The sequence below is a fragment of the Sylvia atricapilla genome, chromosome 2 (assembly GCF_009819655.1).
Source record: "Sylvia atricapilla isolate bSylAtr1 chromosome 2, bSylAtr1.pri, whole genome shotgun sequence".
Taxonomy (NCBI): Eukaryota; Metazoa; Chordata; class Aves; order Passeriformes; family Sylviidae; genus Sylvia; species Sylvia atricapilla.
Window position 1 is genome coordinate 40,297,819 of NC_089141.1, and position 253,835 is coordinate 40,551,653.

The 253,835-nt window shown below is 38.5% G+C and overlaps 1 protein-coding gene across 9 annotated transcripts; it reads left to right on the forward strand.

Moving 5' to 3' along the window:
• The first annotated feature begins 21,197 nt into the window (after nucleotides 1–21,197).
• Nucleotides 21,198–239,416, forward strand: GRIA4 (glutamate ionotropic receptor AMPA type subunit 4). 9 transcript variants are annotated; one of them, XM_066312986.1, is made up of 17 exons: nucleotides 21,198–21,409; nucleotides 22,546–22,704; nucleotides 92,782–93,021; nucleotides 147,068–147,252; nucleotides 164,185–164,238; nucleotides 166,200–166,358; nucleotides 168,164–168,331; nucleotides 169,966–170,070; nucleotides 175,383–175,493; nucleotides 182,897–183,103; nucleotides 189,392–189,762; nucleotides 191,186–191,384; nucleotides 196,298–196,545; nucleotides 222,252–222,366; nucleotides 231,606–231,740; nucleotides 233,085–233,268; nucleotides 238,282–238,350. In XM_066312986.1, exons 1-16 carry the CDS (start codon nucleotides 21,322–21,324, stop codon nucleotides 233,217–233,219), a joined length of 2,679 nt encoding a protein of 892 aa, XP_066169083.1. In that variant the 5' UTR covers nucleotides 21,198–21,321; the 3' UTR covers nucleotides 233,220–233,268; nucleotides 238,282–238,350. The 9 variants fall into 9 exon arrangements, with proteins under 9 accessions (XP_066169083.1, XP_066169084.1, XP_066169081.1 ...); XM_066312987.1 differs by lacking the exon at nucleotides 222,252–222,366 and adding an exon at nucleotides 229,256–229,370; XM_066312984.1 differs by lacking the exon at nucleotides 233,085–233,268 and having other exon boundaries at nucleotides 238,282–239,416.
• Nucleotides 239,417–253,835: the final 14,419 nt, after the last annotated feature.

The window sequence follows — 253,835 nt, forward strand, 5'->3', positions numbered from 1 at the left end:
AGTGACGTTTTCAAACACTGTTGTTGAGGATAAATCCACGATTTAGCTTCAAAGAAGAACTGATGCCACAGAATCTGCCTAGGTTACTTACAGCTTATCATGCCTTATTCTTGTTGCTTTGCCTGTAAATCACTGTATATGTAAAATCAACATGTATGGAAACCTTTCTATTCCCCACCAGTCACTGGAAAGGTTTCTCTTTTTTAAAATGATTTGGGACCATCTTGCATCAGACAATTTTAGCATCCTGGAATAATCAAAACCTCTTTAAAAAACAATAAACACGTTTGAAAATTTATCTGTTTACTAATGAAATTTGCTGATAATGATTGCCTGTTTAAAGCTTTTATTACTTTCTAGTCCATTTTCTAATAAAAATTTACATCTGCAATATATCAATAAGCACATGATCAAGTTTGTTTATAGAAAGAGCATGTACTAGATGGAAAAAAATTAATACAACAACTTTGTATCCTAACAGATAATTTATGGAAGCATTTGACATTAACTTCAAATAGTTCCTTCATCATTTTCGGGCAGTGTTTACAAGAAGGGAAAAAACTTCTAACTTCTCCAGTGTTCAGGCAACAGGAACTACACAGAAAAGCCTCTGTAACCGATATAACTTGATGAAAAATAGAAATCCACTAACCTCTACTGTCCTGGGTTTGTGCAGCCAGATTTTGGTAGCAGCGAGGCTACAGATGAGCTGATTTGAAAAGCAGCTTGAAGCTTCTCCCATGTTTGACAGACCCAATTTCAGATGGATACACCACTGGTGAAAGCCGATCCCATCAGTGATAGTGATATGGTAGTGACTAGGATAACATAGTTAAGAAGGGGAAAAAAATAACTGCAGAAATATTTGTGGCCAGAGAAGTGAGGCGTGAGAATCTGTGAGAAGAACAACCAACAGCAAAGGAGGAGCAGGAGATGTTCAAGGCACCAGAGCAGAAATATCCCTGCAGCCCTCGGTCCAGCCCATGGAGATCCTGGTATCCACGTCCCACGCCAGAGTCGCGGGATGCCCAGAGAAGGCAGTGACCGTGTGGGCAGCCCATGCTGGAGCAGCCTCCTGCAACACCTGTGTCTTCTCAGAGAGAGAAGCCCATGCTGGAACAGGTCTGCTGGTAGGAGTTGTGACCCTGTGGTCACAAAAATAAGTTCTCAGGCCTAAAGACAAAGTAATATACAAGAAATAATTAACTTTTTAAAAAGTATCATTCAGCAGTCATTTTCCAGTATCACTCTAGAAACTAGCTTATCTTTTTCTTTCATAATAAAGGTGATTTTTCATTACTTAGATTCATATGCCTCACTTTCTTAGAGATTTTCCAAATTAGAGTAGGTCTGTGTATCACAGTCTTCCTTTGACCCAAGAACAAAATATGTGTTAATGACTAAAAGAAACCCCTAACCTACATTTCTGAAATTTTAGTAATCTTAAAAAGCATCATGGTTGATGACTAAAATGCTTTGACATTGAAATTATCTATATGAGTTGATTACTCTACTTCAGACTAGAAGAAAAATCCAGCAGCACGGAAAAAAAAAAAGAGAAAAGAGCAATGAAAGGACATGCCAGATTATGTGATGCTTTTGTTTCAGTCAGAGACCCAAATATCAGTACTTCTGCTTCCATTTCAATTTTATTGGGTTATCAAACATAACACCATTCTACATGAACAATACCATCAACACTAAATCTACCATATGTGGCAAGCTTACATTTATAAATAATTATATCCATATTTACCTGGGAATATCTAGGTATATATCATAATTTTGACTGTTTCATTTTCTATCTGTATGTCCTCAAAAAGATTTTATAGGTAAAAAATACATTTATAGTTGAAGAAAGTCAAATTATGCATGAATGTTTTGAAGTACAAGAATAAAAAGAAGACCATGATTTTTGAAGATATATCTCTTGCTTTAAAAATCTGCTCACTTTTTGAGGATCTTCCCCACTGTGAAAGAATCTGCATGCTGAAGTTCTGAAAATCTGGTGACATGGCAGTAAATATTCAGTGGAGAATTTAATTTCATACTCATTAACTTTCTGAAAACAATGCTTTTGAGCAGAAAGCTGGTATTCCTTTTCAACAAATCTAAGTTATGATCCTGAACTGAAATAAGAGCCTAGTTCCCAAGACAGAAGTTAGAGATGAGAGACAGTGTTGTGCATCATGAAAAGAGGCATTTAAATAATACACAACAAATAGAAATGTAGTCTTCTTTCAAAGCCTAGTTCTGCATCTATGCTCAAAAACCATGAATCATGAGGCACATGATGAATGTCTGTAAATGCTCACTGAGACTCAGAGTAAAGGTCAAAGTATATAATATCAGTCAGTCAATCAGTCCAGCATCTGTTTGCATTGATTTTCACAGACTTTTTCAAATGCACAGGTGTGGCATTTAAACTATTTCCTGCTGAAAGTTATGAAGCATCACAATGGTCCTTCTCCATACTTCAGCTCTCTACCTCACATGCCATCTTAGTATCTCATCCTTGCAACATGGTAAATCATTCTGCATTGTACTAACTTCAAATAATTCCTCAGACATAGTAGGATTATTTCAGTGTTAACTTATATATTGTCGTGGTTTAACATTTGCCAAATTTTGTTTATCAACTGGGAGATAGGACTTTGGGAGAAAAAGGCAAAACAGGCACAACTTAAAAGTAAAAACAGATAGATTTTATTAATATACACTAAAAAAAAAAGAGGGAAAAAAATTGAGACATCCTGAGACATTCAAATACTTCCTCCTCCTCCAAACTGTTCACTTTCCCACTCACCACAGAGAGAAAATTATTTTCAGTCAGTTCCCACCATTTAAACACGATTCTACATCACCTTGGGAGAGGAGCCTCTCCAGGGTTATGGAGAACACGCCACAAGAAAAGGTCTGGTGGCTTTCACAGATCTGCAACCGCTCAGAATTTTTGCAGATTCTGTGCAGTCTCACCTATATAACAGTTTTCCATGCTGTTTATGAGCTTCCACATGTTTGGGGTACTGTTTTAGGAATGCTTTTCTAGTACAAAACAGGGATTCTCTTCCATCTCTAAATTCACTTCTATCTCAAAAGAGATAGAAACCTCTGTGTTTTTTCCCAGGAGCCAGGGACATGTTCTATTCAAAATTCTCAATTAAAACCCATGTATATCAATACACACAACCCTTTGGCTAGAACTTACATTCCCCCAAGCAGCATTAGGATATTACAAAACCAGTCCATTTCCCCATAATTCACATCTAGAGACGTCCGGTCAGAAATGTCCACTTCCTCCATCCCATCTTCCAATAGTCACTCTCAGTTCTTTCACTGAGTTAATTTCAATGCTGTCTCTCTACATTTCAAATCCCTCTGTCTTCCATGGAGGAGGGAAAAGGGTTAAAGTCTTTGTCCAGAGTTTTTTTTCTCTCCAGCGGAGTCTTGGAACTTCAAGGCCACAGGTGATGGTGGGGGGAAGAAGGGGGAGAGAGAGAGAACACAGGCTCAGGAACGCTGATGGATGAAACTTTTTCACCCCAGGTCAGATCTAAAGCGACTCAAACTTGGCTCAGCTCCCTGGAGCTCGGGAGAAAAGTTCTTAAAAGTCTTTCCTCCTTTGGACCAGTGGCTCTGGCAACCAAGGCCCAGAGCACAGCCACCATGGTCCTGGTGCAGGGCCAGACTCTGGTTTGCAGTCCTCCTCCTCCTCCTCTCCTCATCGGAGGGGCTGGGAGGGGACAGAGGGGACACGGCCAGCCTCACCTGTCCCACAGGCAGGGCCCGCTCCAGAGGCCCAGCAGACCTGGCCCTGGGGGACCAGCCCAAACCCTAACTCATGAGATGGTGTTACCTTTCTGGTGGCCGGAAAAGAAAAGGGAAGAGTCATCTGAGAACTTGTGATTTAAGGCTGTGTTTCCAGAGACGTAGAAACACTCCCATTCGTCAGCCAAGCTGTCAATCACGATCCATGCTAGAACTTCCTTTTAAAAAAAAACTTTTCATGTTCATGTTAAACCACTACATCTTTGCAGATAATTTTACAGGATCAAGACCATACTGTGTAAATATTTGGGTCATGTACTATATCTAAGGTATATTTGAACTGTATGATTGAACACAGTCTATTTTTGAACATAATACACAAACAGTCAAACTTTTGAGGTTTACATATTATAATCTCTTAAACTCTTATTAACAATAAGATAATTGATAGGTTTTTTAGATGTGCTGACACATTGGGATTAATTTTTTGTTGAGGAGAAAATTCTAAAGCGACTCAGTAAGCCTTGACCACTTTGAAATAATTGATCATGTTTTAACCTCTCTTGGCTATCCCTGTTTTTTTTATTACCTGACATCCTTCTCAGTCAGCTCCCACTTCTCTTTTTGGCTAGGGTTTGTTTCCTATTAAGAACTTTTTTGGTGGGCCCTCTGAAGAAGTACACTTTATTTCTCCATGTGCATAGTTCCTGAAGGAATCTCAGAACACTTTAGCACTTATAATAAGAGCAACTTCACATATCTTGGAATATATACCACTAGATTCCTACAAGGTTTCTTTCTTCCTATGCCTGAGAAAATAGGCCTAAACTCTTGAAAACCATTTTTACTAAAAAGTTCACCAACTCAGTGTCAGCTTAAAGCAAAAGACTAACTATGAAACCTCAAACCATACTGTTTGAGAGAAAAATTCAGAGCTGATTTGCATGAAATTTTAGAAAACAAGTCTGGTTTTCAATTTGCTATAATTTTCAGTAGTTTTGAATATATGAAGATAGCCATACATTCCCCTCTGCAATTACTGAACTTTTCTAGAGCTACCAATGGAGAAACAGCAATTTTGATTTCATACAAAACAGCTGATACTGTTGCAGACCGTCTTCTATTGTTTTTATGTTTGGCACATTGCAAGACTTTTTATTGTGCAATTTTACAACACCTTTAGATTCAGAATTAACTGGATATATTTGTTTCTTCACTGTAACCACAATATATGTCAGTATTTTCACTTGCATGAATCAAGTGCTCTCAAACTGAGATGAGCTTTCCTGATGCAACTTAGATCTCTTCCAGGGCAAGATGTACCAAGCCCAGGGAAAAAAACAAAATCAGCATTCATTTTCTCACATTTTTCTCCATTTGGGATAACACAAACCTAGAATTTCCTAACTTATGATTAATAGAATATGTGCTTCTGTTTTTTGATAAATTCCAATCAGAAGTGAGCTGGCAAAGCAAGAAGTAACACCAGGAGTGTACATCCAGATGTTGTAAACTTTCACCACTATGTGATATTTCCAGAGGTCTATTAGAAAGAAGTTAATCTACAGGGATTGCCATTTTTGTTTATCTCAGCAGTGGAAATGCACTAGGTTGGTTTTATTTTGCAAGTTTTTGATTTTTTTTTCCTCTAATCTAATGATGATTTATCAATAAGTCTTTAAGTCAACTTTCCAAAGGTATGATTTGATTATCTGTTGGGAATGAATGAGGAGGAAGAAAGTTGGTTGATACAGTGCTTCTGGAAGAGCTAGATACTCTCCAAATTTGAAATCACACACTTTGAACTGGACACTCAAGCCAGGTGTGCAGGTATTCAGATATGGGGTGACAAGTGTTGAGAAACCAAAGCTTGTAAATAAATCACGTAATATGATTTCTTCCTTGTAGGGGTAGGCCACACAGTAAGGATGAAACAAGATTAGGAGGAGAACAGATTACAACAATGTATCTGTCTGCCTGTTAACATGATTTGTTCTTTATTATGCAATATCTACTGCTCCATCTGATCTTGTTTAAAGCTCTTTCAAATTAAGAACATGTTTGTTCCCTTAGGTCAAGATCCCCAGCTCCCAATTCCCATGTCAATGACATCTTCAGCTTTGTGCCAATGGCAAATCTTGAATTATAGATAACAGATATTTTAGTAACAAAAAGCTAAATATGTCTAATACTTCCCCATTTGCTAAATCTTAACTGTATATAATAATGCACACTTTGTGAAAATATTCTGGATTTAGGTGGAATAGCTGTATGCTTACATCTTGATAAACCAGCTCAGTATTACCAGTTTTCAGATTTTTTGATTATTCCCTCCTCTGCTCTACAGAAATTCCCTTAATTTCTTACAATAAGTGATACTGCTCCCTTACTCAGACTTCACCCTGAAAAATCTCATTCATTAGTTAAGTCAGGACTCTCCCTGTCCTATAAAAACAGAGTTTCTGAGCATTTCCATAAGTTCCTGTTAGCAGAGTAAATTCCACCTTCACTTACAAGCTTCCACACTTTTTGGGGGGAGAACCTATTAATTTGTGAGCATGCTCTTACTAGAGACTAAGAGTTTTCAAGAAATTTTCTGTAGAAGCCGACTTGTTCATGCCAAAAAGAGAAAGGTGATTATTATATCAGCTCTCATGCTTCAAGATAAGCCCGCTAAAAATTTGGAAGTTCATAAATTTCCCAGCTCCATTAGAGTTCAAGATTTTTATTGTTCTAAATTTCGGTCTAAGTTTAATCATTTTACTGAGCTTGTATAACAGTGAAAGATCTATTTTCTATATAGCTAGATATAAATCTATTCAGAAGACACTGAACATTAAGAAGAAAATTTAAGAAAAGACAAGCACAGTGCCCAATATAATTTTGAAGAATGCAATGATGATGCTTGAGAAATAAATTTTTTTTCATTTTTACATTCAGTTGTTACCCTGTTGGAGCAGGTTTTTTACTTTTGTCTTAAAGTTATGCTACAGAAGAAGAAAATCCCTACAAGTTATGCTGCTAAAATAATAATATCAAGCAGTTAGAACTGTGAAAATCAAGGAGTTGGAGCTGCATTTGTGATTTTAAATTTGTTCATTTTAAGGCATAATTTAAACTGTCATTACTATAAGCTGTCACTACACAATTACTTTGAATATTTTTCTGCATAATTCTCACTCGGTATGTAGTCATTATTCAAGTGAGTAAATACTTAGTGGAAAAATTCAACCCATCTTTATCTACAATCACAGAATCATAGAATGGTTTAGGTTGGAAAAGACCAACAAGAGCCTTCATGGGGAGATCTGATGAATGTACTAGAGTGATGCACTGGCCAATAACATTAGCAAACACTAAATTTGATATATTTTCCCTCATTAAACTCTCTTGAGTTATATGTATTATATGTTATACATAAACTCTCATGAATATATGTAACATTCATTTACAAGACTGAACTAACACCATTTTTTTAAGGCTGCCATTTCTTCCTCCAGGACTGTACTGCAGCCTAAATCCTAAAAATGTCCAAAAATGTTGAATGTAGAAATGCCCACTGCTGGTTCCTCCTGGAAGCCCGCAGTACTACGAGGCAGTCTATACAAGACTGAAATGACAAGGCATTTCATCTTGTACACACGGAATAGCAGTAATTACTCAAAATTAATGCAAAGACATTTTCACTGAGAATCGGCTTCCTTCAAAGAACAGCTTGTTCTGTATAATTTAATAAAATATACAAAATAATTTTTAAAAGGGTAGAAAGCCTACTGAATGTAATAATGAAGATATGAGAGGGATTCAGACATTTTGTTGGTTGGAGAGTTAGCGCAACCTATGCAACAGACAAACACTAGTTCTTAATTTGAGAATGAAAAAAGCGTTGAAGAACAGTTCACAAAATCCCTCCCAAAGCCCTTTCAAGTAAGTAAGGTAAAATAACAGATTCCTACATCAATAACATAATTTATAAGTTGCTTCACAAAACTATTAAAGCTGTTCTGTGATTATTCAATCTTGTGCCAATGTGCACATCATTTCTCAAATTTTATGCTGAGTTTTAAAAGCATGGACTGACCACAATGCCCACACCCCATTATCCGACAAAAATAAAATTCTAAGAAATCTGTCTTTATAAATTTTGCTTACTCTCAAGTCAAATAGACCAATATTTTTATTATATTTGATAAAGAAAAATAAAGACATACATTGCACATTGACCTTTACAATAACATTTTCTTTCTATTAGGTGTGCCAAATAACAGTTAAGTCTGATTTCTCCTCCATGAAACCTGTTAGATTGCTCAGTCAAAGAATTCCTTCAAATATTAAATACATGTATAGTTTGTTATGCATCATCAGAAATCATATATTTTTTCAATTAATAAGATTTCCAGAAACAGCTGATCATAGATCAAATTGTAATTTGTGGAAGTTAAAAAGAAATTTCCAAATTCTCAGCTGTTGAGCAGCAGGTAATTGCCAGTGAGCCCTAAGAAAATATTTTTAAGCCTATTAGCATCGTCCAGTGTTTCTTGGGTACTATTAAGATGTAAGTACCAAGAAAATCATATATCTTTTGATTTGTCCACACTTCTATCCTAGAAATTTCGGATCTGGTACAGTGAAAGACTCTTGGCAGCTTTGGCTTAGGAAGTCCTGCTTTTCCTAACCTGTGAGATGGATTTTCAGAGTCCTCCCAGGGCTTCATGCTTCAGCACAGCTTTCTGGCTACTTATATTTTAAGTGCATATTTTACAACTAACTTTACATCACCAACCCACACAAGCATCACAGAAGCAACTGCCACCTGGACCTATTCACAGATGATTTGGTTGCATATGACTTGACAGGTGCTGTTGATTCCATCTTAATGCCATTAACCTATGAAAATACATTCAACATAACTGCAGCCTTCCACGCTGAACTTCGTAAAGTAGTTCAAATCATTGTTTGCTGCAGGTCATTAAGAAACTAGTAAACAGACTATTTAACAATGATGCTAATGTAAATTTTCCATGACAGCAGTCACTGGTACCCTGCTGACAAATGATAATGTCCTCACAATGTGTCCTTAGAGCTCAGTAATTACTTCTGTATTCATGAGTGTATTTGGCTGGAAGTTTACCTGATCTGAATGTTAAATCTCTCTGCAAAGTTTACATGTGCGAAGTGCATCAGGTGCATGTACAACATGAATTTGTTCAAAATACTTCTGAAAGAAATAATCTGTTCACCTCAGGCATTACACAATCTTTTTCCCACCACTCAAGATTCTGCCTGAAATACTGCTTTATTGAACTATTGCTTTTAGCTCCTTACCTTACAAGATAACACGATACGAAAACATTTCCTGGAACAAAAAGTGAAATGCTCCAAAAGAACTGTGAAGAAAACCTTTAAAAGTGTCTTGGCTACTTGTGTTAAACAGGCTTTTGTTATCTCAAACTCCAATAGCATAGTTTGAATCACAGTTTTATTATGATGATTCTTTCAAGCTGCTTTTAAACCTTCTAAACTCTTTGAAGGACAAAATTTGAATTTCAGTAGTTAAGACACAATAGCTAACATTTTTAAATGACTTTTATTTTAAAGTGTCCACTACTTGGCTAAATTTACCTCCAAATGAATAAAGAAATAACCAATACTGTATTTGAAGCATCAATGATTACATGTGGAAAGTCATAGTAGAGAGGCATAGTCTCAGAAAATAAGAAAATGTGTATCTTTAAAGAGAGAGAATGGGGAATCCAAAGAAAACAGGACACTTCACCTAACTACAGACTGCATTAAAATGGAATAGATGTGTACGCAGAAAACTTAGAAATGCATAGAAATACTTAGAAATACTTGAATAAAATCAAATAAGGTGTATTTTTCAAAAATTAACAAGCTAATCTCCTGGGGCAGGAGGGCGGGATAACTATATTACTGGATGAGCTGATTTTGGCTGATTTCCTTCCTAGTAGCTGGTTTGGGGCTCTGGTTTGTATTTGTGCTGGAAGCAGTGTTGGTAACACAGGGATGTTTTAGCTACTGCTGAGCAGTACTTACACAGTTAAGGCCTTTCCTGCCTCTCACCCCACCCTACAAGCAAGTAGGCTCAGTGTGAACAAGGAGCTGGGACGGGACACAGCTTGGGCAGCTGACCCCAGCTGACCCAAGGGACATTCCAGACCATTCAGCACTGTGCTCAGAGTATAAAGCTGAGAGGAAAAGAAGGAAGGGAGGATGTTCAGAGTGATAGTGTTTGTCTTCCCAAGCAACCATTACATGCGATGATGAATCCCTGCTTTCTTGAAGATGGCTGAACCCTGGGCTGCCCATGGGAAGTGGGGAAGGAGTTCTTTGCTTTGCTTGTGTATGTCTTTTTCTTTCCTTGTGAAACTGACTTTATCTCTACCCATGAGTTTTCTCATTTTTACCATTCTGATTCCCTGATCACGCTCCAGGGGAGCGACGAAGTGGCTGTGTGGTGCTGAGTTGCAAGCTGAGGTTAAACCATGACACAGGGAAGAAGAATAAATTTGCAGTGTCTTGAGTACAGTAAGAAATTTAATATTTTTTCATATCAAATTCTCATAGGAAAGTAAGGGAAATGTCATCTAGATGAAAAAGCATACAGAGACTGTGTGTGACTTCTTCGAAAGCTCTTCTTAAAAAATTACTATCAGTATCAAATGGGGATTTTCTTTCAGACTGTATTCTTCAGAGATTTCAGGCCCAATTCTGTTCAGTGCTTTGATTAAAAGTATGGATTAAAATGTTAGAAAATATTGTGGATTAAATAGGACATGTGAGATTACAGAAGTCTGGAGCACAACCAGAGGATCCAGAACTGTACTGATAAATACATAATCTAGAATTAAAAAACAAATTAATAAAAAAAGAAATAAAGTTCAGAGCAAAATACCAATAAGGAGAAGAAACAAATACTGAAAATGCCAAGTGAGGTAAGAAGGACCTGGAAGTTTAAGAGTATTGGACAAGACTTTTGAGTCAACAGTGCAGCATTACCTAAAAAGAAGGAAAGGGACAATCTATTGTCAAGCATTTTGCAGGTAAAATATGGGTCAGAATAATTTCCTTCTAATTGTTTACAGGGAGAATGTAGCTGAAGGACTGCCAGTGGTTTTCCGTGCCAAACTTCAAAACACACGCAGTCACTCTGGAAAAAAACACAGAAAAACAGCAGGAAAGAGAATAGGGCTCAGAAAGTAGTAGTAGTGAAGGAAGACTGCAAAAATAAGGGTTTATTTTAGTTTAGGCAGACAAAGACTTGATAGATCTTTTACAATATGGGAGATTGTTAATAGGAAAGAAAATGATCAATTGTTACCAGTTGTTCATGTGAAGGAAAGACAAAAAGAACTCAGTGTAACTTGCAGTAAAGACTAAATAGGTCATATATTAATAAAAAATTTGAGAGGATAAAGCTTGAACAGGACACCCTTGGAGAGTCTTTTAGCAGAAATTCTAAAAAAAAATAGCAGATAAAAATCTCTGTAGGAAGCTGTGGTGTATTTGTTCCTTCCCCAGAGCCAGAGGACTGGACGATATAACCTTTGGAATCTATTCCATCTCTGCATTTCTAATTCAATGACCACATGATGTGCTTTAGTAAGGACCACTCATGGGTTTTTTAAAAGAGTGCTCTAAGTGACATAAGGTTAGATATTTTCACCCTTTCTCAAGGTGGCATTTTCTTCCTCCAAAGGCACCCCTGCTTGCCTTGCACTTACTTACAGATTACAGTGCTATTTAGCACAGAAAAAGACTGAGAAAGTTAACATAAAATGCATTTTGGGTCCTTTTTGTAAGTGTGCATACATCAATGATCATAACAAAATCTGACCTGTTTTAAAAGAAGCTCAACAAAAAAAACTCTGTACCAGTAATCCCTAGTCCTTAGAGTATGAATCATCAAGTGTGTATCAACTATTAAATAAACCAACAGCTTATAAATTAATTTCTTTTCAGGAACATTAGTGCTAGATGGGATCATTACAGCACTAAATTGCTTCATAAACTTTACTTAATAATGCAACAGATAAACCCACCTTGTAGCCTCACTACATATTTCTGAAGAAGAAATAACTGGATAAAAACTGGTATGTCTTGACCATCAGAGTATACTAGTAAGAACTTATAGCATTTAAGGCATGAAAGACTGATTCTCTAGGGAAACAGATTCTAGTTCTGCAAACACAGCACATGGCTATAGCTGAATGACAGCAATTATCTAGTCTGCAGCTTTTGAAGAGTGGGGGACAGGGGCTGGAAGCCAGCTAGAGCTGAGCCAAAGAGACAGATTTATTTGAGATAAACTTCAACCCTATCATGGAGAGAATAATACAATTTTGAATACAGAAAGGCCGAAACTGTGGGCTGAAAATGCATGTTCAAATCCAGGCAATATTTTATGGGCTCTAATTAATGTGAAAATTTAGCAGAAAATAAAGAATGTGTGTGTGTGTGACTTGAGAAAAGCATGGCTTTACTTGATTGCATGTTTTTTCCTGAAGCTGAGAAATAGCTTCATGTTAGTAAGCAATGCTTTGGTACAAAAGTATAGATGGTATGACAGCAGTATATTTATCTCTCAGACATGCAGATACAGGTCTGTTAGGGACTGGGAATTGCAAGACAAGATCACAAGATGTAGGTGAAAAGTATCATTTTTATTGGCAATAAACCTCATGAAAATTAATTTTTATGAGCAATTTAGTGTATCAAACTGCAGTTACATTCTATAACTATGATTTTGCAGAAACAGCATTGAAGGCTTCCTGGTTATCATGCTTGAAATATTTTTTATCAAATTTGTTTTACTTCATGAGTTAAAAAGACAGAGCAGAGGCTTCGTCTCAGGAATTTCACCATTCCCTTTCTCCCTCTGGATCCGGAATCATCCTTTTCACTCATCCAGCCTCATCAATACTGAGACTTCTACAGCTGGACCTGATGAGGTGATTCTCTGATAGCAGTGACACAAGCCACACAAAAACCAGCTCACTCCTTCTTGTGGGTGACAGCACACAGGAGGTGAACAAGAGAAATGGGCTAAAAACTATTGCCTTCAAACAAAGGTGAACTTTCAGGTGTTTTTTCACAAGAAGAGACAATTAGGTCAATACAGCAAAATGCTATGGGTAGTGAACAGAGGATATGCTTTACATGGTTCTGACATCTTCCTCACTCTGCTGTGTAGATTATATCAGAGAGTTTATGGCAAAACATTTTAATGAGAACTAGTAAGAAAATGAAAAATATATTCCAACAACTTTTAGCAAAAAACCCCCAAAGTACAAAAATATTTAGGGTGGAAATCTTTTTTTTTTCTCATGGAATTAGTGTGATGTTTTAATACGTTTTTGTGGTTTTGGTTTTTGGTTTGGGTTTGGTTTGTTGGGTTTTAAGAAACAGACTTTTTTTATTTAGGAAAAACAAATTTTCATTCATGAGAATTCACATTCCAAATATCTGTAATTACCAAAATTGACTTTCTGTTTCCTGATTTTCTTCTGGTTTCTTCCCATCTCATTCCACACTGAATTCAGTTTCACTACAAAGCATTCACCTGCAGGGAGTTCTCTTTGTTACTGTGACAGTTCTTTGCTTAGGAGAGGTAGAACCCATGTCCTGATCCCAGAGAAAAAAGAGGATTTTTAAGTACTGCACAATCCAGAAGAGCCATATGCCTGTCTTCTGTCCACAGCAGAAGGATATGTGGGTTAATGACCTTTCTCAACCTGCACCCTCTCTTTCAGGTAACAACCTGACTTTTTGGTGTAGGTGATTACTAACTAGACTCCTCAGATAGACCCAGGGGAACCCTTTCTTTGCTACTTTAGAAAAGTACTGAAATGAATAAGTGTAGAAAATGAGAATGAAATACACTTACTTTAAACCCTATTTCATGTAAGTTTGCAGACAGCTGGTCTACCTTGCACAGTACCTGTAAGACTAGTAATAACTCATTTTGAAATCAGAAATTATTATAAGTGATGGGCAGATACCAGCATTAGCAAAAGTTGATCTTTTTTCCCTGTATAAACAAGACCAGATGGGCTCAGGTGGAATGCTTTTAAGTTGCTGCATTTGCCCACAAGCACACCTCTTGATGAGGAAATTGCCCCATCCTTCAGAATTGCCTGGCATTTACTACTTCAGTAAGTTGTACTTTGGAAAGAAACATTGCTTCGAACTTTTATTTTATCTGGTACATCCCATGACGCAGCCCAGATTATAAATATGGACAGAAAAAGACTTTTAAGCCATTATAAATGTAATCAATATGAGATCAAATTTAAAGGGAAGATTCAGATTTTGTTATTTTATCAAATTTCCAGGAACTGAAGCTTCCCAGAGAGGTATTGCAGAAGAATTTCACAATACTAATTGATTGAGAAATAAAATGGCAAATGAAATTCTGTATCAAAGAAAATACAAAGCAGCGTGCATGAGAAAAACAACCTTAACTACGTATACAAAATGATAGGCTCTAAATTAGCTATTACCACCCAGGAAAGAGATATGGGAAGTCTTTGTGGATAGTTTCCTGAAAACATCACCTGCATGCTCAGAGGAAAATGATGTTTTAGGAATGATTAAGAAAAAAAATGAGTCAAGCAGAAACCAGTTTTTTTATGCCTTGAGAGGCTACCTGGAACAGAGGCTAGACAGAGTTAAAGGAATAAATTAGCTATTTATTAAAAAGGCCTTCAAAGGATACACCTTGGGCAGTATAGGAGCCTGGCCAAGGCAAAACCCAAGATAGATGACAGATCACACGTTTTCACACTTTTATAAGTTTTGGTCCATTTACATATTGGGGTTAATTGTGCAATTACAGCTTCAGATTCTGAAGTCTCATCCTCCCAGATTGCTCTCCTCAGTTTGCTGTTTATACATTTTGGGCCTGAAGCTGTAACAGTGTCCTTGGTTCTTAGGCTGGAAAAGTATCATTTTGTCTGCCTAAACTGTGAAGAGAACTTGCTGACACTTTATATGAAGTTTAGAGTCACACACTAAAGCAGTACAGAATCTGGAAAATATGAGAGCTAAAAGTTAAGGCATCAGTTTTACACCTGAAAAAATGTGTCCTATTTCAACTGTCCTGTTTTTCAGCAAGACATAAGAGGTAAGAAAGAAAATAGCGGCAGGAAGATTGATATATAGTATAGACTATAAGATATGGGAAGACAAAAAGAGGTGACTGAAAGGTGACATTTATGACAGTATATAAAGCAATGGATAACATGGCAAGGTAAACAATTTTTTTTTATTACCTTTGGAAATTTTCATAAAATGGTCAATACAGAAAAAGGTTTAAATCAAACTAAATAAACTATTTTCTTAGTATGGGGTTATAGAACGCATTTTCATAGGATGCTGCTGGACATGGAAGTAAAAATAAGGCAACAGCACTGTAGGCAACACAAAGATGTCTAGAAAATCTTTAGTTTAGAAGCCTCAAAGCCATGACTGTCAGGAGGTCAAAGGACTAAGCAAGAAATAACCTCTCCAAATTCCCTTAAAATTTAAAGGAAAAGTTTCTCAGCTCTCATACTCTTCCCTAATAAACCTCTATCAGTTAATGCTCACACAAGATACTGTTAAAAATGGACATTGAGTCTAACTTAATAAGGCAGTTCTTAATTATGTCAGTGTTACCACATTTTTCTTTGACTGAAAAAACTCTCAGATATCAGCACAATTTAAATTATAATCAGGATTTTTCACTTTCCACAACTTCTCCTTTCACGGCCATGGTGTCTTATGTCTTACCCTTTTAATTTCTTCAGGTGATTAGGTTTGCAAAGAATGATGTTAACATGCACTGCAGAAGAAAGGAGCAGGACTGCTGGATGAATGTGTTCAAAGCCACATGTATTGTACTACAGTTGTTCCAGTATCAAAATAAAAACTTTTAATGAGAAGTGTTATTAAAAAGAACTAACTGTTCTCTCTACCCCAGAATTTAGATGAATGAAAAATAGTAAGAATGAAAATAGGAGGAAAAAAATCTTGCAAAATGGAAGAAATTGCTGTAAAGCTATTTCCTGAAAAGGAGTTCTGCTACTGAAAGAAAATTGTATCTTCTTCTTGTGCACTGTTTATCTATTCAGTACTGCTGGTATGGCTACAAAAGGTCACGTGAGACCATGCCAAAGGGTGGAGTGCAGAAACTCCTACAGAGACGATTTGTATTTTATTTACTTTTTATTGCCTAGAAGTGCTAAGCCCTTCACAAAAGACATAGCCTTTTCCCAGAGTTTACAGTCTAAGGGATCTATTTGACAGATGTGTGAGCTACAGCATTTCATAAGGCAAGAAAGGACTAAGAAAGTACAGGGTGTTGACTCAATTGGTTTTCCCATAATTTATTTATTGCTGAAGCATTTCCAGTGGTCACACAGTGAAAGCTGCAATGAAAATTGCATTGGAAGCAAGACTAATCTAAATGAAGGAGTCCTTTTTTGGGATGGATCTCTGTGCCCAGATGGTTATGCCATCGGGAGTCATTGTGCCGCAAACATTTTCCTACTCTGAAGCACTCAATAGGAGCCCTGGCAGACAGGCCAGGGGCAGGGTGTTGTCTATTTTAAAGCTGTCACTGTCTCTGTGCACCTGGAACCTGATAGGAAGCGGTGATGGTTGATCTTTATTTCTGTGTCTTTTGATGGTGAAATTGTTGTTCTCCTTTCCTCCTCTCTGTGCTTCTAATTGTCACAACCTATCCTTGACAACTGGCACAGCCTTTACTTTCCCCCTTTCTCACTAAAGACCTCCCTCACAAAGTTACATGTCTCCAGACACATAATGACATGCCTTTTTAATAGATAGTGTAGCTGGAATTTGCATTTTGGACTCAAGAACATATAAGTGGGAATCAAAGTTGCTACTTCAGCATGTGGATATTTATCTATTACATATGCAACACAAACTCTGGCCATAGTGTTGATTTTCTCTCTCCTCCATATCCTGTTTTTCCTCTGGGATTCCCATAAGATGAATGCCTCTGGTATCTTCTCTGCAGTTTCATTCCTCCTAGCTAACATAAAGCCTTCATCTCTTCTTTAGAGTAAGTCGTCTCATATTATTCAAGTTCCTGCAGGGTCTTTTCATACAGGCATTTTGTTCAAGCACAAGACTATCTGATCAAGAAAATAGCCAAGGGTTTCCAAACCTTGCCAGAGGGGAAGAAAAAAAACCACATTCATGCATCTTCTGCAGCAGGAGTCATTCATGTGCTGCAGCAGATAGTCAGCCTCAGCTGATTCTCCACAGAGTGAGTCTTCTCTCTAGTGGTGGCCTCCAGCCAAGGCCAACATGAGCTGTTTGTGCCCTAAGGCAGAGCAAGCCTTCACCACTGACAGTCAGCACTCCCCTGACAGACCCCCTTGAGTCTATCACTTCCATACAACTGATGCATTCAACAAAACTTCTTTCAATAATTTCTTAATTTCTCTGATATTTCTTTGTGGAACTCTGAGATCTGTCCCTCACTCACTTAATCACCAACCACAACCTTCCTAGTCTGCCTGAGGGGAACTAAGGGAATCCTGGGACCTCAGTTCAGAAATGGCTTCAGTGCAGCACCTCCCCAGCTGTCTCCAGGAAAATCCACAGGTTCTTCTTCTTTCTGGTCTCCTCTTGCTTGGCAGGGTACAGCTATATTAGTTTGTGTGGCAAGGCTGGGGCGGGAGGGTGTGCTGCAGGGGTGATCCCTGTCACAGGACACCACAAGCTCCCAAACTAAGCCAGTTTCATCCAGCCCCAAAGCAGCCCACTGCTGCCCGAATCTGAGGTCATCAGGGATGCTTGGTGGCACCTCTGGGATAACATATGTAAGAAAGTGACAAAAACCACTGCACAGCAGCTGCATGAGACAAGAGTGAGAGAAAAAGGGGGAACAAACAGCCCTGCAGATACCAACGTTGGGGAAGGAGAGGGAGGAGCTGCTCCAGGCACCACAGCAGCCCCATGGTCAAGACCACAATGGAGCAGGTATCAACACTGCAGCCATCCTGTGGAACACCCTGTGGTGAAGCAGGTGGAGGTACCTCAAAGAAGCTCCAGCCCACTGAGAGCTCATGCTGAAGAAGGTTTTCTGAAAGGAACTGCAGCCCATGGAGAGCCTCCACTGGAACAGACTGCTCCTGAAGAGCTGTTCCCAGTGGGAAAGACCCACCCTGAAGCAGATAAAAACAATGAGAAGACATGAGCAGCAAAGTTTTATGGACTAACCAGAACCCCCATTCCTCATCCCTCATCCCCTCAGGAGGAGGGGGGGAAAAAAGTCATGAAAGGAGTGAAGTTGAGCCTAGTAAGAGGTGTGTGTGTGGCGGGGGTGTCTATATAGTTTTGTCCTTGCTTCTTACCATCCTATTCTATCCCTCACTGGCAATAACTTAACTTTACCCAATTTGAGTCTGTTTTGCCTGTGACAGTAACTGGTGAGTGATCTCCCCGTCTTTACCATGACCCATCAGCTTTTTCCCCTTTTTTTCAACGCCTCCCTTCTGGGAATGGGAGAGCAGCTTCATGGGCACTTGGCAATCAGACAAAATTAACCCACCATAGTTATAGTGAGTCTAAAATCTTATGTCACCTTTCCTCCCCTGCAGCCTGAATCCTGATTACATCCCTATTTCCTTTCCTGTTTCAGTTCTTCTGTAAGATAAACATTGTGGTCAATTACTTGATCATCTGCCATTCACTTCTCAAAACTTACTGAAATAGGATTTTCCCCCTTTGATACTGCAATCCTTTATTTTTTTTCCCCTTGTGTCTTTGAAACAAAATTGCAATAGTACAGCCTCATCCCCTTTATTTCCTCTGCTTTCTACAGCTGCCAAAATGATCCTGAGCTGACCGAGCAAGGGTCTGTCAAGGCGGGGATGGGGTTATTTCCAGGAATAGCACTGAGTGACACCGTAACAGGAATACTGGGTTCATCTCTGACAGTGAACATTAGAAACCAAAGAAGAAAAAATGCAGGTTTTAACAAATGAGAGCAGATATCAACTTGAACAACTTACCCTGGGAAGTGATGGATTTCCTGTCTCTTGAAGTCTTTAAATCAAGATTGGATGTTTCTCTAAAATACATTGTCCAACTCCAAGAGAAATTTCAGATTTGACAAAGGAACTGCTGGGTGAGACGCTTGGTCAGATCAGGTTAGACCACTGTATGTTCCTTGTGCACTCAAAATTTAAATTTAAATTAACATGCTACCATTGTGTGTGAAAAAGACCAAAGCATATTCCTCAGCTCGGCTAGCAGGCAGTAACTTGCTGATCCACTATAATGGATATATGTCTAAAATCCTATTATTTCATACTTCTATTGCATGAATTCACATGCATATGTGCCAGCAAATTAACTAAATATTTTTCCAAGTTCACTTGCTCCTAGTGGGCAACCAGCCAGCCATGGAAATGTTATCTCATTTTCATTGGGGTTTTATTGTGGTTTACAAAGTCAAAAAGTTAAATGAAGAATTAGAGGAAAAGAGGAGCCAAATTTTGTGGAGAATTTAGGAAGACAAAGGAGGCAAAGCAAGGAAGAAGAAAAGAAAATCAAGCAAGAGCAAAAGCAGAGGTCACAAAAAGAGATGGGTAAATAACGTGAAGAACAAGCCTGCCGTTTCAGATAGAAGACTGGAGAACGTGAAGGGAAAGTAAACAGAAGTAGAAGATTTACTGAAACATAAAGGAATGAGTATTCTGAAATGCAGGTTAAGTCTGTTTGCCATTGATCTGCAAAGAAATCTTTCAAAAAGTAATTCATTTACAGGAACTCTGTCATCTCCCAAATACACGCACACAGAGTCATGCACACAGCTGGACACGTCCATGCTGATCAGTCTGTCTGTCTATACATCTCGGCTTTCAATGTTCTCTGCTTACTCTCCCATGTGGTAGATGCTGAGCCCACAATCATTCTTCACAAATCACTGTCACCCTCTGCAGTAAATAGAGGGGTTGTCTTTCACCCTCCAACAGGAGAGTTTGAGGACACAAGGTGCAGTAAAAAAGCCTAAAAAAGTAAACTCGAGTGAAAACAGGCAGAACTCTGATCTTGGAGCAAATGTGTGTGTTTCAAAGCAGAGCCACAAAGTTCACCTTTAAACAAAAATCAATATTCTTTCACATTGCAAATTAACATTTTAAAATTATGCTGTTGCAACTCCAATCATTCCCTGTGACTGATAGAAATATCTTTTAAAGCCACATGTGAAGCTAGAAGCTCCCTCCTCCGACTTACAGCTATTGTTGGATGATTTCATTACCTATCATTTATTATATATATATCTTTTAATTATTAACTGCAATAGACCCAGACTTCTGGCATCTCCTCTGGGAAACTTCCAAGGCTTGAAGATAAAAATTCAAAGGCACCAAAAAAAGGACTAGACAGTAAAAGAGCTCCATCTTTTTTTCTTTTTTTTCCTCCACTTAAAAATATTAAGAAAGAAAAAAAAAAAAAAAAGGAAAAAAAGCGAAACGGTGGCGGCATAGGAGCAGTGAAGTTTTCCTCTCCATTCGCTCTCCCCGCCTTTGGATGAGTGCTACAGCGCTGAGCGCTCCATCCTCTGCCGCAAAGCCGGGCAGCGCGGAGGGTCCCGCTGCTCCGGCGCGGAGCGGAGCGCCCCCGCGGGCAGGGGGGGACACGCCAGCCCGGCCGCGTCCCCGCTCCGCAGCCGCTCAGCACATCCGCCCTGCCACCCTCATTAATAATAGCTGGGACTTCACAGCAGCAGCCCCAGCGCTGGGCTGCGGCGGCCGAGCCTCCCGCGCCCATCCCGGGGCGCTGACCTTGCCTGGCCCTCCCGCCCTACGCCCGCAGCACAAAGTTCCGCCACGCTGCGCGCCCGCGGATGGGCGAGCGGCAGGAAAAAGGCGGGGGGAGCGGGGGGGGAGAGGGAAAAAAAACCAAACCAAAAACCCAAACCCCAAACTAAACAAACCAAAAAGCAACCCCCCGAAAAGAATCAGAAATAAAGGCAAAGGGCGCGTCTGCGGCCGGCGCGGGGCGGAGCGGGGCGCGCACGGCGGCGGCTCCCGCCCGCGGCGGTGCGGGCGGCGGGGGGCGCGCACGGCGCATGTCCGCCCGCGCCGCGCCTCCGCCAGCCGCTGCCCCCCGCCGCCAAACTCACCACCATCTTCTGCATGTGCAACATTTGCAGCCGGACACACTCCGCTCCCCGGCGATGGAGACTGCGGGAAAAATCCGCCGCGGCGGCATGGCTTGCTGAAGCGGCAGCCGGGAGAGAGGCAGGGCGAGAGCGGGAGAGGATAGCGAGCAAATTCTAAGGCAAAACCACCAGGAAAAAAAAAAAAAAGAAAAAGAAAAAAAAAAAAGATAAAAGAAAAAGGAGGAAACCTCTCTTTTTCTCCCCGTTCCCCTTTTTTTTTTTTTTTAATTTTTTTTTTTTTTTTAATTCCTGGTTTTGTGTGTATCCTCCTCGCCCTCGATGCCTCTTTGAGCAGCATCCAGCGAGCGAGCGGGAGAAGGCGAGACAGAGAGGCAGAAGAGAAGATGAGGATAATTTGCAGACAGCTTGTCTTGTTGTTTTCTGGCTTTTGGGGACTAGCAATGGGAGCTTTTCCTAGCAGCGTGCAAATAGGTAAGCGCTGCATTGGGCTGCATGCGTGTGTCCAGGGGTTCAATCCTTTGCGAAGTGAGTTGGAAAGGAGGCACTGAAGGCAGTTTTTGTAGATTTCTCCTCCAGCACCATCCCATTTCCGTGCCTGCACGAATCATCCTCGTGTTTCTGTCTGTGTGCCTCCGTGTGTCTGTGTGTGTAAATATTTCTGTGTGCGTTCTCGTGCGAGAGGGAGGATGCTCATCTTGTGCAGGACTCCTTCCAGCCCCGGGCGTGCGATATCGGCAGGGCAATAAGGGGTTCGGGGCTGATGCCCCTTGGCTGCTTCAGCCCCCTGCGACTCCCTTCCTTTTGCCTGACTATGGAAAGAATGGCGAGTCCAGGGCACCGGAGGTTGCGGTAGCCGGCAGGGATGGGGGGGTTAAAAGGCTACACCGTCCTTCATTCCTCTCTGTAGTTGGAAAGTTTAGGGGTTTGTTGGTGTCTCTCTGTAGTGTTGTGCCCCATCTTCATCCCCATCGGCTCCTGCTTCCCTCTTTTCGGACGTGTGTCGGATGGGACGCAGCTATCTGAATTCTTTCCAGCTCAGCTCCATCACTGCATCATTTCTTGTGGACTTGTAAAGATGCTGCTAATAAGGCTGAGCTGCTCCCTGCCTGCACATGGCTGCAGAGGAGCAAAGTTCATTATATTCCTCTTCAGTGCGGATTATGCTACGCCGAGTTGGTATTCCCTTTTTTTTTAATCCAGAAAGCATCGTTCCGCTAAATCAGCCCGCCACTTAATGTGAGAGGCTGTTGAGCAGCTGATTTACCAGTGTGTTCGGTATCAGGGAGATGGAGGCTAAACACTTTAAAAGGTCACTGTAATCATGACAAATCTGGGTATTTATGTATGAAAGGCTGAAAACCGAGAAGTCAGAAAAGACGCTTGAATGCATCAGGGAGGTTAAAATCGATTGAGGACGGTGATTTAAAGGCAGTGGTTGTGATTATGAATACGATTAGTTCCTTATCCATTAAAGTCTTAGGACTTGCCTTACTGTGCAGCTTTGGGAGAGACAGTTGCTCGGTTTTACAAGACAGTAAGTAGCTTGCAAATGATTTACCCAGCGTCTTTTGCTTTTTGCCTTTTTTTTTTTTTCCTGTTTTTTGTAGGTGGTCTCTTCATCAGGAACACAGATCAGGAATACACTGCTTTTCGATTAGCAATCTTTCTTCATAACACCAGCCCCAATGCATCCGAAGCACCTTTTAATTTGGTTCCTCATGTAGACAACATTGAAACAGCTAACAGCTTCGCTGTAACAAATGCCTGTAAGTAAACATGCCAGTGATCTCACCACCTTAAGCGTAAATTGCAGTGGAAAGAACAGGAAACCACGTTGTTATCTTGCATTATAAATACATCAGGAAGTCTTTCTTCGGTACAGATACCCTTTGCAGAAGAGCAAAAGGGGCAGCAGTCCTTATTAGTTCCTTAGTGGAGCAAAATCCCCTCTCCTGCCTTCTGCTAACTAACCTGATGTGACATTTACTTTAGTAAAAAAGTAAACTATAGCATTTCTTGCTTCCTGCTTTCTATGGAGATGAATTTTGTGGTTGTAAAGAAAAATTACGAATGTCTCAATAAGTACATAAGCCCCACACTTACTCTTGTTTGCTTCTGTGCATGCTGTGCCTTGCGTGTATTAGAAAATATATGATAATGCTTGCGTTCCCAAATGCTTTTCTAATGGCTGGAAAGGAGACAGGGAAGCAGTGGTGTGCAGGATAATATATCTGACTTGCTTGACGCTGCAGTTGATCTGGTGATGTCACTTGAGGCAGCCCTGCTCTTATATTCTAGGTTGTAAATGTCTCTTACCATTTCGTAATGCATACATCCTGTGGATATGTCTCTACGCATCCATACATTGGTGCCAAATCAAGTTAGTATCTGATCTACTTGATTTCACAGACCACCTCAGCTGGAACAAATATTCTTGTCCTACTATATATTTTATAAACACACACACCCCCACCTACACACAGATGCACATACACAATGAGAGGAAGACAGAGCAAGAAATGCCCTTAACAAATGAGGTAACATTGAATTTCTTTAATTTTTATTTTTAAAAAAGTGATGTATAATTAGCTGAACTTGCTACATTTCAGTCACCTCAGGCTCTTTACCAGTGGCTCAAATATGAGCTAGATATGCCTAATCTCTGTGGAGGGGGGGGGGGGAGGGTAAAGCATTATTTGTGTTTATTTTCATGTATGTCTGGCTTCTCAAAAGGAATTCATGTTATTATGTAAGACAGTGGAATACAGTGGGGCAACGCTGAAGACTGTAGTGGCGTTACTACTTTGATGTTCATATTTCAGGACTCTATAGGTTTTCCTCTGTAACTCTTTAAGTTTTCGAATCCCTCCTCTTCATTCAAGAGTGAATTGCCTCTGGAAGTAGATGCACTAAGCAACATTGCTGAGTGAGTTTAAAATAGAAGCATACTGGAGAAGGTTCTTAGTGTTCATCTTGCCTTTAAAATATGTGCTGTGCTTCTCTTCACTTTCTCACTGCCATCTCTGTGGCACTTTTTAATATGTAAACATACAATATGCTGTGCGGTCCTCATGAATAATTTATTGTGTGATTGCTAAATTTATTTATGAAAATCTTTGCTACTTCAAGTTTCAGATGACCTTGCCACCTTATTTAAGAGGAAAAGCTTCTGAGCTGCCAAAATGGCTCCATTCATTTTATGCAGGATAGACCAATGTCCCAGTCCCAAACAGTGAATTCTGCATTAAGCAATGGATTAGTTTGGTTTAGCATGAAATCATTATCAAATTCCTTAAGGTAAAAACATTTCAAAAGATGCTTTGTAACTGGAAGGAATGAGGTCTGTGCAGGTGTAGTTAATTGAGAAAATATTACAGTTCATGTCAACTTTTGCAAGCACTGATAATATTTATTCCATGGAGACCTTTTTTTAAACTTAAATTTTTAGTGAAAGAGGATAGGACTAAAATTTCTGTGTGCTAGAATCAGTAGCTTTAGATGAAGTCAATTATCCTAGCTTCTGCCTATGCATCTAGTTGAGACTATTTCTCAGGCTGTTACTACATTTTGGGTTAAGGATATTGCTTAGTCTTGCCATTTGAATGTTAGTGAATTACTTCCGATTTGCACGAATTTAAAATTGTCTGAAATTGGACCACTTTTCTGTGTAAAACTTAACACCTTAAATTCTAAAAGTGTTTGCCCAAAACTCTGCTCATTTATACTATTTGCTGCAGATTCTTCTCTCATTCCAAGCACCTTATGTTATTTTTGCCTTATATTTAACTGAGGAACACCTCTCCCATTATGTTTGCTGTCATTTATAGAAATAGTGATTCATAACCTGATCCTTTTTTTTTTTTTTTTTTTTCCTCTTTTAGCTGAAGCCAGTTTTGGTTCCAAAGTGTTTAATGGCTTTAGAAATGATGAATCCTTGTAGTATGGGGGGAGGGAGAGGAGAAAGGGAAAATTAAATTTATACGCTTCTCTGTGTGTGTGCTCATATAATTCTATATGTCTGTATTAAATAGAATTAATCCTAAAGGCCTTATTTATGTTTCTGCTTGCCCCTTAAACACACATTGCATTAGTCCAAGTTTGCATTTATTTCTTGTTTTGCAGTCTTGTGCCAATAATCTGACTACTTCTTTTTAAAAGCATTTTATTACTGAAGAATATTTTTTAAGCAACAGATATTCTCCTAATGAAATGTAGGCAAACCGACTGACAACTGAATGAACATATCTCATGTTCCTTAAGCTAAATGTTAGCAGAGTCCTGCAAAAATCAATTGTCTGATAGCTGGAGGACACTGGCTTCCATGTGATTGAATTTGCTGGCTTGACAGAGGCTTCTAAAGCGCAGATGTGTGAGTTTTTATAACCTAATTAAAGAAACCCCCACCATCAGCTCTGAATTCAGTGATTTCATGGTAATATGAAATGAAAACTCTTCACTGAACTGCAATGAGACGGTGGGTTTGGACCTTGCTATTTGTGTAGAAATTACTCAGAGCACATGTCCCCAAATATACAGTGCAAAAGCCTTAGAGCTGCTGAACCAAGATGAATATTCATGTGAGTTCAAGCATAAAGCTCTGAGACGTTACCAGTTTCCTCTGTTTCTGTGTCCATTTGCTGCAGAGGTTACTTGGGAAGATTCAGGGCCTGACCCTTTGCATGTGTCAGGGACAGTAGACAGATTATTCCAAAGGATTAGGGATGGCATACTAGCAGGTAACTCACTGCAACACTGGCAAGACTTCAATGCTTTTTTTTTTTGTTTTCACTAGGTAAATAACATACATCAAAATTTTCACCCAGCAGTACTTTTGGAACTGGCATAATTTGGTATATTCAGTGTCATAGCTAATTTCCAATGGTTATTTTATGCATTTTTATTTTCTTCAGACAGACCTAGATCATTAGTATTTTTGTTTTAAATCTTCAATGCAAAAGAAACAGATTGCCTTAGCAGATAGAATCTGTTGTGAGTTATCAAAATTGATCTGATTCCTATTTGGAGAGTTCAGTCCTTTTTCCTTTCCCTTCACATCTACGTGTTTTATTTAAACTCTGTTCATTTCTTTTGCACTACATACATTATTCAGAGAATCCCTCGTACTGACAGAGCTGAAATTATTCCAAAACATGAATAGTACAAGATTCTTTCTCATCAGAACACAATACACCAGAGCTGAAACATTTCGTTATTGGCATACACTGGTTTGCAATTTATAAGCTGGAAATTCTGCTCATGATTAGAAATCTACCTGCATTCAGTTTGATTTCAGATGTTGGAGCAATACATTGATTTTTGGAGAGGATTGTATGTATATATTTATTCATTAACGGAATGCAAAATAATTTTCTTCCCTCTGTGCACCATCTATATATTATATTAGATGTAGTGCATTAGTGTATCTCAGCAACATAGTCAACATTAAACATGTTTGAATACTTACGAGAGGTAGCGCTGCAATTTTACAAAGAACTATTTGTCTTTAACTCTTGTCTTGTGGTTGAGAATTTTTCTGTTGAAGTTTCAAAAATCCTTAATCTGTAGCAGCTTGCAGTTCTTGCACAGAATTAAGCTAAAGGGGATGAAGAGAGATTGATTCAAGTCTTTCAGTAGTATTTTATATTAAAAGTAAAGCTTTTCTCTCCGAGTCTGTTTTACTTCATGTGTATTCTGAGATGAATGTATACCTAATAAGAGTAATTTAGGGAAAATGAGACACTTCCTTCCTCTTTTGCAGTGTTCTGTTCTTACTAGTTTTTAATCCCAGTAGATGCAAACCCCCAAAAACATAACCTTGTTTATTATGTGCCACATGGATGAGAAGAAAAGCCTATTGGAATTCAAAAATCTGTATCTTGGAATAACTTTTCTCTTTCTCTGAGAGTTAATGTCTTTGACTCTTGTGCCCTCTAGATATATGTGGGATTGATGACCTGAAATTGGAGGGCCTGATTCTGCCTCGCTAGGGGGAATGCAGTTTCTAGGGAAGATCTGCTGAGGTCAGAGGCAGCCCTGAGGACACACAGGAGCCTCCCTTGTCGCCTTCACCTCTCTGTGTGTTTATCTCTGGGCTTGTGCATGCTGCTGAGGGGAGAGGCAATGCCATTTTGGACTTAACTTTCTGCTGAGAACTCCAGAAAGCTGAGGAAATAGACTCACACATACTATTGTCCTTATATTGTGATTATCTGTCATTTTACCTACAGGAGTTTCAACTTTGATTTACTCAGCTGCACCATAATGGGATTTTCATTAAATTTGGTTATTAATTCTGCTTTATAATTACAACTCAATTTAGCAATAGAAGCATAACCCTGGTTGAATAATTAGTGTCATTTAAAACCATGGTGATCTTTATTTAGGAAGTTGAGGTTTCATACAGCTGAATGGTGTTTTGCTATTCCTAAGGATGCAGTTTGGAGTATGTTGGGAGTTACTATACAGCCAGGTTTTGACTGCAAAAGCAAATAACATATCAGTTGGCTAGAGAGATGGAACTGGATTAAATTTTACCTTTCTGAGATAGGTTCAACTATAAGAATCCTTTTGAAGTGAGTGTTTTGCTTTAATACATGGAATTTATCTCAAGCTAGACTCCAGTTATTGAAAACAATTGCTCTTAACATTTTTATTATTAGCACTTGCTGATGGAATCAAAGAACATGTGTGTACTTGGGTGTCATCTGCCATAAGAAGGATTCTGTATATTTTTAAGTATCCATATTCAAAGAGTTTCATAGCTGTAAATGTGATACTTGTAAATAGCCATACAACATAGAGATCGATTGTCAATATCTCCATCAGAGTCTGGTTTTAATTTTCAAGGTTATTGTTGGGAAAATAGACGAAGGGCCTTCAATGCAGTCAAATTTCTACCCTGGAAGTCCAGAACATTCATTTCCCTGGCATTAAACGTGACTTTTTTTCCTATCATGTTACTGGACTAACTGAAACTTTAAACTCAAAAGCTTTATAGTAGCCTATAGAAATAATTTAATGTATATTTCAGAGGATTAATAAGAAGGATTGTGTTCTTTCATTCCTTTTGCAGAAGGCAGTGCAGTGCAGTACTTCTTGTGTAAGACAAAGGATTGTAACAAGTAAATTAAATTGATTAACCTCAGCTTTATCATTGTGATCTAAGTTTGTATGCTAGTCAAAATAACTCATGCATTTCATTTTTAGGTCTTGATTGTTTTGAGACTTGCTTGTTCATGAGAGGGGAAGACGTCTGCTTTGATTTCTTAAGGGTTTTAGATCCTACAACGAATCGTGCAATTTCAGATTGTGAGCAGGTGAAGTTCTTTGGATTTAAACATGTTGGACCAAATAATCATTTCTCATAGTTCCTGTTCCCTTAACAGATGACTGATATAAGGGTATGAAACTTGTGCTAGTGCAAAAGTGAAGATGTCCCTGTGATTGCACCAGTGTGTATTACAGGGAAAGATTGCCTCTTCTATGGATTTCCATTCCCCTGGGTGTTAGCTTGAGGCAAAGATTTTGGAGTAGTACAGCACCAAGTCTGCTTCTGCAACTGAGGTGGGCATACCAAAGTTATGTGGTAGGACACGAAGTCAAGCTAGGTAGTTTATTCCTATGTAAATCAAGAATTGTTCTGAATTTTGGAAAATAAATATGTTCTAAAGTATCTGATCACAGTGTCTTGTTTTGAAATTTTGGCGTTGCTTTACTTTCAATAATTTTCTCAGAAGTTTTAACATCTATCTAGTTCAGGTTTTTACATAGATTTTGGAGTTTATTATGGTTCATAAAGATCTTACTGGCTTTTATCAATGCTCATGTGGGTTCAGTTTTTTGTCAATGCAGTTATATCTTGAGTAATCTCAAAAAATTTATATTGGTGATGTCTGCTTTCAGGCACCCAAGTTCAAATAGAAAGGCTACCCTACATTTTGTCATTCAGAGAGATTCTAGTATTTTTCACAGTCCTTAGCAGCACCTGCCTTCCTGTTGGGAACTGCTTACTGCTGAGCATTTGGGAAAATCTGTCTTCCTCTGTGCAATAATGCATGGGGCAAGTATCTTCTGTCAGTAGTGCTGCTTCCTTCTGAGGACCGTGTTTCTTCCCTACTCTTTCTCGTAGTCCAGATGAAGGCTGCCTGACTTGCACAAATAATTGCAGGTTCCATATGGTGAAGAGGGTGGAACCAGAGTGACACATACCCATGACCCTTGTCCTGGCAACGCATTGGAAAGACCCAGCTCATCCTTCCTCTCCACTAGTTCCTCCAGAGCTGACTATAGCTAAGTTTTATGTTGGACTCAAGTGGGAATCCCAGGATACTTACAACAAAGCTACTATAGTGGCTGGATTTTGACCAGCTATGCTAACATTAGCAAATTCCAATGCAAACACTAGCCCTTGTCCTGGGGAAGGTTTTTCTTCCCCAGACAGAGCTGTTTGTGATTTAAATAGGGGTTCTACCAGAGCAGTGATTGCAGATTGGAACCTCTTAAAAAGAAGGAGTAGTAGGAAACCAGTTTATTTGCAAGGGGAATATGTTCTCATTTTTCATCTCATAGTTCAATTTTTTGAATATATTAAATTGTTCAACTCCTATTATTTTCAAAACCCAAAATGTTTAGCAATTGGACCCCTGGTACATAATTGCCTGTTTACAAAGAAAGTCAGCTGGGCTACTGTTCTCTTGTATTTCAAAAAAAAGGCTGTTTCAATGTTGTATTTATATGCAGCAATTGCTCCTGAGGCATGCAGGCTTGTACAGTACCTTTCACTATGTTCATGACCAACATGCAGCTGTACATGAGAAAGAAAAAATACTTACACTTTTTACTAGATTACTTATTAGACTATTTGTGGGGAAAGGCTTTAAACGTATTTTGAAGATGTATTAAAATACTTAAATATTTACTGTTTACTCTTAACAGGTCTGTGTTTCCTGCTTGCAGACCCTCTGTGGGGTAGATCTTGTGCCATTTCTGCATGCACACTCTTCCAGTGGCTTCTGTGGTGTATTTTCAGAGTGATCTTTTAAACCCATAAAATTCAACTTCATTTTTATTTGCACATGTTCTTGATGTAAAGTTCAGACATGCCTGGTGAAATTTTAGGAAAGTTCACTGGTAGAGAGTTAATTGCTGAAAAGAATTGAGGCCTTTATGCTTTGCTTGCCACAGTTTTCAAGGATGTGGAATTTACATCTGGTGATGCGTAAGTTAGTATTAGAAATTATTATGTAAAATACTTAGGAATTATAAACAGTATTCTGTTTTTGTTAATTTCTTTCTCAGATATGCATTATGCTTCAGTTTTGATTATCTTGAAGGTCCCCTTCCAACCCAAATCATTCCATGATTTCTTCTTGTTAGAGATTTCACTGATGACACCTTGTCAGGGTCAGATCTGTTTTCCCAGTGGGTAAAGCAATTCATGTAATACATATTCAAGATAGAATGAGCAGAAAGAGAGGAAACTGTTACCAAATGTAGCATATTATTTGTCCCCAAAAGCTTCTTGTGCTACTTTAATATTCCTGATGTTCAGTAGAGGTGTTTCATGCTGTTAGTTAACGTGAGATATGGATCTGGACAGTGCTGCGTTAAGGTCTGGAAAACGAGTATGAGGGAAAAAGGTTTTATCAAACACAGATAAATTCATGTAAAATTCAGGAGAAAAAGCCATGATAAATTTTAAATAGCATGTGCCTATCGATAAACTGAGCTCTGTTTTCTCATCTAAGCTGATGGGGGGAAAAGGTAAGAGGATTTTACAGACCCTCAGTCTCAGTAGAGTAGGGTAGGATTTTCTTTCAGTGATCTCCTCCAGGTTTTCTGTGTGGATCTGTCCTGGAGAGGTTTGCTAATATAGCCCTTCAGCCTTGGTAATTTTCATTTGTTTAAACTGAGAAGAGTGTTTAAGAGTGGACTTTTCAAAAGCACTGCAGCTGGGAGGATAATTTCCTTTAAAAATCAATAGTCATGAGCTCTTGGCTGACTCAGGAGTTTTTCTCACTTCTCCTCCAAGTAGAAAGCACAAGCCAAGTAAAAAGCTGTCTTTTGGGGCTGCTGGCACACCCTCTTAACACTGTCTCTGTATCTAGCTGTTTGTGTGGCCTCCAGTTGAGAGCTGGTCAGGGGTGTTTCTTTCTCAGCTCCTTTGTTCAAAAATCAGTTTCTTTGGTTAGTGCTTCTCTCGGGTGGTCAAAGCAGCAGAGTAATGCTGTATGATATGTTATCATATAGATTAATTAATAATTAGAGTTGCTGTCTGGAGGTACACACAAAGATCCAAGAAAAAGAGCGTAACAGGTGTATTGGGAGGACCTTCGTTGGCATCTGCTGCAGGATTACATATATCCCATGAAAGTGTGTGTGTCTGGAAGGTCAGCTGTAGTGCCCAATGGAAGTGATCCAAGTCACAAGTCCTTACAGATGATGTAGGAAAGATGTGAAAGCAGTCTGGGGGAGGAAATGTTGACTGATGGCTACAAGCATCATTTCTTCAATGAAGAAGAAGGAAAGGTCACCAAGTAAATGGGAGTGTGAATAGCATGCAGTAATGTTCACGAATTAAGGCTAGGTGGGGCCATTTTGGTCACCCATCAAGATCTTTCTCAGCCAACCTCAAGACCTTTATCCAACCTGTAATTATTTTTTTTTTTTCTGAATAAATCCAGTGTTGAATTGAAGGCTGAAAAAAAATCACAAGTAAATTGTCATGTCATCAACACTTCATTGGGATATGTCACCCAGTGTCTTTATCTGTGTTGAATGTAGGAGCCATAAAGAGTAGGCAAGGAAAAAAGTCTACTCGGTTTTACTTTAGAGGGATACCATAATCAGCATGATTTTCATCCAGTTGTCAGAGTTGTGCAGCTCCAGGAGCCCCCGAGATTTGTTCTGGATGGTTGGAACTGTGTCTTACCAGCACAGAAAAGTGGCTTAGGACACCCTTAGCAGCATGGCTTAGGTTTGGCAAGATATGTAAGGACTTACTGGGGCTATTTTCAAGTTCCCATGAAAAGTATATAAGGTGGACACAAATCATAGTGCTTTTTTCCCTCTCATAAAAAAAAAAACCCATCTCCTAACCCCAGCAGGGATACTGTGGCTTGAAGCAACAGTAATATAAGCTTGGTAAATGTGTTCCAAGACCAATAAGTACATTTTTGCTGACAAATGTATGCTAATCCCCATTATTTGTATTCACAGACTCATCTACTTACAAATACAACTTAATGGTCATATATGTTATACATATTTCTCTTTATATGAGCCACAGAGGATGTGATTCTATTACTGCTTTCACCTGGAGGCTTTGGGCTGTTAGCTTAAGATATCAAGAATTATGAATTTAGCTTTGGAAATCCCTGGTTTCATCTGCTTTGTGTGTCGGACAAGATTGCAGCCTGAACACAAACATGATGATGAATGAGATTTAAAACACAAGAATATTTGCAGAAAGCAAAAGACTGAATAAAGGAATACAAGCAGCGCTCCCATAGCTGTCTTTCATGATCTGTTGCACTGTTCTGAATAGCAAATGTATTGGAAAGAATAAAAAAGGACAAACCTTTTCTTTCCTGATACTATAAGTCACTAAAACAGGGGCATATAGTAACAGAAGACCATAACCATTGTTATAGTAATAGCTGTATTTACAACATCTTGTTTACTACCACTCCATGTGATTAAATGCTTTACTTAAATTCTTTAGTATTCAGTTATTATTGAAATCAGCTGGAAAAGTAAAGGTGTTTTCAGATGACTCAGAAAAAGAACAGGCACAGTTAATGCAAATGCACGTGTGCAGCAGATAATTTACAAGGTTTCAGCAGGTGTTGTGTGAGATGATTTGGAGCTCAGAAATGAGAGATTACCTAGAGCAAGGACTTGAATTCAGAGTTTGAGATCTTGCCCCTGAAGTTGGGGCCTCTTTGCCCTCCACTGACCCCCATCTGGGAGGGGAAAGGGGCTCAAGATGCATCAGGAGCTGTGTATTAAGTAAACACCATTATTTGGTGCTGGGGAAGGAGGCTTCAGAGAGCACAGGACAGACTGAAATGAAGCTGCATGGGGAATTTTCTGCTTCTGAAAGCAGCTGGAAGGTGTGGCTGGTGCTTGTGAACAGGGATTATAGCTGGTATGGGTTGACATGACTTTTAAAAGCTTTAAGGTGAACATGTGGTTGTGCCAAGCTGAAAACCTAGTACTGAGAGGGAAGTAACACCTAGACCAGATGTCCAGTGAAGCACAGGAGGAGTTATGGAATAGCACAAGACTGAAAAATACTCTTCCAAGAGACACAGAGAAAATTCTGTTTTCTTTCATCAGCTATCTTCTTCTGCTTGTTTTTTTATTGTTACATGCCCCAGCTATACATGACAAAACAGGAACAGTGTTCAAGCAGCAACACCAGTGGAAGCAGTTGACATGGTGCTTCCCATGCTCTGCACCACTTTAGAGGATCCTGGCATCCCAGAAGTGGAGTCATAATGTCCCAATCCTACCCCACAGCTAGGGACAGGCCATTGTGGCTTCTGGGTTCAGCACCAGAAGCCGCAGCAGCTTATTAGCTCCTGTAGTGTATTGATTGCAGATAACTGTCAGCTTAACTACTGCAGGGAAAGACAGGAAAGGGAAAGAGCATAAAACATTTGCTCCTTGGTAACAAACAAAAAAGAAATTGCATCCTTGTATGACCTCAGGAAAACTCTGCCTGTTTGTATCTCTGTCTTACTTCCTCAAGTCGGACTTCAAATCTACATGGTCAACACTGAGGGAGTGGTGGTGCTGTACCACAAAAACCAGTCACGCAGATGAATTGAATTGCTTCCCTCCATTCTTTTCTAGGTCTCTAACAGATTGAAGGACTACTGTTTTGTATTTCCTGATGAAAGTACCAGAAAGCCTATCATTCTTTTCATTACTGTTTATGATGGGAATCTCTTACTCTTCAGAACAGCTGGCTGGCACCAGAGCTTCACACCTTTTCTTTGTCCGCCTTTCACATACTATTCTAAAGGGAGACTAGCAGAAAATCCTTTGAGCAATTACAATAATAGAATAATAATAATTATTGCAGTTACTTGCACTTATATAGTATCTGTGAGATTAAAATGAGATCCAGCATAATGTTGGCCCTTTGAAAAGGTGAAAAGGTGTGGATATCCCCTGCCAGCAGCATCACCTAGAGAACCTGCTCTCCAGGGCCTCACCTTCCTGCTCCCTTGCATTTGATATGGTAAAGCAGGGCTGTACTGCCACCTTCCTATTCATGTCTGTGAGCAATTGACTGCACAAATGAAGTCATGAAAGAGAATGTGAATACCAGGAATTGGCACCGTGAAGAAGTTTTTTTTTTCCCTCTTGTGCCTATAAAAGACAGAAGAACATTAAAGGATAATCTCTCCAGTTCAGAGGGAGCATACTTAGATATTTCCCTTTCTTGACTGCGCATCATGTAGGTCTTAGAAATACTAGTTAAGAGAGTGAAGTGTGTGCCACCAAAAATGTAACACACAGGTATAGCTTTAAATCTGTTGATTCCTTAAAAGATGTGCTTTACAATAACATACTGCTTTCCTGTTTGGGGAAGTATTGTCTGTAAACTGTTGGATTATTGGCACAGTAAGTGAGCATTTTTTATCTACTGAAATAAAATCCCTTGGAGCCTTTTCTTGGCCCCAATGAGAGTGTTTCACATTTAGCTGAAGTTATAAGGTTCAATGTTAAACTTTCAAAACTTTGTACCTAGCTATTGTTAGTGCTGTTATGATGATAAGTTCCTATGGTATATGACCATAATAAAATGGTGCTATAGTTTTTTCACTGAGTCAAAAATAGAAAAATCATTAAAAATCCTAGGGGTTGGTTTTGGGGTTTTTTTCCCCTTGCTGATATAGGCTTTAACTTTCTACACTGAGAATAAAGAGCAATTCCAGATTTTAGTGGGAGCCTGCCTCTTTTTCTCACCTCTCTCAGCAGACAGAGATGGAAGCATTCAAAACCTGTCAGAAGATAGGAACAAAGCAGACTATCTCCCTACATCTGTAGCATGGGTGACTGAAAGACTTGTTTGTCACTTCCATTAATGTGTCGATCCTGATGCTTGACTTCGAGAGGAAATATTGGCTCAGACTTCCTAAAATCCAGTATGTACCACAATTCTCCTCCCTGTATAGCCAGTTGTTACCCATAGTAGACCTCTGTTGAGGGCAGCTTGGATGTGGCCATTCCTGGTGCCACATTGCATGAAATGCTTTTACCACTGGTCATCATCATTGCATGAGAAGACGTCGAAGGTTATACTGTAGTTCTTCTCACTCTCTTCATCCTTAGCAAACATGTTTTGGTCCCTGATGTCTGTTTGGTTGTAATCCCCTGGAAATTGTAACACCCTACAGTGGTCTCAAAGGATTACAGCAGAAGTTTGCTGGATATCTTGTTTCTGCCACTGCTGTGTTTATCCAGCTAATTCACTCTCCATTTGGCGTTGTGAAGGACATGAGGTGAGCAGAAAATGGCAACCCTTTCCTTATTGGGGGTCTTTTCCTCTTGCATCTACATTTCATCCAGTACAGCCTCTACTCAGATTAATTTTTGGAGTTTGGAGTGTTTACTTAGGATTGTTACTTATGTTTCGAGTTATACACTTGGCTGACAGTGTTTGTACCCAAGAAAGATGGTTTGGGATAATAGGAACAGCTCACTGAGGCTACATTATAGCATTTTTGATGGTGTCTTAGATTTTGCTGCAGATACATGCAAAAACATCTTACTTGGTTTCTCCCATCTGTCTGTAGGGAAAGCTCTATAAAACATTTAAATACCTTTAAAATGCTGTATTTTGGCTTATGTGGAGAACTGTAAACCTTTAGGAGATGCTTTTCAGGAAGAGGCTTAAAAGTACTTTAAGCATTGCACATCATGGCAAGGCAAATTCCAATACACTGTTGGAAGCCTTGATGGGAGTTATTTTACTTAGACCAAGTTGTAATTTCTAGTTGAAACTGAGTCTGTGTAAATATGTATAGCAGACAGAGAGCTGTCCTTCTGTGAATGTATTTTTGTACTACTTTCAGCCATTTCTATGATTGAAATACTAAATCTAGCACTCAGACAGCTTTTGGATTTATGACAGTCCCTGAAGGACTTTGGCTTACAGTTATTCATATAGGTAGTTTTGAAAATTTATGACAGAAATAATAACTCTGTGGTAATATTCATCCAGTTGCTTATTTAGAGCACCCAGTGTGAAAACAAAAAATGAGCAGCTAGAAATTCCTGGGGCAAGGCTTTGGCTCAGTGCTCTGCTGTCCCTCACAGGATGGGGATGCCAGAGAGGTTTGAGAGACTTAAGGCAGTTTTCAGAATTTGCAGAGATGTAAAACTGAAGTGAAATTTGTCCCTAAGCAGCAACTAGTGTATTTAACTGGATTTTAGGTGCTAACTATATCTACTTCAACTTAATTATTTTTTTCTGATATTCAGGTATGTGCATGTGCATTGTGGAAGCATTTAGTGAGTCACCTCTGTCCTACTCCACATACTGCTCACAAGATGATAGTGATTTTAAGAAGCTTGTTCTGCTCCTCTTGCTCCTCTGTTATTGTCTGTGGTCATTCTCTGGATCACACTCTGGATCTCAGAAGGCTACAGCAGATCTCTCAGGTCTAGGCAGTGACAAGGGCACCCTGGAGAAACAAGAACAGGCAGCAGGAGATGAGTGGAGTCAAGGCCCAGTGAACTGCCTGATGTGGTGTTGTCTTCCTTCTCCCTTCCCTCTTGGGTCATCACACCCACCAAGCTTTATGAAAGGAACCTGTCAACCATCAGGGATGATTTATATATTTATATATATGGCATGGTTTTGTTATACCTGCCATCCGTGTTTTCTGCATTCTTTAGTCAAAAAGACCCACTGTGACCTGAAGGAAAGTCCTTCAGCAGAGGGGGCAGAACATATCCTTCCAACACATATGTCCTTGTAAGACGAAGGTCAGTGACGTGATCAAGCATGAGGAAGAGATGTGAGCATTCAGGTGTGATCTTTCAGATATGCTTGGGATGATAGTTTTGCTTGGATGTTTGTTATTTGTTTGGTTTTTTTGGAGGTTTTGTTTTAACTCAAATTCAAAACTAATAACCAAGAATCACCTGCATATATCTAATAAAAGAAAAAAGTGAACTCCAGAGTGGGTGAATGTGGGCAGAGCTGGTACTTTCCATTTCATCCCGGCACACTGGGACAGGTGATGTGCTGGATTAATACTGTTTCACGGGTCATTAGCACCCTGCAGAGGAGCTGCTGCCTCACCCCACCTGAGATGTGTCAGTCGGGTCATGCAGGGCTGTGACATCCCCTCCCTCCCTGAGGGATACCCCTGTCCGTGCAGCCACTGTCCCATCCCATCTGGGCCTGGGGAAGGGATGGGTGTGCACTCGGGGGACAGGCAGGGCTGGGTACTGGATGGGGCTGAGGTTTAGCTGGTAAAGTTGTACAGCAGCTCTTTGGGAGTAATGGAACGAGCCTGCCCTGAGCTCCAGCTGTGTGGAGCAGTGCCCACCTCTGTGGCTGCTGCCAGCTGCTGGGCTCCAGATGTGGGGCTGTCCCCCTACATCCCCACAGGAGAGAGAGGATGACTGGGCAGCGGGGCTGGAGAGGGCATCAGCATTTCTTCCATAGAGGTAAGAACCTAAAAATGCTGATTATCAGCTTCAGGCTTCCTGCAGGGAGAGTTCTGCCGTTAAAAGCTCAGTTGCAGGTACTAAGATGAATATAAGTGACTCTGAAAATAGGTGATTTCAGAGGGAAACTTTCAGACTTTTTAATAAGCAAAATAACTGGCGCTTGTTTGTATGCCTTGAAATTATGTGGGTTTTCTTCTTGCTCTTCAAGGTTAATACACTGTGACCATGTCATAAGAGCGTGTCTGCTAAGTGTTTCTAGCAAGACATCTTGAAATGCTGCCAGAGACCTGGAGATCTGCATACCTTGCTTTTAACACAGAGCGACAGCTTTGACTCACACGTTGTGCCACTGCACAGCTGGGATTGTAAATACCGAATTTTAATTATCAGGTATATTCATAATTCATTAATAGGAGGTAGACAGATAGACTGAGCTGGCTTTGCAGTGCAGGAAAGGTAAATGGAAGATGGTGCATAGGTAATAGATGCTAGAGTAGAATGTCTAGAGTTTTTCTTTCCTCCATTTTGTCTTGCTGCAGCTATTTTTCTTGAACTCCCAAAGTCATTCCAGGAAGAGGGGCTGGAAACAGGACAAATGTACCGTCATCACAGATCTTCAGAATTCTGAAACTGAGCTTTAAGTACAATGTGAGCGTTTGAATGCAAAAGCTATAGGATCAGCCATGATGCTATACATGTTCTGTGGCAAATATTTCTCTAGTTACTTAATAGCAATCATTGAAACTTTGGATGTATTAAATAAAATAATTCTTGGCCATGTCCATTGCATTTGTTCTTGAATATATAAATTTAACTGACTTAATGATAAATATTCCAGGAATTGCTTATCAATTTGGGTGGTATGATAGATGATATGTCATTGATTTAATGACATAAAACCATGTTTAGGTAATGAACATTTCACATTCTTTCTCTCATTGACATATGATCACCAGCTTCAACAGTTTGGTGTTTTTTCAGCCTAAATTAAAAGTAGCATGTGTTAAGTGTAATATATATTCGGTATATCAAATACTCAACTGTAATTTGAGTTTAGATAGCAAAACACGCGATTGCCTAACCATCAGGCTGGCTTTAGAGAAGTAATCAGCTATAAGAAAATGATGAGCACATAATTTTAGATCATTAGAGGTAATTATTATAACTAGGAATGCTTTTAACCTAAAGGTGAATAAATGGCACCTCTGCAATATATATGCCTGTGGCTTGAAATGCCATGTTAAATGAAAGATGTAGTGGAATATAGAAAATGGAAATTCTTTGTTTGTTCATAATAGCCTTTTTTTTTTTTTTGTGGAGGTGTCTTGGGACATTTAGGATGGAAATTACATTTAATACAATGTACTATTTGTGTGGAGGCTTAGTGTCAGGTATATGTTGCCTTGCTCCTAAATAGGGTAGTCTTTGACTGTTTGGATGAGGGCTTGCCTGGGAGGCTCCATGGCCTCTACTAGTCCCCACACCTGGGTGTTGGGAGAGTCTGGAGGAACACAACATTTAAGGGCCACTAACTTGTTTTACTCCACATGATTCAGTTTAGTTTGGAACATAATTCGTAGATTTTGAATGAAAAAGGTACCTGTAATTTTTAAAAGTCAAAAAATGCCAGCTAACCCTATTTCCTACTGTGAAAACACCTGCTTATAAAATGGTATTCAGAAACATACTTTAAGAAGTCATGGCAGGCAGGTTGAAGTTCCTTGTGACTGGAAAAGGAGAAACATAACCTCCATTTTTAAAAAAGGGAAAAAAAGAAAGACACAGAGGGCTAGACACTGGTGAGTCCCACCTTTGTCAGCTGGCTGACAAAGTCATGGAGCAGGTCCTCCTGGAAGTTGTGCTAAAATTTAGATTAGATATTAGGAGTACATTCTTTCTTGTGAGGATGGTGAGGCACTGTTACTGGGTGCCCATAGAAGAAGTTGATGCCTCATCCCTGGCAGTGTTCAAGGCCAGGTCGGACGGGGTTTTGAACAGCCTGGTCTGCTGGAAGGGTTCCCTGCCCATGGCAGGGTTTGGAATGAGACAGTCTTTCAGGCTCCTTCCAGTTCCACCCAGTCCATGATTCCTTAATTTTCTACTGATCAGGCATTTGGTGTCTTATTTCCAGGAGTTGTGTGCTGCCAACACACACTCTTCCATCAGCCAGAGAGCTAATGGCAGATGTTGTTCTCATTTTTCTGAAAAATAGGACTGAATTTTTCTCTCAACAGAATCACCAAATGTCAAAAGTAGTTTATTTTGTCTGGGGAATAAAGGTCAGTAGGGTTTCTGCTGCAGCACATAAATGGTTTCACCCAATTACAGAGTCAGTAGTTTGGTGAAGTGACTTTAACTATCAACTTCTGGTTCCATTTTTGGTTGTAAAAGAAGTTAAATCAGCCAAAACCAACTTCTTTTATAATTTCCCAGACAGCTGCAAATTTTAGAAAGATTCAATGCTCACCTATGTATGCTATGTGTGCAATAGCATCTCCTAGGGAAATACCATGGCAAAATGACTTGAGGTCCAATCTCCAACAATTTATTCATGTATGTGCCAAACACAGAAATTTCATTTTATCTAGATGTTGTCATCAGCAGTGATCTGCTATTTAAAGACTGAAAATACACAAAGAAGTTTAGAGGAAGAAAATTAATAGCATAATCATGTCAGGCATGGTCCTATTCCCCGTGTCTGAGAGTTTAAGGGAACACTTTTATACTTCAGAAAGACGTTTTACCCTATCAGTTACAAGTTATTTGTAGCCAAGCTACAAGTGAAAATTATCATCACTTTATGATCCATCCAATATGCTTTTAGCAATTCCACTTTAAAGCTCAAGTTACAGGTGTCCTTCAAGGCTCATCTCAGAAAAAAATTTGTTTTTGTACTTTTTCAAGAAAACCTGTTATGACAAAGTCATTGCAGTCATGTGTATGTGTAAAGTTAGGCATACTTACTTCAAAATGCTTAGCTGAACAAGGCATTTGGGACATTTCATTGTTCTTCAGGCCAAAGCACAAGTATTTTACAAATGGGGAAAAAAAGTAAAATATTTGCTTGAGGCTAAGGAGCCAGTTGCCAGCAGGCTTGGAAGGGACTAAATTCCTTCACTAGCTTCTTGACAGATGGAGCACAGTCTGAGAGTCACTTGCTTATTTAGAAATAGGTGTAAGAAACTTCATGATTAATGTGTTTTATGGTTGTCTTCATTCTCTGTAAATGCTCTGTCTGAAAAATAGGATTTCTTTAAAGAGCAAATAAACTATTACTTGGCAATCTATTATTATGAAAATAAATAAAAAATCTTGCATACTTTCTTGTTTTTATCTCATTTTGTTGTCATGAGCAAGTTTATAGCCTTATCAGTATCTTTTATTTTCCCTAGAAACATTAAAGCTGTCATTTAATTTTAGTGGGATATACAATTGCTAGTTGGTTTACCATCAAATTTAAGGGGTATATTCCTAGAATATGGAGCACAAGTGTTTCCCAGAAAAATTAATTCCGTGATTGGAAATGTCATGAACAGTTGCTGAACTATTGCTTTACTCTACTGTTTTTAACCTTTGTTTTAATAATCTTTGCCTGAAAAAAAATCTGAAAATGTTCTTCTGCTTATTGTTGAGCTGTTTTTAAGGAAAATTTATGTCTGTGCTGACTTTTTAATAACAATTGAAGTATGGAAACAGTTTTTTCCAGAGAGGGGAATGAATTTTTTGAGTTTAAGTAATAATGGTGTAAATTAAAGTTATTTATTTCCTTTTTTTTTCTGCATTTCCTCAACAAAGTTTTTAAGCAGCAGATTCAAAACAAACAAGCAAATAATGAAACAACAAATAGATGTGTTTTTTCGTGACAAGTGGTAGTCCTATGGGACCTTTTTCTGAAAAACAAAAAATAAATAAATAAATGGGGATGCAAACAGTTTGCATGGATTCAAGTTCAAATTAGCTGTGCGCTGGCAGAGATCCATTAGTCCAAACCACTCAGAAGCTATAATCAGGAGTTGTAAATGCAAATAGTTGAGTGTTGGGAGAATATTCAGGGGAATTAGTGACTTCTGGACACTAGTGGTGATAGATGGATCCCTTACCTGAGGCAAAATTGCCATTCTTACTCTGGGACATGTTCCAAATCCTGTTACAATTATAGGCTCTTCTAAGTACCACTGTGCTAGTGTAAGGACAGGCTAGACATGATGGCAGACCAACATCTTTGGGCCGCTGGGCCTGACCTGAGGTGTCTTTGGACAACTGATTGTTGTTTCTAGGAAGGGAGGACCACCTGAGTGCTGCTGGTGCTGCTGAGCATCAGGCTCATGTGGCTGTAGGTAACGGAATGGGACAGAAGGATTGAGGAGGCTCAGAACCAGGGAAGAAATCTTGTGTCCAACACAAACACCAGCACTAATGAAAGCCTCTCAGGTATTTCCAGAGGAGAATGTACTCTTTCTATGCATAAACATCAAAGGATTCTTAGGGTTACTGATTAGGAACTGCAGCTTCTTTAGTTAAAGAAGGCATGGTTAATTAATGATTTTGCGTTCTGATTAGAAAATTAACATTGCTAATGCTGTTATTAGATAACTGAATTTCGGTATTATAAAAGCCTTTTGAAATGCAATTTGACAGAGCATATATCAGATTAAATTGGATTGATTACGGGAGTTTTGAAGTTGTTGATTTCTTTGAGAGCTCTGTTAACGAAGCATTATATTGTAACAGAATCCATTAACAGCTCTGCTCTCCTTAGCTAATGGCCTATTACCCTTGGTAGGTGATAAAGTGCAGGGTAGGACAGAGTTACTCCACTGTGTCCACTGCAGATCTTGGTGTACAGTTCTAATTCTGTAGAGCTGGAGGGGTCCTGTTCTCACTGTCAGCTTGGGTTGGTAACACCAAGTCCCACAGAGCACTGTCACAAAGCACAACCATGGTTTGGCACTTTCTATGGGCATCAGAGGCCTGCTGTGATAATACCACATGGCAGGTGGTGCAGTGACAATGTTCTGTCCATTCCAGGGACTGGTGAAAAGAATTGACACACTGGGGCATGTGACCCTCCCAAAATACTACCTGCATGTCCTCACCTCCCCTTTTGTTTTGCACTCTACATACGCCAGGGCAATTTCCACAGATGTGTTGACGTGTTGGATACCTAAGTGGACAATAGAGTATTATGGGCTTCCCCCTCCCGGAAAAAAATTCCCCCTTACGTCCTAGAACTAGTGAACTGATTTATTCACTTATATCTCTGTGTAAAACAGGCCTTTCTAAAAAATGTAAGAGTACCTAAAGACGGGTACTGCACATTTAGGGACAGCATTACATTGCTAGTGATTCAGTCAAGGGCTTTGGGAGTACTGCTAGTTTTTTCTTTTTGCTTGGATGTTTGGCACATTCTTTTTTTGTTGTGTTTTTTTTTTTTTTTCAAGACAAACTGGTTAATAGTTGAACTTAGTGATCTTAAAAGTCTCCTCCAATATAAAAATTCTGTGGTTTTATGACTCTACACAGTTTTTCTCAATTTCTTTGAGGTGAGGTACTTTTCCCCCTAGAGGTCAAAGCAGCTATATTGTACCTATAGGTACAATATAGCTATATGGTACCTCTAGGGTACCATGCAAGAAATAAAAAATACGCATTGAATATTAAAATAAGGAAGCCAACCTCAGAAGTAATAGCAACTAGAGGCGTTGGCTGAATACCAGAAGCTCTTTGCAATTCTTTAACAAACTTCCCTGCACTGGATCTTGGCCAAAATCTTATCTTGGCCAAACCCTATATATTCAAAACTTTGGAGAGAAAAAGCCTTGGTGTCTTATCTCTGAATGTTTGTGCTGCATCTTTGCTACTTTCCCGTCCATTACTGTAATGGTCCCATTGAAGGCAATGGGCAATACCACAGTACAACTCAAGAGTATAATCCAGAGTCCTGTGGTGCATAGATACACCTAAAAGTTATTTTTCATCTGCTGTGCTTTTTTTTTATAACAGTGATGATGCAGGAAAAGATATTTTCACAGCTGGCAGCTGAAAACTGGACTTTTTGAAGTCAGGAATATAAGAGCTCAAAAAATAAAATCCATGGTGCTAGCAATTGTTACCTTTTAGAGTAAAATTGCCTTTAATGTAGATGTTGCCAAGTCCACAGTTGCATACTGTGGTTGTCTGGGAGCCCTGAAAAAGAAGCAACCTGCAAAGGAAACAAATAGGGAAATACATTATACAGCTGTTCTGTTGGAATCCTGGCATGCAATGTCTGCTTTTTTATGCTTAGGAGATAAAGCAAAACTTTTATTTTATTCTGTGAGGTGATTTTTGAGGGTAGCAGAAAAACTGAAGATGTGAGAAACTATGTACTTTCTGGAGGTTTCTATTAAATTACATGCCCCAAGTATTCCTGCATGATCTTGACTGTAAGAGGCAAAATCTGTGCTCAGTAGACATTAATAGGTCCTAGAGCAATAACCCAATACCTAAATGCACCTGTCAAAGACTGATAAGAGCTGAGGTCTGTCAGCTGCATTTCTGTAGTTCCGGAATTCTGTCAGCCCAATTTCCTCTCTGTTTTATTACTTTTCAGTGACACAAATTTTTTAGGAGTGTCTGATGCCTTGCAACCCCTGAAACATAATTCAAATTATTTACCACCAGAACTACACTCACAGACCTGGAATACTAAAATTCTACCTGCATTGCAGGGTGGAAGCAGGAGCTAATTTTTTTTTTTTACGCCCCAACAAAACAAAACAAAAAAACAAGACATTACACTGTTGGCCTTTGATGTTAGATTCCTGTTTGTCAGACTGGGATTTTTTAACAAAAATGGCTTTGCACAAAGTTAATTAGATTGAGTTCATTGACATTTATCTGAATTACCATTGGCTCTTAACTCTTCTATCAAATTTTTGTTTTCAGTAGTTGGGGTTTATTCTGAAAATATTTTCCACACTCAGAGTTGGAGACTTGTAAAGCAGTCTTGTTAAAGTGGTCTCTCTCAATCAAGATTACAAAAGAGAGCAAAAAGCAGATGGCATGGATACTGCCATGAGACAAATAGGAATGTACGGAAAGCAATTCCAGGACACATGAGAATAGTTGCACTGCGACCTGTTCCATTTCTACCAGTTTGCAGAGATTTCTAGAGCCAATATGTTTAGCTATACCATGGTGACGTATTCAATCAGTTTATCTATCCTTCAGGAATTTGCCTAAACCCCTTCTGAATTTGTGTATCCTCCTGGAATTCTCAACATTCTGATGTGGAAAAGGAGTTGGAAACACAGCATATCCATCACCCACAGCCTCTTTTTTGTTTTAAGTTATGAAATTAATGGGAAGGCGACAAATCTTCAGCTATTGGCAGTTGCTTTTCTGTAGTTTATGTGGAAAGCTGCATCGGGCTTTGATTATACCAGACAATATGTTTCCTCCAAGGTGTCGTTTAGCCAAACATGCAGATCTGTTGCTATTGATATATTTCATTAATCCATTTAGATTTTGTGATTATGTCTGACAGCATGTTCGCTCTATGTCTCTCTCATCTCCTTCACATTAGATACACTTAAATACCAAGTTCTAGGTTTAGTATTTGACATTTTAGTTTTGAAAGCCACTTTGAATTCAGTGTAAAATAATGAAATAACAAAAATTATTTAAGTACAGAAGGATTTTTACTTTCAGATATGTTTCTGACTCTAAGTGCCAAAAAAAAAAAAAAAGTCTCATCCAGATAAGATGTTGATTTTATTTGCAGAATTTCAAACAAACTGAAAAAAATAAGTTTTTGTAGAGTTTTCCTCCTGCATCTTCAGAAAACTCACGTTTAATTTAGAAGCCTCAGGTGACAATAATTTGTATTGTAGTACTTCCTGATATACTCTAGTCTTGCAAGTAATAAAAGAGCATGTACGCCATTGGTACATTGCGTGGGGAATCACAGGCAGTAGTACTACAATATTAAGTCATACTGGATTCCCAAAATAAACAGTTAACTGTCAAAAATTAGACCCCTTATGGAGCTGTGAAGTTGCTGCAGAACTCCCTGCCCCCTTAAGATTTTTTGTGACTGCTCAGTCAATCAAAATCCAAGTGGAACAACTAGCTCTTGAGGACACTGGATTTGTCAAAGTCCTTTGAAGAGGTGGCATTTGATTAAAAAGATCAAAATGACAGAGTAAAATTGTCTGTATTCCCTATGACTTCTTTTCCTGAAACCACTGCACTAAAATTTTTAAACATAGAAAGTATTTGAATACTTCATTTTGGAAATTGTACTTTTATGATAAGTAGGCGCAGAACAATTTTAAAGGATATTACAACGCCTGTATGACTGATCAAAAATTGCAAAGGACTTAATAAGTGGGCACAATATTTTTTGTCATGTCAGTGAAGAAAGACAGTGAAGGACAGCGAGCAAAAACAGAGCTGAGGTGTAGAAGTTTAATTCTGTAATGTTACAGGTAGATTTTCTCTACCAGAGTTCTTAGAACTCTATGTCCCTTGAAAAAGAGTAGAAATTTATTTGCTTCCTTTAGTCTCAACTCTTTACATCACTTAATAGAGAACAAGAAATAGTCCTTATGACAAATCAGTGTTACTAGATCATTTGGATTTTATTTTACCTATATTTTTTCCTCTCTCTGTATTTTATCACACTGCCTAATTAGTAAGATACCCATGATAGGTGAGAAAATTGCTTGAATATTTGGGTCCTTTTGTTAGTTTATTTTGAAGCAGCTGAAAGCAACTAGAATCACCAAAAGTGTTCGTATTCAGTGCTAAATATTGATCTAATCAATTTTAAACAAGAATTTATTATGTAAGAGCCATTAAAAAAAAAGCTTTTTAATGCAAGCTAAAATATAAGTTGGGGAGAGGATTACTGTTATTCATGTATTATGAGTGATATCAGAAAATCTACTAGGATATGCTTTTTTTTCTCCTTTTTTCTCTTGTATTTTCCCTATACAAAACCCGCACATGTCCCTTTGTGGAATTTTAGTTTTCAGCATTACATGTGTTAATCTGATATAAAGGCATTGGATAACTATTGGACACTACAAATACAGCACAATAGGCTACACATATCTTCTCCTCATCTCCACCTAGGATATTTCGTAGTAAAAACAAGGGGGAGTTTGGGTTTTGTTTTGTTGTTGTTGTTGTTTTGGGTGGTTGTGGTTTTTTTTTTTCCCAATTGGACAGCCTTCTGGTTTTGCAGACAGTCAATGAGACTGATTAAACATCAGTATTCTCAGTAAAATTAGACAGATGTATTAGTAATCTTGCTCCAGTCTGTGTGCTGACAAGCAGTGCATGAGTAATGAAGAGGTCTTTCCAATGTGACCCTACTGCAGAGCACTAATGAACAGGGATATGCGTTATTAGTTGTTAGTACATACCAGAATTACAACAAAAAAATGCAGTTTAAGGTGCTGCTTATGTATTACGTATCTAATGTTTAGCAACTTTACTTTAGGGAACAGAAAAGGAGAGGACTTCTGTGCTGGACCTGGACATGTGATGCTTTCCTTGTTTTTTAAGGAATTAATGCTTTTTCAAGAAGAATGTATAAAGCTTCAAGAAATTATTGTTCCTGTCTTTACAGTCTAAAAAGCAGACCATCTGACCTGTAAAAATATTTCCATTTAAATTGCAGTATGGGTGAACAGATAAGTGCTTTTAAAATGAACAGTCATGCTCAGTTAAAGGTAATGAACATTTTACTTAAAAGTAGAAATGAATCCATTCTTTTAGGTTTTGACATTCGCTCAATGAACAGCCACTCAGAATTGAATGGATAAACAAAACAACCATTTTCTGGCTTTTTCTCTAACATATGCTAACAGACCTTATATTTTGCTTCCTATTTGCAGATTTGGTGATCATGGGCAACTAGACTTATGACAAAATCATTTTTTGTGTACTTTAGACTGCAAATTAACTCCACGTGTTTTGAAATTGCATTCAGTTTCATAGCAAGAGAGAAAGTAAGATATTATGGAATAAAATTTCATCTCAGAAATGCTGCAATCCATGGGTGCTCATTCAGATGAAGAGATAGTCTTGGGAAATTGTTAAAGGTCCAAAGATTCAAGTCCCAATACCATGTTGCTCCAGTTTGGCATTACTGAAACCCACAACACAGTCATGTACTGAACAAAGGTAGATAATAACCACCCAACAGAGAGACAGTCTTTTGGTGCAGTAGTGTGACTGTTGAGATGGTTTTTCTGCTCCTTCAGACCTGCAGCTGTGTGTACAGGGGTAGTAGAAAGGAGAAGTGTGATGAGCTGCTGGTTAGAAGCAGAATGTGGAAGGAAAATAGCAACTGGTGCTGAGTTTAGTCAAAGAGTCTTTGGTCCTTGGAGCAAAGGTACTCAGAGACACCTCCAAAGACATCAAAAGAGATTGCAAAATATTTCATAAACCATGCTATTGTGGAAAAAAAATGTTTATCTCTCTGAACCTATAAATTGCAGATAGATGAGAATCATAGTATAAAGGACATTTTACGTTGTTATTGAATAATAGATGTTTAGAATAAGGAACACCTAGTTATTATCAGAGCATGAAATCATCAGTCTATTTCAGCTGACCAGCTAATTTGAGGAAACATCTGGTCTGCGGTCTGCATCTCCACCAGAGGACTGAGGAAGTCAAGCAAAAGGGCTTGGAAGCCAAGTAGTCTTCCCAGTCCAGTACAGTGCAAAGTGATTTGTTTTGTTGGAAAATGGTAAAGGCTGCTTGGTCTGCCAGACCACCTCAGAAGTGCTTATGTTCAGCTTATACAGCTGTATGAGGAAGCTCAAGGACGGCTTTTAACTGGAAGCAAAGTAAAAGTTATTCTAATCCTCATGTTAAAAGTAGTATTAAAAAAATGTTTTGGCTTTATTAAAACTAAAAGTTAGCCCCTAATCTGTATTCTGAATCCTGTGAAGTTGTGGAAATAGTGGAGGAAGGTAAGTAATTCTTTTTGTAAGTCATTCCTCTGTTCATTTTGCTTAGGTTGGTTTCAGTGAGAATTTGCTTGATCATTTTTATGTACAACAGGTGAAAAAGCAGCTAGCCCAGCCAAACTAAGTAATGTTTTTTTACCAGTTTGGCAGTAGATTTTCCTGATAAAGTCCCTGTCCAGGTATTGGAGATCAGCTGAATTAATGTCCTTTTTGGTGCACCTTTATTTGCAAAAGTAATGTCATTTCAGTAATTCTGTGTGCTAAAGGATTTTAGAAAGTAAGTATGGAAATTCTAGAGCAGGTAAATGTAAGAGACAATTTTAATTTTGTTTTTTGTATTAGATATTTTAGAATATGTGTGTTTTGTTTCTGTTTACCTATTTTACCTCTTTACTTATACCTAATTTCTTCTAGCAAAAAAAAACCAAAACAAACCCTTATAAATTACAGCAACATTTGCATATATATATATATCTATGTCTATACATGTATGCATACTGGTGCAGGCATACATGTGTGTATGTTATTAGACTCACCCCAAGCCTAGTTGTTGGTTCTGATGCAAGTTTGACACTTCTAGTGAAGTAACTGTAAACTGTAAATACCTTGGGAAAATAAGATCTTAAGGTTAATAAAGGCTGTGTGAAAGTTGTGCTCCTTTTGTTTTTGCTTTCATGAGATTAATGTGTTTCTGAAAATGTTTACACCAACCAAACTAGCCTGGCATGAGATTTCTCTGCCTTTAAACCATTTTCTGGCTGCCATGTAGGTTCTCCAGGACTAGCATGGAGTGCTGTGGGGCTGGTATGGAGTGCTGTAGGTCCAGTTGTGGGCACTGGAGAAAATAATCTACAATTTGAACCTCACTGCAAAGATAGAACAGAAGAAAGAACAAAGTAGTGCCATTTCTCTGAATGGTTTCTCCCCTTCAGATGCACACCCTTACATCACATGAAGCTATTTTCCTTTCCAGAAGTGTGACTGGAGATGAAAGCATTTTATCCCCAAACTCCCCATTTTGTAGAGAGGCCAGGGCAAGGAAGCCTGTGGGAAGCAAAAACCCTTGGCTAAAATTAAGACAGCTACAAAGAGTAGTGGAAGTTTTCCTCTCTGGAAAACTGGCTTTTGACAAAGTATAACCTTCAGGCTTTCCCAGTGGGAAGGTTAGCATACCTGTTACTGTGACCCTGCCCTAGTAACCGCTTGCACCCGCAGCAGCTCAGCGAGTTGGCATTCTTGCTGTTCTTACAAGAAGTATCCATGAGCATAAACAAAGCAGCTCAGGGTCATGAAATAAGTTTGTAAACCTTACATTTTCACAGTAGAAAAATCATGCAAATATATTCTGCTTTCTAAATAATACCTTGTGTTTTAGTGTAACAGGCAATTTATATAATTTTTTGTTGTGGGACTGTAATATGTAATATTTAATATATAAATATTTTGACAATAATCTGAATAAGTGATCTCTTTAATTAGTTTTAAAGCATTGCTTTGAAAGAACAGCTAAAATGTTAAATGAAACTCTAGTATCTTCTATTTTCATTTTACTGACTGATAAACATAGATATGTCTTTTAAACTGTTAAGAAAACTTTCCTGTCTGACCATTCAGGGAATATCCTGGCAGTGACACTCCCACCATTCAAGACTTTTCACTGCTGGGGTTAACGCCCTATGCAGCAAGGCTCACACAGTCAGAAATATTTCCCTTACCTACTTGATCCCAGGTTTCCCATAGTTGGCTCTCAGACATCTGAATCCTTTAAGTAATTTAGTCAACATGCAAAACACAAAGCCAGCTCGAGCTGGGTTCCTCCAAGGAGGAACCCTGAACAACAAAATCCCGGAGCTTTTATACTCTTGCAGTCCAAGTGTGCATTAGTCTGGGGTCCTCCTGCTGAGTCCTTGGCTCCTGCAGTGTCTCTGAGTGTCTGCTCTCCTGGCTGATCCCAAAGGTTTGTGTTGTGCAAAGGGGCAGCACCAGTTCATGGCTTTTTGCCTGGGGCTCCCATCATTTCCCAACACCCAGAGCCTAACCTTCAGCTCACACTGCAGCTGCACACTGAGATATCTGCACTAAATGAATTCCTCAATTGGACCACTGAAGTTTGGGTTTGCTGACTGTTCCCAAGTTCCAAAGTGCTCTACTATCCCACATGCTGAGTTTCATGGAGTTTACCATTATGCGTCATGAATTTTGTAAAATGGGAATTATAAAGCTTTACCTGATCTTTTGTTAGAGTCACAGTGATTGTACAGTGAGGATTTTTCATGCCTGACAAATCAAATAATAGATTCTCATGTACTGGGATGGGTGCCCATCAGTACACTCCAAATTAAGCCACGAGGGGCATCATATTGATTAGATGAGGAGAATTAGAGATGTAGCAGAAGAATTTCAAATGGAGTAAAACTCAGAGGAAAACAAACTAACCCAAAAAAGGCAGGGCTGAACTGAAAATTTCATACCTGGTAAATCAATGTGCCAAGCTATCATACCCTGCTTGCAGAAGAGGCAGGGGAGAGAGACACAGTGGAGCCTTTGTCTCTGCCAGCACAGCCCAGCTTCATGGCAAAGAACCTTGTGGGTGCAGTGACCGTGGCTGCTGTGGCTCCTGTCAGTGTATAGAGTCAGTGCTGAGCACGGCTGGAAATTAAGAGAATTACCCTGTAACTCATAGGGGGCCTTTCTAGAAGGTGGTTGTCATATGCTATTGAAGATTGCATCTCTTTGTGCTCTATTGACTAAAAATTATAATTTAAACCTTTAAAATATGTATCACAATGTCTGTATGCTATAACATTAACCAGCTTGTACTGTTCCAGGTTGCCTGACAAGATAATATATATTTAAATAAAAAATGACAGTGGAGCTCCACCAGATTTCCCTGGGATTCAAGAGGCAATTAAACATTACTCAGTATTCTTTGTACCACAAATTAATGATGAGATAGAAAAATCAGAGGGGAAGCTTACAGCCAGAAAGTACCATTTACATAAAGGGATCATTAATAGGAAGTCAATATTTACTGCACTGCAAATGCAGTCTTTCCTTTTGTAAAAAAATTAACCACAGGTCCATGGTACATGCCTTTTCTCCACTGAGGTGACGAGCGTAGCTACAAACAGCTATCAAGTAAATATACTGCCAAATGCTATTACCACTTGTTCTTGCCATAGAAATAACAAAAGCTTACGTACAGTTCTTAAATGAGGGCAGTATAAGTAGCTCCGGGCAGTAATTCAGAATGTCCAGTTGTGTCACTTTTACAAGAGGACTGTGGCTAACAATAGCTCTCTAGTACCAGGAATAGTGAGAGCAGCTTGGGACGGGGTGCTGGATGTGGAAATTCAGGTTATGGCTTATCGACATGCTGCTAACTCAGGCTCAGACCTTGTGGACTTTTTGAAAGGAATCTGTTATTTCAGCAAGTTGGGTTAGATTTGCAATAGGAGGAAAAAACGCAGCAGCGTTAACCATCAGTGCTGACAGTAAATGTGGTGTTGCCACTGAATAACAGCAGGAATTCACTGCTGAAGAGAAGTCATAGCTCAAAATTAAAATTGATTAGAAGCTTAAGAAGCATAAAAACAGCTAGAGTGAATAAAATAATAGCTTAACTGACAATATTAAAAAAAAAAATAAAAAACCAACAAAAAAACAACAAAACAAAAAAAAAAAAAAAAAACAAATAAACTGCTTGTTTCTATCAATGCACTGAAACAGGGACAGAATCTCACTAACATGAACTATAACAACATTTATTCAGTTTCAGGGTGGAACCGCTTGACAGCATATTTCCTCCTCTGGTACTTTTCCAGATACATTATTTTTTACAGTAGATTTGGAAAAAACCACTTTTTCTTTCCAAAGGATTTCTGTAGGTTGTTTTAAAGATCAGCAAAATTAAAATCTTCAAATAATGCTGATGGCTTTTTACTTTGGATTAAGAAATGTTTTGCTTTTATTATTCATCATTTGGAGATGACTAATTGAAATTTTTACTTTAGCCTGTTTTAAAATACTACTTCAAAGGCAGAAGGGAAATGAAATTATTGTTTCTCCAGTGAACAAAGCAAAATGTTCTTCCAAATAATTTTGCCAAAATATCTGCCATTTCTAAACATACTTTATGGTGTATGTTTCTTAGTAGTGAGAAGCACATTAGGACAGCACAGCTGCATTCTTTAACTGACAGCTTTCTGAGTATCAGGAAGAATATGTTCTTATGCTAAAGAAAGGCAATTGTATCTGCAATTTTGAAAAAGCATTATCAAAGAAAATGCATTTGAGTTGTGTAAAACCAAGTTGCTATTAAATTTACCTTGCCTTTTGAAATTTCTGTGATATAGGAATATAGAACTATTCTCTCTAAAAAGATAATTTTAAATACCTGGATATGCTATTCAACTATATGCCTTGGGTTTTCAGTGTCTATTGTGCTTTTGTGTACTTTGAATCAATGTGATGTGTTATTTAGTGATAGGAAGCCACGGCTATTTAGTTACAGAAACTCTCTTATAATATTAAAAATGGAATATTATCTCCTTGGAAGAATTTATTATAAAAGTTAGACTAGGCTGTAGTTTTGGCAGAAGGATGCAGAACAGATAACCTTTGTGTCCAGTATTGATTTGATTAACATAATTAAAAGCCACATGAAATGGCCTCTGATGAAATGCTGCTAAGCAAGGACTCAGTCTTTCAGCTTTACATTTCTTTGTCAGCAGTGGCTCACTTAGCAGTTAGGGACATTATGAAATCTTTTTTAATACCTGAGGTGCTCCTGGGTTCCCTCGTAGGAACCACTTATAGCATGTTTGCAGGCACCAGCCCCAAGCCTTGCCAGGGTGGGCTGTCTGGCTGCAGTGCGAGCCAGAAATGTACTTTCCCAGCTGAAGCCCTAAAATATCCTGATGTGCCGTCTTGGCTTGTCACCTCAGATGCTCATCAGGCTGTGCTGCTTCTCATTGCTGAACAGAGACATGAAGGACGAGCTGCTGCCCTACTTTGGACGAGGTGGCTGTAAAGCACATCCAGCCACATCAGTGGTACACAATTCTTTCTAAGATCATTTTGAGGAGGTTCTTTGCCAAATGTGACTGCCTGTAGGAAGTGCAGTGTGGGGGAGTGTCAGGGACTATGATGGGAGCAGGGTTCTTTCTGTTTTGACAGAAAAAATATGAGCTGGGTCTAGTAGAGTGCGTACATGTGAATCAAATTGTTAGATAATAATTTTTAGGATGATTAGTTATCTTTATTGCAATAATGCTATCAACGCTTACTTGGTATGCAGCAGGAAAGACTGTGTTGTAGAGGCTTGGTTGGCATGGGGGAGCTGGTAACTGATGCTTTGGTTTTGTTTGTTGGTGGGTTTTTTTGTTTTGTTTTTTGGGGTTTTTTTTGCTAGATCCCAATAGATTGGGAGCTAAAGGATTAATCCAAACTGGGACTATACTTTCTGTACTGAAATTTCTGTTTTGTTTCTGCCATATTTGTGGGTATGGCTGAGGCAATACCTGGTAGTCCTTAGTTTATAAGTGCTTTGGAGTTTGGGTAGCATGGGTACACTGTGTAAATTTTTCCAAAAATAAAAGTAACATGTGTTAAGAGTCTTTGCTTCTCCATAATCTGGCTGCCTTGAGTACTTTCCTCTTTGGACACTAATGTAATGAAGCCACCACACAGATTTATGACTTTCTTGGGGAACTTACAGCAGCTCTACAAGTTTTTTATGTGCCCATTTGTTGTCTATTTTAAGTGGACTTAGTGGATACTTTTTATACCTGAGTCAGTGTATGAGTCCCTGGATATTATTCATGCATAAATTTTCTTTGGAAAGCATAACATTTTTCATGCATTTAACTTTTCAGTCAAACAGAAGTGTAATGGTAAGTGTTGATTTCATATAAAAATATTGAATGTTGAGTATATGAAATACTGAATTTAGAACGTGAAGTATGCAGAAAAGCAGATGGCTGAGAACTGCCTATGTGAGTGTTCTATGAAGGTTTAGACTGCAAGGTGTCATATTAGTAATGTGTCACACTCAGATCGTCTGGTTCAGTTCTTCACTTCCAAAAGTCAGTCTAATGGACACATTTAACTTCAAGAAGTCACAGACTGTGGTAGCCATGTGTACTGTATATTGGTATTGTCTGTGGTTATCATTTGAAGGTAGTAACATCTAAAATAATGCTGTTCTAGGCTCTACAGCAGCATAAAGAATCAGTCCCTGCCCAAAGGGCAGGAGATGATCAGTGCAGAGACCAGGAGTCCTCTCCCTCCCAAAAAGAATCAGCAGTGCTTCTATGGGCAGGTGTTGATAAGGTAGTAGTGGTACCAAACCCTACAATATTTATGGCTGAATCATGTTGATATGAGAAAGGAAGAAAACAGATATTTTAGCTTAAATTTTCTACTACAGGTGTCTAATATGAAATACTTAAGTGCTTGAGAGGTGTGAGGATGTCTTACTATGCCCACTGAAATTAACTGATGGAGAGGCCGGAGGGCAGCTCTCTCAATCAGGCCTGAATCTATGAATTTTGAAGTGTTGTCCTTTATATCCTTTTCATGTAAATGTGTTCCTTCACAGTTTGAATCCCAAAATTTCTTGTAAAGGTTGTTTATTTAGTACATAATTAGAATTCTAGCAATTTCTCTAGTTTCTAAGAAAGGCAGAACCAAAGTAATAAAATCACACAAGAGAGGCCTGCCTGAATTCACAAACAAAAGTTGAACAGCGCAATTCTGTCAGGATCATGGATACGTAAACCTTGCACAATGATCTGCAACATATTCTTTTAATCTCTTGCTATTTAAGGACTTCTAGGAAATGATCTCAAGGGTTTTCTGGTATTTCTGGTGTTGTAGTCTTCAGAACCTGATGCTCACAAGAATGAAATCTTGGAGGCTGTCCATTTTCCTGAAGGATGCACTGGGAATTGCCCTTTAGCACCTATGGAGAAAAGAAAATCATAAAAGACATAAGAATTCTTCAATATAAATTATTTTCAGTACTGTTAGAAAAGCTGCACCATTCTCATTTTCTTTGTGTCCCTTTCTGTCTCTCCAAAAGCTTTCTTTCCTGCATTTATTAAATATTAATTGTATGGTAATACACTCTATTAAATTACAGGAAATATTCATGTGATTTTATCCTTTGAGTTTTGCAAAGTCAGTAAGGAGATACATTAAAACACCAGTAGAGATGTGGTGTAGTTACATTCACTTCTGCCTTGTAAGTCTGTACTGAATTTGTCTCACTGGCATAGAACCTCGAGAAAATAGACATTTTTACACAAATGTCATAATAACAGACTCATAACAAAATGAAAGCACATGTTCTTCCTTCCTTCTTACTTAAGTTACCTTTGGATAGTATCTCAATAATTTAAAGGTAAATGTAAAGAATAATATTAATAAGCAATGTTTCAGGGTCAAGGACATGTTTGCAGGTCTAATCTAGCCACCTTACACCTCATGAGTGCTTGCACGATCTAAGAACGGTGCTGCATGCCCATGCTGAATTAGGGAAAGGCAGAAAGTAATAGAGAGCTTCAATTTGCAGTAGTAGTTCCACCCTGGGTTTTGTTATCAGCCTCCTGAAAATAAGATTTTGGCAAGTTGTCTTCATTGCGACTTGCTGAAAAACAGCTAAAGAAGCTTCATGGCTTTCATGTGCTGATGCTGAGTGGGTGGTAGCATTGTTCCAGAATCCCCTTAGGAGGCTTCTAATGCTGTGGCTGCAATTTGTGTCACCTGCAATGATTCTGTTGGGGTTGCTGGACCTGGAGGTGTTTCTTGGTTCTAAAGTCTGTCTGTATATCCGACCTGTGCTTCAAATCCATGCTCCAACACCGACTTGTTTGTGAAATTATACGCTTACTGTTCTTGAATGCATTTAATTTCTAACCCTGTTTGCAGATAAGATACAAGACAGCGAAATAGATACAACTCACTCTGAATAAATAGTGAGATACTGAATGATGTAAACATGCTGAGAATTTTGGATGTTGCTTAGAAAGTTTTTGCTAGCAACAGCATGTTACCAGGTACATCAGCTAGTGAAACTGGGATTCAGTAGGGGATTCTTCCAGTGTTTTCTGTGTGCCGTATCTTTTCCCATTCCGGTGCCCTGAGATCATCTCACCTTCCTGCCCTATTTGGATATGTGATTCCTTGGGTTGGTTTCCACCCAGGAAAGTCCTTCCTACTGTGTCTCCTTGCCTCACAGTTTGAAAATTTTCAGTTTGTAAAGGTCCTTTATTTCTTACAGCTACTATGTCTTTATGTCTTCTTCCGATCTCTCCTGTCCTTTTCACCTGCATCACTAGACCTTCACCATCACAAGCAGCATTTTACAACACTTGTGGCATAAAGAGATTCTAGCAGATCTTTCCAGCCTTGCAGGGTTGGTATCCAGTTGTATGTCAGGAGGGGATATTCCTATGAAGGCAGCTGCAAGAAGGTACCCCATATTCAGATAGGTCACAACATATTTAAGGAAAAGCCCTTACAGAATAAAAGCACCTACTATTTCCTTTGTTGTGGATCTGTTTCCTGGTTCATTCATTGTTAGACAATGCTTGCCATAAAACCTATGCTTGTTTGAACTGTCAGTGCCTGTAACTTGTACTTTTGCAATATCCCTTCCCATCAAATATACAAGTTACTAAAAATGTTAGTTCAGTTTCAAATTACTTACTCTTTGCTGAATTACATACTCAACTGCTGAAGCAAAAGCTTTGTCATAATCCTTTCTACACAAGTATCTGGCATAGAAGAGGACTAGTAACCTAGGTATCATTAGGATGAAAAACAAAAACAAAGTATCCATTTTGAATTGCATTAATTACAAATTCCAAGGGCTAAATATGGACCGCACTTCCTAAGCTCAATTACATAGCCTTATGTAAAGATTTTTTCTGTATTATACAGCTTTTTTTTTTTTCTTTCTTGTTTTTAGTGTGTGCAGTATAAAAGAAAAAAATGACATCCTGCACTCGTAAGCAGAACCTGCTACATAACCAGGGAGCAATAGTTCTGCAGCAGAGAGAAGTACTATCAAGTTGCATTGTATCCTATGGGCAATTAATGAGCATGTGAATTGATCTGATGTTTTTTCTCAGTTGTCAGCAGATGGGTCACCAAATTTATATAGTACCAGTCACTGTCTTACATCTATTTTGTATTATCCGATATGAAGTAAAAATGTCTAAGTAAACAGCAAAACGGTTCAATACCCTGTGCTGATTTAGGAACACATGCAATATTGCTATGAAATCAGAAGCAATTGCAGTGTAGAAGAAAGAAATGTAATTTTTGGTCACACCAGGAAAGCTGAAATTGTATTACCAGCTTGTAGTAAACGTGCAGTGAAGGCCTTTCTACAAGAGGATTTTGGTGTCTAATTAATGGTGCTGTGTCTTTCTTGGATTTGAACTCCTAACATGAACCACAAGTGTGCTGCAGACTTGCTCGAAGGAGCAGAGGGTGGTCTAGTCAGCAGTTCACCTGCATGGCCTTTACATTTCTCTGAAGGGTTGTGCAGGGTCTGTTTCCTCCTTTGCCTTCTGTAGGGGCGACGTGTAGAGTATCTCCTGCTTATCATGCACGCACTTAACTCCTGTTAATCCTTTTGGGAGCAACACCGTGGTATCAAAGCAGGTATATACTTTTCATCTCTAAAGCAGCCCTCTACGAAGTAACTGGAATTTATGGGTCTTATCAATTTGCAGCAGAGCAGGTGAATAAAGAGAGTCTTTAAAATAAAGCGACGGCTGACTCAGCTTACATAGAGGTTTGGGAGTAAAACTGAAAATTCAGCAGTGCTAGTCCTTCCTCAGCTATCAGCTGATGGAAAGTATTACCCTTTTTATGCTAATCCTCTGAGACTGGTGTAATGTAAAGTACTGGAGATATGGGTGTCTAAATAACAGTAGATCACTAGTATTTGGAGACCTTTTAAAGGGTAGCTCCTCAGGGTATCCTTCCACAACAGGCAGGGAGAAACTCAAAATATTAAAGTTTGCTTTATGTCTGAAAGCTGACAAAACTGTTTAAGTAAATTCAGGAAATTCACTCACATGGAGACAGGTGAAAAGGTGGTCAGAGCATCTGCTTGTGATCACTTTATGTTTTGATTACCTGAGACAAGTAAGATTCGATAGTCATCCTAACTTGAGTAACAGCTGTCCAACAGCTCACTGCCAATACATGTTGAATAACAGTATCATTGTGTAATGTCGGATTTATGTAATATGCTATTTGTCAGATCACAGATAATAGAAGTGCAAGTATATTGCATGGTGCTGGGATGAGCACATTTGGGATCCACATTTGTGAGCCAGCCTCACTTCAACACATAATTAACTGTTACCCTTCCAATCCAATGGCTCAAATGTCTGTTTAATGTTTGCAGTTATGTTGAAATATGGAGCTGAACAAATAGTTTATGAATAAAGAGCAGTCAGAGATGCTGTTCCTGCTGCTAATTTTAAATCAACATTTTTTCAGACAGTTATGTTTATACTGGTGATATGATGAGTAACAGGAAAAAAGTACAGTGGAATAGGAAGTCTAGTACATAGATAATGGATATTATTTAGTGCAGTTAATAAAAATGAGCTGTGGTGTCTTGAAAAGCTTAAAAATGTCAGTGGGGGTTCTGATATTCTCCTGTTAGCTCTTTTCTAATATCTGTTGTTTGATGAATGATTTCTATAAAATAATGGCCTTATATTTGTGTCACGTAATTTTTTTTTTCTTTTCTCACTATATAATGCCATTGTGCATGGTAGTCATTGCCCAGGGTACTTTAAGAGGCAGAACCTTGTTCTTAACTGTCAGAAAAGGACTTTTTCAGGCACTATATACAGGCGCTGCTTCCTGAAGGAAGCTACATCCAATTTCATATGACCATATTGCAGCCAACTTCTGAGTTTTAGAATGATAAATAACATTAAATTATATCTTTTAAGGATGGAGAAATTGCAGGCTTTCTGGGTCTTATTCTCATTACCCATTACACATTGATTTTGAATAAAATGTTCAGCTACCTACTAAATGCCTCCTTCACAATGCACAATATAAGAAACCAGTACTGTGAACAGAATTCCATAAAGTAAATATTGCTTATACTTGTAGAAATGGAGGCATTTTGAAATTTCAAACACAATGAAGAAAAATGCAAATAAAAAAACCACTGTGCTTGCAGATACTTATGGAGAAATTTCCTGGATCATTAAATGCATCTTTTCATTCATAATATGGAAGCGTAGCAAAATGCATCTGGTATTTCTGTTGAAAGAAATCACATTCAATTTTTTCAACTTCCTGAGGCTTGAGACATTCATGATCTGAATGAAAGATTTTAGAAGAAAAAGATTTACAGGTTAATTCTAAAGGCTGATAATGAGACAAAATATTGTAACACTGAATTATATGCATAAATCCAGGGAATGAGGATGTGGGGCATGTCTGCAAAAAACTTTATGAACCTGGGACATATTTTAATTGCTATTCTATATGGAGAAAATATTTTTCTAGGAACACATGGTATCTGCAGTTAAATTACAAAGAAGATAACATTATACAAAATGAAAAAACATACATTTGGAGTTTATGTTCACAACTTCAAAGTCAAGGGATCTGCGTATCATCTCAGAAGTGAAACAAAAGCTGAATCATAAATCAGCTGGTGTTCGTTATAATTTACATACATGTATGTAATTAGAAGTGAATGAAACAGTAGAAAAATACCATCATTTACTATCTTTTCTTAAGAATTATCTGTAAGCATTTGGTGTCTTAACTGTAAGCTAAGTCACAGCTGTAAGTTAATGTCTCTCAAAGATGAGAAACTGCAAAGCAGGTCCCATCATGGATCTGGAGACTCCACTAGAACATTGCTCATTGGGCTTTTTCGGCCTGAGGTTGCTGTTAAGTGAATTCCTTGGAAATGGCAGCTTTTCTTTGCTGGAGCTAGCTGCTGATGCTTTTAATGCTGGTAACCCAACTCCTGTAACTCCATGTTACTGCTGTTGTACAACTTGGTGCGTGTGTGACTGCTGCCTTCCCTACTCCCTTGACCTTTTCCTTGTTTGAGTGTGGAGTCAAGCATGTTAGATTGAAATGCCTTCACTGTTGATTTAAGATTTAAAAAAAAAAAGACTTTTCACTGGGGCATTGAGTCTAGGAAGCACTCGTGGGCTCCATTTAGTTTGCTTTGCTGTTGTCATGGTGAACTCCAACATAGAAGTGGGAAAAAAAATGGCCTGAGGTACTAACATTTGCAGCTCTTCCAGCTGCCTGCAAAGTAAATATGTGTCTGTGATCTTAAATTCTAGGATGCAGTTTTATAGTATGTAATGAATTTCTGTCCCTAAAATAAATGTAAATTTTAAGAATGAGCCCTTTGAAAAATATATTTATTTAAGTCTATAAGATCATATTTTAATAGTTAATAGTATGGATTGTCACTGCATGTTGTTGCTTTGAGGATGTATATCTTGGTGTTTGGCTTCCCTGAAGCAGACTCTAGAATTCTGTAATCCTCCCTGGTTCAATGGTAGGGACAGTCTCCTAAACATGAGAGTTTTCTCCATAAAGCTGTCCTTGCAAAATATATCTGTGCAATTAGCCCTCTGTCACTCTGTTTGGCACTTTCTCCTGCAAATATAATGTTTCACTATACAGTTGGCCTAATTTAGATGAAGTCTTCAGATCAGGATGGTAATTTCTCTGCCTGTTTACATCTGTGGTGCTATTTAAAGATGTCATATTGTTGACCAAAATCATAACTTACCAGACATATTTTTATCCAGTACTGTCTGGTGAGGCTATCCGGTTGCAAGGTGAATGGGGAGAAAGAACTGCATTGCTGGAGGGCTGGAGAGCTCTTTTCAGTCTTTGCATTTTCTGAGGTGCTGTGTGATGGAGCTGTAAATGATGAAGAAATTGTGCAGTGTGTCCAAGGCCTTCAGATTCTTTCGCAAGGACTCAAAGGGCTAGGAAGAAAATGGAACCTTTCCTAAGATTTCTTCTGTTTGAAAGCCATGCTCAAAGACTCTGTGAAGAATGTTCTACTGCTACGCAGGTACCAAGACAAGAGAGACTCTTCCAGCAGGCCTAGATCTCCTTTGGGCCCACTCATGTTGCTGCTTTGGGCACGTGAAATGACCTGAGAATAGGCATAGCTAACAAGATGACTTGTGGCAATGTCCATTGGGATCTGGGATCACATCTGTCACTGCACATTGCACTGCCTTATCTCTCTGCAGCTCAGAAAACTCTCCTCTTGCAGCTCAGAATAATCCTTCCTTTAGGTGATGTTTCTGTCTTTATCCAGCTCTTCTTACATGACTTCACTTTTCTTAAACCATGAAATATATTCCTTCAGCACTGGAAGAAGACCTGCAAATATATCTGTCATTGGCCTCAATTCAGGCTGTGGGAATGCGGCAGAGCTGTCCCAGAAGTTAAATCTGTATCTGTCAAAGCTGATGTTTCATTTCTCTATGCATCTCTCTACTTGCATCCCCAAAGTTAGAAGCTGGGTCTTAGAATTATTTGAGTCTGTGTACACAATTTTGTTCTTGGACCTGAAAGCTTAGGATAATTTGGGACTATTCAGAGTTTTTCAGCTTGGCCAAGCTGTATCCCATCTCAACCTGTGTGACTGGGTGTGTGTCCTGTCTGTAACACCCACAAGCTCAAACAGCTTCTAGCCAGTGATCACTGAGGAGAACATTTGTACTCACAACCTAGTGTGCAGTCAAGATCTAGTAGGTTTTAGCTGTGTTCATGCATGTACATGAGTGATTTGATGTTTTATCACTTGACTGAGCCAACTTAAATCATTGAGAGAAAAGTGATGCCACAGAGGAGGATGCAACTAAGCTGCTGTCCTTGGGTTTGAATGTAAGGTGGAGGTGCTCCGTATGCATAGTGTTTGCCTGGGAAAGGCGGAGGTTTAAGGAGTGCAGTGTATAAGATTTTGTGCCACGAGTTGTTCCTGAGGTTCTCCTGAAATGTTTCCCATAGGGCATGTGAGTGTGGAACTGGCCAAATATTCTATGAATCAATACACATAGCTCAAAGATGTAAGAAATTAATGGAAGTGCTTTAGGATAATGCAAAAGGAAACAGATTCATTTAAGGCATATAGCTCCAGGTGCCTAAGAAGCATGTAAATTTGTTCCTGAAAACTGCAATGAGCAGTTTTGGAATTCCTGTAATTTGTTTGAGAAAACCATGAAGTGTCTGTGGAATTCTATGACTTGAACTCACACAGGAGGACTAGAGGGTAGACTCAGACAGATGCTTGGTATGCATTTGTAAGCTCAGTTTCAGTCTGATCTGAAAATAAAGTGGTAGCTAAGTGCACTTAACCATACATTAGTGCCTCTATGGGTAGTAAATGGGATGGCAGAGGTCTGTCATTTAATTTTTTTTTTCTTCAAACCCTTCTTGGGCAAAGCACTGTATTTGAATTACCTGCTGAAATTTTATTTTTGCTATGAAAATTGTGGAAGAGAAAGAGAGAAAGCTTTATTTTGACATGTTCTGCATAAAACTGAATCATCAACCAATTTCAGTGTTTGTTTCAATATTATAATTGAAGCAAATATCTAAGAAGGAAGGCGTGCATTCTACTATTTTTTATTACTGCTTTGCTTTTCACTCTTTTTTATTACTTGGTAGTTATGAAACAAGTATTATTGGTGATGGCTTTAAAGCTGGAATGCATAGTAGTTATTTAGCATCCTTGCTCTTTCTTTAAGATGCCTTAAGCTACTGGAAAAATCATTTACTATGTCACAAAATTTCCTGCCTTATTAGTTAGAAGAAAATATTTCCCTACAGATATTTTCACATGTAATGCTATTTCCCATATTTCACAAGCTGTTTGCAGTTTAAACTTAATCATATTTGCCTCTCTGTCACTGAGGCTCTTTAGAATTACCTTAGAGATCTAGATATTATTTGGATATTTATAGCATAATTAGATTTGACGTATCATAGTTTGTTTATCTCAGTTAATGCCTAAAGGCTTGATTCTGATCTGAGATCTGCAGAGGCATAGCACCAAATTTGGAATAAATTCTGTATTGGAAATGCTAATAGCAGTGTCTGTCCAAAATAGTTACCCTGCTCTCCTCCTGTCTCCTAAAATGTGTTAGATTGAATTTGTATTTTTTTTTTTAAGAATGAGGTAATGGCAGGAAGTGGACCCAGTCTGCAGTATTTCAGTCTTATCCAGTGGTAGTCTCTGTAGATGTTATTGTGTAGCTAACATAAGAATAGGTTTTACTTTCTCAAATCAATATGTCTTTGATCCTTCAAATATACCCTCCCACAAAGAGACACAACCACCTGTACTTTTGATTTTTATTTTTTCTCTGTATTTTTAGTAAAACAGAGATCTAGACATAAAATTCAGCATTCCTGGAAAGCCAGTCTGGACTGGTGATGCTCCCCAGAGAACTTTATTCTCATGAATCAAGGAATTAATCATCACTCAGAATTTGTAGTTTACCCTCAGTAAATTAAAAATATTTTTGTTTATCTTTCTTCATATGTATTTGCCAAGGATAGGGGTAGGCTTCTACCTGCTATGAATTCACATCTTTCCTTCTTTAAAAAAGTTTAGTATGGTCCTACCACTGGAGATACTCCCCACAGCTATTGCTGCAGTGGTAGAAACAGTTGCACTGTGTGGCGGCTGGTGATGCAACAATTCTTAGCACTTGCAGAACTTGTGTTTGGAGCACACTGAATTGCAACACAGAAGTTTATAAACGTCCTTGTCTCACATGCGTCAGCAAAATGCCGTCAGCATCCTTCCCCTAGACACATATTTTCATCATATATCTGATATCATACCCTTTAACTAAGCCGGTTTATCATGTTGATCTTGAAGGCTGATGATATTTGAAAGCAGGAACACTTGTCAGCCCTACAGTGGTTTGCCCACATTGAAAGCATGGGGAGTTCATACCCCTGTGTTCATTCCTGAGAACAGAGCGTAGGACAAGAAAACCCTGGTGTAAATTGCTTCAGGTCTGCACTGCATGTGGTTGAATCCCACAAATATATATGCCAGAAAACCAGAGCTCGTACTGCTTAGCTCATCTCTGATTTAGGTGTTGGGTAAGGCAGCCCATGGACTCAAATTTTTAGGAGATCTTTCAGTTTCACAACTGTCTCTTTTTGTCATTTGAACTCCGACTCAGGGTCAGTTAAATTCAATGGCCATAGTCATGCTTTGTGCTGCTATCCCTCTTGTGAAAGGAGCCCTTTTAACAACGGGTAAGACTCCCAAAATATTTATGTATTGGCAGTCTCTTTCAAAATATGGAATGTGTTTGTGGATTTCTTGAATGAGATAAAGTAGAGGAGAGGTGTTTTCAAATTACCTGTTTTAACAGACTGAGAATACGCGATTGTGTCTTGAAGGTTATTTATAGTGTTATGTTTTTATGGAAAAAACAATATGCTAAATTAAAGTTTGCTGACATGCAGTACAGGTTTTGCTACACTTAAAAAGAACAATACACATAAAATACTCTGTAATTCTCATAAAAATACAGAGTAACTGACTTTTTTCTGGTTTAACCTTTAGACGAGGAATGCTGTTTAGTATTCATAAGGCAGAGGGTAAAGTCTTGCTTTTTGAATTCTGGTGCACTGTTGAAAAATGGCTAGTGCTGAAAATCACTATTTCTATAGAATTTAATTTCTTGTTGGACTGTTTGTGTTATTTTAGAGAAATATGGCTTTATTAAAGAAAAGACAAATTAATATCCTTTACTCATTAGTATGAGGTTCTGCATACACTAATTAGCACTATTTTATTTCTCAGAGATTCAAATTCTAATGTAAAACGATATTTAATTACTAATGATTTGTATAAAAGTCATCAATTTCATTATTACAGAATGTTGGTATTGTGGGAAATTATTAATACATTAGGTGTTTTAGACAAGAGCAGGGCTGTAATTATTGCTACTATTAGTATTCAAGTATTTTCCAGAATTTACTGAGTGCTTTAGAAATGCAGAAGACAACATAGCCTACATCTAAAAATACGCATAAAACAGCCAGACCAGATGTAATATGCAGAGAGTCAGATTGATGGTAGGCAAATGTCTCATTATTTACAGATTTTCTCCTGTCTGAGTCTAAATTTAACACATTTGTGGTATTTAAGCCATTGCTGTCTACACTGATCCATCTGAGTCAGGAGTGACCAGCCTGTGGCTCTTGAGTAGGTGACAGGCAGCCCAAGCCCTGGCTGTGTGCAGAGCCACCATGAGGCTGTTCCTCACGGGCATCACTGGAGGAATAAACCCCACAGCCATGGGAGCTGGAGGATGCTGCCCAGGCCAGAGAGGCTGGGCTGGGCTGGGAAAGGCTCCCACGTTGTCCTTTGTGTATGAAATTCTTGAAAGCTTTGTGTTTGCTTCCCTGCTCCACTGCCTCCTGGCCCCTTTTGGGGATGAGCTGTCTCTTACTTTCATTCCCATGAAGTGTGATGACCCAGTGTGTAGTAGCAGCTGGAATTTGGGCTGCTTCTAGCCTTTCCCCTGCAACAGTTCTGGCTAGGTGAATGTAGGCTTTGTACCTATGGGCCCTACAATGCATATCTGAGAGCTGCCATAGGGAAGAAGAGTGACTCAAGGAGACACCTGGCATGGAGTGGGAAGCTTTTCCCAATATTTCAGAGCAGGTGATCCCATTGGAGTTGAACCATGGAAGGAAATGAGGGCATAACTGTGAGAAATGTAACAAATGAGGTGTGAATAATGCCTTCATGACTATTTGCTTTCAATTTGCTGCAGCTGGAGATCTCAGAAGTAATACTGGTGAGAGCACAGAGGTGATGCTGTGATGAGAAGCAGCAAGGGAGACCCTGTCAGAGATGGCTCTTACACGGGCCAGAGAGTAACGAGTGTGATTTCTGTCAGACCAGTGTGCAGGCATCTCTGCGAGTTGAGCAGATGCAGGTGCAATAGGAGAACAAAGCAAAGATGTCTTATATGCAGTGTGAGAAAAAAAGTATTAGACATGACTTGTGGGAGGGAGGAAGATGAGGAAAAGGGGTCAACGTTGTGTTGGGCTGTATCAGAACTACAGGCTGAAGCGATTCCTGCGGGAAACAGAAGAGCTCTGTTTTGCCATGGTAAGTTGGGCAGATACTATGAAATCATGAGTTAGGTTGATTTACAGAACTGAATAAAATGAGACAGGCCATCACTGAAGAAGCAGCTTTGCTGTGAGTCACCTATACAAGACTATTACCTAACAGTGTGTGAACATGCAAAATTGAGGAAAAAAAAAGACGGAAAAAAGGCAACTTCAAGAGAAATCAGTGAATACAGGTAGACAACTGCATTTGACTGAGCCAGAAAAGTATAATGAGTGTTCTCACTGTTTTACAGTTTCTCAGCTCATGGTAAATGAACATGTCAATCGGTTTGAATTTACTACAACTGAAAATCAGACCTTCAATATTGAAACAAAGTAGCATGCATAAAACAGGCAGAAAGGCCTAATAAATAACTTATTTGACCTTTATGTATTATTTATAAAGGGCTATGCATGCAAAGTACTAAGCATCTTCCATTTTCAATAACCAGCCTGCAGCAGATCCCGTAAAAGCATTGCTTCAGTCTCACATGGAAGGGAGCCAGGTTTATCAGGGGGTTTACCTCAGGCAGTGGAATATGATGACTTCTGCTGCCTTATTGACATGAACCAGCTGTGTAGTGATACCCAAAAGATTTTAAATAAATAAATGCAAAAAGCAATTGTGCCTGCATGGCACTGGTGGCAAAATAATGTCAAAAACCCCCAAAGGATTGAAGTCCTCTTATACAAATTAATTTAAATATGGTTTACGTTAAGACTTTCTAAGATTAAAGAAAAGCAAAAACGCATAACCTCAAGGCAGATGAACCTGAAGTTATGATTTATGCAGGGGTGCTAGCAGAGAATGGACCATCTAGGAAAGTTATTGTAGCTCAAGCAATTATTTATGTAGCGTACCACGTTTATACCAATGAGCAAGGGCAAGTGGAAGCTGTTGCGGTTGTGAAGGTCCTCACATGTAAAGGGTTTACGGTCACACTTAGGATTTGCAGGATTCTGCACTGGATTATTTAGGTACAGATTCCCCAGTGCTTAAATGTTCTGGGATCTACAGACTCTGCTTTGGACCAATCAAAACTCTAGTATCAGAAGCTATGACTCTAGCACATGTAATTTTAAATGCAAGTTTGGAAACAAGAAAGAATTTCATAGTTTTGTAGCCCATTCCTTCTCTTAATTTACAAATATACCTGCTTGTCTTTCTCAGATCTCATCAGGCTTCTTGTTACAATTAAGAACAAACAAGCACAAAAAAAATTTAACTTTCCAAAATCTGTAAAAGACTTGTCAAAGTATTAATTAATCAATTTAAATAGGGCAAATCAGCTACTTAGTTTATATCATGAGGTTTCCTAGACAAGATTTTAGTAGGGTGTGTTCTGAACTAAAAATCTGTGTGTCCAGGGTGTTGTGGTAGATTGGTTGATAGCAAATGCTCTTGTAAGTATTGGCTGGGTTAACAGTAACTCATCTCTTAGACAGGATGATGGAAATTTCTTACTGATGGAAGAAGGCAGTATTCAGCTATAGGCTGTATTTGCCCTTCTTGAGAGTGGCAGAGCATTAATTGCTCTTACTTTAAGCTTTACTAATGCAGAAAATTGTGTACATTGGGGATTAGCTGGATTTCCTACAGAATTGTGTTTCTTGTATAAATGACTTAGAGGTGTGTCTTTTTTCTTTCAAATTTTGAAGAGTTTTTTGTCTTCCTGAATTCTACATCTGCTGCAACAGCTCAGTTTAGCTATTCTGAGAAATCAGAGTTTTTTACAGTGCATAGATTAGGTCTTCCAGTGTGTTTTGGAAGCTTGTCGACCTTGGAGGTCTTTTCCAACCTTAATGATTCTATGATGTCCTGTTGGTGTTGGTTTTCCCCCACTTCATGAAACTTTCTGAGTGTTCAGCTTGCAGTTCAGTGGGTCTGAGGCACCAGAGCTTCCTTCTGCCTCTGCTTAGGAGGCAGTTCATCTACTCGTTGGATGGAATGGCTGGATTGATTCTTCATATTTGTCTTAATTCATGTATTACATTCATTCTGTCCTGCTTGAGTGTGCAATTTGTGCAAGCCAATGTACCTTTTCTACCTTTCTTTTCATTGAAGTATTTGCAGATTATTACTTTTCTATCCTTTAGAAATGTTTCTTTTGATCTCTTTGAGGAAGCAAATTTAAAATTATTTTTTCTTTGGAATTGTCTTCCCTTTGCTTCTCACTTTTGTATGTTTGTATTGTTTGGGGTTTTTTAAAGAATAAAAATAATCTCATAAAGTTTGTCATAGGCTGACCTTGGCTAAGGGCCGCCTTACCAATTACTGCCATGGACAACATAGACATGATTTTAGGAAAATTGATTAAGCAGCTTTTCCCAGGGTCAACTGCAGTCCTTTCCTCCTGGGTCCTTCACCTTGGCTGAAGGGCTCAGCCATGCCCTGTGGTGGGGCCCTCGGGGGCAGCCCTGGCCTCCCTCACTGTGGTCCCTGCAGCCCTCCTGGCCACTGCCTGGGTTCTGACACTCATACAAAGAGACACAATTCAGTGAAAACATCCAAAGAAAAGTTCTTCCCAATCCGAAGTACATTTTCTTCATTCTGTTTTCTAGTAGTGTTTGGCTAAAGCTTTTTTCCAGTGTGGGTATGTCTATGAAAGCTTACTTTCTTGTCTTATTTATATAAATTTTATGTTTTTCAAATTATATTATTTAATTCCTAAGATGCTTCTGCTTCTTGCATAAGTTAATCTCCCCCACTCTGCTGATTGTTACCTTCATTTCTTTTCACCTGCCACAATCAACTGTTAATTAGGGTTTGCTGCTCGTTATTTATCAGAATTACTCTGCCTTTTGGTAGCCTGCTAGACCTTCCCCATAGTTGCTGTCTAATGTCAGAGGCCCAGTCCATGGCACTGGGCCAAATCACTCCTTCCTCTTCCAGTGTGCTTTGGGCATGAACCTGGTTGATGCCCAAATCCTTGCCCAAGGCTTGCCTCTTTTGCCCTTTTGGATAGCATTGCCAATTCCAGCTTGCTTCTTACTGTGCTCGTACACTGCTTTCAGGAGTAAATGGGCATTTCTTCCTGGATTTCTTTTATTGGGCAGAATTGTTTTCAAAAGGCTCAGACGTTTGATTGTAGACTGGCACAGCCATACTGCCTATTACCTTAGCCTACTTTACATTTTACACTTCTGTTGGGTGTATATTGATATCTCAGAGTTTATTCTATGCACATATATGTAACATTTATTACATGTATTTTGTACATTACTATATATGATATATTAATATTTCCTTTCCTTAAATTTTAGCCACCATTATAAATGGTTTAATATCTTTGCAAGACTCTGACTGTGATTGAAAATTATGGGTTTTTTACTATGTTAGCTATCCTATATCATGATGATTTCAAACTTTTCTTCTTTCACTGCTACAGATGACTTCATTACTGGAGTCTTCTGTTGATAGCATAACCGAGGTTGAAAATGGGAGTATTTAGACTCCGAAGCTGATTTTTTGGGAGGAGCTAGTTAAACATTCCTGATCTGAGAAAAGCTTAACAATATAAAAGATACTAAAATATCTTTGTCAAATCCATCTCTGGACAGCTTGTAAGCTGATCACTGTGCTGCGTACATGTGGTTTTTAGCTTAGTGAAATGTTATCTTCTGAAGTACAAAAATATAATCACTGCAGGGCTCTTTTTAACAAGTTCAAAATCTGAGTCACCGAAGCTTAATTACAGAACAACTGGTATTTTGTCAAATCCAAGTCAGCTATTTTTGTCTTACAAAACTATGACTTCCTGTCCTTTTAAAACTACTATCTATTTTGATGCATTTCTTTCAACTCCTGGCAGTGATGAAGGTGTATGTATTATTCATGATCCTTGAATGTCAGGTGTATTTCCAGTTGCACAGCTCTCAAAGTTAGACTGCTCATTTCATGACAGGTTTTTTGAGTAGTGCTATTGTCAGTTATGACCAAGTCACATGTTAAAAAATCCTCTTTCTGCTTTGCTCTTAGACATTTGTAGAAATAAATGGAGTTCAAATAGTTTTACTATATGGCATATACTTATATATCTTTTGAATAAATTAAGATGGAAAATCAAAAACACTGTTCCTCCACTGCTCCTTCTTCCCTCTACCCTAACAGCATCATCCTTGTAATCATCCTGTTCACGAGGCCAGGGGAAATGTTTTGTTCCATCATGGGAATTGTGGTCTGACCAGAGAGCTCTGTTTGAAGTGAGAATGAAAAATGGTCTGAAAAAGGAAATGAATAAGAAGGGACAATTCTGAAACAAAGTTTTCCAGTTTCTGAAACAAAATTATATTTCAAATATTTTAATCTTATTTGAAATATAATTCATTATTTAGATTTTACTGGTGAAAGATGGAAGTCTTCAGGTAGTTGTGAGTAGATGTCAGAGCCCTCTGCATTTATAGAAATTGTATTTTCCTAATAATACTCCTATTTGGATGTCAGAAAAAGGGAGTTTTTTTGATTGCACTCTACACCCTTGTGGCTTTTTTACTGAAATTAGAACCATTAGTTCTCATTAGATATTTTTATTGTTTTGTAATTATTTGGTAGTCCTTGGGTTTTGACATGTGGAATCTCAAGAAATGAACAGATGAAAATTAGAGAAATGTCAGTAAGTAATCATCTATGCAATTAAAAATACTTCATGTTGTTTATGAAATCCAACCCAGACAAATATTGCAATTTCTAATAATTTTTATCTTGTGTTAACTACAAAACCAAAAAGTAATTATGGCAAAAAATAATTTGACTGCATGCATATGTAACTACCTTTTTGCTTCATTGCTTGTATACTGTATCATTCTCTGTTTGTCCCTATTATAAATCTAAAAAATGTGCAGCATGTAGTAGATGCAATTTAAAGACAGTAGCCTTGCAAAAGGAAGATATTTTGTCATTGCCTATGTGATGCAGTACAGCAAGGAGAAAAATTGGCAGCATTTTGGATAAGAGAGAGCCCTCTATCAGAGACCGCTTAAGGCATATCTCACTAGCTGCTTGATTTCCTGATTGCTCAGCATTTTGCAGAAGATTGGAGTTACACTAAAAGCAAAGTTATGTGGTTTTGACAAATTATTCACTATTCCTTTGCTGCAAGGCTAGTGCAGAAAACAACTTGCACTTTCCTAGTTAGGCACAGAGGAGCTTTTAGGTGAGGCAAGGCGATAACCTCGCTTTACCCGGCCAGACGAGTGTAAACCAAAACACTGCTCAGTGCTGAAGTGTCACAGCACTCAGTGTCAGGCAAAATGCAAGCATCAGGAGGAGGCTGAAGGGCTGGTGTTTCCTTCAGTAACCATCAGCTCGTTGCTTTATCTCAAAGGAGAGGCATCCCTGCCCAGCACACGCTCTGCTGTGAAGTGCCCAGTGCTGTGACTGCCTCCCCTTCCCAGGTGCTCTGCCGAACAGGAGTGAGGCTGTGCAAGTGGGATGGAGCAGAAATGAGGATGGTGCTTCATTTAGCTTGGAGGTGTCACCAGGGTTAACCCATCCTACACCCTACATCAAAACCACTTCCATAAAGAAAAGAAGATGTGTCATTGCCGTAGGAGATGGCCTCCTGAAGGGAACACAAGGCCTAATACACAGATTGGACCCACTCCTTAGGGAAGCCTGCTGCCTTCCTGGGGATCAGATTAAAGATATGAAGAGAAAGCCTCCTACCCTGGATGTGGCCCTCAGATTGCCAGGTCATTATTGATTTATGAGGTAGGCAGTGTTGAAGTTGCACCAAGAAGTCCAAGGGCTATCAAGAGGCTTTATGGCCTTGGAATGACCAGTCAAGGGATGAGGAGCACAAGTCATAGTCTCTATCCATCCAGTCATAGGGAATGATGAGGGAAAAAATGGGAAGAGATTCTCTTAAATGTATGTACACCTGTGTGATAGTCGTTAAATGCTAAATTGAAATATTTTTCAAAGACCTATATCTATTTTTTTCACAATATTTCCACTAACTTCAGGGTATAGATCACTTATAAAGTGTGTCCTCTGTCTACATAGTCTCCTAATTTTCTTAATAAATCAAATCTGCTCTGCCTGTGTAGGAACTGATTTCCACAGGTGTTCTGTTACAGCTGTGTTCTGCCACTTACTTCCTTGAGGTAAGGCAAAAAGATACGGCAGTAGATAGGGAATAGTACAACAGGATGATATATAGCCTCTAAAGAGCAAGGCCTTTGCACTATTCTGACATGTCTGGACCTATGCCTTAGGCTGTGTACAGTGTCAAATAATCAAATTGTGTTGTTTAAAATACTCATTGATATATGTTGTTTTATTTTCTGATGCTGTGGGATGACTTCAGGCTAGATTTTGCCCTTGTGTGTGCAGAAGCAGTTTTTACTGACTTTGAGGCAAGGTGACTCCACACAGAAGTGGGATATTGTCTCTCAGCCTTTATGGCAATGCAATTATCTAATCAATTGGAGCTGTGTTTTTGCGACACCTCATAGTGCACCAAATCCATAATAAATGATCAGTCTGGATTTCTGGAGCTAGTAAGTGATTTGGAATAAAACATGTTCCTCAGTGTGTTAATAACATTTTGTCATGGGCTTGTCCATGCATAAGTGGGTGTGACTTTCTTTATGTTTCTACAGTTGCCTTACTCATGGTCCAAATTTGTTTTGGGATAGAACAGTATGATTATCTAGTGCAACTATGATTAAGTCCATATTTTCACACACATGTGTACATTTGTGTTCATTGACATTACCATTGATAAGCCTTGGTTATTAAGGTTTGGGGTGGTTTTTTTCCCAGTAGCTGTGGCTGACTTTGATCATATTCATTCTTTACTGCTTGAAATTTGCAGTGAAAAATGTGACATTTTTAGGTAAAATTTATAAGACAGCCTGTGAACCAGTATCAGTATCCTGAGCTCTATGAAAAGGAGCAGAGGCAGTAGATCAGAGTATTACTCACCTTGAGCACCAGCCATGTGAGGAGAGCTGGGGGTGCTGCTCTTGTTCAGTCTGGAGCAGAGATGGCTTTGGGGAGGACCTGACAGCAGCCCCCAGTGCCTGTGGGAGATCACTAGGAGATGGAACTGGGCTCATTGAAGTGAGGCTGGGTGAGAAGATGAGATAGTGAAAGGGAAGTGAATCAAGAGAGGTTCAGACTGAGGGTTTTTTAATGCCCCTGTGAAGACAGGCAGTGGAACAGAGCAAACAGATACATTGTGCTGTTTCTGTCCTTAGAGATTTTCAGGCTTGGCCAGGTGAAGCCTGAGAAAATGGTCTGACTTCAGAGCTGACCTCCTGTGAGCAGGAGACCTCCTGAGGTATCTCCCCGTTTGAACTATCCTGTGATCCTGTTCCTGCCCTCCAGACAGGTTACTTGACACAATCTCTATTTGCTCTTTCTGAATTTTGATCTCAGTTAAACTCATGGATAAAAAGTACCATGGTAGAGGAAATCCTGTGAGATTGTGCTGAGTTTGTCAGCACTGAGATCAGAGTATTATGGCAAGGAACATGATGCTGGAGGAGATTCCTTTGAGTCTCCAGTGGAGTCCTCTCTATTCTCACAGGCCACCAGCTGGCAGGCCGTGCCTCTTCTTCAGTCTAGAATAAAGGAGGGAAGAAAATTAGGCAGCTGATTTGGTTAAATTATTGCTTGATCATTTCATACCTGTACTTAGAGGAAGAATTACCCAGCAAGTGTGGCTGTGAAGTAGATGATCCACGCATTGAAAACCAAGAAAGTACAAGAACTGTATTTTTTTTCTTTTAACCTTCTCAGTATGGTTTCAACAAGACACACTTTAAACCCAGCTGAACATGGAAGGAAGTTAAATGACCCTAGCTAGATTATGTTTTATCTTAGGCAAAAAAGTAACTAATGCATCTCTTTCTTCTCTGAGTATTCTGAGATACAGAATCATGACTACTGTGGAAATGCTAAAAAATAGGCTAAGAAAGAGACTGTAGAGAAAATCAAATTTTAAAAGGACAAGTTTTCTGTGCTTCTGTGTATTAAGCCTTTTTCACAACAACCTTTTTACTTCGAATCAAGCTGTGAAAAATATTCTTTATTTTTCTTCTGAAGCTCGAGTAGCATCTATGTTCTTTTTTTTACCTATAAGCAAAACAAATTTATCAAGCAAAGGGTAGTTAGATTTTGCATAACTGTGTAGGAGAAAAAAATGCTTTGCTCTGTACATTTTTCCTGACTGAGTTTAGGTATATGTCAGCATTTCTTTTAAATCTTTAGTAGATTGAATATAGTCATAATCATAATCAGCATGATCACAATTTTCTGTACTTGAAGCAGTTGATTTTGGCCAGTAATTGCATGTCTGTTTAATAAAATCATTGTGGTACCTAACTACTGAGTTTTCTGTATGTTAAAAATGTAAAGATCATGAATATAAATATAATGGAACTTTTTTTAAAAAAATACATCCTATGGTAGCTTTGAGCTATCAGAAATTAATAGTTTTTAATGACAGGGGTAATTATATATGTTAACATAAATTCATTAAGAAATGTGTTACAATCCTTGTTCAGGAAAAACTTCCATTTCTGTTAATGAAATTTTGCCTGAAACAGAAGAGTAAGCAAGATAAGTCTCAGAGTGTAAGGAAAAGCTTGCTATATTAGAAGTGTTTTGGGTACATCTTGCTGGAACCAGTAAAAATGTGGATTTTTTTATATCTAAGTTTATAACTAAGAAAAAAAAAAAAAAGATTGAACTTGGTTTTCTTAAGTACTCTACTTATATTGGTTTCTTTTCCCCCATGTGCCTGTAGGCAGTACCAATGCATTATCCTAAGGCAGTAGTTTGGTCCTGCAGAGCACAGTGGACAAGAGCAACGTGTACAGAAACATTTCTGCACTCACTGTTTTGTGTGACTGGTTTGGTTCCACATTACCACAGTCAAATTTCAGCCACCAACTCTTCGGCCACCGTTAATATTTTTTTCCTCGTGTCTCTTTTCTGTATATAGCAACAGATTGACTGGGAATTATGAATGAATATATGCTAATTAAGACAATAAAGCATTTTAAAGATACACAAATGTTAATAGGATTTGAAATAAGAGGTAGCTTGAGGCCACTGCTGTAACTAACAGGCCATTTAAGAATTATTAGCGTCAGGCCCAGTGGACCAGTAGTAAAGTACAGCTGCCTTTTTAGTAAAGTATCAGAGCTAGAGGCCCCTGGACCCTGAGCTTTACTCCAGTGATTACAGCTGTGAACTGTGCTGAACGAATTTTGCTTATTCCTGCAAATGCCAGCATAGAAGCTACTTGCCTTACATAATGCCTAAGGTGATATATACAATATTTTATTATTCTTAAAGCAGTCTTTACAGCAAATTAATTTCAGTACATCAACAATGACATGTTTATTGTTAATGAAATATTTAACAGCATATCAAGCTGTTAAATATTTTATTAAATTTCAGTGGTCTGTTTTCATGTTCAAAAGCACAGCATATTTTGCTCGTTTTGTCAACTAAACAGTTCAGTGAAGTGATGGACTCTGCTCTGGTCAGTCCAAAAATAAATTGAAAAAACAGGTTTCAATTGAAGAGGCTGCTGTTGGACAGCAAAAGAAGTTTACATAAGGTGACAGTTATTTTAAATCTCTTGTGATAAACATGATAAAAAAATTATAAATTTGTAATGGCAAAGCCTGTTTGACCATGTGCCTCCTTTTCTCCCAGACCCCACAGTCCTTTGGTCCTTTCACAGAGATAAGAAGGTGCCAGCCAAACAATCTCAGCTCCCTTCTTATCTGTCTTCTTTTCTAAAACTATCACCAGCACATTTGCCAGGTCTGTAGAAATCCCAATTATAGATAGTCCATTTCAAAATGCCTTATGGATGAAGCCTCATTCCTGCCAAAGATATGAGAGAACAGAATGAGAGGGCTCATACTCCTGTTTTAAATTAGTGAAATTGTGGAAATACTTAAAATGGTGCCTGAAAACCAGGCACAGAGAAGAAAGTGTTAGCTGAAAACTCAGGAAGAAATTGAGAGAACTCAAAACATATTTTTGTCACTGCTTTTTTTATTTTTTGTTAAGCATTTTCCAACTGCTAAAGTCATGAGCTCTGCCTTCAGAAGGCGTATTTTTTTGTGAAATGAAGAAAACTTATTGCATGTAGAAAGATGTGAATTGGTGCATAACACTGACTATTGACAGCTGCTTTAGGCTTGGACCAGCAATGCCCTCTCACTTAAATGGTTTCGAATACATTTTGCCATCTTTTTGTTGTGCTTTACAGATTATTGTTCTCATTTATAACCTCACAACCTGACAATGTCATAGGAAGAGAGATGGAAACAGAATTTTTGATTGTTGTGCCAAAAGCAGGGTAGGAGCTGAAATATCTGCATCACAGTGTGCCTAAGGAGAGCAATGAGGAGACAGTTTTTGAGAAGCAGTTTGATTTCTTCGGGCTTATGATTTTTAATCAGTAGGTTGTGCTTTTGTGTACTTTCTTTTGCAAGAAAGATTCTGGTATTACTATAGTCAAGAGTGTAATAATTAAATTTAGTAACATCAATGGATTTTAATGCAAGTTAGCAGTTTTGCTCTTAGAGGAGAATACAAGGTATTCTAAGCAATTTCTGCCTATGAAAGGCAGTGTTGGGTGTCAGAATGGCTACTTGAGTCAAGGGAAGACGGATCATGCCAAGCATTTAGAACCTTTACCTCTGTTCTACAGTCTGCTTTTAGTTTGGAAGCCCTTAAGAGCTTCAGTTTTGGGTAAAGACACCATTTTGTTTAATGTTTTACAAGTACAGAGTTACAAAAAAGGTGTTCATTCATAACAGAAGTTAATTATTTAATGTGGAATTTAATTATTTCATGTGAAAAATTGTTTTGTGTGTGGTAACAATGCTTTATGAGACAGCATAAACATTCTCCTCTCAGCAACTGCTAGTCCCTCAGACAATAGTACATTTATTTTCATAAGTACCACCTGCCCCAGAATTGAAATGAAATAAACTCTCCTTGTTAAACTAAACATGGAGAAATATGTAAGTAAGACAAATAAGTTAGACACAAAGTGATGTACTTTATTAGGCTTATCTGCATACTTCTTTTAAAGACATCTTAGCTAACATCTATCTTATGATAGTAGAGGTTTATATCTTTAAAACTAGCACCTCTAAAATTTGTGATCCACAGAAACAGAGAACATGCATACATGTTATGATATGTAGATAGGTTTGCTTAGGCATGTATTAAAGTTCTTTTCTTAAGTCTTATTTTAGCTGAAAAGAGTTAAAGAGTTATTTAGAGAGCATACCCCATTCAAGGCATTTGACACTGAAAACTGCCTTTCATATCAAACAGTAGGAGCTTGAAGTCATTAAACACAGGGCATGGCCAGAATACATTTTTTACTCGGGTCTGATGAGGCTGGTCTTCCATTTAGAAGGTGAATGGCTTTCACTGTAAATAACCTTGGTCAAATGGTTCATCTATTTTTTTTTAGAAACGTAATTCCTTCTTCTCATTACTTTAGTTATTATATGAGACCTATAGCTGTTGAAAAATGTCTTTTATACATAAAAGAAGTTGAAAGATTAGTTTTTTAGAGAAAGAAAAAACAGCCTGGTGGCAAAAATGGAAGGCAGTGGAACATGCATTTCCAATCATCCTTGCCAGGCATTTGATTTTAAAATCACCTATTTGTACTGTAGCTGATTTCCACTGGCATAATCATGAGGGGATAAGAAGCCTTCCTAAAATGAGTAGAGGAGAAACTTGAAGGAACACCGGGAGAAAATGGGGCAGAAGGTAGGGGGCTAGCTTGGGGTTTCTTAAATTTTGGACTTCTGGCCCTCCCCAGACCGTAATTTCCTAATGTCATTTTGATCAGACATGTCCATAGTAGGCAGAGTCTACATCTGAAAAAATTCCTTTTCTATGATTACTGCATTATCTGGGGAAAACAGGCAAGCTACAAGATGCTGGAAAAACCTCACTGAAGTGAGATGGTTGAAACAACCCATGGCAACATAAAGGACCAAGTACAAATACAGAAAACACAATCTGTTTGAGTGTTCAGCATGAGAAGCCTGAAGTAACCATGATTCCCAGATGTATATAGCCATCCAAGCAGGCTAAGATGTAAATTTCTGGAGAGAAAAATCTCTTAGCATGGTTTTGGTTTTGTGAAGTTAACAGTAATAATGCCTAGTACTTTTGAGGGAGGGCTGCAGTATGAAGTACATAATGATGGAAGAAATCTCAGGGAATCCTTGCTGAACAGGCCAGTAATGGATAATAAGAGTATCTACAGTCATCTTAACTGATGCTTTGAAAATATTATATTCTTTACTCCACTTATACAAAAAACCTAGTGTTAGCATTTTGGTTTTCAGAAAACTTTTTTTTTTTTTTAGGAAGACTCAGAAGAGCTAATTGACATGTCTATTTGAAATTAAAATAGGAGTTTGAGTGAAAATTTACAAACTCATTGGCTTTCACTTCTCTATCCTTCCGGGTACCATAAAGGCAGTTCATTAGATCAAGGCTAGGAAAACCAGTGAAAACAGAAAGATGGAATCATTTATAAGGTAATTCTGGGATGTTGGAAGCTCCTAATTTCTGAAAAAGACATCATTAGCAATCCTCGTGTGAATGAAGAAACAATCCAAATAATCATGAAGTACATTTTTGATGTACATGGTAAAGTAAATTTCACATTATTTTTAAAATTTATTTACTCTTCAGAAGACACATGCACAGAATAAAACTCATGGGAGCCTGGAAATTTCTTATCCACTGTAATTAAAAGGTCCTGAGATGTGGGTAGGCTAATAGAACAATTGTCACTTGACATATCTTCATCCCTGAAACAACTGCTCAGAAGATCCTCATTGACTGGGGAATAGCTTCAGAAGAGCCTTGTACCCTTTGTCAACAGCTGCTGTCCTGCCAATACCTAGTCACAGGCTGCAAAAGGCTGCAGCAGAATTTTTCTAGGTGCTCTGAAGTTCTGTCTCTCTGGTCAAGTTGTACACAATCTCATGGTGCCATAGCACGTTTCGTTTATCCAACAGTAACACTGGTTCCAAGCTGTGCTTCCTACCATCAAGAGGAAGGAAGTAAGGGAAAGACAAACAGATTTTTTCTAAAGTATTCAGAAACTTTTGGTATGTAAATCTCGGTTACAGGAATTAAAAAAATTGCTGAACATGCTTCTTTTCCAAGTTAAAGTATGCGTAATCAGATAATGATTATTAACCCATGAAAAAATTGGGGAAAAAAAGAAAACAGGTAAGATTTTCATCACATATATCCTCTTAACATAAAAATTGTTTTCACAAGTTAAAAACCATGTTTTCTGGATCTTTAAAAGACAATCATATCTAAGAGTGGTCAAGGAAATAGTATTTTATCTAATGTTATTTAATCAAATAGTATTTTATCTAATGTTATTTAATCAACATCATGTGATGAATATCTGTTAATCTTATTGAGGGCAAAAGGAATACATGGCTTCGCTCACTCTATATAGTAAACAGCAAAGTGGGAGAAATTATGTCCTCCCACAATAGCATGAATCAAAGTCAGCAATGATTTAAGCTGCTAGTGAGAGAACTCCTGATGGTGTGAAATCAGTTACTAAAGAGAGGAAGTAGAACCTCAGCCCCACCTGGGCCAACACATTCAAAAGCTTGGACTGGACAGAGATCATTGCACATAAGGGGACAACCTGAATTGGCTGGAAGATTAAGGTGGAAGAATAAGAATTTGAGAAACAGATACACCAACAAAAGAAAAATAGAGTCATAGCGATGGATCAAGTTACATCAATCCCCTAAGGACAGACTTTAATTCTAAATATAAAACTACAAACCAGACAAAAATTAACATCTTTGGTCAAGTTTGAATGAAAACCAATCTGGAATGAATCCTCATGCTGGACCAGTTTAGTTACGTCTTTCATGAATACCTGCCTTCTATACCTTCCTTTGCCAAATTTTTCAGGGATCGGGGGAAATATTTTCTAAGCCAGAGGGAGCAGTTAAATGTCTAGTCCCCTTTTAAAGTCACATGGAACTGTTGTACCAAGCTTCTCCAATACTTTAAAAAATGCTGTACTTGATCTTCCTCAAATAAAAGCAGCATTTGTGTTTGTTGTTTTTTTTTTTTTTTCAGTTCAGTAAAATTAGAACACAATGCTTGACATAAAGAAGCAGCACTGGTTCAAAATGTAAGAGAATGACAGAATCATTAAAGCTGGAAAAAACCTCTAAGACCAGAAGTCTGACCTCTTCTGAAGATATATGAAAACCAGTACATTAAGAAAATGTGCTTCCAAGAGAAAATATAGGGTATGATGTAGGATGCTCTGGCATGTGCTCTCATCAGAAGATGATGGATAACACTGGAGCCTCCCTCCCTCATGCCCCCCCAGTTTAATAGAATTATAGAATCCTATAGCTTGGGAAAAGACATCTAAGATCATTGAGTCCAGAGGTAAACATAACATGTCATGTCCACCACTAAGCTGTGTCCCAGAAGTGCTACATCTACATGTTTTTTGAACGCTTTCAGGTATGGTGATTGTAGGTAGGCTGTTGCAATGCTTGACCCTTTTTTTAGTGAAGAAATTTTTGTAATCTCCAATCTAAACCTCCTCTGATACAACTTTCCATTTCCTCTTGTCCCTGTCACTTGTTACCTGGCAGAAGAGCCTGATCCCCACCTGGCTGCACCCTCCTTTCAGGCAGTTTACAGAGAGTGATGAGGTCCCCCTGAGCCTCCTTTTCTCCAGGCTGAACACCCCCAGCTCCCTCAGCTGCTCCTCACAGCACTTGTGCTCCAGACCCTTCCCCAGCTCCGCTGCCCTTCTCTGGACACGCTCCAGCCCCTCAATGTCTTTCTTGTAGTGGAACCCCAACCTGAAAACAGTGTTTGAGGTACAAATTACGGTAAAGCCTTCCTCAAAACAATTTAGGTTAGGAGCCATATTGTATGGCTTCACCTCACATCTCAAATGAAATTCAGTTAATTCCTGTCAATGATAGTTTTGCTGGCAGGAGTACTGCAAAATTAACATGTATTTCTCCAAAATGAAGAAAAAAAGCTGTCACTATTTTTTCTGTTAACTGCAAATAGTTCTTATGTGTAAGAAAAACCTGTGATTACATAGCTATGTATAAGAAGCTATTTTTATGTAATTACCTGCATGCTTCATGAGATACCCTCCTATTTAAAACTGATTAAACTGATTTTTTTTTCAGCTCTTTTTCTTCTGGAAAGAAAAACTTCTTTTTAAATATGCCTATTTTTCCCTTTTCAAGATTAAAAAGTAAAAAGAGGCTAGTGTTGTAGAGAAGTGGGCTATCAAAGGATGACTTCTTAAAACAAAACTCATATTTTTGTTTGCTCTGTTTCATTAAGATGGGATATGGAATGGGTTAGGGGATATGGGATATGGGATTATAAAATCTTAGATTTTTGGGGGAAAAAAACTGCAAAATAATTTGTTTTTTTCTACAAAGAATTGTAGAAGTTCAATTGAATGAAGTTCAAATTTGAACTGAAAGAAGTAATATGTCTTGTAAGAAAATGAATCAGTCCAAGAAGGACAGAAAATGTTTAATCAGAGAAGCAAAAAATGTTTAATCACACAGCCAATCTAGATAAGTTATCAAACATGATTTCTCTAGGTATTCATTTAATGAGGATGAGTTTTCCCTCAGCTGGCAAACTGAAAAGGTGATAGGATTTTGCAAGAAGATCTCTAAGCACCAGGAGTATCAATGGTGAAATGTTCACCTCAGTTAAGCAACAGGGAATTTTACAATTGATTCCATAAACTGGTTTTTTACTGTAGTCCAGTCTAATTTCCATGCAATCTGTTATGCCTCTCTAAGCTTTTATCCTGAAGCAGGAAAAAAAAATTCAAAGTTGGCTGTAGAGACTTTGTCCTTGAGAGAACCTGCCAGTGTCATAGGAACTTCCTACCATGTTTAACTTTTTAAAAAGCTTTTATAGTTCTGAAAAGCTTGGAACTCTCACGTGTTTCTGATATTTTTACCAGCTTTTAAAAACAGCCAAAAAAGAACTTCTGTACCAATGTGGATTCTCATTCATGTGACTATGAAAGGTAAATGCTGCATGTGGATTCTCTGTGGGAGAGCTTTCAAAAAGAAAGTTTTGGCAGAGTTAGGGATACACACGTGTATGTACATTGCCAGACAGCTATAAATATCAGATCCATGGCGTGCACAGGACTGGAGGACAAAGGCACAAAGACTGGATGATTTATTGTAGACAGAGCTGCAAAGTGCTTTAAAAATGAGAAAAGAGTTAGTGTTCAGCAAATGTGAAATTCATGAGTGGTGTTCTATCAAAGAAATTAACCAAGGCACAGAGGAAAAAGAAATTCTGTAAATAAACCCAGTGGAAATTTTTTTTTCTTGTTCTGTAAAAGCATTCCATTGGATTTAAATTATGTGGAATTATATATTAATGAAAGTAAAATACTTTAGTGTTGCCCAAGTTTTCAGATGGAAAGTATTTAAAGATTAAAGCAGTTTCCCCCTCAGAAATTTATAAACGGCCAAGCTACTTTGTGTTCTTTATCAAGAAATGAGTGTTGTGAGCACTTCTAAGGAAGGCAGATACATGATCTCTGTGTGACAAATACGTGGAGCCCCTGGCTGCAAGGGATCTGTGTCAGTCATATGAGATGGGCCTCAAAGAAGGGCAGGTCCAAATCACACTGAATCTAGGGATGGAATGGGAATTAAAAATACAGATGTATTTTCCTAAAGTGAGATTGTGTGAACATTTTTATCTATCTAAATATAGGTGCCAAGCCTTTCATAACTGTGTAGTTTTGTTTTCCAGTTAGAAAGAGAAAAGTACCTCTTGTGGATAAATCAGTACATACAATTTAACACCCATTTTAAGATCTGTTTTCAGAATATACCTTTCTTCTATTTTAGAGACAGAAAAAAATCTCCAGAAATTAAGCCCTTGACTTTTGGGTGGTAAGAACCAGGTGAGACAGACTCCTCCACTCTCCCTGTGTGTGGCTCTGTACATACAAAGGCACACATGCTTGTTTAACAACTTCTTTTGCAATTGGCTTGGAGGAAACTTTAATCAATGTATTAATTTGTGGAGAGAAAATCTTGCCTCTTTATGAAGCATGGAGAAGAGTACAGCAGTTAGATCAACAAGCCAGTCTTGCCTGGTCACAATGGTCTTCTCTTTTATTTTGGGCATCTCTCAGGGTAGCCCACTAAAGTTAATGTTCTATAGCTTAGTGATTTGGTATAAGACATTGTAAACCTAATACTATGTTAGAAAGTTTAAATTTATTTTAAAAGAAGAAATTACCATGCATGTTAGTTAATCTCATTCAATTCCATTTTCCATTCAATAGGCAAGAAATGCACTATCACTTTCTGATATTGTTTCAGGAATTGTCTTTGAGCTGAAATAGTCTTTTAGAGACAATTCACAAAAATGCTTTCTGCAAATGTAACAATTAATTAAAAAATGTAGTAAGTTTGTATGTTGTTTTGCAATATGTTCTCACATCTGCAGCTGAACAAACAGAATTGCATTTCCCAAATTACCACTTGATCTAGCACATTAAACCAAGGCTTTCATTGTATTTAGAAGAATATTTTTAAATGAGCTGATAAGTCGCTTAGAAGAAAGTACTAGAAGGAGCCCACTGGTGTGAGTAAAAAGCACTCAGGAATTTTCTGTGTTCTGTGGATCTGTCTGTTGAACTTATGTTGAATACTCCTGCACAGATTTTAGTACACGCTTAATCTTACGCATACAGCCAAACACAATGACCTGCAGGAGAAAGGCTTATGTGCTTTTAGGGTTTCAGAATTTACTATGGGACTGCAAGATACAGGCCCACTAGGTATAACATTCATGCACATTGGGGTAGCACTCAGAAGACCCATTGAGACAGCTGGACCATTGTGCTAAACTTTTTACAGATATCTAATAGGAGATGGGCCTTCCTGTCAAGTGCTTACAGTCCTCAATAGAACAGACAGTTTAAACCTTGAAAACTGAGACATGGAAATGCAAAGTGACTTGCTCCAGGGGATGATTTTCCTTTCGGAGATTCAATTCCCAACATGCCAGACTTCACATTATGCAATATCTTATTATAGGAGGACAAATGTTTGAGAGGAATAAATACTCAAGAAGATAATACTTGCAACTCATTGTTTTTTGTTTGTTTGGTTAGGTTTTTTAAGCTGGAAAGATCTTAATGTAGTCTCTTTTTGTTCACTTCAACCACTAATATGGTGTTAAATTTTAGAGCAATAAGCTGATTTTGGTTAAAGTAATTCTGTGACAGCATTTCTGGTTATAACTCTTTAGATATGTTGCTGCCTGACATGATATATGCCTCCTAAATGCAAGATAATTAAGTTGCTTGAAGGAGTTTGTGATCAAAAGAGAAAGGTAGATGATGATTTAGAGGGTGCAGGGTTTATAAATAGAACACAAATAGGGTTGGATGTTTGGATGTATATAATTTGTAAGAAACTCCTTATTTCCCTTTTGTCCTATTTTGGACAACCGTATTTAAAGGTATCCTATTCTACTCCAGACAATTTTTAAGATAGTAATAAATTGGTCCTAATATATCTATAGTGTTTTTCATCTACCCACTTTATGTAACACTGTCTTCTCTTTTATAATCCTGTCTGTCATCTTATATCAGTGATTTAGTTCAGCTCATTAAATTCGTCTAGTGTTGGGAATTTTTCTTAATGCAAGAGCATAATTTAGTTTTAAATCAGCAGTCTCAAACACAACTGAAGAAGAGCATATGTGTTTCAAATCTGTACTGGATTTGTCTGCAAGATAGTTTAAAACTACAGAGGGGTGAATTTAGATAATTTGTCTCCTAGTTCCAGAGCTCTAACTAGCCCTGTCTCCTCTTCCAGGAGGTAGAGGTCAGTGGAGTGATCAGGAGGAGGTGGATCAGAGAGCACAGAGGAGGAAGAGACTGTTGGGATGATCTGTGCAAAGTGAATAGAAAGATCTTTGGACATTTTAACAGGGAATGCCAATCCCAAAGCTATTTTAGAAATACTGCTCATCACCAATGTCAGAGTTCTCATGACATAAGTTGATACAAATCATTTGACTTTGGGAGGCAGGTTCATATTTAGATTAAATGATCCTCTCTTCTGTGCTTCATCTCACATGTAGAGTTGGCATCTCCATATGGGTAGGCTGTTCCTCTTGGAAGGAGTACTTTAAGTTGGGAAAATTTGCACAGCATTCTTTACATCAGTGCTGGCAGGTGCACAGCAGCTGAACAAAACAGTGTATATGACCATGATCCATGAAGGCATGGACCACTGATGGCATTGCAGACACACCTCAAGTGAAAGTCTTCATGTGCTGTTATGGTGACACTAGGAAATGTGACTTCATAAATAAACTTTTTTTTAATTTGTTGCTGTCTGGAGTTTATCAGATCAAAGAAGCATAGAATGAGCTAAGTTGGAAGGACCCTCAAAGATAATCAAGTCCAACTCCCAGCCCTGCACAGGACATCCCCAAGAGTTACACCATGTGCCTGAGAACAATGTCCAAATTGAATTTTTCTCAGGCTTGACCACTCTTCTTGGCAGTGACCACTTCCCTGGGGAGCCTGTTGCAGACCCCAAACATCCTTTGGGTGAAGAACCTTTTTTCTAATGTCCATCCTAAACCTCCCTGACACAACTTCTGCCCATTCCCTCAAGTCCTGTCACAGGTCACCAGGGATATCAGTACCTGCCCTTCTTTGGCTGGAGGGAGGGGAATACAGGGGCAGCCTCTGTGAGAAGATGCCAGGGGGCCACTCCTGTGTCAGACAGAGTTTTCAGCCAGCCCCAAAATAGACCTGCTGGTGGTGAAAGCTGGTCAGTGCTGCTGTGGTACCTCTCTAATAACACATTTAGTAAAGGATAAAAAACGCTGCAAAGGGGCAATGAGAGAGTGGAGTGACAATATGTGAGACGAGCATCCCTGCAGACCCCTAGGCAGAAGGAGGGGCTGGAGGTGCTCCAGGTACCAGAGCTGGGATTCCCCTACAGCCCATGGTGCGGATGGTGGTGAGGCAGCTGTGCCCCTGCAGCCCCTGGAGATTCAGGAGCAGATATGCACCTGCAGCCCCTGGGGGATCCATGCCAGAGCAGGTGGGATTGCCCTGAATGAAGCTGCAGCCCATGGAGAGTCCACACTGGATCCCACTCCTGGCAGGAGCTGTGGCCTAATGGAGAGAGAGCCCACACTGGAGTAGTTTTCTGACAGGAATTCTGGCAGGAATGTGGGAGACCCATGCTGAAGCAATCTTTTCCTCAAAGACTGCTTCTTGGAGAGTGCCTACAGTGTAGCAGCTCTTGAAGAACTGCAGCCCCTGGCAAGGGCCTCTGCTGGAGAAGTTGGCAAAGGACTGTATCTCCAGGGAGATCTGATGTTGGATTGGGCGAGCAGCCTGAGGAGGAAGGAGAGTCAGACACAAGTTGTCATTGATCACAATCCCTTATCCCTGTTTGGATATCCAAAGCATAGGAGGAAAGGAAGAGAGGACAATGAAAGACTATCCTCATATATGAAAACGTCTACAACACACACTAGTCTTGACTCTTTCAGTTTTGGCGCTTCCATAGTTTGTGTTCTTATGACAGATCAGTGTGCCTGTCAACATACCACTAATAACTAACTGTGCCAGGGCTTCCCACACAGGAGTTGAAAACGTAGGGGAAAGCATTTTAAAATGCTCATTCCAGAACTTGTGTCCTGGAACAGTGAGTCATGGCTGGTGCAGGTTCTATCATGTTACTTTGATGTTAGTCTGCAGGTCTCCCAGGTTCCTACATATATGGTTCCTATACCTGGTACTTGTTTGCTGCTGAGCAAAACTAACACTGTTGGCAGACCAGCTGTACACTACTTATTCTCTGTAAATATATTGTTGAGAGGATTTAAACTATATGGGTATAACTTGGGAATAAGAAGTTGGAATTTTTTGCTTTTTGTTTATCAAGATAAGATTTGTGTTTTAAGTAAGGGACTTGTCTTTAGAACAGTAGTAGGAACTTTGGAAAGTATTTCTTTTACAGAGAAAGAAGTCCATGTGACTTGACTGTATGTCTCAGTAAACCCTTCAGCATATACAATTTTTGCCATTTTGCCATCATGATGTCTTCTCTTAACTGAAGGTCTTGTGAGTCACTTATTCTTTTAAAGTGATCGTACTATCACATAGTACAATCACCTAGAATAGAACACATCTAATTCATATTACAACAACTGCATTAACATTATATTGGCTTTTTAAGGTGCATGGCAATGTTTTTTCTGGAATCTGTTCCAAGGGGAACAGGCAGGGTGGAGAAAGGATCAATACTAGCTCTGGAGGAAAGCCTTGGAGGTGCTGGTTGATGAGAGGCTCAACATGCCTCGGCAATGAGTTCTCACTGTCCAGAAAGCCAAACCCAGAAAGCCAAAAGCCCAAGTGTCCTGGGCTCCATCCAAAGCAGTGTGGGCAGCAGGGCCAAGGAGGGGACTCTGCCCTGCTGGGACCCCACCTGCAGTGCTGCATCAGCTCTGGGGTCTCTTGCACAACAAGGAGCCAGGTGGAGCCAGCCCAGAGCTGGGAAACTTGTTCCCAGGACTGGAGTGCCATTCCTGTGAAGACAGACTGAGAGAACCAGGTTCAACCTGGAGAAGAAAAGGCTACAGGGAAGCATATTTGCAGCCTTCCAGTACCTGAAGGGAGCCTACAAGATAGATGGAGAGAGTCTATTTACAAGGGCATGTAGTGACAGGACAAGGGGAAATGGCATTAAACTCTAAGAGGTTTGATTTAGAGTTGATGTTAGGAAGAAATTCTTCACTGTGACAGTGGTGAGGCACTGGGAAAGTTTTCCCAGAGAGGTGGTGGACTCCCCATCCCTGGAGATGTTCAAGACCAGGCAGAATGTGGCTTCGAGCAACCTGATCTAGGGGCAGGTGTCCCTGGCCATGAGAGGGAATATTGGAACTAGATGATCTGTAATGTCCATTTCAACCCAAACCATTCTATGATTCTATGAATCTGACCTCTGCATTCATCTCATCTTGGGCAAGACCAATGGCATTGCAAAATCTGCAGGAGAAAATAGTATGTGTAATATGGCTAGTAGGTTGTCAGCTAGGAAGAGATACCTGGTTTAAAGACAAAATATTATTCAGTAATTTTCAAAGTATGCTCATAAAAGTGTATTTGTCACTGCTTTGTGTTTATGAGGAAAAAAATCTTGAAGAAAATTTTCTTAGAATGCTAGTATGCAACTGTTTTACCAAGCATAATTTAGTGCATTTTTAATAAGTAAAATGCCTTTAGAAGTGTAAGAGAAATGGAAAAAGCATTGGCAAATTCAGGTAGTCATGTTTGCCGGGAGGCATTTTCTGAGAACAGTAGTGAGTTGGAATGCAAATCCTCATGGCTTTGCTGATTTTGTGGTTGCTGCTGATTACTGTAAAATTGATTCAGGAGTGTTGCAGCTTCTCTGCATATGTTTAAGCTTCATCTCCATAGTGTCACAGGCATTTTTCCTCTCTGTGGGTTTTGTACTGAGTAAGAAAAAAGTCTCATAACCGTCATCTTAGCATTTATTCTTACCAAGGAGCAAAGAAGGACACTCTTCAGTTATTTCTCAGTCTTGATCTCAAGTATAATAGCACAAGTTTTCTTGGATCGGCTATTTCAGGACTTTAATGGTATTCAGATAATGTTTTATCACATTTGGATTTAGACTGAGGCAAGGATAGTTTGCTTTGAACATGAAGAATTATATTCTGTTACTCTAAGTTATAAATACTTTAAGGTCATATTATGTTATTTAATGAAATTTCCAGTTTGACTTTTTTCTCCATCCTGAGAATGAATTTGAGCTTTAACACCACTAAGTGTACAGTTTCACAGCTTGGCATTGATTTCTTGAATTTTTCATCATGTGGATTCCTACTGTAAGGACCATGTGTTACAAAAAGTACTCTGTGCCCCTGCAAAACTGCAAAGAAGTACAACAAGGAGGCTTAGGAAGGATATTGTCTAATCATGAAACACATTAAGTAACTACCATTTGCATGAGGTTTCTGTTCAGTTATTTCAGAGTTAATTGAGCTCTGTTTAAAAATAGAGAAGGCCTGCCATATACTCATGGAAATACTTGTAAAACATGAAGAAATCCCTTTGCAGAGGAAAGTAGTACAAAGGATGTGAGTGAATGAATGATTATAGAAGGAAGATACAAGAAACAAGCCTTTAAACTGGATTATTAGTAAGAAAGATCATGTTTAAATAAAAGGAGATATAAAGGACATTTGCTGCAGAAATAAAAGCCCAAGTTAGGGCTTCCACTGAAAATTGAAACTTTTAAAGAACATTAAAACAACAGTAGAAGGTTATATACATATTTCAATAAAAATGCAGGAAATAAGAGAATAATTGAATCTGTTCTATATTGATGATAGGACAGAAAAACAATAAAATCTGGTTGGAGATTTAAAACTAATAGATATTTCACATTGATTTTCACTCAAGGACAATGTTGATCTTAAAAGAGGTGTGATGACTAATTGGACCAGAGACATCACATCTTTCTTCCCTGGTTCTTCAAGAACTGGTTTACTGAAGGGCAGACGCAATAACAAGTGCATCTTGCTAGAGCTGTTTAGGAAGTTGTGATATGTATGATCATTGAAGTTATAGAATTGATTTTGATGGAAAGAAAGCTTTAGAATATGGATATAGAATGAAGATGGCATAAAATGCAACCAGAAGTTACTGAGGTAGACGGCGTAGGATTGATCTCTTATTTTCCAGTTGCCAAGAGAATGTCATAAAATAGACATGCTCTTAAGAGAAGTGATTTATGGAAATGGAGACAAACAGTCGAAAGGCAAGCATGAAACTGTGGAGAAGATGGCAACAAATTTTAGTGGAAGAGGAGGTAGCAGGCTGGAGAAGGACAATTGCAGGAGAAAGATCCTAGATGTCTAATTTTACAGTAGACACAGAGATAAAAAGTCGGGGTACCATGATGGAATTTGCTGCAGAGGCAGACAAGTACATTGAGCAGAGCAGACTAAGACTGTAAGCATAGAAGTAAATAATTTTAAAGTGAGCAGAAATATGTGTGGCATGATAGAAAACAAATAATAGTGACTAATGAAAATACTCTGCTAAAAGCAGAAACTCCTCATTTGCAAATGGCCCAGAAGGAAGAAGGAGCAGACTTTTGATTCCAACATGATCATCAGCCATCACTGAGGTTCAGATTTTAGAAAAACTATGTCATCTTAGGATATGTAAGAAAAAAAAATTTGTGGTTGAGATGGGGAAATAATGTTAAAAACAGCAGGAAATCCTTTACTGAAATTCTGAACATGTCAGTCATCTGTGTTCAAGCAAGATGAGATGGAACTGGGAAAGCAGAGCAATGCTCCCTGTGATGATTAGTGGAATGACAAGCCAATTATTTGAGGAGTCTGTGAGAATCTGTTTTGTGTAGTCCAGCAAAGAAAATACTAAGAGGCTTTGTAAGACTTGTATATTTAAGGTAAACTCAGGTAAAGGAAGAAAGCTTTTGAAATAGTTTTATTGCTATAAAATCTGGCTATAAAAATCACTAGGATGGGAGCCATAACATTGGAGGAGAATATAAAATCACAAAACTGCCCTCAAGCTACTTACTCTAGTTCTGGCATCAGAACTGGGTAAATCACCAAAGTCTTAGGAGAAAAATGCACAATTTGTGTTTTCAGCTCTTTATGCAGTAAATGTAATATGAAAAAATTAAAGCTGAAGTGATTTGAATTTGCTAAGGGTGTACATTTTATCTAAAGTGTGCTGCACATGCCGAATGACTGTGAACTCCAGGCTAGTGGGAGAGTGTCTTAAGTTTTCCCTTGTTTAGGCAACAGATAAGAATGGAATGTGAGAAGATTGGATCTGGAACAGGAGAGCATAGGAAATACTGAGAGGGAGGCATAGGACATATGATGATCCCCTAACTGACTGTTCCTTTCTCCATTTCCTGTGATCTGGGGAGAGGTACTACTATTAATGATCACACAGTTTCTAATGACTTGGTTTTTGTTTAAAAAAATGAGATGTTTGTCATGAGATCCTTTATGAATTGATAGAAATGCAGTAGTTGCTCAAGAAAATACCCATATGCCTGCTCTTATATGCAGATATCAGTAAAGTCCTTACCTAGTCTGATGAAATCAATACAAGTTTTCCCTATGTCTTAAATGAATCCAAGAGCAAGTCGAAACTCAGAATATATATTCAGGTCATTTGTTTTCTGGTTTTCAATTAGCACAAAGTAGAAATAAAAGGGTTGGGGCAAAAGTCAGATCAAATTGACTTACTGTGTTTTACTTTAACTGCCCTCTTAAAGTCAAGGAGATTATTCATGAAGTAGGTTTTTGCTCAGTGTCTCTAGAAATGTTTTAATGTACTACAAGGGCTTTCTGCTGAACAGGGAGCAAAGGTTTTACCTTGTTACAATTCAAAATGTCCAAATTTCACTTACAAGGTCAGTAACATTTTTTTGATAATTTTCACATTTTAAAATGTGAACATTTTTCAGTTCAAGGTAATGGAAATGCTCAGTGCCTGACACTGCAGAGTTATGGCTAAAACAGTATATGTTGATTTTTTCCACTGGTAAGCAAAAACACATGTTGCTTATTTTACATTTTATTTTAGAGCAAAACCACGACAGATACTTTAGTGTTCTATGATTAGGATCAAAAAGTCACTGAATATTATTTAGCTATTTATTTATTGGTTTCCGGAATAAAAAACATGGTGAAAATTGAATGTTACTGTACAGGCAGAATTGCAAATCTTCGAATTAAAAATTTGGGGATTCTGGAATGTGTAAATACATGTTTACAGATTTTTGTCTCTACTTAAACTCTGTTTGTTTGTTTGTTCATTTCAGTTTGCTCCCAGTATTCTAGAGGAGTTTTTGCCATTTTTGGACTGTATGATAAGAGATCAGTACATACCTTGACCTCATTCTGCAGCGCCTTGCACATCTCGCTCATCACGCCCAGTTTCCCCACGGAAGGGGAGAGTCAGTTTGTGCTGCAGCTGCGGCCGTCCCTGCGGGGAGCCCTCCTCAGCCTGCTGGATCACTATGAATGGAACCGCTTTGTTTTCCTCTACGACACAGACCGAGGTGAGTTGTGACCCACCTTTCTCATCTTCAGCGTGCTAATGACTTTTGCAAGAGCTGTGAACTTTTATGTGCCGTTGAGAGCTTGGGAAGCCAAATTTTAGAGAGCCTTTGATGTGAAATACCTCTGACCAGTAGCTGTGTGGCTGAAGGAAGAACTCCTTAGCCTGCAAAAATTGGGTATTGGATTCACATAGCAAGTAACTGATCAGCCAATGCCTGTGCTGTAAGTCTAGAATGCCAAAATCTTTAAACTAATGGTAGTGAAACAAAAACGCAATTCAATGAGCAGGATGTTGCAGCTCTATTCTCTCTTCAATTCACTTCACAAGTGACAGCAGCCCAAAAAAGTGGAGAGGAACAGCCACTTCTCAGCCACTGGTGTAAGCTGTGATGAGAGTGAGCCTCAAACTCCAAACGTTGGAAGGTCAAGGCAGAGAAAGGCTCTGCCCTCAGGCTGTGCCAGAGTAGTGGAGGTCAGAGGCAATACCTGCCAGGCATGAGGTATCCACAGGCCAGCAGAGGGAGAGTGCTGCTGCAGCCCATCTTCTGCTCCTTTCGGCTGGAGTTACCGCTGTGATGGACTACACTTTTACAAAATATATAGTTAATTACACAAAAGGGTGTGTTTTCTACCCGTGGTATCACTCCACATCCCAACACATCTCAGAACTGTTTAAGTGGCAAAAATCTGTAAGTGCATCACTGTATGTCACCACTCAGTGAGGAATTGAGAGGTAAAAGCTATTCTCTGAGTTGTGTGTTCATTCTGCTGGCAAAGTCTTTGTTTTTGGAACAAGACTGAGCCAGCATAGCTGAGCTTCTGCAAAAGAGGCAAGATTTTTATGTTGGTGGCTTGCTTTCGGGGGGGAACGAACAGCGTAGCTGTAGTCAAATAATTATTTTACTACAGCTGTTTCAATATAGTTCCCCATGTGGACAGTCTGTTCCAGAATTAAAGTGGCTTTATTCCAGTGTAATTACTCTACAGAAGAAATAGGGAATTACACAGACCTAAATAAATCTGTTTAATTATTTGATTATGGCTATAGAAGGTAATTTACTCATATATACAAGAACTACATTTTAGTGAGTTTTTACCTTGACATGCTGCCTAAATACCTTAATTTGAATCAAAGTGAATAATGGAAGAAAATGAAAGAGTTTATATTGTTTCATAGTTGCTTGTTTGTTCTTTTTAAGGCAATGTATTTTTTTAATACTTGCTGGACCCATAAAGGAAGTTCTGGGAAGCATTATAGAATGTACTAGGTAACTGAAAAGAGAAAAATACAGCAGAATTTTAAAGTATTTCTACTCAAGTTATAGTTATGGGTAACCAGAAAACAAGCGCATAATTACAGATGTGGTCTTACAGGTTCAACAGATTGTTAAGTAAAGAAGTGCACAACCTGCAGTTACCTTCCTCATCTAAATTCACACACTAAATTAGATTGAGACATCATTTTTAAGCAGGTAATATCACACCAAGGACAGTTTCAGAAAAGAGTCTGTAACAGCATGGTTAATAATTAATTCTTATGGCACTGAACTCGACCACTCTGAACTCATCAGCATATCTTTGATAAAGACATGACATTTTCCAGCATGGATTAAAGGGATGCTGCATTGAATAGTCTCTCAAATTTTGAATAGGTCTTGTGATGCAGTTTCATGCAGGAGAAAATAAGATTCAATGTATCTTCCAGTATTAAGAGTACTTTAAAGACACATAATTGTAGAGTAAATTTTCACCACCTTTGCACAAGACAGAATTTCAAAGTGGACCTGTGATACGCTTTAAAAAAAAGTATTACCTTACTATCAGAGTAACTGATAGAGTCATAGAATCTCTGTTGGTGAGGCCAGAAATTAATCTTGTCTAGATTTTCGTTAGTGATCCTTCCTTTACATGCAAGATGTCTCCCTGTTCCTCTGAGCAGCCCCATCAAAGCAAATTGAAGGAAGGTGAGCCCCCTCAGCATTTTGTTGCTGAGCTTGCAAGTTGATCTTTGCAGTTTAAGTGGGAAGCTATGAATAAGCTTTTCTGAGGGAAGGTAAGCAGTAAGCCTGAATTCCAGCCTGACACAGTAGCTGTCTGTGAAGAAGGCAGTATTTAGCAGCTGTGGGTATTGTAAAAGGCAGAAGTCCTTTACAAAACGTAGAATGACAAAAATACACTTAGGCAAACCTTCAGCAGCAGTGGTGGACAAATGAATGCTGTTTTCAGACCTGCTTTCAAGCCTTTCTGTCCTGCTTGCTTCTTGTTTCTGTTGCATGTGACTCAGTTGCTGCTCACTCTTAGGGCTAAACAATTAAATCCTATTATCAAGGTAGGTTTCTCTGTTGTAGCATTCCATTCATCTCTTTGACAGCCTCTAAGCTCCCTGCAGAACCCCAGTACTTATGGCTGGAGCCACATATATTAACATTTCAGTTTAGGCCAAGACTGTACTTTTACTGCATTTATCTAAGTCATTCCCCCATACCACACTTGGGGTTACACCCTGGAGCAGTCTTGGACCACACAAACCCTGATGAGGTGGTGGCTACAGCTGTTATGTTAAATCTCCCTTTCTGATGTTCTGGCAAAATCAGAGTCTGGAAAATCACTGTCCTGTGACAGAATGAAGATACTAGGAAGAATGGCAAAAATATAAAATTAATTGGATCTAGCAGGGGATGTTGTGGAAAAGGAGAGCAGGGTTTGCAAGAGGCATTTGACCTAAGAGAAAGATGAAGGAAAATTCGGCTCATTATTTATCAGGGGAAAGTGAGCAAGTAAAGAGTGACACAGTAGGCTAAAGCCTGAAGGGTCCTTTTGTTTCAATACATTCCTCTTTCTCTTATCCTCCTTCCAGGTTAAAAAAGGTTTAATTATGGCCTGATGCTGAATACAATTAATAGTAACAGCAAAGTGCCAGGAACACTGAAAGGACAGGAAAAAAGCAGGCCAAAGAACATTTATTTGAGTTATGCAAAGCATAGTAAGAAAGGGCTGAAACAAAAGCCATGCCTCCTTCAGATACCCCAAGGAAATGGAAATCCAGCAGGGAAAAAGAGCTCGGGTAATATTGGATGTCACCTCTAAAGGGGAATTAAGTGAAAAAAACCACAAATTAGAAGAGCAGAAGAACTTTCAGTTTATATATGTTGTTTTATTGGGACTGGGAGGTATTTAATTTTAAAAAAAGGCACATAATCAAGTGGAGTTGTGTATCTGTAAATCCATGGGATTTTTGACCTAGCACAAGTATGCCAGTAGTGTGATTTCGCTAGTTGATGACAACATTTTCAGGCACCAGAAAGAAAACTTTGGACCCTGAAACCGCAGAAGAAGGCTGGAGAAGTTTATGTGACATGTGCGAAGCTGTTTAAGAATAAAATCATAGAATTATTTAGGTTGAAAAAGACCCTTAAGGTTAAGTCCAGCCATTCATCTAGCATTGCCAATAACCATTACAGGCTCGAGTGGTGCACTAATTGAGTCTACAAGAGGTCAGTGTTAGTTTCCCACACCACGTGCAGCCCTCTTGAGGGAATGCTGGAATGACTTCAGCTGGAATGGCTGAAGTTGCTAGTTAAACTGCAGGGATTACCCGGAGCTGAGGGGTCCCAGGATGGCAGATGGGCTGCAGAGCAGCATGGGCACACATACAGCACCAGTGAGGATGGCAGCCTGCAAGCTGGAAACTGCTTTCACAAAATGTCAGCATCCATTTGGATTCAGCTGTGTTTCCCAGCAAGAGTTTTCAGTCCTTGACTGTCACTAAAGTGGGGAGCACAAAGGGTAGAGCTACCAGCTGGCCTAGCAGTTGGTTCACTCGAGATATGGACTGTAAAATAGTTATATTCTATAGAAATTTGGCATCACATGTGAGCCCGATTGTGTACCTTGTTAATGCTTTTTTCTTTCCCTCCACACCTTTTAATTACATGTTCATAGAGCCAACTCTTGTCATGGCTGCAGATGAGGAAAATTAGCTCACTGTGCACAACGTAAATTCGATTTTCCCACATTTCTAGATAGTGTTTTAATAGCAACTCTTCTAAAGTTGAAACTGTTCTATGACAATCTAAACCTGGCAAAAGGTTTATGCAAGTGCTGGTGACCTGCTAGAATTAATCCTACAGTACACAGAGTAGCAATCTCTGGGCTTTTGTCTCTAAGAACTTGTGGAGGATAAGTGAGTCCCAGAAGAGAACAGATGATGTCTGGAGAAGGCAAATAATAGTACAGGAAATTTAAAGCTTTCCCTCTTATTTTGAGGGAGATTATCGATTTTATTTACAATCAGTTTATCAGGCTAATCTAATTTCCAGGTTTGGCAGAGCATCTGGCTCAGCAGGAACCATTAGGTTTGGTGTATCCCTGATTAGTACCTCCAGTGATACTGCCTTGGGCTTGATTTTCTCACAGAAAAAAATAGAAAATAGAGGTTTAACTATAGCATGGCAATATGAAAAGTAGAAACCACAACCCCCAAATTTTTGCTAATAGCATATTTTAAAAGTAAGAGCAGGCATCAAGTGAGGTACGAGGGATTTGTCTTTGAATTTGCATGACAGCACAGAGAAAGGCTTTGTGTTGGTGAGCCTGGCCAAGGTATGAGTAGTACAAAAAGGGTTCAGGGTTCAAAGTGATCTGCCAAATAGATAGTTCAAGAAGGTGGAATGTGATAAAGTGGTATAAAGGCTAAATATAGTAGGGAAGAATCAAAGTGCAGAGTAACTGTTGCAGAATTAATATCATGGGATATATTTTAGGAGTTGTGGTGAGCCGTAAGTACAGTGTAAGTACAGAAAGCCGTGCTGTGTCCAATAAAGTAGATGTTATTTTGAAATTTTGAAAAGGAATGTTGCATGTGAGACATGAGGGCTGAATTTGCCCTCACCTGGCTGAGCATGCTGCTGTGTCACATGTTGGGATTTCCACTGTGAAAGAAATCATTAAACATTTTCAATAAAATTTTTCCTTGCCCTTTTAAAACACCACACACTTTTTTCAGCTACAACAAGGGCCTTCAGTATAAATGTAGCACAAGGATCCATTGCTGGCACTGCGATCACTGACTACCACATAGAGATAAAAGTTTCAGGGGTCCACTGTAGAGAAAGAATAATAAAAAAACCCCAAAAAACAACCAAAAACAAAACCAAAAAAGACATGACCAATGAGAAAAAAGATTTACAAGTGCAGATTTTATTTTATTTTTTCAATTGTAGGACTGTTAAGGAGCAAAGATCAATTGTTTGTACCTAATGAAATGTAGGCAAGATAGAATTATATGGGCAGATTTAAAGTGTTACTAGGAAAAAACACTTCAATCAGGTAGGAATAAGCTGATGAGGTTCTTACCACTAGGGTAAAATTGTTACTGCTTCAGAGGCTTTGAAGAGTTTAGTAAATATCTGCAGTGGTGATGGGCTTTGCTATATCCGCCTCAGATGATCTCTTATGTCCTCTCAGGATTATTTATGTAGTTGCCATGATTTCTCTAGGAAACTGGGAATGACTTCACACTACTTGGGACACTGAAAAGATAACTTTCTTAATTTTCTACTGTGCAGCAACTTTCAATAATATGTTATTACTATTCAATTATACATATATATACAGCCTTTCTAAAACATTTTTGTGTTCTATTACTCAAAAATCAGATCAAAATATTTTAAGTGATCTAGATAAAAACACTATAAAATCAGGTTGAAGGACTATATTATAAAACGGTACTCAAAAAAGTTAAGTTATCATTAGCTGGATATTTAGAGGCTGAAATAATTTGCCCTACCTCAAGCTTTACTTAATATTTTTACTGCGTTTCTGAACAAATTTTTCAATGTCTCTAGTGAAAGTAGTGGCGATATAATAGCAAGTTGTAAAGTTATTTCAATACCTCAGTTGAAAGACCTAACTTACTAAAGTCAGTAGTGATATAAACATATAACTTACATCGTTATGTGGATAAAAATGCTGAGTCAAGGGAACCTAGTGTTGTTAATAAAAAGCAAATTGCAGGTGACCTTACAACTCATTACTAAAAAAAAACCAGTTTTCACACCAGGTGCCCTTTGCTTATTAATTGTTTTCTGCATAGCACTGTTAAACCCAGAACTACATCACTCTTGCCTTAAAATTTAGAGTAATATCACAAGTAAGCCTGAAAAAAACAAGTTACATCTTGGATTTTAAAGAACATTATGTTGGGAATCTGACCTTGTTCAATTGCAGTCGTCCACTGGGTCTTGGGGCCTTTTTTCATTACTATCACCAAGAAGAATTTGGTAGGATTCCCCCAAGATGAATCTTTCATCTTACAGATCTTTGGCAAATGTTGGTCAATAAAAAAGAAACATAAATTCATGTCTGGGTCTACTAAGAAGGGAAGGTTTTTACTTGCATCATGACATTTTGTACCAAACTTCTGTGAAATAAAGATCAGTGTTGTCATGACATTGAAGAAATACTGATAAAAAAACCAGCATCCAATACCTGCTCTCATAGTCTTTGGACTGCTCTAACATCACGATGTACAGGTTTGAACTTTTCCATATTCCTCACTAGATCTGATAAAAAGCTGTTTGTCTTCAGCAAACACTCTTACATGAGCAGTGAATCATGTCACACATACTGGGATCCAGCTACCTCTGTGTTTGTTTTTTTTTTACCAAATACAAAATATTTAGAAAATTACAAAATATTGTAATTTAATGCAGGCCAATCTAAACCAATATAAAAAACGTAGGAAAAATGTTTTGTCAAATAGCAGTGAATTTAGAGAACTGCAGTAAGTTTGTCATATGCTCCACTGTTGCCTGTTCTCAGTAAATTCCATGCTTTTAATGAAATAGGGCAGTGTACTTTATCTATCAGTAATTGGTTGCAGAAAATTTTGTTTTGCCAGTGTTAGTTCATTAATAATTATGCCAGCAAAAAGCCAGCTCATCCTCATCTTCTCAGCAGGTGATAGCAGCTTGAAAATACAGGTAATAAATGCACACGTGAAACTAAAACGCAGCAAGATCCTAAAATTAGTATTATTAATGATACTGTGACTTTCCATCTTTCCCTTGTCATACCACTAAAGAGAAGCAATACTGGTAAATCAGCAGGGTCATCATTTAATTTACTACATGTGAAAAATCTTCCAAGAGCTTTCAGAATGCTTCATTTAACAAAAGTGCTCCTCTTGCTGACTGAAATGATTGAACATTAGATCAAAATTGAAATTAAAAAAATGTAGGTATTGGAATCAAAAGCTGATCATCAAGTGTACAGATGAGTCTCCTGACCTTGGTATTCCTTGTAGGAGGTGGCTCAAACTATGTTGCATCGGAACTTCTCTTTGTGTTTTGTTATCTGTCTAAACACTCAAAACAGCCTAATATGCAAATGCCATAGAAATACATAAATCCTAAAACATGAAATAAACTGCTGCTTATGACATTCCTATCTGAAGAATTTTCTTTCCTTTATTCTGACTTAGTGGCTGCCATGGAGAAGACAAGAGACTCATGATAATTTCAAATATTGCTTTTTAAGCTGCCGTGCCAGTGAATCATCTCTGCCCTTTCTAATGATTTGTTTGTGACAGTGTTGTAGAATCCTTAGAGCTAAGTTCTTTTCTCAGTAGCATTTATCTCAGTTTTGCACATGTGTAATACAAGATTACCCCTGTAACTTCTATATGCTTTTATATTGCAACACCCAAATGTAAATAACATTGCAACTTACAATGGGTTGTTCTAATGATATCAGAGAATTAGAGAATAGTTAATTTGTTGTTACTTGCATATGTAGTACATTCCTTTAAATGAAAACGTGTCATTTTTATCTGGTTTTTACACACATTCTGTATTTACTTGAGAGCAGGGACAGTATGGTCTGTAATTCTGAATGTCTGTTTCCATTTGCTTAGGAGCTTTTCCACACAGGGATGTTATGCTGCAGTTAAGAAAAAAAGTGACTTCATACCATTTTTTCTGTAGAAAAGCTCATGTTTGTTCTAGCCTTTTTGTTCTAGATTTTCTGAATAATAGAATTAAGGTAGCTGCTCTTGTGACTTTCAAGAAGCAACTCTGAGCACATTTCTCATTTTATTATTATTCGATCCCAAATAAGAGGAGGTGTTTTATATATGCAATGATTGGACTTTTGTTCATATTTTCTGTGGATCAAACAAATTGGTGTCAGAGAGCAAAGTGTTAAGCAGAAATTCGTGTTATGGTTCACTAATGTGTAGCTTTCATATTAATATTTAGGGTAGACCTTCCCCTTCTTTACATATATCTGTATCAGGAGCATCACGTTTGACAAACCCTGCAAAAAGCTATCTTCAGTGAAGGCAGCCTTACATCAGCATCACCAAGAGCATCTTTTGTCAGTGTGAGGCTGTGCTATGTCACCACTACACACTGGTCAGTGGTGCCACTGCAGACAGTCGGTGGATACAGCACCCCGCAGCGTGGGCCGCCAAAGAAGGCCTTGAAAAGGCTCAGACGAGGAAGCCAGCCACACATCCAAATGCTTGTGCTTTAGAAATTCCTTTCAGTATGGACATCCGAGTCCTGCAGCTGCTGAACGTGGCCCTTTATATGGCCACAGGTGTTGGCTTCAGTGCTGGAGCACAGAGTGGTAGCAAACAAAGGGGAGTATAGTCAATGCTGCCAGAGAACAGACGTGGTGCCAGTTTAATACTGAATGTAAAACAAATACTTGTGCCAAGTTGTTTCTAAATGCATTTTTAGTTAGAAAAATTAGCTTGTCTTTTGAGAGTATTATCTATGTGTAGATGAATGTTCCAAGTTTTAATATAAAGCAGGCTTTATAAAAATAAATAAACAAGATATAGACTTAGAAATATCAAGACATACTGTTCCATTTTTATGCACATATTGTTTAAAAAAGAATCAAAATGTATAAGGCTAATTTAATTCTTCATGATCCCTCCTTGGCATATTTGTGAGACATTTATCCCTTGTGTAGTGCGAGTTACTTTTCCAGAGCTGGAGCAGGATGTAAAGGTAATTCCACTTTAGAGTAAATCTGTGTTTGTATATAAGGGATTTCTGGAGTTGCACATTCTTAATTCAGCTGATTGAACTTTCATGCTATCATCTATGCAATCTGTGATTTTATGGGTACATTTTCTGCTTCTGTAAAAAAGCATATTCCAATGTATTTAGATATTCACTATTCTGAGATGTATTTTTCCTGTAAATGGAATATATTTTAGGTGGTTCCCTCATAAATTACAGCTGAATCCTATTTGCATACATATTTATACGAATAATTTGTCTTTGGTCAATTCCAAAATGGGTGGTTGAAGTGTAGACATCCTTTTAAAATGATTGACTGCTTATCACAGTGCTACAGATTCTATTTCTGCCTCTGTACTGGGAATTTCCTGCGCTAGTACTTACAGATAACAGCATTAGCAGCTGCTTCTGTTACCAAAATTGCAATGCATGTTTGAGGTATTTAGCATTTTGCAATTGGAAAGAGAGTTACCAAAGGGTCTTTTAATCCTGGGGTCTCAAAATCCCTTTTTTGTACTACTACCTTGGTGAGTTTTAATATTAATGCACACCTGGATGCTGCAGGAGGTTTTCCTTTGGACAAAGGGCATACATTTTGTTCCAGTGTGACTTTGTCTGCAAATGGCAAGCAGAACATTTAATATGGTTTTGAAGATCTGGGCATAAAAAATTACGGAAGTGTCACTGAAGAGAAGGGTTGTGAATAAAAACTGGTTGCTAAGTGTAGGTCCCTGGAACAAATATGCATTTTATTTTAACCTTTTACTGGGAATAAAACAAAGAAACTGTCCTGGGAGTAAGGACTTGCATCCTAGATCATCCCTCTCCTAAGGGTGAGTCCAGTCAGCATGGGACAGTGAGCTTGGGAAGGTGCTAAATACATGCTTTTATTTCTTAAAAGGTATTGGAGCCAAATTTCCTCTGTAGTAAGTTCCCAATAAGAAAACTAAATAAAAAATGTCCAAGTGTGCATAACATAATTAACAAGTATTAATCACAAAAAAAGAATAATCAACTTTTTTTTTTTAAGTGTGCTATTCAAAGAAGTCTCTCATACCAGAGAAATGTGTTTGCAGATGCCTCTTATAAAATTATTTGATATGTAGGAATATATCAAGTGGAAAGAAAACAATCTACTAAGTTAGTAAACTTGATAAAAGTAAAGCATTGTGATATATCTGTCTTCAGTGATATCCTTCCTGTAAAAAACAAGGTACTCTCCTTTATATAATGGGATAAGGAGGGTTTTAAATAGATCTAAATGATTCAAAACTTTTTTAAGAATCTATAAGTAATGGTAGTAAAAATAAGGCAGCTTTGCTAAATTTGCATTATAAAAAGTTTACATTTAGAGTAAAAAACAGGTGATGAACCTGACCCTTAAACACAAGTGAGTATCCCAGTCATAGATCTCTCACTTATTTTTGTGTGGAATCTATTTTCGATGGTGTGGATAAATTTTTATCTTTTACATATATATATATATATATATATATATATATATATATACACACACATATGTATATGCCTAATATTAATTATATCTCCTAGCTTTGGATGCAGAACAGCAGAAGTCATTTAAATATCAAAAATCTTCATATTTTACAAATTCAAATTATGCTACTGAAAAAATATTCTAGCAGTAGTATTAGATTATATTTTCCTTTTAATTTGTATTTTCATTCTCATTAAGCATTATATTAAAGCCAAACTTTCTTTACAACCTTCAGCTAGTATGTCTCAACATCTCCATTATTTTATTTTAAACAATTCAAAATGAGAAACTCATCTAAAACAGCGTTTTCCAATGAAAAGCCGTTCAATATTAGTTTTTCAAGGAAAGAGTCAGGGAAAAAATGCCCCAGCCAATTCTATCAAGTAATTGTTTTACTGAGAAAATAATATCCTACTTCTGAAGTGTTTAATAAATGTGTTTTAAAAGACCAGTAAGTCATTGTATGTATCTTTTCATTTGTGCCTTTTGCTAGATTGATTTCACATCCAATTTCTCAAATAAGCAAAGCATTCTGCCAGGTATTTCCTAATGCAGCTACATGCACTTGATCTTGAGGCAGAATGAAAATCTCTGTTCTGAAGCCAAGAGTGACGTTCACAGTGAGCCTTTCTGCACAGGACTTCTATTATTCTGTGAAACATCCTCTAAACCCCCCCCCACTTGATGCATCCTTCTCTCGTGATCTCTTCATTACCCCTTGTGAGAAGAGGAACTTCCTTTCTCCTCTGTATCAGAATATCCCCTTGCGGGTTCGGAACCTGTGGAAGCAACTTTATTTTCTGTCCCTTCAGAAACTCTGTTTGGTAGGGCCTCCCAAAACTCAGCTGTTTTGTTACTCACATTTCCACAGCTTCAGGGAGGTTCAATTATTTTCAGTTGCATTATCTTGTGAATCACCTCAGTATCTACCTCTGCATTCCTGCTTTCACACATTTGCCCAGATTTATTTGCTACATTCTGCTTTTCTTTTCCTCCTTGATAATTTATATTGGCTTTTTTTTCCCCCACATCTTCGTCTAATTCTTTTGCCACGTTTTCCAGTTCTATCAGTACATTCCAGTAAGCTTGATCCATTTTCAGTTCTTATATGTTATTTCAGAGTCTGGGAGCATCCCACAGCCATTTATTTCTCTCTCTGCTATTTACAATTATCACAGATCACGTTTTTTAGCTTGAAAAGTTAGAAAAACCAAACATGTAATATGACTTAAAATTAGTCTGTGGGTGTCAAAGTGAAACAAATTACAGTTTTGTCTCAGGGTGAATAAACAGTTATCAGTATATTTTAATGCATCAACATTCCAGTTTGAATGAAACAAAAAATATAAAAACAAAAAACCCAAAAAAAACTAGATATCAAATATTTTTGGTTTTAGTATAAGTTATTTTAGAATGAGAAAGAATTCCAGTTTTTATTTACTTACTTTATTTCTGTTGAAAATGTCTATGGTTTTCATGAGCATAAATCACCAAACAGCAAAAGGAGAGGTTCACCAAGTGCATTATCTTGTAATTTCAACTGCACTTCCCAGCTTCCAGACAAGTGATCACAGGAAATGCATAAAGGTGCAGTATCTCATCTGTACCAAAAGATGAATTCACAAGTAGTCTAAACACAAAATTACATAATTTCTCCTCCTGCAAGTCAGGCATGTTGCGGTGGCCACTGCACAGCTGCTGGCCTGGGCGACATCCAGGCAGACACAGTCACAATTGTCTCTTTTCATCTGGGTCATTCTGAATTCCTTCAACAGGAAATGGAGCACAAGCAGAAAAGTTTTAAAAACATCCCAGACATGAATCAACAAAACCCCCAAACATCTGCTCATCAAAGCTCATCAGAAAACAGTGTATTTTATTTACACTACTCTTCTGGATGTACTGAGAATGCCTAATGAGGCTAGAGATCACTGGAAAATATTGCTGGTATGAAGTGTCCATTTCACTTTCAGAATAATTGGCCTAATTTACCCAAAATATGTGAAATACAGTGTATCTTTGTTCCATTTTGTTATTTATTTTAGCATAAAGTGATACAGGTTTATTAATAAACACAGTTCACTTCAAATGCAAGCTGGCTAAAAGAAGGTACACAGTATTTTAATTGTAAACGTTACCTGGAGACTGAAGAATGTAAACAGTATTTTAATTAGTTTTGAACATAAAATGGTTCTAGTAAATGCAGAAATGGGACTAACAGAGAACACAGCTAGTGTAGATGCATTCATTCATCAGAGATGTGAGAAACATTTTCACATGTAGGGAAATCTGGGGTCAGATCCTCAAAGCAGCTCAGCGTAACCTACTGACTGCATCCTGTACTGAGGAGGAATTGGGCCAGTGGGTTTAAACATTTAATGTTATATGGCTTTTCTGTTCCCCAGGACAGATCCTACACTTCATGCTAATGCGGGATTTATGAATCCATGTCTCCTTACAAGAGGTCTTGTTATTGGGGCAGGTCAAATTTGGGCTTTGTCCATAGTAAGAGCTCAGATACCCTTTTCTTCAGCAGTGGGTGTTTTTGTAGAGCTGCACGCAAACTATTACGTGAGGAAGTGATTGACTAAAAGGTGGTTACCTACCTGAGCTACTTCAGTTGTTTCAACAAAGGTTCACATCAGCTACAGTGGGAAAACTGTCTTTGACTTTGTCCTTGCAGACATCCTCACATCTCTGTGCATATGAGAAGGGAATGAAAATCTTCTTTTGTCGAAGTTAAATTTGTTAGGGAGAGAAGGGATTGTTTTAATTTTACTTGTACACTGATCCTTGTCTTATTTGGGCTCTTTAAACAGTTCTTAATCATCTTAGCATCAAAACAGCACATAGAATTTCTTCTGAGGCATTTCTCTTTGTGTTCATAGGGAAGCATTTTCCTTAGCTTTTAAAGGAAGCCAATAGAACACCTTGGTCCCTCTCTTATGGACACAACTCGGAGATTATGTTTTTCTTAGTAAATTCCAGAAGCAGCAATACTTTAATAATGTTGGTTTGGGGAAGGAGGACATCAACTATGAATGACTGGAGCAGCTGTAAGTCACATAAGAGGAAATTATTCTTTGCAAGTGTGGAAAGGAATCTTATTCTGCATGTCTGCTGTGTAGCTACAAAATATTGCTGTCAATGCCGAAAAGGATGAACACCTGCTGAAAGAACTGTGAAGAAGATTATCTTTCTTTCTTACACATACACTTATGCAACGTGTACTACACACTGGACCATGTCCAGGTTTTTTCTCTTTCTCTCAGCATTTTTCTAGCCATTGAATCAGTTGTTCACCCTCTCTGCCTGACCTGTGGAAAAGACATCTGCTGTGGAGAGAGGGCAAATATCAACATATAACATGCTTCAGTTTTATGGTGCCAATCTTGTAAGATAGAAAACTTGTTTGTTTTTTGCTCGACCTGCTTTTGAGTTTTGTCATACGATTTTATCATTGGGATGTAGGCCAGTACTCTCTTCTGTTTCTTATCCTTTTTCTCCAGGCTGGAAAGAATTTCTTGCTGACTTCTCTCTACCTGTGCAGCTGTAACAATGCTCTGCCAGCAATGCTAATGCTCCTTTGCCAGTTTTTAAACATTCTGCCAAGTAGAGAGAATTAATAACAAGATCTGAATCATCTCTAAAGTAACCCCTGTGTCCTATTCTCCAGTATGATGTCATTTTTCAGCTCCTGTCCAGGATAATAAGACAGATCTCTTATACCCCCAGAGCTGAGAAGTGTGTCAGGGCAAGCCACACCATTATTTCAGCCTACCCTTTCACCTTAACAGATCTAAATGTTTAAAAACCTTTAGGCCAGATTTTACAGTCCATGTCGTGCAGCTCAGCTGGTGCAAAGTGGACGGACTCCAGCCAAAGCTGGTGAGTGGCCACAGCCTTCCCCTCGTGCCCGTGAAGACAGCTGGGACAGGGCAGTGTGGTCCCTGTCCCATGACACACCCGTGGTGTCCAATGCCAGACCCCCACCCTGGGAGGAGAGTCCCTGGCTGGGCTCAGCCCTGTGCATGGGAGGGGCAGCCCATTGTGCCATGGCTGACATTGGCCCCTCTGAGGACATCCATGCTTTAGAGCAGAGCTTTTGGTTTTCAGACTAAAAACGAGAGGAGTTGAAACAATTGAAGGGTTTCAGTGGAGGTTAAGCTGACAGGGAAAAACTACTAAACCTGAACCATGGCTGGTCATATCTGCAATAAACATGCCTACTGTATCTCCAACAGCAACTCTCTGCTGCAGTGTGGACTTAACTTGTTTCTTTCATCTTGTTTCATCCTTTTTGCTCCATGTGGAAACAAGAGCAAAGATCTTCAAGAGTCAAGATGAACTGTCAAGAGTTAATAGTGGAAGATGCTTTGGGGTAGCCGTGCTCAGTTAGTACCACACCTTCAAGAAGGGCTAAAAAGCACTCCTTTTAGGTGTAAAAGTGTGTATTTTTTTGTGTCAAGAGGAAAATTTGGCCTTTAGTCTCAAGAGACCTCTACTAACTGTATGAATGTGTGCAGAGCAGGAGCAGAGGAGTGGATCATGCACTGGTGAACTGTGGCACCTGTTTCTGCTCCTGGCACCTTTCATTCCTGTTACAGCTGCCAATGGCTTGCTTTGGCTGGGCACTGAGTTTTCCTTCCCCAGTGATCTGGAGAACAAGCATAAGATGATGCACTTTGAGCTTCTCCCCTCTCTTCTCTCCTGTCTCTCTTCTACCACACATCGGTCATGAACTTTATTTCATATTTTCATGGTGTCCTTTGCTTGCCTCCAGTGCTCAGCAATGCTTTTGGTTTTTCACTGGGTTTGAAGATTTTGAGGCAACAGTTCTGCAGCTCATTGTTTCTATTTCTGCAGCCTACATCTTCTGTCTACTCTTTGGAAGGAAGGAGAACTCTACTTGCAGCAGCACCCCTAAATACCAGTGTGGGAATTCTGAGGGTGTAGTGTGGCAAAAGGGAAACCTCTTTGTAGAAATGCAAACAGGCTTCTCATACATTGGCATTCACCTGTCAGTGGCTGTGCCTTTGCCTTGTCCTGCCCTAAAAGTGTGTGAGTTGCATGTAAATACCACATCACATCCCCTTCTGGCCACTGCTTTTAGTAGTAAGGGGTTGTACCACGTTGGCTGTGACAATAACAGAATACCTTAATTGATATGTCTGAAAGAGCTGTCTGGTACAAGACACTAAATTATTTCTGGTTCTCTGCTCCATTTGTAGTAAAGAGGCAGTTTTTGAAGGCCTAAAAAGTTATCTGGCTTGTAAAGAAAAATCCACTTTCTGGCAGAGACTGAAGTTATAAAATTTGATCTACTTAACTAAAAATCCTATTAGATGGATTTACACATGGCTCTCTGACATCAGGCTGTCCAATATGAAGAATAGGACCTAAGGCCTTTTAATGGGACCTGAAGTCTTAAGGCTGTTAATGCTGTCAGGAATTTTTTCCAGGTTACTTTTTCATGGTTTCTTCAGATGCTGGTGCCAAAACCAATGCAAACTAGTGTCTGATCTTTATAGACCTTGCAGTTTGGAATATCATTGTGTCAAATGACTGTTACATTAGAATTTGATAAACAGCATTGCTGTAATCAAGTTGGTGGGTTTTTGGTAGGGTTTTTTAATTTTTTGTGGTCGTTTTTGTTTTTTGAGGGTTTTTTTGTGTCTGGTTTTTTGTTTGTTTGGTTTGGTTTAGTTGGTTGGTTGGGTTTTTTTGGTTTTTTGGTTTTTTGGGGTTTTGTTGTTGTTGTTGTTGTTTTTGCCAGAACTAGCTACAGGGCATGGCAAGATGCATCTCCTTTGAGGCTGTTTCAAGCTCTTAAATAGTCAATTCTCATTCTTGCTTGCTGTTTTTAAATCCATTTTTTCTTGAATTCATAGAGCTTTATCACACCCCATTCTGCAAAACCATGTGACTTAATTTCAGAGCTAACAGTGTTTAGTGTTTTCTTCCTTAAGTTTCTTGCTTGGAGAGACAGGCAGTTTTGTGAAGCACTCAGCACTCCTTTCTGTCCAAAAAGAAAACATGAAAAAGGAAATTATTGTCCACTTCCATTGTGTAAAAGAGTTTGTGACCCCAAGCACTGCACTGGCTCAGAAATCAGGTGACAAAACATTTATCTTTAAATCCCTTTATTCTTATTAGTCTTGCCATTTTTATTTTTTTTAGTTTCAAGAAATTGATTTGGAAGTTTTTTTGCTTGGTTAAACTTTAGTTAACAAAATCGTACCAAAATTAAAAACCCAAAAAATGAACCCCCAAAGTCAACACACTGCTAAAGATCCTATGCAATCCACAATCACTAACAGTTTAGTTAATTGGGATTATCCCCTACTCCCTCATTCTCTTTGATTTCTTCTTATCTTCTAGATAATAATGTTCCTGTAAGTGAGAGAGATGTTTGCCAGCATCTTGGTACCATCTTTACCATAGCTGTCAGAATTTTCATAACCTGGCAGAAGAAGAAAATGCATATACCAACCTGGAATAACTAGAGAATTTGCTTTCTGCATTTCAGGAACACAGGGTACTCAGATTCACCCTTGGTAAAACTTAGTCAGAGGTTTTTTCCCTAAAGTGTTTGCACCACACTTGCAAAGGATGGTATTTCTGGGCCCTGAGGAAACACCTTTTCCTCCAGCATCCTACAGTCTAAGGAAAAGGAGAGGACATTACTGTCTTGGGCACACTGAGCTCTCAGTGGTTGTGAGCACTATTGGTACAGGCGTTTGCAAGGCAGAATAGCTTACTTTCTAGATAAAGTTGTATTACTTTTAGGTGAAATATTATTTGTCTGAATTAAAACATACTACATCGGGTTTGCATTTAGTTACCATAAATGACCATGAAAGTGCAAAGCTTCATACATTGATTCCTCACTCTTCAGATAATCGAAGTTTATGCTACATTTGGCAAGTGAGTATTGACCTTCACATTGATGATGGTCAATGTTATCTCTTAAAACATTAAAATCCTAGCCTCATCTAAATAGGAGTGTATATCTTCCTACTCCGTCTTCTTTTTCCGCATGAATTATTGTATTATAAATGACAATCTATGAATTTATCTTGGCCTTACTTTGAATCATACATATGCTTGAATTTTCAAATAGGATGTTTGAAATTAAAATAATGCATTAAAGAAATCTGGTGAGACATACTGGATTTATAAAAATAGAAAGCTGCAAGTATAAGGACATAAATATTTATGATGAATTTTCTTATTCGTGTTTATATTTCATGTAGCATAATCTTTCATAGTATTGGGTTTGGTCTGCCACTGGTTTGTATGACAAGAAATTTGGAGCAGCTCACATCAATCAAAACAAATCACAGTATGCAAAGAGTTAATATCAGCTCTACAAATGTGAAAGCTTTTTAATGAATGACTAATGTATATGCATGTCTTGTCCTTCTGAACTAAAAGGACCATTTGGGGCTGAAAATGAAATCCTAGATGAACTGATCTTCAATTAATAAAGCAAGGGATACAAAGCTTTTAAAATACTTTGTGATTCATAGATACACTTCATAGAGTGCATATTGCAGTGGCTATTTCTTCAGCCTGATTCAGCCTTCACTGACAGTGGTGAAAATCAGGAGTAACTCATGCAAGGCAGTGGAGCTACCTGGGACAAGATGAGAACAAAATGAGGAATTTATTGTCAGACCTGTGAAGAAAATATACTGCAGTGATGGATTATTTCTTAGTGGACTATGACACAGCTTGAAGGAAGGAAAAATAGTAGTGGCCTATGAACAATTGATTTTTTTTTTCCACAATGCTGAATGAAAGTTGAGCCATCATTAGCCACTGCTCTTACACAGAGAAGCAACTGAAAAAGTACAAAGAGGTTGTACTGGATGTGAAGATCTTTTGCAAAGATATTTTTACTTTAATGATTGGAACACAGTATTTTTCCTTTTTATAAAGGAAAATATATGTCTCTGAAAATGGTGATGAAGTCTGTCTGGTAGCAGACAACTTGGAGAAATGTATGCCAGAGACTGTCTGAAATACTCTTTATTTTCAGATTAGGATATTTTAATGTATGTAATTTTGAACTATTGCAATCTTCTATGACTGTTTAATTCTTTAGTTAATAAATGATGGATTAACTTTGGGTTAAACAGGTCAATGAAAACTTCAATTTCTGGAGATTTTTCAAACTGCTTTAACTCCTCTCAACTTTCTATGCATACAGGTTAGTATAATGCTTATGTTTGGTTAATAGTGAACACTGCAAGTCACTACCTATTGCTAGTAGAATTTAATAAGCCATTTAATTTATTTTTTCTTGTTGTCTCTTGTCCTTTTCAAATTAGATCTAACACTTAGTTTTGATCTTTAGCAAAAAAAGTGCGACTATATTCTCCTTCTAATGAACCAAAATGCAAACTGACACCTAAGTCTAACTGCTTAAAATACAGAGGGCAGATGATTCATTCAGTGATAGAATTTTAATAGCCAACATGACTTCAATGAATTTAGTGAACTGAAAGCAAAAGAAGGATATCAAACTCTTCTTTTTTGCTTGGTAAGATTACAAAAGAGCTACTAAGATGGGGGATTTAATAATCAAAAACTTACATGGGAAATTACTCGGAACACTATTTTAAAGTAGTCAAAGAAAACCTTTAAGGAGCAGAGTCCTAGGCTCAGAAAATGCCTAGTTGGATGAATCCAGATGGTGGGAAATGTAAAATGTAAAATACAAAACTGTCACTAAAAGGAAAGGAAGCTAACAATTGAATAGTAGGAACAGATAGCTGTAGATTTTATTAATTGCCTTTGAAATTAATCAGAGGAAATACAGAAGCTATCTAATAAGGATAGTAAAGGTATCGTTACAAGAGACCAGTTCTCTTTCTCTATTTGAGTGCATATGAACAAAGATATGCTAGATTTATAGATCTATAGATATTCTAGTTTGAAACAGCCATGGAAAGTTGGCTGTTCAAAACTCTTGAAGAATATTGTATACAGTTTTGCATAACACTTGCAAGGTATTGCTGAAGGTATAAATGTAGCATACTTCTTTTATCAATCGGGGATGGTGATGAGTAACAGCATCATGAGTTATACTCTTGAGTAGAGCCAAGAAAGTAGAGCCAGATTTTAAGCCAGTGTCTGAATGTAAGGGGCTTGACCAAACTGATAGGGAGTATAAAACATAGCAACTGCCTTTTGGCCTTCCTGTGAAGCAGCTGGTGTTCCATAGTGTAAGAGGTAGGATTCTGGCTGGATTTGGCTTTGTTCAGTGTCAAGTATTACAAGCTGCAAAGTAAAAAATATGGCGATGATTCTCAAATACAGTGATATAAAACCTGTCTGTAAAAATTCTCTGGTCTAAGTTTCTCTTGGATAGTTTGCCCAATTGCATTCAGTGTGGTAGGACTGTGGTAATTTATCCTAGGTGACAGTAGGTCTTAGAGTTTTAAGATAAGCTGCGTAAGAGAAGAGGCTTCAGCAAAAAAAACCACTGAGAAGTAATCAATCTTTTAACTCCTGATTGAAAAACTACCACAAAGCTAATAAATTGGTTTTAAAACTAATGACAACATAAAGCGAAAATCTAGGGGTTTTTGGGAAGCAACATTTCATTCTGATTTTCAAGCTGAATCAAATAGTTCCCTCACAGGATGCAGCTCCCGTGTTTTCTGTGGTTAACTGGTAAAATTCACCTTCAGGTGATGCCATTGAGGTAGTACAGCTGGCTAATGTTTGTGTGGAAAATCAGAACATTCAAACACTAAAAACTAAATATCATGCTACTTTTGAACAGCTAATATTACTGGGTTTGGGAGCAATAAAATTATAAACGTAGATCATGAAGTAGTAGAAAAAAAATATGTTTCTGCATCATTTGGATATTATGTTGCCAAAGTAGTATGAAAGATACTTGTATATCTGGTGCCATGACAAAGTTACCACAAACTCTTTAACCATAGAGTGAAAAACTTACTCAAATATATAGGGAAAAAAAAAAAAAAAAAAAAAGAGAGAGCTGAATCCTAGAGAAATGTTGAGGCTTTTTCCATAATCAGTCTTTAGGCTGATTAGTCTTTAGCCATTAACCCACAAAAAGTTAGAATCTTATTTTCTGAACTAGAGGAGTAAAAGTTCTGTAAATACTGTACCAAATAATTAAAGTGTCTAACAAAAATAAAACACAGATCAGACAGACAAATTCCTCCGTTTTCTGGTTGCTCAAAAATGCCATGTTTTAAAGGTAACAAGGTACACATACATGTAAAGAGGGAAATTAGTCTAAAAATCTAAAACCATTTCAGTGAAGTTTTAAGCCAAGTTTTTTCATAGATCTCTGATGTTGTTATCAGGTCTTACACATCTACATTGCTTAGCAAAGAGTATTTGTGTATATTCTTAGCACTTATCTAAAAGTGATGCTTGTGATAAACTGGCAATTAGCTAATTACCAAGCTGCTTTGAGAAAAATTGTCTCACTTAGTCTTTCTTCACTGGTTTCCAATTCTGTCTTACCTCTTCTTTCTGTTCTCTTTGATGTCCTTGACAGTGTCTTCAACTAAGTGACCAGCCACCGACCACTGTGATTTGTGGTTAGAGCATCAGGCATCTGCTCTTCACCTCTGTCTGTTCTGCTCTATATTATTTTACCTGTTCTGCTCTACATTCTACACTTCTATTCTAACTCATGGACTGCTCACCCTATGGTGAATAACTATGTTATCACTATCTACTGATTAGGAATAGGTGCTGTTCCATATCACAGCTGAACTCCAATTGATTTATTTAGACAACAGTCAGCTGATTGCCAGATGTTGTCTGAAACAAGCTGAAACCTGTGTACATGGTGTGGCAGGTTGCTGACATGGGGTTGCTGTCCCCTGGGTTGTGGGGACCTCACTCTTCTCTCCATCTCTATCTTCCAACTCAGGGAATGGATGGATACCGGGCATAAAACTGATCTTATGAATAAAGACTGAGGCAGAGAGGTATTTAATATTAAGTACCTCAGCCTTTTCCTCAGCCTTTGTAGTGATGTTTTCCCCTCTTTCCAGGAAAGGATAGAGGTTCTCCTTAGCCCTCCTTTTGTTGCTAATGCATTTATAGAAACATCTTCTAGTCTTTTCCAGCAGTAGCCAGGTTAAGTTCTAGTTGGGCTTTGGCACTTCTAATTTTCTCCTTTCATAACCACACAACATACTTGTAGCGCCTCTGAATTGCCTGATCCTATTTAAAGTCTCCTTTTTAACCTGAGTTTTTGGCCAAATTTCTGCTCAGCCAGGTGAGTCTTCCCTGCCAGCTTATCTTTCAGCACATTTGGATGACATGCTCCTGCGTCTTTTGGATTTCCTTCTTGAAGAGTGTGCAAACTTCCTGGACTCCTTTGCCCTTCAGGACTGCCTCCCAAGGGATTCTGTCAACTGAACTGCTAAAGAGGCCAAAGTCTGCCCTCTGGAATGTTTTTTCTCACATAGTATGTATGTATTTGCAGATTTTCAATGTCACAACAAAGGGCTTTATAGCAACATCCTAATAATGAATAATGCAATTATAAATAATCAGAACAGCCTGAACACTAGTTCACATCAAGAGCCTGCAAAAATAAAAAAGCTATTTATTGTTAATGAGTGAAGAATATTAACTAGAAAGCTGATGCTCTAAAATGTTCCTAGTAATTCTTTTACTGGAAATAGACATTCATTTGAAAACGTGCTCATGTACAAATTACGTTGTGAGAGTTAATCAAAGAGCATATTGTTAAATTAAAGGAAATATAATTTTCCTTTTGGCAGATCATTAACCTGATAGGGGTCTGCCCCAGTTACAGTTTTAAAATGAGAAACTGGGGAATCTCCTTTAAAAGGATTAATCTGGCTGCTAAAATGCAAAAAACAAAAAAAATATTTAATGAACTAAAAGCTCTGTTTAGTTGCTATTAGAAGTCATTTTAGACCTTGAGTTAGCATACCACAAAAACTTCTGTCTTCTTGATTTAGAAAATATCATAGCTACTACAGTTTTGATTAACACCCCTGTAAAGTCTTGAATGTTTTGTTCATCTTGGATTACATTTATTTATTCTGCCTTTATATGGGTTTCTTATTTCATTAGAGTTGTTGCAGTGTTAAAAATGGGAGCACAGATGGAAAGAGGGTGAGACAGTCTCATTAGACATGGGCAGAATTTCCAACATTACATTCTTTCTGTCTAGTTTCTTCTTTCTTTTTTTTGAATTGTAACACATCATATTTCTAAAGGACACCACATAAATGATGAAGAAATGCAGCACCTCTTACTGTTCCCATCAGTCTGACTCAATGAGATCTGAGGGGTTCTAAAGATGGGTTACTGGACTGTGTTCATCATCTGGGCATTTTGTTATATATGGGGCAACAGTTCTCCACAAACTGCTGCCCTGTGAGTCCATCCCACAGGCACGAGTGCTCCCCAGACTGCTGCACCATGGGCCGTTCTTCACAGGGTCAGTTCTTCAAGGACAGGCTGCTCCAGCGTGGATCACAGGTCCTACCAGGAAACCTTCTCCAGTGTGGACTTTTCTCTCCATGGCCCTGCAGGTCCCTACCAGGAGCCTGTTTCAGCACAGGCCTCCCATGAGTTCACAGCCCTCTCTCAGGCATCCTGCTCTGGTGTGGATCTCCTCCATGGGCTCCAGGTGGATTTCTGCATCCCCGTGGTCCTCCAAGGGCTGCAGGGGCACAGCTGCCTCACCATGGTCTGCACAAGGGGCTGCAGGGGTATCTGTGCTCTGGCACCTGGAGCATCTCCTGCCCTTTCTTCTGCACTGACCTTGGTGTCTGCATGGCTGCTTCTCCCACATGTTCTCACTGCACTCTTCTCTGGCTGCATTTATATCTGTGCCATATTTTTTTTTTCCTTCTGCTTAAATATCACAGAGGCTTTACCATCACTTCTGATGGGCTCAGCCTTGGCCAGCAACATGTTCATCTTGGAGCCAGCTGGCATTGACCCTGCTGGACATGGGGAAAGCTTCTGGCAGCTGCTCACAGAAGCCACCCCTGAAGCTCTCTTTGACACCAAAACCTGGCCATGCAAACACACATCTGAGTCAATAACAAAACAGATCAATATCCCTGCTAAAATCACCAGATCGCAGAATAATTTTTGTTGGAACAGGAACTCTGGATGTCATGCGAAAACTCTCCCAAGCAAATATATGGGCAAAACTGAGCCTTAGAAAGGTTGCTCAAACCTTCTCTAATCAGCTTATAGTATCTCCAGTGATAAGTATCCCAGATCTCTGAGAAATCTTCCCTTTTCATTACCTTTGTTATGAGAACTAAAAATTCTCAGTCTGGAGCTTGCATCTATTGTGCCTATCTTTGTTTTACTGTGCATAGCTATTCAAAATGAATAAAGAACCTCATTTGGAGTCACTTATATACCAGTAACAGCCTTTTTCAATCTTAGTTATGGTGTCAGTAGTATAATTTCATAATGAGATTTTTTCTCTCTGCCTTGAGGTAAAACTATCTGCAGACACAGAAACTGCACATTGTGTTAGACTTTTCTGGTTATATACCCTGTTAGCAGGGGGAAAACCAAGCTGTGACACTGCTCTGTTCTGTACTCTGTAGATTATCATCTCCCCTGCACCTCAAGTCCATCCTTTTCTGAGACAATCGATGCAGTAACAGTTCTCGAGAAACCAGTGTCAGGATTGAAACTCTTCCTGGCTTCAGTGAGAAGTGCATGCGGAATTGGTGGCACAAGGAGTAGGGATAATCTAATGGCATGGAAATGTCCCACTTCTTAGAAATGCAAACACACAGTGCTAAGGGCTGAATTCTTTTGCTTCAGTGCCTTTGTAGATGGGGGCTGTTTGCCCAGTGTGCTGCACCTATGTGAGCTAATGGAGGAAGTGTAAAGGAGGCAGAAATGAGAGGCCTGCTGTGTCTCTGACCCCCAGCACTCTCCTCACAGCAGCTGGGCTGTCAGGAGGGCATCTCAGTACACCTGGTGCATGCCTGGCTCCGGCTGCTCCCACTGCAAGGAGGAAGCAGGGGACTGAAATGTGTGACTTTCTGGGTCACCGTGCACACCCGAATCTGCCCCTGAGCTATGCAATTACACATTTTCCTTATTCAGGGATCATGCTGACTATGTGATCTAAATAAATTTCAGAGCTTCTTTTCATGTGGCTGTGATTAGATAAGTTGGCACAATGGCTGTTTTATAGAACTGCAGTGCACTCTGTCTACGTAGAGTGTAGAGAATTGCTGAAAAGAAAATTCTGAAATAATTCTCTCTTCAACTGAAATTTGGTTTTCATGTTGTAAATGAAGGGTATTTTTGAAGAGGGCTTAACTGGATATTTTTCTCTCTTGGGAGATGTGTGCAAAGTTCTCTACCCTGCAGATAAGGCAATGACAAAGCTAAATTTGATGTAGTAAATGTCATGTTTTGTATTTTCTGGTGGGCATACATTGGAATGGTGTTTACAACGTGAATCAGCATAATTGCTCATGATAGGTTGCTTGTAGCAATTTAAATTTCCTCCAACAAAGTCAGGTCTTCATTCCTTTTCTTTGAAAAGTTAAGCCCCTCTTATACAGTGTAGGGCTTCATAACTGAATTTAATGCTTTTATGAACATCAGCAGAAATACCTTTTATTATGTTTGTTCCTGATGGAATTACTATGCAGAATGAAAATTTTTGATCTTAGTATAGCTCCTCCAGACCATAAATATACTAATGCAGAACATCCAACATCAGACAATTGTAAGTGCTCCTATGCCAGAAAATTTGAACTATTTTTCTCACAGATTGTCATTTCTTTTTACTGGGTATATGCATACCTTAGCATTTCTCAGTACTGCTTTATTGTACTTAATTTTCATTTCATAGCCACCTTATGTGTGATTTATTATTACTGAAAGTTGTTCATTCAGATTTTCATTGTTTTATGTGTTCACACAGTAAATTTTTCCAATGTTGTATACAGAAGGGTGTTGTGGGTCCTGATTTGGGGGTGAAAGGAGGATCAAAATCAAGAAAGAAAGGGGGATAATTAGACAGATAACAGTGTACATTCCTGAATGATACTGTGAATTATGTCAGAAGTCTGGCCCTGAATTGATGCTTCTTTCAGGCCCTGTTCTGTAAGTGAGACAGCATCTGATCTGGATGCATTTGTATTGTGACTTCACAAAAATGCAGGATATGGTGAGATAGTATAATGAGAAGCACAAGCACTTGTAGCCACTGAAGTCTCTCCTTGTCACTGCTTGTGTGCAGCTGTTGTATGTAAAGACTGACAATTCTGCGAACTCAGGATGAAAGCACTGGAGGGAAGGGAAAAAAACCCCATTTATTCAATACTACATTGTCAACAACAGCCAGGCTGCAATTTTCAAATGGATGCATTTGTTCTCGATCTGATTTTGAGTCTTTGTGCCAGGACAAAGTTAAAAACTGAAAGTGAGGGAAATTGAGAAGCAATAGTATCATCCCCCTTTTTGGAAACAGACTATCTCACGTGCATACCGAACTGTGTCAATCTGGTATAGAACAGTGACTCACACATACTTTGGAAATGCAAACAGCAATGCTGTACCATCAGAGTGGAATCAATATTATTAAAGTACTAAAAATAGCAAAATTAATGAGGATCTTGATTAGGAAAATGAAAAAAAGAAACAGCAAGAAGTTTTCCATGGGTTTGAGGAAAAATAAGTAACAAAGTATGAATGGAAAAAAATAATTATGTTTATGAAGTGGTTTATACAAAATTTTTCTTCAGTATTTTTTAGCAGTGGTCAAATTATTGCTATTCCATAAAGGAAGACGTATTTGTGAGCAGTCATTGGAACCCTTCATTGTCTTCACAGAGTCACAGTAATATAATCTGTCCCATATCGTTCAATAATGGCACAGCAGAGTTCACCAATTTTTAGTCATTAATTTTATTTACTAACAACTTCCTCCTGTTTTGAAAAACAGAGTGATGTTACCTTATAAAATACAAGTGTTTAACAAGTGTCTGCATTATACCTACCCTGGGATCACTGAAATACATCATCTGTAGGTACCTATCAAGGACCAGGCCTTGGAATACAGCTACATATTAAGAGTGTTACTATTACATGAAGTGAGGAGGGGCTGTCCAAGTTCTTTGTCTCTTAAATGGGGTTAATACCTGATCTCTGTTGCAAAAACATGCACAGTAAAGTACAGTTTTTGAGATGCTGAGATACAGGAATGCTAGAAGCTATTGAAGTCTATGAAAAAGGAATCTGAAGGTTATAAAATAAGTGGTAATTAATATAAAACAGAGAGTTTTTTCCTCATTTCCTCTACTTTGACAAATCACATGGCAAATTACTTTGTTTGTGGAGAGAATAAAGTCTATATGACTTCTGTCACATCCTTGGAACAGGCAAAAAGGCAGTTTATGACATAAACTGATGCCCCTTTTTTACCTTTTTGAGCTATTCATTATGCTACAAGAGTTCACATTTTTATTTAACCCTCTCCCCCCCCTCCCAAATTAATAAAGTGATGTCAGCTCCATGTGGAATGCCATAACAACCAACTGCAGCTGATTCCCCTTCAATATCTGTCAGATACAATTTTCCAAAACATGAAAAAGACAACTTGCTCAATAACACTCTACCTCCTCTTATGAAATTTATTTCATAGATTGTGGAGGAACATAGAGAGAGGAACACACTGAGGCATCCATTTGTTCTTTCTTGCAGTTGTAATTTGACTTTTTTGGCTTCTCTTGCACTTACGAAAAGTACAACTACTGATTGTGCTGAATTATCACTGTCACCTGGTAAACCCTGTCGTGAGTGCTGTGCATTAGCAGATGGAACAGCAGTGGGCTTATGTCTTATTTTCTTTCCTTTTTCACTCTTTCCTTCTGATTCTCAGTGTACTCTGGCATACAGCTTTTATGGCTGCAAAGATGGTTGAGGGAGCCTTGGCAAAAATGGAGAAGGTGGCAGCAACAAGGTCCAGGCACAAAATGGCTGAGGACAATTGCACAGCGCTCTGATTTTTCTACCCTGTAGAAGAGCATTAAATCCCCAAGATGGTGTTCACTTACAGGTGGCAGAGTTGCTGAAAGGAATTAATGTGGGAGTGTGGCATAGTCATGACTATTTTTTGCCTCCGGTAGGATGGAATAGCTGCTAACAAAATATCCAGGTGATATAGTATTATTCAAAGGCTTTGGTTTTAAGATTCCAGCTTTTCAGATATAGAATTCTTGGTTCACATAGATAGCTGACAAGCAATTCATTAAACACAATAAGAAATGAGTCAAGACAATGTGGGCTATGCCTACACTTCATGTTATACTTTGATTAGGAGCTTGCTTTTTTTGACCATTTTTGTCATATTGCATGGAGGTTTCCTGACTGCTCAAGAAACATTCCAAAAATGGGTCTTCCTCAACAACCTTAATGGATTGATAGCCTGACAGTTTTAGAATGACATTAAAAGCAGAACTACCCAAAGGCAAACTACCAAGAAAATGGAAGTGGTATGTTCATGTGAGTATTATTATTTTTTGGTATCATCATAGCACTTGAGAACTGTAGTAAATTGCACGGAAGTACAAAAGGAAGACACCACCATTGCTTAAAGAGATTACATCTAGGCATTGAACAGGACAGTGAGAGCAAAAGATGGGAGAATTCATACAGGGAGACATGAAAAGTGTTCTTAGTGTTGTGGCAGCCTGCTCATTGTCAAGCTTCCTTACAGGCAGTATGGAAAAGCCGTATTTGAGGGAGAGGGTAACAAGGTGACTAAGCAAATGCTCACAGGGATTCTGCTCCGCCTCACAGATTCTGCAGAGCCACAAAGGAGAAAGCTGAGTTGAAAGCTGGAAAATTTAGTAAGTAGATGTGAGATTAACATCATTGATCATCATCATCATCATCATCTGTAAAATAAATGATAATATGGTGGAGCTTGTCAGAAAAGGCCTTGAAAGGGGAGAGAAATATTTAAATTTGATGCCATAAGGAAAGAAAAGCAGCCTAACAGGAATACAAAGAAAGGGATATTATCACCATAACAGTAAGCTCAGAGACACTGAGTAATATTATGGATGGATATGAGTGAGGAAAAATTATGTCTGTCAGGAATTAATAAATAATGCTGACATAGATGAGAAAAAGGATGGAAGCTATGGTGAGTTTGGACTGCAGGCTGGATACAATATGCAAATATCAAGTAATTTAAACTGCAAAGATAATATTGTACCATTAGCATGTTTAATGTGATAAATTATTAGAGTTCTGATGAGTAGGAGCCTGACTTATAAATAAGATGTGCTGTTTATATTATCACGCTATTTAAGTCAATAGGCAGGTCAAAACTGAAAATTATTCATGGTGATCCTGAGCTCATGAGGAAAGAGTAGAAAGGCAGGGGACAATTTTCATCTGTCAAAAACACAAGCTAGACTCACAAATACACAGGTTATACACTTGACTATGGCTAAATATCTAGGAAAGTGGGGACAGAATACAGATTTAAATGTTTAAGCAGAAACTTTAGCTGATACAGACAGGTAGGTGGGAAAGCAGATGAGATGATCAGAGACGGACCTGGCAGACCAATATGCTAAAAGGGATTGTAAGCAGTGGATTCAGAAAGCTTAGAAAGAAAGGAGATTAAAGCAGTAATTGTAAAGGCAAATGGATGTAGGATTGGTACAAATTCGAGTTCTGATTGGGAGGAAAGGATGATAACCAATGTATATGAAGAGTATATACCATATTTATAAGCTTATAAAATAAATACTCCAAAGGCAAACATTATTACTTTTTTTTTCACTGTAGCCTCATTGCCACTATATTTTTATATGAAGTATGTGGGTTGGTTTAAGAATTCAGCAATTCCTTGAGAGTAAAAAGGGCATAACACTGGATTAATGTATGAAGGGTCTGTATTAAATTGTTCTATTAACAGCTTTGTTCCACTAATTATATAGGTAAGTGCTAATATAACTGGTTTATATTACATTTAGAGTACAATATGCAAGAGGAGGGATGTTGCTTTTCTGAACCTCCTTTGCTGCAGAAAAAGATAATGAGAGCTATATAAAGTCCTGAAATCATAGCAATTTATCAGGCCTGCTATGTGAGCTAATGCAAGACTAGAGACATACTGCATTGACTTCTGATCGTTTTATACCGCTTTTAATGCCTAGAAATGAAAAGAGAGAAATTAATGGGGAAATAAAGAGAGAAAATGGAATATATGTAATGTATTTTTGACACTTTGAATCTCACCCTATTATTAGTCTTTTTATATGGAAAAAAATCCAATCAAATCTGACAAGTATTCAGATTTTCAGCTTTATACCATATACAGGGATTTTAGAGGATACTCCAAGAAGTATTGCAAAATCATATATTTCTGATAAGGATCTAAAGTGAATAATGAATGGGAACTAACACAAATATAGTTTCCTTAGCAATGATGCTTCACGATACCATATTTGTTGTTTATACTACAACAGTAAATATTCTTTTATAATGCTAGACTATAAGTCTAGAATTTGCTTTTGAGGCCTTGCTTTAGTCTAAAAATTGACTTTAAAATGTAAGATAAATCAGCTCATTTTAAGTGAAGAATGGAGAAAAAAGATAATAAGGAGCAATAGTAATAATTTGACGCACATTTGTGTTCTGATAACATAAGAATTAATTTTATTCCTAGTCTGAACTGTTGCATTTAGGCCTAAAGATCAAAATTATCTGCATATCTGTTAATTTCGGAATATATCAGAGGGTTTGATGCAGTGGGGATTGAGAGGCCATGAGAAATCATCAGGGGAACAAAGTAGTGGGAGGGGCTGTCATGTTCTCACCTGAGAACCACAAAAAATTGTGGCCGTAATCCCATCCCAGCTGTCTTTGCCTGAATTCAGAGAGCACATGGAACAAACAAGTGGGATTAGTTGTCCCTATATGGCTACCAATGTAGTGGGTTACAGAAAGCAGTGCTATGACTACAAGGATTGGGAGTTTTGCAGGGCATGGAGGAGAAGGACAGGATCCAGTGCTGTGCTCTGTGCAAAGAGGTTATTGCACTGACCAGGAAATTCCCTATGGGGCAAACTGGTCTGGAGCATGGGGCTCAGGAGCAGAGGACAGATAAACAGGTGTGATGGTACCTCTGCTAAATGCTGTCAAGAGATGGAAGTGGAGGCAACCTTTAGGCAGCTGGTTCAAAATTGCAGGTTTTGATGCTCATGGGGAACTTCAGCTGCCCTGATAAGTGGTCAAAATGCAATAAGGTAGAGTGCGAGCAATACAGGAGATTTCTGAAACACATGTAGATGATTTCTTGAAACAGGCAGTGAAAGTAGGGGAGACCTGTTGAACCTGCAACAAAGCAAAGAAGAGTAAAGCTGGAGGTGGGCAAGGCAATGGCAGCCTTATGAGCAGCAGCTCTGTGATTATGAAGTTAACACAGGTAGGAAATAGAAGAGTCAGAGCCCTGGCTTTAAGGAGAGCAGCTCATTTAGGGATCTTCTTGGCGTGGTCCAGCAGACATCTACCCTGTAGAGGAAAGGGTCCAGGAAGCCTGTTATCTTCCAGGACATTTTCCTCAAGGCACCAAGATTATCCTTTTTGATGTGCAGCAAGTCAAACAAGCATGGCAGGTGGTTGAATGGGGAACTCCTGACAGAGCTCAAATGCAAAAAGTAGGTCCACTGGAGACGGAGGAAGGGACAGGCTCTCTGAAGGACTATGAAGGCATGGCTCAAGTATGGACCAGTGGAGTAGAATGAGAGTCAACAAAGGGGTGTAAAGTGTGTCTGAAAGTGTATTGGCAGAAGAAGGAAGGAAAAAACCCATGTGAGTCCACTGTCCAGTGAGCAGTGGAAGACTGGACAAGTACACAAAAATCTCAATGCCTTTTTATCTTGATTTTTGGGAAGATCTGCCCTCAGGCCCTCTAAATCAATGAGCTAAGTTGCAGAATTGGAATGAAGGAGGACTGTGTCAGAAACCTTTAAAGACAATAGTTTTTATTAAAGCCCATGTTACTAGATGGTTTCTATCCAAGGGTATTGAAGTAACCAGCTGACATCATTTAAAGGCTGTTCTCTATGGACTTTGAAGGATCTTGTTGTTCAAGAAGTTAATGATGACATGGAAAAGAAAACTTCATACCAATCTTCAACAGGAAAAGAAAGAGGATTTGGGGAAGTAGAGGCTTGTCTTTGGCTCAATCAGCTAAATAGTTATGGAGTAAATTCCTTTCTGCATTCCTTCTGAAAGGTGATTTGGAATACCCAGCACAGATTTACCAGAGTAAGACTGTGCCTGAACAATTTTATTGCTTTTTATGATCAAAATACTGACTCCATGGACAAGGGTAAAACCAGAGAGAAGAGAAGATGTGTTTCATTGGATTTTAGCTGGGCTTTTGACATTATCTTCTATGCTGTCAACAACTGGGATACAGTTTGGGTGCATGAGTGCTAAGGTGGGTGTACTGTGGGTGGCATTAATTGCGCTGAAAGGGTTGTGATTATCTGTACAAACCCCAGTTTGCAGTGGTGTGGTGTTGTGCCTTAGAGGCTGTTGGGTTTTTACTCCAGCCAGAAAATACATGCCATGCAGCTGCTCACTCAATGCCCACCACTCCACCTCAGAGTGGGGAGGAAAATCAGAAAGAAAAAGTAAATCATGTTGGTTTGATAATAAGATTTTAATACTTGAAACAAAACAAAATGTAACAATACTGATTTAACAATAATGATAGTAATGAAACAAGAGAGAAGGAAGATAAAACCCAAGAGAAGCAAGTGATCCATAGTACAATTGCTCACCACCTGCTGGCCAATGCCCATCCCATCCCCCAGCAACATGGTCAACATGAAAGACTAGGTCTGCAAAAGCACTTGAACACATAATTCCCATTGTTTTCTGTAGATTTTTTAATATATATTTTGTGGTGCTGATCTTTACATTTTAGGAGATCCTTTCAAGACATCTTTCACTACATCAGGTTGCTCAGAGTCCCATCCAACCTGGCCTTTGAACAGTTGCAGTGATGGGACTTAGGGCAACTTCTTCCAGCACCTCACAAGCCTCACTGGAAAGGATTTCTTCACTGTAAAGAATTCCTTTCCTATATCTAACCTGAATCTACCCTCTTTCAATTTAAAATCGTTTTCCTTTGTCCTGCCACTAGAGGCCCAACAGGCCCTGGCAAAAAGTCGTTCTCCATCTTTCTTACAAGCCCACTATATATATTGAAAGATAGAATAAAGTCTCCCCAGAGTCTTCTCTTGTCTCTTAGCAAGGCCGACTCTCCATCTCTTGACTGATCATTTTTTGTGGCAATCCTCTGGATTTGTTCTAAGATATCCACTCTTTCTTGTACTGGATCCCAGAGCAGGACATCTTCTCCAGAGGAGATCTCAGGAGCACAGAGAGTAGATGGGAAATACGTGCTGGCCACTCTGCTTTTGGTACAGCTCAGGATATGTTTGGCTTTCTGGGCTGCAAGCACACATTGCCAGATCATGTCCAATTTTTTCTCCACCAGTGCTGCCAAGCCCTTCTTTGTCAGGGCTGCCCTCAATCCATTCATCCCCCAGTTTGTGTTGATACTGAGATTGCCCTGACCCAGGTGCAAGACCATGCACTTGGCCTGGATGACCTTCTTGAGTTTTTTGTGGATTCACTTCTCAAGTCTTTACAGTTCCTCTGGATGGCATCATATGTATGTACCAAATCAGCTGAACCACTTAGCTTGGTGTGATGTGCAAACCTGCTGAGCATGCACTCAGTCCCATTACCTATGTCAGTAGTGAAGATATTAAATATTATTGGTCCCAACATGAAATGAACCCTTGAGGAACACCTCTCATTACTGGTGTCCATTTGGGCATTGAACCATTGACAATAAATCTTTGTCCCATGCAGCAAGCTAGCCATTTCCTTACCCTTCTAAAAGTTCAGGCATCAAATGTGTATCTCTCAAATTTAGAGATGAGAATGCTGGGGAGGATGATAGCAAAGGATTTGGAGAATATAATGTAATTTTTAATATTTTTTAGCATTTATAGTTTGGGAGACATAGAAAGGGACACATTGAGTACTGGTAATGAGATTGTGTACTATAAGCATTACTAGTTTTATTCCCCTTCTTCCCTAGAGAACTGTGTTAAAAAGATAGGAATAGTTTAATTAAGGCACTTAAAATATTTTCCTGTGTTTTAATTAATCTCTAAATTTACATGCATGTGCATTTTTTTAAGTATTGTTTTTGCATTTTACTCTCCTTCTCATGCCTTTTGTTTTTTCCTCAAAACATGAATGAAGGAGTAATTTTTTTGGCAATTATAGATTCATTTTGAGCTTGTATAAAATCTTACCACGTCTGTATACATTACTAAGAGAAGGAAAAAGATTGTGTTTCTTCATCCTTAATGTTTACAATATGTATATATCATAATGGTTTCTTAAAGAGCAATATTGAAGACCTGACAGGCATGTAAAAGTATTTCTCATGCATGAGTTGTGCCTTTCCCTACCCCCACCAGAAATGCTGCCTAAATGGATTGTTTTAACCACTTGTCTTTATTAGTACACACTCCAAAGAGTAGCAGATTACTGGGCGTAACTCACTGTGTTCATTGATTCATTGGAAACCACTGTTCTGCTCTCTGAGCTCCATATTTTATCTGCCTTATTCCTAAGTATCAGGAGGTTTTTTGCATATTAAAGATTTTTCAAACAGCCCTGAGACAACTGTCAGGGAAATTAGATTATCATACCTCTGGAGAACTGAATTTACTTGGCTACAGCTCTTCAAGGTGCTGTAGTATTCAGTTGTCTCCTGAGATTTTGTGCTGAGTTATGTTAGTCTATGTGATTCCTAACACTTCTTAATGTTTTTTTATTTCTTTCCAAACTTAAAACAAATAAATGGTTTGTGCTTTGAAAGGATGCTTGCTAGTGTTCATGTGCATAATGCTGATCAAGATGAATAAAATTTTTCATTATTATTTGGTGCTGAAGACTTTTAGCCTGTTAATTCTTGGGGCTTCTCTTCAAGAAAGAGAGATTCTGAGAAAAACTGCTAGGATGATCATCACTATGCACCATTCGTGTCATGAAGCAAAGAAGCTTGTCTGTAAATAAAAAATTGCTGGGTTTCATCCTTATATTAGGAGAATAAAAGTAATGGAAGAAACAAAACTTCTTAAACTAAAGAACAGTGCTAAGTCAAACACAAAGTAATGTAGAAATGGGCAAAAAAGGTAATCTATATTGGAAATAAGATTATTCAATAAAAATGGAAGAAGGTTGTGGAAGAAGCACTGCTTCTTGAGATTTATGGAGAAAAGATTGCAAAGTACTTTTAAAAGGTAAAGTGATGATTCTTGTCTTAAGGTTATATTTTGTCTGAGTATTTTGTCACAGATTTTTTTTTTTAATGTTTGAAAAAAGTGTGTTGTTCTAGTATCATGTGCTTCTAATATACTGTTTCTGTTTCTGAAAATGGCATACATACACTTTTGGGGAATATATTGTATTCAGCAGTGCACAGATAGGGAACAAAGATATTTGGTAATTTCTAAGTAATAATGGTGTTTTGTAGGGATAAAATCCACTTTTCAGATTCAAACATACAGTAATGATAAATACTACAGAAGACTTTGAAAAGACTATACACAGTATTAACCACCCATTATCAATAACCAATCAATGAACTTAAGATACAAAATAAGAACTTCTGCTGTTTTACTTTCTGTAAAATTGTTTTCCCTAGTCCTGGGCTTTGTATTTTCTTACTTTTGCAGATATCAGTGCCATTAGGAAAAACCAACAGTATCCCAATAATCCAAGAAGAGCCCAAAAGAAATAGAAAGTTATCCTGTTCAAATTTTCCATGAAATCTAGGATTTATTTTTGTAAACTAAGGGTCAGAAATATTGAGTGTCTGGAAAGACCACTACAGTAAAAGAAAGATCAGGCTCTTTAGAAGATAAAAAAGTCGAGAACTGTCAGGATTTTGTTTACTTGTCAAGAAAAAGTAAGTTTCTGAAAATGAGATGCCTGACCCTTTCATAGAGTTTGCCCTTCTGTTTTTTATTGTGTCTCACTGTCTGGAGGGGAGTTCTTCTGACTGTTTGAGTCAAGTAACTCCTCTCTTTTATTAGATACACTGGTCTTTGGCAGGGCCTTTAGGAAATTAATTCACTTCCTTTTGGACTTCATCCCATGCGCAATACCTAACCGATATTTTCAGGAAGACTTTTTCTCCTCATGCTGTTCACTGCAGTGTTATGTCTACTTGTCATAAATCTAAAAAAAATTTAAAAAATTTAAAAAAATAAATTTAAATTAAAAATTAATTGAGAAACTAAAAAAAATTAAAAGCCTTCATATTTTGATCAGTCAAATGAAACAAAACAAAACCAAAAACAAAAGAAGACAAACCACCACCAACAAAAAAACAAAAATCAAGACCTCAAAAAATAACCCCCCAAAACAAACAAACAAGCAAACAAACAAGCATGTTAATTGGCAACAGCCCCTTTGAAAAGCATTTTCTTTCTTGCTGACTCTATTTTGCCTGTATTAACATATAATGGACTGGATTCCCCCCGTAATTGCTGAAAGGACTTTGAGTTTCACTGAGACTGTACATACCCACACAAACACAAATTAATCTGGGTTTAGGTTCATTTTTTATTCCATAGTGTGTAGAAGATACACATATCCTGTTGGGATAGTGAGTTGGTAAAAAGACCTGCCTGTAGGGAAAGAAGAGGACTCAGCAGGCATCCAGGATTGGGCCCAGCTGCTTCCTGATGCCAGGAATAAGCCTTCTGTGTTTGTCATATTGCAAGCAAAAGCACCAGATGAAATTCTCTATAGAATTGTTAGAGGTGAGGTGGGACTAAACAGCATAGAAAGCTTTATTTCCCTTTTCCTTATTCAGCGTATTTGAGTGTGGGCAAGTGTAACAAAAATGGATGCTGTAGAGAATTGGAGGAGGTTTTAACTCGAGGTAATATACCCATGCTACCTAATAAGGAACAGTCATGGGTCTCATATGATTATCACCAGTATCTTTGAACTTGATTACTTCAGTCTTTCACTAATCCTTAATTTCAGCCTTGGAGTGGCTAGACACTTAGAGTAGCTTGGCACTCTGCTTTCTAAAAAAATGAGGAATAAGTTACTGAGTGTGATTTCACTGCACTAAAATAGAATGTAGGGTTGTTTCCCAGGCTGTTGGGCACTTTCCACGGACCTTTTACCTTTTTCAGGTGGATACATTACATTTGTGGATTAAGTCTTTGCATATGTTGGAAAGGAGCATTTATATTTAAAAAAGCACCATAAAACACATACTCAGATCAAACACAAAGTCTGTGGATCTGGATTTCTGTAAATTTACTGAGGTGCCTATAAACCCCTTTAAATGCAATGAAGTACTCTAATGAGGAACAGATTTCATCTTCAAGGGAGTCCAACATTAAATAGTGCACAAATCCTGGAGAGACCAAAGGAGCAGTATCAAGAAAAGAAAATCCCGGGGTGCTAATTTATCAAAAGTGCCCGTTTTATTGTCTGTTTTTTCAGATGCCTGATTTCCTGCTAAATTTTCTCCTTCCATTTTGTTGGAAAAATCAAGACATTTTCCAAACTCACAAAGTGCCGATCTAGTATAAAATTTGATTTTTACATGTATCTTGCAATCCCAGCTGATTGACAGTACCTTCTAGGTTCATTCTTCTAGGTTCTTCTTAAGACACTCTTTATGAGTTTATGCCATACAGGTAGTAGCTTGTACTGCAAGTTGTATTACTTTGAAATTTGACCTGTGACATTTATGAGAACTATTTGTTCAGACATGTCTGCGGTTATTAAAGTTGCTCTATAAAAGCAGGTTCTCAGGCACCTTTCCAGAACACAGATGGAAGTTCCCAAGGATAAGGTTAGGCATTGGCACAGGCCCTCCTAATATAACAAGTTAGGTATTTTGCCATGTTTTAATTATGTGTCTTAAAAGCATCATTGTCAGAATATACCTGTAGCTTTTTAAAACCTGACTCATAATAAACCTGCAGGATAGGAAACCCTTGGAGTGCCAGAGTGTAATGGAGAAGTGTGGCTTTTAGGTGGGAATGTGCAAGAAGGTGCGATGAGGTACTTAGAGACAACATAGCTTTCAGATTTGAGTATTACTCTGTTGCAGCATAAAGACCTTTTCTGGTACCAGTTCTGAGTGGCATGAGACCACAAGTTCAGCCCCTCAAGGATTTCAGTTGACATGAAAGCCTGGAGCATGCCTGGAGCAAGTTACTGTGCCAACAATGGAAGTTGCTTTTCAAACTGAATGGTGAAATACCAGTTTGCTGCAAATTACCTCCCTGGTAAATGTTCTGTAGCATTTGTTAGCATGGGAGGCTAACATGGGGGTTTTTAGTTTTCTTTCTTAGCCGGATGTTAACCACCCTGGATATTCAGTGACTGAGTACATTCCAGGGTAGAATATTTCTTTTGCTGTTGCAATCCATTGAATATGTCATACACTTCACCTGCATACTTCCTTTCAGCTAGGAAACAGCTAATATTGACATACTGGCACGCTGACAATGAATTATCAAAAATGTCATGAATTCTAAAGAAAAAAAACTGTGCTTATCTATGGTAGACATGTTTGGCCATATTTTAAGTGTTCAGTTTCCAAATAAGGCATGTCATTTAAAAATCAGAATCTGTCACTTCATATCTATTTGAAACAATCACAAAACATATGCAGTAGCTTTTTAAACCATGTGCCAAAATTGTGCCACATACATTGAGACTACCCTGAAGTTGTGAAACTGCACATATATGAAGGATATATTACAGATAGTTGCACAGACCAGGTGAACAATCTGTCTAAAAAGTGAATAATCTATTTAGTGGGGAAAAATATATCAAGACAATATTTAGCATAAAAATTAAGCATCAGTTCCAGTCCTGACCATGATTTGTTATGATTACTACCCAAATTCACCTGTAACTTTTAATCTGCTTTGTGACAGGACAGCAGTTTTAGTGTCTAGTCCTAGTCCTACAAAAGAAGGTTCCCTTCTTGCCTACCTTTGCTCCAGCTATAAAGTTTTTTCGGCATACTGGGATTTCATTTTCATATCTGGTTCTTTGTTAGCTTTAACTTCTTTTTTGTCAATTACATTTTCACCTGGCACAGAATTAGTTGTTATACAGTTAAAACTCAGTGAATGTATTAAATGGGTTTTTGAATTAAATACTCTCAAATTTTAATTACATCAGATTTCAAATATTGAACCAACTTCTTCTCCCGTGAGTAGTTCCAGCTAAAGTCAATACGAATATTTTATGAGTTATGCAACAGGATTTGTCCTGCCTTTTATAAGTAATCCTAACACCCACACACAGAGTGTGCCTCTAGTTCTTATTCTGTTAAAATGCAAGTTAGACTGGACTGTGTAGTGACTTATCTGTAAATGCTGAAGAAGAAAGATAGAAAGGAAAATGCAAAGTAAATTGTTTGAGTTATTTTCTCCTAAGCATATTTCAAAAGAAACAAATATAAAAAAGAATATATGTGTATTCAATATATGTCTAATTTGTACTGTATATTTTTGATCATCCTACTTTTAAATGAACTTGTTGATATCCATTTAGAGGCAAGTCGTTTTATTTTCAGACTGATAAGTGTGAAAAATGCCTCTGAAATGTCTTGTTGACCTAATTAAAAATAAAAGTAGGAATAAACATCTTTTCCTACCTCTGAGTCTATTTGGTTTCCAAAGTCATCTTTTTTGAGACCATTTTCTGCACATGTACTTGGAACAGTACTTGGAACAATGAGGCCTCTGAGCACAACATTACTTATGTAAATACAATTATTCCTATCAACATGCCTAAAATTTTATCCACGTTCTCTACTATAGGCTGTATTGTACAGGCCTATATTGCAGGTCGTTGTCTAAGGATCAGAATAACCTTTTTAATCATAAAAATGCATTAACACCAGACTGTTTCACTGGAAAAGGACTTGTTCATTTTAACTACCATGTAGATGAAAGCTAAATAGTGAATATTAACATTCTCAGACAGAGATAAAACCTTAGAGAAATATCTATTAAGTAATTACAACTCTTTTTCTTGCACAAATGCATTCCTAAATGAAGACATTAAGGGTTTTTTAAAGTCTTCATTTAGTGATACGCAAGTCAAGATGACATCATCAATAGAATTCTAAATGTATGCTGAAAATTTTATCTTGTATTTTTCCATGAATAGATGTTCTATGTTTTCTTTGTTATATTAAGGAGAAATCTCTCCTTTGTGTCTGTCATGAGCAGAGGACACAACATGATGCTTCGGAGTACCTCCAGGCCATGGAAGCAGCCTGGCTCCAGGACAGAGATCCTTGGAGGGGTCGTGGGGAGCAACATTACACAGGATGCCTTTGCAAATTTAGGCAGTCCTCCCAGTTGCAGCAAGGTTGTTTGGTATAAATGTCCTACAGCGTGTCAATATTGAGATTTTTGTCCTCCTATCATCTCCAGTGTTAACAGCTCAGCAGGGAAGCGCCTGCTGCTGCTTATATCTGTGCAAATTGTCTCTTATGAAACCATCTCATAAGGGACGTAGGCAAATGTCCAGTTTCTGTAATGGTGATGTTTGTTTATTTGCAATTAATTAGCCTGAGATTTGGCTCAATGATTTGGAACCTGAGTTAGCAGGTAACTTTAGAAGGAGGAATGAGGTCACCTTGTCTTTTTTACTTTGGGACATTGTACCACATACATCCCAGCCTGGAGTCACGGCACAATGCTGCCATGTGAGTGCTCCTTCAGGCTGCCACTGGGCATAATTCAATATCACAAGCAAAACACAATGTGCTTAAGGAATTCTGGGCAATTTTACAAGCTGTAGCCTGGTCTCCTGGAGACGCTTTAGGATCCCCAGCAAGGGAGCCAGGGTGATGCCTGCTTCCTTCCACTCTGCTTCCAGAGAAAATGCCCTGAAGGAATAGTTGTGGCCCACTGCTCTGTTTGGAATAGTGCTTCAGGGCTGAGGCTGAAAAAATTGGATATCACTGCTTTAAGCAAATTGAAAAATTCAAGTCTACTTTGTATCTCTTTGGGAAAATAAGACATTTGAGGTAATTTATAGCATTGAAGATGCTACATTGTAAAATAATATCCTGTCAATCACAATGAAAAGGGCAATGGAAGCACAAGCCAAAATACATAAAGAACTGTAAGTGGGCAGCAGGCTTTTTCACAGTGATTTTTGAGCAGTAAGCATAGATGGTGTTGTTCCTGGCAGGAATGTTTAAGGAAAATTAAGTAACATTATTTACTTAGATGGATTATCATCTGTAGATTTTTGAAATAAATTTTAATTTCCAAGTACAGAAGTGGAGACATTAAAAAAAAAAAAAAAAAAAAAAAGTCAAAGTGGGATTTTTCTGTTTTTGCAGTAGTAAAACTGAAATTCAACATTATTTAGTATTTTATTTTCAACTTAAATTGAAGTCAAAAATGCCAAATACATGTTCTAGCACTTAAAAACTGTCTTATATCTATTGAGCTGTTCCTGCATTCTCACTTCTCATTCCTCTCAGAGAATCCCTCTCTAAAGTCTCTCTATTATTAACCATCTTAAATTTTTGCAGCAAATTCCCACATCCTCTGCAGCTTTTTCGGATATTCTTTTATCAGCTAATTAGCCATTGAAGACAAGGCTGCATTAAATGTTTCCCACCTTTCTGATAAATATTCTTTGTACCGTGCTGCAGAGTGATTTTCTCTGTCTGTTTCTGGCTTTGGTGACTGTTTTAGCATTGTTTTCATACTGTGGATTTGCTGGAGAGGTTTAGACTAAACCACCCAGGACATGCTCAGTCCTAATGATCATGACACAGTGTACTCACGGGCAATCAGTGACGCTTACAGAACTCCATGCTGTCTTGACCAGGAATACCAAGTGGGTATCTTGCTGCCACTGCTCTCCTGGGTAACAGTTATGCGGATACGAAATTTTGCCTATTGTTTCTACTCATGGAGATGCCCTAAATGGAAATATTTAAGCAATATCCATTTTTATTAAAGAGATGTTTCCACTCTTGAAACCTAAGTAATTTTTTCTCCTGGCAAGTCCAAGGCAGAAATGCTCACTTTTGCTCATTAAGACTTGGGATTACACCAGAGTGTGCTTTTCTGCAAATAAACAGCTGTTCAGGGGAAGGAAAATACCCAGCTCTAAAATGAACAAAGTTCTTAAGATCATTTGCTTTCAAAATGGTCAGTGCAAGTGCCATTGTATAATGAAATGTCACAGGCACTTAACTTTTATGGAGCAGTTATTGACTGGTCACTGTGTTCATTTTCAGACATTAATGCCAAGGTCAGTTAAAACTAACCAAAGTCCAGATCAAGACATATCTCATACTAGAAACTTGCCAGGATTTTATTCACAATTTTCTGTCCTGGTCTTTTTTCAGACAGGCCAATCCCAGTTTTCAATGTCTGTATACTTTTACCTGTTATCTTTTCATTATACTTTGCCCATTTCCATGTTTCCCACTAAATGTCACTTCCTACAGCTGAAATTTAATTTGAATTGTTAAATATATTCATTCTACCAGAGCTTTGAACATGAGTTTATGATTATTTCTTGGCATATAGCTTGCCACAGTGGGATGTAATAAATTAGTCTAATCATATGGTGGGTACTTACTTCATTCTGTGTTTGTTCCTGCTAGGAACTGAAATTGTCTCTGTAATTGTATGCAAATCCTTTCACCAGAATAATCAAAGGATACCTATGTGTAGCTGCCCATCCTCCACAAGAGAAGCATAAAAGTAACCTAACTTTAAATTCTACTTAAATGAAATGTTGCATCTTCAAATGTGAAATGTAGATACAAACAGAAGAATAAAATTTAAAGTGTGTGAGTAGCAGGTACTGTGATAATGTTGCTGGTTGCTTTTAGTCCTGCTCTTTACATATACATAACATTATGTTAGTAGTGTTCATGGCATTGAAGCTGAGGAATAGTAATATTGGGATTTTTCATTTTAAACATGGAGGAGTTTCTTCTCCTCCGAAAAGTACATGAGACTTGTACAAATGTACATAAGAAGTACATATGATGGAGGGTTTTATGAGTTGCCTTCAAGAAAGTGCCTGTTTCCTTCTACTGCCTGAAGAAGGATACTAGAAGAACTAGCTCAGAGATAGCCATCAAAATTTCAGTTGATATAAATTCTCCTGTAGTTCTCTTACTCTAAGGCATGTTTTATATATTGGCCTCAAATCATCTTGATTTGCTTCTTTGACCTCTGTCAAATATTTTAGCATTAATTTTTTAAATGTGGACACCAGAAGGAGATTCAGCCATGTAGGAGTAGTCCAGTGTTCTCTGTGAAGATCATATCGTTCTCTTGCCTGTTGTTCTGTATAAGTATCTAGAGGTTACATGAGCTGTCTTACAGCATCACTGGGATATACAGCTCTGTATATCAGTGGCTGTGATAGCAGCGTTTGTGAAGACACTCAGATGAGGCAAGGTTACTAAGTGCCTTTTACTCTGCCAGTTCTTTTCAGAGGAGTACTGAAAAGAGTGAGAAGAGAATAGAGGAAGCCAAAACAATCAACTATCTCTGTTCATTTCCCTTCTTTGAAATTTTTGTTATTTCTTTGCATGTTGCTTTCCACAGGTTTGTATAAAGCAGTTATATATATGCATATATATATATAGATGTGTTTATTTGATATATACACTTGTAATGTCTTGGAACAGTTAAAAGAACTTCTTAAAATGTTTCATCACCTTTTTTTCTTTTTTTTTTTTTTTTTTTTTTTAATTATAGGATTTGGGGGGAGGGGGGGTGGGTTTAAGAAGCTCAGATTCTGAGTCCTTTTCAGGATTTAGCTGAGAGTGATATTTGCAGTCTCTCAGACAAGGTGCCTGGCAGGTGCACTATTCAATGTCACAGAATCATAAAATCATTTAGGTTGGAAAAAGGTAAGATCAAGTCCAAACATTTACCCAGCACTGCTGTGCTCACCCCTAAGCCATGTACCTCACTGCCACTCTACATGTCTTTTAAATACCTTTTAGAATAGTGACTCAACTCCTTCCCTGGGCAGCCTGTTCCAGGGCTTGACAATCCTTGTCATGAAGAAATGTTTCCTAATACCTAGTCTAAACTTCCCCTGGTTCAATTTGAGGCCATTTCCTCTTGTCCCTGTCACTTTTTACCTGGCAGAAGAGGCAGACCCCCACCTGGCTGCACCCTCCTTTCCGGCAGTTTTCAGAGTGATGAGGTCTCCCTGAGCCTCCTTTTCTCCAGGCTGAACACCCCCAGCTCCCTCAGCTGCTCCTCACAGCACTTGTGCTCCAGACCCTTCCCCAGCTCCGCTGCCCTTCTCTGGACACGCTCCAGCCCCTCAATGTCTTTCTTGCAGGGAGGGACCCAAAAATAATTTGAAGTCAGGTAAAGGGAATGATCATTGTCATTACACTTCAATAAAATCCACTATATGAAATCTTCAGATGTTTCACAAGCTGCAGCTCCAGTTCAAAAAGAAGGAGCTTCATCTTAATGCTGGTCTACATAATAAAAACACTGAATTAATTCTAGGAACTGGAAGAAAATCATAGATCTTTAGGATAATCTCCAAACAGATAGCTGTTTGGGGAGCAATTAACTTCTAATAGATTTGTGGTTCATGTGTCAGCTTAAAAGCTACAGTAAGACTTATTTCAAACTCACTTCAGACAAAGTGGGAACCAAAATCATAGCATTCAGATTTTGAGTCCTGGTTTCCCAAGGTTGGTTACATTTTTCTGAAAAAGGTAAATACTTCAAAATGTAGATTTCAAAAAACATCTTAAATGAAATTTAAAATCAGAAATAATGTGTCTGAGATCTACAAATAGAACTCATGGAAGGAGTAAGGTCCTAAATATTATCTGGTGTGTAGCCACCAGTAAATACGGACATGGCCAAAAGTGCGTAGAGATAGAATTAAGGTTGTGGCTTCCTTCAAAAGAATGCTTGCTAGTTTGAATGTCTGTTGCTTCAGTCTGAAGACCGTTCTATTTTATCTCAGGCAGGTATTAGAAATGACACAGCCAATAGGCAGAGACTGACAGATATTTTATAGTAAAATGCTACTTTTCTAGTAAATCTTTAGGCAGAAGAGCTGACATCAAGATCTTCATTTAGTAGCCACAGTCAGTTCTGTCCTGGGGCACAGGTATTTTACTGAGGCAGATGCCCTATGAGGAAAGGTAGTACGTAGCAATATAAAGACAGCACCATAATACATTAACCAGAATACATTAAGGTACTGCTAATTTGAAGATATACCAGCTCTTGAGAGCTTTAGCTCGCAGTGCTAGTATCCTTTGACATGGTTCTTTAGGATGTTATTTACACAAATGTCTGTGTACGTTTGTATACCATCACAGGGCAGAGTAAATCCTATTAAATTGAGACTAGAGAGGTAAATTGTTGTCAAGCTGGAAATTTCTGGAAAAATATCTATGCCTGAATGTTCTTATTATTGTTCCAGAAAGATAATTTATTAGTATCAGTCTTACAAACTATAAGTTCTAGCGAAATTAAGAATTTGGTGAATGGCAATTTTCATTATTTTATTTTCTTCCAAAGTAGATCAAATTTTTTTGTCTTTTCTGCCCTTTCATTAAAAATACTGATATATATTAGCCCTAATGATTGTCCCAAGATTGCATATCAGGTAACTGGTTATTTATAGAGACTATATAGATGATCTGACAGAGGGTAAGCATAACACAAGCTTCTTTTTTTTCCCTTCTCTCTTCTGTTTCACTTGTTAGCTCAATTGCTGGAGGGTTTTAGGTAATAGTTTGTAATGTTTTGATAACACTGTAATTACGTTCAGTTTCTAATTTAGCATTTAAAATTCTGTAGTAAGAATTTGCTAAAATTTGCTAAGAAAGTGTCAACTTGCTGCTGGTAAACTGCAGAGGTGCCAAGGACCTCTCATCTGAGGCAGTTGTAGCTGAAGCCTATGGCATAACTAAAAATAGATAAATAAAAGCAAATAATACATAAAATGCTAGCAAGGTACAGAAAATTGGTTTGGGTTTGTATCTGTAAGTACCTTTGGATGTTCTCATCTCCATGCATTCTCTCCACGCATAGGAAAGATTATGAGACTAAAACGTTATTTTGGAGGCATTTAGTGAAATGCGGAGGGTAATGGTATCAAAAAACTGTGAAATCCCAACCAAAATTATTAGACTGGCTTCAAAACCGGGGCTTTTCTCCAGTCACTCTCAAGTTCCCAGTTATCTCTATCACTTGGCACTTTGATGAGACACTTTTACTGTGTTTTTCATATGAAGGCTGCAGACTCTGAAATGCAAAGAAGGGGAAAAATCTTGCTGCTGAGTGGGTGTAGCATAAATGGGACCTGACATAGCTTGAATCTTTGATCATGAATTCCCATTGTGGTGTAAGCCAAACCTCCTCCCATATGCTCCCTGAAAGCACATTTCATAGGCTATGTTGTTCCACTTAAGACTTTTTTTTTTTTTTTAAGAAAAGAAATCATGGTTGTAATATATTGACAGCATTTTCTTATAGCTTTTTGTGTCCTCAGGAAAGAAAGATTATTAAATACTACAGATAAAGCTGCACAGGTACCAGTCTCAACAGGATTAAGGGAGAGAAGAGCAGAAAGTCTGCCATAGACCATTGCAGGATCTTGTTTAGAAGGTGTCTCTCAAACACCGAGAAAATATTCAAGGTCATAGTTGTCAGGGAGGCAAGAAACGTGAACTCAAAGGTAGTTTCTTTTATCATCAAATATTCTAAAATAGTTGAAACAAAAATATAGTAGAGGAAATGGCTAAACTGGATCCTTTATTTCCTCCATTTTATTTAGGAACCATTTGTAGTAAAATTGTCCTGATCATTCATGGTATACATGGTTTAATTCACATTCTACATCATAGTAGATCTCTTTGAAAGTAGACAGAATTTGGAAAGGTAAGTAAACCCAGACAGGGATTTGTCATAAACAGATTATGTGAGATAAAGCAATTTTCATTCTATTACAAAATGATTTGTTTTCTAGACATTGGAAAAAAAAATATGTGTCTCATTCTAGTGCAAGTTCCTACATTTCCATGAAATTTTGCTAGATGAGTGCATTGGGTTTGCATGGCAGGGGTTGGTAGTGGGGTTCTAGAGGGGTGGCTTCTGTGAGGAGCTGCCAGAAGTTTGCCCCATGTCTGATAGAGAAAACCAGCTGGCTCCAAGATGAGCCTGCCCCAGGCCAAAGCCAAGCCCACCAGCAATAGTGGTAGCACCTCTAGGACAATGGGTTTAAGAAGGGGAAAAAGTTGTGCCTCAGAGATAGAGGTAAGAATATGAGAGAGAAACAGCTCTGCAGACACCAGTGCAGAAGAAGGGACTCTAGGGGATGTAGGATGGTCTCTAGGGCCCAGAGCTGAGGTTCCCCTGCAGCTTGTGGTGCAGACCATGGTGAGGTGGCTGTGCCCCTGCAGCCCCTGGAGGTCGGCAGTGGAGCAGATTATAGAATTACAGATGGTTTGGGGTGGAAGAGACCTTAAATATCACCTAGTCCAAACACCCCTGCCACAGACAGGGAACCTTCCACTAGACGAGGCTGCTCAGAACCCTGTCCAGCCTGGCCTTGAATGTCACCAGGGATGGGGCATCCACAGCCTCCCTGGACAAGTATCACCTTCTACAGCCATATGCATAGTTGAAGAAAGCGGAGGTGGAGGGAAGGTATTTAAAGATTTCTTTTTTCTGCATTATTCTGCTCTGATTTCATTGGCAATAAATTAATTTTCCCAAGCTGAGACAGTTTTGCCCACAACAGCAATTGGTGATTGATCTTTCCCTTTCTTTGTCTTGACACGAATTTTCCCTCCTCCCATCCAGTTGAGGAGTGAGAATGATAGAGGGCTTGGTGAGCACCCAGCATCCAGCCAAAGTCAACCCATGACAATGAGCTAAAGAATTTTTTTCTTTTGTAATTTCTGCAAAATCTATCAAGCACTGATCACACTCAAACTCAGAAACAAGTATATGAGATTCACTGTCAAATAAAGAGGTATTAAGTATTGATCTGTTCTTGGTTGCAGGGGTTTTTTTCCCAGTATCTTTGTTAATGATTTGTATGAAGAAATATAAAATGCATTTGTTAAGCTTGTAGAGGATAAAAATTTAAGAGGACTGTGTGCACTCTGTGCATTTTTAAATGCATCACATTTTCACCTATGTACTTCAGGAAAAGCTTGGATCAATTGCAACATATCCAGAGGACAGCAAGGAAAATTGTCAGTATTGAGACTAAAACATTTTCCACAAGGAAAAACTGAGAGAGAATCATGTTTCAGAAACAGAAGTGCAGATAAAAAAGAAATGTAACAACAGTCTCCAGTTACATAAAGGATTGCTTTAAGGAGGAAGGGAACAAACTGTTCTCCAGGCCTACTAGAGATAGGACAAGAATGAGTAGCTTTAAATTATGCCAGGGGAGACTTAGGTTAGACTTTAGAAAACATCTCCTAATGATAAGTATAATTAAGCAATGAATATTACCTAGAATGTGACTGAATCCTCTTTAGAGATTTTTAAGGACAAAGAAAAATAACTGTCTAGAATTTTTAAAATATAATTTATGTGTCTTGAGGATGGAGAGTTAGAGAGGAATAGATGGAACTATTTCTTGAGTTCCCTGTCTTACTTGCCAATCCCTGTATCATTTCTGTGAGTCAGACCCAAGGACTCAGAACACACCTTTAATTCTAGCTTCCACTCTGTCATCTGAATTGGCCAGTTTTTTTGTACTTTTTGTTGAATATTCTGGCTCCAGCTCACACTCTTAAAAAAAAAAAAAAAAAAAAAAAAAAAAAAAAAAAAAAAAAAACAATAAAAAAACCCCACACACCATCAAAACAGGGGTGCAAGTGATTTTACTTGAGTTCTGGAAGTTTTATGCTGACTAAAATTTGAAACAAAACTGTATGTTAGTAAAAAGGTAATAAACACAACAAGGAAAAATGAAATATACTTGAGTTTGAGTGCTTGTAGTTCTTGGTGGAATGTATGGCCATGCATCACTCATACTGTAAATTTCTTGTATGGTTTTCATCTCTGTATTTTCTGGATTCATCTCTACAAGATTTTCCCAGATAAAATAAATGGTTGATATTTTCACGAAGCCTCATGTCCAAACTCCTTCAGCGTTCATTGAAGAAAAAGCGCCTTTGAGATAGATATCTAAGACCAAAAAGAATGGGCTTATTTGTGGGACACGTCTCTCCTTTGAAAGCTTGGATGATTAACATAGACAACTACTCTATAAACAGCTAGAATTAAGCTACATGAATCCAGCCCTGAATATTAAATATATTGGCTTATCCCTGCCAAATGATTTCTTGCTTATTCTTCACTTCTGCTGTGTGTGAAAAAACTCACCCTAATATTAATTCCTATAGTTGGAAATAGCTTTTGTAAAGTAGCTCCACCAGTGTATGGGGCTTTTGGAATCATAGTAAATCTTGGGAATGAGATTTAGTCTTATTTGAAAATTAACTGGCCCTGAAAGAGAAGCAAATGAATCTGAATTTCAGTAACGTGCAGTATATGAATCCACCATATAAGACCATCTTTGGAAAAGACCCACGTTCTACAGAGATGTTTTCTATGCCTGAGGTCATAACAAATATATTGCATATGCTGTTTTCAAGTGTATTAACATTTAAACTTGCTGATTCAGTATTATTAGTCTGCTAACCATAGTAAGATACAGTCATAATATGTCAATATTGCATCCTCCTCATTGTAGAAAATTAAAAATAGGTTACTGCACAAAAAGTCCAAAATGAGAATTATTACTGGGGGTGCTGCTATTTGGAACAAACATCTACTTTGGTGTCTGTCTCCTGGCAAGCCCATCAGGAATGATTGTCTGTGCTTAGAGGGTTGGGGAAATGGTTTCCCAGAATTAAAAGATTGCTGGAAGATGCAAGTTACTGAACTTTAATTATATCACTGTAATTGATCACAGAATTATTTTCTGGTGAAAGCAAGCAAGCAAGAAAAGGGAAAAAGATACCAAAAAAAGTATAAAAATAGGAAAAATGTGCAATCCAGCAGAAAAAATAGGTCAAGATGGTGCTCTTCTATCTCTTCAGTTTATTCTGAACATCCTGAAGATATTTTGATATTAGATTTTACTTTTTATTTAAACTTAAATAAATTAGATCAAATCATTTCCTGCTGAAATTAAATCGGTTTGGGGAAAGCCTACATGAAGGCATACAAAAAAGCCTGAAAGGCAACTGAAATTTTAAAATCAAAGGGATTTCTCATGATTTCAGCTACTTGGGTAGAGAAATGTTGTGTATAGGCTCCAATTGCAGCAGTGTTGCAGTGAGTAGGAGGAATCCTGAACGACAAAATTGCCCATTTTACACCCTTTGGCCCCCAGAAGACATCTGACTCTGAAGTACTAACATCTCTAGAGCACCAGGTGCAAGTATGCTATTGTTCTTCTATAGCTGATGCATTTTTTGATGAAAAAATACCACTAGGTTGTGGAATGAGGGGAGAAGGCTTAAAAAAATCTGAGATTTTGTTTGTAATGTATTTACCTGTAGTATCTACCTCAATACATAGATGTCTCACAGTAGGCTTCTCCAGCTTTGATTTTGCAGGAAATTAATATAATAACTTCATTTTCATGGTTGGAGCTGCAGGAGGAGTTCATGTTTGGGTATTTTTTGGTGGGTTTTTTCCCAATATTATGACTGAAAAAAGCAGAAAAGCAAGGAGAGAAGGGATCAGGAAGATAAAATCTTTGCAGACTTGCCCTGCTGTGTTTGGGTTCCAGGATGTTGAGGTGGAATTGGTACTACTGGTCCTTAAGCTGTTGTTAATAGTATCTACATTTAAGCAATGACCAAAAAAATCAGTTGGCAGACTTCTTATTGCAGGTAAATTGAGGAAAATTCCCCAGAATACAGTCCCATAAAGAGGAAAAAGAAGACCTTCTTCCGTATAATGTCCTTACATTTGGGAATGACTTTAGTTGAGCTTTCAGGAAGTTCTGTTGATGTTTTATTTAGTTCATAGATCTGCTAATTAAAAAAAAAAAAAAAAAAAAAAGAGAGAAAGGTAAGCTCCTTGAAGGATCAGGAACTTCTTGATACATATTTCCAGGTTTCAAAGTTATGCATGGGTACAACTATTTCTCTATTTTAATAAACAAGTTATCTTCATTTCGAGGTTGAATCAGTTTATGAGGAAGGGTTGCTATGAAAATTTGTGAGAGAACTTAGCTAACTTTTAAGTATTTGTAGGCATAGTCCTAAATATTTTCTTAAATAATATTGTTTAGAAAAAAATAGATTGTGCAGCTCAGCTGATATGAGCTAGCCTAGGGATTTTTTTGTTTGCTTTTATGCAACAAATAGTATTTCACAATAAATGGGGGGGGGTGTATTCCAGAAAATGAATCATTCATCTGTCTGTAGCATAACTGAGGATAAATAGCAGGTAAACAGAAAATAAATACCTTTTATATGACAGCTATAATATCTATGTCTACTGTCTTCATTTGGGCAAACATCTTTCTAAAGATTAGGAATTTTACTTGAATAGAAATGCAGCATTCAGTTTCTGAGAATTATCCTGGGTTAGTTTCAGAGGTTTTTGCCTTATAAAATGTTTGCAGAAACCAATTTTTTTTCCTTGTCAGCTGTAGCCAATTATTTTGGACAAATAAGCATTCTCTGCAGCACGTCCAATTTTTATCCAACTGAGCCTGTGAATGCCTTTATTCATTCTGTGTAAACTTCATCCTTGTCAATCTGTTATAATAAAAATTGTTCCTGCACTCTGAATAGATGACCATGCCACTGATGACTTGCACAGGGATTCTGAACTCTTCGGATGGAGAATATTGCACTTAGTCCTGTTTAGCTGGGTTGTGCCTACATGTGGAAACCCTTATCTAAGTGCCCGCTACTGACAAGAAGCCACAGAAGCTTCAAATACCTAAATGAAGGCAGTTGCTAATGAAATGCGGCAAGTGAAACCTTGATCCAAGATAGAAGCAAAGGTTCTCTGTGTGTTTTTCTGATACTTGTCATGCTTTGTGTTGGGATAAATTACCATTTTGATCAAAACACATCTTATTGAAGTTGTCCAAGTGAAATAAGGAAGGAAGGAGGGAATGTCAATTGCTGTTTCACACAGCATTCATTCTGAATCAAAGAAAATGTTAATTAGTGTTAGGAAGCTGAGTTAAGTAAATGTTGACTGCCTTGGTAGCAAAGATCAAGTCAAAGTTACAGTGTAAGTGAGGCAGGAACTCCTGTAACATTGGAGTGGGTTTTATATATGTCTATATATGGAAATGAATAGGAAATGAAGCAAGAAATACAATGCTTGGGAAAGAATCTCATCATGATTTTCAGAGATAATTACAGGCAAAAAAAGCGATTGAATATAGCAACAGGAAAAGCAGAATAATTACGCAGCAATTAACAGGAAAGCTGATGGTTCTTTGAAAAAAGTAACAGTCATCAGGTTAAAAATATATGCTGAGTACAGAAATGTTTTAATATTTGATACATGGAGTACTTTAATTCATTTCCTGCAATAAGATACTGTTTCAAAAAATAAATGTCTCATTTATGTTATAAAATTTGTTCTGCATTTTATGTATTTATTATAATTGTTAGTATTTTTGTCTAAACTATGTAATCTGAATTGGAGGAAAAAACCTAATAAATGTTCAGTTTGGAGTGCGAGTGCATAATGTCATAAAGACAAGAAAAGTTATATTTTAAATTAGTATTTCAAAGATGGCAAATGTTATAGGAGCCAGTAGAAAAATAGCTACTCCTAGATTTGCAAGATTAGTTTCTCATGCATCCAAAAAACCTCATATTCTAATAACGCTATCATCTAGTTTTATTTGACTGGAGGCAAACTCAGATTACAGTTGTGTTGTAGGTCTTCTGCTAATTAGTTAATTAGCAACTACACACTCAAAAGTGCTCTTTCTGAAATGTAGCTTACAAAGATTCTTCTTGAAATCTATGGGAATATCTCACAATTCTTCTACAAGGAGTCTGTCACACAGTGGCGTCTTTAAGTGCATTAAAATGACACCTGGGGTCACTGCACTCAGGCATGGGACACTTGTTGAAGAGGGAAAGAGACTACCACTGGGTAACCACACAACGAAGGAAAATATTTAAGAGGTGAAATCTATAATTTAAAGCTAGTGGGAAAAATTCTGCCAGTTAATGAGTTAAAAGACACAATCCTGCTGTGGTTCTAGACAGGAGGACCTTCTCTGAACTGTGTCATTTTTTATGAATGTGTTATTGAGAAACATATCTGTCCTGTTCTTTCTGTCTTCTATAAACATTAATTCTGGGTGTGAGATGTACAAGCTCCACTGCTTTAAACAAATTCCCCACCTCTTCTGGATAAAAAATAGAATAATACATGCTTCTTGCTTTAGGAGTTAGTTGAGCAAACCTCAAGACAAGGTTTGCAAGCTGTGGTAAGTCGTGTCATAAGCTCCCCTGCTGCCTCTGTACTGCACATCCCCAGTGGAAAAGAAAACCAACCAAACAAAAAAAGTCAGGAAGAAATTGGAGGACTGGTGGTCCAGGGCAACCTGAAATTGCCCTGCAGGTTCAGGGGGAGACCTCTGAAAGGACACTGCCTTTCCCATCTATGAACGGCCTCAAAGACAACATGGGGGCATCAAATACTGGTACTAATAAAGAACAATAATCCTGCCAGTAGTAACAGTTAATGCTTCTCTGGTGCCCTTCATTCATTGACCTCTAATCTCTTTGCATACATTGATTCAAGCTGTATGGAAGCTCTGAAATTGTTCAATATAATTCCTATTTATACATCTACACTGGCATATAAATGTATATGTATAATTAAATTAAACAAAGAATTCTTGCTAAGAAGCATTAAAAGCTGCTTGGATTAAGTATTATTAAAAAACAACCCAAACCAAAGCATTTGAATGCTTTTGTGGTGTGCGAATACTTCTGCTGAATGAGTAGGCTCAGATTTTTCCTTTGCTGTGTTGTTAAATGCCCAGATACAGAAACTGTACAAAACTAATCTGAGAAGCTAAATGCTTGAGTGGAAGAGTTTGTGTGTATGAATCATATGAGCATTATCCATAATGCTCACTCCCAGCATTCTGATCACAGCAACTGTAAATTTTGTTAATTACCTACTGTGCACTGATCATGACAGGCAGCATAGGTAGGGATTCAAATATTCTCTTATTCCCTTCCCTGCAGGAGCATATGTTAAGAGACATAATATTGATTAAGGACAATTCCTATTCAAAAAATGCATGGTAGTGTTACTAGTGTATTGTATCCTTCTCTTTTAGGTTATTCAATACTTCAAGCAATTATGGAAAAAGCAGGACAAAATAGCTGGCAAGTCAGTGCCATCTGTGTGGAGAATTTTAACGATGCCAGCTACAGGCGGCTTTTAGAAGATCTGGACCGAAGGCAAGAAAAGAAATTTGTAATAGACTGTGAAATAGAGAGGCTTCAGAATCTCTTAGAACAGGTAACACCTGCTTTTAATGTTACTCTATACACATTACTGAAACTCCAGATGAGATTGCATTTTGTTTATTTTCTCAATGGAAATTAAGTTGATTATTTTAATTTTTTTAACTTTATGTGCTTATATTTGTATGTCCACTTGCCTGCTCTCTTCTCTTTTCATATACAATACTTGTCTTAGCAGCTGGCATGTCAGGGCAGGGAGCCTCTCCTTTCCCCCTCAGGACCTTGGTGGCAAAAGGTGCCAGCAGTCAGGGTAGCTGCACATTTGATCCCACTTCCCAGCACCTCCCTGCCTGATGCCTCCTGCATCAGGGTCAGAGGGCTGCTGGAACAGCATGGTCTTGTTGAATTGCCAGTGTGTTCTTTGTTTGAGGGGGAAAAAAATGTATTTTGAATCCATTATTCTTTCTGTTTGCAAAATAGCATAGGTAGTGTATTTCTAGCCATAAAAAGCTTTAAAATTATTGTTACAAATATTTAAACTGATAGTTTTGTCATCTTAGCAGGGTATTTAGGAACATGAAGAGCAGTGAATAAATGTGCTATTGAACTGGGAAGAGAGGTCAGGTTCTCCTTTCAGTTATTCATGGAAACATGCCACTGAGGAAAGAAAATACTGGGTCAGACAGACTGGCTTGCACTGGGTATTATCTATAATCAAAGATTATATCAAACCCTGCTGCTCTGATATGGCAAATTTATTTCTCTTTAGTGTTTATGTGTAAGCTCTTTCTTAAATTATGGAAAAAATTAAATGATGCTTTGAAAGAAAAATTTTACCCAATGACAGGGAAATAACTTACGGTTAACTATCTGCATCTCTTATGATCCCACATATTACATTGCTGTGGTGCAAGTTCACTGTTCAGTGCCTCCTGCTGCTGCAGGAATTGCAGGGAATGAATGCCATCTGCTGGTGCTGGACCCTCTGCCACCGCTCTGCTTCTCTTGGTTAATGTGTTAAGAGAATTTTGAAGATTTTGTTGCGAAACTGTTCATGATGCATCTGCCTCTGAAGTCACTGAGAAATGAAATGTCATTTTTGATACAGAAATTCATAAAAGAATACTCATAAATGCATTGAATAGTAGTCAATTGATGTCATATATACATCAATTTTGCTTTCACTGGCAGAAAGAGAGAAACTGGAAAAGAGAGAAAATGAGAATTAATAGTGTGGCTGATGTAACAAGGACTTTTTCTATGACTATTGCCAAGAAAAGAACAGACAATGCTGTATTGCTACAGATACTCATTTGGCCATTATATCCTTCTTTATTCTGAATGTCATTATGTTTTAATACATACTTTCTACACCTTATAATGAGATCCTCCCCCAGTTCAGCCTACATTATAGTAAAACAGAACACCCATGTGAGGGTCTTCTAAACCACATTCAGAAAAACAATTTCTCCCTCACTTCTGTGTGTGCACATGATGCTACCTGATTTCTTGTACATGGTATGCAAATGTGATGTAAGAAAAGTATGTTCTGTTACCACAACTCCTGAAGTACACCCACCATCCTGCATAGGTGTTCCTATTGACTGTCCACTCAGTTTCAAAGGAAAATGAAGTCACTGAGTGCATGTTTGGATCTCACTGATCTCATGTACATTTTATTTCTGTCCAGGAGCTGCTACTTATTTTCCTTCTAGATCAGCAGCTGCGTAGTCAGTTCCTACAGGTCTGGATTTTTCATGCCTAGAATAGGTAGCTAATGCTGGCATGCTAAGGAATTAAAATGGAGTGTGTGGCCCCAACAGGCTGAATCAGACATGGTGAATTTGTCTCACACCTCTGTGGGCCAAGCCTCAAAGCTAATTGAGCTGTTTTTTCATTAACTGCACAGGAAGCATTGAGGGTAGGAGTTAACACCTTACATGCAGCATACTTGTACCGTCACTTTTAGGAAGTGATTTATCTGGCTGCTGTCTAATTTTGGATGGGATAAATTTTACCTAGGAAATGAGCTTTTTTGTGCTTTTGCTTATGTTTGTTTGCTCCTAAGTGTAAAATCTTTGCCCTAAATCTGTGCTAGCAGAGTGAAAGACACTGGCTTGTGGGCTTACATACTTTTTTCTTCTCTCAGTAGTCACCATCTATGCATGTCTAACATATACATATCTATATTTGCATAATTAAATTGGAAGTAATATATCATTGTGAATTCCCTTCTTCCCCAATATAACTGGAGATTCTTTCCATTCTTCGAAAGGACCATCACTGTAAAAGCAGGAATGGCATTACAGCCAGGCTAGGGAAAGTATGCAGAAGAGCTGCAGCTTTACTCTCTCCTGTGAAGATCCCAGTCTTCCTAGACAGGCTGACCTACAAATGAGCCTGGGATGCTGGTATGGGGTTCCAGTATGACCCTCAAAGACCAAATGCTGCTTTGAGGATGAGCAGCCAGACACAAAGAAATTAGTTTTCAAAAAATAGGAGTGAAGAAATTAGCAAAAAGAAATTAGCCCAATGTAGAAAATGCAAAATAACAACCGTTTTCAAATATCAGCCATTGACTTTTTCCCTTTGCTTGAGGGCTTTAATAACTTGTAGCAGTCAGGTAAGGTGGCTTCACAGCTTCACAGATGGACTAAAAGTTGGCATGTTCTTCCCTGCATACACTGAGGAATTGATTAAGCTTCAGTGAGTCTAATTAACTCAACTTCTTTCCTGCCTAGTTCTCCTGTAATTGAGAGCCTAAGTTGTGACTATACTGTAATACTTTGCGATGTACAAGTAAATGTTCTGCAGAACATTTAGGAAAAGTAATTAAATCTCAGTAATGAGACCATAACTCAAAGTGCTTTGCCCTTAAATCTACGCTGATGAAGGGAGGGAAACTGGCTTGTGGGCTTGTGGGTTTCTTCTCAACTGGCTGCCCATGTACATACACATTGACACTTCTCATGACTGTGTATCTCAAGCAGTGGGGACTGGACACTTTTTCACTGGCTGTGTTGTAGAGGTGAGCTAATGTGCCCCTCCCTGCCCACGCCTGCTGCCCACTTCTCTCACCTGGTGTGTTCTGCTTGCTGCCCTCCTAACCTGCCAGCAGAGAAAAACAGCACCTTGGTATTTCCTCAATTCTTGTACAACTTCATTGTCACCATTTCCTATTTCCTTTTGTCCTCTATATTTCTTAGTTTATTAATAGTTTCTCTCATTTATTTTCTCCTCTCCATGTATGTTGGGGTGTGTGGGGGGGGTGTAGAAGCTACCCCCCACACTCTGAATCTGAGACTTATCTTCACAAAAAAGTTCCCTACTGGAACCCAGAAATGTACCTGAATTCCAGACTCCCCCCATGCACAACCCAGGATGTGCATTTCTTATCATGAGATCTTCCTTTTAGGTTTATATAGCTGTGATGTTTTGGGAAGGGCCAAGTCTGTGTAGCTTTTTATGGTGAAATACAGAGAAATGGTGTTTGATTTTCAGATTTCCATTCTAGAAAGGGACAGTAGGGCTGCCATTTCATTAAATCCAGAAGATGGACTCAACTTGCACTCCAGGGTTTGTATCTGGTTTGTTTGGATTTCTCCCTCTTGTCCTTATCTCAGCAAACATTTCAGATCTTATCTCTTGAGGATATGTCAAGACTGTGATAGTTTTCTTAATAAAGCTGTCCTCCTCTATTTTAGTCATGTTCACCCACACAAGACCGACTTGGAGGTATTTGGGGATTATTGGAAAGTTTTGGCCTGTTTTTGGTTAGTGCCTTGTTGGCATGGCGAAGCTCAAAGCCCTATTTAAACATAACACTGAAGCAAGACATCCATTCCTGCACACATGAAAGAGTTGTTGCTTCTATGATCTGTAAGAGAGTGTCTTCAGCCTGAGTCAGCAGATCTCCACCTACACTTAATAATATTCTGTAACTTAAGCCTACGAAGATAATTTTAGCTCTCTTTCATCCTTTATTCTCAGGATAGTGAAAGAAAACCTTACTTTCTTAACAGCTTACAACAACCATAACCAGGAAAACCTTTTTGTTACCTGGAAGTGAAACTCATCCTTTCCACTCCTCTGGCAGACATTACCATCCTGCATCCCAAGCTCTGAAAGACACCCCACAAACACCAGGACTATTTCCAGAAACGTTTTGTTTACTTGCCCGCTTTAAGTGATGCACATGGTTTGCCTTTGGGAAGGGGAAGCAGGCTGTCACCCATTTTACTGACCAGTGGACTCCTGCTGTGTGACTGGGAGTGGTGTGGCTCTAGGCGTGGACTGCTCCCTCCCCGTGGCCTCTCAGGGCAGCCTTGGCAGTGCTGCTGCCTGGGGCACACCCACAGTCTGTAACACAAAGGGATTCCATGCTTGGCATGACCACTGCTGCTTGTCTCCAGAAATAACCCAAATAACTGTGTTTTTCACTGCTGAGCAGGAGCCCCCAAAGCAGGAAAAATAAGATGGAAAGTGTCTCTGTCTGTGGCTAGGGGGTTGGGACTCAATAATCTTTAAGGTTCCTTCCAATTCAAACCATTCTAGGATTCTGTGATCTTACGAAGATCTATTCCATGTAATCTTTCCACACAGCTTTCAGGAAGTGTGTTTCCATTCTGGAGAAAGCACATCTGCGCTTAATGGTTATAGAAAACTTTTTGTGCTTAACAGAATGCGTTCTAGAACCTTGTGAGTGATCTCACTAAATCTGATTGCCAGTATTTACCTGGCCCTTTGTTTCATCTGTTCATACACAGCCATAAAAAAAAGTGCAACAAGTTCAGAACATAAACCAGGATAGCCCTTGGTTTGTGTTGCATAAGTGATTAGGAACAGAGGCAAAGACCCATTTTTCTACAGGCATGAAATTAGGGAATTTTTTTACTGTTACCTTTACAGATTACAGAAAGGGAGCTAAAACAGAGACACAGAAAGATGAAATTATATTGCCACAGTTTTATGTAAGAGCTATAGCTAGCAGAATGCATTTCTAGTGGTTTGTTTTCTCCCAAGGACCGTTATGTCCTTGTTTACCGACATCCCTTTTTTCACGGCCCTTTCAGCAGGTGGTCTTTTAAAAGTACAAAAATATTCTGTTTGAATGAAAGGATGAAAGTCAGTGAAAGGGATGGAAAATTCTTTGCTTCTGTGTCTCTTCTTTGCAAGCTGTATTTCTAAAGTGCTTCCATGAATTTAATACAAAGAACTTTCTGCTTAAGATGAAGCGAATGCTTGAAGCCCATTGTAACATGATTTCCAGTTCCTTCCAACTAATCCACTAACACTGGCAGCAATCTGTACAGCATCTGAGCAGTCCCAGCCAAAGGAGTCATTTGCCACATACGGCACAGCAAGAAACACACAACTGTTCATTGAGAGTTTTGCATCTTTTCTTACCCCTGCTTTTCATTTTATTTTTCTTCCTGCCTTTTAAAAATAGTGTATCTATTTGCATTTTTTGCTCATTCAGTGAAAATCAGAAGTCAAGTCAGCCTAGGGCTGAATGGTATATCTACTAAAATTAGAAAATTATTACTTTAAATTTATATGTATTTACTGGATTTCTATCTGAAATGCAAAATCCATGTTCCAAAAGAAATATTCCAACAAAAGATATGTGGGTTTATTTATTACTGAAAAAGCTCAAGCAAAACTAATACCATACACCTATTTTTGTTGAAGTTATGAAACCCCAAGTCAGGCTTCCCAGCCTAACAATTTTTTTTTTTTTTTTTCGTTCCCCACGAAATTCTGTTCCCATTAGTACTTATTTATATCTTAATTTGTCTAAATACAATCTGAAGCAATCCAGACACTACATAATACAGATGGAAGTGGTGTTTAGAAGTATCACTAAAACAAGTGACTCCCTCTGGAATTTTGTGGGCTTTGTTTTTCTCCTAGACCACCTCTTCCCCAAGCACCATAAAGCTTTTCTTCCCAGGAGTGTACTGAGCAAGAAAGAAATGGCAATTACTATGACTAATCAAGAAATGTGTGGAAGGTGTCAGTACCCATGTGCTGACTAGGAGCTGTCAGACGAGATGTAATGTCCAGGTGCTTCCTGTCCTTTTGGTGGCTAAAACAGATGGATCTCTGTTCTCCACCCAGCAGCCACTATTAATAAGAACTGTACAGACTTATTGCCTTAGATATCTTAGACAGTGTCTTAAAGATACTGTCTTCCTTTCAAATATAGCTGAAATTGCCATATGTGTTAAAAAGTATTATACTGGAAAATTGGTAAACAGACCCAGAGACAGCTCAGTAGCAGAAAAGTGATTTCCTTAGGAAAGACGATAGAAATATATAGCTAAAACCACACATTTAAGAAAATGTCATGGTGCTCTCTCCTAGACTGTACTTGCATTTAATTAGTTGAGATGCTTTACCTTCAGTAAATACACGTCATAGATTTCTTCTATTATTTGTTGTTTGCTGTTTTGCAAGCAATGCTGAAGTGTAATAAAACAGTGTGGTCAGATTTGGAGACTATCACAGAAAACAATTTTGAAGATTTCAGTGAAAATATATTTTATTTGTTCAACCTCTGTTTTTTGGGGGTTTGTTTTGTTTTGTTTTGTTTTGTTTGGGGTTTTTTTTTGTTTTGTTTTGTTTGGGGTTTTTTTGTTTTGGTTTGGTTTTTTTTTACTTCTTGAGAGACTAATAACCCTTATTACTGGAGAAGCAGACTGTCATTTCCTCAGCCACAGCTGACCTCACAGCTATTTCTTATAGTTTGTTAAGTGCTCAGAAATGTGTTCACGTACACAAGGCTGTCAATACTCCAAACAGATTTGATAATTACACTGAAAAGTGTAAGCTAAGAGTCATTTAGATCATAAGGAATAGTGTTATTGATTATAAATATTTTAGCCCTTTTCTTCTGGTCTTTAATTTTTTTTTTCTTTTTGCTGTTAATCTATACCAAAAGGACATGTAAAATGATGTAAAGAAGCTTTCAAAAGCATGAATACTGAAATTGGAAGTTAGTTTTCTTCCCCTGTCCCTTTTTCTGACAGAATTTCCATTGTCAGCACACATTAAGCATTGCAGAGCAAATAAGATCCCAGAAGAAAAAAAAAAGACTGGACTCTTAGAGCGATGGGATTTGTTTTCAGAGAGATTTTGGAGCTGATTTTGAAATTCAAACTGTATTCTGAAGTACTGTCATGAACCGTTCTATTTCACAAACTATATAAGAGAATAATTGGGATTAAAAGTCCCCTCTGAAGATCACTCCTGCTGCTCAAGAGGGCAGCCTTATATCAGGTAACTCATGTGGCCAAATTTTGAATGCTTCCAAGGATGGAGATCCCGTAACATACTTATTTCCTGTTTCACTACTTGACTACCTCATGGAAAAAAATAAATTCCTCCTATCTAGCTGGAATTTCTTGTGTGGCAACCTGTGTCCCCTGCCTTTTGCCCTGCTGTTGTACACTTCAAGGGAGAGTCAGGTACACTCTTCCCTACACCATCCCATTGGGTATTTATGGATATTGCTAAGATCTGACTGAACTATTTGCTCTCCCGGCTGCTCCAGTCACAGCTCTCTCAGCTTCTCCTCATATGACTGATGCTTCAATACCCTTGGTGGTGTTTTTCTGGACTGTTTCAGTATGTCCATGTCTCTTTTGTTCTGGCAGTGGGCACACCATTGCAGATGTGTTTCAGCAGAGCTGAGCAGAGGGGCAGGATCACCTCCCTTGCCATGGGAGTGGCAGTGCAGTCCAAGAGGCTGTTGGCTTTCTCTGCCATTTCTCTGCAGACACTGGCCCATGGGAAACTCAAACGAGAAGCCCAGGAGCTTTCTGGCAAGGCTCTTCCTATCCAGTGTGTACTCAGCCTGTCCTGTTGTGCTTGGTGAGCCAGCTGAGAGGCCACAAAATAAGGCACAGATGTACACAGCTGAGCTGCTTTGATTCACAGTACTGTTTTTACACACCCATAGGCAGCTCTTTGATAGAAATACCTTATGAGTGAACTGTGTATCATCTTGTATTGGATCTTGCAAATCCATAATGTGCTTGCATCAAAAACAGCCAGAAGGAGCACCAGGGTGATCAGCCTCTGTGCTACATTGTGTGACTGCACCTGAAAAGTCTGTCACTAAGCGAGGCAGATGCTTCTCCAGAATTTTGGTTCCTCATTGTCTGCTACTGAGTAGTCTGCTACTTCTTCCTTATTTCTGATAGCCCTTTCAGGCAGATTTTTACCAGAAATTTAATTTAATTTTGTCTCCATAATGACCTTCATGCAAAGCTCAGCAAAGCAAGCTGAAAGCACAAGCTAATGGTAATTGCATTTGCCTAGGACCTTTATGTTTATTTCTTTCTGAAAGAGAATATTGCTACTCCTAACTTCAGTTTTCTAGGGCTTTTCATATAAAGTAGTATGACAGTGTTTGTTTCTATATTTACACAAACAGATATATCCATAAACACATCCACATGATGAGGACATTTTCAGAAAGAAATGTTTCTCCTTTTTGCATGAATGGCAATGGATTTCCTTTCTTCTTGCATCTCTAACAGTTCCATTCTCTCCCACTGTCTCTATCTGACAAAGTTGAAACATCAGCATTCTGTGTGTTCAAAGCCTTCCAATGTCCACTGTCTACGGCATTTTCTTCTGAATTTTGCATAGTAAATCAGTTTTGCTGTCAGAAATCATCAGTCTAGCTCCTGGTATACCAAAAAGGCTGATTCCAGTTTGGTTTTTTCCCCTGCACCCTGGTCTCCCCAGCCCATAAGAATTAAATAGGATGTTTCCCAGTAGATGAGCACTTTCTCAGTGTCAGTGCTCTGAATCATCAAGATCAGTCTCATCGCTCATCCAGGGTTTATTTGCCTTTAAACACAGAGGTGAAAACTGTTACGGAGCATCTGGCACAGATTTAATGCTTCAATGTTCACAGCTGAACTGATACATAGCAACAAAAACAATTACATTGTCCTGTGTAATACTAAAATTTACACACGGATGTAAAGTTGCAACAAAGTACTACTATCATTAATCTTGTAGAAACTGCAAGCCAATAAACTAATGACAGCTAACAGTTGTTATTAACAAGCATAATAGAGATGGAGCTGCTCAGTGTCTTGAATGCTGTTCATAGCTGTCTGAGGAACTCAGTTGTTCAATGTGTTGACATCAGTGATTCCTCAGCGTTAAAGGGCCTTGAGATACATTGCTGAGAAATATCATGGATATGTTTTCACAGAAAACCAAATCTGTCTGATGGATAAAATGGAGCGGGTTGTCACAGCAAGAATTAGTAGTAGAAGAATTAGTAGCAGTAATAGTAGTAGTAGTTAGTATTACTATCAAAATGAAAACAAATGAATGTGTGTGTGGAGAAAGGTACAGAAGCCAAGATATTCCCCTCCTTCTTCATCTCCTCTCATTTTGTCTCAGGAGTGTTAAACTTCAAAAAGTAATGTTTGACTGCTGAATTTCTCTAAATTTATTGAGCTGCCAGTTTGGCTAGTTTTAAAAACTTTTTTTTTTCTCATCTTAGTTTCCAGTGTGTCTACTAACTGAAGATAATGCTTGGCACTTTTGCAAATCATATTAAGATTACTAGCATACTTATTTTATGATAATAATAAATTAAAACATTGTACTTTGCAATAAATTGCAACATGATGCAGGAAGGCAAAAATTTACCGGACGTGAGTTACACAGAGTACTAGCTCAAACATTCCCACTTTCCTGTTTTTCATGAGCACAGAGATGTGTTGGCACAAAGGATCACTAGCACAACACAGATCAGTATTTATCAAGAGACAGTAAGGCATTTTCATGTAGTCTAGTGTCATAATGTAGATTTCTTTATCTCTTGTGTCAGAAAGAGTATGGGCTGTCTGCAGTTTCCCCTTATGTCTGTTAGATATGCATGAATAAAATGCAGGTTTAGCTCTGCTCCCACAGAACCACAGGAGAAAATCAGTAGCCAAAGAATTTGGCTACTACAGCACACAGTAGTGTAGGCAGGTAGCAGCATTGTTGGACTTCATGACTCTTCAGGGACATGGTAGCAGCTCTTTGTGTGTCTCAGTCCCAGAGGGAATGGAGGATTCATAAAGTGCCTTTTCTTATCATTCTTTACTCCCCATGCTTTTTTTTTTTTTTTCCCTAGAGGTCTAGGGAGTTGCTTCTAAGCAACACTCTAATGTCAATGCGAACTGATATTTCCTCTCCTTGAAGGAGGCAGCCGACAGCACTGCCACCAGCAGTTTCCTCACCCTGCAGAGCCAGGAGGAGCTCTGCATAGGCTCCTTTCTGTGAAGCAGCTGGGATTTTGCACGCAGTCCCACACTGCACAGTAATAAGAATGCATTTTCTTACTGCAGCACACAACTGATGAGGTTTGGACAGGAGAAATAAGTTATTTCAGTCACTGAAAGAGCAAATAGGCAGTAGGAGACAAGGAATGAATATGAATGATTCAAAGGATTTGTGAAGTGACCTTTTTCTTACACCCTTCATCTCTTTCCTCAGTTCCTTTTTCCTTACAAGTCTGCATATCCTGTTGAGGATAGGAGTAGGCTTTGAGTGCAAACTTTAGCGGCAGAAGGAAGCAATAGCCATGCTCAAGGCACTGATTAATGACCTTTGAGCCACCTCTCCAGGTTTTCTTCTCCAGCAGCTTCCTGCACTGTACAGGGCTCTCTGCTTTGCCAGCTGGTGGTGAGCACAGGGTCAGTGTAAGCATCGTTCTCTGCCCAGCCATGTGAGGGGCACGTGTGCACACCCCTGTTCTGTCTCAGCACCTGCCTTCACGAGACAGACAGAGCCACATCTGCTTTCTTTTCTGTCTTCTTTACTGTCCTCTCTAGTGGCTATCCATCCTTTCCCAATGAGAATGCCCTTTTCTGAGCACTAGTTGTTAAAATTAGGCTTGTTTCTCAATTGCTTTTTTTATGGCTTTGTGAAAGATTTATCTTGAATTCAGATATTGTATAAAATCCCACTTCAGTTGTTGTTTATATCATTGCTATTTCTGCAGCAATATTTTGGGTCAGGTCTCAATCTTCTGTCTTCAACAAGTCTCCACTCTTTTTATATTGGCTTAGACAGACTTCATTTTATTGCAGGTGTTCTTTTTCTTAAGGCAGTGGATTGTGACACAATAGCAAAGAGGAAAACCTTTGTTAAAGTCCAGTAGGTAATGCACAGCTATCATCCTTTGAAGAGATTTAACTGAAAATAAGTCCTTTTCACTCCAGCTGTACTGACCTCCATCTTCTGTAAATCATAACGAGGGATATTTCATGCTACAGAAGTTAAGCATTATTTTAAAATGAGTTATGTGCAATATCCATTTCACAGTAGTAGAGAACAGAGGATGACTTAGGGCCAGATTCTCTGTTCAGATGCTGATGCAGGTTTGCAAATGGTTTTATCAAAGTCAGTGACCTTGCTGCATACAGGAAAAAAAAAAGAAAATAATCAAAGCAGACACTGGTAGCCCTTCTTTCCAACAGTAGAACAGTTTCTCAATTTCCTAGACCAGGCTATTGTTCAGCTAAATTGAAAGAACAGTATTGTATAATAAAAGTGTCAAAAGCCTGAGTTGGATCTCACTGGCCCTGCTTTTACCGAAGTTTAAAGTCAATGTAATTCTAGTTACTTTTGAGTACCACTGGAATTCTGAAATCAGAAAAAGTAATTTTCATATTTGTGTTATTGTAGATCAGCAACTAAAAATTATCACAATGCACTATTCTTTTTAGTTTCTTATATGTATATGCATTTTTTAATGAGATTAGATCCTAATGCTGATTTGGGTTTTTTTGAAGTTCACCTTTCTGCAGACACTTACATAAACAGTAATATTTGGGGAAAAACTCAACCAAACAAAATTGTGCTATATTGTGAAATAAACTTGATAGCCTCATGGCCTTAATATCTCATTTTTTTAAAAATTCTGTTCTGTTTCATTTACTGAAATCAGGTATTCACCAATAGTGTGACTACAGGATAATATATGGAATGAGTGTTGTTGTCCCCGTTAATGGCAATTTGGGAAGCAGATTGTATTTTCTTACTCATTCTTCTTAACACTGATGATTATTTAATAATTTCTTCAATTTTACAAATAAAAGTATTAAAAAGCTGCAAATCCAGCTACTAGTCACCTTGGTCATTGAACCAAAACCTGCAAATCAGCATGCAAAAGCCACTGCAGCATACTGCTTACACCTGTTTGCAATCTTCCCCAAAGAATCAAAGTTTACCCTTCCTAGCAATTTCTTCCTGAAATCTCCCTGAGCAAGCTGAGGTCGCTGTGACAAAAGCCAGGTGCACTGTGTGTGATGGTGTTTAAGAAGACAGAGCGTGAGTACAGAGCAAAGCCAAATGTTTCGAGTGTGTAAGTGAGGAAGTACTGCATAGCACATAAGTATTAGTGTGCATAATATGTAAATACTGCACACTGCCATGGATTGCTGGCACTAGGACAGTTTTGCATCAGAGCATCTTGAAGCAGTGAAGAGCACAGTTACACATACAGAGGGTCCTTCCTGACCTCCCATGACCCTGACCTACTGTATCAGCAGTTTCCTGGTGTTTCACTGCTTGTGTGACTGACGCAGCCCAGCCTTGATGCCTTAGCCCTGCTAGGTTTTGCAACTGGACACAGCGAATGCTGTGTGAAGACAGAGCCACTAAAGGTCCCTGTGACAGCACTGCCCTCTCTTCCAGGACCTTGCTTTTGAAATGCAGGCAGTTCTCACTGCTCAGTCTTGTGTTGCATGAATCTGCCACCTGCCTCACAGGTGCTCAGGACTTGCCTAAGAAACAGGAACTCAGAGTATCTTAGCTGGGATATGCTTTTTTTTTCTTTTCTTTCTCTCTCTCTCTCTTTTTTTTTTTTTTTTTTTTTTTTTTTTTTTTTTTTTTTTTTTGGTCGATTTCCTGATTCCTGAGTTTCACATCAAGGTTGGACTCAAAGTGCATGAACTAGTTTTTGTTTGGAGATGCTAAACAAGATCTGCCAAGAAGTGTAGTGGGAGTTCAGTCTGGTGACCAGGTTAGAGGAAGTCCATTGGTCCATTGTAAATCCCTGAAATGTATGCTATGGACGCCAGCTCCTTAGCACCAATAGTTTTGCTGTACAGATTTTATCCCACCAGCCACTCTATTTGCTAATGTAGATGTTAGATAATGCCACTCTACTTTCCCTCTGGGCAGTGACTGAACTTGGCCTTTTGGTCTGAATTGAGGGGTGCACAGGGAATTACCTGGGTTTTTAAAGTGCCCCCAGACTTAATGTACTTTTGTAGCAAAGGCTTTCTGGAACACTCTCTCATCTGCCAAAATCTCAGGCCTCTTTTGGGTCCTGGGTAACATCTCCTCTTACATGAATGGAATGGTTGAGGTCTCATCACTCAAAACTTTAGCCGCTCTTAACCAGTTAAAGCACAGAGAAGGAAAGTGAGAGATTTCACATTCCAGACTGAGTAGCTATCAAGCTCCTTCTCCTGTTACAAAGAGACTTAAGTTCATTGCCTCAATGTCTCACAGGGCAGAAGTACAGTGATGCAAAAGAGGGTGGTTTGGGTAGTGAGAATTCATATCTTCTTTTGTAGATCATAATCTGCAGCTTTGAGTATTTGAGAAAGAAAGGTGACTGCATGTGTATTTTGGATATTCAAAACTATAACATGTTCACAGAAAGCTATTTCACTAAACAGGCACTTTTCCCCTAAACTACAACCAATTCCTGGTTTCTAAACTCTGTATGATCAATAGCGGTAATACTTTCCAAATTCAAAATCAGAATTGTACCCAATCTTGGTTGAAAATAGAAGCCATTACTTCTCTTTTCTGGCTGCATAATCTACATTTTTAGGGTGAAATTCATCTCAGTTAACATTAGAGATATAAAGTATAGGTGCCTACGTCAAAGCTAATCCCCATCAACTCTTTTTCTAGCCAATGCAGAAAAATACGCACTTTCAGGGCACAAGCTGTCTAATTAGTTTTACACATGTGCTTTAGAATAAGCTGAATCATTTCCTCAAAGTGCCTGCTCTTTCCACTGACTATAAGGGAAGTTAAGACAACTACATGATACATAACTTGTGTCACCCAAAGAAACAACTTTTGAGAGAATACAATAAAAAATGTCCAATTTCAGGCTTTTCAAAAACATTATGTATTATTCACATCCAGGAATTCTGCAGTAGTATCTACATGCATTTCCTAGGAACAAGGACAGAAATGAATCTCAAAAGGAGATTTGCCCAAGCTGAGAGTGAATAGATCAAGAACAGATCTGAGGAGAAGGACTTGGGAGGTGTTGGAACTAGATGATCTTAAAGGTCTCTTCCAATTCAAACCACTCTATAATTCTATGATCTGAAGTTATGTCAGTCCACTTAATAACTTTCAGGTTGTGATGTGGTATTTGTTTAAAAATGTAATTTTTTAACCTATATCAGTTTCTCTGTAATGGGGAGGCAAATATTTTCATTACTGTGCACTGCTGAATGAGTATGGATGTATAAGCTTTATTGGGATCAGGGGTCATATTCCTTTTGAAGACATTGACCCAGCCAGGACTTGAAACTTTTTATTATATGAAAAAATGAATTACTTGATGGTATCCTCCTCACATGTGTTGAGCTTATAATAGGGAAAATTGTGACTTCTTCCTCTCTGCCACCCCCAATATAATGGTAGCAAAGGTACTGAATCACTAATCTGGGAGTTTTATTAAGTCTAGAACTCATTTATACAAAGGGTAACAATCTGGTCATGTCTCGAGTGTTTAGTGTCTTTTGAGATGTTTTTAGGTTTATGTTTTGTTTTTTAATTACAAGCACTTTAGTTGTAGACTATTGTCCTGGTTTAGGGCAAATATAGGGAGGAAATCTAGGAAGAGGTCCCTCTAGAAAGTAAATTCAAGTGGCCCTCCCCCAGTAAGGTTCAGGAGATAAACCTCCTTTGAGAGAAGTTGAAAAAGATGTTTATTTAACAAGAAAAGCATTCACAAACATGAGAAAGTGAATAATATTAAGCAATGAAACATCTTGCTGTTCTGAAGAGATGGCAAATTCCGAGAGAGAGAGAGAGAGAGAGAGAGTCCTTGTTGTGGAGTGTAGCTCGGCTTGCTCAGTCTCTCATCAGTCCCTACTGTGATGGAAAATGCCACCTCTCGGGCCCTGGTGGGCCACCAGTGTGAGCTCCTGGTGTTCTTCTGGGTTTTCAGTCCAGAACAGTTCCAGGAAAAAAGACAGAGTCTTGGGAGAACTTTCCTTGCTGTAGCTAAAGAGGAAAGCCAGTGAAAAAGCAAAGAAAAACCCCCTGTATCTCTTTCACTGTCCGTGCTGCAGACAGCACAGTCCATGAGAAGGAATGCAGGGGAGCAAGGACAGTTTCTGCAAACAAACTGCCTTCTTCTTCTTCCTCCCTTTGCTCTAAGAACCAGTCTGAAAGATGCAGAACTTCATATTCAACATAAACAGAAGAGACAATTCAGGATGCAAGCATCATAAAGTCATCCTAGGAAACTGTACATGTGGAGCAAAGTTTGGGGTAGACCAAAAAGATAAAAGACAAATTGCTTGTTTAGTTTATTACTTTAAAGTAATGAAATTAAAGCAATTTTGACCACATACTTATGCCAAACCCCTTGGATTTTCCCATCCATTCTGCTGCAAAAGGGAATTGATTTACTGGAACAATAGAGTCCAGAATCAAGAATTTCCAAGTCTTAATCTAGATTTAGATAATGGATTCCTGGATGTCTTCGGTCAAAATATTTAGTCCTTCATCAGTTTTTATTAATCTCTAAAATGCATTTTTATTCATTTTTTACAGCACTGGGAAAAAGGCCTGCAAGGCATAGTGAATGTTTGTTCTCTCTTTTGAACATGAGGTGTGATGGATCCCTAAAGGCAGGAAGTCGTCAATTCTTCAGGCAGAGTCTAGAGCTAAGATTTTAAGGCAGGAAAGGAAACCAATCCATAAGGTTCCCATTACTTACTGAGTGCCCTTCACTCCATTGAAAACTATTGCTTGTGTCTTATTTATTCATTTAGAAGGAAGCTAAAATGCTTTCTGGAGAGGTAAAAATTGAGCTGTAGGCAGCCATTTTCTAAATGAGTGGCAGACTGTCAAAATAATAGTTCAAAGGACTGTATTGTTAACTGCAAGCTTCATGTTACTGGTAGTACTTAGTTACTAGTTACTGATTATTAGTATTGGTTAGTTTCTTTAGTAAAAGCAGCTTTAATCTGCAATGCATCTATTATCACCATTTTCTACTGACGAAATATTACCTCATTTTCTTTTTTCAGCACATTAAATGAGAGTTACTCCATCAGACAAATTGCAATAATATTGATAGAACGTGCAGGTGGACACAGTTTTTGCCTAAACGCTCTGGCTGATCTTGCCGTATCGTGGTTGTTGCCTTTTCTGCATCACTTGATGATATATTTTGGTTAAACACTCAGACATCCATGGTCTGTTCTAGCTCATGCTCATTCCCAAAGCTTTTAGCATTTTACTAAGAGCTGAGTAACACTCTTAGTATTTGACTACGTCAAGAGCAAACAGCTTTGATCCCAGGGGATGAACCCCCAGTTTCATTCATACATTTTGCACTTATTCCAAATGAAAAAGTAAATCAGTAGGTAGGCTTTCTAGCTATTGTGAAATCTCCTTCTGAATTTGTATCCCATAGATAATTGCTCTATTTGGTAAAACAGTATACTACAGTAATATTTTCAATACAAAAGGCACTCAGATTACCACCTCATTACTTTACTCACTGTAATTTTGACTTTTTTCCATTATTAAACCCCTGGAAAATTATAGCTATGTTATTGCAAAAAGACTCCTAACATTATATTACTGGTGCTCTATGTTTCAGTTCATATCTAGCTTTCTATGAAAACACCTTTATAGAGAAAATGGTATGACAATGTTTTTCCTTTTTTGTCTTATTTCTCTCTCACAGATTGTGAGCGTGGGAAAGCATGTTAAAGGATACCATTATATTGTTGCCAACCTGGTAAGATACTTTTCTAGAATTATACCCCTGCTCGGTAAGTGAAACACTCAGTTTTACTTTGAAGTCATAGCACTTCACACAGCATTTCCCGTTTGTCTCTAATATGTGCTTGTACATAATGCATTCTTTATAATGTGTTAAAGAACTTGGGTTTCTTGTTGCAGCTATCTAGATATGAAGGGCACAGTAACATAGTAAGTAATACTTCTAAATTTTATCAAAATCAAGGTAGGAGAAAGAATGATACATGTAAATTGAAGCTGAATTTACAGAACTACAGTGATTTTTGACTCATCTTTTTATGAATAGTAATGTAAGAATTCTAGAGGTAACTTTTATACATTCCCCAGGGGACATTTATTTTCTGGTAAGATCAGCTATCTCAAGTCAAATTACTTGTTCAGTATTTTTACTTGAAGGCTGAACTGGACATCTAATGCTCAGAAGAGGGCAAAGAAAGAGCAAATGCAGTAGTTTATTATTTAAATGACTCATTCTTTAAGCCAAAATACCTGCCTGGCAAAGCACAAATGTAGGACAGAGTCTAATGCATGTTTTAACTGGTTCTTTTTCTACTCTCCCTCAAGAAATTTTAGTTGATATAAAATATTTTATTGTGCTTTGCTCCACTTAAACCTTAACTTAGTACCACTTCAGATTATTTTTAAAGCCTCAGGTGTTTCAGATGAGATATCTGTACTCCTAGATCTTATAAATTAGATTTTTCAACATTACGATTTTATAGTTCTCCAAGTAATTTTTCTCATGCAAAACAATTGCTGTAGACAAGGAACTGGATGTTGCAGTAATCTGCTGGTGAGATATGCAGTGGAGGCAGGCACATCTGATCTGCTTCAGCAGGGGCACATTTCGTTATCTACTGTCTCTTAGGTTATGTGGGGTAATATGACTTCTGATGCATGATCTTTTATATTTATTGTTAGTATCCCTTAGGACATGAATCAAATCTCTGTCCTTAACAAGTGTTTTTCCCGTGGGATATTGGGTCAGTAGCCCAGTACCCCACAATTTTTTTTTCCTAGATATTTCTAGACTTGTGTTTTCACTTGTGTTTTCACTGATAGATACCAGTCGGAGGAATTAAAAAAAAAATTAAAATAAGATACCTCTGAGATAGCCTTAGAAATAGCAGCTAGGAAAGAAGAAGAACGATTTATGTTTGCTTCTTAGGGCTTCAGCAGTTTGTTTTATGCAGTTTATTGAAGTTCAGTTCTGTCTCTAGGGGAATTCTAATAAAGAGTTGTGCTGAAAGGATTAGCCAGAGAAACCAATAGGTCAGGAGATATATGTGCTTCATCTTCTCTTTAAGTGTTGGGGTTCACTCTAGGCTTTCAATATATAAGAGATCTAAGAATTACCTCAATTGTGTTTAACAGAAGCGTTATTGTGATGTTGTTTTCCTTGCACTGAGATCCTCATATGCTGTCTCTGCCTTGTAATGTCAATTATATTATCTCATTATCTCAGATATTTTGTGCCTAAACAATGAATCCTGGAGTAAATTTATTTACAGAGTAGTGTTGTTCATTTTTTTAAATCTAAAAAAATAGAGGTGTGCATTTTTTAAAGCGCTAGTACAGTGCTTATTCCAATCTAACAACTTTGATGGAAATTGGATTAAGCCTTTAATATTCTGCGGGCATTTTTCAGTTGATTTGCCAAAGGCACTTCTTCAAAAACTGTCTGCCATTCCCAACAATGTGTTGCTTAGCTGTCAAGACCACCCTAGCAATAACGTGGCAAATTTATTTCTTGGCTTTTTTACTTTATTACACAAATGGAAGTTATGAATGAGGGTTCTACATTATTCTCTGGTTTTAAATTTTGCCTTCTAATGGAATCCTGCTGTTGTGCATTCTTTATTTTGCTGTGCTGACCTAGAACAGATTGGACCCACAGTGGTGTAGGAGGGAAAACAAAATCTTAAATTGATTTTCTAGGGATTCAAAGATATTTCTCTGGAGAGATTTATGCATGGAGGAGCCAATGTGACTGGATTTCAGCTGGTGGATTTCAGTACCCCAATGGTAACTAAGCTGATGCAGCGCTGGAAGAAACTGGACCAGAGAGAATACCCAGGATCTGAGACCCCACCAAAGGTACTCCCTGATCTGAAGTACTACCAAAGACATCACTGCAGTGTTCTAATTTCTGATTAATGCTGTTGAATACATAAATGAACACTTTAATATTTAGGCAGAGGAGAAGGCAGTTGATCTTACTATTACTGGCCATTAATCATGCCTATTCTTACATTTGTATGGTGGAAACAAAAACTGCAACACATTTTGCTGATGTACTTAAATGTCTGCTGTCACTTATTCTCCAATTTCACCACTTTACCAAAAGCAGTTAAAGGTCAAATGCTTAACTGACAACTTAATTTCAATGAAATTTACATTAATTAGTCTAATTATCTGGATTTCTTCGGAGTGCAGATCTTTCCTGACAGATGAGTTCTTCTGGATGAGATATTACTATAACTGTAAATTTGCTACATTTAAATTTTCATATGGAGTTTCCTCTGGAAATTTTCTACCTCAAAGCCTCATGTAGAAATCACATTCAGGCATGATTTTAAAGTTAAATCTCATCCTAGTGTTCCTCTATCCTCATCCTTCACAGATTGATAAGAAAATATTTCTTTGACATGTAATTTTCCTGGCAGGCAAATCACAGCACAGCTGTAAATATGACTTCATGAAGTAGTTCCCTTATTATGTACACTAGTGCATACCAGACATGCTTGAAAATGGGCCCCTTTGTGCTGGGCACTGTGCAAAGATAAGCAACCAGCATTCCTTTGGCTGGGACATGGGTAGCTTGGCAAAGTCTAGAGAAAGCATCAACATGGGTATTACAAAACATAGCTACAGAATTCAGTGAAACTCCAAAAATTTGTGTTAAAAAAACCCCAGAAAACCAACAACAAACAAACCAAAACCAAGGGCTTGGAATGCAAATATCCCCAGTTACTGGTGACAGGAAAAATTCTACCTATAGGACTCTTTGCCACAAAACCAGGATTATTCTGTCTGCTTCTGAGAAGTCAGCATGATTAATTGGAATCACACATAATTCATCTAGAGATAACCGAAATTTGAGGTTATAATGATAAATCTTGTCTCAAAGACCTTATAATCTGCAAGACAAAGGAAAGGAAGGAAATCATATTTGTATAGTGGAATTTGAATTTTGGAAGTTAGAGAGCATATCGATAGCAGTCTTGGGCATGTGAACAACTTTTCCTGATGCATTGTTTTATCAGAGGACCTTACTGAGAAAACACCCCTTAGTTTATGTGGCTCCACGCTAAGATCTGCTGAAGACTTGTTCTAAACATTTCATTTGGTGTGTTATCGACCTAAAGCAGTTGCTGTAGTTTGTGTAGGAACATAGACTGCTCAGGGTACGTATCAGGCAGAGAACCAACACAGGTTTTCCAAGAGGAAGAACCTACTCTTGACCATTCTTAACAGTTATAGTAGCCTGGATGTCTGCTCATTAGTTGTGCATTTTTTCACTTATATTTTCTCAGTGAGTTACTGTTTCTTTCTTTTCTTTTGTGTGAGTTGGGTGGATGGGGATGTTCCCTATTGTATAAGTCAAGAAAAAAAAAGAAAAATACTTGAATATTTCAAGTTTAATTTGTTGTTGTTGTTGTTTTTTTAATTAATTCTTAATATGTAGATTTTTCTATCCTTAGGAAATTCAATTTCAAAGCTGTACCTACTGAAATGTCCTACATTTGTCCCTCAAACAAATTGCTTTTGATTTTGATGAGAGCTGTTTTCTATACAAAGGTGTAGAAGCTGCTGCATAATGAATCAAATTAGAATTATCTTGAAACAGCAGATTTTTTTTTTTGCCAACTCTGAAGGGCTGTGTTTGTCCATCTATTTAGTATACATCTGCATTGACATATGATGGAGTACTTGTGATGGCTGAAACTTTCCGTAATCTTAGAAGACAGAAAATTGATATTTCAAGGAGAGGAAATGCTGGTGATTGTCTTGCCAACCCTGCAGCCCCATGGGGTCAAGGAATTGATATGGAGAGGACATTAAAACAGGTAAGGGAAGACTTTATTTTAGGGATCTTTTAGAATTTTGGATTCCAGTTGCAGACTGGATGACTTGCAAAACAGTGTACACAAGGGAAGTAATAGGAGAGGGAAAATTATTTTTTACTTGGAAATTGGAAGCAGCTTGGGTCTGTTCAAGTTGTTCTGATTTGTAACTTGAAATGAAGGAAGAGAGGAAACACTCTTATTTGAAGCTACTGTTAGATATTTTGAGATGGTTGGAACTTCCTCCACTCCACTCCTGAATTCATTTGTTACTATTGCAAATAACCTGGCTGTACAAATATTGTCATTTAAGATAAAAGGCATAACCACATAATATAACCTTTCAAATATGTTTCTGTCATCTTCAATAAAGGTAGACTTCTCCCAGGGAAATCACATAGGTGGTCTTGGGGTTCTTTTCTTTAAAAAGAAATAACCCAGAGCTATTGTTCTCTGATGTCAGGATTTTGAATTCCTGATGAATATGGATGCCTAAAAAGTTCCAGATCTCTGTCAAAATTATTTAGCCTTTCCTTTGAATGGGACAGTAAAGAAAATAAAAATCCTGCAGTAGAATTTAAATCATTGCAAATGAGCAGACTCTGCTCAGGAGAAACTGCTAAGGAGAAGTGACTGCTGACAGAGCTGGCAGCTCTGTGCCTGGAAGCCAAGGTTTCAGTCCTGGAGAAAAATCAGCAGAGATAGAAATGGACAGTGGGAAAGAGTAAGTGATTTCAAGCCACATCTTGACTCTTAGGGAGAGAAAAAAATCATTTTGTATGCTTCACATATTCTGTGCAGATGCACAGATCTGTAACAATTGAGAGAAACATTAAGTCAGGCTTCTGTGCTCAGGCAGACAGCATGAGACTTCAAATTCTGCCAAAGAGGTTCTCATGGCCAGATCCTGCTAAAATCAAACCCAGCAGCAATATGGCCACAACTTCTTTGGGGCAAGGACCATAGCTTGGATATCCTTCAGTGACACAGTAAAGTGACACAAGAAGAAAAAAAAAGTGTTCTGGTTTCAGCTGAGGCACGGGTGGTGGGAAACCACCACAGCCAGTAGTAAAGCTTCACCTCTGGCCTTCTTCATTCCAATGCTTTGAAAACACCTTTTCAAACCCTATCCATATCAGCCCTTTATCACCTTCCATGACAGTAAACTGCTTTGCTGCAGCTAAGGTGGTTGTCAAGTTGACCTTGATGAGCCGTATATACTCAATTTGTACACTTAATCCACCAGAGTGGGAGCTAAAAAGACACATGAGCTCAGGTGAAACTTCCTTTAGGTTTTTTCATATGACCTCAGGAGTGATGAGAATAGTAAAAATGTACTTCTCTTTAGAACCTGCAGCTGGAAAGTGTTGGTGAGCTGCACAGCATGAAAGAAAAAAGGTTCACTGTGTGTCTTTGTTAGCAGTTAGATACTGGCAAATCTAAGCCTGTTTTGAACATGGTTTGATGGGAAAAAAAGTTGATAAAGCAAGTAGCCAACTTTATTTCTTTGAACTATTCTACAGCAGTATTTTTATGGTGATCTAAGGACATAGCCAGGGTAATTTCCACTGCTATGTGACATTTGAAAAAACGAGCATGAGACTGGGTCTTCATGGTGATTTTTCTTCAATTTGTAGGTTCGAATACAAGGTTTGACTGGAAATGTTCAGTTTGACCACTACGGTCGCAGAGTCAACTACACCATGGATGTCTTTGAGCTGAAAAATACTGGCCCTCGGAAGGTATGTGCTGACATTGCCACCCTCATGTCATATAAATGAGTTGTGTATGATAAAATGGTTTGCAAACTTATATTAAAGTGGACTCTGCAGTTTGAAAAGGTATAATACATTGGGTTATACAGGTGTTTCTGGTGAAACCAGGTTTTAGCTGCATTTTCTACTAGATGCTGTTGTTCAGTGCCTCCAATTGGGGAACACAAAAACAAGTGTGCGTCTTGGAGTGGTGGGATGTCAGTTAGTCAAGCATACTAATGAAAAGCAGCTGGATGACATGTTGCTGAGCTGCTGAATGATGGAAAATGGTCAGAATTCTGAATAGTAGATATTTCTTGTATCTTATCCCAAGATTTCTGTCCTGAAAATTGCTTGGATTTTTAAGCAAGTTGATTTGTACATTCTGTGTAAACATGATTCATAGGCTGTAACTAACAGGGCTTTTAAGGGTGAAAGGACAGAAGAGGAAGAGAAAATGACCTGAATACTTGTATTTTCTGAAATTTATTGCAGTATCTAATCCTATGTTCTTGATTGGCTTGGTCGCTTGTAAGCAAATGCACATTAATACATGTCTAAACAGATCCTTCATGTCTGAATGCTCATTATCACTCAGCCCAATCACTTCAAAAAGATAAGCCTGGGTACTTTGCTGATCCTTTCTCTTCAATGCTGAAAATTGTCCATTTTGTCCATTTATCATCATATAAAACAGATAAAAGCAAAAAACATACTCAGGCCCAAGGATTTTTATTTTTTTTTAATCATTGAGACAATTTTGATTTTGAGGTCATCAGAACAAGAAAAGGGGGTAGGTGATGGTGAACAGGATACTCATGGCTGCTTGAATGAGGCAAAAGCATTAAAAACTGAGTTAAATAGTCCTCTGCTATTGGCCAGAGGTGACAAACACAGTGAGTAGTACCACAGATGAACTATGTGTCCCCAGAGACAGTTACCTGCCACAATGCTGAGGAGGCAGTGTTAAACTGCAGACCCAGAGCAGAATTACACAGTTGGATGAAAAAATTGCCACTATGTCACAGTATAGAGCCATGGACCAAAGCAAAGCATGTGCCTGCATATAAGGCCTGTTGGTGCAGTTATCTTTTGAAAGTGTGACAGATGGCTGAAAAATAGATCAAGAAAGGTGAGTTTGTCTTTCCCCTCTTGGGAAGTCCACTGTCTTGTGCCAGAAAATGTGTCTGATCTTGCTACCAGCCCTGCTTCCTTCCTGTCTCCATGCCACACCATTGGCAGCCAGGAGAATATACGAGTGGCTGGGGTGCACTGGCGGAAACTGAATTATGCCCTTTCCATCCCCTACTCCCAGTTGTACAGGAGGAAAGGCTAGGTGCAAGGAGATGTGCTTAATTAGGTCACAGCTTCATTAGGGAGTTTGCTTGTCAGCAAACTTTTGAAAAGTGTTGATGTTTCAACCTTTGTCACCTGTTATGGGAGAGGTGTCTGGCACTACTGCAGGGATGTCCCCATCCTCTCTTCTTCCCTGCAGTTTAAGGGGAGGGTGTTTGCAAACAGAGGAGCTATGTCTGTGCTCTGCTAGAGGCTGTTGTTACCTTCCAGTCATGCCTCTCTGCTACTCCTAAATCATTACCTGCATTTGATACAGGAAATCATAACAGCTTTGACAGATCTGGCTACTCACAAGAATTTATTTCTCATGTATTAGATAGTGCTTGATATGTGATCACTGGACCAATTTTGTGGTCCAGCCTGACAAATCCTATATAATATGTGAGAAATGACTCTACTTAATTGAACTAAGAGGCCTTCACTATTAATGTCTTCTTCTCATGTCCAACATAACATGACTTATGAGTCAGACAGCACTATCCTTTCAAAACTGCCTTTCCAGTCGGAGTAATAGATGGTTCTAATCTTTGGAAAAGTGATTTTTATTGCCCACAGCTTTAAATATGTGAAGAGACCATTAAAAAATGGCTCAGCTAGGCAGAGGCAGACTTCCAGATAGTTTAGTAAAACAGGAAATATCAGCCTATGCTCATGTTAGTTTCATTTATGTAGCACTTCTTACTTGGCTCTTCTCTGCAGAGCAGTAACCTGCTGGTGACGCGAAAGGGTAGGAGGACAAGGATCACTGAGATCTAATGGAATGGCTCCTGTGACTGGAGGGTTGTCATCCAATGATACAGACTTTTCACTGGTGCCCAGGGACTGGACCAGAGGCAATGAGCACAAATTGAAACACAGGCGGTTCCTTCTGAACATTAGGAAATATTGTTTTATACTCTGAGATTGACCAAGCATTGCCACATGTTTTGCAGGGAGGTTGTGAAGTCTTCGTCCTTGGAGACATTCAGAAGTCATCCAGACACAGTTCTGAGCAATTGGCTTATGTGTATAATGTACAAGGGGTTTGACCAAATGACTTCCAGAGGTCCCTTCCCAGCTCAGTGATTCTGCAATTGTGCCATTGATCCATGGATCCTATCACCAAAATTAAAAAAAAAAATAAATAAAAAGAGGAAAAGAAAATGTAAAGCGTATCCATTACATTACATGCACAAGACAGTCTAGGATTTGGCTTCTGAATTCCAGCCTGGCAACATGAAAATTAATTATCAAAATTTTTGAGAATTCTCTTTCCCTCAGTGGCTTGTGAGGTCCAACAGGATCACTTCAGTGGTTACTACAAGGTGCACAGGCCTTCAGAAAGGGCATTATTCATTCAAATGCCAAACTGTTAATTACTTTGAGTCAAATGTTTTTGCAGTATTTTTTCCTAAAAGATAAATTCAGTCTCTGTATAAGTGCATGCCACTGCTATGAAGTTCAATTGCAACCCAAATAGAATTGGAGGTACTTTGGTAGCTAAATTCAATCCTATCCTTTGAGGACTTTTTTTCCTTGTGGAGCTGAGGTATTTATGGGAAAGCATGCTGTTATTTAGTGGTCTCAAAGTGACTGGGTATCTCTATACTTTTATACAAGTGTCATGACATAGCTTTCATATTTATTCAGTAATCTAGTTCCAGAGTTACTTCAGTGCAGGTTTGCACCAAACACATACAGGCTCACACAAAAGCTAAAATTCCTTTAAAAGATGCCTGTCATTTCTCAAATAGTGTCTTTATCTCTGTCTGAATTTTTGTATGGTACTTACTCCTGTAGCACAGTACATCATTCATTTTCTGCTTTCTTTCTGAACTTTATAGCAGTGAAGAATTGCACAATGAAAAATAATCATTCACTATCATAATAGTTCCCCAAAATGCCAGATTTTGGTGTACATATTTTACCTTTAGCTGGTCCCAGTTTTTTGACAAGAACTCCGCATTTTCAATAATCAATTGTATCTTGGCTGTATGGTTGTCTGCTTGAAAAAGAATATTTGTTAGCAGTGCATACTACTAGGAAGAAAACCTTCCTCTCCACTATATCAGCACTGCTGACACTTCCTGTTAGCTGCAGACACCTAAATCAAGGCTCCAGTGCTGTAGGAGCAATCACAAAAAGAAAAGGAACATTTCAACTAAATATACCAGAACTTGTGCATGGACAGTTTGTACTTGTTTGCTTCACTGATGAAAAAAAAAAAAATTACTCATGTTCAGTCAAACTGCTCTAGAGACTGTTAAAATGACTTGCCTCTCTTTGCATTTTTTTCAAAAAGGAAACTAATGATGTAGTAAATGGAAAAATCAAGAGGAAGGTTGACTATATTAATAAAATACAGAATATATATGTAATGCATGAGACAGGAACAAGAAGCACTCCCCTGCTCTTTTAGACTCTCATATCACATCACTGCATTGAGCTAAACATGTCACGGAGGCAGAATCGTATGTGGTGAATTTAATCAGGGTTCTGCAATAGTGATGGAAATAATATTGACTACGTAACTGATTTAGCATTTATCCAGTTTCCATCATACTGAAATTTTTCATCCAAGGTACAGAGTGTCCTTTGGTTCCGACAGTTACATTGAAGCTCTGCCTGGAGCCCACTTTGCACTAAAATTCCTGTTTCTCTTCTAGTAAGATAGATAAGGCATTCCTCTCTCTCTGCTCTTGGTCTCATGAATTCCGAATTAAACAAGGAAGGGGGCAAGGGGCAGTTGCTGCTGCCTCATCCCCAGATGCTCCTGGAAACTGAGTTGTGCTTGGTTGAATTGCATCTCTTTGATAGAAACCTTTTAAATCGTGTCTGCTAAATCATGGAAGATCAGTCCCCCAATTCATTAGGTTCTCAGCAAGCAGGGGAGCCCCTTGTGGTGGGATTAGAACACTGTTCTACTGACACGTTTGTGTCCGTGTTGTCCATTTGACTTGGAGCTGAGTGCTGTCAGTGCTGGGTCAGTGGAAAAAGCCCCAGCAGCCTTGTCAGTGGATGCACAGACAGCCATGATCTATCTGCAGAAAAGAGAATGGGCATGAAGGCTGGAAAAAATAGATTCAGGGGTTTTTCTCCATGGGATTACCACAATGACCGATTAAAATCTGATTCTAGAGAAGTTTGCTGCCAGCAATGAGCAAAGGCAGCTGTTTTACCTTAAAGCTGCTCAAGGAAGGGTTATGGCAGCATAAATGCAGCCAAGGAGAGAAAACCTCGATTTGTTCCACCTCTCTGTAGGCATTTTCCAGAGATATATTTAGGAAGATTTCAGTCTCACCATGCTTTACAGTCAGAGGGAAAAGCAAGCATCTTTCGAGGAGGGATGCTTGTCCTGCATGAGCTGAGTCACTGTCTGATGGTAATGTCTGTCCTGTGAGTGTAAAGAAAGTGTAAATAACAGGGCTTCTAATGTAGGTACTAAAAGATCAGTGCTAGAAGTTAAGTGGAACAAGCCTGGTATAAATCCTGGTGCTGGGATCCCCTGGGAAGCCCATGATGGAGCAAGGAATTGAGATCAGCCTTGCAAGCCATGGGATTGCAAGGTTGTCATCCAGATGCTTTTCATTCCACTGTCTAAGACCAAAATATCTGTAGGACTAACAAATGAAAATATTCTTGTGGGGAGAAAAAATTCTTATTTCTTATTTATGCCCTGAGAAGGCTTCAAGCTAATGACAGTGGAATTTACCTTGTGTCTCTGGTTGAAGTAAGTAGCCCAAATCATTCAGGAGCAGCATAATGGAGTGACACCAGGTCTGTCCCTGTGCAGCAGGGGTGCAAGATGGTACATCCAAAGTGGTAGATGCATACTCCAATACCTAATGTGACAGCACTTCCTTTGGACAAAACCATCTTTGGATCACTCTGTTGTTCTTATAGTAGTTTATATTTGTAGTTATGCAGAATGTAGACCTTACAAATGAATACATTTTGTTTTGCAGGTTGGTTATTGGAATGACATGGATAAATTAGTTTTGATTCAGCATGAACCTACACTTGGAAATGACACTGCAGCCATTGAAAATAGAACAGTAGTTGTCACTACAATTTTGGTAAGGTGTTTCTTTTTTTAATGCTTATACTGGTGTGTGACATAATCTCATTTTTAGTTATGATCTAATTTAGTCTGCCAGTTCCTAGGTTAGTGGGAGGATAAGAGCCATATATCTTAATTATATTGACTGTCATGTCTGCACAGATTTTTTTTGGTATACATTTAATATAATGATTCACTTGAAATCAGGTTTTCAAAATTGAGTTGTGGTGATTTTTTTTTCTTTTATTCAGTCTTTTCCCTTTTTTATTAAAATAAGTCTCAGAGATATGAGTTCTGCCAACCTCTAATTGATATATCTTGACTCACAAGAAACTGGAAGAAAAGAAAAACCCAAAACCTTTAAATGACAGAATAGAATAGAATAGAGGGTATAAAATGAGATTACTGTAATCCCAGTGTCCATTTTTGTTGGTAAACTACAAACTCAATAATTGACTTTAGCGAGAGCTTAAATTTGAAGCAGTATGGTTCAGTCAGCCAGTCAAAACTGGATTATCTACTGTTAATTTTGAATGAAGATATGAATTTAGTAGATGCATTCTTAATATGTTTATTCAGCATTGCAGTACATTTTCCATTTTAATAAAATATAAATATATTAGTAGTTTGATTTTCCAGGATTATTGTGTTTTTAAAGAGTGGTTGCAAAGGAGAATGAGTTGTTTCATTCATTTACATTTTTAATTCACAATTTTTCAAAACAATTGTTTCTTACAAATTGTATTTTAACCAAAATATTTAACATTTTTTTCCTTTGAAGTCAGACATGCCCTTTAAAGCTGATGTTTGTCAAAGCCAACTGGCAAAGGGTGACCTTTACGTGACTGCTTTTAAGATTTTACATCTCAGTTCACTGCCCTTTTCACCTGCTTCATTTAGACAAGATATGTTAACCCAATAAACTGTGTCTCAAAGGGGAAGGAATATTTTGTAGGTGTTATTAAGAAATAATTTTTCTAACTCAATACAGAGTTTAAAGTAATCCAAAGGAAAGCATCAAGACATTTTCTAACTAAAAATATAGTTAATTACCAGATTTTCAGCAGTGAATATCAGCATTTATGCATTAACTATGTCTTAACAAATCTCCTGTTGATGGTTATCATTCCAGGATACAAAACAACCACAATACTATACAGCAATTCAGAATGTAACTCCTAACCAAATTGTGTAACTTTTAGTTTTATTTTTGCATGGGAAATTTTAAATATATGTATATTTTTCCTAAAAAATTTTTAAAAAATTTAAAAAGGCTCGGTGATGGAAAAAAAAAATACTTCAGTACAGTCCTCCTCTTTTCAGCCTCTGATGAAGAATCCTATTTTAAGAAATTGATCAAGGAAGAAAAGAGTCCCAAGATGCTGCGAACATTCCTAACTAAGGCTCAAGTATTAACCACCAGTCTAGTAACATTGAGCTATTTTTTCCATATGGATTACTGTTCCTCTGACTGGATGACCAGGCACTGAACCACCAAGAAAAGTTCTGTGACTAATCTGAAATGTCTAGAACAGATGATGTTAACCTTCAACTTTGCCAAGCTGAGAAGAGAATGATGTGAATTACAAGCTTTCAGTCGAAATTTCCCTCTCAAACCAATCCTGATACCTTTGACTGAAGCTCTCTCACATGAATACTGTAATTTCCATAAATAGCTCCAAGCTTAGGAGAAGCCAGTAAAATATAATAATGAAAAGTAATAGAAAAGGTTTCTGTTCACCAGAAAGGAAAAAAAAGGAAAACAAGAAAGCTTTTAAAATGTGTTATCTTGCCTGTCCTGTTTGCATTGAAGCATTTTGATGTGCATAATAAATGTTATCTTCAAAAGAACTTTTCCAGCCCCTGTATTGAAGGGACTGGTGGGATCATTTGCAAAACTAAAAAGCTGAATTAATATTCCAAAGCATGCCCTATGTTTATGCAGCATGTCATTTTGGATAAATGCAATTAATTGAAAGCAGCACAGCTTCTTGACCAAATCCGTCCCCTTTCAATGTTTCAAAATCACAGTGCAAGAGAAATATATTGGAATTTGGTTTGAATAAGAATATATGGTGAATTTTGCCTTATCATGCCCATCTCTCATATACTCTGGGAGCTGCACACATGATGCTGAAGGCAGAATAGAACCATGATTCTTAATATTGGCCTGCTAGGGCAATGTATTTAGCATCTGCAAGCATATGATCACACACACAAAGAAAAGAAATATTTAACTAGAATAACTTTCAGAGTCCTGTTATTTTTCTCTTCTTTGTTATGTTGCAAATGCCACAGAGACTTTTTCACCTCTTCATTGCCCTCTTCATGTTGAAGGGAAGTTGAACCATTTTAGATGACACATTCAATTTTGGTTGCATGCATATTTTCCAACATTAAACTGAAAAGCTTCTGCAAGCAGTGCTGTCAGACTTTTCAGTCTTCAAAGACAGATGTCATGGCAGCATAGGAAAAGCTTACAGGTTTTCAGCATGGCTCGCTTTAATTTTTGCCTAAAGCCAAATAGCACAAGTTGATTTGTCTTCTGTTTCTTCAGCTTTTCTGTGTCGATGCTTACTTTGCTGTAGTGTGGCTGTATGGCTGTTGCATAGAAACTGCATTATAATGAATTAGCTCTGCACTCAAAGAACTTAGTACAGCATTTTCTACTAGGCAAAAAGTTTTCTTCATTTGTAACATAGTAAGCACACATAGAAGTTACTTTACACACTTGGTTTAGGCTCTCAGCCTATCCCCAATTAGCTATGTGGTGCAGTAGCAGAGGAGAGGAGGAGAGAGAGGAGAGAGGAGGCAGCAGGGGCAGCTGATGTTCTTTACCAACTGCCATTTATAGTTCCTATTCTGCACCTCATGTGATGCACAGCCTCCTGCACTCTGGAAAGGACAGATTTCCTCCTACCTGTGCAGAAACATTCCCTTTGGGGTGGGATGATAACACCTCCAAATGCACAGTAGGCTCATTGCATGACTGGAGAAGGGATGCTCTTTGCAGCTCTCATCTAACACTGAGGTAAAGTGAGTGACTTGTCTACATTTTGCAGGTTCAGAAATATGGTCAAGTTATTGAGAAAGAATTTAGGGAAGTAGGCTCAGAAGACTAATCCAAACTCTCCAATGCATTTCATGATACAGCCAACTCAGTACTTAACTCTGAGACTACAAAACTTAATAATCACAAAATTCCTTTAAAACCAAAGCTTGATGATGAGCTGCATCTGCATTGTGGCTTACAGTTTAATACCTTAATGAGGTATCCTTGATGTTGGCAGATTAAGTTCCAAGGGCAGGATCCAGTTCACAACCAAGTCACCTAGATGTGCATAACTTTACAAAGGGTATTGATTTAGTTGCATCCAGTGACATTTAAGATCTCTAGGATATACAGCCTGTCCTCCATTTCTTACACAGGCAGGGTAACCCTTGCCTGTCTCATGCTGTTTATGTGACCTCTCCCTCTGGATGTTTTAGCCAGTGTATGTACTTTTTCAGGCATGTGGGGTAAGTTTTGCCCCAAGTGTGTAAGTCCGCAAAGATATAGAAATGGATTCAGTGGCCCATAGGTGGATGCCTTATACTGAGGGTATCAGACATATCTGTAAAGGGCAAGCACAAAGCACCTGCAGAACAGCACCTTGGGGTCAAGCTGGTCACCTTAGGGCATCTAAGATGATAGGCAACTTTCATTAGGTGACTGAGAATCACCATCGCTGTTTTGACTGATACACTCTTGATAGAGTCTTACCTCAGAAATTCTAATTATGGCCTTTTTTCACATAATAGAAAAATATTTTTTCATTAGAAACTTTATTAATTAAATTCTTCAGTAGACTGGAGAAAAAATGAAGTTTGTTGCATGAAAATAATAAAGACTTCAAACCGAATCCTGGACACTTTATTCAGAAAAAAAAAAAAAAAAGAAGAAGAAGAAAATAAAAAGGAAAAAACATCACCAAGAAACTTTCATTGACATTTACAGAAGTTTCTTTCAGAATAAAGTGTGATAATGTGTCCCACACATGTTCTAAAAATCAGAAATTTCCTTGCACAGATATTTGTCACCTTTACAAATTATTTTTGCAATGGCGAATATTTTGAATTCCACTTTAGAATAGGAAAACCAAGTTTAGATCTCTTTGTTATTTGGGTTAGTTACTTTGTCCGGCTTCCCTTATAGTAAGAATCATTGGTTGTGAACATTTAACTGTACACATGAATTTGTGGCAATGTGGTGGAATGATTTGTTTACATCTATAAAGGTAATTGTTGCAGACATCAACCTGTATTTGCAAATGTTAAGTATTGTTATGAAGTTGTGAATTATATAAGTAAAGCTTGCACCGTTTCAAATATCTGTTCCGTGCTAGTCATTGGTCATTTCAATGTGGACTTTTCCTTGATTCACTACCCCATAGAGTACTCTTAAGCAGCTGAAATCTTGCAAATATTGCAATGTTAAAACTCATTGACCAGTTTAGTCAGATGCATGTTTTATACCAGTAGGTCAAAAGCTCATAGTCCAAAAATACAGTAAGCACAAAGATGGTGGGGAGAGATAATCTTTCTATTAGACAAGATGCTGTGACTGGAAACAATGAAAAAGTTGGCCTATGTTTTCAGCTAATTCAGCTGATTTAATAGAAGATATTACCTCCCCACAGACAACTTGCATCTCTTGCACTTTTAGACTACCATGATTACACTAACATTACAAATAACTTCGAAAATGCTATTGCAATGGATTATACAGAACAAAAAGGTCTTTTTCAGTGGCACAGATAGAAGAGAGGGTCAGTATATGGCTAAGTATATGCTGTTGATCAATTCAGCTATTTCATGACTTCACAGTCTGACCTTGAAAGTTCATCTGTGTAAGTTACTTATTAGCAAACCAGTAAAACTTGCCTCTCAGTGTCTTTTTATTATAACAACTGAACACCTCATCAATTTGAAATGACCTCAAAGTCTGAAATGGACAGGATTTAAAACTAGGACTACTATTTGATCTCCTTTTTTTAAAAGCAGTCTTTATCAGAAACTCACATGCAGTACCACCTGCATTCCCCCATCAAATGCTACCTTGAAAATTGATATCTGATTACTTGGCAGGTAAAGTAGGCACAATAATTAAATAGGTACAAAATAGGTTAGGAGGGAAAGATCAACATAGTAAGCAAATGGTAGTAGGTGTGTTGCTGTTATCTCTAGTTGTATCATTTCACACTGGCAGATCATACTCAGTCGCTGCTTCTTTGAAAGCAGTCACAGCAAGACATGCTACCTTACTCTAGAAGATAATTGCATTACAAAAAATGCTCCCTGCTGTATTTTTGTCTAAATCAGTGAGATCAGTGTAAGAAAGGGAGGTGGATGGGGAGGAGAACCAATGCAGTCCTTCCACCCAACAGATCTTGGTGGTCATTCCACTGGATGGGATGGCCTCTGCTTGTACCTACCAAGGACAGTATTGGGCCACCCCACATACCTTCTCAGACTGGCCTCACAGAACTCCAGGGTAGGAGGGCTGAAGTTCACTTCACTTTTAACAGAAGAAATGAGGCATCTGTCACTTGGCTTTGCTGTGCAGAAACAGTTGAGATTCTTTGCAGCAGCCCTGCCAGTGGTGAGGGGCAGGCAGAAGCCTGGGTTTTGGAAGAAGGAGCAAGCTGATCTGGCATACGCTGTGCCCATCTTTTTCAAGTCCGTCACCAGAATTATCTCCTGGTGTGACTCTGGTTGCATGCCTTTGGCCAGGGATTTATGGCTGAATCAAAAGAGCTAGAAATCACTAACTCTGGTCTTTGGAAAGCAAAATTTCTTTAGAGGTACAGCAAACAATGTAGCTGAAGCTTGTAAGAAGAGTTCACAAATGCAGGACAGTGGACAGACTTGGTTGGCCTTCTAGCAAGCAGTAGGCTAAATCACAGACAAGACAGTATTTTTCACTTCTGTTTATTTTCAACTTCTTTGTGTACAATAACATGTGGAAAGACGCAGATTTTGCCTCTTCCTCTTATGTGAACAAAAAACCTATGTGAGGGAGGAACATTTTATACACATGGCCAAAATACTTCCAAAAATCAAGAACTACTGCAGAGATCAAGATCTCCCTGCTTTTCACCCTCTCTCCCTCTAGAAGAGCAGTGGTTGGGATCAAAGTGATTTAAGTAGGGGTAGGAATACGAGAAAAGGTGCAAGCTGCTGGCAATACTCAGCAGTTTTCCTTTGAAGATGAGAACTCTATACAGGCGCAGGCATTGCACTGCACTCATGTAATACCACCTATCCTCCCTTATTAGACACCTAATAGCAGTAACAAAATTCTTGTTGCTCACAGATAATGTTTCTGTAGTTTCAGTGAAGCAGACATTGCTGCACCACATGTTTAAATTTATTTTTTTGTTTTTGTACTAATTATATCTGTAGGAAAAATGCGAATAGGAGAGATACTACCAAGGTTAGTGTCAAAAAACCAACATTTTCCAGGGATATACCAGAAAAAACTTAACTTGACAGTATTTTCTGATGTAAATTCAAACAAAGGGTGACCTAAGTCACCCTTTACATTAGACAAATATTTCACCTGGAACTGGCTCTGAATATGAATTATGTGAAGTGATTTAAAATACCATCAGAAAGTATAGTTTTACTTAAAGAAAAATTACCTTGATTTCCCAGTTGCGTTATGTTCACTATTATGATAGCATGATTTATACAGGGAATGCAAGATCCACTCTTCAAGACAGGTTTTACTCATTTGCAATGGCACTCCTGTCCCAAAGTATTGGGTATTCTTTTTCATACAACATGTAAAGTCACTGTCAGCTTTATACCATTTTTGTCCAGGCATATCACTTTAGTTCATCCTAAACAACCTTGCAGAATCTGTACTGATTATTTTAAAGGAAAGATGCATATTTCCTTGGAAATGTATTTCAGTGTTCTCACTAAAATGTACATAGCCTCCTAGGAACTGTACCTTCTAAACCTCAAGAACGGAAGCCACTCAGGCTCTGTATCTGAAATTAGATAGGCAGTAACCCCACTGTGTTAGAGGATATGCTTACTCACTGAAGTCAGACGTCGACATTGTACCTACATGATTTCACAGCCCTTTGCACTGTATACTCATGCTTTAAATTTAGTGTATACTGCACTAAGGTCTTCCATTTAAAACAAAGTAAGGTTGATAATTCTTGTGAAATGTATAATCCAAATTAGTGTAAAGAGTATACTTTGCCAGAAGGATTTCTGCTCATACATTTTAATTTTACCATGCTAATACTGTCCATGAACTTTTTATAAAGTGTGTGTTGTTCAGTCAGTTCATGAACTTGCTTGTTTTTTTTCAGACTATATTTGGTACACTTCTCCTTTACAGTTCTACTTCTTTCATTATAGGAAGCCCCATATGTTATGTTCAAGAAAAACCATGATACGTTTGAAGGGAATGACAAGTTTGAAGGATACTGTGTAGATCTGGCATCAGAAATTGCAAAACATATTGGTATCAAGTACAAAATTGCCATTGTTCCTGATGGAAAATATGGAGCAAGGGATCCAGAGACAAAAATCTGGAATGGGATGGTGGGAGAACTTGTTTATGGGGTAAGCATACCAATTTTTGAAGCAGGATTTAATTTATCATAGCATAAGTCATAAAATAGGAAGTATTTGTGCATTTTATTTAATCTTTGGGTCACAGAAAAGAAACAGAATCTTGTTTCAGATCTGTGTGTTTTCATCTATTTTCAAGATAAAATAAATAGTTTCATGCAAGTTCTACTATTTATTCAACTAGTACTTTGAAATATTAAAACATCTGTAGTTTGTATATCCCTTAAAAATTCATGAATGTTAGAGACCATCTATTCCTGATACGCTGTAAAACTTGGTGGGGAAGAATATCACTCATTAACTCATTTCATGGAGTGGTGGACAGATCTTTTTAAAAACATGGGATTCTTGGTCTAGTTTGAGAAATTAAAAATCCACCATCATATATATTAAACACAGGTAATAAACCACTACAGACAAGTACATAATTAGGCAATTCACAGTGAAGATAGACTTTTAAGATGACCATCAATAATAAAATTTAAGAGCAAACCTGGTAAGTTTAACAACTGAAAACATTATATTATTGAGTGATTTGGAGAAGGATTCTTCAGAATACCATCATATTTAGCAATTCTGTTGACATGTAAAGTTCCAGTATTTAAAGAAAATAGCTCTAACAAACCTAAGTAAATATTTGCAATATCTGGTGTTACCAAAAGTAGCAAAACTCAGAGCTGAGCTTGCTGATGACTGCAGTTGCTAGTATCTGCCCTGAGAACCAGTCAGAATTTGCAGAGAAACTTTTCATTTCAGTGATGGAATAAAAAAAAAAATCTCAAAATATTCAGGTGTGAATATTTCCACTCATGATCTCATAACATGCTTCAACCTCTTCATAAAAAAACTTCCTGCATACCAGTTGATCCATTCCCAGTTGCATTTTTCACAATTCCATTGACAGGTTTGGCCATGTGTTGCAAAGGCCTCATGGCTTTTGTAGCAGTTCCATGTCAGTTCCCTTCTGTCAGTTCAGCATAGCTGATAAATTATCCATTAGCATGAGTTCAAGGGACTCAGCAGAATGAAACAGTCTCTGTGCTGTAGGAGTATGGGAAAACTTGCCCCCACATTTCAGAGATCTCTCCTCCCCATTGGAATGGGAAAGTTATATCAGGTTCACAAAACTCTCCATGTTCGTGGAAGTTCGTGAAAGAATCAACCTCAATTTTATCTTTAAAGAGTAGAAACATTGAATGTCACCAAGCATGTCTATCTACTTCAGTGGCTCGAAAGCAGCTCAACTCTAAGGATATTAAAACATAAAGATTTTACAGACTCATTTTATCAAATTTGGAGATTACTTCTTCTCTGGCTTTTAATTGCAATAGCAAATGGACATCAATCGCCAAGCACTGTTTTATACTAGAATGTTTTTTCAGTAATCCAAGGAATGTTACTATTTATGAGAAAACTCTCTTGCTCAGATGCACAGTTTCTGTGGCCTAACATCTAGTTGAAAATTACAGAGGAAACTTGATATTACACTTTCACTTTCTGTTTGTTTGGGGTATTTTTTCCCTTCTTTTAACTTAAAAATTTACCTCATCAAACCCAAGCTGCCCTAAGACCAGACTGAAATAAAAAGTGTTGTAAGGAAGCTCACACAGATGTGTCAACACCTACAGCTTTTAACAGAGCTGATAGCAGTAAGGTTCACAGGCATGAGGAACTTGTTGCAAATTATGCACATGAATACATGGCCAGCCCAGAATACAAGGCCAACACTTCATTTTTGTAATGGAAAAGAGTGAGGAGGAGGAGGCTCTTTCCAACTATCTGTTTAGGATGGCTGCAGTCTCTTTGTGATCCTGGGACTGGGCCCTGGGAAAGCTCCTGGAGTTCCTTTTTTACTGAAGTCAGCTGTTGCTCAGTCCATTTGCTCCGCTGTCATGAGGATCCTTGAGGCTGTATCTATCCTGGTGTGTCAGTGGCACCAGGGACTGTCCCTGTGCTTGGGAATTTGCCTGATTATTCTGCTAAATTGCAAGAATGGTCTCTGGTATATTTTTGGCCCATGATTACTGTCCAAAACAATTCCTGAGCCCAGTTGGACTGTGGGGTAGAGCAGAGGCCGTTCCCTGTAGGCAGTTTGAGTGTGGCCATGCAGGTTTAGATGTCAGTGACTCTCACGGCAGCAGTGTGTCTTGTGCAGTGCCACTGGGCCTCAAGGCCAAGAGCCATGCCAAGCCTGTTCACTCTACTTTTACAGTTGTAGCTTTAAAGGAAAGTGTTCTTTCTGATATTTACAAAGGTTTCTGGTAAAGATTTCCACAAAGAATCCATCAAAAGCATCCTCCCTGTAACTTCCTTGAGCCCTTGCCAGACAATTTACAGAGCATCAGGTTTCCAGGTCTATTCCATGTACAGAAAGCAGAAAAATCAGTCAGCTAGAGACTTTGCTGCAAAGCTCTGCTAGAAGAGTATGTTAATCTTCTCTGATAGATCCCCTAATCATAAACACAAGTAGTCTGAGTAGCTGGCTGTGTTTCAAGCAAGGCTTTTTATTTGCAGCCAGGACTGGGGAGAGAATTTGTAACTGAATTAGCAAGTTGATGAGACAATGTGTTTGAGAAACATTTTACAGCTTTTAGTTCCCAACCACGTTAATGGATAAACAGACAGTTTTGCTCTGGCCTGTGAGATTGGACCCTTTCTGTGCAACACAAAAGGTTCTTCTGCCCTCTTGCTCTTACCATCCTACCCCAATGCCCCTTATCTCTATCCATGTTACTGAGAGTGGACATGTGAAAATTTTATCCCATGTTCCTTTAAGCCCTGTATGGGCCAGAGGCTGTTCTGATATCTGGACACTCAGGTGCTGCACAGAGCAGCTTAATAATTTCCTAAACTCCATGACTGATTTTTCCATTGTGTCCTATGGGGTATACAGTTTTGCTAAGATTGTAAAAGATGTCATGGTGGGGACAGTTGCCTATTTTCCTGTTTTGTTTTTAGCACATTATTAAAAACTACCAGGAAATCTTGGTCATTTGTCCCTGATATATCCAAATGCATGCAATAGTCCATTGGATTCTATTTGCCTTGTTATCTAGCTCGCAGAAGAAATGCTGGCTGGGGATGAAATGCCATTAAGTACATGTAACAGGTGTTTTCAAATTCACTAGCAGTCAGCTCCAATTAAATATTCATTCTCCTGACACAGAACACTTTTCTTTCACTGCTTAACACAAAAGGTCACAACTCAATTCTGTTTGAAATCTCAGAAGCCATGAGCTTCTGAGATTAAAATCACTTTCTGCATGATTTTTCTCAGGTATCTTTACTACCTTCACAATACTTGTACCAAGCATATATTTTATTCACAAGGCTGTAATAATTATATATTCTGGAAAAGAAAATGTCTCTCACCATCAGAATCAATCTTGTCTCATTCCGTAATATTAAAAGGTTCCAGAAAGTATCTGTACTTGGTAATGGTGGAGCCTTGATTGAAATGCTGTTACAGACACAGTTGATTTAGCTGTGAAGTATCATTAGTCTTTGTCAAAACAGATTTCACTGGCAACAAAATCATTAATTGTTTCTGCACCATAGTTATATTGTTAATCATTTAAATCCATAATTATATGGTGTACATTAACTGGGCAAAGCAGAAATGCTGTTAATTATCATGCACAGCTATTTTCATTATTTAGCTTTTGCAATGAAGAGTTTATGAAGGCTTTACATGGCACACAATAGTCTTACAAAAATAATAATATGATCAGTCTGGGGGGCTGTAGTTTCTCCAAATCTCTGGCATTTAATTACTACCTAGCTACATATTTTCCCTTTAGATTTATGGGCATGAAATGTATTTATCTACATTGTAAATTATCTGATACTAAATCATTGTTGTAAAAAATGGGTTAAGTTCCTATTTCTCCTCTTGAACTCCTTCAAGTACTGTAGGCAAGTAATTCTGATGTTGTTCAAGTTCTGCATACCCTACCTGAGCATTTAAATTTGGTAACATAAATCCTCTTCAGCATTTCACATATAATATGCACTGTGTTAATTAGGTATTTAAAATCTCCTTAATTCACACTAAAATGGCAATGTCGCTTTTCCGACTCACACTATGAAAACTAACAACCCCCCAGGATCTGTGTTTTAAGCCCAGTAGAAATATGCAGACACAAAAAAACCCTGTTAGCCAACACCTTTGAAGACCAGTGACCAGGTCTGTCATCTGCACTGCGTTAATGAAGATACCAATGTGTGACACAGAGAAGATTGGCAGGAAGAGATCACAGTGGCCATGAGTCTTTTGCTTAATTAAAGAACTCCACATTAGGCATTCTCAGAAATCAAAATTTGGAAGTACAAAACACGTTGTCTCTTAAGAAGGAGACCATTCTTCTGAAGAAAAGCTACTTATAAGATGAAAAACAAAAATATGCAGAAATGCCAGTAGTTAAAACCATCCTACAGTCTTTAGACTACAAAAACTAAGTTTACTTTATAATTTTCTGGCAACTTAAAAATATATTTTAGACATGTTACCCTTCCTCATATAATAGCTGTTTTCATAAAGCATCTATTTCAGCCTGACTTAAGGAATCACAAGGGGTTAAGAAGCAAATTTTTTTAAAAAATGCCTTGTATAACAAAATGTAAATTAAGATTCAAAGAACTAGCAGTATTATCATAACATTTACCTCAGACATTAGCACCACAGATAATTTCTGATACCTTTGCAAAATTATTATTTCAGGTACATTTCTTAAAATGTAATATCTTTATATAAAATTTTGGTGTTTGCATCACAACTATTTCAGAATAACAGATATAATCTGATGCTTAATATACAGACATCTTAATACAAATGTCATTTTTGGGCCATTGCACTGGAATGAGTCAGTTCTTTTGAATTATTTACAACTGCAAAGCTGACAAAATAGGTTTAATTTTTAACTGCACAATATTAGTTTAAAATCAAATTCCATAACACATATCTGGCTCCATATAAATTAATGCATAAAATAAAAAAAAAAACAATTATTTTAAATGCATTTCAAAGTTCTAAAAGGACAAAAAAGCTCCATTTCAATATTTTCTTTGGCACACAAGCTATTTACATAGCGCTTGGATTAAACTATTTGAGCAAATACTTATTTTTCAGCATGTTTTAAACTCATTGAAACAACAAAGTGTTCACAAAATACTACTACTCTCCTGAGCCTGTAAGCTGTATAGAAGTCCCACAGTGGTCACAGAGCGTGGGATATGCTCTGTGGCTGTACCTAGACACAGCACCATGATGAACAGGAGAAACGTTTCAGCAGCTCTTGCATCTGTTCTGCCCTCAGAGGTGCATCCTTTTACCCAGGTCCCCATACAATTCCCATCCTAAGTGCTGCTGTAATGACAGCTTTAGTGTAAAAGGCAAGGCTAGTCACAAAACAAATCTTAATGTAATGCAGCATCCCTAATGAGAAAGACGATCCATTAGCTTAGCTCCAATATTTTATAGTGCATACAGACATCATTGTTAATAGCCATAATCACCTCCATCAATAATGATTCATTCAAGATTGGCATCTTCATCCAAAAAACATGTTAGAGGCGCATTTATAAATATTCCTGACACTGGTGGGAATGGACTCAGCACACCTTTTATCCTTTCATCACATGATTTTGCAGACCTGTTTCCTGTATACTTGCCATTTTTTGCTGTTTAAAACTTAATTCAGTCCTATTGAATTATATTTCCCTTGAGACAACTCTGTGCAGTTTGGTGGAATCACAGCAAGAGTTAATCACTTTTGCAGCCTCATGCCATTTGGAGCTTTCTTGAGTCTATGAAATGATTTACCTCAAAACATTATTATGTCTTACAAAAATATGACAATTAATTACAGTTTCTGGGATCTTAAAAAAATCTCTATACATTCAGTGACAATAGGGTCATTCCCATTTTCCATACTTTCTTGAATTCCTTTATTTAAATCTAAATTAATGACTAAAATGATCTTCTTACACTGCTGCTCCCCTCTATAAGATTTAAGAGTCTTCTCCTTAGCGGAAAAATTAGGTATTTGCATAATTCTGTAAAATAAGAACCTACAATGTCTATGTTTTACTGAAAGCATATTGGGTTATATTGGGTAGATTGTGATAGAAGGAAAGAGAAACATGCTTTTTTCTTAAACAAAGAGCATTTAAGCGACAGTGTCCTGATGTTAATAACATACCTTTGGAATTAGCTGCTTAACCAAGTGTATAAGCACACACCAATTAATCTATACATCTATATTTCTTTTTTCTTTATAGAAAGCAGAGATTGCTGTTGCGCCTCTGACCATCACTTTGGTACGAGAAGAGGTCATTGATTTTTCTAAGCCTTTTATGAGTTTGGGGATATCCATTATGATCAAAAAGCCCCAGAAATCTAAACCGGGAGTGTTTTCCTTCTTGGACCCTTTGGCGTATGAGATCTGGATGTGCATAGTCTTTGCCTACATTGGTGTCAGTGTGGTCCTGTTCCTAGTTAGCAGGTTTAGTCCGTATGAGTGGCACACAGAAGAACCAGAGGATGGGAAAGAAGGACCCAGTGACCAGCCTCCCAATGAGTTTGGCATATTCAACAGCCTCTGGTTTTCCCTGGGTGCCTTTATGCAACAAGGATGTGATATTTCCCCAAGGTTTGTGTCAAATCTTTTTACATTTGCATTTTGTCTTCAACACTGAAGCATAAAATCTTCCTTTGTTAATTTTCCTGGCAGTGTTTTAAAGTTCATTCTTCAGGAAGCCTTTTTTTTTTTTTTTTTTCCCCTTTCTTAATAGCCATGATTAACAACAAGTTAATCTAGAGCAACAGGTAATCTGTTTGAATTTCAGTTATTACTATTATTTTACCAATATATGCACAGTCAAAGTGCATAAACCACTAACAGCTCTCAGAACCAGCAGGTTCACACAGGGGAAATTCCACTGGGTCGACTTCAGAAGAACTGTGCTGTTGCTGGATTGGTTCCATTTTGTTACAACCATGAAATGCACACAGTTGTGCTGAATATCTGCCTTGCATCAAGGAATGTCCCGCTTCAAGTTCTACAGTGCTGCTTCACAAATATTGCTGTCTGTGAGAGACATTATTTGTTTCTGAGAAGCCAGGCCGTGTTGCTCCGGTGTGCCTTACATAGCACTTGCCTCAAATCCACTATATGTTTGGTCCTATAATACATAATTAGTGCTAATAACACATGATTATCTAGTAGTACATGATTGGTCTAATACATGCAGCCCTGAATTTCTCAACCTTTTAAGAAATCTCAGAACTTTGGTGGGCAGTAACTAAAACTTTTTAATTAAATATTATGACCCAATCTTTCAAACTTAAAGCCTTCTTCATTTTAGCCATTTGCAGTGAAATTTTGAGTGTTCAGCATTGGCCTAATCCTTCTATTATTGAAGTTAGCAATAAAACTGATGCTGATTAAGAGTGGATGTGCATTACTCCCCAACAACCTTCTCATCAAATTGCAGGTATTGAAAAGGAAAATATAATTATTTTGCTTAACAGAACTGTCTCTTTTATCACAAAATTCTTGCTTCTTAAAGAAGAAAAATGTGAATGTTCAATGAAAGATTGCAGTTGCTTGCGAAGTTTGGGTGACAGGAACATTTTAATCCTAGAGCCATCATAATCCATATGCAAAGCCTTTTGCATTTTTTTAAGAGGAAGCTGAGAAAGCTACTGATTTTCAGCTACCATGCTTTACTTCTGTCTCCAAAAAGAAATTACCTAGCCAGTATTTTTTTACAATATTTTTCCTATTTTTAGGCATGTCCTGAAATAATAGGAGCACTGAGATTACTGTTCAAGAGGATTTAAGCTTCTGTGTTCGTGTGATACACATTGGTACAGTGGACTACACTGTAGACATTAGGTTTCAAGAGTAGAAGCATTTATTAATATTTAAAATGCAAACGATCTTCCTCCAACTGATTGTTACTTAAAGACAAATGTTCAGCCATAATGGTGCCTTCACTCTCTCTCTCTCTCTCTCTCTCACTCTGTGGCTCAAGAGACAGGAAAATGTGCATTATCTTATTCATGTTTAGATCCCTCTCAGGTCGCATTGTCGGAGGTGTCTGGTGGTTCTTCACGCTCATCATTATTTCATCCTACACTGCTAACCTCGCTGCTTTCTTGACTGTTGAGCGAATGGTCTCACCCATAGAGAGTGCAGAAGACCTTGCCAAACAAACCGAAATTGCTTACGGGACACTGGACTCAGGGTCAACCAAAGAGTTCTTCAGAGTAAGTTGGCACGTCCATTAGAGCAGCTATCCCTACCAACCACTCTAGTAAGATGCTTGGAAATGTGAAACAGTGTGACTTTGCAATTATATGCATTATAGTTTTGTGACTCCTGCAATACTTTAGATACATTTTTACCCCCACAAGACCATTTGTTGGAGTTTTCAGGTTTTTTAGTTTGTGGAAAGTTTATTGATCCTGTCAAAAAAAAAAAAAATCCAAAAAAAGATGCTCAGGGGGATACTGAAGCCGGTGATAATTAAAGCAGCACTGCAGTATTGATTCATGTAAAGCTACAGTACTGATGGGATGTGCAGCACTGAAAGCCTATGATGGTAACATGGAGTCTTGCAGGTTTTGTTTCAGCTTATGGATTTGGCTGTGTGCATTTTGCTTTAGGGTCTTGGGTGGTGAGAATGAAATGCATTTTTTAATCTGCTGACTTTCAGACGGATAATAAAGAGAAAATTTAACTTGAGGGGATGTGGTTGGAGCTTTAGGAAATAGCCTAAATAGCCATTCATATGCCTGTGCTGTCTCTATTGATTACTTCATTCTCATTTGCTTTCCTGCATTAGTGTGGTTAGTAGTATGTAATCCTCATCATTTGCCAGCTGGAAAGCAGGGAGCTTGGACACCCCAAGCAGTGCATAATAAACAGTCCTTCCTGTTTTATTTCATGTCTCCAGCAGATGAAAGTTAAGCTCAGCTGGGCAAAGTGAGTTGAAGTGTTTGAACACAGCTCTGAATAAATGCTGTGAGCCAGTAACCCTTGCTTGAAAATTACACAACTAATTAGGTCTTTATTTATCTGATATGTGGAGATTAGGGGATTTTTAGAAGTCAAGAAGATGGACTGAAAATTTCTTGTAATTGCCTAATTGAAAGGAGGTCTGTGTTTGGCATTTACATGCACCTTCACTGTTTTCAATTTGGCAAAACTGAACTTAGTAAACCATTAAAAAAATTTCAATGTGATTTGGAAACTATAGTCAATATCCATTCAAAGGCAGTGTCTCAAGTGAAATAACCTTTTAATTGCAACAAATATCCCCATAGAAAAACTTGCAAATCTGTTCTATTAGCTGCAGAAAGATGATTTATAAGATATAAATTTCACTTAACAAACACATAGTGATTGGACCTTCACATCATGAAACTCATCAAGGAGTTCAGTATAACCTAGTTTTCTAGATTTCTTCTGTATACCCTGGAGAAAGAAAAGCAGCACTGTGCATCCTGTGTGAGATATGTGTGTTAGGATGAAATAAAGCACACACTGAAATATCTGCCTCTTTACTTGAACTCTAGAGAGGTCCAGCTGAAATGGCTAGGGTGCTCATTACCTCATTTTTAATGGTACTGTTCACTGAAACAGTACCATCACTGAAAGGTTTCTAACTACACCAGTCTTACTATTTTTTTAATGAGTATAGTCCCTCCTCCCTCCTATATTTATATTTATATTCTCCTATGTTTCACCCATAAACACATTTTTAGTTCTCTTTGTAGAAGGTTAGATATTTTATTCTTGGTAGTCCAGTTGCAGTCCATCATAAGCTGAGGTAGTAACGACAATATATGGGTACAAATAGTTCTTTCTACTAGAATGAAGCTGTGATGACACTTAAAAACATGATTCTGATGGACAGGCAGATTTATGTAGCTTCGTATTTATTATCTTGTTACATTTTCAAGAGTATCTAGTGGTTGCAAATTTGTTAGGTGATGGCATGAAAAAAACCAATTCCCAAAGAAATAGTAGAGAACGAAGGACTGCAATTGTTTTCTTAAGATTTTCAAAATACTTGTACAAGCCATTGTATTGAAGTAATGAGATCAGATAGCTTGATGTAGAAACAATATTGGTCGCAAAAATTTCATGGTTCTTTTAAATCATCCTGTAAACACAGAAACTTTTCCAATATTTTATGCAAGTTCTCATTTTAAAGAGGAGACACTATAATGAAAAGAAGCCTATGGTGACAGCCCTTCTTTCACTTCAGTCTTAAAGGGTTAAGAGATAAAAGAAGAAAAATCAATGTTGCTCTTTTTATTTTTTCTTTTCTTTCAAACTACAGAGGGAAACATTAACAATAACTGCAAGTACTAAATACTACTGCATATGCAAAATTTGAAGCTTAATGAAGATTTGAACTGCGTTGATCACTTTCTTTAAAATGGTGCAGTTGAGGCCCTGCTTTCAAATGATTTCTAATCTGTGTCACAGTATAGTGACTCTTAATGATATCTGATATTCTTATGTGCTATTTCTAAAAATACTTCTCACAAAACAGGGATAAAGAAAAAATTTCAGCAGACAAGATGTACACAAAAGCTGTTTTCATAATATAAATTAAGACCTAGCCTGAAAAAATGGTACAAGAAGAGTTGTGTGCCAAGCCTAACATTTTGTGAGTTTGGAAGCAATTCACTTTTTTGTATTGGAATCATGTGTAACTTTTCTGTCAGTGGTGATTATCTGGCTGAAGATGAGCCTTCAGGACATTTTCCCATCATTTTGTCATTTCTGAGCAAAATGTCAGAAACTCTGAACACCTCTTCAGCTTGTTTTAAATCTGGATTGAAAGCAGAAAAGAGAAAATCATTTTAAAGCCAACATAAAGAAAAAGAGGAACTTTGATACTGTTAGCTCTTATGTACTCATTTTCTTGTTTAGATGCAGTAAGAGTTGTATTTTCCAGGCAGATTGCTCTAGAGGGAAAGTAGTTAGTTTTAGCAGTTCTACCCAGAAAAGCCCAAAATGTCAGCTTGGCTGACTGCAGAGAAAGCTACAATGTTTCCTTATATGATAATAAAAAAATATTTGTTAGTTCACTCTTCAATTTTCACTCTGAGTTGACATGTAGAAATTGAATTGTAAACAAATGAAAGTCTGGGAGAAGAAAATGTTCTTAGAAAGTAGATACCTTGTTAAACTTTCCATATTTTTTCTATTTTCATAGGGAAAGTAGATTAGATTCTAGGGAAAAAATAGAAAAAAAATAAATTTAAATGCAACTTTTTTCAATTGATTTAGGGCAGTGTTTCCTGTTACCAATCAAGCTGTTTATGTGCTGCATAAAGTTTTAAATAAAAGTGACCTATTATATGGTTACTTTATAAAGAATTAGATGTAATGGATGTTAAGATGAGAGAAATGTTTGGAAGTGAAGGCAGACAAAAGCAAGAAAATATTCTTGAAATTATTAATCATTTATTACTATTCTCTTCCATTTTTTTCTTTCTGCAAATTTAAATCCATGAAATTACATCCGTGTAAAGCAAAAAGAGAATGCATTCATGGCTTGGTTTATGCTCTGCTCCCAGCCACTATTATGTAAATGTAAAATAGCTGTGACTGCAGTGGAAAGAAAGGGTGACAAGTCAGGATGTGATTATGGACATACACAGCTGTTGTTGATTCAAATGTTATTATATTTGACAGAAAGATAAAATTATGCATACAGACAGACTAAAAAAGGAAAGCATAATTTATGATGTTCTGCTATATGGCATTTTTATTGAACATTTGTAGTTAAATGCCACATATTTTCAGGATAGACTTAGGTCCCTAACAAATTATTTTCTAAGTAAGAGTACAGTCATTCAGTAATTGGTAAAAAGAAGTGCTTCAGGGAAATTACTCTCATGTATAAAAAGGCTCAATTCCAGCCTTCTTAAAGCCATTTGTAATTTATGTAATACTAAGATTATAGGTTTTTGTATTTGTTTAAATAATCTAAGGGCCTTTGTTTTGGGGCTTTATAATAATGAATATTTTCCTGGAGTGCTCAGCACAGTGTAGGAATGGACTCATAGACCAAATCTTGCTTATCTGGAAACTCCTCTTGATTCAAATAAAAGCTGACTTGAGCATTAGGTTAAAAAGTCCTTATTGCAGCATACATAGGGGAAGACAAGTGCCATCTGTTATTATAAAAATAGTGTGTAGTGTTCAGCTGACACACTGCTGGTTTGCATGTATATATTCCTATTGCTGGAGAAAGCAAAGGAGTTATGGAGTGAATCTAATGAGCATGGGAAGCTTCTCAGCCTGACAGCATTTCCTTCCTTTCTATTAGGGAAAATTTTTATTTGCTTTATTTTTTTATGAAGAAGTTTTATTTTTGCTTAGGTGTTTACCTGTAGTTACTCCATGCATCCCCAGACGGGAAAATTTCCAACTAATGCACTCTAATCCATGAATTCTTGTGCATTCTTTGATAAAGTAGATTTCTTACTCAGTTATTGGCAGGATCAGAGTCTTTAAAATTAACTCACTGATAATGCAGTTCTAAAATCATACCTAATTCTTTAAGAAAGATGCTTATGGCATTTTACTTCCTTTAATATTTGGTCCAACTTGCTGTTTCCATCTTTTATTGTGAACCATGTCTTCAAATATTGTATAGCATTTCTGAATATAAATCAGATCAATTCTGGACTCTGAATTATGAAAGCAGAAATCTTACTTAAGCTTTATGGTTGTGATGGTGTAAGAAGTGGGTGTTAGAGAAATGCTTTAAGATTCAGCTGAGTATTTATGGGGAGATTATTTTACTGTTTCTCTTAAGAGTACAGGCTTATTGTGGACATCTATTTCATATATCATTCCCTAACACACACTTTACCACACACTGACTGTGTGAACTTTCTCTGTCTAACAGTAAATTCAGCTTTGCAGGTTTCTCTTTTGACTGCTAGAGGGTAGTTAAACTAAGGGTTTTTATAGTATTGATACTTTTATTTCTCATTTCTTTTAAAATAATGGAATTCAAATAAAACCCTTCTCCAAGATTTTCCCAACCTCAAATGTCTGAAAAATGCAGTATGATTGATTTTATTTGAGCAGTGCCATTCTGAAACATTGCAACATTCTTTTGTTCTAACTTGTTTTTGATTTTCTCCAGAGATCAAAAATAGCAGTGTATGAAAAGATGTGGACCTACATGAAATCAGCTGAGCCATCAGTGTTCACTAGGACTACTGCAGAGGGAGTAGCTCGTGTCCGCAAATCCAAGGGCAAGTTTGCCTTCCTGCTGGAGTCCACCATGAATGAATACATTGAGCAACGAAAGCCATGTGACACCATGAAAGTGGGAGGAAATCTGGATTCGAAAGGCTATGGCGTAGCCACACCGAAGGGTTCTCCATTAAGGTGGGTGGAATAGTATAACAATATAAAATGTGTTGTTATAGTATTCCACCTTCCCTGATGTCCCTGATATAGCTCTTTTTGTTTTGTGTGTGAACATGGTATGTTATTTTTATTTTCTTCCATTTAATTTTTTTTTCGATCAACAAAGGTAACCATTTCTAATTGCAATATGGATTTAGCAGCTATAGTTGGCATATGTTTCAAGGCCATATAAAAACCAAACTGGTTGAACACTAGCTACTTAAGTCAGCCTCAATAGAATTAACATCTGTTATTCTATGTCATCAGCTTTTTTCACAGAATTCAACCCTTTTTAGCAGTATTATGCTTACATTATCTACATCAGTATCTGCATCAATAATATGCCTACATTTTATGTTTTGTTTATTGATCTCAGCTACTAATTTCTGAGTAGGAAGCTGCTTTTAATATGTTTTTTCAACTGTCATCACTTGGAGGCAATTAGTCCTTCATTAAAGTACTTTTTTTATTAAAGCACCTTCTTATTTAGAAAAAATGTTTGTGTTTCTAGCATTATGCATTTCAGTACTGCCTTCAAACTCACCAGTATTTTCTTTATCATGGTATCAGATGCATTCAGTAAAGTAGGAGAGTTTTTGATTCACGGGCGGGACATAATTTGCATTTCATTTAAATTGTCAGGGGACAAAAGTCAAGGTACCAGCTTTGTGTTAAAATTGGCAGTATTTACCATTCTGTTTCTTAAACGTTTAAGGCAAACAAAACTTACATTTTCCAGTGTAGATTTGCAAATTTTCTTCAAAGCAAAAGAGCAACTAGCAGTTGAAGGGAGTATGACCTGTGGAGTCTGACAATGATAAGGTGCACATGGGTGGGGGAAAGGGAATGCTCCTCAGAGTGCTCAGCACCCCATTTCTCATAATTGTCCTCATGATAAGGGATAAGAACTTGAAGCAAAGGGGAGGAAGTAGGTGTAAGGGAAGAGTTGCAAGTGCAGATGGAGCCATATGTCTGTGGATGAAATAACTAAGGAGCTATTTGTCTAAATCAGTGACTGCAGAGGAGACATCATTACCAATATGCAGATAACCAGACTCACCCATAACTCACCAGTTTAACCTGCACACAATGGCACAAACATCAGTAGCTATGACTCTTTTTTGTAGTGGTGAAAGGAGTATCATTAGAATCATTTCCATCCTCAGCAAAAGAAGATTTGTACATGCAGGGAAAATCAGGTCAGTTATTTCAGTGTCTGAATATGAATTTTTGGTCCTTAATATTCAGTACCTCTCATATCTAAAAATTGCCACCTTCATTGCTGAATGAAGTAGTAAGAGGACATTAAGGAGGTGAGAGAGGAAAAATGACAATAAAAATGCTAATTCTGTAGAAAAACATGTCCAGAACTCATAGAGTAGTTAAAGATAGAAGGCAGTGCTAAGAGAGAGGCTGATCTATTATCTGGATATATTTTCAGATAATACTTGTTTTTTATTTTACATTTACGATAGATTGATATCCTCTTCTCAGTGTTTCAAACAACCTAAAAATGGTAGGCAGCACTGCAGGTTAGGATAGTAAGGAAATGCCCATTGCTGACAGTAATGTTTTACTGAGTTAAAGCTAGGGCATACACTTTAGGGTACTTTGGCTGCTGTCATATGTGTCCTAGCAGTGGGCTCTTTGCTTTAAGTCTGCTCTATGGTATTCTTTAGTCCCTTTCTCTTTTTTCTGCAGAGTATTCAATACTAGCTCAAGACAGGCTGCTAAAATGAGCACTGATAGCCTGTGGAAGTTGATTCGTGTCAAATTTGGGCTTATTTCAGGTTTGTTCGGTTGGCTGGACAAAAATACCTAGGAGTAATGGGGGATGAGACATAAAGCAGTTAGAAGTAGGAGGGCCTAGTAAGACTAGTAAGAGCAGAGAGGAAGAGCACAGCCACCATTGTAATGATCCAGTGTGAAATCCTGGTTCCATTCCAGCTAAAGACCAACCTCCCAGACATTTTAGTGAGGCCACATTTTCATCTAACTGAGGGTCAGCAACTCTCATTAGGGTGATGTGATCAAAACCATGTAGTTTTTCACATCCTACCTTCAAACATGTTTCAAAAAGCAGAATAGGGAAAATCCTACCGGACTTGAAAATTGGACCAAATCTTCTTTCAAGCTGTCTCGACTGGCTGTCCATGTCCATGCCTTTCCTGAGCCTTTCTTTCACATGTGCTAAGCTGCTTGTTCTCCTGCTGTACCCCATTCCCTCTCCAGCCCCAGTGATAAACCATCAGTGCTGCTTACCTACTAAAAACATTAAGCAACACACTTAATGTTCTGGATAAAAGTAAAGAACAAGCAATATCTCACATTCATACCACCTCTTTCATGTATATCTATAGAGAGTAGCACTTACAAAAGAGGAGAAAAGCTTCCTCCCCCTGTGTTTTTGAACAGAAGAGAGTCAGCTGTAAATTTTAACTGCATCTTTCAGTATTTTCTGATTTTTTTAAGATTTAGAATATGCTGCTCTTGCTATTTTGACTGCATCCCACATGATAGTGTTTCTGTCACTGATCAGATGACTTATGTAACTTCTGTCTGCACAGATAATTGCAAATATTGAACATGCAGTTTGAAATCCATGAAGGGCAGGCTAGCAAGCTCATTACATAAATTAGTCAAAAGACATAATTTGCTATGGAGGTTGTAAATTCTGTTTTAATTAATAATCATAATTTCCTATTTGAGTTGTATGTCGACCACAAATTACTTGATGTAGTTCACAAATAATTGCAAGGAGCATATAAAAGTTAAACATTCAAATGCTATTTTTGGTCTGTTCAGGACTAGGGAAAAAAACCTATTCTGCAACTTAATTATTCAAATCAAATTATTCACAAACACTAAATAGGTGTTTGAACACCTACTTCATTAGGAGTGTTTTAGTCTTAATCCTCCTCCTACTTACAGTGATGTAAATCAGGAGTTTTTTCCCTGAAAATATAGTAGCATCTGAATAAAACTGGTGTAAGTGTATGGAGAACCAGACCATGTATTTTCTCACACCTGACAGAAAGTGGTTCTTCCTGTAGCATAGGATTAGGGACAGTTCCCAGCCATCACATCACCAGGCTCATGTTCATTGCAGAGCACATGCTCATCACTTGGTTCATGCAGATGAAATCCACTTGTCAGAGAGATCCAAGGACTGGTCTCTCTGTTGCTCATGACTGTACACATGAGCAGGGTAGTGGATTTTAATTCAAAACTCTTCTTTGTTGGGTTTCATGCTACACTCCTGCAGTGTTCAACCAGTACCTATTGCCTAATTGGAATGATTTTTTCTCAGTGCTGGTGCAGTATTACAATAAATGCATATCACTGAATGGAGGAGGATGGGAGATGCCTGATGTGTGGTTCTTTTATGCCCAACAGGCAGTACCACATCACATATCATGTGTGTCTCCTTCCTTCCTTCCTTTTCAGTGATATTCATTTCTATTTGATGTTGTAAAGGACTGACATGTTTGAGAAGGAATGTTGGATTGAGGGCAAAGGCTCTCATCACAACAAAGATTGAGTTTCTCTCATGGCACTACCCAACTGTTCTTACTGTTTCCTACTCCTACAACGGTAGGTATCCTTCCGAAGCCACTGTGCAGTACTCAGTGTGAATTAATGAGGTTTTTTCTTCAAAGGTGGTGTTTTCAAAGGTGGTTAAGAGAGTGCTGCTTGTCTGCTTAGCAAGACCTGCCTTTGTGAAAGTGTTGTCATTAGAAGATGTTCTCGGGGCCAGACTTCTGGCAGTTGTGGATCACCCCTGGGTCATCTGCCTTGCCACTTGCAGTAACTGTGTTTCCAGAGGGCAACACCTGGAGATCTTGTACTACTCAAGTCCTGTGCCTTGCATGCCTCTGCTTTTCTGTTTTAGATATGTAGGCATCATAAACAAGTTTGTATAGTGAAGAACATGAAAGCGTTTTCCACTCTAAGGTAATGAAAAAGGAATTAAGGATAATATTTTTTCAAAGGTACACTAAAGGTTTTTTCAGCTTTTTGTACCTTGATGCTGTTTTATGTAAAGAGGAATGACAGGTTGGTCGAAAAATGAGGAGTGGTTGTCATTGTTTCTCTCACTGTTTTATCTAAGGACATTAGTCCTGTCTTGTAGCCTAAAGTATGGAGTATGGATGAGTGAAACCTGCAAGGTCATAAGTGTCTGGTGAGACACTTTGAGTCCAGGCAGATGAGAATGGCAGGATTAGATTTAGACAAATAATAGAAAAATTTTACTAGATGCATCAATGTGTTTTAGAGATTGGTGGTATTTGTTCACCAACCTCATGAAATCCAGAGTTCTAATAAGTTCCTGCTATTGGAATTACAGTTAGTGATTATATATATATATGTGAACCTGGGATTCTATATCCCATTATTCAAATCTCTGTTCTTTTTATATAGTAAAGGATGAACTCAGTTTGACTTTAGGAAGAATTCTTTATGTTCTGGAGAGGAAGGCAAAAAGGTCCACCTGGTGATATCTGCTGGTTTTTGGCAGTGTGACATCTGGTGACATGAACTGACTCTTTATGCTTTATCTGTTCTTTACTGTGTTTAACATAAGGTGTGCAGTGTGGGCAGTGTGTCAGTGGTGCTAGTGTTGCACATGGAACTTTCCAATCATTCTAGCAGCTTTAGTCAAAAGTGCAACATACAGGAGGGTAGAGACTTTAGTTTCCATCCCATCCAAGGGAAGACTGCCCTGTAGATTCCTTGGGGTGCAAAAGGCATCCAAAGGGTGCCCTGTCAACAGTGTATGGATTCTCCTGTTTTGTATAGTATAATGTGCAATACCTGAAAGAGATTCACTCTAAAATAGAAAGATCTGTGGTGGAAGGAACTTTTTCCTGGAGAAAAATTAAATGGTAGGAATAAGATAAAGATCTGTTATGAAGGGAGTCTTTGTGTGCATGGGCTCTATAATCTACTATCTTGATCTTAGTGACTTCATCTTCTCCTTTATTTCCTGAGGTGAATCTCTAAAATTGCCATTCTTTCATTGCTTCGTTTCAGTATGGTACTACAGCTGGCAATGTTACCTTTGCTTTTCACAGATATATCTAGTATGGTTCCTTAGAAATCTAGTGTTGGAAGAAAACTTATTTTAGTAATACATGCTCATTCATACAAAATTTTGGCAGACCTTACATAGGATGGAATATTCTCCTTTTTTGGGGTTTTTTTTTGGTAAGTGATATTTTCTTTTCTTTTTTTCTTTGACCTGAAAAAATGATATGATACTATAGTTTCTTCCAGTGGGACTGTTAAACTTTTTATGAAATGTTATCCTCAATGTTTTTGAAGACCAGAGTATAAGGATCTTATTGTGGAAAGAATACACAGCTTATCATTCACTGTCAAAGCTGTTTATTGTGAACTTAATATAATATTCTGATTTGTAGGTCAGTGAGCTGATAATTCACACCAAGCTCTGTAGGAAAACCATCAGAGTCATTACACAATAGTCAACTGTAAGGACAGGTAAAAAATATTTCTCCCCAAACATCTTGCATGCTCTGGTTTCTTGTGCTTTCTGTAAGATTGGATTTGTGTACAAAAGGATAGGTATGAAATTCACAGACTTCCTCTGAGTAAAAGAAGAACTAGAAAAATGTTTGAGCTGGCCACCCAATTTTTTTACAATGCCAACGTTTGTTTACTACAGAGGATTTCTTCCACTGCTGTTTTTCAATAGTTCTGAATAGTTCTGTACTGCAGAAATTCCTGAATCTTTAGAAAAATAGACTTTTCCCATCAGTGAAAGTTTCCTTGTACAAGTTGTGTTGTGTCATAAAGGAAGCATATCCCTGGACCACTCTTCTGTGTACCTCATATTTTTTTCAGTTTTCAAAGGTCTTTATAGACTTTTATTTTTTAACCAGTGTTGATGTAACTATTCTATCTTGGTTCTTCTTTGCATCTGGGCTGCACTCTCCACTCAATGGCATGTTCCTGTTTCTAGAAAGGTACAGAAATAATGTATGGTTGGTAACGTATGGTTGGGTCATCCTGGTAACATCTGCAGCCTATGTGTTTCTGAGCAAGTTCTAGCACATCAGAGAGAAGAATGGTTAATCTCTTGCTGGTTAGCTGTCTTCTGGCTGGCAACATAAAGGCCTCCCCAGATCATTCTGAAGACAAGCAGCCATCACAGTGAGGAGAGACGCAGAGGAATCAGGTTTGATTTTTTCACTTTTGTCTTCTCCTGCCAGAATGTCTGGTCTTGCCCTTAATCAGTGTGTTATTCACAGAGTCATTTCAGCAAAGCATCACAAGACCTAGAAATTAGTGTTATTTATATATGATGTAGAGAAGAAGTACAGAGAACTGGTGAATAATTGAGGTTTGGCAATTAAAATGAGTGATGTGAAAATACTGAGTTTGACCGCTACACTTTTGAAGCAAGGGCCACTGGAGAAAGCAAAAACCCTGGCATAGTTATGGGGTGGTCTGTTGATACTTAAAAGAACAGTATTTTAGTCAGCTTACCAGGATTTTCCAAGGTCATTTCTTTCTGTGATATCAAATTATATGATAACTAGAATTTGATCTGTAGTATTTTATACATATGTAAACATTATCCTGTTTGACTGATGGTGTAGATCATACTGTATGACTTTCCATAATATTTTTCCCTTCACTGTAGGCATAACAAGGCTTGAATTACCACCTCATTACCATTCAGTGTCAAAGCTTATAGCTGAGATATTTCTCAAGCAAGTCAGATCCTTCCGAGCTTGTTAGGTTTTCTATCAACTGAAAATAACACTTACTAGGTAAAAAGGCAGAGAATGGGCCACTGCTTAGGAATGAATGCAAAAGTCAAGGGTCAAAAGAAGATCAGTGAAGAGAACCTGACAATGAATGTTAGCAAGTTGTTCTTTCAGCTGAGCCTGGGAGGCATACTTAATTTGGGTTTCCTGGATTATTTCTGTCTAAAAACAGAGTATCAATTTGAAAAGTAAATATAAAGCCTTTGGAACAGAGATTAGAGTCCCATCTTGCTCTGTTCCCCAGTGATGCCTGTTGGAAAAATTTCATCATTTTCAATCAAGATAGATCTCTTCCCTGTGCAAAAATAATGCAGTAAAAAAAGGGGAAATTTTGATGATGACTAATAAGATCCATTGCAAGATGTACAAGCAAATGTACTATGGCAAAATCTTCTACTTGAATTCGAGTTTTGCCCATTCTTGCAATTTTTACTTATAGAAAAAGAAAATTGTAATAATTCTGATTTAAGTAACCAAATTGCAGTGAAGAGCATTGCTATTGAGATAATTTCTGGTACTCGTGTCTTTGAAAGAAAACAACTCATTTGTGTCCATGATGCTGCACTTGTTGGATTTTCTCTGACCTATGGGGGGTGGAAAAATCACTACATCTTCAAGTACTTCAAAGAGCCATCTCTGACCTGCCTTGCCTCACAGAGCCTGTTTCTTTACTGCCACTAGCAGGATGTTTTCACTCTCAGACTTCAGAGATGATTCATAATTGAACAAAGTTCTCTGTGGTTTGGAGGAGAAATGAGAAGTCACAGAAATTTGTTCTGCTGCCATTTCTGTTTTCCTACACTACAAAAGACAGTAGAAGCAACTGATGGAAGTCAAAGCTCTTCCAAGAAGCTCAGTTCTCATTTTGGTCAAACTGTCAGGTTCTGGCACCTCTCTGCAAGTACCATCCTGCTCCTTACTCCAAGGAAGGTCTTGGGATTTTAGTGAGAAAAGTTGTGAAATGAAGTGTTTCTGAGCAGGAGTGAAAGGACAGATCATGGAAACAGCAGTAAAACTATTGCATAGAAAGTGGTGGGTTTTTTTAATCTAAACATTTCAGTGGCAATAGGTATTTTAAAATTAGCAGTATAATCAGTGTAAAAGGTGAAGCTACCATTCTGTATCATCACCTTTATTATCGGCTTAAAAGCACAATGAGGCTTCTTTAAAAAATACATATATATTTTTACAAGCTATTTATACAAGAAATTTCTCATTCTGATATTTAGTGATTACTAAAAATTTCTTTACAGTCCTACAGAAGCATTGGGCCAGTCTGAGGTAGCCAGCACCAGTAAAAGTTCAATAACAGGCTTGTTCTTTACAATCAGAAATAAATCAAGGCAGCAAAAAGATCAGAGTTCTTTTCTTACTTGTCTGTTTCAGAATTGTTTGAATGCAAACAGGATAGGAGCTTCACAATAACAAATCTGTCCAAATGAAATTTGTCAGACTGTTGAATTCTCTGACAGGTGAAAAGGGGCATATATTTAAGTATAACCAATGAACTTGCCTCAGACTATCAGCAAAGGCCATAATGTCTCAAAAATACTGATACCATTGCTGTGCACACGTCTTACTGATTTTCTGGACTTCTACAAACCTTTGATAAGCATTAATCCTCACTGTATGCCAGTGGGATACAAAAGGTTATGGTTGTTTCCAGTCTGTAGATCCCCTGAGAAATAAATGCTGCCTCTTGGCTCTTCAGAAGTAATTTTCTCCTGCCCTTTTCCCTGCCATTTCCCCAATCCCTTGTAAAGCATCTCAGCAGAGGGCAAGATGCAGCCCTTTATATTTTAACAATGCTGCTCGTTATTATTTCTCTCTTTTCTTTTTATTACAACTCTCTGGCTGTTTAGGTGTCAAGTCCCAGGAACTGCCCTTTGAAGTTGATGGTACAGTTCCCAACAGCTAAAAGGCCTATCCCACTAAGATAATAATTGTTCAGGTAAATTGTAGGTATCCTAAAGCAAGGGAGCAGGCTGCTGAAAGGCATCTCAGCAGCTTGTAACAATGCCTCTCTGTGGAAATGACATTTGGGGAACAAATAGCACCTGAAAAGCAGTCTGGGATTAATCTGTGTGGTAGTTGCAAAACTGCCCACTTCCAATTGACAGTAAGTACTAGATGGACTCCAAGAGACATAAAATGGCCATTTAGTCTTTGTGCAGCCTTGATTCTTGTGAGAAATCCTCAACCAGAAGTTTGTTTTCTTCCTTGTGATTTCTTTGAACTAAGAACGCTATCTCAGACTGGCACAATGTGTGACAGAGGCATTATGGACTGAACATCCCAGCACGAAAGGTGGAAAAGTGTTGACAGCACAAAACAAGATTCAGAAGTTTTAATGTATAATTTAAGCTACTGTGTCCCTTGACACAACAGCTCTAAGATGCAGCTCTTTTCCATCAACAGAATGTTCCCAAAGAGCTCAGGTTCCAAATTAAAAATGGCCATATATATAGCTCACTGAACAGTAGAAGTTTAAAATATTGTTTGATAAAATGGTGACTTGTGGTTGATCAATAATTTTTCCTCTTAACTAGTCTGCTTTGTGGGTAGTAGGAGGTAGAATGAAAACTAATGCTCTTTTTCTCAACTATTTCTAGCTACCCTTAGCTCAACTCTGTACATTTATAACTCAATGCCTTACTCCAGTTTTCTGCTTTCCTTCATCTGCTTCCTATTCAAACCAAATGACTGAGAGCTTAAATCAAACCTGAAAAAGGATTTAGCTCCTATTTAACTACATCTTTTAGCAAATCACATTATGCCAAACAATGCTGTTGCAACTCTCTTTTAACAGTTTTTGGCAGGATTGACAGTTTTCTGTAGTCAGAGTTTGACTAAAATTTTCCCTGTAGTTTTTTAAAGCCAAAAGTCAACTGAATAAAAGCAATCCAAGCCTGACCTGATACAGAGACCTATTTTATTGTTGCACTTCAGGTACTTTCTTCTACTCTAAAAGGACACATGAAAATAATAATCTGCCTCCAGCACACAAAGAAAATAGAGCAGTGTTAGGGGTTTTTTTTCTCCCCTCTTGGTCAGGAATAGCATCTCTGTGCAGGAAGATCCAGATCCCTTGTTGGCTTCCAGATTTTCCATTAGCAGCAGCAGGGATGAATGAGGCCTGCAGGTGAGAGCAGCCCCAACATCTGGCAGCCCATCTGTTACCTCCAGAATATGTACAGCTTTCTCTGAACATAATTACACATCAGGCTCTTTCCAATCTGTTGCTGATACGGTTCCATTTAGTGTGGCCCAGATTTGTAACTATGTCTCTAAGAGGCTTTTATATGTAGAATTAGATAGTTGGATTCTTTGGTATGGAGGCAGATTTCACACATTTTATGCTATGTCATTTGTGAGATTTCGGTCTATTTTGGATCTTAAAACTATTAAGCCTACAGAAAAATTCATGTAATCTAGTTATATCCTACAGAAAATCTCAGCTTTTTCTAGAAAACCCAAATTGTCTGCACTTCATGTGCCTAAATGTAAACATTACTAGGCAATTCTTCACATTTTTACCTTTTCAACCAAAATTTTAAATTTTAAGTTCTCCACAAGAGCCTTTTCCTGCTTGCAACACAAAACATGAAGAGATGGAGGATGCTGATGTCTTTACTGGTTTTAAATGAAAATAAAATGTCCTCTGTCCAAGGCTAGAGGACCAACCCACATTCAAATGCTCTGTATTTACTAAGATCCAGCTCCTCAGGTTTTAATCCGTATATGATACTATTTTGATTATATTCTATAGCTGCTGATAATATTTTTTGGTTTCAAATCATATGAACACTTCACAGTTCTGACTTTTCAGTTTAATGCAAACTCCATCTATGAAAGTGTAGTTGAAAGTGAACAGAAAGTCATCACAGTTTCTTGAGGATTTAGGATTTTATTTTGCTGTCACAGTTAAATAAGCAGACTGCTATTTTTGGCATCTCTTTTAGATAGTGGGCAATTATCCAAAGCAGTTTCCAATTAGAGTGCTTTTAGTTCATCCAATTTGTAGCCCACAAGAGAAGATACTGTTGCATCAGATAAAATAATTGCAAACATTCAGACTGCATCTAGAACATGACATCAGTTTTTTTGGCCTCTTCATTTAAGAAAAAACATCAGTAAATTGAACCTATTTCATGGAAGATGATCAAGATAGAGCTGCATATGGACCTTGTCTGGTGAGGAGAGTCTGGGAGAGCTGGACTTGTTTAGCCTGGAGCAGAGATGGTTTTGGGGCATCCTAGGAGCAGCCCAGAGTGTCCACGGAGGGGTCTTCAAGGAGATGGAGCCAGACGCTTCCCAACAGTGTAGGGCAGGAGGGTCAGTGACAATGAACATAAAATAAAATGGGAGAAGTTCAGACTGGATGTAGCGAGGAACTATTTCCTCTGAGTGCCTGAGGGCAGTCTGACAGTGACACGATGCTCAGAGAGACCGTGCAGGCTTTATCCTTGGAAGTTTACAAAACATGACTGGTTGAAGCCCTGAGCAGTGTGATCTGACCCCAGGACTGACCTTGTATGAGCAGGAGGTTGGACCAGACAACTCCTTAGGCACTTTCTAGACTGCACTGTGCTATGATCCTCTTTTGAAAGTTACGGCTATGATAAGGATATCTTCAGCCATCACATTGAATCTCCTGGAGCTGCAGGAGTATTTGGAAAGTTGTAGGAGATTATGGAAAGTGATATTTATATTTCCTGCATGGTAGAAGGTCTTCTGAACACTAGGCTTTAATTACCATTTCTGTGGATTAAATGTGAAGCAAATCATTCTCATCTGAATAAATTTTTCTTGCTGGAAAAGCAAAATAGAGTGAGAGAATCTGAAGTCAGTGAAGTAATTGTGCTTCATTCATACCTATTCTTTGCCAGAGGAAAAAGAGCAGTTAACTTCCTAAGCAGCTTTATAGACCTGCTGAGTGATTGACAACATGGACTTTTTTAAAATTCCTGAGTAGGTCAAAATGGGGAAGAGTTTGTTACAGGAGTCAGACCACTCAGGTTGGCTGTCTCCCACTTTTGGCAGGAAATATTAGGAGTATGTTGTGGTTAAAGACTGAATTGAGGAAATACACACAGAAGTTTAAGCTTAGTCTATCTCATAAGGATAAATTCTCTATGAATGGTTGCCTGAAAACACATAGAGATTTTTGAGAAGCGATGAAGTTTGTCTGAAGTCATGTCACACTGGTGAGCTTAGTAAATGATCCCACCCAGATTTCCTGGGAGTCTTGGAGGAGATCAGTGCACCTTCTTATTTCAGATTCACCTTTGCTAATTGAGGGTAATGACAATTTCCCATCAGCCTCACAGGAAAAGTGAAGATTAATAGCATAGTGTTTATTGTGCTGTAATATTTGAAGCCCATTCCCAGTCCAGATGTTTGTATGATTATTTCAAATCCATGGAGGCGATAAACACAGTGATGCATCAGGATAAACATGGTGTAGATTTCTCAGTGTCTTTGGCCAAAGAAAATGTTCTAGAGAAAAAACGATCAGGAAATTATAACTTGGATTAATGGTTTCTGGAACGGTCTGTGGTCTATGACCATGTTTTCTGTTCCATTTAGAAAGTGATGGCAGAAATCTCCATCACCAGTGCACCCTGCTCCATATGGCTTTTTAAATTAAAATTGGCACGTGGGCATGTATTCAGGACAACAGTAATTACCTTATTTGTATCCCCATATCCAGTGTGGAGATCTATTAGTACTTTTAGTACTGAGTTTTCTCTATAGCCTGGCTGCTTGTATTTGAAATGTTACAAGCATGCGTTACTGTATTGATGTGATTGTGCTTCGTCTGACTGCATTTGCATTTCACAGAGTGGTTTAAGTTGGAAGGGACCTTAAAGATCATCTGTTTTCAACCCCCTGCCATGGGCAGGGATACCTTCTACTGGACCAGGTGGTGTAGTGGGTGAGAATCAGTGGGACACAGTAAAATCCTGGCAGAACCATTGTATTGAGCAGACTGTGGCCTTTCCTTCACCACCATCAGTGGCAGTATAGGGACACAAATCTGGGCAAAAGTGAAGGTGCTCCATACTTAAGTGGAAGGTGGAGAGTTCGCTGCTGTGTACATGGCTGTATCGATCGTGACATCGTGTAACTGGTTGCCAGAGGGATTGGACTGCCCTTGTGATCATTTCACCTGATCTAGGGCTGATGTTCAGCTGGCTTCAGGTCATTTTAATTATCAGCACACTGGCTGTTGGGCCGACCATGTCATCTGGTTGCTGGCACTGTTTATGTTTGTCTAAGCATATCAGATATTCCTCATTAACTTCTGCAATAATATTCAGGCAGAAAGTCCTAGGAACTCTTCCAGCTAATCCCCATTTTGGCTGCTGACCAAAAAAGGCTTTATATGGCACAACTGTAATTGCTTCATTTGTATGGTATTGATCTGCCATTAGGCAAAACACAAGCCAGCATTCCACTAGGGCACAAGTTATGCCTTGTTCTTATTGTTTGCATTGCAGTTGCAGCTCCAGTTCCCACCTGGGAAATAGTTCCCCTGTTCATTTCTTTCAGTCTCTGCTTCTAATTAAAGTAATGAACTTCAAAGTGCTTGCATCATAAGCTTACGAAAATATGTCTTAGCTGAAATCTTTCCATTTATTGCCTTTATGAAAAACATCAGTATGTAGGCACAAAGAAGCATGAATGTAATGTTGCAGAAATCCCTCATGTGTCTTCTCACTCTAAATTTAGATGTGCCAAAAGTGTATCAACTGTACAAATCTCATGAATCAGTGATCTGTTTCTGGCATCCATGAAAGTCAAGAATTCATCCTGATTTCTGTGCTGCCAATAGCTTATGGCATAGTGGCCATGTTTTGTTAATAACTTCATGGACATTGATGTCAGTGGATGAATTCCCTCAGAAGCAAACAGCAGTTTTGCCCTAAAGCTTTCCCATGTGGAGTAAGTTATTCTTACTAGGAAGAAGTATTGAAGAGCTTGCCTGTATTACAGAATGGTATGGTATTTGGCTGATGGTATTTGGCTTTGCAGTCTTTTCATGCTTCATTCTCATTAAGGTGAGACTAGGGCTTGGTGGCTGAAAGGTGTAACCAGACAGGCAAAAGGTTAGAAAGAGTACCTTATAAACAGAACAAGCATGGACTTGTTCCCAAAATAAAGATATAGACATAAATAGAGCCACAGAATTATAGAATCACAGAATAGCTTGGGTGTGAAGGGACCTTTAAAGGGTCATCTAGTCCAACCCTTCTGCAATGTGCATGGACTGAGCAGGTTGCTCAGAGCTCAGTCCAGCTGACCTGGAATGTTTCCAGGAATGAGACACCTCTCTGGACAACCTATTCCAGTGTTTTACCATCCTTATTCTACAAAATTTATTCCTTATGCCTAGTCTAAGTCTACCTTCTTTTAGTCTAAATCTGCCTTCCTTTAGCTGAAAACCACTGCTACTTGTTTTGTTTTAGCAGGCCCACTAAAAAAGCTTTGTTCCCATCTTTCTTATGACTCCCTTTAAGTATTGAAAGGCCTTAATAAGGTCTCCCTGGAGCCTAGTTTTCTTCAACCTGAACACTCCAGCTCTCTCAGCCAGTTCTGATGGGAAGGCTGCTCTGTCCCTGTGATCATTTTTTGGCCCCCCTCTGGACCCACTCCAGCAAGGAGGTCCCTGTCCTTCCAGTGCTGGCGTCCCCAGAGCTGGAGGGAGGTAGTAACAGGAGTGGCATAGAGGGGCAGGATTCCCTCCTTTGACCTTCTGGCTGTGCTTTTGTTTTTTATGAATTCAACTACATGTGGCTACTCCGTGAATTCTTGACAATAGAGGTAGTTTGGTTATTTTTCCCCAAATGCAGCTGCTGGGAAAATGGCAGAAGTTGGGCTTTTTCTTTCACTGTAGCTCTTGTCCCAGATACCTATATCTGACACCCTGAAAGTGGTTAAATGCAACTCCTTTTGTTTGACTCTTCTCTGAAGACATCTCGGATATATTAGGTAGGATAGAGGACTTTTATCATGTTTATGGAGAATTATAAGCTGACAGTGAGGTAGTTTATGAAAAAGGCATGCAGAGATGCTCAGTTGAACACTTTTACTTGTAGAAGTCACTCTATTGTGATTCCTAATGTTTTTCTGCCATTTCTGAGTCTTAAAGACATCTTACACTAATCAGGTGATCTTGTGAGATCCTGATGCTTGCAAGAATGAAAATACAGCAACCTATCATAAGGAGTAGAAAACAGGCAAAGACCATTTCAGATGGAGCTCCTCTTACACATTATTGCATGTTCATAAATGGTGTATTCAGCCTTACATTAATGAAAAATTGGAGAAGTCTGAGAGTGAAATCTTTTCAAATATTGCCAGATTTGAACCAAATCTGCAAAAAATTCAGGTATGTTCAATACTGCATAAAGTCTTGGGTTTGTTATTACGCCCTGCTACCCACTAAATAAAACATACATTTATATAGCACATTGAGATATGGGGCTGGTTAGCAACCAGAAAACCTAATAGTTGCAGTTAGCCCTGCAGGATATTTTATTTTCCGTCATTTGTAGTGAGATTCAATAATAATTTCTGACTACTTTTGGATATCGCAGTAACAATTCTTCTGGGATAGGTCCTTCAACCTAGGACGGGGTCTTCCTGCAGAGGAAAGCTGTGAAATGCTCAGTCAAAGGTACCATATTTCTGCCTCTGCTGGGACATGTTGAATGGAGTGAAAAATTAGAAGCTGCTGAAACAGCTGCCACCTGCTTTGTTCTGGAAGATTTTGATATAGTAAAATCTTCCTCTGCATAAGGTATCCAGAGTCAGTGATCTTAATAGGCTGCCTAGTAATCCATCAGTGATGCCAAATGGATTGAGCTGGATGTAAAGAAGGAACAGCTGTCTAAGTTACAAGGAACCACACCATATTTCTATTCAATAAGCACTGAATTTCATCCAAAAGAGATATGTTTTCCTAGCCTCAATCTGGGTGGAAATAGTCCCTTTGTGGCATTCAGAAGCATAAATTTAAAATGCCTTACAAATATGGTTAAGATATTATATAAAGGAAAATTTAAATCTTCTGGCCAAGATCAGTAATGGTGAATAATGTTTTCAGTCCTGTTAAATCATCCATTTGAAAAACAATAAGATTAGTTGTGTAGGCAGTAAACTGCAGCATTTGGCTTTTTCTTGAGAGGAAGAGACATAAGGAGTTTTTACATGTGCCTGGATAACAAAACATAATGTCATTGCAAGAGGCTTGCACTAATGCAGTCTAAGTAGGAGAGGAGAGGGACAGCATGAGGTATGATAGACCTTCAGTGCTGTGACCATCACCTCAAGCTGCTATTCCCTGACTTTCAGCAGTGCTTATCCAACACAGATGGAACCTCTGCCTGGCACTGAACCACATGCTGTGCTTTGCCATGAAACCCTGACCTGTGCCAATGCCGTCATTTTCTTTCAGTTGGGAGACCGTAAACTTAGGAGTTACTGGACAAGCATTATGTATTGGGTGGGAGGTGGGATGTACTTAAACAAGCTCACTTTTCACATTTCGATTTTAAAAATATTAAATTATTTCAGCAATTTCAACTGCATAAAAACCACAAATGGCTCAGGTGGTTTTTGAGGTGAAAGAGAGAGTTTTGAGGGACTTGGCAGTGGGCTAAGCTGACCCGGAGAGTGATTTCTGCAGCGTGGAGACAACGTTATGCTGGTGCTCAGACACTTTTGAAAAATACCACTCAAGTGAGGGATTAGCTGAGGGTTGTGAGACACATTGGCACAGGTTACCCAGCATTGCTGTAGATAGCCCATTTCTGGAAGTGTTCAAGGCTGGGTTGGATGGGGCTTTGAGCAACCTGGTCTAATGAAAGGTGTCCCTGGCCATGGCAGGGGAGTTTGAACTAGATGATTTTTAAGGTCCTTTTCAACCAAAACCATTCTATGACTCTATGATTCTAAGCCTTTAAAACATGAAGTTTGACGTGCAGGTTTTGGACTGCAGCAGCCTATTCATATAATTCTGCTTATGCAGGAACCAGCAAAAAAAATTGTGCTTTTTTTTTTTAAAAAAATGCGCTGTTCAATGAGAACAGGATTAGGTAGTTGTTAGCAAAAATTAAAATAGCTCAGAGTTGGGAGAAACTAGCATTTCTGCTGCTGCTAATGACTGTGTACTGAACCAGTATGAACAGTTTCTCCAAGGGACAATTTTGTGTCTTTTTTTGTTTACAGCAAAGCTTTGTATAAAATAGAGAAACAAGCTGAGTTGCAATCCCAGGTCAACTGCTGTTGTTTTTACACAGGCAAAATATATATTTAATTTCTTGTGCCAAGACATGTTTGCATACTGTAATTGGAGTATCTTGCTGCAAAACAGCTTTCAATCTATACAAATATGTTAAACTACAGTCATCAGACCTTTAGCTGGTGTAAATTGTCAGAAACTCTTTGAATTCAAAGTAGCTATGGCAATTTTTAGCAGCAGTGGGTCTCCCATTAATTGGAACTCCTGCTGATCCTCAAGGTGTCAGTTTGGCTTATATTTGTTTACAAAGCTTAGCTCGAGGAACTAAACTGTGTACTATACTCAGGGTATACATAGAAGCTGTAAATACTCACTGCCCCTGGAAATTAGCCATCTTATTTGGATGGCTAAATGAAGAGTGCTATATTTATTTTAATTAGTCACAATTGAAATGTATCTGAGTGCTGCTGTAAATTTCCCATCTCTAAATAGATAAGAATAAACATACATTCTTGTAAAAATACTTTATTCTTATTGTTTGACTAATATTTTGATTTTTTTTTCTGTAAGAGGTTTTTTAAAGGCAGCTAGACAGGGGATTTTAAAGTAATGTTTTTAAAAGGCTTCCGCTTCTAATGCAGCACAGAACCTGCCCAGAGATTTTTTGCAATACTTTGGCTTTTTACAGATCAATCAGTTCTTCAGAAGTATGTGAATTTTGCGAGATGGAATTCAGGAGGCATTCTCTGTGCTGGTGGATCCTGAGCTAGACCGGACCATTCTGCTGAGATGGCTGATCACATCCTTTCTTTGATATGCATGAATATAGAAATGGAGGAGCTTAGCAGAAAAGCCTGACAGACTCACTGTGGAAAAGCTAGTATATTATGAAGACTCACAACATGAATACTAGCAGTTCCTTATTTAATATAAATGCTGACCAAGTTATGACAACAAGTGCCAAGGACTCTATTTTGTTTGAACTAACATGTGAAAATGTTTTGATGACTGCTGTGCTTCAGTATTTCAATATGATTTTTTTCATACAAGTAACATGACAGCCTGCAAACCTTTATAAATCCCAGTAAAAATATTTCCCTTGTAAGATCTTAAATGTATTTAAGAGGACATGCTTTTAAAGCAGGTCTTTTGTCTTTAAAGTTTAGGTTATTTTTCTTGTAAAAATCTTCATGCATTAGCTCTCCTTTTTAATATTTACATTATTGATCCTTCAAGCCTTCTGAGTACACAGTGATGTAAGCTTTGGCTGCATCTTCCTCATTAAGAGAGTGCTTGTTTCATTCCTAATTTATTAAACATATTCAGCCAGTGCCATGCAGCTTTACACTTAATTTCTCTTGATGAATTGTCAAACACCCTTAAAATGCACTACATTTGTGTCGTGTTACAATCTGCCATCAGTGCTTTTCAAAACATGGATAAAATAAACAGCTCAAAAGATGTGCAGGTCTTAATTTTTTGCTTGGTAAGGTTACATTTTAATTTTTCCTGTTAAAAATCATTTGAATGGATGATGTATACAATCTAAAAAAATGCACCCACTTGTGTTTCACTAAGCACATTTAAGACAGATCCTCAGCTGCATCCAGGAAGCGCTAGGCTGGGGGGCGAGGAAAGGCTTCTGGCAGCTGTGGCCTCCTCTTCCCGAGCCACCTGGGTTGGATACAGATTAGATCCTGAGAGAATAACTGCAATTCACAATTGCAAGTGAAATGAGGTCACTGACCTTGGCTTCATGGAGCACCTTCTCTGCCTTGTCTTTCGGGAGGAAGCCCTCCAGCCTGCGCTAGGAGTGCCCCGGGGCTGGTCTGCGTGATGGCTGCACCAGCAGGTAGCTGCAGGGAGAGATATCCAAAGTGCAAGGAAGAAAATGAGCTTGGGGTTGGTTGAGACACATCATCACTTGCCAGCACTGGCTGTGATATCCTGCATTCTCAGGAAAGCTTGTTCATTTAGTGGTGATGTATTGGCGATTGAGAGATGGGGACATTCTGGGTTCTGAACAGAAGCCCAAATTTATTGAGCATACAAGGCATTTATATATATTTTCTTGTGTGGCACTTATATAGTGTTCTATTTTTGGTAGCAATTCTCATTGGTTATACATTATTTATGACATCAGTTACATTATGATGTCAGGTAATCATTACTTATGACATCAGGTAATCATTACAAAGTTTCACAACATGTTTCTTGGTCACTTCTACCCCAGGGAGCCTTTATCTGTGTCTTTCTCTCCCATGGTTTCTGCTCGATCAGGCCTAAGATACCAGGCTCCTTTATCAGTTCCGTTATACTCTCTGTTTCAATCCCTATAGTGATGCACCATCACATCTGTGGTCTTACTTCCCATTGTACAGTAGTTTTCTGATTCCCCTTTCTTTACAGGCACAAGTATATGTGCAACAAACTTATAGGACAATGTGGTCATATATTTTATCATAATAGAAAGGAAGCCTCTGTATTTTGCCAGTTGGTCCATACCTCATGTATGGCCCACCTATGGAGCTTTGTTCATAACATTCAGTAGTCCTCACTGAACTTTGTTGCATGTTCAGAGAACCTGATGTTAACCAGAGATGCCATCTCTCTGCACCATGTGACGTCTAAGTGACTGAGCGATTTCTGAGACTTAGAAATCTCTTGTGGAAATGATTTGTGAAAAGCCTTTTGGAGGGTTGGGGGTCTCTGCTCCGCTTTTGCCTCAGCAGCTGCGGGGGCAACCCCAGAATTTCTGGGACGATGGGCTGTACAGTATGGCTGCAGTTTAAACAAGGCTGGTTTCTTGTCTGTAGGGTCTCATGAGTGAGTCACGTTATTTTTTCACATCTTGCTCCTTCATTATTGCAAGTGAACAACATCCCCAACTGTAGCAGTGGAACAACAGTGCCGCCGTCTGTGATGATAACTGCAGAACTGTGCTAAGAATCTGCCCAGGATGTGGGAGGTATTTTTGCTATCTAACATGCCAGTTACACAGAATTTATGAGACTAAGTTCAGGAAAGAGATTCAGGAAAATGTCAAAGCTGTTTAAATAGCTAAGACATTTAAGTTTTCCTGGCAAAGCTCTACTGGCTGCCTAAAATATTGCTATTAAATGCCTACAGCAAAGATTCTGCCTTTGTTGTAATGAGTACTTAGGTAACTGTCTGTGCCTTTATGCCAGCATTCAGTATTTAGTATTCAAAAGCAGATATTCTGAGACATGGAGGCAGTCTCCGTGATCCAGGCCAAGGCTGAGTCCTTGGAATTTCATTTTGGGATGATGCTGAATGGTGCAGATGGGTGATGCTTTCCACCCATCCTATGAACCATCGTGCATCCAGAGATTTTGGGAACTGAATGATTTAAATGAAAAGCAGCTGTGGCTGAGAGTATACATATTTGTATACAAGTATACATACATCTGGATACGTATTCAGACTAACCAGGCTGGAGAGAGCCTTTTCTTTCTGTTGTGTGGGCTCTGGGCATGAGGCTGTGAGAACAGGCTTGGTCTTATTAAGCAGAATGCATTTCATGTTTTAGTTCCTGATTTCTAAGGAGTGATGAGTTGCTGTGCTGAAATTGATGCTGAAAGTGTTGCATTAGGCAAATTTTTGTGTCTATTTTCATGATGTTCTGCAATGACTGTCTCAGGTTTCCAGCAGTGCTTGTGATGTTGGCCGTGGTGGTCCCTAGCCTGGACCTCTGTCTCATTCTTTTTTGGTGCAGGGACCTTTGTGTGTCTTTATCAGCTGTGGTAATGCCCCTCCTGTGGTTGAGCACGTACATGAGCTGGGTAGCACAGTGTGGTGCACCATGGTGTTCAGATCATTTGTTGCATGCCTCCCTCACTGCTTCTTACAGACTGAAGTCCAACAGATGAGTCAACTGCAAACCACTGATGTAATCCAAACTCAGTGGAAGTCAAAGCAAATCTCTCTGCTGGCTTCTCTGGGCTTTGGGCAAGCCCCCTTCTGCAATTCTAAATGAGGTATCCATTTGGAATCACTGATGCTATTTTGCAACAGACTGGGTAGTCCCATTGTCATCTCTGTGCAGTTTTATCTTTTGATAACTGTGTAAGGTGTATCTACAGCACAGAGGGGCTCTTCTAGAAAAAAAAAAAAAAAAAAAAAAAAAAAGAAGGGATACGTATTAATGTTTTAAACTGCTTACTACTGTTTATTTTTAGGGAAATGGACAGTGATTTTAAATGAGTGATAATGGTTTAATTCTCATCCCATTTTTCATACTGTCATTCTAAAAGCTGGTTGAACATAACTGTGATCCATACATTGAAATCACTGTCCATGCACCCAATTACTTGCGAAGTGCGGGCTGCAATTTTGTCTGAACTGGCTTGACTATTACATGTGAGGACTCTTGTTTTCTTCAGAGTAATGGAAAAGGCAGGCCTGTGCAGTGACACCAAGGATTAGGAGTCAAATATTAAAGCCCTTGCCTGCTTTATACTATTAAACCCTGACTCTTGCAAAGATGTCAGCTCCTTTATTGAGGAACTCCCACTGTCTTTAGTGGGAGTTTGGAGTAAGTGTCGTATTGAGGGTACAGTTCTGTTTTTAAAGATGAAGGAAAAGTTTCTGCCATGGAGAAACTCAGGTTCCAAATGCCTTCCTCTGTGGCAGAATGAAGCACTGTCTAGGGTGAGTATGGGTGATCTAGCCTGGCTCTGAGGTCTCGGTGTATAACTTTTAATGCAGTCACCATTGCACTTTTTAGGGTCTCAGTTATAACCTACCTGGGAGGTACAGCAGTGCTGAGCAAAGGTTCTCTGTGTTTTGCTGACCAGAAGGAAATTATTTGTTTCCACATGTTGAGGTGGACCTGGATAACAAAGCAACAGAGAAAGCAGTGTGAAACTAACCTGGTTTTACATGGCCTACTAGACATGATGAGGACAATAATGTGTTACATTTATAAACAATACAGTTTAATTTCAGAGTGACGATTGCAGCTTAAATCCACATTTACTTCTTCATCCTTTTTATTTTCATTTCTCTATTGTGCTGTGAAACTGTCTATGGATATGGCTAATAACCCAGCTAAATAACCCTCTCATGAATGGGTTTCATTTATTTATTTATTTATTACTCTAGTATTACTATCAACCAGCTGTAGCTTCTCTAAATGACTGTGGCAAATTTTTCCTTGATAATCTTTAATGATTTGAAAGATAAATTTTAACATTTGGCAAGTGAGAAAGCTCTTTCCCTTCAACATGAAAATTAAACATGAAAATTTATAATAGTTGTCAAAGACATCACCTAGTTGTTTTTAATTTATCTTGGAATATCCAAATGAAAGGTATAAGTGGACATTAACTTGAAAAAAAAAAAGTTGAAAATTATCAGGTAACATCTTCACCCAAAATAAGATAAAGATTGAAAAGAAACAATCCTTTCTAAGGATTTTAGCATAAGGACTTTGTCTTATTTGGCGAGCTTAAATGTTCACACTTAGGAGACTACAGCTCAGAGGAAATAGTTTGAAGATGCTTTTTTCCGATGGACAGATTGATAGGGCTTCCCATCTGCTTTAAAATCAGACAGAGATGAAGTGGCTTGTTGAATTGAGAGTTAGTGATATTCCTTGAGATACATTTCATTTTTCGAGGGAGTGATCAATCCTGCCTGCAATCTGTAGAACTGTCAAAGCAGCTGCTTGTGTTATTGCTGCCCAGTGTGACAATTTGACATAGCAACATTAAATTAGACCTTGCTTTGGATCCTGTTGAAGCAAGGAGTTTTGACATTGACTTTGTAGACAGCAGGCTCCAGATACATATCTAAGTGATTTTCAGAATAAGTAATGTTACTCAGCATCAAAGAAATGTGTTTCCTCTATGGCCCAGTCCCAATGTCCTTAAAAAGGTAGCATTTATGTTTAGTGCACTGGAAATCTGTCTGTTAAGTGGCAAGGCCGGCCACACAGTTACCTTTTTCAATGGGGCAAACAGACTGAAAGCACAGGCTTTGTAATGAAAAGCTGAGTATGAAAAATCTGTAGTAAATATGACTGGTTCAAAAGCAATTGCTTCCAAGAACAAAAGGGACAAATGAACAATTTCATTCCAATTTTGCAATTGCTTCTCTCCCTCTGGAGTGTGAACCATAATTAGAGCACTCAGACAAAATCACATTTGTCAGCCTGGCTGCTAAATTCCCCTTAAAGATTTATCCACCAAGAGCAGCTTGTTACCCCTCCCACTACTGCCTACAGTTCTCATTTTCACTTTCAGGGACAGACAAGCAATTACTTTATCTCTGTTGAAAATCTCCTATAAGTCTAACTGCAGTGAAGCTAGGTAATGCCAGATCTATACACAAGTAGTTTCCAAACTTCATGACCAGCCAGCAGAGACCTGTCTTTCATCCAGGAGGAGCTTTATGAAAAGCTGTTACCAGCAGGCAGTAAAGGTTTGTCCTGACGCTGACAGTGGTCCCACAGATGGACCAGTGTAGTAAAGGACTCTCCATAAGCTGTGAAGTACCACTGTCTGTACTATTTGCCAAGAGAAAAATTTCCATTCTAAGATCAGAAAGGACCCTCAGGGACAAGAGATCAGCCATCTTTAGAGAAGCTGAATCACAAACCCCAAAGTCTTCTAATGCCATATGATTTGATAGAGCCCTGCTGCCAGAGGATGTCTTCCTGGCCCTTCTCTGAGTGCTTTGAAAGTGTTGCATCCTCTCATTGTTGTTGAAGTGAGGATGCTATTGACAGTCATAGTTCTTGTCATATCCCACTCAGTCCTGACAGACAGACCTTGAGAGCATTAAACAAATTCAGAGAAACTCCATCTTTCTCAACTCCCTATCATCCCTGAAGAGCAGTAGTTAACCTACTGACGCCTGTCAAGTACTTTGGAGATGAACTGTGCCACTCATCCATGTGCCTCTGCAGAACCACAAGCAAGCCTGGGCAGGCACCCATCAGAAAGAGCATGTCTGATAGGCATGGATTCACTAGGGACATCTGGACATGAAAACAGGAAAATACAATTTTACTAATACTGATGTAGTTGTGTATCATTAGGATATGTGACAGTTTAGGGTCTTAGTAATACAGATAGGGAATCACACACTTTAACAAGTTCAAAATTTTCTTTGGAGATGATGACAGCTGCATAAATACCTTGGCAGATTAGTTATCAACTGATTTTAAAATGTTATGTAGTGGCTATAGTCACTATCATAAATCCAGATGCCCTACATTTGGGTTTGTATGGTGGTATACATTTATAAGCTGTCTATACTTCTGCCATGCAATCCTGATTCTCTCTGGACATCTAAAGGGAAACCTCTGAGCATGCAGAGAAGCAACTGCATCCTCGGACCAGCTGTGTCCTAGTTCTTGGCTGAGTTTCAGTACAATTCCAGCAGCCTTGAGTTCCTACAGAAGCTGTGGTTCTGTGCTTTAGCCTTTGTGTTGGCAATGCCCCTCTGCCTGCACAGATACAAAGTCTCTCCTAGGTATTTCTCTTATCTGAAAAAAGAGCACTTAAAGGCAATAAGGAAGCCACCAGGCTGACAGAACCCCTTCAGTCTGTTGTGCCCCTGCTACTGTGTTGCTAGAAAAGCAGGATTTGTCTTTCATCCAGTGGTAGCATAACATGTATAAAGCCTCCAGGGAAAAGTCCTCAAGATGTCCAAAAAAATCTCCTTGTATCTCAGTCCTCAGGATGTCCAAAAAATCTCCTTGTCTCTCAGCACTTAGTTAATTGGCTGACTTTTCTCTTCCAACAGTGCTTGAGCTTCAGTTTGGCCACACCATTCCCAGGTTTCCCCAGTGCAGACATCCTTCATCACCACCTTCCTCCTCCATTCTCCATGCTCTTTGGGCTGGGATACAGGGTGCTCTCCCAGAACGGCAGGACAATCCCTGGAGTCCTGGTACTAAGCTAGACCTGAGGTCTTGCCTTTCAGATAAGCCTCTAATCTGAAGTAGGACCCTAAAGCCTGCATCCCATATTACAGATGTGCCAACAGGAGGGCTTCTGACAGACAGACCTCTGGGCGCTTTTGTCCAGTGCTTTCTATTGACTGGCTCTGGACAGCATCTTAGTGGGTGAGCTGTTAGTCCTCCTCAGCTCCTCCTCCCACAGCCTGTTTCTGGAGCCCTAATCCTTAGCTCATGCAGGATCAGTCAGGAGTGCTCCATGTCACAACTGTAGTGACACAGCGACTGGCAGCGTCTAGCACAGGCAGTCTGGATCTTGCCTCTTTGGTACGTGGGGATATATTTTCTCATCTGCTTGAAAAAACAGCCTGGGCCCACACTGAAAATACTTTAAATATCGATTCAAATAAATCTATGTAAATAATTTTTAATTCCAGGCAGAGTTTTATCATCATTTTGCAAAAATAATTTGGGTTGGTTGATAGAATTTTTGCATTAAAATCCAAGCTGTTCTGAAAATCATTTCTAGAACTGGAAACACATTTTTTACATTTTGAAGTAACCACAATTATTTGTGCTGCCAAGGGCTTTGAAATATGGAAATGAGAGGTTTATTTAGTGTGTGGATCAAGCTTATAAACAGCTTAAGTCCTCATTCCTTCTAACATCTTAACAGCTGTGCAGTTTCTTACAAAATATGTTTTATCGTTTCAAGAAATGCTGTTAACCTCGCAGTTTTAAAACTGAATGAACAAGGCCTCTTGGACAAATTGAAAAACAAATGGTGGTACGACAAAGGAGAATGTGGCAGCGGGGGAGGTGACTCCAAGGTTAGCCTCAATGTCACCAAAAGCGGGTAAACAGTATGTGAAGTAATTGGTGCATCTGCTGGGGTCTTACCTGCGACAAAACAGCTTCACCAGTAGCACAGCACTGCTGGTACCTGCAGCTGAAACCGAGGTGTATGCAATTACTGTCAAAGCAAAAATATTTGCATTTGTTTAAGCACCACAAGGGGAACTCGGAAACGGTCTCCGGGGTGAGATCTATCACCAGTTTTCAGAAACATTCATCTTCTGAAATTGTGTTGAGCCTTTCCAAGCTTGTTAAATACCTGCAGAAGCCTGCTCACCAGCTAAGACTTTTTTCCTACTCTGTGGTACTACTCAAAATATTTTTCAGTGATGTTAGAGGAAAAGGGGAAAAAAATCAGTGTGACTATCTCTGATGGGTAATTTAATGTATGGTCCAGGCTCAGGGATCCATTGTTGACACAAACAATAGTGGTTCAAATTACAATTCTCACAGGTATCCAAAACAGGAAGACAAATTTCAGATAAAATATCTTCATGCTGACATTTTCTGATATCTTTCCAACAAATTGAAATCCATAGTGGTTCCCTAGGCATTATTTACCAGAATTTATCAGACAGGAATTTTAGGCTGCATGCTAGGCTGAGGTGTTAACAGCTTAATATTCTTTCTGCACTCCTCTATCTTCCATATGGCAAGTACCAGTACTTCCTTGCTTCCTCACAGCTTTGTTTGAGAGACTGCCTGGTGCTGAAATGAAGCAAAAACATGGAAGATAGTGAAGTGAGAGAGAAGTGAAGTATTAAAAATACCCCTTCTGTTCCAGGCAGTATGTAATAATACTTATTTATGTGCTTGTGTGTGAACAATATATTAGAGAAAGCCGCACAGGTACAGAGCTGGTCAGATACAGATAATTAAATCTGACTAATTTGTCATGCAGAGTTTATGTAGCTTTCTTTACGGTTGCCTACATATATTTTTTTCTTACTTTTCTCCTTCCTTTTTTAGTCCTCCTGCTCTATTGTGCTGTGTCCTGGCCTCAGGGACCATCCCTTGGGCTGTTTTGCACTCACCCAGAACTGGTCTCCTAAACCTCTTCACTTTGCCTGCAATCCTGCTGCTCTACCTATTTTTCCCCACACCGCTCTGCTAGCCAGCAGTCACAGTTTCAAAAATGGTCTCTATTTTCTCTTCCAAAATGTTCAGATATATTAAACCAAATAGCACTTGCCTCTACTCAAGCCTGAGCTTTTGCATTACTGGGGGAGGGATATTTATTTGTCTATTAACTTTAATGTCACAGGCAGAGAATAATAAAATATCTAAATTTTCTTAGAATATCCTCCTCATAAACCTGCAGTGGTTGCAAAATGAGACAAGAGCTAGATAGCAAGCTAAGGATGTTTTTTAACTTACTTTCCCTAATTAGCAGCCACAGGTGCTGTGAGTCATGAAGCAGGAAAAAAGGAGCAGCTCATGGTAGAGGGACATGCAGAGCTTCAGCAGGGAAATGTCTGAAAGTGCTGAAGGAGCAAGTTTGGTGTGGTGGAAAGTGAGAGAAAAAGGAGTTGGGGGAAAAGTAGAAAAGAAAGGTTAAGAGTGTAGTTCATGGAGGAATGGAGGACCTGTGAATGCAGGAGGAAGGAAGGAAGGATCACATTGCCAGTGGAAATAAACAGTAGGTGACACAGGCAGTTCAGGGTGCAATGGAGAGATTGGTGGGCAGGACAGTGTTAGCAAAGGATGGAGAACATGATGGAGCCCAGCCCATGGTTCTGGGACTATACTCAGCCCACCATGAGCTTTTATCTGACCTTGGGCCTGTTTCTTACCACAATTTTTCCCAGGCACAGCTGAGTGAGTAGGCAGTACTAGGGGTCCTGGGAAGCTCCAGGTCTATCATGTGCCTACACTGCCCATGTTTGGTGGAACCAAGCACATCATGCAGGTGAGCAGGCATTCCCATGCTTCTCAAAGTCTGCATTGCATCAGCATGTGATCTTGGGTTATAAACTACAGCCAGGCTGACTCCCCAAAGGGTAACTTAGCGATTTATCATCTGTAAAATTCATGTCCTTGTTCAGAAACAGTCTTGATCAATTGAAGTCAGGGCCCTTTCTATTGAATTAATGGAGCTCTAAGTATTTTATTTCTTTTCTGCTAGCAAATTACCATTACTGGAATAACCAGGACGGTATGCATTTCTTTTGTAAACCTGATAGCTACCAAAAAGTCCTGAACTAAGTTCTTACCTTCTTAAAAAGCTCAAGGATACTTCTTTTCATTGTATGAATTTAAAAAGAACAAAACCTGAGCCTTTTTAACAGCTCCAGTTTAGATTTCAGGGCTTTGCACCCTCATAAATGAGAATAAGAAACTCCTCTTGAAAGAAATACAGCACCTGAGGCTTGACTAATAACTGTGCTGTTACTATTTGAGATTCATTAGTCAGAATATGAGAGTGTAGACCCACAATAACTTTTCATGATAGTACAGAGGACTACAGAAATGAGGGAGCTTCCAGAGAGTTTAGGTCTTCTCCAAAGGTTTGTATTGCTCTGTTAAACAATTTATCTCCTATCTCCATTCTCTGCTGTTAAAAGGTCACCTCTAACCTCCCCATTTATTGTTCCCTTTAAGGGACAGTCTTCCAAAATTCAGAAAGCCGCCCTGAAAGACAGTTCAGAAAGCTGCCCTTTGTGAACCACCTGTGGTTTAGTAATCTGTTTAATTAGTTCATGATTGAAGATAAAAGTGAGTTCCTCAAGTCATTTGAGTGTTTTTTAAAGTATTACCTCAGATCCTAACTTCATGCCATCATTTCATGTGGTGCATGGGAAGGTACTGAAACACAGTTTCTGCCACTTTGCTCCGTTGTTTTTATAAAGTGTGAGTGGACAGAAGCTGTGCTGATGGAGTTCCTTCCCAGTGTCCACTGGCAGCCCTCAGGAGAACACGGTGGCCCATGTTTTTTCAGTCAGCTGATTAGGCTGACTTTAAACTTTATGGCTCAACCATGAGTGGGTAATGAAAATGCTCCTAAAATATACCCATGGTTGCATTTTTAAAATCCTTGTCTACCAGAATTCTGTATTTGATTCAGAATCACTCAGTATTGTGATTTAAATGTTATAATTGCCCATTTGTTGTCCTGAACACAGCTAGCTCAGACCTTCATTAATGCCATTTTAAAGCACTCTGATTTTGCTGATGTTGCTGGCTCAAGATCCAGCCTGAGGCTCTTAAAAAATGGCTCTTCCAGCAGCAAGTGATTGATGACAGGATAGGAGGAAATGAATAAGAAGCCAAGAGAGGAGGTAGAAGGGCTGAGAACATGATGAAAAGTTAGAAAGCCAGTGTCCCTCTGCCCAGGTCAGGCTGTGCCAACACTGACTTCAGCACATGGGTGAAAAACAGGGTCTCATCTGTTGGCACACCGCAGTTTTGCACAATGGCTACGTGGGGCAAAATCTTCTCCATAGATAAAAGGTAATTTTAGTTATTATTTCTCATATATTATCCTACATGAACTTGAGGCAGTTGCATCATTTTATACTGATTTTCACAAAGTGTGCCACTTTACTCTGGTTGAAGATTTAGCCCAACATTAGTAATTCAGGAATCACTAAGCAGTTGAACAAAACCCAAATCTAAAGTCCTTTTCCAATGCCATATTAAGTATACAATACTGAACTTAATGGGAAATTTAAGTATAAATGCTGAATTTATCCCCTGTATGTGACTTCAGTACATTGCTCTTGTTCACATACAGAAATACCATTTTTTTGTTTCTGTCCCTTTTAATATCAGTGGGTCTCTTCACCAACTGATTGTGTAAGCAATCTAGTGACAAGTTGTAGTCTCTGAGTTTGTGACTGACGTGGTCAAAATAAGTGAGTTTCCCTGAGAACCAAGGTGATCTGGACATCATCTTCCACAAGAGCTGTTGAAACAAAGAAACAAACAAAAAAAAGCCATCAAAAATCCCTATACCAGCAATCACCTGCTGTGATTGCAAAGAGGTGTATATATGCTGTGATTCTGAAAAACATAAGTGAAGCATCTCCCTTTTTCACTCTGTGGCCCTTTAGTCTGGGCTTCTTATATTGGATCATGTGCATTCCCCTTCACAGCTGAATGATTTCAATTAGGACATAAATCCAATTTTAAAGTTGTAAAATATTTTAAAATATTGTAATATATAATTTCAAGTTCTTCTCAAAATATTTCTCCCTCATCACAGCTGGGACTGTCGGGAAAGAAATGTCACAGAGCCTTGTTAAGATAGGCAGGAAAGAAGGGGCAGAGGACAGGCTTCCTTGAGCTTCAGCAGGGGCTTCATTCAGAAAGTTTCTACCAAAATTCATGGAGAGGAGAAAGAAGTGCCTGGCATTAATCACATCACTGCTGCATCCCAGTGGAAAATGGGAACTTTCTCTGCTGACCGTTGCCATTGAAATCACTTAGAAGCTGAGGATAGCATGGAAATTGTGAAACTGATTGCTTTTCCTGAAGGAAAACCTGAAAGATTCCTTGCAGAGACAATGCAGAAAAGATGACATTAAAAGAACTACAGTTGCAAAAAAGAAAAAGTGCCCTGCTTGTTTCAAGCTTTATATGCCTAAAGTGTTAATGCTGAAAAACAGAAAGAAAAAAGAAGCAAAGGACATGGAGACATCTGTTTTGTGACTTGTTCCCACCTTGCTGGTGGCCTTGATAGTTACTGTCTATTCGTAGTTATCAGTTTAATCAATTTAATCTGCGACAACTCCATGGGTTTCTGATTTTAGAAGTGAGAATAGTACCTGTGTGCCCCCTTACCTTTATCATAACCAGTCCTGTTACACTGATGGGATTTAGGGAGCATGGCAATATGGCTCAGTGCCAGTGCATGATACGTTACAGATGATGGCTATTCAAATAATATTAATTATTTTGCACTTGCACTAGAAGCCAGCAGAGGATCATATTGACAGGCAACTTGCCAGCACCCCAAGCCCACTCATTTCACAGCTGTGAGACTCTCATTTTCCACTGTCAACCTGCACAGCCTGCTGCCAGAAGCCTTAAGGCAAAATGTAAGTTTGAATACTGGAAAAGAGCAAAAAATGGGCATTTTTGTTTCTAGAAGCAGAGTGTTGCATATGAATTAAATGTGTGGGATTTGGAAAGTGGATGAAGCTTTTCCTCTACTTAGAGTGATTACTTGAGAGTTCCTGGGAAATCCTCTCACCCAACCGTGGCTGTCAAAAATTTCTCCAAGGCACCAAGGCTTCCTCAGCAGTAAATGAAGAGACAGGGATCTCAAAATCATCCTTTGTTAATATTGGTATCAAAGCCCACCATTTGGAGGTATCTACCTTTTCCCATTAAGCAAGGAGGTATGGATAGATAGACAAAGCTTAGTGCATAATTTAGGGGTGAAAATATTGAAGTGAGGTGAATCCCCCCACTTTAGGTACATATAGAAAGAGCAATCAAAATGTATGAAGAGGCAAGGTCCCTAGAGCTAAGAATAGCATACAAGGCTCAGAAGCTGTTACTTTTTTATTAAATAGCTATATGCAAACCTGCACATATATATTAATACATAAGCATTTGGGGATTTTCAAATCCAGTTAAACCGGTTGTAGAGTGTAATAAGCTCCTTTCCTCTTCAATGCAAACTATTTTAGTAGGTTCAGTTACTATACTAATTAATGTTAGCACTGGTTATTTATTTATTAAGCCTTGAATCCATAAGTTAATGTGTAAGTAACACATGGATTATGGCATATTGCGGGAGATAAATTTTCCTATAGGGATCTGCTGGCACACACAGAATCATGTAATTTAACAGCACCAGAAGGCTAATATCACATGCCATTTCTGTTTATCTCCCTGTTTCTCTGATATATATTTTACTAGCATGCACACTTGCACATAAATAGATATCCATATGCCTACCACATTAAGAATTGGACAATGATTTGAAATGGAAAGTACATAAAATAAGTCTGTTAATAATTTAATACGTTTTTAAAACATATAGTGCCAGATCTGCATGAAGCGGGCCATTACCATAATATGCTGAGAATATTCAATGAATTTAAGCAACTTCACTGTAAACCTATAACATTTCATGATTCTGAGGCATTGGATTAGGTTTCATTTCAATATTAATATATCAATATTATCTGTTACATCACCCTAGCACTAGCAGTAAAAAAAGCTAAGTTCTAAGCCAAGGAGAAATTTATCACCAGCCTGGGACCCTGGAAATACTGACATGAATAAGTGAGATTAAAGGAAAAATTTTGAATTTTAAAATAATGTTGAAACAGGAAATGAAAAGGAAGAGTCACTGTCCTTCTTAGCTGAGGATAAAGGGATCTTTGCAGCTCTTCCTCCGAGTTCTTTGCATGCAGATCTCCTATTACACAGCTGTGCTAGATGGTTTATGGGCAGCACAGTGCAGGAAGCATCTTCTTTTCTTGCCAGGATAATTTTGAGGGCAGTAAATGAAATACCTATGGCCAAATCATATTATTAGTTTGTATGCATACAAACTAAAAATAGATTGAAAGCAAGGAACACAAATTAATGTTTCTTAAGTCACATATGCAGTTGTCTTACATCTATCTCTGAAGGGTATGTTGTTAATATGTGTAAGCCAATAGTTTTGGGTTCACAGTAATTGCATACTATTTATTTACAAATCTTCCCCAGCAGTATGTGCCTGTTACCTAAAGCGATGGAGCAGGTCCCGGTCATATGTCTGTCTCTAAACCTGGGCCAACAGTACATGACATAGCACCCACTGTGGCCTCTGCTCTGTCACTTTGCAATGCGATTCTATGTAGTTTTACTTGAATAACATAAAATAACATATATAATGTTATTTATGTTATTTTCCACGTGAAGAACTCCTGTAAACCTTGCCGTTTTGAAACTCAGTGAGGCAGGCGTCTTAGACAAGCTGAAAAACAAATGGTGGTACGATAAAGGTGAATGTGGACCCAAGGACTCTGGAAGTAAGGTCAGTCGCTACAGTTCGGGACCTAACTATCGTGTTCACAAAGCAGTAGAGGAAGTAATAAACAAAATGACATAGAAATAAAATAAGCAGCTGTAGATGCAGAATGAATCAGCCTCGGCCCATTTTGGTGGGGGTCACACTTTAATTTAAGGAAGCACTATTGCCTTTTAAAGTCTTCAGTGATATAAATCACCAAACACCATCCCACATATTCAGAGCATCTCTTGCAGAAATGAAAAGCAGATTTTGGGGTTTGGAAGAGGCAGTCTGGATTAGTTGTTGCCTTCCTGCCTGGATGATATGGACTTTTCCCACTGACTATTTAGGAAATGTCCCTTCACACCTTCTTTTGGACCTGGCCTACCTCAGCATTTTCTGAAAAGGAGAAATGCTAGCAGGAAAGGTTGCCTTTCATTGCTGGCCAGGAAGGTGGTGTCTTGCAGCCTTTGGGGATGTCTCTGGCCCCTTGAGGGCCAAGGAAAACTTGAGCTGTGAAGTGAAAGGCTTCAGTTGTTAATAGTTTTTACAGCTTCCAGTGTTTATCCTAGTCCATACCCAAACAGTAATCCTGGCAATTCCAGAGAGCTGACAACTCCTTCTCTTTATGGGGACAGACCCAGAACCAGGTGTTTTCTGATGGCTGGGAAACACTACAGTCAGTGCCAGCCCTGTACTTGAGAAGTCTGACATTTCTGCACAGTACCTGGCTCCATGCCAGCCTCTGCAGCCACAGCTAAAAGGAAAGAATGACAGGCAGTGACTGCTTGCTGCCTGCATGTCCCAAGACTCACCTTGGTAAAATTAGCGTGGGAAATAAGCTTTCAACACATTTCACTTTTTCTGGCAAGCGCTTTGAAAAAAAAGGAGTGAAAACCATTTAAGAGGTGACAAAGTACCTGTAAATAACAGCTGAGAAAGCCTCAACCCACCACCTACATTAGGGCAGGTCTTTCTCAGTCCTGCCTCCTTCCTGTTTGTAAGTACCATGGTAGCAATTGCCACCAGAGGAGCAGTCATCTCCAAGATTCTTAGACTCCTCCTAGCCAGCTAAAAAGGCACAGACAAAGCAGAACCCAGCTATAAACTCCAGTCACCTCTGTACCTCCATGGAAACCTTCACTGTGCTAATCCACTGATTACACAATGAATAGTGCCTCTTTAAATTAAATATCCAATTTTTTTGCAGTCTTCATAAGTTAAAATTTTGTAGAGATTACAATCAGAAGTTAAGTACTCTCTTTAGCTAAAGATTATATAGTCTGCATAAGAATAAAGCTTTTTAAGTATTTTAAGGCACACAGTGCAGCATATTAAGTCAATCCTGAGAGAGTTCATTGAGAACTATGCTGAAAAAGCACATGGATTTAAGTCAAAAAATGCGCTTCATAACTAAGCAGTGAAGTACAGAAAAATGTAGAATAGTTATTTGCTACAATACACCCAAGAAGGTGATTGTTTGTAAAATTATGTATATTTAATAATTTGCTAAAGAAAATCCTCACTTTTATCTAAAATATGAAAAAAGTGTTAAATTGCATAAGTTGGCATTTAGAAGTATACTGCTACTGAGCTTAGTAGTCCATGGGCATGTTCCAGAACTGTATCTGTAGTAAAATAAAACCAAAATACAGTAATAGGTAAGAGGCAAATATATCACAATGTGTATGGTGCAGTGTGCACTTTCAAAGGAAGTGTTTGTTCAAAGAAAGAACCTAAGCCTCGCGTGTTATTTTTGCCTGTCATTTAAGTATCAGAAGCTCAGTCTGGATCTTATAAATTAACAGCAATGCCTCTCACAAGTACAATTACTGTTTTTTGTAAAGATCAAGCAGAGTCTTGTGTGTTATAAATGGATTTCTGGATTCCAAGGCTTCTGAAGAGCTTTACATAAATGCAATTTCTATCAGTGCTGAAATGTCCCCTAAAGAGAGCTAGACATGTCATTGTTTAATTCTCCATGTAATGGAAGTAATGCTGTGCAGTAAGCAAGCAATGACATCCCGGTACGTTGGCAATATACTTAGAATATTTTTTTTAATGCCAACCAGAAAAACTAGTTGCTTAAATCTATATTTTATAGATACAGATAGGTCAAATTTTGCTGAAGTATGTAAACAACTGTCATTAAATTTCAGCTAAACACTGTTGTTTGTCTATTTGTAATGTTTTAATGTGTGGTTTGTGCTTCCTGGGATCCATTTTCCAGGGTTAACTGTGTCACTTCTGTTTTCCCAGGACAAGACGAGTGCCTTGAGTCTCAGCAACGTTGCTGGAGTCTTCTACATTCTGGTTGGAGGCTTGGGCTTGGCAATGCTGGTGGCTTTGATAGAGTTCTGTTACAAGTCCAGGGCAGAGGCGAAACGAATGAAGGTGGCAAAGAGTGCACAGACTTTTAACCCAACTTCCTCGCAGAATACCCAGAATTTAGCAACTTATAGAGAAGGTTACAACGTATATGGAACCGAAAGTATTAAAATTTAGGGGTAGGACTTAGGGCCTACTACAGCGAGTGGGTGATGCATCTTGTAACGCAGTGTTGTGACATGTCTGTCTAGTGGTGCTTGCTTCTGAACAGAGCTTTATATTTTGGAAAACTTCAGTGCAAAGTGGTTCAGTTCTTTTGGCTGCAGATGTACAGTATATTATTCTATGTTGCTAATAGACATCTGCATTGCAAGGAATTTTTAACTTGAAAAAACACATTTTGAACAACTCAAAAGTTGTCAAATCAGTTGTGAAATGACAACTGCTTTAAATAAGAAAATAACTATCCAGAGGGCCTGTTTTTAAGTACTTGACTGGAAGGTCTGTTTTCCAAAAGGTTTGCACTCTACTCATGACAAATTGCTGCAAGCCTGTACTGTTTGATGTTGGCCCTATCTGTAACCAAGATTTAGGATAGGCAACATCACTGAACCATAGTTAACCTAATGGAAGAAAAGGCACTGTTACAAGAAGTCTAAATGTTGTTTTACCTTCTCTCCCTCCTCCCCTCCCTGTTCCTTCACTCTCCCTTTGATACATGTTTTATGCTAATTGTGTGGCTTTTTTTTTTTTTCCTCCCCACGTTATCCTGCTCCAGGTCAACTTTTGCCCACTATAATAGTCCCAAAGAATCACTAACCAGTGAATAGACCTTGATTATCATCCTCAGCTTTCAGTAACAAACCCCCTTACCTAGGTCAAGACTAGTGTATTTTAGACATTTTTGCAGTGATTTTGGAGGCTGAAGCTCTGATGCTGCTGAGCTGCATCCTGCATAGCTCCCCTGAGTAGGTGCGCAGGGATGGTTTACTAATGTACTTGCTCCCATCTGAACAGTGAGTATCTTGCCAACTAATCATTAGACAAATCAACTCTGTGACCTTTGGAAATGGCACGCGGCAGCAAATTGAGCTTCTAAATATAACTTTTACGTAGCTCCCAAGCTATGCTGGCTGCTTTGTAAGTGAACTGTGCAGCTAGCATCCTACCCTGTCATGCTGGTGCTCCCTTGCCCTTGCAAATAGCAAGCCACATGTCTCCTCTGTTAACAGCTATCTTCAGCTACATTTTCCTGAGCCATCCCTAGAGTGGAAGTAGAAAACACAAATTTAGGGAAACGAGAGGAATAATATAATACTTATATTGCCATCTAGGAAAAAAAAAAAAAAAAGCGCTTGTAGGAAACAACAGGAGATACACTTACAATTTTTTCATTTATTATTTGTACAGCGCTGGAGTAGACGGCGCTGTACAGTAGGTGAAGTGTGCCAGACACATAACAGGTCCCTGTCCCGAGGAGGTTACAGCCTAAAGGCACAGCCCGTACAGTACCGAACCATTCAGTACAGAGCAGACACAGAGTGAGCAGAGAATGGTGTGTGAGCATTGATAGCTGGAGCGCTGCGAGGAATAGGTGGGTTCTCGGGGCGCGAGGGACGGGGCTGGCTGGGAAACTGTCCCCTACACACTCTTCTGTGGGGTTGGCTTTTCTTCCCTGTTCTACAAGGAGTCATGACCCTGGGTATATTCCAATTGTAACAGAGCTGCCAACTTCCCCATGTAAGAAAAAAAAAAAAAAAAAAAAAAAAGTATTAGCTGTGCACTTTGTTCACTAGTGAAAATGTGCGGCACACTATGTGTCACACTATGTGTCAAGGGGACTCCAAGAGTATAGACCAGTGTTCATTACTGTGAACTGGAACACAGGACCTCCAGATGTTAATATTAATCTCCCAAGTCCACTCCCTACTGTCAGTAATAAGGGTCTTAAAAAGCAGTAATCCTGTGCAAATCATTGTGCAAAATGCAAGTGAAGGGTGTTTTTTTCCTTTAAATTCTTTAGTGATGTACTCACAACTGAGAGTGTCCCTGGGCTGATATAAAAGAATCCCAGAAAACATATTCCTTATTAAGTTTACAAAGTGCAATGCATTCAAAATACAGTCTTAAAAAAAAATAAGCTTCCATTCAAATACTGACCTGACCCAAATTGGCTGAGCATGCTAAACACAGCGTGACAATCCTCATAGTTGCCACTCAGCTCTGTTATTCCAGTGCAACAGACACTGATTATACTTGCAGAAATTTTTAGTCTTAGTGTTTTCTTATAATAAAAAATAGAGCTAACTGAGTTTTGTATTTAAAGAAAAGATCATAAGTACCTTACTCTAAAGTGGATTTCTGTGTGACTTGTAACACAGAGATGAATTCCTATTGGAAAAATATACTTTTAACCATACAAAAAAGATACAAAAATGTTGCATTTTATTTTACTGAAAAATTATTTTTAGGTCAGTCAAAACTTCTGATAATTAACATTTTAGGGTGCAGACTTTTAAAATTCACAAAAAAATCACTAGGATTTTGAACAAATATTTACACATTTCTAAAATTCTTCTTTATTTTTATTTGGCATAATATTTACATGAAGTTGAGAAATTTCAAGTCAGCTTCTTATAAAAATGTTTATGCTTACATGTGGATGACTGCCAAGGCCCAGTCATCCTCTCCTGGCCACACTGGCAGTGAGAGGTGCCTGTGTGCCACACTGCACAGGGGGACTATGCCACCTGTTTATACATGTGCTAGTCATAAAACCCTGTTTAGCTGGCAGCATATTTTTGTAGAAATATGTCTGTCTTACACATTTTGAAACCTTTGATTTGTTTTGGGGTTTTTAATCCAAGGAGTAAAGAGATGGCATTGGAACTAAAACTTGCTAATATGGAAAGATGCCTGGTGGTTCTAACCTGCATGAGTAACCAACACATCTGACTTTTTAATCAAATAGTTTTAATGGTATATCTTTTAAACTAATATAAAACAGCTTAAATAACCCAATCGCTCAAATAACCCTCTTGACACTTAATATTCATTACCATGACTTTTATTTTAGTTTCATACAGTCAAATGTGAGCTACCTCAGGGAAATACACTGTGCTGTCAAGGGAGCTGTCAAGGAAAGTGAAAATGAAGGACTAGTCTGTATATGTGAACTGGTCTATATGATAATGGACTAGGCTATATGTGTGGGATAAAGACATTCAGAAGCACTGGCAGGCAATTGAATCTGCTGAAGGCAGGGAAGAAAGTTTACTGTAAGGAGGGAATGATCCTTTCCTCTTCCTCTGGGCAGCAGTTTTTCCATTAGTATTAAGCTCTTAGTGTACAAGTAGAGCTGATACCGAGAGCAGTGAGGAGTCCTTCTGTCCAGCTACTCTAAGGCAAAGCCCTGCAGAGTTCCTCACCCCAAACCCAAAGGCTTTTGAAGGGGTTGTCCCAGTATCCAGCCAGCCTCCACCACCACTACCTCTCCATGGCCTTCTCAGTGGGCCATGAAGCTCAGGAAACAGCTCCCAGCTCAGCTGCCTTCTCTTGCTCTCCCATCCCATGCTGTTGTTTATAACTAATGAAAGAAATTAATTACAAAACTTAAAAAAGCAATGAAAAACATCATTATTACAATTAACTACAAAAAAAGGTGAAGTGCTACAGGATGGCTCAGTAAGTGTGTAATGTACTTATTTTGACTTGTCTACTTCCGATTTCATAGTCAAGGGAGAAAAATACATTAAAAGTTCATCTTAGATATTTGTGCCAAAGCTATCTCCATGTGACCCAAGTACCAGAGGAGCCCGAACTACAAAAAAACCCACACAGGCTAGGATATTTGTATTACAAGACTGAGGATATAAGTTTCCAAAATTCCCATTTCCCATTAGGAACAGGGCAGTCAGTGTTTTCAGATGATTAATTTCACAACTAATCTAAACAAAACTAATGACAAATTTGAAAATACCTTATCACTATTAACTGCATACACTTACTGAAAGGAGACTTTAATGGTTTGGGTAATATTTGCAGTAAATAATGAGACTTTTCCCTCTTATCCCAGCCACTCCTCAAACTGTTTCTGCATCCAGGCCATAAATCTGAAGTTATAGCAGCACAGTTGAGCAGAGTATTAACTGGCTTGTTACCTATAGCATAGTTTAAAACAGAGAGCAGACGCCTACCTGGTTACTTGGCCTTACGGCTCTGTCCCAAGTACAAGTTTGACCTGCTCCTCCTGGCTTTGTAAGTGTCTGAGTTGTCCTGTGGTGTGTTGCTGAGCTGTTGTTAGCCTTGCACTGAGGACAAGAGTCGCTTCCTTGGAGCTTTTCTATTATTCTGTGAAAGGCTGTTGAGAAAGTGTTGTTGTCTTTTTTTTTTTTAATCCTGGATCCCTTTTATTGTCTTTCTGTCCTGAGTGTGTTGTCAATGGCCAGAAAGTCACTTAGCTACTAAAGCACGGTTACATACAACTTGTATATCCCAAACAAATCTGAGTGCTCTCACTCAGGTGGGAAACTCTGAATGGCCATGAACAGATAGCTGATCAGTGTGCTGGAGAGTGTCTGGTACACAATGATGACTTTCTGGGAAATTTAACACATCTGGAGCAAGCCATCCTTTTTCCACCCAAGTTTGCTTTCTAATCTGGTTTGGACTCTGATCCCTCTCCCACACTAAAGCACGTTCAGTTTTTTTTTCTTGCCATTGACCAGAACATGTTCTCTGCACTTTCTGCAGTTACCAGTGTCCATTTGCAGTTGGAGTCAGCTATGGATCTGTATCACACTGCACTGTGTCTGTGCTTTGCAAATGCAGAGTTTTATTTGCTGCTGGGAAGTAGTTGAAGGTTTTGGTGAGGTATAGGCCCAGGTCCCCATTTCCTCGTCACCTCTGCTACACTTTCTGTACGTGGGTGTAGGTTTAGATCAAGATATGTTTGGTAACAGGCCCTGTCACAAAGTACAGTGGCGGCAGGGAAAGTTTTCAAAGGATGTCCTTTACCAAAGCCAAGGTTTTTCAGTGTAAGGGGAATGCCATAATGCCCTCTGTAAGCTGAGGCCTTTTCCTGAATTTGGGTGGTTTTGAGGGCTGAAGTTTTTAGGGTAATTGGTTTGGAAAGCTGCTTTTAAATCCAAGCTCTGACTGTGCCACAAACAGCCACTGTATTTTTGACAACTTTTTGAAGGAGCCACTGATAACAATGCAATATTAGACTGGTGACTGGTACCTTTACACAGAAGTGCACCAGAAGCAGTGGAAATGTTTGTGACTTTTAAGGCCTCTTCCTCATCCCTATATACTCATGTATAAAAATAACTCCACATATCAACCAGCTCAGTATTTCACTGCTACCTCAGAAGGAGAAACTGGGCTCAGAGGGATAAAGTTCAAAATGTAGAGATTAGTAATAAAGCAAACAAAATTACTTTATGACATTTGTCATCTTTTTGCTCCTATGTGAATGCACCCTCCTATCTCCCTTTATTTCCAATTGGTATTTCAGACTGCATCCCTGCATACCATTTACATAGCTTCTCCTGACCAGAAATCAGATTTCTCCACTAATTAATATCTTAATGTAGTTATCTCTGAAATCTCTTTTCATCTAGTATAGTTTGGGTGCCTTGCTGCATGTTTTGACCTTAGACACCCTAATTTTAGTCACCTGGAAATCATTTACTTTAAACTAGTCATCTTTAGAATCACACAAGAGAGCCCTGATAGATTTAGCTACTGATTTTTGCATGACTAAAGTTAGATGGCATAACTACAAATCTTTTAACAAATCCATTTTTTGCTTGAGTAATTTAGTCCCCAAACGTAGTATTTTGTTCTGACTTAGCTGAAACTAAAGATTTTCAAGTAACAAAAATTTAAACCTTCTTATGGGAAATTTAGACATAATATATAAAACTGTATTGTCTCTTAATAAATTACATTTTCTTTGAAAGTTATCACTTTCTCTAATTGTAGGAAATAGATATATAGAGAGATAGACAGATAGGTAGATAGATATATGAAAGAGATTTGAGGACGGTTCTCAGATTTCCTGATACTAAATAATTGCATTGTGAAAATAAGTAATAATTTCTTTAGATTTTAATGAATTGCCAGAGAGTTAGCTGATGCAACTATTGCAATTTATAAACAATTTTCAATAATTATATTTAATCCTCTCATTCCTAGTTGAAGGTTAAAGCCTATAAACACCTGTGCATGACCTTATTCACAGATGCTAATGCTTTCAGGTTCCAAAAGGTCTTCTCACTGTATGTAAATTTAGTTTGAAGCAGTTTAGATGAAGGTATTACTTCTTCAGTTAATTTCATTATCAAATTCAGATTTTATATTTAAATCAGTAACAATTTATTGTAATGAAATTTACCCTCAGAATTACTAGTCTTTCTTTTTTCCAGTAAACTTAAGTGCTATGTATTATATTTATGATTATAACTATTTTTATATTTAACATTAACATGAAAAAAATGCAGATGTCTAAAATTTAATATTTTGGTGTTTGCTGTGTCTTGGTTGGTTGAAGGACAGAAACATTATAACACTTTCCTCTCCTCTGCTTTTTCTTCAAACCTAGCTTACCTTTTCTGAAGCCATAAGAAACAAAGCCAGATTATCCATCACAGGGAGTGTGGGAGAAAACGGACGTGTATTGACTCCCGACTGCCCGAAGGCCGTGCACACTGGAACTGCAATTAGACAAAGTTCAGGATTGGCTGTAATTGCATCGGACCTACCATAAAAACCAAAAAAATAATTGAGTGCCTTAATCAAACTGTGTTGGTGACTGATGGGAACACAGCACAGACTGTAACGACATGGGAGTGTCATTGATGAACTAATAATTTGGCTGAGAAAGGGAAGTACGTCCAAATGCGCCAGACATCATCAGCAACAATGTGTGCATGAGCTCAGCTCGGAAACCCAAACTCAGATTTTATATCAGGAAAATTCATAATTTAGTTTTGTTGGGGGGAGGGGGCTGGGAAGGGTGTATTAACAGCAACAAATTTCACTTGAGTGGACTTAAAACTAATAAGACTTGCCAATTTAGCGCATTAAACTGTGAAGAACATGCTCAGAAAGGACAACATTTTGATCTTTGTCTTGACAAAGAGAGAAAAATAGCTATAGAAGTCAATGAACATGCTAACCTGTGTCTCCAGAACATCAATATATACAATGGAAGAATACTCAGCTGTTCAGCTGTAGAAACGAATCACTAAACTGTGATAAAAAATAATAAATATGTAAATCCTGTGAAAAAAAATAAAGAAATTATTTACATTTTCTTTTGAAAAAGAGGAATATTGAAACATGCTTGCTTTTTAACTGATGTAAATTCAGTAGAGGACAACACAATTCTTTTTTCTAACCATCTTAGGGAAAAATCATTGCAATAATTGATATAAAATGCCATCACTGTAATAAAATTCAGAGAATTTTTTTTATAAAAGTTGTTGGTCATCCTCTTGTTTGCTGTTACCTTCATTCTGTTCCATCATTCCGTGTTCCACAGATTTGCATCTGTCTAATACAAGAAACAAAATGATAAAATGTTTAGAGTACTTCATCAGTCTGCAGTGTAGAATCAAAAGAGACTACGGGTCACTCATGTTACAGATATTATTTATAATCTTGTTCTGTGTAAGAAACTGTGGTTTTTGTACCCACCAAAAAGAATAAAACAGCAATTGTTCTTATAATATTGACAGAGCTTGAGTTGTTTTCTGATCATTAGGGATTTCACCTGGAAAACAGAAAAGGACTATTTATTACTTACAACAGGATTCAGAATCTTGTGAGAGTCAATCGAGTCCCTGAACATTTCTGAAGTGCTTTTAAGTCCATAGGGACGAGGGACTCTGAGCAGCTAAAGAATTGTCATGCTTATGCAGTTACTAAAAACCTTCCTGAAGTGTTAGGGAACCATTTAGTGATAGTGTTTGTCCTCTGGGTAGGTCAAGGGATGAGATGCCAGGGAGCAAGGAAGTACAAATGACAGTCCTCGAGACTGATGTGATAGATGATAGATGCAGCCTGCTTGGTATCCAGGAGCCTCAGTTTTCATCCCCCAGCTTGTGGCATGCCTGGAAAAGACTAGCAGCCACCATTTGTATAAAAGCCAGATGTCAACAGGAGCAGGCACATCTGTAGGTGCAAAGTTGCAGCAAGTCTGTTCTGTGGTGGTCATGCTCCTTGCTCCTCACAAGGCCTGGCAGTGGTGTCCAAACCCAAAGTGTTGTCAGCAGTGTAACAGCCACATGCCAGAGCCCAGACTGCAAGTGAATTCAGGCTCGGAGTAATCATAGCTCGTGAGCTTCCCAGGCCAAGCAATTTTCAATGGCTTGCCTTTGCCCAGAGCCCGGTGCTGGTGCCTCTCTCAGTCCCCGGGCTCTCATGCAGAGGAGGGTGGGGCTCAGGTGGAGCCCAATACCATCCAGCAAGGACCAACCCCCAGCCCCTGCCAAAAACAGCAACCAGACACTGCTGAGTCGTCTGCCTGGTGCAGACGACTAGAGTTGCAAAGTAGAGGTTAGTTTCAGTGCAGATATCAATATAAATAGGAGTTTCTTGCCTCAAATACTCTGTAGAGACAGTTTCTAGCTACTGGAGAGAAATAAAGAGTGAGAGTGAATGACTTCATCTTAAAGTGGATCTTAAAATATCAGACAGCTGATCCACAGCAGCAAAAGCCTAAATCCCTCCACTAACCTTAATATAAGCTGACTTGAGACCAGTTCTTATACAGAGCTTGACAGTGCAGACAAACATGAAAATAAGGTGATGCGTACCCCTCAGGCATAATAACTACAGTGTGTGCAGGGGTCTTAGAGAAAAAGACAGATAACACTACAATGAATCACTGTGACTAAACTTATTTTGTATCCATGTTTTATTGGTGCGTTTAGCACATTCATGAGTCACTGTAAATCGTTCTGTGTTTCTTTGGCTAGGTTAGACAAGTTGTCTGGTTTTTCTCTTTTTTGAGGAAACCTAGAAGCTCCCTTCTTTTTACAGCTAAATTTATAAAACAGCTTCTGGGTGGGTTGGTTCTGAGTTTGTCTTTTTGAAAAAAAGTGTTTGCCTCTATTTTTTATAAAGTAGCATATTAGAGGCTGAACAGATTGAGAAACTGAGTATGAAGAATGCTGTCTATTTTGTTATACTGTGTCTGTCTGTTTTTTTCCAGGAGCTTGTCTTCATCCTTTCCTTGTCCACGACTGTGAGCAGTGCCAGGGCTGTCTTGGGATATTTACTGTCTTCCAGTGTTACTCCTCTTATATAATCCCCTGTCTCTTTAACACATTGCATTTATTTTTCACTTTCAGTAAACAGCCCATCCTGCTGTTAGGAATGTTGCTCCATGGAGCTCATTGTTAATTCCCTAAGTCAGGTTTCCACTTGGCAATGAGTCACTCAAGTCTTTGAGAAGTCCAGAAGCCCAGTGCCAGTAACCAAGCATGGAGAAGGATTCAGAATTGAGCAGCAGGAGCAGTGCAGCCACCAAGCTGCATGTCTGTGGAGTGGCATCAGCCACCAAGGCCATGTGGCCAGCAGCCACCGTGGGGAATCGCCACATCATCTTACCATTACCATCATCTTACCAAGCCCTGTCCTTGCCAAGGGAATGCTTTACTGAAAGAAAACTTGGTCAGTTGAGGTAAAGAGAGCGCTCCCACTTCGTTGATGACTGTCATAAGGAAATAAGATATTTAAAGGAAAAAAAAAAAAAAAAAAAAAAAAAAAAGAAAAAAATGTAGATAGGAAAATGCTATAGCAGGGAGAGTTCACTACAGCTGAGGTGGCTGAGAGAGCAATCTCAGGGTATTGGTCTGCTGTCTCCACAGTAACTTACTCTTTTTTTTCACTGCAAGAAGGTAGCTGTTGTATGACTGCTGCGATCATAGAGAACAGCTCTGGGGAGAAGGACTGGGGGGTGCTGGTGGGTGACAAGCTCGACATGTCTCAGCAATGTGCACTCACAGCCTAGAAAGCCAAACGTGTCCTGGGCTCCATCCAAAGCAGTGTGGGCAGCAGGGCCAGGGAGGGGATTCTGCCCCTCTGCTCTGCCCTGCTGGGACCTCACCTGCAGTGCTGCATCAGCTCTGGGCTCCCAGCACAGGGAGGACAGGGACCTGCTGGAGCGAGTCCAGAGGAGAGCCTTTAAGTGTATCATGGGTCTGGAACACCTCTCCTATGAAGACAGACAGAGAGTTGGGATTCAGGTTGGTTGGAGAAGAGAAGGAACCCCTGTGCAGATGTCTCAGATGCCCTAAGGCATCTCAAATAGTACCTGTGGGAGAGTGTGAATGAATTGTGTCCCAGTCTCTTCAGATGAGTTCTTTTCAAGCATCCTTTGACTAGATCTCCATGGAGTATGAAAAGAGTTCAGACACATAATTTTCATACAGATTTCTAAATTTAGCTGTCTTAATGATGAACTGAATTATATCAGCATTTATCTGCTTCTAAAATGATTTCAGTTTCAATGTAATCAAGAGTAATTATTAACATTAACACTCACAACAATATTAGACTCATCTGCAAAATAAGTTTTCTGAGCTGGTGTGAATCATAATGTAGGACCAGCCTGCTTTGACATTCACTCTTATATTAGTAGCTTTTTGTCCTGCACATTAAGCCCTTCCACACTGGTTGTGTATTCTATTAAACACCTATTAAATTTAAAATCAGTACAGACTTGCTGGGTTGTCTGAGAACCTCACGTGCAGAACTAGTTTTATGCAATCACTTGTTATTGCTGAATTTCACCTAGGGACTATCCTGGGAACTGAATGTACATGTTCTGAATTGAATTTGCCTCAGTGCAATTGAGAACAGAGCCTGGAGAATGGAGCCAACTGCTTGTAATCATTGCATGTGGTAAAGGAGGGCAGTGGCACCTGTTCACCTCTGTTGCTTAATCATTTTGCAATAAGTTTTGCCCTGATAGGATGTCAGAATGAAGAACAAATATTCTTTAATATTCAAAGTGTAAGTATACTTTCATCCGTGATCAGAAAATTGCAGCAGAAGGGTTCTCCTAAAGCTCTCAACCTGCAGAATTTACCTACCACACTAATGCCAAAAACAAGAAAAGAAAGGCAGCCTGCAAAGAGCTGCAGAGATTTGTTGTAGACATGGATTAATTAACACTGTTACCACAAAATGTGTAATTGGTATGCAACAGCAAGTTTAGCTTCAGCTAAAATGTCTAAGGGTAAGAAGTCACCAGCGGAATTATAAATAGAAATTTAGAGCCACTTCCTTTTCGAAGTGAGAGGAGTGCCACAGATTCCAAATAGCTTACTGATTTCATAACAGTTGCATTAAATGTAAGGTCAGGCAAGCTGAAACTAGTAAATAGGAAACATGAAATAATTAAGACTGGGAGGGATTTCTGGAGGTCAGCTCCTTCAAACTTCCATTTAAATAAGATTCAGATTTGAAGTTAGATCCAATTTCAAAGCTTAAGAGGTTTCTCAGTGTTATTCTACCATAATTTTAGCATCTCCAGTGTTGAAAATGCATAACCTCTCTGGGCAACCTCTTCAAAAGTTCTGACCACTCTCAGTATTTTCCCATGGGCAAAATTTTCTTACATTTTTGGTTGTTATTCTGCATTGAGAATAGCTTCAAAAGCAGAAACACATACCCCAAGCTGCTTACCTGAATGCATTATCATTTGTGTTGCTGAGCTCAGAGTATGGACCTATCTGTTAGGGGACTAAGGTATGTTATCATCACACTTCAGAGGAGTGTGCCCTGCTGTCAGTCTTTCCTTATTGCTAAAACAAGGATTCATGCCCCTAGCTCACCAATCCATCATCTTCCATTAGCACCAAAAGCTAAAATGTTCTAAAGGCCAGAACCTGCTGGGGTTTTTTAGACTGTTGTATCTCTAAGACATTCAAAGACCTTCAGCAAGGCTATTGAAGTTGTTGAAGTGGACTTTCAAGTGCTTCAAGGTAAGTTACACATTTTCCTAAGTCCTGGAACAACAATTATATCACTTTTCAAGTTTTTGTGTATCTTAACTGTTCTTGTAAGGATTCCAGTGCTAAGGCCCTGAATCTACCCGGCCTTTTGCCTGATACTAATTGTTGAAATCCATGCATAATGGTGTGAAAATGTAACCACTAGTGTGGATAGAAAGAACTGATCTGGTGAGACTTTTAAACGTACTTTGGTGTGACTATGTAGAAGGTGTGGAGAATTTGGAAGTCACAAGACTGCAGCAGTTTAAATCCAGTAATTCTTTTAAAATAGTCTTTCTGCACACTACAGTAGTCATGAAATTTATAAATACATAAGAGACGTGATGTCTTCCCTTCATCCCTTTTATATTCCAGCTACCTGCAATACTGTCGATTGCTGGAAGTTCCCTGACATTTCTAAAACAACTTTAAGAAAAAAAAGGCTTTTTGGCTAAAGGACAGAATCAATATTCTACAAAAAAAAAATTCATCTGTTAAAAGCTCCATCACTAGGATTAAGAAATAACTGCTGGAAAACCTAGAGAAAATGCAATGGCATTCTGAGAACATATGATATTCCGGGTGACTTCAGACACCTCCAACTTAGCTATCTGGAAACTTGCAGGATGCAGTATAAATAACTGATTTTAGACAACTGTTTGTGGGTGGGATAGTTATGCCCAACAATCTTTTCTGAGCTTCGTTGGTGAAGACAACCAAGAACGACTCATTCAATAGTTGCACTTGGGCAGATGATTACTCCTCGTGGTGACCCAAGTCCAGCCAGCAGGAAATGTGAAATGGAGTGACTCTGGCACTTTGGCAGCATCAGTGGAGACGGGCTCTGGTCACAGTATCAGCGACACAGGGACACAAGGATGCAGTTGCTGCCGTTGCTTCCAAACTGAATGCTGACTACCTTCAGCTAAACAGCACCTGATGCCAGAGGTCGCTTGCTAGCCACTCTGTGTGTAAACACACAGCTCTGGACTCCCTGCTGCTCTCACAGCGCTATTGGGATACCACCAGTCCTTAGCAATGACTGCTTTCTCCCAGCTCCAAAAGATTATGTTGCTTGGCACCTATTGTGTTCAAATTGCCATTTAATTAATATCAGCCACTGGTAAGCTGGTGGGATCCCTGGTTACAGCAGCGTCTGGATGCCCCAAAATCTGAATTCTCACAGGAGAGCAACAAGAGGTGGGGAGATGATTGCCTAGTGGTAAGTGTACCTTCAGCAAACCTCATGCATGACATGTTGGATCAAGAGGGCTGAAGGCAGATCTGTGCAGCCTGACGCCCTCTGTAGGTACATGGAAACTCTCTGTGCATTTCACTAGGTACATTTTCATTGCAGCTGGAACTTGACCCTGTATTCCCTACAAGTGAGTTAACTATTGGTAATATAGAAAGTTCCATTTTCATGTCACTCTATTAATGCTTATTTGCTCACACCAAGTGGAATGTCTACAGAAGAAACCCAAGCTAGGAGCAGATTGGTTTTCATACTCACAACAGGAACTATTCCATTATTCAGATCTAGGATGATAACAAATAAACTGAAAATACATTAAAAGGACGTCATTTATATAAAGACTAGATATAAGGCTTCATTCCTTCATTTAGGGAATATTGTAAACTAATTCTAACAAAAAGCAAAAAAAATGAAGTCACTGTATGAAACATTGAATTGCATCATTCCCAAGAAAAATGTAAAGAGATGCTTCCTTTTAAAACAAGCAATTATCACTCTGAATAATATTGGGAAGAAATGTCTGCTCTTTCCCCAGATTCATTTCTGAGTACAAGGAGGAACCCTGAGGAAGGATGCTGTCAAACAGGTTGAGTTACACTGATAACCAGGTCAGGTTCAGTTAGGTTTGATATTTTTCAAGTGTGTGATCAGTTGCTGAAGGCTTTGACGTGGCAAAGCGTGATGGAATTGAGTCTGAAATTCCTGCTGAGTTCCTGCACAGAAGGGGAGGTCTCTTTTTAAGCGTGCAGGCACAACTTCTAACCTATCTCCTCTTTCTCTCTGTCAAACAGAATCTGTTTCAGGATAGAGTGTGCACATAAAATCACTGTTTTCAGACAGGGTCCTCAGCACTTGGAAGTCAGGAAGGTGGCGTGGAAATGCTGCTGCATCCTTTTTCTCATCATCTTTTTATTTGGTCACGGGTGCCTGCAAAGCCTGAGAGAAGGCTGCAAGACATTGAAGCCATTAGCAAGCACAACTGATAGGATTTGGTCCATCATGCTGATATACTTTCCATGCATTCAGACCTGTCCACCTGATTATCACATCCTCTGTTAGGAACAGAAAACCAGGAATCACTGTGACATTAAATTAACCTAGGAAAAAAGAACTGACAAGCATGAATCCATTCTTCCTACAGTTGGCAAATTGTGTTGGATGTTTCTACAGATAAATCATAGGAGTACTGATCCAAAGAGGAAATTGGCTGATGCTTTCACTCAGCATTGTGTGGTAACCATGCTGTTTTCTGAAGGCCAGTGAAGCTCTTTGGGACTGTGTGTGGTCATAGAACAATAGCAATTTGTGGTCAACCTGAAAAAATCTCTCTGGAGATTTTATTCCCACAGGTGACACAGGCTTGTGACTTTCCATCAGCATGAAGTTCACCCAAACCACTCATACTACCTCATCTTGTTCTGAGTCTCAGTAATAGTCACACTCCACAGTCCATGTCACTTTGTGGGACACACCTCTCTCACTGCCAGTGTGGCCAGGAGAGGATGACTGGGCCTTGGCAGTCATCCACATGTAAGCATAAGGATTCTTATAAGAAGCTGACTTGAAATTTCTCAACTTCATGTAAATATTATGCCAAATAAGAAGAAAGAAGAATTTTAGACATCTGTAAATATTTTTTCAAAATCCTAGTGATTTTTTTGCAAATTTTAAAAGTCTGCACCCTAAAATATTAATTATCAGAAGTCTTGACTGACCCAGAAATGAATTTTCTGACTTGTGGATCAGCCAACCAGAGGAGCAGAAAGACCTTTTCTGAGGTGCTTTATTTCACGTCCTGCTTCTGGTCCCATCCTTTCTTCACTTCCCTCCCTGCTGGGTCACTTTGGCCCTTTTCCTTGTTTGTGAGATTCTAGGCCAGAATTCTGCCCTGTCAGGCATCAACGGGCAATAGCTGGTGAGGAGGAAAGGGACTGATGGAAATTTGAATGACTGAGTTGTGAACCTGCTCTACTGGTTGCTGTTTGGCTGCCTTTCCTCTTTACAGTTCCCTTGCTCTCCCCAACACTCTCTTTGGTCTCTTTCCTTTTTTCAAGTCCCACCACAGCTCTGGTCTCCAACATGTTCCTGTCAGAGCTCCTTCTGCCAAAGCCTGGCTCATCACTTGGTCATGAATTCCTTTCACTGCCCAGAGTTTTTCCACATTTGCTCACCGACATCAAGCCCCAAGGCTTTGTCCCACCCACTAGAGTTTCTTCTCACAGCTATTCTCTGTGCCAGGATCATAAAGGCTGCCATCTTGTCACCACACAGGCCCCACAAGGCAGTATCATACCTACAGTTCTGTATGACAGCTAACCTTAGACAAATTTCTAAACCTCGGACTGGTTACACTTGTGTCCCTGGAATTTTTTCCAGCTGAACCAAATGAATCATGAAGTCCCACATCAGGGGAGAAAGCCTCCTCCAATTCCACCCTGATGAGTGGTCACAATAAAAGCGCAAGGATTCCTTTCTATGCTCATTGCAGACAGAATTCCTAATTTATTTATCTATTTTTTTTATCTGCAGGAGTAGGAGGATGTTGGTGCATTTTCTTCCTGACTTTTTGCAGCAAACCTACAGAGCCACTCAGCCTTCATTCTGCATTTCTGACAGGGACTACTCCTACTAAGAGTACAGTTTTACATTTGTCCATCTTAAATTGCATTCAATTTTTCTAAACTATTTATCCAAAGTCTTATCTTCATATAGAACTTTTCAATATTTCATATGAAATAGAAAATAACAAGGGAGAACAAAACGGGAAAGTATGTTTTAATAGTAAGAAACATTATTTCATTATCACAAATTACCAGTGCTATTAATATTTAATAAAATATTTCTTTATTCTAAATTTTTCTTATTTAAACAGCGATTTTCTGCAAAACATTGCAGAAAGACTCCATTTAAAGTCATCAGTTCAGAGTTATTTTCAAAATGATGGTCATGAAATGTTTTTGAGGCATTAGCAACAGATGATGTTGTTATAGCAATAGAAGTGATGTGGTAACTTCGTGGAACTGAGTGACATTATGGTGACAGTTTGGGAACAGTTCCTTTGTTTATGAGTTTGGCTTTGAAGAAGAAAGAGAGATGAAGCTTTGCAAATCTAAAGCTTCTCTGTGTATAAAATGCCAAATATCCTAACTTCTCTCTGACCAAATTTACAGCTGAAAGAAGATAAATATTTCAACAGTACTTCCTCAGGCCCATTTGCTTTAATATCCCTTAGGAAAATAAGATTTATACCCATGCAGTAAGCTTGCACAAAGGGATAAACACTACTTTTTACTAAATTTGATATATCTGAAGGGTTTCTCAGTAGGTAGAAAACATAAGTAATTTCTAGGCAGAATAATATTTTTTTCTTTCCTAGTAAGAATTCATCAATCAGAAAATTTTTTCTTCTGTTTTTTAATTAAATGTCTTGGATAAATGCCAAAAAATCCATTTATTCAGTAAAATGACGTTAAGACAAAAAAATGTCCCTTTCTAGAACATCCTCTCTTGTGTTCTTTGTTAGAAGAAAGAAAAGAAAAGGATTTGCACATTTTCCAACTGTGGTATTGAAATTTTTATAGGGAATCAGCACATGCCACTGAGCAACATTTCAGTCAATGGGAAGACTGCTGTCAGCCCACAAAAAAAAGAAAATGAAAAAATGCCAAACTCCACAGTTCCAGCTACCATTAATGTCCAACAGAAAATGTGCAATTGAAACAAAAACAAAGAAAGAATTCTAGCAGTATTCTCAGAAGTGGACAGTACTTTGAGAAAGTCCTTGGAATGAGACACAGAAAGACTAAATCTTTTGTACTAAGATGGTCCTAGTGGTCAAGCAGAAATCCAAACATCTTAGAACAAATCCAGTGGGAGATTGTTCCAAGCAAAGAGAGAGCATCTCCGGAAACGCCAAGTCAGGAGTTGTGTACAAAGCCTTGAAGGGGACATACAGGCAGCAAAAGGACATGACACAGTGGAGAGAAGCAGTATCAGCAGAAATCTAGACAATTGTAAACAAAATTTTTACAGAAAGGTCGGTCAAACATGGAGACAGGCTGCTCAGAGGGACTGTGGAGACTCCAATCTCAGGGGTCATTAAAAGTTGCTGGATGTGATTCTGAGCAACCTGATCTAACACTGAGATGGGATGTCCTAGCCCTGAGTGGGCATTGGTACAGAAACTTGCAATGGCCTTGAGCTGCTTGCAAGTTAAATGATATTCCCTAAACATTTTTCAGTGGAGGATCGTTTCCTTCCTGTCACTGGCTCTTCAACAGGAAACAGCATTGTTCCTTGAATGGAGAATCTGGACAGAAAAACAGTTGTTTTGGGGTCAAGCAGATCCTATGTAGTGAACTAAAGAGAAAAAGGCAGCAGAACTGGCTGACATGAGACTTTGGAACCATTCTTAAACGTACATTCTACAAGTGGGATTTTCTGGCTTTCAAACCCTTTGCAACCAATGTGGCAGCAATGAGTCACAAAGATGAAGGGAGCAACAAGTTACCTGGGGCAGAAGGAAAAGGTTGCTGAGCAAGAGGTTTATGCTTAGCATGTGATACAGCAGTGTGTGCCGGGAGATGATGTGGAGGGTGCAATTTAAGGTGCTGATCATACACAAAATTTAAGAGCCAACACCACACCCACAGATCCTGATTTGTCCATCCCAGTGGTGAACTGGCATTATTCACCAAGGGTTATTCATATCTAGTAAATGATTATTTTTAAAAGGATGAGACCATATATTAAACAGTTGCTCCTTATAATGCCTGGCTTCTTCACAGCCCCTTTGCTCTCTCTGCTCCTTTCATGACCAGGTACGAAATATTTCCCAAATCTTTTTTACTAAGAGAGTCCTATTTTGCAAGATCTATGTGCAGTTGCTTGGATTTCTACTATCCATAGGCAGGAAAGAGGGATATTTTAATTTCTAAAAGAGATTTAAGGAAAAGCATAGGGCCTAAAGAATGGGGAGAGCAGCTGTAGCAAAGTCCTGGCAGAGAAAAGGAGATGTGTGATAGACGCAGTGCTGAGGTGGTTATGATTGCTGAAGGGAGCAAACATTTGTATCAGAGTGAATGCAAACTGCTGCAAATGAGCCACAGAATAATTTAGGTTGGAAAAGATCTTCAAGGTTGGTCACTCCAACTGTAAGCCTAACACTTCCAAGTCCACCACTAAACTACAAAGCCCAAGGGGTTGCTGTTTTCTGGTGTTTATTTTGGAAAAAGACATCATAATGGCAGGATTGCAAGGGCATATGGAGCATCTGCCAGCATACAGTATAATTTATACCACATAAAGATAACAGGGAAGAAACACTGGGGTATAGGCTGGTCACTTGGTTTTACAAGCTGATTTTTTGTGTGGTGCATGCTGACTCCATCTCATGATAACCACCTACCACCAGGGGAGTTCATCCTCTTGAAGCACTCAGATCTTGATCATTTATTAGCATGGACAATTTGGGGCAATCCCAAATTGCTCTTTTCAGAGACTCAAAGGACTGAAGTGGAGAAGAGAAAATTACAAGCATCTCACTGGGGGGTACATTTGTCACAGCCCACAGCTCCTTCGGTGCTGGGCTTTGAAATGCCACCCAGAACTGACTTAAACCCTAACTTTTTTCAAAGTTAAACACAGCTACTTTCTGTATTCAGGAATCTGATTGTGTTGTTTTGCCTTTATGTGCTAGAATAACCTACTCTCTGAAATCTCTCATGTAGATATTTCTAAACCTTAATCAAGTTGTGTTGTCATGACATGTTCTCTCAGATAAATTAAATTGATCTATTATTTAAATAGCTGATTGTACAGCAAGTTTTTTTTCAACCTGGAGCAGCTCTTGATACATGCACCCTTAGGCTGTGTCAGCACAATGCTTTAGTCAGCCATATTTCATACTCCTAAAAGCGTTGTCGATCTGAGACCACTTTGGCAGGAGGAAAGGAAACCTCTCTGCAGCCCTGTGAGACCCTCTCAGACGTGTGCAGCTGAAGACATAAAGCTCTGCCTTGCCTGCTTTTAGCTGTAGATCTGCCTGACCTCTCTTCAGGGACATGGCAGGTTTGCTGTCCCAGTAGTGACCCAAGTGAAGAGATGGTCCTCCCTGCTGCCACCTCTCCCTCCAAAAGCAGTCAATGAGGGCACTGCCCAGACCCCAACACAACCACCAGCCTTGGTTGGACAGTCAGGGAAGAGGAGAATGAAGCCAAGCTCCTACCCAGGACCCCTAGGACAGGTTTAGCTGTCACCCAGAGCTGGTCTTGGAGCAACTGGCCAAATCCCAGGGCAATCACAGACTGTGGGAGGGAGGACAAGGTGGGATGAGAGCCCAACCACACTCAGCAGTGAGTTATTATCACATGCTGCATTGAACATGTGGTGGCTTTTTCCCTGCCTACTCCTTGCGGGCCGGCAACCTTGTTCTGTTAATTTCAGTGGGAAATGTGATAAGTAGGTGAATATGTCCCCTGAATTGGTATTTCAGGCAGAAAAGATTAATTTATGTATATTTTATAATTGGTGATGCATTTCTTAATTTATTTTCATTTGGATGATTTCCTATATACCCACACACATGCAAAATAAAGGACAAAAAGTTTTTTGGATGCTGTATTTCATATGTATTAGTAGCATGGTTGGTGGGTTGTTTTTTGTTGGTGGTTTTTTTTTTTTTTTTTTTGCCAAAGACATAAGAACTGCAAAAACTTACCAAAGAGACTCTGAAATTTCTTGTATAGACCTGTGAAAACATTCCACAGGCACTAATAATGCTGGCTGCTCCCAGACCACACCAGTGAATCTTGACATCAGCCTTTATTTACAGAGAAAGCCACACCTCAGTTACCCTTCTCTGTATTTTGCTTCTGGAGATGAACTGCCTGGTATTTTGGTGACAAAGCTGTCTGTCCATTTGTAACCTTCTTGGGTCAGCTTGATGACATTGTCAAACTCGGGGTGCTGACATGTGGGAAACCACTGTACTGGAATGCCTGAGAATTGATTTGGGACATTCTTTCTGCTGCTGACATAAATATGTTCAGTTCTTGCAAACCTGTTTGTCCCTGAAGATTCTCTCCACTTATAAAACAGCATCTCCCAGGGCTGCAGAGGCTGATAGTAGTTACATTGGAGGTCAAATTTCAATAAGGAACAAGCCAAGAGTGTTCAATTTAAAAACTCTGTAGCCATTTGGTGTTAGTTTTCACAAATCCCATTGTTAGAATTTCCTTTAGTACTTCTTTAAAGCAAGTTCCTACCTTTGCTCAGTGCCTATTCTTTCCCTTCCTTCTCCAGTATTAAAAAATCTGTATATTGGGTAAAGCTTTTCCAGGTAGCCGTTGTACCCAAGGTTTGAGAAATCTAAACACGACACTTCAGTTTTACTACCCACCTCACTATACTGGTTTAAAAAATAATTTTAAATTCCAGTTTGAACTCCAGGTTGAATATGAAAAATGAGCAGAGATAAGTCTAAAAAAAAATCTCTAATAAAAATGGAGGATTAATAAGATCAGTGTGGAATTTACATTGGAGAAACAAAGATACTCTGAGAGAAGCAGACTGATGGTAAGACAGTGATTCACCTGAAAATATAGTCTCAAAGCTCCCTGTTGGTTTACTCGCTGGTATTCATTTTTAGCTATCAAATTAAAATTAAGTCCAAACAATGCCATTGTGCCACACAAACTATATCTGTCACAACTCTGGACCTGCTCACTCTTCTCAGACATTCCAAGACAAGTTCCATGGTGCAGGCCTTTGACAAGAAATAATTCATCAGGAAAATGTATTATGCAACTAATCAGAGCAGCTCCCTTCTGCCCTTCCAGTTTTATGATTTCCTTTTCCTTGGATGCACCACTAAATTTCTTAAAGTCTCGTCACAGAAGCTCACCATTGTTTTTGGAGGAATGATTTCAGTCTAAAATCCATTTATCTCAGTATCACAGAATCAGTTCAAATAACCAGTATAGTCACTTCTTAACAATGGGACTTCCCTCTTCCTTTCTTTTTTCCTTCTCAAAGAGGCACTTTTTTTTTCCTTAGTAGGCTTTGGATATAAGCCAGTGATGTTCTCCTGGTCACTTGATAGGGAAAGTGCTTTAAATTTCCTTAGGAGTTATTAGTGTTAGTTTGGTCTCTTCCTGATAGGATCTCTGAATTCTCCAACTGTCCTGGCACTCTTTTGTTCTTTGCTTGCTCCAGTTATAGAAGCACAGCAGTGGTGGGGAGGCTGTGAAGCAGATAGAAAACCTGCTGCAGGACCTGGAATGCTTATGCCATACTAAACAAGACTAATAAAGGAAAACAACAATCTCCTTCTCTCCTTTCATGAATGAGGGTTGTAAATTGCTTAAAGAATCACCAACAAAGATATCAGTAAAACAAAGTGTCTTGGGTTATGTAGCCAAAAAAAAATGTTTATTCTATTTTTCCATCTGTTGAAACTGGTTAGGGAGATGTTTTCTTTATGTCTTGTATAACCCATTCCTCATAACTTCAGGGTGTAGGGGATGGGTACCCTCTGATAATGAGCCAGCTGTTAAAACCAGGCGGAGCAATGTTCCTTATCTCTTCCATAACCCATCCTCCCTCCGGGGGATATCTGCTGTTAATGGGCCATTAAGGGTCACCAATGACATGACACATCCCATTGTGAGATGCTCCACCCAGTGAGAGGAGCCAAAACATTCCTACCTAGATAAAAACTGAGACCCAGGAGCACCAGGCATCTCTTTTTTCCACTGGGTGGCAGAGGGAGGCTGGACCCAACTTGCCATCACTGGACCGTTCTACAGGACCATTTCTACTCCAACAGAATCACATCTGCCACTCCAGGAGGACTTACTTTGGACTGTTTCCAGGACCCTGACCAACAGGGTGTAA

Coding starts and splice junctions, on each gene's coding strand:
- GRIA4 (XM_066312984.1), top strand. CDS start 21,322: ATGAGGATAATTTGCAGACAGCTTGTCTTGTTGTTTTCTGGCTTTTGG. Junction 196,546..222,251: donor CCGAAGGGTTCTCCATTAAG/GTGGGTGGAATA, acceptor TATCGTTTCAAG/AAATGCTGTTAACCTCGCAG. Junction 231,741..238,281: donor CAGAGGCGAAACGAATGAAG/GTGGCAAAGAGT, acceptor CTTCAAACCTAG/CTTACCTTTTCTGAAGCCAT.